Raw genomic sequence first — 204677 nt, 5'->3', positions numbered from 1 at the left:
TTTGTCAGGCTGCAGGCGAAGCCACTCGACTGAGCTGCTCCGACTACCCATCCCCCCCCCCAAACTTCTGACCACCAGCCCTCCGAATTCCCCCGCGTTAACGGTCGTGATGGGGGCACCCCAGATGGAGAAGGTGGACGACAAAATGAAGGCTGGCACAGCAGAAGCGGAGGCGCGCTCCCGCTGCCGCTTTACCTCGCTTGATGCGCTGCGGGCTGGGCGCTCGCTCACCTTTGGCCCACTTTTTGTTTTTTTTGCCCTTCTGTCATCGCCATACTGGGCGCCCGAGGCTGTCGGTGACATTACTGTTACTGCTGTCGCTGACTCTGAGCTCGTTCAGAGGTACAGGTGCCGGGGGTTCCTGCCTGGCCATTCTTACAATCTAATCGCCCGCACAGTGGCACTCGCTGACCCTGTTTGCGCGTGCACACACCGCGAGTGGCACGGACATGCTGGCCCGGTCCACGTACGCGCGCATTGATTATAGTCACGGACTCGGCCTGCGCGTTCACACAATCCCAGTGACCCTCCGCAAGCCAGCCTGAGCGCGCGCACGTTCATGGTGACCTTTTTAATTCATTTCGTATAGCGCCTTTTAGTGAGTGAGGGGGCTGTGCGCCGTGACAAATTCTTGGGTAAAATGCGCGTGTAGATTGAACGAATTACTAAATGGCGAATTAAAAGACACAGAAGACGAAGGCGAAAATGGCCACCCAGCAACATCCGTCCATTAATTAACTGGTGGACTGCAGCCCCAGTCTGCGCGTGCCCGCGTTCAGAATGACTCGACGACCCACAGTGAGGGGCACCCAGTCAGCCTGCGCGCGCACACACACACTTTGGGGCACACAGTGACACAGCCCAGCCTGTGCGCGTACACATTTCTTCACAGTGACACAGTGACCCGGTCTGCGCGCGCTCACGTTCCTCGTGCCACATCGAGCCAGCCTGTACGGGCGCGCGCACCCCGTCTTTCACGTCTTGACCTCCCCGCGCGCCCTCGCGCCTGCGTTTTCCCTTTCGCGTGTTCTCGTTTGTCCTTTCAGGTCACCCTCGGAGTCCTGCTGCCCTGTCACAGGATGGAGTCCTTCCGGTTTCTTTTGTCACTTTCAAAGCGCTGCGTTTCTTTTCCTTTCGCGAGCGGTTTCGTTCCCGTAGTTCCCAATCAAAAATCCCCTGCCTGTTTATAGCGCCTTTCCTCATCAATTCGCAGTTCCCATTTGTAATTCAAAGACCGTGCTGGGCTACGGGGAGCTGTCTAAGGTGGTGGCCCTCTGAGTGGCACTGGGTGTTATATAGCGTCTTTCGCCGAGGACGCTGCCTCAGGGCCACGCAGGCGCGTTGACTCATTTGGGTAGAAACAAAACGAGAAAAGGAGAAGAAAGAAGGGACGACGCACACCGAAGACCACCAAGGGAGTGATTGGCAGATCCCCGGGCCGCAGCGGAGGGGCGGGAGCCGTCCGGCCGACCTGGAATTCCCCCTCCGTCGGCAGCTTTCGCTTTCCTTGTCGGTCGGGAAAGTCCCGCTGTGTGCAGGTTTACGGCAGCCTGGAGCGCCGCGCGCGTCATCCCCGGGGAAGGCGCTATATTTAGAACGCCTGACGGCCTTCTCGTCACACGTTTGGAGAAGAATACACGTGACGTCCAAGAACAAGCCGCGAGTCCGCCAGCCCGAGCCAGCCTGTGAATGGCGACATCGCAGATTACACCCAATCTGAAAGGCAAGACCCCCTCTTCGCCCCCCAACAACCCTCGAATGGTATAAAAAAAGTAACGGCGCCCCCTATCGGCATACGCTGTCCTAAAGAGGGGAAGAGCGGCGACAATTCACTCTGACATTTGTGTCCCACAAATCTGGCACGGGGACATCCGTTTACTGTTAGAGGTGACAAGAGTGCGACCTGAAGCGTTTAGGGGGCTCATGCGGGTCCAGCAGCCATCTTGATTTTATATAGCGCCTTGTAAGCTAATAGCATGCAAACCAAACACAGTCAGCTCACGATCCTTAGTAGATGGGGGGGGGGGGGACATTTGAGGGTCCTCAGCCAGTGCTCATGTCAACAAAAGTCAGGCAGGGGGATAAAGTGGCATCAGGGCAGGACTGGTGGTTGAAAAATGGAAGATGATGTGGCCAGGTGGACGGACCGCTAGACAGACGAGCGGCCTTTGCCCAAAATGTGGCGCCCTGTTGAGGGGCCTTCATAGGTCGAGGTGTCAGAGTGCAGCTTTGAATCCGGAATCAAGGGCATGACTCTCTAGATATAGCGCCTTTCATAACCTAAACAAGCAGTGCCAGTCTTTATGTATCCATTCTCTCCCTGGAGCAACCTTGACCACTCTGCTGACCCCTCTGCGGACCACCCGTTTGCCCTTCATCTCTACACCCCTTTTAGCAGTCATTGCCTTATACCGCGCCCCTCATCCTGGGCAGCATCGTTAGGACTCCCAGGTGACCCCTCCTGGTGGTGACAGTGAAGCCCCCTTTGCAAGTCACAAGTGGTTTGACTTGAGTCCTGCCTACTACGCTACGTCCCACAGAGGATGTCGTCTCGCCACATTTTGCCTTCAAATCATCAGGTGGGCACTCAAAGACAGGTGAGCAGGCATATTGTGACAACGAGTGGCAGGGACAGTGCCACCTCTGGTCGTGTGAAAAGTGGACAGTGGAGAACATCTGCCTGAAGATGAAATGATGATGGGTCTCCAAAAGCCCCCCAAAGGCCACTGGTGACTCTACAAAAAAGGGAAGATGGTGGACCTCCAGCATGAGAAGTTCATCCCCTATTCCCCCACTCCCGTGGTGCCCTCAGGCTGTGCCCGTTGTCTTCTGTGTTTAGCCCCTGGGAACGGATGGGGGCACCATGGAGGTGTGCGGCACAGACGCCTAAGTGGGACTGTCCCCACGGTGATTGACTGGCGCCCCCTGTAGGGTGGGCTGTTTAAAATGGAAGGATTGAGGAGCTGGAGGGGGTGGACCCTCATGCTGGGACCCCACATGGTGAGCCCCTCGGCTCGCCACCTGCCTCTGACTGGCCCCTCACCTCTGCTGTTCTGCCATCCTGTCATGTTGGATTTCCTGGAGCGTCTTAACGTGGATGGTGGTGAGAGGCGCTATATAAACAAAGACTGGCAGCTGGGGATGATGTGACAAATGGCACACAGCTGGGCACACACTTGGGCCCCTTCCTCTATCAAGTGTCACATGGTCTGCCTGCTAATGATGTCATCACAAAACAAAAACCAAGGGAGTGATTGGCAGATCCCCGCAGCAAAGCCTGGCAACAAGCTGGCCAATGAGAGCAGAGCGATCTTGAGGGCTTCAGTGGAAACCACACAACTTCCTGGGTTGAGGCGCCAGGCAGAGTGGGCGGCGGGCAGACAAGCTGAGAGTGGCACAGGAAACCCTCAGTGCTCACTGAGTGGTCCTAAACCTGTGGGCTCCAGTGACTGTATGCAGCGGTACACTTCTGACCCCCAGCTATGATGCCAACATGTGCTGGGTGCCAGCGGTGGTGCCAGTTCTATCAAAGACCCCTGCTGAAACCTTTGGCTTTTCCTGGCCTTCCTCCATCTCTTCCTGGGTCCCCACTCCACGTTTGTCATGTGGGCACCAAACCAGTCTTGGACCCCTGGGCACTGGGCCACATGCTAACCTCGTAGAGAGCCTTAGTGATTGGCAGATGATATGAATGTGTCACCTGCTGGTGTCATTGGACTGGCCACAGAGGACCTGTGTGGCATCTTCTTCAGATGGTCTTGAAGGTACTGCCCACCACAGGCTTACAGAGATGGCCAGGAGGACCACTCATGTAAATGGCAGTCACTTTTTGCCTGGGCATCTTTGTCTATTTCCCAAGAGTGCTCTGTGCCCTTCGTGTGCCCATCTGACTGACTGCGTTGGTCTGTGTCATCAATTTGTGTCCCTGCCAGTCTGAGAGTTTGGACCCCAACTTTCAGTGTGAATCCTGAATCCCACTGGCAGGCAAATGCCCGGCTGAAGCCTCACTGATGCCCTTCATGCCCCCCAGTCCCTTTATGTGTTCAGCGGGTTTCGTCCTGCAAGCACCCCCTAGAGGTGTAAATCCACCTATAATTTGCCACCTGTGTCTGCCCATTCAGTTTTGGTCATTTAGGCCCTCATGTGGCTCAATGCCCACAAACTGCTTGGCATTGCACATCAGGTCCTTTAGTGACCTTAATGGAGGTCACTGGCCACATGCCAACTGAACTGGAACTCAGTCTGTGACTGCCAGTCTGCCATCTTTTTGTGTCGGGTTGGCAGGCACCTCGACCTTTCACCTACACACTGTCAGCTGCTTCCTGTAGCCTTGGCACTGGTCTCCATGCCATGGCTGCAGGCTGTGGGCTCTGTTTTGCGTGGCCCTCTTCACCCTGTAAGTGCCATCACTATTAATGCCAGCATCATGTGCCACCCTGGCACACAGAAAGTACAGTTAGGTAGTTGTCTCTAGAGGTCAGCATGGAGGGTCTGTCTGATGTGGCACTCTATAAAGACTCTCTCTGTACCACCCGCTTTAATGAACGCGCCAGTGTCCCGCTGCATGCCATGTCCTGCCAGTCTAATGAACGGCGAGTGACCCCCTTCGCTCCAAGGACCCCCCAATCTTTCAGCCTCCCGGGCACATGCCCCACCGGTCCTGACCGGTCCTGACTGGCCAGTCCTGCTCAGCAAGAGGGTCTGCACATTAGTCAGCATTACGGGGGCTTGACACGCGTCCTTAGAGGGCCGTCAGGCTGCCAATTTTAACCCGGGCAGGTTACGTGATCCTTAAAAAACAAGCTAAAAATACCCTGAATCAGCGCCGCCGTGCACACCTCGCCCAGCCTGGCACGTCACCAGCGAGGGGCTGGAAGCTTCCCGAAGAAAACCCACCGACCCCTCAGTGCAGTCAAGAAATGGTGGTCATGTGGGGCTTTGTGTGCAGGGCACCGGACCGGGCACCCCGGGGATGCCAGTTAAAACAACTGCAGTCCAAGAGACATGGGGGGACATGGGGGGCTGGCATGGGCCTCAGGGAGTGGATGTTGGCATGGACCTGGGGTTTACACTATTGGGGGCTCCCTCTGCACTTGGCCTCAACAGACCACCAACATGGTGAGCAGAAGGGGCTTCGAGGTGCCTGTGAACCCGATCACATCCCCCTCGACTTGTCACGACATCCGTCACTTCTTATGGGGGTCCGCCTAGGCAGTGTGTCACGTGTCGGCAGGTCGGTGGTCTCTATGACTGTGCGGGGTGGCAGTTTGAGAATCCAGACATTCACTCGCTGGCATGGCACCTGCAGAGGATCCAGCACCCATCCCCCCTGTGTAACCTCTGTGTCACTTTGTGTCCCCACCCTCTGACCCTTGTGTGTGAGCGGTGACACCGGTGACTCCAAGTCTCTGTAGAGCGCCTTCCACTGGGCACTTTCTTCTGTGTTAGACTGGCGCTTGCTGGCACTGGAAGTGACCGTCCTCATCGTCACATGTGCCTGGCAGTCACCTGAGTCCGCAGTGGAGGTGGCTTATCATGCCATCAACTTCAGGGGCTTTCATTGCACTTTCTGGTTACTGCTGCCTGGCACAGTGGTTGACCTGGTGGTTTCACGACTCTGAGGGTTAGTGAGGCCATTCAGATGACTTGGACTCCTTCATGGTGTCATGCTAGCTGAGGACAAGGACGAGAGAGTCACAGCTCTCAACTTTCTCTCATGTAGCGCCTTGCACTCCATAACAGAGCTGGTCCTCATTCAGGGCAGCCTGGGTGGGTGGAACAGTTTTGTTGGGGCCCTTGATGCCCATCAGGCTGTTGGCTCCTGTGCAGGGCACTCAGGTGGCAAGATGTCTCCTGGGAGGAGGTGGCTCTGTGACGGCCTCACTCGGTGCCCGCTTGTGTCATTGAGCGATTGTCACCGGTCAGAGTGTAGTGTCACAAACCACATGACTGCACGTCTAAGCTGTTTTATAAAGCGCCTTTGGTGACAAATAGCACCCTCTGCATGGGCAGAATGACAACTTGTTTGAACCTGCATGGGCATGACGTCCGGCCCAGCAGCCACACTGCCAGTTTGAAAGGATAACCTGCTGAGGGACAGGGATTGGCAAGGTGCCAATAAGATGCCAGCCAAATAGAAGTGGAGGGATATAAGGTCTTATACTGTAACCTACAAGGCGCTATATAGAAGAGCGTAGCAGGCATGATGGTGCAGCCCACAAGACGCCATATCAAGGCCATCGGGGAGACTGTGCTGCCAACTTCATGCCCACCTCCCCATTTGACAGATGCCCCAAAGCCCCCGCCACTGGCCACTGGAGGGGGTCTCGCTCGCTCTCTCTCCCCGTCTGCTGCTTTTTATCGCCTGTTGTGTCTTCTCAAAGCTCCGCCAGGCGGTCCGCCCAGGGTCGTCTGTAAATTCAGGAAAACAGCAGCAGCGGGTGCCCAAAACAGGCCAATGCGTGTGGGCACAGTAATGAAAAGGCGCTATATAGTCCTCAGAAAGAAGGACAGTTTAAAAGTTAAAACAAGTAAAGCCATTCAGCATTAGAGACCCCAAAGGCACACAGAAGTTGCTGTCACGCTGGGGAGCCCCTTCAATGCCACCGCCTTTGCCCAGAATGCCCAGACATGCCAGAGCAGGGCGTGCGCTTTGGTGTTTCTTGGCACACTTGGCACTGAGCTTGAGGCGAGTATCAGTGGGCTGAGGACCACCAGCCTGTCACGGCGGTCCACGGAAAGGCGCTATATAATCCCAGCATGACCCCGTTACCTGCATCCACTAATGGCAGTCATTTCCAGTTTCCCGGAAAGGCGCCATATAAAGCCAACATGACCCCCCCCATTACTTTTGCCATCCTTCCCATGGCATGGGGTGGTGGTCCGGCTCAGTCCAGTAATGAGGGTCGCGGGGTCTGTCCTGAGCCGCACACACATTTAGCGGGACGCACCTGTTGTTTGTCCAGTGCGCCCATTTTATTTTCGGCCTCCTCCTCTTCCTTCGCAAGTTCTCCGCAGGGGACCGGCGTGTCGCCAAAGACCCTTTCGGGGGACCACACGAGAGGTGCGGCTGTCCTTTCCAGGAAGCTTCGCGCAATTCTGGGAAGGAGGCCAGCGGCGGCGGCGCGCAAGACGAGTCAACAAGTTACACAAGGCGGGAGCGCGCGCGCGCGCGTGCGGGATGCCCCGTCCCCGCCGGGATGACTCAGACGGCCGCCGTTACGCAACTGCGGATCATCAGCAAACACTCGGGGCCCGCGGCGGTTTCGCTGGCGTTTCGTTTTGGTTTTTGTCTCCTGACTTTCAGAGCACGAATACGGCGCTATAAAGATGTGGGGGCGGGGCTGAGGGACACAAGGCGACAAACAAGGGATCGCGTCACACGCACGGCCTAAGGAGCGATGGCACCGGTCGGGCAGCCTTAGTATAGCGCCTTTCATAGCGATCCTGACGCGCCTCTCACGGCTCCCACCCTCACAATTAACACGAACGCCAAAGCGGGAGCGGACGGTCCGGTGCTGTCCTGTCATGCGGTCGGAGTGGCCCCCGTGTCACGTGTTCTAATTGCAGAGGGGACAGCACGGTGGCTCGCCTGTGTCTTTAGGCACTTTGGTTAACGGACGACTCTAAACTGACCACCTTGGATGACGACTGGTGTCCCATGGGGGGCTTCCTGTCTTGCTGCCCAGTTGCCCCAAATTGGGGAGGTCACGTGACAGGAGACCCTCTGGCTCGGTGACGTCAAGCGCTGAACCCTCATGCCCAAGGCTGCCAGTTCAAGCCTCGCCTGCAATGAATGACTCCGGCATGGCACCTGCCCTGACCTTGTCAGTCACCGTGCAGCAGCAGCGGCCAAAGGGGGTGCCACCCAAGTCCTTGTACGTGACACTCATGTCCTCCGAGTGCCACATTCCTGCTTGGCTTGTTTTTAATGGCAGCCGCCCACACCCGCTGGACTCTGTGAACAAAGAGAAGCTTGTGCCGGAGAAGGCGCTATATAGAAAGCCTTGTGGGCGCGGGGAGCCATTGGTAGGCAGAGGTTACTGTCCTCCATACAGCGCCTTTCACCACAATTAATGGGCTGCTGGCTCAAAGCAGGGGGACCTGTGAAGATGACCAGCCGTGGATGTGGCACCTCATAAAGTGGACGGAGCCACCTCATCACTGGTCAGAGGGTCTCCACAAAGCTGTATGCCCAATTTCAACTTATGCCCACCTCAGGCCCCCCTGCCCCTGGCCAGTCAATCAGTCCATCCAGACATTTGCAGAGCTCACACAATGCCAGTCTATGACGGGGCACACATACACACAGCAGGCTAAAGTCACCAGCACCAGGCTGCGATGGGCGAGTGATGCCCAAGTGCCAGGCTTCACCGTATGGCACTTGATCTTGGGGGTCTATAAAGGGGGCTTAAGCATTCCAGTTCAGAGGACCACCCAGCGGAGCACAGAGTCTTGTAAACAAGAGACGGTGGCAGGTGACAGGGTCAGGGCCCGGCCGGTGCGTGTGGCCTCGTGCCAACATCCGCTCTGGTATCTCAGAGTATGGTGCCCCTCGACAGCTGGCACGGCCTTCATTAGCCGACTGTTTACCACGGCACCCCGTCCAGCTCCTTCCAGAAAGGCAGACACCTGGTCCTCCAGCCAGCCAAGTTCTCAGAAGCCGCCCAGCGCCAGCTTGTTTTTCTTGTGCCACTCTATTCTTAGCTTCAAGGCACAGCCCGATAAGGGCCAGCACAGCGCCTCACACCGGGGGCAGGGCCTCGCCGTCCCCAACGTCACTAGAAGTCTCGTCACAAGGCATGTGTGGTGATGTGCGCAGGGCTAATGGAGGACAAGGCCATCTAAGGTGGCCAAGACACGTGGGACAGTGGGCACGGGCAGAGTAGCAGGGCACAGCCAAGTGTGTCGGATACCCCTCAGTCACCAGGGCCAATCCACACTTTCAGCAGGTACTTGTTTGACTCTCCATATGTTTTCAAACCCGGGGCAGAATGGGCCACAAGGCAGACCAATGCCAGTCCATCAAATGGCACACCCATACATGAGAAGCCCATGTAAAAGGAACAGGAGTGCCAACCTGCAGCTAAACACTGCGCCCCCAAAAGGCCAAGCTATGCTCTGCAGATTCTTTGAGGGTAAGGGAGAGCCAACTGAGGGGCCTTCTCTGCCTGCGCCCATCAGTGGGTGGTCACCCCTGTGCCATCGTACCAACTGCAGGTTCCCCTTCTACCATTTGAAACCAAACGTGGAGCAGAGAACATGGGTGAATGTGAGGAGTGAATCACACCTGGCAAAAGGGCACCTGCACCACACACAGACACAGAAGCGGGCACACTGATCTTTGGCTTTATTAAAAATGTTTACAAAAAGACAAAAACCACAAACAACAACAACAACGAGTCCTTTGGTGTTCATTTTCTCCATCCGTTCATGTAAAGAACATAAATAAGGCATGGAGTCCGAGCTGCGTGCCACCCTGAGGGGCTCCCAATCACAGCCCGACCGCCAACAAGCTGGAATGTGTCAAGTGAAAGGCACCTCAAGAAATGCAAAGATCCACAAGCCCTCCGACATGGTGGCACTGAAATTAGGGCATCACCCCTGGGAGAAACCAGGAACAGACTGGCACCCAGATCCTGCACAGCAGCCTGGCAATGCCCTCTTCTCCAAAGCCTGCTGCACTTCATGCATTGTGTAGGCACCACAGTGAATTGTGCCACTGCCTACAATGACAACTGTTAAGCTGGCACAGGATCCCTGAAGCAAGTGTAGCCCTATAATTGGCACTTGAGGTAAAGACCAAAGTGGTGCCATCACCAAGAACAGCCACCCGTCCCCATGGCAAAATTCCTGCTGTCCCACAGCACCAGAGTTTCAAAAAGAAACAGGATACACCACCAGGGATGTGCCACCCTCGGCCGAAGACGCCAGGCACCCTGGCGGGGGAAGGCAAGTTGTGAAGACCAAGTGCTGCATTGCACCCGCCCTGGCATGGCTTTCTCCTCTCGTCCTCCACTCCCAGGTTTCATTTGGCAAATTGTCGGTTCAACTACCAACTTTTAAAGGACAGAATCGCAGAAGCGTCTAGCAGTCTGCTTCAGTCACAGCACAGGGGGCATTGCCTGTGCCCACACAGGACGTCCGCCCCTGCATCCGAGTTCAAGTGGGTACACAAGTGCACCTTTCTTCAAAGAAAGAAGGTCTGACTGGCGCCGCTACCCGCAGCCTCCGACTGGGCGCTCAGCAGGTCATGCAGCGGCGTCTGATAGCGGAGCCCTGAGGGTTGGGGTCAACCTGCCAACGAAGAAAAGAGAAGAGTACATCACTGGGGGGGGTCTGCACAGGGTGGGCCATCCAAGTGCTACAAGAAGGGGTCTGCCAGCTGAACCCCATAGGCGGTCCCTTCATATTTCAAAAGGGTGAGGGGTCTTAGGCCGCCTCATAAAAACAGGAGGTGAGGGACCCCCGACAGGCCGGAGCTTTCTTTGGATGGCTGTCATCACAAGGGGCACACACAAGAGATCTGGGGGGCTTCAAGGGTGACGGGAGGGTCTCTCTGTATGGTTTTAAACATTGGAATAATTAAATCTGCAGGGCTGGTACAGGAGCCGTGCCACTCTGACATCCCACTTTCTTACACACCCTGCAGTGCCCACTCGAACACTAACACTAGCAGCCCCCCCCCCCATTATGGGTACAGAGTGCAGTGACTTTCCTTCTAACCTGCATGTCCAAACATGCAACATGGCATCACGATAAACAAAGTGCCAAGTAAGTGGGTGAATAAGTTGGCATTGGCCAACTACCAGGATTCAAAATAGAAACCAAAAAACCGCAGCCTTTGGTTTTGTGACATCGTGCCGCTTGTGGCTTCAGGTCTGACAAACATTAAAACGCTGGGCACAGTCACATGGATGAGCTCAGCGCCACTCTAGCCAGCACGTTGTTTACTGGGGTGAAGTCAATCCTGTGCCCGCGTGCTGCACACTCGTGCAATTCTGTATCAGCCATCTGCTGACCTCACTTCCTGCACCGCAGCAATCTGATGGGTGACGGCAGGAGGTGACAAGTGGGTCACCTTCCCAATACGGACTGTCCAGGTCTGCGGGGGGGAGAAGCAGACCACCTTGTAAGCTTCACTTTATTACTCGCAAAAGGGGAGCACCTGGGGGGGGGGGGTGAATATCCAAAGGGGGCCAATAATCAGCTGGTCATCGGTACAAGACAAGCCCGGGCTCGTGAAGGTGGCTGGGGGTCTCGACTGGCCTCTTACCTCTGAGTAGACGGGGGGAGGCCGATACCGGAATTCTTGCACATAAGCGAAGTAGGGTCGCTCCAGGACCCCGGTGATGTCTTCCTCGGCCTGAGGGGGGGTCATGTGCTGCTCCGCCTCTTCATCCGACACAATGGCGCTGTAATCTGGTGGAGCTGCAAAGACCCCAACACAAATGTTAGGGGCACAAAAGACCCCCAAGTTTCTAATTACAGGACATTGAGCTGCAAACTTACGCTCAGGCTGCTCGGGGATGGCCATGCGGAGCCACTCCAGGTTGACGCTGTACTGACTACTGACACTGGAGGTCCGGCTCCCAAAGGGGTGAAGGGGGATAGTGCCAATTACCAGAGGCAGCTCCAGAGAAAGTTTGGATGTGCCAGGAACATGAACACACACCTGCAAAACCACAATGCAATGTCAAATGCCATCCTGTGCCCCACAGTCCACCCGAGACCCTCAGCGACGCAGTTACTCACCCGCAGGTTGTACTCCACCCTGATAATGCGACACTGCAGAATGGACGGGCCCACTGGAGGGATTTTGATTGCCCGGCCGTGCCAGGTATCTCGCTTTTTGGCACCGATGGTGTCACCATTCAAGGTGGCCACCACAGACTTCTTCTGCTTCATTGTCCCCCGGGCAATAAAAGTCTGTGTCTGGGTAATGAAAGCCTTGGGGACAACACTGCGGTAGGTGGAGTTGTAAAATTCGGCAAAGATGGGGATCATTTCACCTGAAAATGCAAGAAAGGCACACAGGGGGGTCAATTCAAGGTTCACATCTGAACGGGGGGGCCGCTGGCGTCATCTTCCGGGGTTCTGCCTCCTACCTGGAGTGTAGCCTTTCCTGTCAATCTTAGCAGTCAAAGACACCTGTCCAATATTGCGGTACAGTAGACGTGCCATCTTCTCTTTGGCGCCAGCCTGGGGTGCCTAACAAAATAAAGAAAACATCACACTTGTTTGTTGAGGACTCTGGGATGCACACAATAAAGGGCGGGCACAGCATCCGGGGGTTCATCCGTTCCCCACGGACCACAGGAGCCGATCCCAGAGAGCGGGGGGCACAGGGCAGGAGTAAGTCTGGGACAGGGTTAGAGCTCAATAGAACGGATAACCCTGAGAATGGGCAAGACGGGTGATAAAGAACTAAAACAGGAACCAGGAGGGGGACGGCCACTTAAACTGAAAACGCTGACCAGTCTCAGCCACTTGGGCACATGCTGGTCACGTCTGACCACTTTAAAGCACGTGGTGTTAAAATGACTTCATCAGGACGCAGAGACAGACGTTTCTCTTCACCACAGACTTATGGAATAAGTGACTGAGCAGTGTGGGGGCCAGCAGGACTTGCAGGACTCACCCCCCCCCCCAAACTCAGACTGGCGAGCTTGTTGGGCTGAATGGCCTGTTTTTGTGTACGACACACGCAGACAACACAAACTCGGACAGACTGACACTGAACACGGGGGGCACACACACGACACTGAACACGGGGGGCTCTTACCAGCAGTGCCGGGGTGTTGATATCGATTGGCTCGATTACAGTAAATTCTTGTTTGATCTTTTTCACGGTACACCAGGGCCGATGCAGTTTCACCTTCACTGCATACCGGATGCTTCCATGTTTGCCTTCAAAGGAAGTCACCAGGGTGCTGCAGGAAAATAAAAACAAAACCACAACATAAAGTGACCCTTAAAGTGACCTCAATGCTATCTACACAAAGATGGCAACCCCAGTCCTCACGTTAGTTCTGCTTCAGTACAGTCATTCATATCCCAAATCCTTGACACATCCATTCAATATCCAATCATCCTCATCCTCCTCTTCCTCATTGCCCATCAGTCAGTGTTCAGGTCATTCAAGCGGACTGGGGGTGACAGTCCCACTCCCTCTCCCACTCACTCTTGTCCAGTTACTTACTCTTCTGGCAGCTGGAAGCTGAAGGGGAACTCGTGTCTCCCTGCCTGCAGCACTTTGGGCTCATTATTGTCCTCTGAAAAAGAAAAAGAAAAAGCGTCGAGCCGTCAATTTCGAGTCCGGACCACCGCTTCACTTCGACGGCCGCACGGGCTCCAAGTCCACAAGGAAGACGGTCGAGAATCACAAGGCAAAGATAAGGAGGTCGGCTCGGACGAAACGCCAAGTCAGCACTAAAGCCAGGGAGGAACCTCAAGAGCCGCCGAGACTCCCGAAAGGCGCCCGACCGGACTTGACGAGGCGAACGAAAGGACTCGGCGAGTTCACACGCGGCTCGCCTGCTTTTCTCGTCTCGTCAGCCAACCGCCGGGGTCTCGGGGCACACGGCGAACCCAACCGAGCCCAGCCCGGTCTTACCTGCTTGTAGCAGCGTCTCCCGGTGGTTCAGAAAGTCCACCTCGTCGCTGTAGTTCTGGGTGTACGCCGAGCTGGAGCCGGCGCTGCGGGACTCGGTCCAGTGGACCTTCGCGTAGCCCACGGCGTGCAGTTTCAGGGACGTGACCCGGGAAGTTCTGCTCAGCTCCAGTAAGACCCGGCCGGAGAGCACGTCTCCGCTGCTGAACACCGGCGGGGTGCCGTCCTCGGAGCTCTCTAGGACGATGCGGAACTTCTTCAGCTGCTCGAACAACATGCTGTTTTGTCAGTGGAAGCGCTCGGTTGCCTTTTGCTATCCCAACTCAAACTTCTTGTGGCCGCCGCTGGGCTCTCTCGTCTAAGTCAGCCACCAGTGCGGGCGCCTTTAACACCTTCGAATGGTAGGCGTGGCAACAAAACTCTTGACCAATCGCAGACCACGGAATGATGGCACGGGGCCTGTACAGCCAATCGCCGAGGAGCTCGAGATGCTTTGGTGGGGCTCGTTGATGAGCAGAGAAGCGAGCAAAACAAGTCCAGTGCGCGTGCGCAAGAGACAAACCGTGCCTTGAACTTGTCAGACTGGACTTGAGAAGCATCGAGGGACTATAAGAAGAAAGGGACACATGGGGACATCACACACACACGGCACACGATAAACAGGGACAGCAGTAACCCAGTAAACTGAACTGGCCAACCCGCCTCGGCACGCTCCGAATGTGGGGCGCAGCGCCCGGCTTGTGCAAATAGCACATTTATCAGCCGGCTTATCGCCGCCTCGGGGGATTTAATAACAACAACAAAAAAAAAGACAGCAACAGGAGAACACGGAGCTCCACCAACGAGCACTTCCTCGTTCCTTAAGTCGAAAACATGTTTACTTGGAGCACTCGTCCCGAAAAGGAGCGCGGGCGCCACCCGGTGGCCGATCACCTCACCCAGCTCAGGGAAAGACCTGGCACCGTGTAGGGGGCCCCGTTGAAGACGGGGTCTGTCTCTCAGCAGTCGAATGGGCTTCACGGATTGTCGTGTTTCTCGTGCGATTGGCTCGTTTTGTGGTCAAGCTTGGCTCTTTATAACAAATAAAATCCAATTTAATAATAATAATAATAATATGACTGGAAAGGTTCAAGCCACAGTTAAAATATGAAATACTTGGTGCGAACTGAGAGCCGTTTACGTGTCGACGGTCAGATTCTCACTAATAAGAGCACGTGAACACACACACACACACACACACTTCATACTCCGCTCTGGAAATGTCTCCTTATGGTTTGGTATGTTTAATCGCTCCTAGAAACTGAGTGCCAGCTTCACTTAGGCCTCGCTGCGGGTCGGACCGGGTCACTCGAGCTCGCCTGGGCACACAAGCCAGAAGGGAGCTGTGCCAGGGTGCCACGTCATTCTCCATTTTCAGATTGTGTGCCTTCTTCTTTGAGGTGTCATACATCACTGAGAGGACAGATTCAAGCAGAGACAGTTTTGGTGGACCATCTGGCAGGTCCTTCATGTTCTGTGTTGTTCTATCATGGAGTGAGACGGAGAGCGCTGAAGAATGTATTACTTTATTAGAATTCTATTAGGGTCCTTCAGAACTCGACTTGATGTCACTTTAGAGGAGTTACGTGGACAGGGCCGGTGAGCTGAGTGGCCTGTCCTCGTCCAGATGGTCCCAACGTATTATTATCTTTAGCCAGGGGGACTCGGCACACCGACACACAATCAGTTCTCTTCGTATTGGGGGAGCACAGGCAGGTGAGGTGAGTCGCTCAGGGTCAGTGGTGGGATTTGAACCCACAGCCTCAGGGCTCGAAGTCCAAAGCAACAACATTTTGTCTCTGAATGGCTCTCAGTGGGCTGTTTATCTGACAAACGCCTCGAGTCTCCAAGACAACAGGAAGAAGGGCAAGTCAAAGCGAGACCCCCTTCCAGGTACACTGGACGTGCGGTGGGTGGTGACAAAAGACACAGGACAGGACAGGAGTGGGCCTCATCTCAGAACTGTCACTGCCACCTCCGAAACACAGCAACACAAAAACTCTGCCCACCGAGTGCCAGGACAGCCCAAATGGAGACCAGCAAAGCGCCCCCCCCCCCACTACGCCACACTGCCCACCCACAGAATCCGAGGTGCACTTTATCAAAGCCTTTAGTCGCCTGTAATGGCGTCACCTCTCTACAAATGCCAGTGGCCCCCGGCGTGACGCGTGTTTTCTTGGGGTGACCCACTAGTGAGTGTTTCATGGCGGCTGATGTGCCCACCTTGTGGAGCCTTTAGGCAGAGGCAGCGACGGCAGGTCGGGGGGAGCCGCTTTGACTGGTTCTTCTCGGTGGTCTTTGTTTCAGGTGCCCAATACGTCTGCCCGGCTTTCCATCATCCTCAAGATGGCGGTCGTGACGCTTCGCTAGGGCCCGATGCCACTCCACTTGTCTTGGCGCCCCTTTGTGTGTTTTTCCGATGTCAGGAGGGTTCGGCTTCGGGGGGTTGTGTTCCGTTCTGATGGAGTTTTGTTTCGGTGCGCGTCTCGTGTTTCTCTATTAGGTGAGACGCGGCACGTGAAGGTCTTTGTCGGATCTCCGTCTTCATTTCTTCTGGAGCTCCACAGGTCATTGCTGGGGTGTGTCGTCCTTTCTGCGCTCCTTCCTTGACTGCAGATGACTTTTGTTTTGCACCTTTTCGGATGCCACGTTAGTAACGATGGGTGCTGCCATCTTGATGTGGTTGCTAGGGGTGTGGCCTGTAGGGTCACCACATCAGGGGTCGACCAGTGCAGAGCTGAAAGTTCATCACTTTGGACCAAACCTCTGTGACCTGCAGCTGAAGTCTCAATCACATTGAAGAAGTGAAGATCCCCTGTGGTGTCTCCGCCATCATTACAATTACTTACAGTACCAACTGAGCGGAACGGCAGAGAGTTTAAAGAGAGTGGCGGCCAAACGGCGTCTCGGTACAAAACTCAAGACGAGCAAGGGAGGGGAGGACCCATCGGAAAACCCCTGGCCCCGAAGCAGCAACAATTTGAAAGATTTATTAACAACAAAATAGTCAAAAAAAGAAACAAAGAGAAAAGTGGAGTCAAAAAGATACGAAAGCAAGACAAGCCGGTCTGCAGCCCCCAATCCTAATTCTTTTAAACACGACAGAATTGAAAATGAGACACGAGTTGAAGTTCACGTCATAGCAGCCTTGGAACGGACCGCTGGGCGGGCTCTTAAATAGCACTGGGGGTGGGGCCTATAGCTGCAGGGTCAGAGGGCTCCGCCTCTGCTCTCTGTGGGTGTATAGGTGGGTGGGGGTGCACTTGCTGTGCTGCCCCTCTGAGACGGGTTAAGATCTAACCGATCAACGTGGACCTCCGTGCTAACACTGGCGCCTCACCGCCATCTGTTGGAATATGTTTTGTAGTGCATCACAGTTGTCATTCCAACAGATGGTGCACCACAAACAATTGTAGTAGTAACAGGCATTACTGAAAGTGTTTGTGATGCTCCACCTGTTGGAATGACAAACGCAATGCACATGTCTCTGTTATATGCTGTTTGGTATGGGATTTGTTAAAGCAGTGTTAATATTTGTGATGCGCCATCTGTTGGAATGACAAGTGCAGTGTATTTTATTACTAAAACTGTTTGTGATGCACCCTCTGTTGGAATGACAGAGACGTTGCAGAGCGGATGGAGACACGGTCACTTATCCTTTTATTAAGCTGCGAAGGGCACATAACCATCAAGAATCCATATTAATATAAACGAGTTTTAAACAAATAGATGACAAATCAAAAAATAATCAACAACATTATCCATCCATTTTCCAACCCGCTGAATCCGAACACAGGGTCACGGGGGTCTGCTGGAGCCAATCCCAGCCAACACAGGGCACAAGGCAGGAACCAATCCCGGGCAGGGTGCCAACCCACCGCAGGACACACACAAACACACCCACACACCAAGCACACACCAGGGCCAATTTAGAATCGCCAATCCACCTAACCTGCATGTCTTTGGACTGTGGGAGGAAACCCACGCAGACACGGGGAGAACATGCAAACTCCACGCAGGGAGGACCCGGGAAGCGAACCCAGGTCCCCAGATCTCCCAACTGCGAGGCAGCAGCGCTACCCACTGCGCCACCATGCCGCCCGACAATATTATAAAGTATTAAAAAAAAAACAGCAAAAAGTTTCAATAATGGGTGACCAGGCCTGACCCGGGCCGTACCAGAGCACTTGTAGTTCTGATGCCAGTCCAGAGCACTTGGCATTCAGGCATCTCTTTACACTCCCCACTCCATCGCCCACCAGACCCCCCCACGTTAAGACCCATCTGTGGCTCACGAGTTTGTGCTCACGCCTGCAGTGTCTTTTGTGCTTGGCGATTGTTCAGAACTTGTTTACTTTGAACCGGGCCCTGCGCCACAGGAAGAGGCGGGCACAGCCAGGAATGCACTTCAGAGAGGGGGCTTGCAACAACAACAACAACATTTATTTCTGTCGCACATTTTCATACAAATGATGAGCTCAAAGTGCTTTACATGATGAAGAAAGAGAACAAAGACAAAATAAATAAAAATTACAATATGGGAACACTAATTAACATAAGAGTAATAAGAGTAACGTCCGATGGCCAGGGAGGACAGAAAAAACAAAAAAGAAAAAATACTCCAGACGGCTGGAGGAAAAATAAAATCTGCAGGGGGTCCGAGGCCACGAGACCACCTGACCAGCCCCCTCACATCAATGACCTCAGTCAGTCCTCATGGTACTCAGGGTTCTCATGGAAGGACTTGATGATGATGATGACGGTCACGTGGACTTCTGGCCTTTAATCCATCAATGGAGGATCAATGTCAGCTGGGACTGTCACAGGGGGCTCAAGCACAAAATCGCCTACCCAGTGCCCCCCCCCCCCCCCCTCGGCTGACCTGCTCTGCCCCCTCAGATTTGGGCAAACGGATTTCTGCACACCCTCTGCTCCAGTGCATGTGGAGGAACGTCAGATGGATTGTGACGTGTGACATTACGTGACATTTGGACGTCAGTAACTGCGAGTGCCATGGGGTTTGCTTTGGCTGCTTGTTTCTTTGGGTGTTTATTTCTTTACTTCTTCATTTATTTATTTTTTATTTCAGTGACGCAGTCAGCCCTAAAATGACAACTGTCACTCTCACTCATCAAAGCTGGGCGGGTGGGCTCTACCCAGTCCTGGTCGCCCATCAGGTGCCACCTGCCCAGCTACACTTCAGACGCCAATTCTGGGTGACTTTGTGTTGCACTCACATGTGACGCGCAGTCACAACTTTGAGTGGCCCGACGAGCCCCAAGCGAAGCGCACATCCGTTGTGATTGCATATGCATGAGGCTCATTAGCATAGCCCATGTATGGTGTTTCCGGGCAGGACATTTAAAGGAGATTTCTAAAGTGACATTTGTGTACACCTCTCCGCACACTTCTGGATGGCTTTTGTTTTTTGGTGTGCACTGTGTATTTTCCCACTGAAATTCACACAAAGTGGGACCCCTGGAAAGTCGGAGGTCCTGGTCCAGTTGTTTCCCTGCTGACAGGTGGCTCAGTTATCCTGGCTGTCATACGCCGTTGCAGAGAGGGACAGCTGGTGGCGGGCAGGCTCGATGTGTCAGACCCCCTACCACGTGGCACTCTTAACAACTCCTAAGTCGTACTTGGAGAGCCACCACTTGACGAAGAGCCAAAGCGCCTTTAAAGTCCGGTAGGCGACCTGGCAGGATGTGACAGATCAGGAAAACCTCAAAGGGCAGCGAGGGTCTTTAAAAAACAGGACGCCAGGGGGACGTCACAGATCGGTGCTCAGAGATAAACCAACAGAGGGTCGGATGCCCTGCAGAGCCACTTTGGCACTTTTACTTTTGAGGGGGGTGCCAACTGCTTCTGGATGCCACACAGTTGTAAATAAAAGGCCTCCGGAGTGGACCCAGGGGCACAAATGGGGGGGGGCATGAAGAGGACCTGCACCCCCAGGACCCTACGGTGTCTGCACTCAGTGGGGCCAAAAGTGTGGAGCAGCACAGCAACCAAAAAAACCAGGAGGAAGTGTGAAGCACGAGGGTCCGACTTGACCTGAAACGGCACAGGAGGCGCGTCTCTATCAGTCCGAGGGGCTCAACTGCCATTCACTGGAAGAATCTTCTGGAATGTCGTTAAGGTGTTGGTCAGACGTCACAGACGTCACACTGCCACTGTTTGGTGACGAAGTGCAGGCGTGAAGAGCAGCCGGACTCGCTGTGTGCTCAACTGCACAATCACAAGGCCCAGTCTCTCTCTGTAAGAAATCCAACGTCTGTCCGCCTGTCTGTCCGCTTTTCACCACCTCACGGCTTTACATCGGGTTGTTTTTTTCTAGAATTTGCTAGAACTTTCCAGTTGATTTTGCGACTCCTCTCGTCAAGCTAAGTATCAGAGTTCACTTACAGGGTGAGACAATCTGAGAGTCAGAGGCTGCGGGCCGAGGGGAGCAGTGGGGTGTCGGTCTGCCTGACGCCACGTGTTGGAGCGCACCTCGCCTTTCTGTGTATTGATTTGTAATAAATAATAATCACAAATCAACCTGTCTGTCTATGTGGGGGTCCGTCTGCAGCGGTGACAGTGGTGAATGTGTCCCTCGTCATTAAACCTTCTCATTCTTCCAGGCAGGAGTCATCTGATGGATTTCTTTTTCTGTGTCTGCCCTTCTGCTTTTCTGTCGCGTCATGAGGCTGGCATCGCCAGGTAGACTTCATGTGGGTTTAGCATCTCGATGCCTTGGCACCGCTGCCCATTTGGTTCTGTTCTCCGGCCTAACTGGAGTTTTCTTTTGTTTGTTTTTTCTGTCCTCCTGGCCACCTGATGTCACCTTTTCCTTTGTTTCCTACCTGTTTCTGTTTTATATTAACTTCCATTTCACTTCATCTTGTGAAGAACTTTGAGTCGCGTCGTTTGTATGAAGATGTCCTCTAGAAATAAATGTTGTTGATGCCCATCTAGTGTGACATGTGGCCACAGGCATCAATGTGCCAGGCCTGTCCACACAAGTGGAGCCGCGGGACGATGACGGTGACGCTGGAGGGCCCGCACCAGTGACAAGAAAGGCAAAGTACAGCCAGAGGAGGGCAGGATCTCAACATGAAACACTCAACCAAAACGAAAAGGAAGCTCGATAAATGGCCAGCGTGTGCCCAGCGGGCAAAGTGCTAAATGTCATGGAGGTGACCAGTGAGGAGGGTGGCAGCCCAAAAAGTGAAATGTGCAGGTGCGTCCATCACAGAAATCATCATCATCATCATCATCATCATCATCAAAGTGGGACCCCCACACACACCTGAGCACCGCAGGGGTCAACAGCCCGGAAAGAGGAAAGCAGCAGCAAAGAAAACAAAAAAGAAACTTCTAGATAAACACCAGATTAGGGTGAGTGGAGCTGTAAAGCACCGAGACCCCAACACTCCCTGCACACTTGGTGGGGACAAAGTGACGATTTGTGACCAGACAGGACGTATTCGGACCCTTCCCTTCTCCTTTAGATGTTTCTAGAACTTGACAGGAGCTAATGGAATAGAAAGACACCCCTGTACCTGTGTGTAGACGGGGGGCCGCCGTAAAGCCCACGTGCCAGAATGGCACAGCACTGGCATTTTAGGATTGTCAGGACCAGAAGCAAACGTCAGCTCAACCCCCCTGGCACCCTGATCCCTCGACACTCGCCATGACGCCTGCCCGGTCGCCTCGTAGACGTCACCAAGTGAAAGAAGACCCTTGGACGCGATCGGGAGTCGTCAGGGAGGCTGGCCAATAGAGTTGTGCGCTACTTGGTACTGGGGTCCGACACCTGGCATCAGTACACAAGTCGATATTCTACTTCTGATCCAACACTCGCATAGAGGGTCCCACAATTCACAAAACCCAAAGCGTCAAGTCCAAGGATCTCTCTGTAGACCTCCACTGTCAAATTGTGGTGCGGCAAGAGTCCCCCCAAGTGGTCTCAACAACTGTGAAGTGGAAGACGTTTGGGACCACCAGGGCTCTTCCTAGAGTAACTGAGTAACCGGACAAGGACCCAATGGTCACTCTAAGGGACCTTCAGAAGTCCTCTGCTGAGATATGAGGTCCACCATCTCAGCTGAACTCCATCAGTCAGGTGCTTACGCTAAAGTGGCAAAGATGGAAGCTGCTCTTGAGTGAAAGACTTAAGATGGCACTTAAAGGACACTCAGGGCACAGGGAAACGATTCTCTGGTCTGATGTGACAAAAAATAGAAGTCTTTGAGCAGAACTCCAAGGACCTGATGTCACCTCCATTGTGGTGGCAGGGAGAACACCTTGTCTAGAGTGCACAGCACCAGTCCAATGGCCCAAAGCATGCGGCCAAGACAGCACTGAGTGGCATGGGGACAAGTGTCCGAGTGGAGTGGCTCTGCCAAAGAGCATATTGAAGACGTGTGGAGAGACCGGGAGATGGCCGTCCCATCTAATCTACCAGAATTTGAAAGGATCTGCCGGGAAGAATGGGATTAGCAGCCAAATCCAAGTATGCCAAGCTTGTAGAGATGCGCCAAGAAGACCCCCATTTGGACGGCGCTTAAAACTTACTGGAATGGGAGATTTGTGACTTTGATTCTGAATTTCTGAACACCTACTTTCACGTTGTCATTATGGGCGACTGAATGGACAAAAATGGCAAGTTGACCCATTTAAGATGGGCAGAAGGTGAAGTTGGGGGGGGCATTTACTGATGACTCCACCTACTGGTGCCCTAAAGGTGCGGACCCCATCACCAGATCCATTTTCTTTTTGTAGCACATTTTCATATGAAAGAGAAAGTGAAAGTTACAAGAGAGGTAAAAACCAAAGTGACGTCACACTCCGGATCAGGTCTCCCTGGCTTGATGGGACACGGAGACCGTCAGGTGAGCCAGGATAGACGGTCCGGTGGTCCTGGTCAAAGAGTGATTTGAGGACATTGAGAGGGGATTCCTGTTACAAAGGCAGGTGTCAGGCGCACATCTGTGCCAGTATGAAGACCACTGCCAGATCTGTAGAGGGGGGGAGCAGCAGGCAGGCCTGTCACCACTAGACGGTGACACTTTAGAGGACATGAGGACCTCCACCCTCACACTGCTGGTCACTCAAACCCACACCCAGGCTCACCTGTCCTGCAGAATACCCACCACTGCCTCTTTTTAGATATTTTACATGAGCACAAGACGGCAGGGGTGGCACGGTGGCGCAGTGGTAGAGGAGATCCGTCTGGGTTCACTTCCCGGGTGTGTGGAGTCTGCATGTTCTCCCCGTGTCTGTGTGGATTTCCTCCCACAGTCCAAAGACATGCAGGTTAGAACGTGTGTGCTTGGTGTGTGGGTGTGTGTGCCCTGAGGTGGGCTGGCGCCCTGCCCAGGGTTTGTTTCCTGCCTTGCGCCCTGTGCTGGCTGGGATTGGCTCCAGCAGACCCCCGTGACCCTGTGTTAGGATATAGCGGGCTGGACAATGACTGACTGACAAGACGGCAGATGAAGAGGCGCTTAAGTCCAACACAGTGGCAACAATGCCAGTTAACCAGCAAGGTGCCAGCAGTTTCCACTGAGCAGAACAGAATGAGGAGAGAGAGAAAGCAGAGGGGCATAAGAAGGCGGGTATGAGACGGCCAGTCGTCCAACTCAGTTGGCACGGCCAAAATGCAAGTCAACGGCAGAGTCTGATGACAAGTGACAAACGTGCCGACGTGACCCTCTAGTGGCTTCGCATAGCGCCTCCCTTCACACAAGCGCTGTGGTGCGCCTGATAGAGGACCACCGTACGTGCCAGTCATCTGTGCGTCTAGATTAGATCAGGGGGCTGTCACGTAGCCCGCCGCAGACTTGTCAACAACTTTTTGAATACACAGAGCAAACTCTCAAAAGTGTGGCATCTGTGCCATGCTGGAGGGATGCCAAAGCTGGACGGGCCAAACTCCTCTCGCTGGACAAGGAGCTGCCGGGCACTCAGCGTTACACATGGCATTCCTGGATAAGCAGCCTGGTGTACACACTGGAGGTGACGTCATTAGACTTAACACTGTATAGCGCCTTTCAAGTGCTGTGGACACATCAGTGGGGGCCCGTACTGACCACAAGTCATGTGGAGGTCATTCACAGATAAACAGGCTTCTGCCCAAAGGTCACCCTTCAGGAAAGGCGCTATATACTGTAGAGCTGTAGTGGCATTCAGCAGGACTACCTTTAACTACTCCACCGGACACAGGCGGGCAAACACGAACGAAAGCAGACAAGGCGGACGGGCATAAAGCCACCAGGAGAGTGAGGGCTGCTTGAACTGGTAGCCTTGTGCTTGCCAGTCAAAGCCTCAGCCGCTGCCCCCAAAGCGTTGCCAGACGGAGGTGGTCGTTTGCTGTCCAGCGCTGCACCTCCACGCCACCGGGCTCCTCCAAGCCCAGTCCACAAGCCCCTAGCAGGTCCCCAGAATTCAGAGCTGGGGTTCTCAGGACTTAGAATTAATCCAAAGCGACTTACACATCACCAGTGCGTGACACGAAATGACAATCAAAACATGAATAGCGCAGAGCGGACCTCGGAGACTCACCGGAGAATCGAAAGTAAAAAACGACAAGAAAAGAACGGAGAAAAGCGTCAGACCGAAAGAGACACAAGGCGGAAAGTGGGCACCGGACGGGCAGCCTGACGAGCTGACAGGTGCGGGCTCGCGATCAGCCAATGAGGCCGTCCAGGGCACGCGTTGCTAGGCGACCAAAAGAGCATTTTTTAAAAAAACGGACTGGCCTGTTCTGCAAGCTCCGCCGACGAGTGGAGTCGAGCCCAGCCCCGCGCTACCAGTTGTACCAGGGGGACCCCCCAGCCGTGAATAAAATGCCACCTTGGGGAAAACACAAACCGGTCTGACCCGTGTACTTTACGAAGCCAGCACAATAAAATCTGATGATCGTACGGCCAAGTGGGAGTCGCACTCGCTCTCGCTAACAGGCGACACTTGGTGACACGCACAGCACCGGGTGGCACGGTCGGGTGTCTGCATGCAGCTTTGTTAGGAGAGACCCTCTGGACTGACCGCTGGCGTCGTTAGCGGGGTTGGTTTCCGAGGCTTTAGCCCCAAAACTGAAGCATCGTTGATCTTTACGAGCCCAGTCCCCCCTTCATCATGACGTGCCCCACATGTGCCAACCACCCAGCTCCCGCTTTTCCTTCTATGATATACGTGCGACTAACCGCATGCCCTGCAGAGCACCGCTGGGGTCCCTAAAGAGCCAGGCAGGCCTTGTTTTCTAGCGCCTTCTGACAGACTGCTACAAGCGATCAACATTTGTTTCTGTCGCACGCGTTCACACAAAGAATGTCGCACAAAGTACTTGAGCAGATGTCACAAGAAAACCGTTTAAAAAAAGAAACATTCGAAATAAACGAATAAATGGCCTAGCAAATGAGTAAATGCAACTCGTGCGCCTCTGCCGTGGTCTCCCTCAGCCCCCTGGGCACTCCCTGGTGTCCCTCTGTAAGATGTCACTGTTGGACAGGACACCTCGGTGCTTTACGGCGCACGGTCACCGCTCATCTCTCTGTCCTCTGTAAATTAGCACTTTCACACCACACTGCCTAGGAATGTGCGCTAGCGTCGGTTCAGGGATGAACAAATGGATGGACGCAACCCAGGAGGGCTGTCACATTAAAGTACGATCATCACTGGTGGCTGGCTACATCGGTCTGGGTGACATCTACAGCACAGTCACCCGTCTAGGTGCCCAGTGTGAGCTGCATTGCCTCCTAACACCCGTGCGGTTTAGCGGCCCAGGAGCGGAGGGCACTAACCTCGAATCAGGTGGCGCCTCTTCTTGAAGTAGTTGTCGCTGTCCGAGTAGTCGTTGTAGACGATGTTCATGCCCACGCTGCGGTTCTCCAGCCAGTGCACCGTGGCATCTCCTCGCACTGTCACGGATAAGGACCTCACCCTGATTGGACGGGCCAGCTCCAGCACCACCTCGCCGGTCAGCGGCTCCCCGCGCCGAAACACCGCGTCATCGCCGCCGTCCAGGTGCACGGTGAAGCTGCGGATACTTTGGAACATTGTGGCAGTGCTTTTCTTCTTGCTGTGCCCGACAACACCACTGGACGCGAACCTCTCCGAATGCAGGAAGGGGAGTCGCGCCGCTCGTGTTTTAGGAAGTGCGCGACTCGCCGCCCAGTCACGTCTGTTCGCCCGCCCAGCCGCCTGCCACTGTGAGATTAGAGGGAGGGCCACGCCCACCCCACTGGCGCTCCCAGCGCCTCACGCCGACATTCTGACAGTCCATCCTGCTTTATGAAGTGTTCTGACAAAAGCATTTTTGTTAAAAATCAAGTTTCCAATGTTTCAGAAAGGCGTATCGTGGGACAATCGAGCTCTTCGTGTCAACTCCTGTCCTTCGCGCCTGTAGTGCACCCACGTCGCGCATGCGCACCAATTGAGAGAAAAACGCATGCGCAGACAGTGAAAGCTGCTCGTCACGTCCCAACACTTGGCGAGTTACGTTCGGCAGTAGACGGAGGGCCACCGAGGGACGGAGGGTCAGGAAGCGGAAAGGCAACGACGATAGAAAAGCGGCAGGCGCTCGTCGTGTCGCCAGTCACGCGTTTCTTTTATTGGCTTGTTTTTATTGTAAGTTCGGAATTTGGACTTATGGCCCCCTGCCCGATCTCCATTACAGGCACATTTATGAAGCTTGCATACATTGAATTGTATTTCTCCATTGAGTTTTGCATGTGGATTGCACTGAATCGAAGTCCTCTCGATAAGATTGAATTAAATTACCCCCCCGACATTCTTCGTTATTAATGCGAGGACTTGATTTTAATTACGGTGTTCTTTCAAATAAACACCCACTTGGTGCCTTTAACAACCTCCATCTTATCACGAGGCTGAAGTTGGCTGCTTCTTCGCAGCTCCAGCCAGCTAATTCTGAGACTTTGTGCAAACTTTGTCAGGCTGCAATTGAGACGGAATGGGCAGAGTTGGCAGACTCCCGTATCAAATGAATGGGGTGCACTGTGACGTTTGAATTGAACTGTAAAGGGTTAACAAGTGTTGGGCCACCCCAGTTGTCACACATGTCACAAAAGACAGATGCCTTTGTGAAGTTTCAGTTCAGTTTTACCATGCCCAACGTGGGTACCTGAATCAAAATGGCTGGCACAAAACTGTGATAATTCGTGGGCACGCAGGACTTTCTGTTAAGAGCTTTGGAAAATCTCTCGAGCATCACTGGCTCAAATGTCAATGAATCTGCTTGGACAGACTTCTGTTTCAAACCTTTACCTTTGGAAAGTAATCCCTCTGTCTGGACGATGGTGCTTCTAAATCCATCGTGTGCCGAGAGTCAGGGCTGGGGGGCCGTCAAGAGGCAGGGCCTGTTAAAGCCCATTGCGGCACTTCTTGTGTGATTTTGGGCTCTACACAAATAAATGGTATTGTAAGCAGACACGTTCACTTTTATATGAGCAGTGCAGGTGTGTGTGGGGCTTGGTTTACAATCTTCAAAGTACGTTCTGCTCTTGTGCGTCAGTGGCAGCACTCAAGAAACACACTCGATGGGTCGTACTTGCATGGCTTTTTAATAATTAAGATGGCGAAGTGTGGACTTCTTCTTTCACAAATGGTTTCTGCAAGTGTGGACGTTCAGCCCGGACACAGACCGGCAGACACCGATAAGTCCAACACACACACTTTAATTTACACAGTTTACAACAAACAACACACCGTGCCCTGGCACCAAACACCCTTAAGTCCAGGCCTCCTCCTCCTCCTCCTCTCCCCCAAGCTTTGTCCTCTTCCTCCCGACTCCGGCCAATGACTGGAGGAAGGTGACCTCTTTTATACCCACCCAGACGTGCTCCAGGTGCCCCTTCCTGCGGCACTCCGGGTGACCCTGGTTCCGGGTGTGGCACAAGTGCTGACGTCCAGGGCTCCTCAATCCTCCGGGTGCCCCCTGGACCCTTACAGGGTTGAGCTTCCATGCGCAGTTCCTGTGGCCCCCATACCAACCAGGGTGGCTGCCCTCTTGTAGTTGGCATAGTCCCTCTTGTGGTCCTTCCAGGCGTCCTGGCTGGGCACAGCCCCCAGCCGACCACCACAACAGTCATTGCCAAAAATATTAGCACCCCTACAGCTCTCCCAGAAAAGTGTATAAATTAAAGATGCGTTGGTGTTCTTTGGTTTAGTTTGGGACAGCACCCAGAAAAAGTCAAACTTAACATCGCTGCCCACTGCAACTCCATTAGAGAGGCTTAGGGACTCGTGTGTGGTTACAAGATGCCATTCGTTTCAGTTCTCATTTCCAAAGTTTGTGCAGCCAAATATTAGGGTTAAGGGAGCCCAGAATTTATCACAGTCCGTCTCTGGAGTTCTGTGAGGAGCGGCCACCAGTTTGACTTTTTTTCTTTGCTTTGTTATGTCATTCCAGTGCAAGGAAAAGAAATAAAGACGCGAACAGCAAAGCACTGGCATTTTCTAAAAGACGCGTGAGATGCCAGGGTGTCAGTGTTTTTGGACTTGACTCGCTTTTATTAAAGAAAGAAACCCGCCAAGTGTGATGAAAACGAGGCGACTGTCAGTTAGGGTCTGCTGATGAAAAGTAGACATTTGAACAAGGGGGCACCACACGCGCCGGGCACCAGCATGGGTTTCATGGCATCGTCCTGTGAAATCTCTCGTGCTAAGCCCTCAGTCACTCCATGAGTTCTACAAGTAAATCTGCATGTTGTCCCTTTTTACTTTCTTGTATACGAAGTGCAGGGAAAGTTCTGGAGTCCTCCAAAGAGTCCATTTTGAGATTTGGAGGAGTCTCAGGGTTTTAGACCTCCAGGAGTCAGAAAAACACATTTTTAGAATTAAGTGTCTCTGTGTGTGTGTAAACACGATAACCTGAGCACACTTTCACTTCGGTCCACCAAGTTCATCCATCCATCCATTTTCCAACCCGCTGAATCCGAACACAGGGTCACGGGGGTCTGCTGGAGCCAATCCCAGCCAACACAGGGCACAAGGCAGGAAACAATCCCGGGCAGGGTGCCAACCCACCGCAGGACACACACAAACACACCCACACACCAAGCACACACTGGGGCCAATTTAGAATCGCCAATCCACCTAACCAGCAAGTCTTTGGACTGTGGGAGGAAACCCATGCAGACACGGGGAGAACATGCAAACTCCACGCAGGGAGGACCCGGGAAGCGAACCCGAGTCTCCTCACTGCGAGGCAGCAGCGCTACCACTGCGCCACCATGCCACCCCACCAAGTTCAGCTCCACCTTTATAATAATTGTTCAGTATGCAGGGTGTCCATAAAGTCGCTCTCTGTGATAGAAACAGAGAAGAAGGCCTGCCATTGTTGATTGTCAACACGTCCGCCATCCTCACCAACATGATTGTGTCGTCCTCGTTTTCAGTAACATACATCAGTTATCCTCACTTGCAAGTCTTCTAAAGGTCGAGGTTTGGTGGACTCGACATTCGTTATCACATATCCCCATAAAAAGAAATCCAAGGGAGTCGAATGTGGCGAACGTGGAGGCCAAGAAAACGGCCGACCTCCTCCAGTCCATCTGACGTCAGAAAGTGTCTGACATGCAAAGCAGAGGGACGAGGAGCGCCATCTTGTTGAAACGCGGTATTCTCCATCAGTCCTAGTAAAGTCACTCTGCGTCATTTCTAAATCGCTGTCACCATTACCAACACGCCCTTCAGACTAGAATGGCCCTACGACTCGATTTGCTGTCACCGCACACCACACACTAACTTTGGGAGAATCTCTTTCATGTTGCTGTGGATTTTCAGTTCCCCAAAAACGGCACAAATAAAACTTCTAAAGACAAAAAAAACAAAAAACGAGATCCATCAAGCGTTCTAATCCTTTTAACGAATTCTCTCTATCACATTTACTCACAAACTCTTAAATGGCTCCCTGAATTATTCATTTGATTTGCTCTTGAAGGTTCTTTAATGTTCATAACATAAAAACAGACTCCTAGTCATGTGCTCGTCATAGGTGGCCAGGACCCTTGCCCAGTTGGGACACCTCTGCTATGGAAGACCCTGGGGAGCCAGTGTGGACACAACACTAGATGGCAGCCGTACCTCGGACTCCTGCAGGACTTCATGGGAGATGGAGTCCAGGGGGGTGCCACCAGGGGGCACTGCGGCTGCTCCTGAGCCCGTGTGGGCAACGAGCACGTGAAGCACTTCCAGGTGCCTTATATAAGGGGCCAGGGGGACAGAAGTCAGTGAGCCAGAGTCGGGTGGAAGGTGGATGAAGCTTGCTGAGGAGGAGGAGGAGTAAAGAGAGAAGAAAAGGAAGTAGAGCATTACTATTGTGCTATTGTGCTTATGGGGATCAGGGATGGCGTGGAGAAGAACAATAAAAGTAGTTTTGTTTTATCAGAGTGCCTCTAGTGTGTGTCGGGTTGGGTTGGGTGGCGGCCCACGTGGTTCACTCCTTAAATATCCATCCCCATATCTGAGTATACAAGAATGTTGAGGGGAGAGCACTCCCGATTTTTTTGATCTAAAATCAAGTCAGAATGCCACACCTTTTCAGTGCTTCAACAGATTAATCTTACCAATAAAATTATATTTTCAAAAATAGTCAGAATTCTACATTCTGCACGCACGACAACATTCCTGAAACTCAATGGTTGGAAGTGGGCATTACGTTCATATATCCATCCATCCATTTTCTAACCCGCTAAATCCGAACACAGGGTCACAGGGGTCTGCTGGAGCCAATCCCAGCCAACACAGGGCACAAGGCAGGAACCAATCCTGGGCAGGGTGCCAACCCACCGCAGGACACACACAAACACCCACACACCAATCACACACTAGGGCCAATTTAGAATCACCAATCCACCTAACCTGCATGTCTTTGGACTGTGGGAGGAAACCCACGCAGACACGGAGAGAACATGCACACTCCACGCAGGGAGGATTACATTCATACGATACAAATAATATCCACTTAAATAAAGATCAATATGGGACGCACAAAGCTGTGAGACAATAAACCAGAAAAAAAAATACAGAAATATACAGCAAACCCTAAACGAATAACAGAATTTGTGACCCAAACCACGCTGAGCACCTGGGCAGACAAGGAGGGTCAACTGAAGGGGGCTCAGAACGTCAGGTTCCTTCACAAACGAGTCTGATGCTGTTTAATTAAAGAGTGAATTGAGTCGGCTGATTAATCTGCGGAGGTCGATCCAAAGCCTGGGCGCTATATGAAGGGTCAGGTTAGTTTGGCACGGCCAGAATCGGTGCGGTGGACCTCAGTGTGCAGACAGGAGCCTAGTGATGGAGGAGCTCACTCATGTGAGGTCACTAATACAGTTAGATATGTGAGACAGCTGGAGCAGTGAAGGGGCAGCAGCATGGGCATGAGGTGCCCACTGTTCAGGACTCTTGACCAAATCTGGGATGACACCTGCCAGCTGCGAGTTCCAGGAGTCGATATGGGATGTCACAAGCGCAGGGACAAGCATGTCAGCCATGGAAGGGGAGAGGAGAGAGTGAAGACAGGACAGGGCGGAGAGTCTGAATGTGATCGGTAAGAGTGGCAGGAATCAAACACGACACCAAGGTGCCCAGCAGTGGAAGGTCTGATGAGATTTTTACAAACATAATGCCAAGTAGCAACACTTTGGTATTGTTGTAATTTAATTTTAAAGAGTTTTAATCGATTCAAGCTTTAGTTTCCCTGAGGTAAATTGTGAGCCGAGAAAGTCCTGATGAACTTTCACTTTTAACACTTTGAAATACCTCAGATTATCATCTGCATATAAATGATAAGCCACCCAAAGCTACAAATAACATGGCTGCGGTGAAGCGTCGAGAGCAGAGGGCTGAGCGACTGGTGCTGAGCTGAGCTGAGCTGGACCGGCTGTGGCCTAAAGCAGGGGTCCCACAACCCCCGGTCCGCAGCCGTCTGACAGCCGGGCCGCGAGAGAACTGCCGGCAACGGCGACTCACTCAGACTTTTCAGAACGCTTGGCAGGCGGGGCTTTGCGGCACAGAGAGAGGAGAGACACCGAGGTGAGAGAGAATTACAACACAGTATTTTTACGGTCCCGACAGTTTCCCCATATGACACGAGTCTATAGAAGTCACGTTACTACGAAGTACATTCAGCAGATGCTTTTGTGGTCGCAGCTCAGTTGTGTACGTTTGCACAACGATCCCCAAACAGAAACATTGTAAAAAAATCTCTTTCTTCGAACTTTCCTTGTACTGTTTTTATTTTTTATTTATTTATTTATTTGCTGTTTTTGTTGTCTGTGGTTTTCAGTGATACCTTTTGCTTATTGCTTGTCAACATTTGAAAAACATCCATTGGAATTTAACTCATTGTCACCCTCCTATAGAAACGGCAGACACGAAAAAAAGATAGCAGTGTTAATGTTTGTGATGTGCAATCTGTTGGAATGACAAATGCAAAGCATATGTCTTTGTTATATGCAAAAAAAGAAGAAAAATCTCAGATTGCAAACGTATGCGAACTGCTTAATAACTTTAATAATAATAGAAATGTTATGTAAATTGTGAATAAAACTGCCAACCCACCCCACCCCCCGACCGGTCCGTGGAAAAATTTGCATCTAATAAAGTGGTCCTTGCTGTCAAAAAGGTTGGGGACCACTGGCCTAAAGGACTTAAACCACTGGTGGGCAGTGCCAGGGATACCCAGGATGATCTCCATTTGGACAGCTGACTATCAGTACGAGTGAATGCGCCGGAGTGTGCAGCGTCTGGCGCCATAAGTCAGTCAGCGTCACTCGGAGCAGAGCAGACTCACAGCTGTGTAATGTTCCGAAATCAGACTGAAACCTGCTTCACATTGAAATCAAACTCATGAAACGACCTGGCGGCGTATGCAACAGCAACTAAGAACTGATTTATTATTCGGATGAATTCTGTGCGACCTTGCGTGCAGTTCCTCTGGGCTGAGAGTCCCGAAACTGAAGCAGCAGACAGAGACCCGTCGATATTCTAAGATCCACCAGCTCAAAGCAGAGCCTCTACCGCTATTAACAGCGAACTTCCCGGCCACTTCGCCCGCCCATATCCTCCATCCCGAACCGCTCAGGGGCGTTCGTTTAACGTTTGCCTCCCGAGAGTTGGACTTTGCGCTTGGAGACTCCGCCCACATATCGTCGGACCAATGAGGTCTAAGTTGCGCTTTCATTGGTGAATAAGGCTGAAAACGCCCGCCCATCCTTACCTCCGATTGGTTTAGCCTCTGCTACGCTTGCACGATCCTCGGTGGACGGTTCCGGGTCCAGATGTCCGCTTAGCTTTCGTGCCCCTGGAGCGGGTGAGCGGAGTGCACGATGGCAGGTCATGCGGAGAGGCTGGTGGCGGTGCTGGAGTCGTACAGAGGCCGAGACAAGGTGGTGAGTAGAGGAACGGAGCGCCCGAAGGGACTTGGCGGGTCGAGCGCGAGCAGCTGGAGGGGGAATTCGCCGGGGTGCGCGTGGGTTTCGTAATGGTCGAAAGTACGAACATTTGTGAGTATAGAGGAACTCCTTTTAAATAAAGAAACTGGCCGTGCAACGCGACAATAAATACAACTATGTGAACATAAATCACTAAAAGCTTCACGAGTCGCGTGTTTGTTTATTTTTGTTTCAGCGTCATCGACGAGCTCATTTTAATTAAAAGGCGGCAGAGCCGGCTTTGTAGTTTTTGCTTTGACATTAAAATCTCAGAAACTGGGATATAAACTTTTTAAAAAGGATATTGCAGTTCAATTAAAAGTAACAAGTTGGTTGGGACGAAAGTGTGCAGCACTGAGCTTGAGGACCACCGAGCTGAGCCGTTCTGTAGTCCTGAGCACCTTAGTGCTTATGAAGTGACGTCCCGCCAGGCCCGCGCATCAGCTGACAAATCAGGACGTCGCAATGTGGAGCCTGTGGGCCATAAATCAAATCTGGGGACAGAAATAGACAAAGGGCCCAAACTTTATATCAGGGCCTTCCTTTACTTCTCATCTGTGCATCTCTCTGAATGAAACAAACTGCAGCATCACATCTGTAGGAAATCAACTTTCTTCTGATATTGCAGTTAATCCGATTAAACAATTCAAGGCTTTCTAAAAGTTTATAATGCATAACAGCTACAAGCCAAGCGTCATTGTGCCAACAATTTTAATGGGACGTGGTGGTAGGTAGTTGATGTTCATCCGCCACACCGTTCATATCGCCTGTCATTTCAAGATTTCTAAAAGGTCTGAGCCACTTTGGGGCCAAAAGAGGACATTTAGCTGAGAGCTCTGGTGCCAAATCAAATAAAAGCCCAGAATAGGGAACTAAAGAAGTCTGCCATTCAAGACCGTTCAGTCCGTTTGTTTAGCTGCTAGCTAAGCTGCCTCCATATCTCATCCTGGGTCTTCTTCAAGGTCCTCAAGGTTTCCCTTCCACTTCATGTCTCAGCGGGTTGTTCCGATGCACACCATCTCTTTTATGTTAAGAAGTGCTTCCTGGTCTCATTCCTCAACGACCCCCCACTTCCTTTCCACTGGTTCACCATTGGTTGAAAGAATTCTGCTGGATCAACTTTATCAATGTCTTTGAGGGTTTTGAAGACCTCCATTACAGTAGGTCCCCACGCCGACTCTTCTGCTCGACACTAAACAGGTTTAATTCTCAGAGTCGGTCACAGTAGGACGTGTCCTTCAGTCCCATGATGCACAGCTTCAAGTGTTACTGTGTCTTTCTTGTGTTGTGGTAACCAGAACTGCGCTCAGCACTCCAGTTGTGGTCTCAGTAGAGTGGTAAACAGTCTGAGCAGGTTGTCCCGTGATTTCTGTTCCACAGTTTTTATGATATAACCTGACATTTTATTTGCCTTTTTAATACAATACAATACAATACAGTTTATTTTTGTATAGCCCAAAATCACACAGGAAGTGCCGCAATGGGCTTTAACAGCCCCTGCCTCTTGACAGCACCCCAGCCTTGACTCTCTAAGAAGACAAGGAAAAACTCCCAAAAAAACCTAGTAGGGAAAAATGGAAGAAACCTTGGGAAAGGAAGTTCAAAGAGAGACCCCTTTCCAGGTAGATTGGGCGTGCAGTGGGTGTCAAAAGAAGGGGGTCAATACAATACAATGCAGTTCACAGAACAGAACAATTCCTCAATATAGTAAGAAATAAAAAATATAAATTTTAGAAGTACAGAGCAGAATTTAACAGTAGATGATATATCCCATGATAAGATTTGGATTTGTTTAGAGTCCTGGAGACCTCATCCTTCAAGCTGCCTCCCCCTATTGGCCATTCCACAACTGAGTCAGCGCTGGGCCAGCCAATCCGATGAAAGGACCCCTCTTTCCCACGATTCCTGCGATCCTCCATCTGGGATGACTTTTCCTTAGGCAGGCAAAACAACTTGGCAGGTGGGCCGTGGCACCAAGTGCCACATTTGAGTACCGAGAAGAAAAAAACAGAATAAGTGAGGGTTAGTATCCAATTCTAACTGTCATGTGACTTATGTTTAAGTGCTAATGACTAACAACAGAGATGCAGTCTGTACAGCAGCTCTAGTCAGGGTGTGCTAAACTGAAGTAGTGAGTCTTCAGCCGGGATTTAAAAGCTGAGACCAAAGGGGCATCTCTTATAGTAGCAGGCAGACCACTCCACAGTTTAGGGGCCCTGTAACTAAAAGCTCGACCTCCCACTGTTATTTTATTAATCCTTGGAATCATAAGCAGACCGGCATCTTGAGATCTTAATGTGCGCTCAGGTTTGTAAGTCATGATAAGTTCAGACAAGTAAGCCGGACCTCGGCCATTTAATGCTTTATATGTTAAAAGAAGGATTTTGAAATCTGCCCTAAACTTAACCGGGAGCCAGTGTAAGGATTTAAGAACTGGAGTTATGTGTTCGTATTTTCTTGTTCTTGTAATAATTCTCGCAGCCGCATTTTGGATTAACTGGAGGCTGTATAAAGAACAGTTTGAACATCCAGTGAACACCGCATTGCAGTAGTCAATCCTACTAGAGATAAATGCATGAATTAGTTTCTCAGAATCCTGTTTATTTAAAAAGCGCCTTAATTTCCTAACATTTTTAAGATGGAAGAAACATGTTTTGGACAACTTTGTAATATGCGCTTTAAGTGACCTGCTAGAGTCAAAGGTAACTCCTAGATCGCGGGCTGATTCAGTAAAATTGACTGGGATTCCCACTGAGTTAAATGATGACAAAATATTGTTGTGATCAGCGTCATTCCCTCCAACAATTAACATCTCTGTTTTATCTGTATTTAAAGACAAGTCGTTCTCATTCATCCACTCCTTTAATTCACTAACACAACTAATTAAAGACAGCATTGGAGAAACTTCATCTGATTTGAATGAAAGGTATAACTGGGTGTCATCTGCATACGAGTGAAAATTAACATTATGTTTCCTAATGAGAGATCCCAGTGGAAGCATGTACAGTGAAAACAGTAAAGGTCCGAGTACTGAGTGCTGCGGGACACCATATTGAACTTCTGTGTATAATGATGGAGTCCTGTCAGCACATTTCTGTACATATTGGAATCGATTTGATAAGTAAGAATTAAACCAAGCAAGCACGGTGCCTGTAAGCCCAACATCATTTTCTAGCCTGTGCAGTAAAATAGAATGGTCGATGGTGTCAAACTCTGCACTTAAGTCCAACAACATAATCACTTGTGTGCATTGCATAGATGATGAGAAGGTTGTGTCTGCACGAACCCCTAAGCCCTCTTCAGAGGTCTCTTCCTGTAGCTCAGTGTCTCCCATTTTGTTTTCCTAATTGACATTCCTGTTGCCCTTTTCTACGTTAAACTGCATTTCCAGGGGCCTCATGTATAAATGGTGCGTATGCACAAAAATGTTACATACGAATGTTTCCATGTTCAAATCGCGATTTATAAAACCTAAAATTGGTGTAAAGCCACCCACATTTCCACGCTACCTCATACCCTGTCGTATGCAAGTTGGCGTCAAAGCAGTGCTACTGTTCCTGTGTGGTTTATCATTGTTTTTCAGATCCACGTCCCTGACGCGGCTTTATAAATACACTGAAATTAACCGCATATTGTTTATTAGTTTAATGCATCTGATTGTAATTAACCAGTAACAATATAATGGTCCACGGAATGGTCAAACTCTTCCAAATACCATAACTGCTTTAACGTTGTTACTCTCACTGCACCTTCTTCTGTCAGCTGCTCCCGTTAGGGGTTGCCACAGCAGATCATCTTTTTCTATATTAATCTCACTTCACCACTTGGAGCAGCTGATCGGAAAGAGAATTATCGGTATACAGCATCAAGCACATGTTGCCTCAGCCATGCTTCCTATTTGAACTGCTCCCATACGACAAACGCTTCACAGCCTTTCCTGTACGGACCTCGCGGTTCACAAAGAGTTTCATCCCAAGAACTCTAAACGCACTCAGTCAGCCCATCAAGGGCTCCTTGTAGAACTGTTTGGACTTATAAGTACAATCACCTCACTGTAAACTTGCACTACAGTTATAATATTACACAACCTGAGCCACTTTATAAAGCATATATTTACATATGATGATGATGATATCATTTTTAAGATGAAATGCAGCAAAATATGTTTATTATATTATACAGATAAAAGCACTGTATGCTTCACTGGGACAGGTGTGAATGATAAAATAATTAAACATGTACTACGAAGATATTTCAATGTTCCTGGAAAGCTTTGAAGAATCGGCGTTCTGAGCTTACAGATGACTTCACGTCTATTACAGAGCTGATTGTGTGGCGATCGGTTACTTGGAGAAAGAAAAGGAAGAACAGGAATTGGAGGTTAGTACGTTTGAAAGAGACAGTACTGCAGGGGCAGCCTTAGGCATGTGCAAACTGGGCACCTGCATAGGGCCGCCAAGGCAATATATATTGAATATAAAACAGAAAGAGAAAATAATGACAACGCAGCAGCAAATTTCGGCAAAAGTTAAACGCTTGTGTATGAGCATGAGGCAGCTATGCAGTATCTGCAACGGACGTGGCCATCTGCCGTGCATAAGATACCATATTGACATTGGCGGGCGAAGGGGCCACCGATTTTTTTCTCTGCTCAGGGCTGCCACGAGCCAAGAGCCGCCCCTGAGTACTGCTGCAATAAATTATTTCATCGAAGGTCGCGCACAATCACTGCACCACCGTGTTCCCATGTTTAATAACATGCTTTAACTCCTATCATCATGAAAATGATATCACATATACATTTCAGTATTTTAGTTATTCAAAGAGCTGTAATATCACGAATGTAATGGATTCTGTGTCCTGTCGGAGGAAGAGAAAGTACGGAAGCACGTAGTGATTCAAACTCACAGAGCACACAGAAGAGCACATACAAAACAAAGCATTTAATGTGCTACTTTAATTATGATGTGATTTGAGAAACTGGTTAAATAAACAATTTTAAGATGAAGTTTATGATGTTCTACTGTAATGACAGAATAAACTACGTGATTAAAGTGGAAATTTCGAGATTGAAGTTGACATTTCGTGCTTTTTTCCACACTGTGTGGCTTTTTTTGTACCCTAATAAGCTTTCATGTGACACTCAGACGGTGGGGTACGACTCCCCTTTTCACGGCAACTTTGATATCTGACAACTTCTTTTTTTATTTCAGGCACTGTGCGACTTTGTGAACTTGAGCTTTCCAGTTTCTCTGACACGCTATGTCACTCGATTAACTTCCTTTTGTTGTTATATCACTGTTTAAACCAACAAATAGTACGTTTTTCTTTGCCTCCACTTGGTATTCGCTGAAATTCTTCCATTTTCCCTCTTGCTTGTCTTTTCACAGAACACGGAGCTTAAGGGCTATTTATATTGATTTGCATATTCAAAGAGGCGTAATTCTGGGAGGAGTTGGGGCGGGGCAGCAGGCGCGTACACGTGTGTTACTTTTCACGCTGACTGGGATTTATGGAAACGAAGAATGTGGAAGTTTGTGTACGCACAGATTCCTGCATCTGGATTTTTCTGTGCGTACGCACATTTTGGCTTTTGTGCTTACGTCATGTTATAGTGCGAGTTCTACGTACAGCGTTATGCATGAGGCCCCTGGTGTTTGCTCAGGTCTGACGTTAATCTTTTTGAGGTTTTTCTTGCTGCCTTCTCGGTGTCTGCCATTCCTCCTCCTCTCGGTGTCTGCCATGTCAGGACTCCACACATTGATGCTGAAACTGCTAGAAGCAGCCATCACTGCCCTGTGCTGTTGATCGGGAAGGCGGCCTCCTTTGTCTCAACTGCAGTACTTCATTAATATTCTGATTTTTGTAAATGTCAGGTGTGGTTTTTCAGTCTCTTTTGTAATTTTGCTATTCACTGCCCTGCTGGGCTCTCCTGTGTGGACTTTTTCTGTTTTGTGACACAATAGCACACCAAGTGTACAGTACACTCTCATCAACGCAACCAATCAGAGAGCAGCTGTGACTGGGCCCCGCCCATAATAACCAACCAGGGCCCCTACTTCTGTCTGATTGGACAGGTTTATAATGGTGAGGGGTATGGTGTGTGTGTGTGCGGATGGAGTAAGTGAATTAAAATGTAAAGCTATGACAACAATAAAACCATTGTGACGTCTCTCACCCATGTAAGGCTCACACTGCGGTGTTTGTCTGTCTGTCTGTCAGTGAGACCTGCACATTAAACAGTGGGATCAGTTAAAGGTCAGAGTGGTTGGAATACAAACCTGCAACCTTGGAGGGGGTCCCCCAGGAGTGAACTTGAAGACCACTGAGAGGCGGCTCCCTCAGAGCTACTCACCCAATGACGAAGCCCTCATATCTCAATGTGTGAAAGTGACCGTTGTGTCTGCTGGCAGTGAAATCAATAAAAGATGAACTAAGTAAATCCATATACGTTTATTAATGCGTTCCTCACATGTGTTGCTATTGTTTATTGTCTTATTGAACACACAATGGATTTAATTTGTTTTTTTGTTTAGAATATTCTAACATGTTCCCCCATATGCAAGTAGTAAAGCAATTTCAGTCCGGATTCAGACAGGCCAGTGAGTCCCAGGTGGCTACCCTGAGCCCGCCGGCCAGTCCATGTTGGCAGAGGTGGTCAGGGCACTTTCACTAAATCGCTCCGTTAGAAACGGCAGTTGGGACGCAAAGCCTCACACAGGTGAGTCCCGAGGGTCCCGCTCACTCCTTGCGGCGAGTCGTTCCTGTGCTGTGCCCTCTGAATAAAGATGTCCTTACCTGTACGAGCGGTACGCCGATCTTTGAAGGAATGCCCTCCACTGATGTCTTTTTAATTCTGTTATATCTGCAGATCAGGACGTTGTGCTATGGCTGCCAGCTGGTCGGTGGATCAATGCTGCAGAAATCTTCAGGGAGATCAGAAGTTGGGAGGCGCCTGTTGCTGTTCTCTGCTCAGCTCAGTCACTGTCGTACGGTTCTGCGGCTGTTTGATGACCTGGCCATGTACCTGTACACGAGGGACTACGGGCTGGGGACTAAGGTAACCTCGTCGCTGCACGCCGCCTGACGTGGCGGTACATGGCGTGATGATTACTGAGTGTGAGGACACAAGGTGCCCCTTCTTAGGGAGGTGGGCTCCACCTTTCATCCGCTTCCTGTGACATGATGGCTTACTCTCCTATAAGTGTGCGGTTCCCTTCTGGGATGTCAGCATCAGAATTCACTAAGCTAGTAGTCAAGCAACGTCTGTCTAAAATGTACGGAGCAAAAGTAAGAACTCGATCAAATGACCAATTGGCGGTTAAATAACCGAGACACTGCACATATCTGACATGACAAGAATCCAGTCCAATGAAGTCACCCAGACGTGAGTGGTGACCAGCAGGAAGTCTTGAGCTTGTGCTGCTGCTGCTGGTCACACTTTGGAGTTTACCTTCATGTGCTGTCTCAGCAGTGAGCTGGGTGGGTCAAACCCCACCTTTATTGCCGACCTTTGAACTTCCATAAACTTCCACTTTGAGATTACAGTCAAATGTTTGTTCCAAGAGACTCCAAAATTGAGAAGTTTGTAGTCAAGAAGGCCCAAACTGTTGTAACTCAGCCTGGGGCTTGAAAACTAAAATTTAAAGGCCTTGCCTCCAGGAGTGCATCAGAACATTCTGGACGAGAACAGGCCATTCAGCCCAACAAAGCTCGCCAGTCCTGTCCACTTATTTCTTCAAGTTGAGTTTTGAAAGTCCCTGAAGTCTTACTGTCTACCACACTACTTGGTCGCTTATTCCAAGTGTCTGTCGATCTTTGTGTAAAGAAAAACTTCCTAATGTTTGTGAGAAATTTACCTTCACAAGTTTCCAACGGTGTCCCCGTGTTCTTGATGAACTCATTTTAAAGTCACCGTCTCGATCCACTGGACTAATGCCCTTCATCATTTTGAACACTTCACTCAGATCTCCTCTTCATCACTGTGAAGGTTCAGCTCTTTGAATCTTCCTTCATAACTCAACCCCTGTAGACCCCATTAATCAGCCTAGTCGCTCTTCTCTGGGCCTTCTGTTGTGCTGCTATGTCTTTATGGAGACCCAAACTGCCCACAGGACTCCAGATGAGGCTTCACCAGTGTGTTATAAAGCTTAAGCAGAACCTCCTGTGACTTGTACTCCACACATCAAGGCGCTGTATAACCTGACATTCTGTGAGCCTTCTTAATGGCTTCTGAACACTGTTGGGAAGTCGATCGCTTAGAGTCCACTATGACTCCTAAATCCTCCTCATAAGGTGGACTCTCGATTTTCTGACCCCCCCATTGTGTATTCAAACCTCACATTTTTACTTCCTATGTGTCATTCTTTACATTTACTGACATTAAATTTCATCGTCCACAAATCTGCTCAAGCCTGTCTGCTGTCCAAATCCTTCTGTGATGATAAAACGGATTCCAGATTATCGGCTAATCCACCTATCTTGGTATCATCTGCCAACTTGACCAGCTTGTTAGTTATATTCCTATCTAAATCATTTATATTTATTCTAAACAGCAGCGGCCCAAGCACTGCCCCCTGCTGGTCACCACTCTTAACATCGGCCAGTTTTGATGAGGTTCCTCGCACCATCACCCTTCCTGTGTCTGAGCCAATTCTGCACCCATCTAAAAACATCACCCTGAACTGCCACTTCTTGTAGTTTGATGCCCACCCTCTCATGTGGCACCTTATCAAATGTTTTCTGAAAGTCCAGATAAATAATCTCATCTGCTCCTCTCTGCTCGTATCCTTTTGTTGCCTACTCATGGAATTCCAGCCTGTTAGTCAAACACGACCTCCCTCTTCTGAGCCCACGCTGACTGTCCTGTCCTTGCCAGGTGTTCCTTCATCTTATCCTTAATAATTCCTTCCATTAATTTTCCTGTGATGTTTCATGTTAAGCTTACTGGCCTGTAGATGCTCTGATCTGCCCTGTCACTCTTTTCATATAATGGGATGATATTTGCCATTATCCAGTCCTTCAGATTCTCTTCAGTGTGCAGTGACTTCCTATAAATATGTGTCAAGGGTTTATATCTGCACTCGCTGACCTCCTTAAGAACTCTGTGGTAAATATGATCTGCTCCTGGTGATTTGTTTGATTTCAGCTTATTTAATCTCAGCAGCTCTTCTCCCTCTATGATTTCCAAATCCCTCAGTACCTCCTTAGTAGTCCCTGTTACCTCTGGCAGGTTATCCACTTGCTTACAGAAAAATGTAAGTTTAGGGCATCCACTATTTCACTGTCTGTATCTTTTAATTCCCCTTTACTATTTCTGATGCACTTCACCTCCTCCTTGACTGTTCTTTTACTACTAAAATACTGAAAGAATCTCTTAGGCCTAGTATCAAAATAGAAATCCTCTCAAACTCAAGAAGCAGGCTTCAGGCCTACACGGTGTTGGGATTCTCGCACTATAAAATAGCAAAAACAGATAAGGCCTTCAAAAAGACCCACAAAATAAAACAGGCCAGAGCCTTACTGGGCAGCCCCAATACAGTACAGGCCTTACACAGCAAGTCTGACTGTAGGCAAACGGGAGGCTTCAGGCCAGACTGGGCCCAAAATGGACAACAGACGTCTACAGTTCAACAATCACGAGAGTCTCAAATTGCTCAAAATATGTCACACAAGAGAAAGGACGATGAAAACTCCAGCATGTCAAGGGACAAATCCACAAGAATCTTTAGAATAAGGGGGATATTTATTTACAAAGGGAAAAAGTACAAGAAAACGTTCGGAAGAGCAAAAAGGAGTTGCCTGATAGGCGATCCTAAGGCAAATAAAGTTCAAAAAACACAATTCAAGGAAATTATAAAAGAAAAAACAGCACAGAGAAGTAAAAGCAAAGTAACACGATAAAAACAAATGGCGGTACTTACACTACCAGCCACCACCTTCACTGGCATGCATTCAGAATGAACCGTCTGGACTTTAATACCCAGCATCCTTTTATTGGGCTGGGTGCGGTGCCTTAACAGTGATGGATGGGAGGCCCCGCCTCATGGGGATCCACCCACAAAATGCCATACAAGGACCACAGGAGAACCTTAGATCACAAACACCGTAGGTATGACATAATAACAAAAGGGAATAAAATGAACAGAACAACACATTAAAATATAATGGAAAACAATGAACAGTAATGACCTAAGCCAGGGGAGGAACCACAGGATGACCATAACACACAGGCCCAACAGAAAGGGGTCGGCATAAGGCCCCCTCACTCTACACAGACATCGTGAGCACCAGTGACGTAGTTTCATGTTGCCAGTGGCACCGTTCAGCTGATTTGATATCTAAGTCACAGGGGCGCCCAGCTGGAAACACAAAGCGTTAATGCCACTTAATAGGGAAGGTGGGCACTTTGGACTGTCTATCTGATGTCTGGCGTTTGTCAAACTGAGACAGAAATGATAAAGGGATGGCCTGAGATTGAGGCTGAACTCTCCATGCCCGGGAAGCGCTGGCCCAATAACAAGACAGTGTTACTTTATGTTTAAGGATTTGTGTACAAAAAATAAAATCCAAAAGGGGGCGGGCAATAAAACAGCAAACCAAAGTGAAACCAACCAGTCAATAATCCAAAAACAAAATCCTATTAACAAAAGTCAAAGTCCAGAAAATCAGAAAAGAGTCAAACATCTCAGGCCACTGAAGTAGGAATGAGGCCACAGCTGCCATCTTTGGGTCTCTTAAATGGCACTGGGGGACGACCTTCAGCTGCAGGGTCTGCGGCTCAACATACGAGGCGCATAGTTGCCTCCTTAGTGCTACATTTCTTTGTGAAAAAAAAACTTGTAAAAAGTACTTGAACAAATGACATATTTATTAAAACTCCTCTTTCTACGTGCAAAACACTAAAAGCACAAAGTCAGAAGTGTAGAAAGTGTAATAATAATGACACAAATCTCTCAATTATAATAAAAAAATCCCGGGATGAGACTTTTTGGAAGATTTCTTCAAGTCCTGCGAGACTTTGGCCATGAGATGTTTTCAAGTCCCGCCCTCCTCTCAGACCCCGCCCTCTCACGGTCCTCTCACCTCTCATTGGTGTGAATGTTTTTGTCAGACACACTCCGTTCCTGCTCTCTCAGCTCTTATACATTTTTACGTTTTCCTCACTTTAAGTTCCCAATAAAAGAAGACGTATTCTGTCCAAATCTTATTGAAGAGTTTCACCCTGAAGGGTTATCAACAGAAGAAATTAACACACGGGCAATCCTAGCAGCGAGAAACAATGAAGTCAAATGAATTAACGTGAAAATTGTCAATCGGTTACACGGCAAATTGGTGAAATGCGTATCAGTAGACTCTGCTGAGAGAGTTGGTGGTGATGGTGAGGAAGATGAAGACATCAACTTAGAATATCATGAAGAAGATCTACAACCGCTAACACCATCTGCTCTTCAAATTACTGTTGAAAGAAGGACGCATCGTAATGTTATTGTGTAATTGATGTCTGAGTGACAAGATTAGTTGTATTGAAAATTGGTCGAACAATTCTGACATGTAAAATACGAGGGTTGTCTGGGTTCCGCGCGGAATCACTCGAAATAAGTAGCCAAGGATTTTTTTTCTATTTTTCTCATGTACTTCGATCCTTTTTAAACTTTTTCCAAGTATTCACCGCCAACATCAATGCACTTTTGGGCTCTTCTGACCCACGCCGCAAAACACTTGCGAAAGTCCTCGATTGGCCATTGTTGAACTTGTCAAGGAAAAACTTGCACCATTCCACGCGAGCTTGCTTTTGTTCCACAGTCAGCAGCCTTGGAACCCATTGGGCACATTTCTTTGTAAAGCCAAGATCTTGTCGAATGATGGTGTCGACAGCATACCGGGTCATCCCAAGTTCCAGGGCAATTTTCCTGATGGTCACACGACCATCTTCTTCCAGGAACTCCTTCACACGATCAGCATTTCTGCCATCAGTCGAACTTCGTGGTTTCGGTTCACGTTCTTCATCGTCAAAGTTGAAGTGGCCTGTGCTGAAGCGCTGGAACCACTTAAAAACCATTGTCTTCTTTGGAGCATTCTTCTTGAAGATGCGAGAAAGTTTTTGGCAGCACTCTTTAGCTGTTAAACCTTCAGAAAAGTCGTAAAAAAATCATCACTCGAAAGTCACGCACGGAGTCGGGAGCTTCGCCGCTAGCGCTGGCTGCGCACTCTCAGTTTGTTTGCTTCTTGTGTTCATTCTGAAGGAAAAGAGGGAGCAAAACATCTGAACAAAAACATGCAACCACTTGAATAATCCCTCTACACAGCAGAACAGGTCTCGACAGGCTGACACTCGACAAATGATAAAATTCCGCGCGGAACCCAGACACCCCTCGTATGAACAGGCGACAAGAAAGGTAATGCAGTCCATCTAACATGAGACACCACAGGAGATCTCGATATGCCAGTCGTATTCAAACGGTTACAGTTTCCCGTTAGAGCAGCTTTTAGCTATGACAATTAACAAATCACAGGGACAAAGATTTGAAAAAGTCAATTTATTTATTAGAGAGCAAGAAACGAAATTCACTCACCGGCAGTTATACGTTGTGTTGTCACGATGAAAGTCAAGATACGGCGTCAAAATTCAATGTGATACTGATGAAAAGTTTCTTTCAAAAAATAGTTTGTACTGAAGTTTTACAGTAAAAGTGTACATTTTTAGAAGTATTTGTGTGTTCATTTCAAAGCCAAACAGAACAAAATCGTATAACGCAACATGAAACCTCATTTTCTTTCAATTTATTACGTTTTACTGTAGTTAATTACTTGTTGTAATGTCAAACAGTCAGGTCTGTCATGCAGATGTAACAATTCCCATAACAATCTGTTTAAATTGCACATGCGCTTCCCCATACGTGAGTGACAGAGCCGTGAAGTGACCAGTGCGTAGCGGCCGTCCGGGGGTTGGTGAGCAAAGCGATTAGGGGGCAGAACCCCCAGTTATAATAATATTAATTAAAAGTAACTCTAATGCCGTACATAATGTGTCAGTCGTTTTGTGTGGTGTATCTTGAGGCCCAATCAGACGTCCCCGTCAGGACAGTAGCAGTGTGATCAGCTTTTGGACAGCCCACTGCACAAGTGTGATTGACACGGGCGCCATGGTCGGATTCGCCCGAATCCCTTTTGATTTCACTGTCTGAAGGCGGGTTCACTTTGTCATCGCTGCTCGTGTCACCATCAAGAGCGAGCAACACCAGGTCTGCTGAAAAACGTTTCTTATGAGCCGCCATTACGAGGCTAGGAGAAGGCGTGTCTGCACCGTTGCCCTGGTAACACTCAGGCCAGTCGCTTACACAAGACACGCCCATCCCGTTTGCCGAGCTGTTGCCACTTTTCCAGCCCGAGTGGCACTCGGGTCTAATGCGTCTGCACAGTTGCCCAAGTGACGCTCAGGACTAACGCTAAGGAGGTTAACATAAGGCGGTCACTCTGGGGGGACGCGGCTCAGGGGTTTTGGGACTCCTGACTCCCCTTCTTAGGCCTCCTCAGGCCTGAAGCCTCCCGCTTTCCTGCAGTCGGGGTTGCCTTGGGGTGAAGTTTGCTTTGTGGGCTATTTTGGAGGCTTCAGGCACAATTGTGGCATAGCAGATAAGGAGCAGGGTCCTACGCCGGAGAGCTGCCAGTTTGAAATGGAGGATGGTGATGATGATAAAAAGCCACTCAAAGGTGTGTGTGTTTGTAAAGAAGTGCTCACATCAGGTGACTTTTATCTTCTGTACGGGTGACCTGGGTGTCATTTCAGATGTCCGGACCCTGGCAAGTGTTCTACTGTGGAGGGTCTCCCCTGATAGCCTGCAATTAGCTTGATGAAGACTGCATTAGTGAGAGCCAGGGTGAGGAGGAAGGCCATCGAATGTGGCACACAAAGGGTGGTAATCCTCAGAGGAGCACCTCACTGAGGTCTGGGTGTCTGTTGTAAGGCGAAGGGGGTTCCTTTTTGGGGGGTTCATCGTGTCACTTTAGGAAGCTGCAGAAGTGACAAGTCGGCTGTAGTGGAGTCCTTTTTTCCTCCATGATGGCAGCTGCGTCTGATTCCGTGACAAGTCTGGGTGGAGTCCTGCTAGAGGATAAAGGCCAAGGCCACGTTGTGGTGCGTCAGCTTCTTGGAAAGGCCCTCTGCTCTCAGTAAGTCGCAACTCAATTTGCTGATGAAGTCAGCTGTGGCCCAGCAAGGGGAATGCCACCTTGGCCTGAAGGCAGATTCTTAGTTAATGATTGCACTTGTGCTAAGACCTTAAAAGTCACGAAATATCCCAAAAGTGCCCACTAGAGGGAGAAAGATGATCAAATCCTGGCTAGTAAAAGTAAAGGCAACGAAGAACCTTAATAAATAAAGAGTTACGCCCTGAGGAGAAAAGGGGCACAGATGGCAATGCCTATCCAAATAGGCAACGCCAAAATCCAAAGAGTGGTCAAAAGCACAGGAGAAGGCGCCAGAACCGCAGCAAATTCCTAATGAACTGCAGGGGACTGTGGGGGCAGGCGTGGGGTCCTCAAAACACGTGAACTGCAAAAGAAGAAACTAAATGAGCAGCAATACAAACATAAACAGAGGAATCGAAAATGACATTTGAACCCTGGGGTGAGAGACCCCTTAAAAGACAAACCTCGTCATGTGAGGCTGGGGAAACCACAAGCGGGATGAGGAATGTTGGGAATCGGAAGATAAATGTGAGTCAAAACTAAGGGGCAACAGGACAGGCCTGAGTCAAAGACCAGCCACATACAAGCAGGATCTGACAGCCGGCATTCAGGTGAATGAATGGGAACCAGGCAAGGCCTGTGGGCACCACGTTCACCGAGATTGGCCACTTTAGATCTGGGTGACACTGAGGACACTCGGCCACACACAAGCAGTGACAAACAAATGCTAGCCAATGCTCTTGTCTTTGGTTATTTTGTCCTCTGCTGTCTGCCTGATGATATCTCACTCAGCCTTTGGTGCACAAACTCTGCTTGTCTTTAGAAGGAGGAACATTTCTTGTGTTTTTACAACAACAGGACATTTGGCCCCTCAGGCTGACCAGCGCCACTCACCCTCAGTGATGTCTCCAAAGTAACAGCAAGTTGAGCTTTGCAGGTCTCCAGCGTCCTCCTCTCCATTTGATTCCACGTCTCTGTGGCTGGTTGTGTGAAGATAAACTTTCTAACGTTTGTGTGAAATTTCCACCCGTGCCCCCGTGTTGTTGTTGATGAACTCATTCAAAGTAACAGCAGGGACCCTCTGTGCTGATTCCACCCCTTTGTCTGTTTCTTACTTGACCCTCAGTCAGCCTGCTTGCTCTTCTCTGGACTTTCTCTGGTGCTGCTTTGTCTTTTTGACCACCCACAGTATTCCAGATGAGACCCCCAAAGTGCTGACTTGTACAGCACATATCAGGACACTAAGACGCCAGTAGCCTCCTCCTGTCCACCTCCTGAGGTGTTCTTTTGAGGTTCAGACCTCCCAAAGCCCATCTGAATCTAACATTCCTGTGTGTGGTGATTTACGTTTATTTACGTCAGGCGTGTTTGTCCACCAGTGTGCCCACCTGTGTGTATGCAGTACAGGGGTCCCCAGTCTGGTGCATATGAAAGTTCACCCACTTGTCCTTTATATTCCTGTCAGAAAATTTAAAGAGCAGCCGCCCTGCCACTGACCCCTGCTGGACACCTTGGTCTGATAAGGCCCTTTGTGCCCCGTGTCTTAGCCCATTGTGCCCTCTGGCTGCCGGCTCCCCTCAGTTACAGGTCAGTGAAGTCATCTGCGCCGCGCTGATCATCTGCTTTCCCACCACATTAGTCCAACTTGATCTCCGCGTCTTTGTCCACGAGGGCTACTCAGTAATCTTGTAGTCCATCCACCTCACTCGCTGATGAAGGAATCAAACCTCATGTGACCCTTTCTGACGATCAGAGAAGAAGCCCCTCACGGGCCGGCACTCCGTCAGACGCTTGTGTGTTCGGCCTTAGCTCAGCAGTTCAGTAGTGGGCTCTGTTTACGGTGCTCTGTTTCAAACGCCCTTTGTCACCCTGTCACTGAGCTCCTATGGGAACTTGTCACAGTGCCCAGCGCCCGCACTCAATGGACACAAAGTTAAGGTCTCCTCTGCCGCCATGAGTGGTGCCCAGTTGCAGCTCCCAGTTTCTATAATTCTCTCAAACTCTTCCTCCACGCAGGGTGAAGCCGCCCCCCTGAGGTGTCTGTCTGTCGTCGGGAACCTCGCGGACCAACTGTACTACCCGTGTGAGCACATCGCCTGGGCGGCCGATGCCAAGCTGATCGCAACCCGCTCCGAGCGGTGGTGGGCAGCCAGCACAGCCCTGTGGGGGGCCTCTCTTCTGGTGGCGGTGCTCAGGTAAGGACGGAGCTTTCCTTTGCCTTTTCTTTTTCCTTTTTGGCCCCCTTGGTACACAATTCACATTTTTGTTTTATTTATTTATTTACAGTCATGTGAAAAAGTTTGGGACCCCCTCATAATTCTTCAGATTTGTGTTTCTCATTGGCTGAACTTCCTTTTAATATCTGACATGCCTTATGGAGACAGTAGGATTTCAGCAGTGACATTAAGTTTATTGGATTAACAGAAAATATGAAATATGCATCATAACAAAATTAGACAGGTGCATAAATGTGGGCCCCCCAACAGAGATATGACATCAATACTTAGTTGAGCCTCCTTTTGTCCTCTAGACGCTGTCCTCCTATAGCCTGTGATGAGTGTCTGATTCTGGATGGAGGTCTTGTTCACCATTCTTCATACCAAGTCTCTCCAGTTCAGTTCAATTTGATGGACAGCCTGCTTCAAATCATCCCATAGACTGTCGATGATATTCAAGTCAGGTGACTGTGACGGCCATTCCAGAACATTGGACTTCTCCCTCTGCATGAATGCCTTTGTAGATTTCCAACTGTGTTTTGGGTCATTGTCTTGTTGGAATATCCAACCCCTGCGTAACTTCAACTTTGTGACTGATGTTGAACATTATCCTGAAGAATTTGTTGATATTGGGTTGAATTCATGCGACCCTCGACTTTAACAAGGGCCCCAGTCCCTGAACTGGCCACACAGCCCACCCCACAGCATGATGGAAACTCCACCAAATGTGACAGTAGGTAGCAGGTGTTTGTCTTGGAATGTGGTGTTCTTCTTCCACCATGCAAAGTGCTTTTTGTTCTGACCAAATAACTCCATTGGTGTCTCATCAGTCCAAAGCACTTTGTCCCCAAATGAGTCTGACTTGTCTAAATGAGCATTGGCATACAACAAGCGACTCTGTTTGTGGCTTCTTTCTCATCACCCTGCCATACAGATGTTTGAATTGTAGAATGATGTACAGATACTCCATCTGCAGCCAGATGTTCTTGCAGGTCTTTGGAGGTGATCTGTGGTTTTCTGTCACCATTCTCACAATCCTGTTCATATGCCGCTCCTGTACTTTTCTTGGCCTGCCAGACCTGCTGGTTTAACAGCAACTGTGCCTGTGGCCTTCCATCTCCTGATTCCATTCCTTACAGTTACAGAAACTGACAGTTTAAACCTCTGAGATGGCTTTTTGTAGCCTTCCCCTAAACCAGGAGACTCAACAATCTTTGTTTTCAGATCTTTGGAGAGTTGAGTTGATCCCATGCTGTCACTCTTCAGAGGAGAGTCAAAGGGAAGGAAGCCCAACTTGTAATTGACCACCTTAAATCCCTTTATATCTCATGATTGGACACACCTGTCTATAAAGGCTTAACGAGCTCATCAACCAATCAGCATTGAGCAGTGACAGGCGTTGAAATCAGCACAATGACAAGGGGACCCACATTTTTGCACAGCCAGTTTTTCATATTTGATTTAATTTCATACAACTAAATACTGCGTCACTAAAAATCTTTGTTCAGAAAACTCCGCAGTACTCCTAAGAAATGACAGACAGACCACCGTTATCTTTTGTGTTGAAAGGAGAGTCGATTATTATGCAGGCTGAGAGGGGGTCCCAGATTTTTTCATATGACTGTATTTATTTATCTTATTTTTCATTTTCTCAGCCCATTTTGCTTTTATTTACCAAGGGTGCCAGTAGTAGTGGAGGGCACCGGATATCTCCTGGGCCCTTTGTGCTGCTCTTCTGCTTGCATTACTCCTCTGCTGTCTGCCCTGGTATGGCGTCTGTGTGACACACAGGTGGTCTCATGGGTGGCTATAAGTGATAAATGTAATCTGCATGTCAGCCTTGAGGGCACCTGTGAAGATGACAACAAGCAGCATGAAAATGAAATGCAGTCGGCAATAAAAGTGACGTCAAGTTAAAAATGAATTTCGTGCTACGTATGGCTGTGCCACTGATGGGGGGTACAGAGGCAGGGGAAAAAAACCCAGCAATAATAATAATAATAACAATAATAATAACAGTGAGATCTGAGGAGTTCAGATCACCTGCAGCTCAGGCAATGCCCATCTGCATTTTTAGTGCCAAACTTGCCTGTTACAAAAATAAGTGGGCAAAGTTAGTTGAGGGACCTCATGTATAAAACCTTCCTTGGAATCCACACCAAAACTTTACTTGCACTCCGATGGCAAAAGTCTCACACACACAAAAAAAATTGGACTGTACATACACCATGTGCCACGCGCTACACCATGCCAGACTCCTTTATGAATCTCAGATGAACAGTTGCCTGCGTGCCTTTAGCCCTCCTGTCACTAGCCGTTGTGGCAGACTGGCATGCCAGTCGTGATGAGCCCCAGCACCTTACCTGGCATGGAGCCTGCCTTCCAAGCCTGTATGCTCCCCTCATAAGCGAGGTGGCAGCACTCCAGGACCAGCACACACACGCACAGGCCTGCCTAAGACCTGTAAGCCTGTGGGTCGGCCCTGCTGGGGTCTGTGGGTACCACCAGGGGGGGAGCTCGCTGTAGTTTGTGAGGCCTCCGCCTGACCTGGGGGGCTTCACCCCATGTGGTGCTCTGACCACCTCTGGGTCCTGACTAAGAAAAGCACGTATCTGGTTATCATCTTGAGTGTTCTACCCCATTCAGATGGCACAGTGTGGCTGAGGGTGACTGTGACCGGTTAGCCAGTTCACACTAAAAGTGCCCATCGCTTGCAGTTGTTAATACCTGTAACAGAACAGGGGCTGTGTGATTCACCATAGTGGTCTCTGTAGAGTCGGCTCCAGTTCAGCACACAACTCTAACATCTAAAATGGCTTATAAGTCCACCGTCGTCATTGTGACCCCCTGTAAAAGAATGAGGCTCAACACCCTGGAAAGGTTTGGGGCGGACCCCCCGTATATTGTCTCTGGCCGCAAAAGGGTTTTGAAATAAGCTGTGATGTGCATGGCTTGAGTTCCAGGCTGAAATGAATTAGCGGCTGTAAAGGGTGATACTGGGAGTGATGTCACCTGATGGGAAGTGGCGTCATCGTTAAATCGGGCAAGTTTTCCCAGATTTGGCCTACAGAGACAACAGAAGCAGGTTTAGCGCACCCCTCTGGCCTGGTGGATAATTACCTCCACTTGGTCCACTCCTAATCGCACGTGTGTGACACCCCTGCTGTTGTTGATATCCTCTAGACGAGCTCATGCTGCCATTGCCAGTTATGCCCCATGCCACACTTGCCCCTCTTTTTCATGTACAGACCAGAGTGGCGACACACTGAGGGCTCTGCCATTAAGGCGAGATTACCAACACCAAACAGTGCCAGTAAAGCAGGGTGCACCGTAATGGGGCTGATTTTCTGTTCACTTCATTGTCCTGCCACCTGGAGTCGCTAAAATGCCAACACCAAAGACGTCTGCGTAGGCCTTAAGGACGGTTGAGACTTGCCGTAACTTTAAAGGAAAACGATATCCTGTACCCCCAAGTGCTTCATAGTGACAGCCGAGAAAAACTGTTTAAAACAGAAAGGAGGTAAGAGAGTTTAGAGCTCAACAATCACGGCAGGTGACCCACGCAGGACAACAATAATAAAACGGCCATTAAAACATCACATGCTACTCAATCTGCGCAATCCACACTCGGAGTCGCCCATTTGTTGGCTCACATCAACCCAAACAGGTAATTTCATTAAAAAATAAACCACTTTGGAAAACACTGTTGTGATTGAGGAAGGCACACACACAAGTGAAAAAGCGTCTGGAGTGAAGACCTGCCTGTCCCCCTCATTCATTGGTCAAGAGCCCCGTCTTCAGTTCTTAAGCACTGAATTGTGGGAATGCGTTGTGCTGCTTTTTCCAGAATTAAATGTTGTTAATACTTTAGTAAAAAAAAAAAAAAAAAAAACAGCCACTTCTTGGAGACGGGTGTAACTGCAGCCTGCAATACCCACAATACAGTGCACCCGGAAAGTATTCCCAGCGCTTCATCACTTTGTCCACATTTTGTTATGTTACAGCCTTATTCCAAAATGGATTAAATTCATTTTTTCCTCTGAATTCTACACACAACACCCCATAATGACAACGTGAAAAAAGTTTACTTGAGGTTTTTGCAAATTTATTAAAAATAAAAAAACTGAGAAAGCACATGTCCATAAGTATTCACAGCCTTTGTCATGAAGCTCCAAATTGAGCTCAGGTGCCTCCTGTTTCCCCTGATCATCCTTGAGATGTTTCTGCAGCTTCATTGGAGTCCACCTGTGGTAAATTCAGTTGACTGGACCTGATTTAGAAAGGCACACACCTGTCTATAGAAGGTCCCACAGTTGACAGTTCATGTCGGAGCACAAACCAAGCATGAAGTCAAAGGAATTGTCTGTAGACCTCCGAGACAGGATTGTCTCGAGGCACAAATCTGGGGAAGGTTACAGAAAAATTTCTGCTGCTTTGAAGGTCCCAATGAACACAGTGGCCTCCATCATCCGTAAGTGGAAGAAGTTCGAAACCACCAGGACTCTTCTTAGAGCTGGCCGGCCATCTAAACTGAGCGATCTGGGGAGAAGGGCCTTAGTCAGGGAGGTGATCAAGAACCCAATGGTCATTCTGTCAGAGCTCCAGAGGTCCTCTGTGGAGAGAGGAGAACCTTCCAGAAGGACAACCATCTCTGCAGCAATCCACCAATCAGGCCTGTATGGTAGAGTGGCCAGACGGAAGCCACTCCTTAGTAAAAGGCACGTGGCAGCCCACCTGGAGTTTGCCAAAAGGCACCTGAAGGACTCTCGGACCATGAGAAAGAAAATTCTCTGGTCTGATGAGACAAAGATTGAACTCTTTGGTGTGAATTCCAGGCGTCACGTTTGGAGGAAACCAGGCACCATCCCTACAGTGAAGCATGGTGGTGGCAGCATCATGCTGTGGGGAACTGGGAGACTAGTCAGGATAAAGGGAAAGATGACTGCAGCAATGTACAGAGACATCCTGGATGAAAACCTGCTCCAGAGCGCTCTTGACCTCAGACTGGGGCGACGGTTCATCTTTCAGCAGGACAACGACCCTAAGCACACAGCCAAGATATCAAAGGAGTGGCTTCAGGACAACTCTGTGAATGTCCTTGAGTGGCCCAGCCAGAGCCCAGACTTGAATCCCATTGAACATCTCTGGAGAGATCTTAAAATGGCTGAGCACCGACGCTTCCCATCCAACCTGATGGAGCTTGAGAGGTGCTGCAAAGAGGAATGGGTGAAACTGGCCAAGGATAGGTGTGCCAAGCTTGTGGCATCGTATTCAACAAGACTTGAGGCTGGAATTGCTGCCAAAGGGGCATCGACAAAGTATTGAGCAAAGGCTGTGAATACTTATGGACATGGGATTTCTCAGTTTTTTTATTTTTAATAAATTTGTAAAAATCTCAAGTAAACTTTTTTCACGTTGTCATTATGGGGTGTTGTGTGTAGAATTCTGAGGAAAAAAATGAATTGAATCCATTTTAGAATAAGGCTGTGACATAACAAAAGGTGGAAAACGTGATGAAGCGCTGGGAATACTTTCTGGATGCACTGTATATGCTGGGTAACACCCCCCCAATGTCCATCGTGAAACACCCTTTGTGCCCCCCAGCCCTGATCTTAACCACAGTGTAATGTGATGGGCGTTTTGTGACTGACATTGGGGTGTCACATGATGTGGGGGCATTACACAATGTGGGGGGTGTTATGAGACTGATATTGGGGGTGTCACGTCATGTGGTGGGTGTTATGTGATGTGGGGACGTTACGTGACTGATAATGGGGGTGTTACACTGTGGGGGCATTACGTGATGTGGGGGCATTATGTGATGTGGGGAAGTTATACGACTTATATTGAGAGTGTCACATCATGTGGGGGTGTTACGTGACTGACATTAGGGGCATTGTGTGACGTGGGGATGTTTCATGATGTAGGGTGTTACATGACTGGTATTGGGGGCGTCATGTCATATGGGGGGTGTTATGTGATGTGGGGACATTTCATGATGTGGGGACGTTACGTGACTGACATTGGGGTGTCACATGATGTTGGGGGCATTACGTGATGTGGGGAAGTTACACGACTGACCTCATAGGTGCTGCGGTCTGCAGCTCCACTCCGTTGACTCTTTGCACGTTCTGAGGATTCGACTGGATTTTCAGACATCGGGATTATGTGACACGAGTAACTGGAGAATTGGAATTCTTTTCTCCATAGACATCGTCCCACCCTTTGTTGTTGTCCGTCTTTTGTGATGGTGAAGTTCCATTGTATGATAAGTGATTTTCTCTCGTTCTCCATGAAAGATGAGATTAAATGTTTTTCTTGGCCGCCACTCCTAAGCACATGTGGTGAGGTGAGTGACTTTTAAACAATTCTCGTTTATGGATGGAGTACGAGTGGAGTGCCATGCCAAGTTTGTGTCTTCTAAATCCTGAGTTTTGCGTAACACTTGCCTGGCGCACATTTCACAGCATAAACACGTCTCATTTACGAGGCGCCTGAACTGAGGCCACTGTAACCAAAACCAAAACCCTAAATCCACAGTCAGAGTTCGATGCCAGGAATCTACAAACAAGAAAAGGGCACAGCAGGTCTCAAGGAAACATCCACCATGTCAGGTGACCCGGAAATGAGGGCCGCTGACCTTTATACAGTTGGCCTGATGACATCACGCATAGCAACCACCCTAGCAACAGTACACAAAGAGCCTACAAAATGGTGGCATGCAAGGAAACAAACAAAATGGCACCAGAAAAACACCCGTCAAGTTCAACTACGGTCACTTTACTTACTTTACAGTTCAAAGTTAAAATAAAGGCTAGAAATGGAAAGTGCAGGCCCAGAAAACTCTAATTATGTGTAAAGCAACAAGCTGAAAGGAATTCACGCCAATGCGGACAAGTCTGTACTGCAGTCCCATGAGTGCACACAGTGTCTGAGCTCGGGGCCACAGGGGCAAAAGAAAGTCTGTGCCAGCAGCCCTGGGTACAAACGGGACACACGTACACTGGGGACAATTTTAGGGTCAGCAGTTGCCCTAAGTGGTCCCCCTTGGGGTTGTGGGGGCAGGCAGGTGGACAGATGAAGAACATGCAGACTCCATACAGACGGTGACAGGGAGCTGGGTGGGAATTCCAGCATAGTGGCGCAAAAAGAGTTTGGAACAACCAAAGGCACCAGGAGATGAGGCCTGACCCACAACACAAGTCCTCACTCCCGAAATCGACATTCGCACACAGAAGGACCCAGAAATGGTGGACCGCAGTGACGGGACTTGGCGTACTTCTTATAGTCACATAGAGGCAACAAGGTGTCACTGTTAACAATAAGGCCATGAAGACATAACAACATAAGAAAACGTCAAAAAGCTGACAATAAACATTCAGAACATTTTATAAAATGAGACGAGGAGCAAAAAGTGTACTCTGGTATTCCAAAATCATTCATAAGACAAGAGACAAGTGCACTGAAGAGGAACCGAGTTTAGCTGGCAGAAGTCCGTGGAGTAACAAGACGTCCTTCAGGATATGCCAGAGGACACAGAGAGGGGGGCACAGAGATGGCATTCAATTCATTTTACCAACAAGCTGGAATTCTATCAGGAAAAACAAAAGGATACGACCAGAGTAGAGCAGATGATGTCGTTTATCAGGATATTCAGAAAGCATTAGGGTTAGAGAGTGGACATCAAAGTAAAAGAAGTGGCATCTCAGGGTGTGGAGTGTAGGTGGGAGCAGAATGAGCTCAGGCACAGAGGGTGATGGTGTGGGGAACTCGATCAGAATTGGGGGACGTTACGAGTGGTGACCAGCAGGGGGCAGTGCTGAGGTCACTGCTGTTTATAATAAATTTAAATGATTTAGATAGGAATAAAAGTAACAAGCTGGTGAAGTTGGCAGATGATGCTAAGATAGGGGGATTAGCAGATCATTTAGAATCCGTTATATCATCACATAAGGACTTGGACAGCAGACAGGCTTGGGCAGATTTGTGGACGATGAAATTTAATGTCAGTAAATGTAAGGAATTACACACAGGAAGTAAAAATGTGAGGTTTGAATACACAATGGGGGGGTCAGAAAAATCGAGATACCACCTTATGAGAAGGATTTAGGAGACATAGTGGACTCTAAGCTATTGACTTCCAGACAAGCCATTAAGAAGGCTCACAGAATGTCAGGTTATATAGCGCCTTGATGTGTGGAGTACAAGTCACAGGAGGTTCTGCTCCAGCTTTATAACACACTGGTGAGGCCTCATCTGGAGTCCTCGGTGCAGTGAGGGTCTCCATAAAGACATAGCAGCACTAGAGAAGGTCCAGAGAAGAGCGACTAGGCTGATTCAGGGCTACAGGGGGTGAGTTATGAAGATTAGAAGAGCTGAGCCTTCACGGTGATGAAGAGGAGACCTGACTGAAGTGTTTAAAATGATGAAGGGCATTAGTCCAGTGGATCAAGACGGTGACTTTAAAATGAGTTCAATGTGAACAGGGGGGACACAGCTGGACACTTGTGAAGGGCGACTTTAGCACAAACATCAGGAGGCTTTAGTTAACATGGAGACACGCGGAATGAGAGACCAAGTAGCGTGGTGGAGAGGAGGACTTCAGGGACTTGATGTTATTTTAGAAGAGTTGAGTGGACAGGACTGGTGAATGTCATTGGGCTGAGTGGCTCGTTCTTATCCAGAATGTTCTAAAATTGGTAAACGGACTTCAGTCCAATGTTTTCACTCGAATGTCTCTAGCGAGAATATCTGGCATCACCTAAAATCATCCAAGGAACCTCAGCAGTTTGTGAATTGTCACGTGATGCCCAGCACTGATGCCCTAAACTTACAGCACTAAGAGACGGGCAGCTGCCACGATGGAGCTTAGTGTGTGTGGGACACGCTGGCTGGAGCTGGAGCACAAGTCCTGCCAAACACTCGTAATGTCCACTAAAGAGCTTCAGTCCTCCTAACTGGGCCTCTGCGCCTAATGTGATCAGTGACATCCTAGAGATGCTTGCCAGGGTGCCATCTAATTAGCCAAAGTCAAATCAAGCGCTGTAACTCAACGATTGGCCTAAACTCCAATAGCCAAACAAATTCAGGACTTCTGTGCACCAAGGCGCCTGCTTCTTTCTTTGTGTCCCCTCTCGGCTCATTCCTGTCACCCTGGTCCTGGCCCAGTGCTGATAGGCTTTGACCGTAACAAAGGCTACAGCGGACCCTTCTACTTAGAAGTGCTGGACTGGCAAACTGGAAGAGCATCTGTAAAAGGAGTCCCATTGGGCCAAAGTCTGCTAAGACAGCAAGTGCCGATCAGTGGAAGACCCCATGTAAGGCCACCTTGCTGAAAACAGCAGCTGACTGATCACCAGCAGTTGTTCCCCTTGCTGCCAGCAAATTCACAACCCCAAAGAGAACCTGCAGTACCAGCAGCCAGCAGAAGGAGGTGAAGAAGAGGAAGACCAACTCCTAAAACAAAGCCTTACAACTAGGAGTCCCAAAAAGCTACAAAGGAGCTTCCAGTAGTGCCCACTATACTGCCAGACCCCAGCTTTGTTAACAGGCAAACCCAGAAACGGTTTTATTCTTTACACTGTGAAGCTGCGCAGAGCACAATGCCTAAAAAACAAAAGGCAATGCCAGGCAAGCAAAGTCCGGGCACAGAAATCCACAGGCGAAGTCAGAAAACAACACAAGCAGAATGGAAAATATGAGAATTCTGCAAAAACTCTCCGAGCACATTCAGAATGAACCACCAGGAGACCCTCCAGTTTAGGGGGCAGGCCCTGGCAGTGAGTGATAGGTGGTCCCTGCTTCCTGGGGGACCACCCACAAAACACATGGAGCATAACCGAGGCACTGAAAGTGAAACACAAACCATAATCAATAAGCAGAAATAAACGTAACCCGTACAAAAGAACCAGGGGAGCCACGACACAAAGAAAGAAAAACGCGCAGAAGACCCCACTGTGTGCCAGAGAAAGACGACCAGGAAAGGAACAAACTGAACTGGGAGTACACCAGTTTGATTTGGAGAACTGGGTAGGACAAAGGCAGCTGACGTATTGTGGTGTTGGGGTCTTCTCCACCACTGAGCAGTAGACAGGGAGGCCAGGGGGATCGGATGAGCGGTGACATGTTGGTGGCTCCAGCCAGTCATACAGTGGCCCCTCTTGAAGTCTGAGTGATTACAATCAAGTAGTCTGTTCTACTCGAGATGGCTCAGTTATGAACACAACAGAAAATACATACAGAAAAAAAAACAAAAGTAATAATTCAAAAACAATAAAGACGGACGAGAAAATAACAAAAGGAGAGACAAAAGTCGGGAGTGGTCAACCCTGCACTTTCTCGTATACTCAGATATGGAGACGGATATTTGAGGAGTAAACCACAAGACAAGGATTCTATTTGTATATTATGGACATTAAAGAACCATCAACAACAAATCAAATGAATAAAATATTGAACAATTATTACAAAAGTAGAGGTGAACAAATCGGACTCTGCAGCTGCATGAATAATACATTTGCCAGGATGTTTTTACTTTGATGAACAATTCCGGTAAATGACCACGTTCAGTGAGCCGAGGGGGTCACCAGAGACTTTAGTAACGTGTGTGATGTCGTCGTGTGTTATCGTGGTGTTTACCTCTACGGGTACTCATCAGGTTGGTTACAGGGCACCTTAAGATGAACACACTGTCACACACATGCGCGTGGGAGGCAGCGAAAAGGCTCAAGAGACGGTAATTCCTCACCAAACCAGGAGATGGCAGACGGCACTAATCCTCTCTCTTTTCCATTAGCAGACCAATCACAGGAAATTCCGCTTGGGACTGGAAGTGACGTCCTCAGACCCAAGTGGAATTTCCTGTGATTGGTCTGCTAATGGAAAAGAGAGAGGATTAGTGCCGTCTGCCATCTCCTGGTTTGGTGAGGAATTGTCGTCTTTTGAGCCTTTTGTCTGTCTCCCATGCGTAGGTGTGTGACAGCACATACATAGCTGTACGCAGACACACTTCAGACCGTAACCTCAACATTGACACACACACAGCTAGTAAACCTCTGGCACCTTAAACCACACAAGTGCCTTAGGAATAACACGGCCTGTCACTCTCTCAGCACTTCAAGAGACTTCCTTGTTATCGGCATGAACAACATGCAATGTTTTAAGGAGATCCCAGACCTAAATATTACTTTTGGTCTCCAAGACTACATTTAAACACACAAAGGCTCAGCATCCCTGACTATCGGCCATTTATCAGCCCAGAATGCCTTACTTGATGTCCTGTTCCCCACTATTAGGTGGAGCGCACACCCTCGGCCTTAATAAACCTCACAGCACAAAGCGTATGGCAAACCCCTGGCTGCACCAGGTGCTCAAAGAAATCAACCGTATTACTTCAATCACTCCAGACATGAAGACAAAGCACAGAAAGTTAAAAGCAGCATGGTGTTTATTACAGGAATAAGAATAATACCAGTAGAGCAAAGAATAATGGAAAATAGGACTGATAGTAAAGTCTGGATATATACAGGTGCTGGTCATAAAATTAGAATATCATGACAAAGTTGATTTATTTCAGTAATTCCATTCAAAAAGTGAAACTTGTATATTCGATTCATTCATTACACACAGACTGATGTATTTCAAATGTTTATTTCTTTTAATGTTGATGATTATAACTGACAACTAATGAAAGTCCCAAATTCAGTATCTCGGAAAATTAGAATATCAATTAAGACCAATGCAAAAAAAGGATTTTTAGAAATGTTGGCCAACTGAAAGGTATGAACATGAAAAGTATGAGCATGTACAGCACTCAATATTTAGTTGGGGCTCCTTTGGCCTGGATTACTGCAGCAATGCGGCGTGGCATGGAGTCGATCAGTCTGTGGCACTGCTCAGGTGTTAGGAGAGCCCATGTTGCTCTGATAGTGGCCTTCAGCTTTTCTGAATTGTTGGCTCTGGCGTATTGCATCTTCCTCTTCACAATACCCCATAGATTTTCTATGGGGTTAAGGTCAGGCGAGTTTGCTGGCCAATCAAGAACAGGGATAGCATGGTCCATAAACCAGGTACTGGTAGCTTTGGCACTGTGTGCAGGTGCCAGGTCCTGTTGGAAAATGAAATCTGCATCTCCATAAAGTTCGTCAGCAGCAGGAAGCATGAAGTGCTCTAAAACTTCCTGGTAGATGGCTGCGTTGACCTTGTACCTCAGAAAACACAATGGACCAACACCAGCAGATGACATGGCACCCCAAACCATCACTGACTGTGGAAACTTTACACTGGAACTCACGCAACGTGGATTCTGTGCCTCTCCTCTCTTCCTCCAGACTCTGGGACCTTGATTTCCAAAGGAAATGCAAAATTTACTTTCATCAGAGAACATAACTTTGGACCACTCAGCAGCAGTCCAAAGGCGAGACGCTTCTGACGCTGTCTCTTGTTCAAGAGTGGCTTGACACAAGGAATGCGACAGCTGAAACCCATGTCTTGCATACGTCTGTGTGTGGTGGTTCTTGAAGCACTGACTCCAGCTGCAGTCCACTCTTTGTGAATCTCCCCCACATTTTTGTTTCCCAATCCACTCCAGGGTGCGGTTATCCCTATTGCTTGTCCACTTTTTTCTACCACATCTTGTCCTTCCCTTCGCCTCTCTATTAATGTGCTTGGACACAGAGCTCTGTGAACAGCCAGCCTCTTTAGCAATGACCTTTTGTGTCTTGCCCTCCTTGTGCGAGGTGTCAATGGTCGTCTTTTGGACAACTGTCAAGTCAGCAGGTCTTCCCCATGATTGTGTAGCCTACAGAATTGGACTGAGAGACCATTTAAAGGCTTTTGAGTTAATTAGCTGATTAGAGTGTGGCACCAGGTGTCTTCAGTATTGAACCTTTTCACAATATTCTAATTTCCCGAGATACTGAATTTGGGACTTTCTTTAGTTGTCAGTTATAATCATCAACATTAAAAGAAATAAACATTTGAAATACATCAGTCTGTGTGTAATGAATGAATCGAATATACAAGTTTCACTTTTTCAATGGAATTACTGAAATAAATCAACTTTGTCATGATATTCTAATTTTATGACCAGCACCTGTAAAGTCTTTAGAAAAAGCAAAGCCGACAGGGATGAATGTCACAGGCGGCTTGTGATCTCGCACTCGTAGTTATTCATGAGATGCTTTTCTGACGATCAGACGGACACGGCCGCACATTGCTGGTGCCCTCTTCTGACGTCGCTCTTCAGACAAAGCAGATTTATTATAAACGGTTAGATACGCCTGATTGGTTGGCTGATGGATGGATTCGCTCAGATTCTTTCATCTTGATCACGGCCGTTTTCCCCCAAACAGTAAAACTTTTGATGTTGCTCAGTACTACTGGCATGTCTTCCTTTCCCGGGCTGTAAACCAATTTATCAACTTGGTGCCCCAGATCTCAGGTTTTAAAGTAATCGATAGTCTGAGGTGTCTTCTGAATTGCTGGTCACTTCACACAAATGATACTGTGACTCAGGAAAACAGATTGCCTTCGATCTTCACTGTCCATGCAAGTATTAAGTTCATCTGTTGTTTTGTCTTAAACTAAATCTAATGAAAATAGAGAGCAAAATGTTCAGATTTTGCACCCCACAACATGTCATACTTGTACACAAAATTTTGTTTCCGTAAAGCAGAAACGTTCTCAAATATGTGTTGTCACAGATGTGTGACTGGGTGGCAGATAGAGGGCCTACCTAATAGTAGTACAACACCAGACCAGGAGGTGGCGAGCTGCACTGACTTTCTCTCTCAATCCTCTGCAGACCATCCACGGGAAATCCTACTAGCTCCCGGCGCCGTCAATGACATCACACCCTGTCCCTGATGACATCACTTACTGTCACAGCCTTTAAAGCCGCCATATTTTCCCATCTAAGTCAGTTCTGCTTTGGACTCAAACTTGTGAAGATCTCCCAGTAGCTGCCAGGGCCTAACATACGGGAGGCTGCTCTCCAATGTCTTCCGGCTCTTGTCGTGACAGAGTGTATCACCATTTGAACGGCAAACAGAAATTTGTGATTATCTCGCAAACTTCACAAAAAAATGTGAAGGGACAACAAGCTTAGAATGTGGTGCTTTACCTTAATATGATGTGAAATTATTATCACATTTTTAATGTTTTTGGGGAAACATTTCAGGTAAAGTACCACGTCCAGTTAACAAAGAGCTCAAAAGTTAATAGAAATCTCCGTCTTGTACCCAATAGTTGTGTGCAAAATGTGGTTGGCCAAAGTGAAAGCGAACTCAAGTTATCCTGTGTACACACACAGACAGACAGACAGACAGACAGACATGATGCCAAAAACGGTATCTTGGGCGCTCAGGGAGGTCTAAAATGCTGAGATTCATCAACATCTCGAAATGGAATGTTTGGCCGATTGCAATATATCGTATACGAGAAAATAAAAATCAGTCGTAAAATACAAGAAATAGTTCAAAAGCCAAAAAAGCTCCAAATAAATGCAAGCGGAGAGTTGTGGATTGACGCCAGTGCCAGGATGACCAAGCAGGTGGCGCTGCCATGTTTACTAAAGGCATAGTGATGACATCACACATCAGGTGCTGTGGCGACGGTGCACAGGATCGTCTTGACGTGTGGGCACACTGGGCGGTAGCGCGGGCCCCATGCTAATCTCTGTATGTTGTGGCTGGCTGAGTGGTTGTGGAGGTAGGGGTCCCAGTGCACCGTTTTGCCCGGGGGGCTATAATGCTGTTAAGATGGCCCTGACGGTATGCTAAGAAAGCACAACATGGCTGTGCCTACGTCACGGTGAACTCAAACATGAGGCTCAAACAAAAAAAAAAAAAAAAGGTTTCAGATTCCTTAAGAGCAGCAGCTGGAGACGAATGGGACGGCCATCTTACTGCTGTGCCAGCTTGTCCACCCCTTCCCTTCCGTCACTTGGCCCCTCTGTTCTTGATTCTTCTCTGCCACTTGTGGATCACGGCTCCTCTCGCTCCTGATTAACAGGCCTTGGTTTTCTTTTGCAGGTCGACCAGCGTGATTCTGCATCTCATCCGGAAAAGGAAGAAGCAAGAAGGCCGACTCGAGGAGAGCAGGTAGAGCTGTTGTGTGAGGGTCTCGTGAGGTGCTGGGGCACGACCGGACTGCCTGATGCCAACTCACTGGCTTATTTCTCTTTAGGATGTCATCCCTTGAGAGGCTTGTGCAGGAGGAGATACTGAATGTCCTGAGTAGCGCCGCTGATCTTGCCAATGCCATACACTGGATGCCCCCTGGCTTTCTGTGGGGAGGCCAGTTCCCTGATTGGCTGGTGGGACTCCTGGGCACCATCTCTTCCCTGATTGGCCTGCACCAGATGTGTAACAAGGGAAGCGGAGGAAACGTTTAAAGCTGTGTCCAGTGCAGACCACTGTAGTGGTCCATAGTGTTACATGCCAGCCGGGCCACAGTACTTGTGCCTGGCTACAGCAAGACACACACAGGCACCAGTCGGGCACGGCTGGAGCATATCTTAAATGTGCCTTCACATTAGGCCTGGGGGTCTGCTGTGGAGGGACGTCCATTAGCTGACAGATACATAAAGGACATGAGCGCATTTTGTCCAACTTGATAACCAGGGCCTGTTATTTTTGTATAGCGCCCTCCACTGACCGTGTCACACATTTACAGGTCAAATACAAAGCCCAGACTTTATAAAATGTACAGACGTGGCAATGCAGATCCGCTTAAAAACACAGCAAGAAGCAGAAGGAGCCTCCCAGTGTCTGCCGTTAGTGTCATCACTGAGCTGTGGCCAGCGGAGCATCGGTGGTGGGGTCCACGGTCAGCCGTGACAGTCACAGCCCTGGAGACCTCCGCCCCCTGCTGGTCATTCAACAGTACGAGTCTGTGCTGCCGTCCGAGTCTCTTCATCCTTTGAGTCGAAGGCTCCCAGCATCTCCGGGGTCTTTCAATGGACAGGAGGACCACAAAGAGAGACCAGAATGGACAGGGGGGCAGTAATGGATCATGACTAGGGTATTACTGGAGTTAGCACATCTCTAATCAGAAATGGCCACACTGGAGTGATGAAGGGCCACCAGTGATCCAAGCAGACCTGGCAGGCCACAGCTTTGGGGGTCTTGGTGTTGTGTTTGCTGCCACACAAAAATAGCAAAATGGGGGAAACGCCTGCCAGAGCCCACCGAGTAGGCTTAGCACCAAACTCAAACGCAGGGACCCCAAAATGGGGCAAAGGCTTTTTAAATACCAAAAGTAAAAAAATAAAAAATAGAATTGTGACTCCTGTGGTCCACACTGTGAACTCAAAGGTGGTATTCGATTTACCAAAACTTCATTCAAAAACTTAACACGGCAAACCAAGCCAGTCCGCAATTTCAAAACGCGTAAATGCTAAAGAGAAAAGTCTGAGAATCAGATAGCAGAAAATGTCCTGTGTGTGTGTGTTCATCCTGGGATAGGCTGGCACCCTATCCCCAGATTATCCCTGCCTTTTGCCCAGTGCCTGCTGGCATGGACTCCTCTTCCACAAGACCTGGCACTGAATAAGCAAGTTCAGAGGATGGCTGGAAACTCCTGCTGTAATAATCGAGAATCTCAGATCCAAAAAAGGAGATCTGGATGACAGGAGTTGTGGTCCATTTCATGGACTTCTGGGGGCGGGGCCTACAACTGTAGCATCAGTGGGCCCTCTGCCCCCCCCCCCCCCCCATTTCAACATACAGAGAACAAGCCAAAAGACCCTGTAAGAAATAACAAGGACTTCACAAAAATGTTACACAGACACAAAGAGAGAGGAGGGACAAAGCTGTGTGCCATGATTAGGAATCACAAACATAATGAAACCCGTGGGAGGCCACCAAAAATAATTATAAAGCAGGCCAGGACCGTCGCTGCTCAGCCCTGAAGAGACTCACTCCAGACCAGCTTGTCTGAAAAATATACCTGCAGGCTTCAGCCCTGGCTAGGCCCAAAATAGGGAAAACTGGCTTAAAAATATTACAAAAAATGTTATGGAATATAGTAAAAAGCCTAACAAGGAGGAGGATGACCGTGAACCCCCAGCTTGTTCACAAAGAGACAAAATAAGGATTTACTTAACAAAATTGAAAAATACAGCAAAATATTCAGAAAAGTATTAAAGGAGTTGCCTTAAAGGTCCCAAAAAACACAACCCAAAAATAACATCCAGGACCACGAATAGAAAATAATCAAAAACCAGAGAATTCCACACAAACACACCAGTACTCATCAACACTGCACACAAATGCAATGATCTCCTACTCCTGAGCCTTCTCAGCTGACGTACATAACCAGGGGGAGGGCTCACGAGTGGTGACATCAGACCAGCCCCGCCTCCTGGGGCTCCACCCACAAAGAACCTTTAAATTTACAGGACACAATTAGTAAATCATAGACAAACATAAGAGACATCAAAACATGAAAAAGAAGAATTTAAAAACACAGAAACCCACGATAATGCATAACAGACGAGACAAAAAGGGTAGGAGGCCACCTAAAAGTCCCAAAACAGCAGGCCGAGACCTTCGCCAGCCTGCCCAGATGTGCCCTTAACCCTGGCAGCCAGTCAGCCTGTGCAAACCCCAAGTAGGAAACGAGCTTTAAAAGTTCAAAATGCACTCAAAGTCCAAAATTATCTTAGATGGGAGAGAAGACTGTAAAACTCTGGCTTGTCGAGACAACTCCAGTGGAAAGCTCTAGAAAGTGAGGATTTATTAACAAAAGAAAAAATTAGAAACAAAAGTCAGCTAAGGATTGTGAGGGGAGCAGAAACCAAGAACAGAAGCAAAGAAGCTCGAGACGAGAGCCAACAAACGGAAAGAGCCCCAATGAACTGCCATATATAGGCGGTGGGCTGGCCTTCGGCTGTGATGTCAGAGCGTCCCGCCTCTCGAGGTCTGCACTCAATGAGCCCCAGTGAACTGCCATATATGGGTGGGGGGGGGGGGGGCGGTTCTTTGGCTGTGATGTCACAGGGCCCCACCTCTTGAGGTTTGCTGCAATCGATGATACACATTGAACTGCCATATATGGGCGGTGCGGTGGGCGAGCCTTTGGCTGTGATGTCCCACTCACAAAACACAAGTGAGGGCTGCACATTTAAAGATCTTGAATGCAATGAATTATTGAGAAAGAAACTGCAACACTAGCAAAGTCTCAGCCCCATCAAAGTCACCGGACACAGCAGTTGTGGACAGATGAAGTCCAGGCAATGAGAAATACAAAAGGTTAGACACACCATGGAGGTCTCGTTGTCCTCCCAGCACTTCAGACTTCCTTATCTGAGTGATGGCCACACATCTTTGGACGCCGAGCCCTAAAATGTGGAGCGCTTACGACTTGCTGTCTCCCTTGGCACCAATGCACTCTGGGATATTCGCTTGAGTGGCACCGACTGTGCTCTTCAGAAGGTGACACTGGTCTGCCCAATGCCCTCTCTCTTGCTGGACACTGGGGGGGGGGGGGGGGGGGGTGTGGCTGCCCCCATCCTGTCATGTTCTGTGATGGTGCCAGGTCACTCGCTGAACGAGCCGTTCACCTGCTGGATCTTGTGGTGGTCATTTGGATAAAACTGTCCACATTCTATCGTCTAAATAAATGTCAATTTACAGTTTTATTGCCTCTGAGTTTTCATTCTCCTCTCTGCTCTTCATGCGGTGGACATGTCCTTACTGTTTCTGAGCCAAGCTGCCTGTGAAAGTCGCTATATAAAAGTGCCACAAATGACAGGGTTCATATCAGAGAGACTCGGAGCCAAAGATGCTGTGCCTTCTTGGTGCCCACGTGTTGTTCCTTTTCAGGCTCATCTTATTCTGTTTTTCTGTGACTTCTGTTCCCTGGCATACACCCTAAGTGTGACAGTATGCTGTAAGGCACTATATAAAACAAGGAGTCAGTGCCCCTCACATACGGTAAGAGTGGTGGGCACTGCAGCTTTTATTGTATTATCTGCTGTCTGCGGACCCTTGTTTTTGTACAGTAGTTATCTTTCATCATAGCCCTTTTGAGAAAGCACTCCATTCAGTATGCTTCTGGCATATGCCAATAAGGCTGAACTTTTACAACATCATGAAACAGCTCTGTTATAACTCAAATCTTCTATAAAGTGATCAATAACATAACGTCACACTTGGGCCTCTCTGATCCTGCAGGCTAGGGCGTTAAGAATGGCGTGAGATTAAAAGAAATGCCCTCGAAAGGAATATTCACCTAAGAAAGATGGCCGCCTGGCCCAAGTACTTACGTCTGTGACCGATCTGTGCGTCCTCTGAGTGTCTGTGGTGCGCACAGGCGCGCCCTGCGTAGGTCCGCCTTATCGAGCCACGCCCACACCCCTGGACGAGCTTCAGCCTCCGTCCACTCCTGAGACTTGAGCGCGAGCGGCTAAACATCGTTATGGAGAATCGGCAGAGGACGGCGAGCCAGACCGGGAGGTAAATACGTGCGCACGCACACACTCGCGCCGAGTGACTCGTCTCGTTCTTGGAGGGAGAAAGTGAATGTCGTCAGTGCTCGACCTTTGTGTCAAGGCGAGAAGTTTAGAACGGGGAGAGAGCGGCGTCTCGCGGTTGTCTCCCTGCCAGCGTGGAATGGCAGCAGTCATCAACTTTTAAGAAGTTCGTCACCCGCTGCGGCTCGTTGTCTTCGACTCCCGCGAGGTCGCCCCGAACTGCTGTGTTAGCGTTCAGAGTAAACCTTTAACGGCTCTCCCGTAGTAGAGTCGGGGCCTGACGCCGAAGCCGGCTTCCCAGTTCTGAAGGTGAAAAGCGGGGCGACGCGCGGAAGCTTTTAACGGCGAGCGCTGCCCGCAGCGGGAAGGCCAGTTGGACTTTGAGTGATTCGCCCTTTCGCTGTCCCGCCCGTTTAATTGCGGACAGTTCGGTCTTCCTGTCGTGAAGCAGTTTGTGTGGATCAGCAGACAGGAGGCTTCTCTGCTGCGGCTGGACGCGTTACGATGCCTGGCAAGAAACGAAGCGAGCGGCGGGCCGAATGCGTGTATGCCGGCGCTCCGTCGGGTTTCGAAGAGGAAGCGGCAAAAGCAGCCGGTCAGAGTGCCGGGTCTGAGGCTTTGAATCGAAATGAAAGAAGTAGGAGTCCGGGCTTCAGTGTCAGGAAGGGTACACGATAAGGTTGGGCACTGGGAAGAGAAACTGAGTGGTGTGCTGGGTCAGTGCGGTGGCCACTGCGCTTATTTAATGGCCCATAAATGACTTTGATCAGAATGGCAATGACAAGCCGTTATGATGACACGGACTGGGTGGGAGGGCAAATGATGAGGAAGGGGCCGATTGAGTAAAGAAGAACCGAGAGACAGACTGGTGACTGATGAAAGTGAAAAGTTCGATTTGAATACACAAGTGAAGGGCCAGCTAGACTAGGAGTGGACTGGGCACCTTCACTACATCTGGACAGTGGAGGTGAGGCTGAGGCTGATCGCATGTTCAGTTATATAGCACCTGAGCTCCTGAACAAGCGTCTCTGAGATGGCCTCTGGTGTCCCAACACAAAGCAGAACTCCAGAGGAGTGTGACTACACGGGGGTCCTGGAGGTCTGCAGGGTTTTGCTTTAACTGAATGTTTAGTCAGAACCCCATTTCTTTCTACTGAAGCAAAACATTTGGGGGGGGCTTAGTTTTAGTTGACTTGTTTGTTACAATTTAGAACCCTTAATGGCCTCTTTTAGTTTTGAACTGCTGCATTAAGGTTTCACTTGCTGTCTATTTTCTTAACCAGCCGTCTGTTAGTAATGACAGTAAATGACAAAGTGGCCAGCGGCTCTCCAGCTAATGTGCTCCCATTTACGCCCGTGTGCCTCCACTAAGAAGAATTCGCGTCAGTACAGCGTTTTAATATAATAAATAAGAGAGACGGGTGGAAGGACCAGGAGGTTCAAATCTGCTCCCCACCACAAAACCTGTGAATGAAGCTCTCAGAAAATATAAAATGTACAATGAGACTTCAGAATGAAAGCAGTAAGAAGCTGGAGAATTCAACAGCGAGTTTCATCATCTGCTCGGTCCGGTCGGGTCGGGGAGCCTGCACTGGTACTGCGTGTCTCTGCCAGGCCTGACTGCTACTTAGGAAACTGGTTGGAATGAAACCTCGGGGACTGGAGTAGGGTACCCCTGAAGGGGACGGATCAGGGGACTGCAGGGTGTGAGCTGATGCTTAGGGGTCACTCGTAGAGGTGGCGTCACGTGAGTGACCTGTTGGGAATGATGCTGGGCGCCAGTGCCGAGTAGGTGCTGGCACTTTACTGGGCTCGTTCCTCGTCCAGCCAATTCAATCACTGAAGGGTCCTTGTGTATTAAATTGGCTCCTTTGGACTTTGAGCAGCTTCCTAATTTGTGGCTGAGCCTGACCTTCTGTAGACCACCTAAGTGCAGTGGCAGATGGAGACCCTGAGCTCAGTCTGTGTGACTGGACACAGTGAGAGTCGTTGGAAGATCAGGAACCTGGTGGGCTTTAATTAAAGTTTTTTTCTGGCTCCTTTAAAACAAGACCCTCAACAACAACATGGGGGCTCAGAGGGGGCTACCGGGTCAGGTTTGCAATGGCCTGTGATTTCCTTTTGTTTTTCCACATAGAGAAGAAGTGAATGTGTGACGGACTGAGGTAAGGGGGCAGGACTGGGGGGTCCGGTGGGCCGACTGGCCTGCTCTCTTACATTCTCTCCCATCTATCTATCTATCTATCTATCTATCTATCTATCTATCTATCTATCTATCTATCTATCTATCTATCTATCTATCTATCTATCTATCTATCTCTTTCCGCCCTCATTTTTTGCCCGCCGTTGGCATCTTGTGAAGTGTGTTGGAGTCTGAAGCTGCCTTTGGTTCATTTCTCATGACGGCAGTTCAGTGTGTGCCTGGGGCTTGTGCCAGTGTGCCAATCACCATTCAGAAAAGTCGGCAACAACACCACAGATGTCAGAAAACTCCAAAGGTGTGCAGTTTGTCCTGCAGCTGGGTGGACCACAGGATTGTCTGTTCAGCACGCCCAAGGGTGGGGTGGGGGGCACCATGTTCAGTGCAAGGGCAGCGGTTTTGAAATGCAGTGGGCTTTCTGGCCCAGTCTGGACAATTGGGTTGAAGGAGACTCGGAGAGAAATATCACGCTGTTGCTTTGCATTGGGTCAGTGGAGGATGAGTGGGATTTTAGGGGGGTGGGCAGGTGTGACCCGAGCCTGAAGGATTGGCACCCAGAGATCGGCATTTGAAGTCTTGTGTCCAGAAGTTCTTCTTTGAGTAGACTGTAAACCGGGGGTCTCCAACTCCGCTTCTGGGGGGCTGCAGTGGCTGCAGATTTTCATTCTCCCCCTTTTCTTAATCCGTGAATTTGTTTAGAATTCCTTCTCATTGACTTGTTTTTTAAGATGTGCTCCTCTGTGCTCCTTCATTTCTTTCCATAAACAGGAATGAGATGTGAGGTGAGGGAGCCGGCAGAAGACCACCTAAGTCAGGGCCTCAGACTCCCAGCAGTTCCTTCTTGTCGTTCTTTAATCCCGGCATGGCTCTCATTGTGTCCCAGCAGACGTGTCCAACGTCGTGGATTTTCTCTTTTCTAAGAGCACTGAGCAGACCAGCAGTCCTGAGACCCTCACCTTTCTTCTCAGATATTGTACGGTGGGCACAGTTTGCTGCTCCAGTTTGGTGTCTCCTTATTGTTTGGCTGCTAATTAAGGACTAAGAAACAATGAAGGGGAGCAAATCAATTGAAGTGAATTAGCAGCACAAGCAGGTCACTCATTAAGAAAAGGGGGGGATGGAAACCTGCAGCCACTGCGGCCCCCCAGGAGCGGAGTTGGGGACCCCTGCTGTACACCTTGAGCCCTATGTGACGTCCTGGTCTCTCTCCTATGAGACGTTGGCACATCGTTCTTTATTTAAAGATGGTATCGTCACTGCCGTCTTTTCAGTTTGTCCCCCGAATGCCCCCCTGGTCTGCCAAGCCGCTCCACTGAGTGGTCTCCTCTCCCGTTGCTCGGACTTCATCTTCTCCTTTTCCAGCTCCAGTAATCGCCCACAGTGCTCTGGGTGCTCCGACCCCGCCAGGTTTTTTAGCACGTTATACCACCAGTTGCCCACTTTGGTCGTCCTGTTGAAGACCCTGGGGGCTCGGGCTTATCAGTCTTTTGTGCCTTAGGGGCTGCTGAGACACTTGAGATGTTTAAAGACAGCCGGGGAGGCCTTTTCAGGTTGGCATGTGGGGAGCCATCTTGTTGAATTGTTTGTTTGATTTTTTATTTTTCTGTTTCTGTTGTCTTCTGTGCTGTTTTTGTCTGCAGAAAAGAATAAAACAAAAGAATTGGTAGCAGTGGTCCGCCGCCGCCAGCTGCTGCTTATTTCCTGTCGCTCTTGTGAGTTTGGCTGCGTCAGTCCAAGGAATGGCACACTGAGGCAGGGGCAGCGATTGAGCTTGGCAGCCTTGGGGTTCAGTGCCACCTGAAATGGCGTGAATCGTCCGTCTGTCAGCATCTCCATCCCTGGGTCCGTAGAGCCATCTGGAGAGACACACGTGTGTGCCAGTGGGGCTGGCGTCTGCCAGTCAGCATTTTCTGGATCTTTTACCAAGCCTTTGGCACAGAGGATGTTAGTCTGCCCTGGCAGCATGGGGTGTGCCAGCAGTATGCAGCCCTGTGTGGGGTCCTGTGAGCCCCTGACAGCAGAGTCCCCTGCGAGTGTTGGGCACCCTGAGCTCTGTACTGAAGAGGGGGTTACGCCGGCCGTGAAGACGGACCCCCGAGTGCACTGAAGTGTGTGACTGGACATCGCTGGCCGCTCTGTGGTGTGTGTGTGTGTGTTTTATGGGGTCCTTTCTGTTTAACGACTCCCCTGACTTCAGTTTGTCTGCGTCCTCACCACCGACACCACACTGGCACACGAGCTCTGCCACCTGTAATCTGAGAGCTGCTGATGTCAGGCCACTGCGGCTGGTGGTGCCGTCGTTGGCGTCGGCTCGTCTTTCAGATCCGGTGATGTGATACACAAATAAATAAATGATAACGTCAGGCTCTCCGTCTGTGTGGACTCGCTGGAACGTTCAGAGCAGGTGTCTCAAACTTCACTCCTGGGGGGCCGCACTGGCTGCAGGTTTCCATCCGCCCCCTTTTCTTATTCAGTGACCTGAACTTCTTTTGAATTCATTTGATTTGTTCTTGAAGACTCCGCCCCTTCATTGTTTCTTATTCCTTAATTAGCAGCCAAACAAGAATGAGACACCAAAACAGCTGGAGACCACCACACAATATCTGAGAATAAAGACAGGTGAGGGTCTCCGCACTGCTGATCTCTTAGAGAAGAGAAAATCTCCAATGGGGGGCACGTCTGCTGTGGCACAATGAGAGCCACGACGGGATTAAAGAACGAGAGTATTGAACAGCGAGACTCGGCGCCTCATAAAGGAATGGGTGGGAGTTTGAGGCCCTGACTTAGGTGGTCTTCACTCACCTCACAGAAATTCAGGGGGTCAAATCTTAAATAAGTCAATGAAGTGAATTAGCAGCACAAGCAGGTCACTGATTAGGGAAAGGGGGAGAATGGAAACCTGCAGCCACTGCGGCCCCCCAGGAGTGGACTTTGAGACCCCTGCTTTAGAGCCATTGTGGGGTGCCACTTGACATGCATGAGGAGGAGGAGGCCCAGCTCTTCACTTGTAAAGCTCACTCATTGGCCCTTTGCACCTCTGGGAGGTGTCGTCGACGGCAACGGCTCCGCTGTCTTCCAGTTCTCCTGACCAATGGCGGACCGGCCGAGGAGGAGCTCCTGTGGTGTCCCGGTGACGAGACGTTTTAAAGTCCCCTTTTATTTGAATGTCATTGTCGTGGAGTTTTGTGCTTTGTGTTCTTCTCAGTTGTTCGGTGCTCGGAGGCCGCGCTGCTCGCTGATTTTGTACTTTAAATAAAGTCGTTGGATTGAAGATGAAGGATCCAGACGATCAGAGGCTGGTGGTCTCGTTTTTTTCATTGCATGGAGTTTGGACGGCGCTCCACCTTCTTAACTGGAGTTTCCATGGTGATCGGCGAACACTCGACCCGGTGGTCACACCTTCTGAGTGGGCCTCAGCTCCGCAGGGACCCCCGTGCATACAACACAGTGGGCCGTCACGGCTCAATTACAGTAAAGCAGGTCTGCGTGTTTTGTGTCACAATCTTAATGACCCGCAGCCCAAGAAATGTGACAAACCTGAAAGTGGACCCCAGGAAGACTCGGTGAGTTGTGGGCACTTCATCAGATTAGTGCCACCTTCTGCCATGTCATTATGGAGCCAGCGAGTGAGCAGTAAACACCTGAAGCTGCTGGCACGAGGAGGTCGTCCCTTAGATGTTCTCGGTGTCCTCCACTGGACTGTGGCGGCAGACCCCCCCTCGATTTAGTGGTCTCGCTTGAAGGCTCCTGGTGTTTGTGTTCGGCTCTGAGCGTCGGCCGCTGGGCAAGTGGAGTGGAGCAGTGGGTGACACAGGTGACTTGGTGTCTGGCAGGGATGTTCTGATTGGGTGTGCCGTTGTCACCAAACCCCCCAACGCCGGCCCCCTAGAGGCTCTTCATGATGGCCGTTCTTCAGGAGCACAGATTCCCGTTTTTTATTTTTATTTTCTTCACCACAAACAACACAAAGTTGATTTTTAGGTGGAATAATCCAGTGTGGTCCAGCTGAGACCTCCAGAGCTGTGCCACTCCGTAGCTCCCCTGGACAGCCAATGGGATGGCAGGCTTTTGTCACCTGATGACCTCCCCCAGCCCTAATGTTAACCAGGTGTCATCACAGACATGTGACATAAAGTGACAACAGAGCTCTGCAGGACTCAAGTTGTAGGCCGTCTAGCCTGAGGGGGTCCGTATCATCGTGTTGACAATCGTGTCCCCACTGTCCCCTGCCTCGATTCGTGAGGAACACTGTGTCATCGGTTTATAGTCCCGGTGAAATTCATAGTCGCGTGTGCTGATCTGCAGGTTGCTACTCTCGGACCCCATGATCAGTGAGGAGACCCTCGTGACGTTGAAACATCGGCTTTCCTTACCAGCCTGGGCTCCGAATGTGAGCCCACCGCCCAACTCCTGTGTGCTGCGAGTGGCCATTGTAATGCTTGGCAAAAATCATTTCTGGGACGTTAAAAAATGACAACTGCTTCTGAATCTAGACCACCGTCTGTCTGTCTATGAAGTGTCCGCCTCGCCAGCACGATTGGGGGGTGAAGACGGATGTTCTGAAATCCAGGAAGATGTAAGCTTGTTTGGGGTCTCTGGACAATAAAGAGCTTTGTAAAATGGCCCCCCTAGCCGGGGGTCACGGCTCATCTCCCAGACGGACCCCCCTAACCCTCTGGGCTCTTCTAAAACTCCACGCTGTGAAGCTTCTTGTGCTCCTTTGAGTGCCGACGTTTATTTTAAATCAAGTACAGGGTCACTTTGTCATGTGGCTTGGCCAGTGTCCCCTTTGCACGGCTGGCATCTGTGCCACACCCGGCTCTGTATTTGTGTGGCTGCCCCCTTCTCACGTGTCTCTTTGCTCTTTTACAGGTTCTCGTAGCCGTGTGCCCGCAGTTGCCCCCCATATAATGGACGATGAGACGGAGCCGAGGCCCGAGGAGCCAGTGGGCGGTGATGGGGTCAACACAAGACCATCCTGGCTCGGCCTTCATGCACCAGCAGCCTCCACTCATGGAGATGTGGAGGACCACCATCCACTGCAGGAGTGGAGCCCACCCTGCCTGTTTGAGCCCCCCCCCCTCGACTGGAGTGAGACGGCCAGCCTGGACTCCTACAGCAACAGTGAGAGCTGCTCCATCTCCGAGGCGGCACACGCTCACGAAATGCCAGAAGGGCCGTGCCCCTCGTTGGTGCCTCCCCAGTGTCCGAGCACCGACTGCAGATGCGGCCCCCCTCAGCATGTGGGCTGGCCGTCCAGCACCGTAGCGGAAGGACGTGATGAAGACCACAACAGCATTCATGTTCTTCTGGCGCAGCTCCAGGCGTCTGACACACAAGTCACTGGGGCTCCGTCAGGATTGGAAGAAGACTTGGGGGCTCCTGACAGGCTTGGAACCAATAGCGGGGATCTGCAGGCAGGTCAAGATGGACCCCACACGGGGGGTCACGCAGATGTTGGAGGTGGGCTGCTGTTTTCAGAGTCCAGTCAGAGAGAGCTTGTGAGCTTTTTGGATTGTGAGGGGGGCACCGCTTTACCCGAGGTGGCATCGGCCCTGAGCTCCAGTGACCCCCCCTTAGAGTACAAGGCCCAGGGCAGTGAGGTGGACTCGGTGGTCTCCATCTCCTATGGGGGTCTGGCTCAGGATTTGAAGGAGAGTCAAGTGGAGCAGGGAGGCCCACCAAGGGGCCAGTCACTTGGCACGCAGGAAGCGGAGCACCTTGCCCGTCAGTCGCCTGGCAGTCCCGAGGAGACCCCTGAGCCCGTCTGGCTGAAGATGCACTCGCCGTCACTGGCCGAGGTGGAGCATCATGGGAAGCAGGGAGAGGACGCGGTGAGTTGGCTTTTCTTTGTCCATTCTGTCAAACGCTGGACACACGGGCCTGGGGGTCTCGGAGGCGCCCCCCCGTGTTGAATTGAAGAACTACTCCACTTAAAACGTGCTCTTTAGTGGTCAGCCGGCCCGTGTTTGTAGTGACGGCCGTGTTTTTCATATGGTGGGCTTCAAGGTGGGGGGCGCAGGACTGGACAGCAGCAAATAATGAAAACCCTAAAACACGCCAGTTCCTTGTGTCACGTGATCCACCGGTCACGTGTCCCACTGACGCTCAACTGTGTCCAAAACACGTGACGTTTTTCCTAAATTATTGATAACTAAAACAAATGAGACGAGTGTAAAGGTGAAGCTCACCCTCATGGGGTCGACTTGGAGCCGAGCGTCCCCTTCGTTCATTGGCTGGGAGTCGTGTCTTGTCACCATTGTGTGTAACGGATGCCATCTTGTGCCGCTCCATGTCATCACCTCTTGAGGTGCAGCCATCGGCCCCCTGGTCCCGTCAGTGGTGTCCCCCTATCCAGCACGTGTTGGTGTCGCACCTGCCACAGCGACGAGGATCACAGGCCTAGTGGAAGGTGCCACTCTTTGTCTCTTCTCAAGTGTCCACTCAGCTGAGTTGTCGTACTTGTGTGTTACGCCGTCATGCTACACGACTTCTCCCCTTTTACTTAATAATAAAATAATAATTCATTACATTTATAGAGTGCTTTTCTCAGTACTCAAAGTGCTGTCCACACAGGGAGGAACTGGGAAGCGAACCCACAACTTCCTTAATCATAGCTGGTTGGTTTGGCTTTTGTCTGTCAGGGTGGCACTCGTGTGTGGGGACTGACAACCAATTGGCACTCGCTGAGCAGGCAATGTGACGGGCAAGGAGAGGAGGGGCTCACCTGTCTGAGCACAGAGGCTGCAGCGGAGCCCCCCATTCATGGAGACCCTTGGAGCAGCCAGTGGTGTCGATTGGCCGTTGGTGTGTGGCGAGGTGATGGCACTTTGTGGGCTTCAGTGGCGGGTGGGACGTTAGTGAAACACTGGCAGACACATCGGAGGTAACGAGAGCTGTGCGTCTGCGTCACCGTGTATTTGTGTCCACCGCGGGGCGACTTCAGAACAGCGCAGTGAGTCGAGTGGTCCGGCGCGCGGACCTCCTGCAGCCGTACGGACCACCGCATCAGTGTCACACTCCAATCCCTCCCCTACTTGACTGAGCAGGTTGCTTTCAGCTCGGGGGGTCGCCATCTCCTCGTAGACTGATGGGAGGCCTCATCCTGTGAGACAGTCAGCAACTCTGTGACCCCCTCTTTCAGTCGGTTTGTGGTTGGTCCCCTCGTCCCTCTCGGTTGTAAAGATATGACGCCCTGTCCTTTAACTAGCGAGACTAGTGGTCTACGGGACACAGAGTGAAACTGCTAAGGGGTCCTTTTATCGGTGGGCCATGACGTTGAGAGCAGCCGTGGCACAAACGGAGCGGGACGGACGGGGGGTGTGTGCGTGTGCCACAAGGCTGTTTGTCTGCATGGGTTGAATGAGAAGTGAGGCGCCATCTAGTGGCTGTGGTTGAGCGTGAGCAGAGCGCCACACACACACCCAGTGGGTATAGAAATGAAGCCCCCCTTAAGTTGTTCTGAACTGTAGCTGTGATTATGTTTCGCTTGAATGTTAGAGGTGGCATTGAGCAAGTAAAGCTGGGAAGTTTGTGTGTTTACACTGAAGGCTGTAAAGCAAAAAAAAAAAAAAAAAAAAAAAAAAAAAGAGTATTTTGGGGGGGGGGGGGGGGCTCTTTTCTATGCCCACTGTACATCCTTGGAAAAATCAAGTAAAAAATCTTGTGTCCCATAATCCACCTGTCCAGTCGTAACACACACACAACGCAGGCTTTTATGGCCAAAGGTTATTAAAGATGCACTGTCTGAATTGAAGGCGGGACTGTTGACCAGTGAGTGACCGGGAGGGGTGGGTCTTCAGTTCAGAGACTCCGCCCATGTGACCGGTGCGTCCTGGTTTTTCTGGAAGTGTCTATTTAACAGAAATGTGCGTCTTGTGGATGTTTTGTGCTTTTGACTGTCAACCCGACGTGAGATTTTGTATGGCTGGCTGTCTTTGTGAGACCCAATATGGCTCGTCCCTCGTGTCGTCTTAAGTGTCGGTCATGCCAGGTGAACGTTGCCATGGGTGCATCAGCTGATCCCGGTACCTCACTTTCGTTTTCGATCTCCAGATCACTTGCATCAAAATCAGAATACGACAAGTCACGAGTCCGATTCAGCGATGATACGAAAGAAGTCCTCCCCGGATTATTTTGCTTTGGTGTCTCTCCACATGCCATGTTAGACGACGTTGGCTCTTCGCTACTCACACACGTGCAGGGAATCCACAAAGCTAACTTACCTTCCAGCAAAAGCATATGGAAAAGTGCGGTGACGACAAGATCACTGATCTCCATCGATCGCTAGCTAGCCTGAGCCATCTCACAACGTGGTGGTGCCCGGCCATGTATCCTACTGCATCGCTCGGATCGCTCGGCCCACAGAAACGTTCACTTGCTTCACCAACTTGAAAATGTATATTTTACACAATTTTATATAAATTATCGTCTCGCTTTCAACATCGTAACTTCAAGTAGGGGACTCCCTGTACTGACTGACAGTAGAGATTACACACATTGATTGTGCCTTTCTTATTACTATGGGATGTTTTTACTACCATTACTTACAATGGTTTATGATTTTCTTAACTATTACATACCTATGGCTGTGTGAAGCTGGTGTCCTAAACACGTCTATGGCTAAGGTGGCGCAGCACGTTGCTCGTGTTGAAGTGTCAGCTCGACCGCAGTTGCAGTAAATAATAATAATTATAATAATTCATTACATTTATATAGTTGACCTTTCAAACCCAAAGTATCTCCAGACCACAGACACGACTCCTGCTTCTGTGTCGTCACGTTTATCGTCTCTGAGTCTTTTCCGTCCATTCTCACCACTCAACACCTCCACTAACACGTGTTCCGTTTCATGCGTGTTTAGCGGTGTAGCGGTGAAAAAGGTCCCCCCTTAAACAGTTTCCCGCTGCGCCACATTCCAAACGTTCTTTACGCTATTTAAACCGGTGCTGCGGTGTAAGAAAAATCAAAAACGGTTTTCAGTATGAACCAGTATACCACCCAGCTCTAGCCAGGAGACAGAAAAAAACAACATCTGCAGAGGGTCCAAGGCCCATGAGACCACCCAGACCCTCACTGGGCCTTCTACCCAACTTCAATGATCTCAAATCAGTCCTCACGTGGAAGAATCAGATGTGCTGTGGATGTCTGGCCTTCAGTTCATCAACGTAGGGACATCACGGTGCCCTGACCAGGTGGTGGGGGCGCAGAGAAAGTAGGGGCGAGTGTGGAGACACGATAAAGACGGCCATTCAGTGCAAGTGCAGGATATGAGGGTTCAACTAAAATGAAGCTCTGAGTAAGCCATGTTAACATAACACGTGTTTATCGGTTTATTCAAGTGAGTTTCTGTCCGTGAACTCGTGTTCCAGGTTTGAGGTGCGTCACAGCAGCAGGCCGAACCTCAGCACTTGTGTTAATTCAAAGTAGACCCTCATTTGAAGATCTAAGGTGACAGGCAGGACTGTGTGAGATGATTGAAGGCTTTTTAGACCGTCGGCACAGGTCGCCAGTGTAGTGACGCCAGGACTGGGGTGATGTGCTCGGATTTTCTTTTCCTACTTCAGATTCTAGCAGCTCCATTCTGCACTCGTCGTCACTGACTGATGTCTTTGTTTGGGTGGTCCTGAGAGGAGTGCGTGACAGTAATCTACAGTAGTCCTCTCTCAGCATCTTCTAGTTAGGAGAGGTCTAACTTTTGTTATATTATTTAGGTGAAAAAAATGCTGTCCTAGTAATTGGATTAAAATGGGATTTAAAATTCGGGTCCGAGTCCATAGTGACCCCTCAGTTCTTGACCTCCGTCTTGACTTTTAAACCCAATGGATCAAGTTGATTTCTAATACCCTCATTTTTGCCAGTCACTAAGGTTTCTGTTTTCTTCTTATTTAGTTTTTGAGACCACTCAGAAACACAAGTAAGACACTGGGGGTCAGTGAATCACGAGAGTCGGGGTCATCAGGCACTGTGGATAAGTAGAGTTTGGGTGTCATCAGCAGAGCTGTGGTGGCTCACGTTAGGCCTTGAGATCATCTGACCTCATGGAAATTAAAAAGAGCAGTGGACCCAGGAGAGACCCTTGTGGACCACCATACAGGATATCAGGGGTCTCTGAAAGTTCATGACCACAACTACCAAAGACTTTTCTTCCTGTCTAGTAAGACTGAAGCCAATTGAAGACCCTGCCAGAGAGGCCCACCCACTGACTCTCAGGGGATGAGGACAGAGAGACGTCTGCATTAAGACCCTCTGGTCATTGACGACTTTAATTAACGAGCGCCAGCCGTGTCTGTGCTGCGGTTTGTTCCCAAATGTCTCGAGGGCAGCTGGTGGACATCGAGCTGCGTGATGTCGGCCTTCTCTAGGATTTGACTTAGAAGCAGGGCTGAAATGATCAGAGAGGGGAGTCGAGAGCAGGGGGTTAATGACCACGGTCTTAAGACGGTTTGGGAAGACCCCCGTATCTAAGGACCAGTTGGCAAGCCGGAGTCCTCTTTAAAAAAGCTGATTGGTATTGAGGTCAGAGACGCAGGTGGAGGGTCTCAGTGGAGAACTCTGTCCTGGTGAGAGAATTGAATTTGTGTAAAATGGAGTTTAAGAGGCTCAGTATTGGGGGGGGGGGGTACTTTATGATTTCTAATTTCATTCATTTTGTGATTTAACGTGTCACTGGCCCTCCATCACGTGACCTCTGACCTTAGCAGACAGTAGGACCCTCACTCTTTCTAATGTTCGAGGAGGAGCAGCGCGGCCCCCAGACAGCTCTGTTGTCGTGTTCTGATATTTTCGCCTTCAGTATCTCATGACACATCATCCGTTTATTTCTTTCTTCTCCATTTCCTCTCCGCCACTTTTTCTTAACATTCGGCTCCATCGATGCCCGTCACCTCCAACTGGAGTGCCACTGAAAACTCCAGCCAAGCGGCTCCAGTCACTCTTGAGATCGTAACGTGGATGCTGTGTGCCCAGGCCTGGGGTCTTTGGTGTTTTCACGTCGTTATTCGTGAAACTTGAGTGCCGTGCAGCCTCGTCTGTGGCTCTGGGTGGGCTCCGTGTTGTGAGGCGCTATATTCCCACAGACTCCCACCCTGCGCCATCTCAGGTAACTGCTCTCAGCTGGCCATGGACCCCCAGAAGTCAGCTATCATCAACCCACCACAATGGGGGGCACATCTGTTTGTGGTGTGTTAAGCACACAAGTCCTTCCCTCCTGTAGTCGTCTCAATCCCCACTGGCAGTGCCCCCTTTAGCTGCACTTCATCTTTTTAGCATTGTGGCTGCCGATTCTTAGCCCCCCACATTGATGCCCTCTCTCTATTGTTGTGACTGTGAGCGACAGACCCCACTGGCCACAATGCATCCTTCACTTTCACCAGCAGCCCAGTGACATTTCGCTCTGATCGTCGGGTTTTTCCTTGGTGGGGGGGGGAGTCGTGTCTCCATGTGCCTCGTGGGGTCTCGCAGAAGGCTTGTGAGAGTGTGGCATTCTGTGGGCCCCTGCTGCAGCAAGCCATTTGGTCCTGGCACTTGGGAGTGAAGGTGGTCCATCCTGGCATCCTGCCACAATCTTTGTGTTTTACTTCAAGTTCATTGCTGAATGATACTGGGACCCTGCGTCACTCACGGTAGCTTAGGACACAATTCTGGGGTCTTTACACCCCCATGGGACCGCTGGACTCCTGTTAATGGTGTTCTTGGTCAGGGCATCGAGTTTAGGTAGTGCCCACCTGGCTAAGGGAAATGTGGCGGCGGCATCTCAGCTGCTTGGACCTGATGATGATCTCCACTGGGCACTGCCTGAGTGTGGTGATGGTGCCCCTCCAGATCTGTGTCAGCATACTCTCCTGGAGAGGGGTGTCGCCACCCCAGTTATACATAAGGGTCCCCTTTACAGGTGATTGAGAGGCTGACCAATGACGTGGCACAGCAGCAGTGGCGTTATAAACACTCAAGGGACATGTGCCAGTGAACCAGGAGCGAGTGCCAGTCTGCCCGCCTGTGGTGACTGAAGGAGGGCGGCGATGAAGACGAGGGTCCTGATCTCAGACTCCATGATGGGCTCTGATGTGACGAGGCTGTGAGGCACTCAGGTCACTAAGGGCTGACTTGGCACTTTTGTGAGTTTCTGCCCATCATTCACTTTTGATTTTGTTTTTTGTTGCAGGACCAGGCTGGCATTTCTGCATTTAAAGATGGTAAGTTGCCCCCCTCACTCTTTGAAATTGCCCCCTTTGACTTTATGACGACACGAGAGCCTCACTTCACTAAGGGGGTCCCAGCGACTATGAAGATGGGAACAGGTTGGCTGCCCAGTCTCTCCAGGGTGCCCTACCTGAGTTGTGGTTAATGTGGGCACTTTAAATGTCAAGGGGCTTCATGCCAGGAGAATCATGAAGGCAGCCTGTGCTCGGCTGGTGTGATGGTGAAGGGGGCTCTGCCAGGGCTTCATACCTGCTGACGGGTTGTGTTGCTTTTCCTTTGTTCCCTCAGTGCCAGGCCCCTGTGACCCTGAAGATCTTCTAGATGGTGTCATCTTTGGAGCAAAATACCTGGGCTCAACCCAACTGCTGTCAGACAAGAACCAGTCGACCAACGGGCGCATGAGGCAGGCGCAGGAGGCTGTGGACCGCATTAAGGTTTTACAATCTGAAACGCAGGGGCCGATCGACCACCAGCCGTACTGTGTGACGAGCCATTTGTTCCTTGTGCTCTTATTCTGGTTTTGGGATCCACCGAGAGAGACTGCGGGCCTGCACTTCAGTCATGGGTTTCATTTCTGAAGGACAACACGGCGTCCCCTAGGGTGTCCGTCTCATGGGCCTGAGGCCCCCAAAAATCCAGTCGAGCTAAAAAATTAATTCAGTGGAGAACCCCACAGTGACGTGCGGCTTGTGTTCCTGCCTTGTTTAGAAGATGAATGTTTGGTATTTGATAGCATGAGTGGGTGACCTTGGTGCCAGTCTGTGGCAGTTGCAGAAGAGCCCGGGTGGTGGCGTCTCTGACGGCAGGGCAGTGGCATTGTGGGTCAAGTCCCTCTGCGTCGTCCTTTTTTTAATCCTCCTCTGTGCGTATTAACAAGTGACACAGCTGATATAAAAATGAAATGGCTGGCCGTGTCCGAGCCCCCTGACGCATTAAAGACCCCCTCTTATTGTCGGAGTAAATGAGGCCATCTTGGGTTCACCTGAGCTCTGCGTAGACCGTCGAGTGTCCGGCAGCACACTGATATTCAGGGGAGAAATGAAACACCGCACTCTCGTATGTTGGACATTAGTGGCATCTGTTTGGTGAATGTTACCCAGCATGCTTTAGTGGTTTGCACTGGCAGGTGCCGTGACGTGACGTGTCTGCAGACTGAGGACCAACGGCAGTGACCGAGTCCTGCGCTGCCCGCCTTGTGATTCTTGAGTACGGCGGTCGCTGCTTTTGTTAGAATATAATAAAGTGAAGGTGCCAACACGTCTCTGTCTGTAACGTGGCATACGCTCAACGCGCCTTCGCCCAGATGACGGTGGACAAGATGCAAATGTTCATTAAGATGGAGTGAGGGTCTCACACATGACTGAGGTGGCTGCTGGGTGATGACAAACATGGTCAGGTCAAGAACTGTTAGACTGCACTTGTCACCGAGTGTCACCTCGGGGGTCTGTCACCACCTGTGGCCTGTTTCAAGTCCCGGTTACATGACGAAGGTGACTGTCCTTGAAATGGCTCAAGGTTCATTCTTAGCACTGAGTGGCCTCCTGATCCCCAGCTCCACTCGTTCTGCAGACCCGCGCAGTGCCCACTTGGAGATGTGCCAGTAGTCCTCCATCATCGCCGATTATGCACTGTTAGGGTAGGGCCGTGTCACTCTTACACTTTCATTTATCTTTGTGCTGTCAAGTTGGCATGAAATGCAGCTGAGAGTTTAAAGCCACAAAAGAGAGTCCTTCTTCAGTGGCACCTTTCTCGGTCACATTGCCTTTATTTTAACTGTGTGCTCCATTCCTGCCAGGCCCCCGATGGCGAGTCCCAGCCAATGACTGAAGTGGATCTCTTCATCTCCACCAAACGCATTAAGGTCCTGAGTGCCAACACACAGGTAAGACATGAGGGGGCCACGCCCAGGAATGCCATGGACTCCTACCGTTAAGGGGGCTTGTTGAAACTGGTTGGACGGAGAGGCGCAGACGATGACCAGGAATGGGGTGGGCAGCCAGTTGGCAAGGGTCTCAAGGACTCTGGCAGTGGAGGCTCATTTCCTTGAGGGATGCCACAGACTGCAGTTCCTGGTGCCCACTCCTGGGTTGTCTCAACGGTGACGTTACGGACGCATGTTGTTAGGGTCCGGTTACTTTATCCTGTTTGAACTGGTGTGTGCTTCTGTGTCCTTGCATCAACTCTGCAGTGACGTCTGCCTTGTAGACTTATTATGGCGCCCTGAGCCTGCACTCCGTGTAGGGCGCCACACAAACACCAGCCAGAGGTAGCGGGCGGGTGGGCACTCTTGGCTGAGTCGCAGCGTTGACAGTCTGTGAAACAAATGAGATCTTCCTCCTGTTTCTCTACCTTTCCTGACAGGAGGCCATGATGGATCACCCACTTCAGACAATCTCCTATATTGCAGATATCGGCTCCATTGTGGTTCTTATGGCTCGCCGGAAGTCCGCAAGTCGAAGGGCATCTGAAGCCAGCAACTCGCCTGCCACCGCGTCATCGAGCAAGAAGTGCTGCATGATCTGTCACGTGTTCCTGTCCGAAGATGTGAGTACGGCGTGTTTGCGGTCTTCATTTCAAGGCCTAGTGGGCCGTGTGTCGTTCGAGGTGGGCAGGACTGGTGTCACCGCATAACGCATCGTTGTTTGGACTTTTCACGCTATGTTGTCGTCAGCATTCATAAACCCGCTTAACTCTTGGACGTCGACGAGGTAAAAAGCTGAAGAAGAGTCGTCTAGGGTAGGCGGTTTGATTTTATCCACTAGGTGGCAGCAAAGATCGCGACTTTAAGGGAGCCTGGCACACCTGACAGCATTAAGGGGAGCCTGGCACACCTGACAGCATTAAGGGGAGCCTGGCACGCCTGACAGCATTAAGGGGAGCCTGGCACGCCTGACAGCATTAAGGGGAGCCTGGCACGCCTGACAGCATTAAGGGGAGCCTGGCACGCCTGACAGCATTACAACATTAAGGGGAGCCTGGCAAACTTTGGGTATTTCTTCTAGAGCAGTACCAGATCCCTTGCTTGCCAGGCAGGCTCACCTGGCATTTCTGAGCCCCCTGTAGTACAATTGACACCAGGTAGACGTTTGTAGTGGTGCCTACATAACCCTGCATTGCCAGCTGCCACTTAGTGCAGGCTGGGCGCAGGCAGCTGGTTACCTTCCAGTCCAAAGTGCCCACCTGTGAGGTGTTCAGACATTCCCAGTCAGTTTGTACAATTTGAGTAATAAAAAATCATTTTGACGTTGCTCACAAAAACGAAGTTCCGCCAGCTCAGGGTTGTGGGGGCCCAAAGTCTCTCCTGGGAGCGGAGGGTGCCAGCCCATCACGGTGGTCCATTGCAGTGTATTTTACAGGTAGATGGCTGCTGGAGGTCTGGCCACGATGGTTGATTGTGATCTGATCAGAAACCTTGTGGCGAGGATGGGCATTGAGGCCTGTCAAGCAGTGTCCACTTCGCAGAAGCCATCGAGTCAAGGTCTGAAGGTCCCTAAAGTCCTGCTGTCCACCCCCACCACTGTGCTGCTTTGTCCATGGTGGGGCTCTCATGTCCAGTCTGCACCGTGTGCCCTTTTGTATTCGGAAGGTCCAGTATGGTCAATGTTGTCCGCTAAGCGCCTCCCCTCCATGGACAGTAAGTTTCGTCTTTATCGTCCCTCAAGCAGGGGCAGCGCTGCTGTGATGTCAGAGGGGGGTCACCGCTGCTAATTCTCGACAGATGGCCATGTTGGCGACGCCCTTTCACTGCCTCTCTTGTCTTCCAGGCACAGCTTATTGCCCAGGCCATCGGGCAGGCGTTCAGTGTGGCCTATCAGCATTTCCTACAGGCCAATGGCATCAAGCCCACCGAGCTTCAGCCCAGCGAGTACAGTCACTATCTGGGGGCTCAGGAACTCTACAATGGTGACCTGGTGCACTTCTCCCGATCTGAGAATCTCCGAGAGGTGAGGCCCCTGATTGGCTGGCTAGTGGAAGTTTGTGCAGAGGACCCCCCACCCCAGTATTGTCACAGCTCAATTCAGACTGGCAAGTGACATCTCTGCAGACTGGCACAAATGTAAAGCCACCATGGTGGAATGGTATGCCAGGCTGGGAGACCACCTTACAGTGGCATGGATTTAAAGCTGAATCCAGGTTAGGTGGGCTCAGGTGGCACACCTGGACAATGAAGGGCAGGTAACAAACTGGGCCTTTTATGCTACAGAGTGGGAAACCTGCAGGCTTTAACTGTAACAAAACAAGGACTCTGAAATGGGTGGTCCCTGGTCATTACCTTTGGGGGGGGTAGTGCCAACCTCGTAGTGAGGCTTTATAATAAAGTTGAGCAAAAGTTACTGACACTCTACTGAGAGGGTGGGATTTGGGTAGACGGCAATGAGGGTCCCATTCTTGGGTCATAACACACGGCCTGGCCTGTCATCTGGGTCACTTCACTTTATCAAGCCCTGCTTGTTCATCTCGGTCACAGGTGACAGTAATTCTTGTGCCCTGGGCATCAGAGATGGCATCAGATTGGCATTTTAATTAAACAGATCCTTCCATTCCCTTCCTGTTCTTCAGATCTGCATTGAGAAGCCAAGTGGCGAGATTCTTGGCCTGGCCATTGTGGAGTCTGGCTGGGGGTCCATCCTGCCCACTGTGGTGGTGGCAAACCTCCTTCACGGGGGTGCCGCGGAGCGCAGCGGGGAGCTCAGCATTGGGGACAGGATCATGTCTGTCAACGGAACCAGCCTGGTGGGACTGCCCATCGCCACGTGTCAGGGGATCATTCGGGTGAGTCGAGCGGGTGTTTGGACAGGTGGGAGCTTCACTCTGCAGGGACAGACGGCACTGTGGGGCTCAGTCGGGGGTACAAGAGAGTCATAGTGGGCGAGGCTGGTGGGACAGTCGGTGGTGGAGCGAGCCAGAGGGACCGAGCGGTCGGATTACTGAGGTCACACAGCAGAGGTAGCCGAGTCACTCGAGAGTGCGGGGACGGACCACCTGAGCCACTAAAGGGGGTCCAGACATGCTGATGGTGGGGACTGACGAGCTCCCGGCTCAAATGTGTAAAGCTGGCATGCAGATCCACACCGTTGACCCTCTGGGTGAAGGCCACAGGCGAGGGTTAATTTTATTTAACGACTGCACTTTATTGGGGGGGGGGGGGAGGGGGGATGCCCCAGGGGCACTTTTGGGACTTGGCACGGGTACTTAAAGTGGGCTTCACACAGCGGGTTGAGTCGGTCAAATCTTGGCTTGGGGCCAAAGCCCCCCCCCCACAATTGACTTGGTGACTGTCCCTGGGCTACACTGGGTGCCCCTGCCATGCTAAACAGTGAAGTGGGGGCTTTTATAAGTTAACATTCACTGAATTGATCCTGAGATGCCAAGCACGATTGGTTTGACTTTTCCAAGGAATGTGGCAGCGATGCATGCTGTGCCCACCAGGGTGGGCTTCTTTTGTGAGTGGCCACTTGAGGGTCATAGGGAGCTGTCCTGGCAGCGTAACCAGTGCAGGAGGGATGCCAGTCCATGGCAGGGCACAGTCACACAAACACCACACTCGTTCATGTTGGGCCAGTTCACCATTCAAAATAGGGGACGCTGGACGGGGGCTCTCGTCCACCCAGAACTCGCGTTGGCAGGACTGTCTGTTTAGTGGGGTTATCCATTGGGCACCACTTGTGTCTCTGCTGACGCCACCTTGGGGGGCACAGAGTGGCTCTGAGCGCTAAGCCCACCTTTGTGCTGTTGCTCCCAAACAGGAGTTAAAAAACCAGACGCAGGTGAAGCTGAGCATCGTGCACTGCCCGCCGGTCACCTTGGCAATCATCAAGCGGCCGGACCCCAAGTACCAGCTTGGATTCAGCGTGGAGGATGGCATTGTAAGTATCTTTGTTGTTTTTATTGGTTGAACTGCTTCTGCATGTCGCTTTGGATTTGAGTTGATTCCGCTGTGACTGCGGGATGGGGGGGGGTCGAGCAGGGGGGCACGATTAAGAATTGTAAGGCTGAGCTTAAGGCAGGGAGCTAATGTGGCACGACCAACCTGGAGTATCGCATGGGGACGGGGAGTGGGCCACATGCCAGGAGTCCTCACAAGCGCGGGGTCCAGAATCAGTAGGGTCCAGCTCGAGACCACGTCCAGGACCTAAACGGGGGTCCCTCCGAGTTAAGCAGTGGCTGGAGTGCAGCTGTCATAGAATCCACATCTGACCGCTAAGCGTGTCGTCTGAGGTGGGCAGCGATGGCCTTGTTGATGTTCTGCCCAAAGCTTTGTGTGACGATGACATCCCAACATCTACAGCTGGCGTGTTTGTCCGTCTCTGCCACCTCATTGTTCCCATGTGAATGGCCGAGTTTTCCTCTGAATGTTTTCACCCTTTGATCAGGGCCAGACATGTAAAAAACTGTCAAATGAGCGCGTCCTATGCCATGGTGTCAAAGTGTCACGATGCCATCTTCATCATCACCGTCCGCTTACGCCAGACACAACATGCCGCCTCATAAAGCGCGGCATCTACACTCCAGGGGGGTCTTTCTCAATGTGTGCATGATGCCAGTGGCACCCCAGGTGACCTGTGCTCCTTCCTCTTCCTCCTCCTCTTCCTCGCCTTTAATCTGCTTTTCTTTTGTGCCTCTTTGCTGTTTTCTGACTGCGACATTTCAGTCTGGCAGCAGTTCTGGACTCTTCATCCTCGGCTGTACTTTCCACTCCTTATTTTTATTGTCGTCTTCCTCCTCCTCCTCCTCCTCCCCGGCTTGTTGGGTTTCCTGTGGCGTTTGCTTCCTTAACCCTTGCAATGCCGTGTGGTCAAATGTGACCCAAACGTCACCTCCTCGGGGTTAACCTTCAAGTTTTCCTACATTCCCTGCCACCCAACATTAATGACAGGAAAAATAATTTTAGACATCCCATAATTTGTACAACAGGTAGGTGGGCTTTGACTTTTTTAATGGCTTTTCCTGCGCATTGTGGGTACTTTGGTGCTGCACAGCCCATAATGACACACAAGGCACTGTAAGGGTTAACGGTGTCCCAATAGTGACAGTGCACAAGGACAGTGTTGGGCAGATGACACAGATGACGTCATTAGGAAATAACGGCCCAAGAAGATCAGGAAGGAAAGTTTTAGAAAGCGACATCTGCATGGTAATGCTGCAGTGACGGCAGGCTGACAGCGGAGGTCCCGCAGGTGACCCCCCCCCCCCCCAATGGTAAATGTGACAAGTCGTGTATGTTACTAAAAAACAGTGACGTGCAGTGTGGTCCAAGAGGACCTGCCCACCTGAGTGACCCCCCGTCCAGGAATGCTGGGATTGACGTGACTCAAAGGGTAGTGCCAACTTATTGGGCATTCAGTCAGCGAGATTTACATAAAACAACGATTTCGTGCTCTCGGATTTGCAGCTTCTACATGGTGCCAGCCTCAAGTCTGAGCCCACTGGCCTCGCCGGGTGTTGGCTCCCTTCTTGGCAATGCCCTGCCAGGCCCGCACTGTTCCTGAGTATTTTGGGGGCTTCTTGCCATTCGTCTCTCCTTCAGCAGATGAAATGCGTGCTTAAGGGGGCTCTGCTCGGGTCTCTTTGGCCGTCAGGACCCCTTTGGTGGCTGTAGCCGTGCACTTTGTGTCCTGCTGCTGCTGCTGTGACAAAGTGAAGACCTGTCACCCCTTGACGTATTGAGACTCCTCTTTCCATACTTTGTAGAAGCCCCTTTGGCAGCCCTTCCAGCTGTGAGTCTCTACCAGCTTGGCACTCCTGGACTTGGCCATCTGGTGGCAGTCTTCCTGGCAGGTCCTGTCAAGCTCCGTCACCTCTGTCATCGGCCACTTTCAGGTCTCGCCACACACGTCCTGCTAGGCCACTGGAGGACACTGAGACTTGTCCCCAAGCCACTCAGTGTTGTCTTGGCTCAATGCCACTGGTCACTGAGGTGACGGTCCTCTCTGGACTTGGCTGCCTTCATCCCAGTCTCCCTGTCCCCATAGCTGCAACCACCTCCAGACATTGGTGAGGACTGAATGCTCTGGCAAGGTGCCATATAAGCAGTGCCAGCAATAAAAGACATTAAGCTTCTCTGCCCAGCTGCTTACCAAGCACAGTCACCACACGAGATGGCAGCCAACAAGTGAATGGCACACAACTGGCAGTGGCTGAAGTCCAAATGGAGCCGTGAAGTAAACCAAAGTGACCTTCGTGGAGTCCTGAGGGTGGCAGACACACGGACAGTGGATGGGGTGGGCACTGGACTTACTGACCAACCTCCTGGTGCCCACCGAATGAACGCCTTTGAGGCACAGTGGTGACATTTGACATTCCATGCAGGCACAGCACAGTGCGTCGAGCGGACCACACGTCAGCAATGAGGTCACTGGGAGACGCCACTGGTGCAAGTCAGGTGGACCCCTCAGTGCCGCATTATGGGGACGTCCGTTTTGCTGCCACAGCTTGTCGGGTGTGGTTGGTGTTTTGCCCACCTGATGGTGACGTCCTGTCAAGTTGCTGCCATTAGCACTTTGTGTCAACAGCTCAGCCGCCGCTTCCCCCTGTGCAGGATGCCCTGATGCCTTGCCACCTCCGGGTAACAGTCCCATTGTGTCATCGCTTACAGTCACGTCATACTTGGCACTTCACGTGGACGTCTGTGTGCCTCCAAATGTGGGCCGTTTGACTTTGAGTGCTCGTGTTGTGCCAGTGCCAGGTCACAAGTGCATTTGTGTCAAATCACCCACATGGAGGGGGAGGGGTGTGCATGAGACCCTCGACTCTGCCACTCCACTGCCACACTTGTCACTCCATGCAGGTCACAGCACCTGACTGCCTGTCCCTTTGTCCCTCCGCAGATCTGCAGCCTCATGCGCGGTGGAATCGCCGAACGAGGGGGCATCCGTGTCGGCCATCGCATCATCGAAATCAACGGGCAGAGTGTGGTCGCCACGCCGCACGACAAGATCATCCAGATCCTCACGCAGGCGATCGGAGAGGTGAGACAGACTGGCACTCTCTGCACTGCCACTTAAAGAGCCTGTGGCGGAGGTGACACTGTTGGGTGTTCATATGTAGCTCCTTGCACACGGGACTCGTAAAGAGCTAGAGAAGGTGGGCAGGAGGTTATGGGAGGGCAAAAGTCATTAGGATTGGGCACAACTTGACATGGGGGTGCCATCATCCGTGTCTGGGAGTCACCAACAGGCCTGTCCTCATGGCAAGCCTGCGGTGGCCCTGTGTGAATGATCCCTGATGCCCTTTGCTCTCTGCCCCCTTTTCAGATCCACCTGAAGACCATGCCAGCGTCCACCTACCGGCTCCTGACCGGGCAGGACCAGCCTGTGTTCTTGTGAGACGGCTCGGGCACAGCCTGGCATTGGGGTAACGACTGGAGAAGCCACTTGCTGCCCTTCTGCATGGTGATGGAGGGGACGTTTGGAGCTGCACAGGGTGAGAAGTTGGGGTGCCCTGCATGGCCCTGATATACAAATCCAGCAGGTCTGACACGCTGGCATGCCTGGCGTGTGAAGGCTGGCGCCTGCTGGGGACAATTTGTTTTTTATGATGGCATCTCTGTGATGGATGTAAAGAAAATCAAATAAAGGACATTTGAGCAGTGACAAGGACCCGACTTCTCCCTTTCAGCCTGGTGCTCTGATGCTGCGCAGGGTGGCATTTTATGTGGCACCTTGGCGTGGCAAGACAGTATGTGGAAAACAACATGAAAGGAGATGAGAGAAAGTAGGCAGGGGTGGGCACTAGTCAAGCAATGGAGGCTTAAACAGGTGCTGGGCATTAGGAAATGGCTGGGGGTGCAGGATTAGAGTAGTGGCACTTGGTTGGCATCAATAAGCTGGTAATGAGAAGGCGGTGGGGCGCAGTGTGGACAGAACCCAGGTGTTTTGGTGGACAGGATGCCAGTTTGCCCCGTGGGGCTGTGCCCTTGTGCACAGTGAATTGTGGGTAATTAGGGTTAAGCCCGAATCAGACTTAGGCTGACGTGTTATGATCTACTTGAATGCCACCTAATGGGTAGAATGGCATCATGCTTAAGGCAACTCATTAATATTCATGAGTGGGGCGGAGCCTGCCACCAAACACACAATGGCATCTGAGAACAAATGAAACTGAGCCGCTAGTGGAATCGGGCGAGGACCACGGCGATTGTCACCACGGGCAGTCAGACTGATGCTGATGGCACCGGACCACCATGATATGCCCGGTGACGTTGGTCACATGAAGGTTTGCTGTGGTGCAGGTGGGTGTGCCGTCCAGTAGAACGATGAGTGAGACGTCGGCCCCCCTAAGCTCTGATCTCAATGCAGTGACTGTCGGTCCTCGTGACGGGGAAGTGTGGAGGTCACCGAGGCCCCCGCTGTGGTGGCCAACAGCAACACAAGGGGTGACGCTGACCCTCAACCGTCGTGTGCCAGGAAGGCGTGTCAAGAAACGGGCGTCTCCTGCACCCGCTGTCTCAAAAGTGTGACCCAAAGGACCCCCAGTGGACACTCAGTGGCCTGTCCTGCTGGATTTGCGTCGAGGTTTGTGTCTTTGATTGGTGAGACGGAGTCGCCGTTTTCTGGGGGTCAACACAACGCTGAGGAGAAGGTGAAAGGCACAAAGAGAACGAGATGGCAGTGGGACTCGTCCTCGGGTCGTGACGCCGCGTGTTGGCTTTGGTATTTGTTGTCCGCCCAGATGTTTTGGTTTTATGTGCCACCTCCCCTCACTCTGAGCACTTGATGACAAATGTGGTGTCACTGCGATGTCCTCGCCGTCACATTCGACACGCATGCGCTCTGCGGTGAGGGGCCTGGCCTGCCTCAGTCACTGTGTCACCGTCCCCAAATGAAAGTCACAACACTGTTACATGGCCACTAAACCGCAGGTCCATTCATGGGGTCTCCTCTTCACGTGCGTCAAGACTCAGACGTAATTCACAATTCAAGGCGTCTGCTAAGCGTGCTGAGGAGGAGGAGGAGGAGGAAGAAGAAACAGAAACCGCTCCGCTCCGGGGGGCCGCACTGGCTGTAGGTGTTCAGTGTTTGATGCTCATTGGCTCTTCGGACCCCTCAGTTGTTTTTTTCCCCTCCTTAATTGGCAGCCAATCAATGACGAGACACAAACCCCTGACCAGCTGACTGTCACATGATATCAGCAGATAAAGAGAGCTGAGGGTCTCGGTGACGTCCATCTGCTGAGAAGCTCTGGAAACTTCAGCAACAGACCAGCAAACGGCCGGGAGTCCGAGACCCCCGACTGAGCGTCTCACTTCTGTTTGGATGCCATTTTAAGGAGAGGGCTGAATGTGAAAGCCAGTGCGGCCCCCCAGCCCGGAGCTGGAGACCCCGGGTGCTCTACAGGAATTGGCACTTGAGTAAGGTGGGCACTCGGCGTCTGAAATGTTAAAAGATCAGTCAGCCCACCGTGTTCAGCTGTTAGGCGCGCTGTCTGCGTGACGTTGTGACACCGCAGATGTGACGAGGTGCTGAGCGACGTCTGTGCGAGTTTAGCAGGAGACCGGAGGAAGATGAGGAAGACTACGGTGACTGAAAGCTGAGGGCTGTGCCAGCCTCGCTGTAAATGAAGCCTCCACGTCAAGTCTGTCAATACGTTGTGACGATGACAGATTTCAAAATGGCATCAGAACAGTTGCGACTCTCACTTCAGTGTCTTTGGCACATTGGTGCCCACAGGGCACAGCTTGGCTTTGTTGTCGTACCTTTGTCTCCAGTCAGGTTCAGACCAGGCTGCCATTTCACTCTTCTGGCCTAAAACCAGCTGGCTGCTTGACTGGTGCCATCCGAGTTGCTGAAGGAGGCACTGGCATTCACCTTGGTACACATGTGTGCCAGTAGCGACTCCTTTGCCAAAGAATGCCCTTCACTCCATGACGCGTCCCCCTCCAAACTTGACTGACTTGCTCCCACCCTTCGGGCTCAGCGTTGGCACAGTTGCATGCCAGACACAGCGTCGCCCATCTGAACCCACTAAACTAAAACGAACGTCAGACACACGACGTGCCCCTCAGCCGTCGCCACTCTCGCTTTTTTTATTCTTCTTTACCGATGAGAGGCTTGGTGCCCGCGGAGTGGCCCTTCAGTCCCAGTTCTCTCCCCCTCGTGTGTGTCCACGTAAATTCTGGCGAGCAATTCCCGCTGTGGCGTTGAACTGAGCCCCCCGCCGAGGGTGGGTCTCGTACCCATGTGGGCAACCGACTTGGAGCAGCCAGCTTGTCTTCCAGTGGCGGAGGGAATCACCGCGCCTGCCGACGTCATGGCCTGCCAGTGTTGACCCCTCGGTGCCAGGGATTTCAAGACGTTGACTGCCGGGCTCGAGAAGGGGGGCGTGTCACTAGGCTGTTTACAAGGCAAGTAAGCTCCGAGCTCATTGGCGTGGATATCCGTGACGTAGAAAAACCAAACATTGGGCGGAGTTTTCGTGACGTTTCGGATCTACGGGCTGCCCTTTGAGTCAAACATAACTTGGCGCCCGCATTGCGCGAGTGTTACTGAAGGCGGCACATCCGTGCATTTAGTCGGTTTATCCCACGGTGGTGGAGCCACGGCGCATTACGACAGCATCCGGTGCAAATAACGTTTACTGTGCCGTCCTTTGAGAAATACAAACGGAGTGAATTTAAACGGATTTATGTTCGTACGACAGCCTTGTAACTTTTGTTCGTCTGGTTCTCAGAACGTGCCCATAAATCGGATCCCATAAGGAAAGGGCATTTAAAGGGTCATTATTACTGTGACGTGCACAGATGGACATCGCCAGTGCCAGGCCAGTCGGAAAAGTCGTTTTCTGCTCAGTACGAAGTGGACTTTCAATCAATAAAGCAAACGGGCTTGATGGACGGAATGGTCTCCTGCCGCTTCTCAACTTCCTTCTGTACGTAAAATCAACTGAACGGCACAGCAGCCTCGCCGTGACAAAGCCGCGATCGAAAGGTTTATCGCTACGTAAAGCGTCGGAGACCCCGAGCCAGAGCCGGCATGGAGGCGCCTTACGCCGCAGTCACTCGTTCGGGTGGAGCCTAGGCGCCCTCTTGCGGTTTCTTGTGCTTACTGCACCGTTTGATTTATGGCGGAGTCGAGCCGGCTACTCGGGGTCAGGCGACAAGCCGCACAGTCTGTGGCTCGACGTGGCTGTCGCATGTGCTTCAGTCCTGTCCACGTATTTCACAAAGCTCGCCAGCGCCGTCCACTTCAGTTCTCTAAAAGGAGTTTGGAAAGTTCACAAAGTCCTCCTGTCCACCATTCTAGCTGGTTCTCTTCCTAATGTTTGTGTGAAGTTTCCCCTTCACGAGTGTCCAGCTGTGTTCTCGATGAACTCATTTTAAAGTCACCGTCTCGATCCACTGGACTGATGCTCTTCATCATTTCAAACACTTCAGTCAGGTGGTCTCCTCTTCATCACTGTGAAGGCTCAGCTCTTTTCATCTTCATAACTCGTCCCCTGTAGCCCCCCGTAATCAGCCTGGTCGCTCTTCTCTGGACCTTCTCTAGTGCTGCTATGTCTTTATGGAGACCCTCACTGCACCCAGGACTCCAGATGAGGCCTCACCAGTGTGTTATAAAGCTTGAGCAGACCCTCCTGTGACTTGTACTGCACACGTCAAGGCGCTATATAACCTGACAGTCTGTTTGCCTTCTTAATGTCTTCTGAACTCTGACAGTCAATAGCTTAGAGTCCACTGTGACTCCTAAATCCTTCATAAGGTGGGCTCTCGATTTTCAGTCCCCCCATCGTCTATTCAGACCTCACATTTTCTTTCCTTGGTGTAACTCTTTATATTTACTGACCTCCACGATCTTCACTAACAGTCTTGGTGGGCTGCGGTGGTCTCAGGTTTTCATACCTTAACATCCAACATCCACCTGCTGACTGACTCCAATGTGGCTAACTGGCTCTCCGAAGCTCATTGCTGAATTGCCAAAAGGCTTGACGTCAATTTCCAGAACATTCCAAGCTATTTAAAGACTCGGTTGACATAACTTGGGACCCCCAAGTCCAGAAGAAGTGAGATCCTCTCAGGGCTGTGCAGACTGTTGTCCTGCGGGTGTCCACCATGATGTGCCAAGCGTATAAAATCTGTGGAGGGTCTGAAAGAATTCGCCGTCTGGACGAACTGGAGCTGCGGACCACCGAGAAAACAAAACCCGACGTCTCAGTGGGGGTGGGCGTGGCCAGTCTCTCCAGACAATCTGATTGGTCACTTTGGCCTTCGTCCCGCTGCAGGACAGATGGTGACGCGATGCTTTACGGGTGTGACGTTCAGGTCACACATTGCAGTGACACAAAGCAAGTAACTTGGAGGGCAATGTCTAGAAACTACCGAGGTGTAACCAGAGGGCCCTTTAAAGATGGCGAGGTCTTCACGATGGGTGAATGTGGCACGGCTGCCATTGGTGCTAATCACACAGCGGGCAGGACAAGCCAGGCGCCTCGACATGATGGCATCTGAGAAGCAGCGGGCTGTATGGGAATGCAATTGAGATGGGACCCCCAGGAAAGGGAGGCTGAGACACACCGGGACCCCCAGTTTTAAATTGACTCCATTCCTGGTCCTCAACAGGCGGGATATCCTGGATGGCAGAGGCAGCTTTCGACAGAAGGGTCAGCATATGACTGGCGCCCACCTGAAGCGCCCTTGTTCCACCAGTAAGGCTGTGACTTCCTGTCATTGTCACTTTAAGTCGGCCGCATCCTTAGGGGGTGCAGTAAGAGAGACCCTCCTCACCAAGTCCACAATGGTCCACTGCTGCTGTAGTTGCCCAGCTGGCTGGTGACTCTTCACTGCCACCCAGTGCCAGTCTCACCTCCTCCCTAACCTCAACCTTCCTTTTTAATTTTCCAGCATTTGACCTTTGGCTCTGCCCTCACACTCCTCCTCTTCTTAAACTCCAACGTCATCCTACAGATCACCACCATCCCATGCTGTCCAACTCCACTTTCTCCTGCCACCACTTTGCAGTTTCCAATCTCCTTCAGATTGACCCTCCTCTTCCTCCACTCTTGTACATCACCCTGTGCTCCTCCCTCTTCTTATTCACCACAGCCATGTCCATCCTTTTGGTCAAATCCACTACCATCTGACCTTCTTCATTCATCTGCTTAACACCATACCTGCTCATCACCTCCTCATCTTCATCAACATGCACATTGATATCTGCTCCAATCTCCACTGTCTGCTCATCACTTCATCCAACTCACTCCAGAAATCTGAAACCCGACTTGCAGGGCATATGCGCTAACAACCCTCATCATCACACCTCCAGCTTCATCATCCTCACTCTGACTGAGGCTCTTTTTCGTCTTTTGATGTTCTGTCCCTTCAGCGTCACACCAACCCCACCTCTGATAGAACAATTCAAGAATTAAATAAATTTAATGAATTAAAGAACCATCAACCACAAACCAAATTAATATTATATTGATCAATTATTAGACAGTAAAAGTAACGTTGAATAACTCGGAGTCTGCAGCTGCTTGAATAAAAGATGAAGGACCACCTCTGGTTAGCGGACGAAGGCCAACAGCTGACCGAAGTCTCCGTTTGTACCGAGCACTTGGAGGCAAAATTTGGTTGACCAAAGTGAAAGCATCCTCGAGTTATCGTGTTCACACACAGACAGAAGTCCAGACATGGCACCTTTCTCAGGGAGGTCTAAAACGTCGGAGGTTCATGAAGATCCCAACACCGACTCTTTGGAGACGCCCGTACTTTCCGACTCCATTATATTCCTGATCTTACGGCTCGCTGAACATTTCAGAATACTAAGGTGTACCCGTGATTTCATTTTCAAGATTAAAGCTGGCATTAAACAGGCGTGGGCACAATGGCAGCGATGAGCTGGCACCCCGTCCAGGGATCGGTCCTGCCTTCCCTAAGATGCTTGCTGGGCACACGTGACTCTGAGTGGCAGTGCTGTGTCTGTCAGACGTACCCCCGATCCCCGACCCCCAATTCCCGTCCTTCACTTTCTTGCTCCACGTCGCCGATCGCCACACATAAAAGCAGCTTAGTACGCCGATTCTTCAAAACTTCTAATGAACATTGAGATATCTTCACAGCCCATCACTCCAGGGTCACGCCAGTCCCAGCAAGCATCGAGCGCGAGGCAGGACCAGTCCCTGGACGGGGTGTCAGCTGATCGCCGGGTGACTACGAGCGCACACACACACTCACACACACCAGCAGGTCCCGTAACCTGCATGCCTTTGGAAGGAAACCCACAAAGTGCAGGCAGGGGACACCCGTGACGTGACCCCCTTACTACGAGCAGCAGTGTCTCTGCCACACTCCCGTCACACGCCATGTTTAACGGAATCCGTTATTTAACTGTAAAATGTAATTGACACACTTTAATGGACTTCACCCTAAAATTGATATCAAGTAAACCTCAACAGCACACAGCGCCAGAGGGAATCGGTCATCATCATCATCATCATCATCATCATCATCATCATCTGTAAAGACGAGGCGCTCCCTTCTAATTCTCCTAACAGCGCTAAAGCAGCCGTGCCAGTACAATGACGTGAATGAAACTGGTAAACGACATGCCGTTAATGGGGGGGTATTCGATAAAGAACACGGGGGGGGTCTGTTTGTAAAGCCGAACAGAAACGTGTGGGGGGGGGGGCGTGGGGGAGCCTTTACAGAGTTGAAGAGGAGACCTGACTGAAGACTTTACAATGATGAAGGGCATTAGTGCAGTGGATCGAGACTTCGGGGACACGGCTGGACACTCGTGAAGGGGGAATGTCACACGGTCATCAGGAAGGACAACCTCAGGCAGTCAGTCAGTGGTGGACAGGAGGACTTTAAGGACTTTCACAACTCGACTTGATGTTATTTTGGGGGAGTTGAGTGGACAGGACTGCCACGTGGGCTCGTTGGTCTGAGTGGCGTGTTCTCCTCCAGATCTTCTAACCAGCTTGTTCTTTACTTTTCTATCATTTATAAATAGTGAATACAGCACTGCCCCCTGGTGGACACCTCTGTTCACATCAGCCTCTGCCGAGGGGGCTCCTCACGCCTTTCCTGCTGTGTCTGAGCCAACGCCCACCCACACACACCACCCACTGACCCACCGCTCTTTCAGTTCAATGCCCACGTGGCGCCTCATCAAACCCTTTCTGAAAGTCCAGATGATGACCACCAGAAGCTCCACTTGGTAACACACACCCTCCTCGTATGAACTCGAGTTGCTCTCCTTTCTCATTCCTTCCATTCATTTACTGAGGATGGACAAAGAGCCACAGCTGGCCAACCTCGGTGCACACAAGCGGTGACATTCAGTCGCATTTCCCGGTGAATCCCAGCGAGGTGGCCACCTGTCACAGAAGCCACGTCAGGATTCAGCAGATAAGATGAGAGCGGCGGAGGCTCAGGAGATTTCTGTGAGTGACAAACACGGGAGGTGAGCAGACGACCACCAGGACAGACGTGTGGGACGTGCACTTTGAGTGGGGGGGTCGGGCGGTGGTGGGGGGAGGGTTAATCGTCCCACTGAAGTTTACTTTGAAATGATTTGCTCTGATATGAAGACTTCAATGGCGAGTCACTCTGAAGGAACGGCGGGTTACAAGCTCAGGTCCAATGGACATCTGGACGGTCTGACCGCCTCACTACCTGCACCTCCGTACCTGTTATGGACGACAGGGGCTCTTAGTTATGTCTGGCGTGTTGTCATATTACATGTCTGTCCAAATGTGATGAAGCTTCTGTAAAGTCCCCTCGGGGACAAATCAAGTGTCCATCTATGTCGCTATCTACCTGTGACGCACATTAAGCCGAGTGGCCGACAGGTACTGGGGTCTGCCTGATCGCCATTTTTATATAAGGGGATAGTTGCCTTTTTCCTGCCCTTGGCAATGTCCCCAGCTAGCGGTGACTTCCTAAAGTTATGTGACAAGGTGTTCTGTCTGCATTCTGTACCATTGTAGCGGGGCTAGCAGGGAGTAAAAACTTCATCTCCCAGCAGTCCCTGCGGTGGCTCTGATTGGATGCCTGCCAAGGGTGCAGGGGCTGCTGGGGGACACGAAGGCTGGCGGTGTCCTGTCGGCTTTGTCTTCTCGTTCTTGTCCTGGATGGTCTCCCGTTTGTGTGTATGGACTGTCTGGGGTCTGCCGAGGACTGAAGTGGATTGTCTGTCGACCTTCAGAGAACCCCATCAGGACACACCGGTGACAGTGTGCTGACCTCTGGACTGTCCCGTCTCCATCGCTTCACTGCAGCGGTCGCCGTTGATGGACTTCATCGTCTGTGGTGTTCGTTAGTTTGTGTTTATAGTCACTGGGGTGCTTCGGGTGCTCAGATGTCTTTTATTATTTGTGAATTTGGGGTTCAATTCTGGTTGCTTTGTTGTCTCTGTGTGTGTGAGTCGGGCCAAAGCCGGGTGTGTCCCTGGGGTCCCCACCGAAAAAAATCAAACAAACGAGACTCAGTGGATTGGCGATTCTAAATTGGCCCTGGTGTGTGTGCCCTGTGGTGGGTTGGCACCCTGCCCGGGGTTGTCTGGGATTGGCTCCAGCAGACCCCCGTGACCCTGTGTTCGGACAATGGCTGGCTGTAATAAAGGAGACATTTATAACGTTAGTTGATGAGTTGACGTCTAAACTTGAACTTGTCAGTCTGTCTGCTTTTAGTCACGTGATGTCATTTAATAATCAATAACTGTATGTCAATATTTGAACTTCATAACTGCACTGTCCACCGCGTTCCTCCTTGTCGTCCATCCACACCACACGTTCCTTTCATTTCTGAATGTTTAATGTCAGATGTCCCACTTTGTGTCGTTTGTTCGCTGACCGCAGGTCGCCATCATCATCATCATCACCTTCTTCTTTTATTTCTATAACTGCACTGTACAGTTTCATTCCTTGTTTGAACATCTCTGTTGTTCTCTTATTTCTGTATATAATCGACACAAGCGGCCATCCTGCCCTGTTAGTCCTTCAGCTTCAGTATTCCTGATTGTTGCGATGCATGAAGAAGATTTCATTTTTCTTTCAGGTCAGCTGACCCTCCATTATTGTTAATTGTTAATATTTCTTGAATTTCTACTGACCAATTATTAATAAAATGTCACGTCTGGTAGGACAGTCCTGGGCGCTGATTTGTGCCAAGCTGACCACCACTAGGACTGAGGGACGTGGGCAGAGCCTCCTGTCGTGTCACTGTGCTCTGCAGATGGCATCCTGATGGAGGACCTGCTGCCCGCTCACAATCCGAGTCGACTTTATAGATGGGAATGAAATTAAAGGAAAAGGTTAACATGGAGAGTCGAAGCCATTGGAGCTCAGCCTTCTAAAACCACAACTCCCAGCTAGGACCTCGTTATTCTGAGGTCCTGACATGAAGTGTGTGTCTGTGTTGGGGTCTCCATATCTGACCTGCTCCGAAAAATGAAAGGTCCACTTCGAAAACCCAACATCAGAAAACTCCTGCTGGCCACCTCTACTGATCTGGACTGAGATGGTGACAAGTGAGGAATGAAAGGATGGGAATGAAGATGATGAGCCGACAGAGAGAGAGACACCAAAAAATCAAAGGGCACAAAATGAGGTGGCAGGCAGGCAGGTGAGTCCATTTGACTGAAATGTCATTGTCTGTATGCCCCCCCCACCATGCCTCACAATGTCCTATGACATGACAGGTGGTGTCCTGGGGATCTCCTCTCAGATCTGGACCAGGGCATCACTGAGCTCCTGGACAGGCTGAGCCGCCAGATGGACCCAAACATAATGTCCCACCAGAAATGTTCTACTGGACTGAGGTCAGGTGAGTGAGCGTGGGGGGGCAGTCAATGGTATCCTCTCGCCACATGAGGCCGGGCATTGTCGTGCACCAGGAAGAACCAGCATAGGGTCTGACAATGGGTCTTAGGACTTCATCCCGATCCCTAATGGCAGTCCTGTGGTGCCCACCATTGTCTGGCCAGTAGAGGTCTGTGTGTCCCTCCATGGATATGCCCCCCAAGACCGGTCATACTGAACGATGTCACAGGCAATATAACGTTCTCCAAGCTTCTCCAGACCCTTTCATGTCTGTCACATGTGCTGTCATCTGTGAAAAGCAGAGGGCGCCAGTGGTGGACCTGCCAATTCTGCTATTCTGTGTGCCAATCGAGCTCCACAGTGCCCACTAGAGGACATCAGGCCCCCCTCATGAAGTCTGTTTCTGATTGTTTGAGATGTCAGAGACGTTCACACCAGTGGCCTGCTGGAGGTCATGTTCTAGGCGCTGCCAGTGCTCATCCTGTTACTCCGGTGGGTCCTGCTGATGGGTTAAGGACCTTCTACGAGGGGCCCTGTCCTGCTCTCCTACAGGAACTGCCTGCCCATCTCCTGGAATCTCCTCCATGCCCTTGAGACTGTGCTGGGAGACACGGCAAACCTTCTGGCAATGACACGTGGTATTGATGTGCCATCCTACCTGTGCCAGCTCTGTAGGGTCCAGGTATGGCCTGATGCCACCAGTAGTGACGCTGACCACAGCCAAATGCAAAACGAGTGACAAAACAGATGAGAGGGAAAATGTCAGTGGCCTCCCTCCAGCTGTTAACCCATTCACTGCTGTTTTGGGGGTCATCTCATTGTTGCCCCCCCAGTGTCCCTGAAACTGATGAACGAGCCCCTCCACTACTTCACTGAGCAGACTGATAGCCCCCAAGTGTCACTGACTTGATGTGACACTCTCATTAGAGGGGGGTCCTGTCATTTTTGAGCAGTGTGTTTATTTATTTATTTTATTTACTTTGATGTAAACTGGTGACAAACAAGAAAAAAAAAATGGGCCTCGCCAGTGACGTCTTTGCCAAAACAAATCCCCAGCTGTTCAGATTGAATGATTTAATGGCTCTGACTTGACGGCCTCAGTGTGGTGGCGTCGCTCCCAGCTGCACAGGCTGTCATGTCAGGGCCATACTGGTCAGTTCTACTGGAGTGGACCCGCTTGGTGTGCCATCTGCTTGGGTAGTCCTATAGGACTCTGCCATCTCTATCTTGTTAGCAGTTGTGATGCTGATGCCCATCAGTGCCCGCAGCGACCCTAAAGTCAGCACCCCACGAGGACCCGATGGACTCAAATGGAGGCTCAATGAGGTCTGAACGACAAACGAATGAACATCTGCCAAGTTTCAATCTCTAAATGTAACTTTTGCAGAAGTCGTGTGTATTATAATAAACATATCTGATGATCTTCATGAGGTATTGAAATCCATCCAACCATCCATTATCTAACCCGCTGAATCTGAACACAGGGTCACGGGGGTCTGCTGGAGCCAATCCCAGCCAACACAGGGCACAAGGCAGGAACCAATCCTGGGCAGGGTGCCAGCCTACCGCAGTATTTAAATCCCCAAAGTAATAAAGATCTAATTGAGTCAAGTAATGGAATGCCAGTCCCAGACACTGCAGAAGGATTTCTCTTTTTAAGATTTGCTCTTCACAGATCGTTTCACGCAGTTCTAAAAATAAGAATTAAACTTGTGACTATCAGCACGGCGGTGTTTCTTACCTTTAACACTGAGAACACGCAGGGACACCCAAAGGACTCTTTAGATTGTGTTGCCAGCTTTCTTAACGTCGTCTGTCCCCTGAACGTGATTTGTGATATTCTGTCATCGTCACCCAGCTAAAGACAGACGTGACGTCACAGGCAGGCCACTCACTGAGGAGTATCGGTGGGATATCAGGACTACTTCGATACATGAATACACGTGGATCAACGGTAATGAAAGTAATGAACACATCTGCGGGTGTAATAGAAGTGAAGGTTTAACGTTTAAAGGCCGTCTTGAAGGTGACTTGTTAAATGTGGGCGACGATTACGTCAATCCATTAAAATTAGGCGCACACAAATTTCTATTCAAATGTTCATTTAGATTTTCTTCAGACGTTGTTTAGTAAAGATGAATATCAGCTATTTAAACTTTTGTTATCATTATTTTTTCAGAAGCGCTAATCATAAATGACGGTGTTAAAACCCGCAGCAGTCTTAATAAAGTGTTACGGTGTAGCGCAGCGTTTCTTAACCTTTAAGTATTTGAGACCCGAGTTTTCATTAACAGTTTTAATTGCGCCCCCCCTAACGTTTTTTTGAAAGAAGCCCACTAATACCAATTTGTTCTTTTTAAATTAATGATATATCATAGATGCATATTTTATTATACCTACTTAACTTTTATCGACATTTATCTAACTCTATTTTTATTTTTCTAGTATCAGAATGTAGTTTAAGTTCACTTGTTTTGGTTTCAATAGATGATTTTTCATATTTTCGATTCTTGTTTTCTTTTTTTTAACATCTTTGCGCCCCCCTTTTTGTTACTTCGCGGCCCCCTAGGAGGTCCGCCCCACAGATTGAGAACCACTGGTAAGATATCGGCACCAGTAGACTACCATCGCAGATTTATTTTACGAATATCCGGCCCGTCTCTGACAGTCACTTTATCTTCCACGTCCACCTTTAGAGATGACGCCCACCTTTCTTTTTACGTATCCATAAGGCAATTGGCTCAAGTGGCACATGAATGACAAACAACACCGATTGGAGATTTGTTAACTAAAAAGGCGATTGACCGCGACGTTTAAATTTGCGATTGGCTGATCAGTGGCTGACGTACACAAATTGAATATTTGATTGGCTGAAGTCGAAAATGATAGTCACGCCCATTTTACTCCGGCCTGCGGCCCTGTGACTCCCGTCCTCCGCCTATTTAAATTTCGCTGAAGTAGAAAATGAACGACAAGCGCCCCCCTGTGGTGGGTTTGCGGAATTACATGGTGACTAACAACAAAGGGGTGATACGCAGACTAAGTGACTCGAGGAACAAAACATCACATTGGGGGTCCATGGCCAGGAACCTCCCCAGACCTTTAATCCCATTGAGAATTTGTGGTCAATCTTCAAGAGGCGGGTGGGCAAACAAAAAGCCACCAATTCTGATTCTGCAAAACTGGGCGGCTGCCATCAGTCAGGATTGGGCCCAGAAGTTGACTGGCAGACAAGCCTGCCAGGGCGAATTGCAGAGAGGGGTCTTGAAAAAGAAAGAAGGGCCAGCGCTGCAGATATGGACTCTGTGTATAAACTTCATGTCATTGTCACTAAAAGCCTTGGAAACTTCTGAACTGCTCGTCATTCTACTTCAGTGCACCAGAGAAACATCTGAAAACACTGAAGGAGCAGACTTGGTGAACGGTGGCACTTGGGTCCTTCAACAAACCTCTGGCCACGACTGTATGATTGGATGAAGTAATTGACAAAGAAAAATCTCATATCTGATTGACAAATGACCACGCCCACAGGACACGCCCACTTGATACTCCAGGACGAGTCGCGCTCCGAGCTCATTGGTTGGATAACCAACTGCCCCCTTTTATTGGACGGAGGTTCGTGACGTGACGCCATCTCAGCTCCGTGGAAAGCCCTTTGGGTCAGACGTGGAGTCGATGGAGGCTGCAGCTCTGGGTGGGACGACAGGCCCTTATGGGACAGGTGGTCTCAGGGCTGCCCGAAGGTCTTCACAGATCGTGGCTGGGCCAGCATTTGAACCCTGGACTCCAGAAGTTGGGGGCAGCAGTGCTAACATCTGTGACTTTGATCTGTTAAAAGTGTGCTTGGCGCGCCTGAAGACGTGAGGCTTGTCTTTGGGGTCATCAAGTCATCAGTGTGCCAGAGGGGCTTGTAAGCTGCTGGGGGGCAAAGCAAAGAACAAAACACAAAAGGACAGAAAAGCTTCATTTCAAATGGGGTCCATGGAGTTGTCAGGTTGGGGACACCAGGTGGGCATTAGCCGTGACACTCCAGCCAGGTGTCGTCCCATCCAGGGATTGTTCTCTGGCCAATGGAGGTTAGGTTGGCGTGAAAAGGGCAGAAACCACAAAGAGTACAATTGGAGAAATGAGGGGATGGCGCCATGAAAGTGCCACATGCTCAGATCTCCCTGTTTGTCACATCTGCAGCACAAGCCACCCACGGAGGTCTAATGGGACGAGACCACCTGACATGGCAGGCTTTGAGGTTTTCAAGACCCTGAGAGTGAGCACAGCAATGGGGACTGAGACAGGACCAAGCACGTCATCCGGCCGGGACGCCTTGTGTGTGACGTTGGTGTCTTCATGCGACTCAAACTCTAAATCTGTCCCTGCGCTTTACTGGCGTCCTGTTCCGGGGCATCCTTAGCCCAGAACTGGCAGAGTGGGATGTGGACGGGGGGGCCTCTCCTTTATGGCCCTGGCATCCTCATCATATTGGCAGAATGGGCACCACCTAGAATGAGTGACCAGCACGGTCATTAGTGGATGTTCTGTGGGGCTCAGAAGGACTGAAGAAGAGACCCTTGGGGTCCGAGTGCTTGATAGGTTAAGGGGGGCTGTGGGCGCAGGTTTTAAATCCCCCTTAGCTGGAGTTAGCAAACAGAAATGGAGTCGCGAGCCGTCGTGGTGCAGGCGTCCGTTACTTAGAGAAGTTCCTGCTGGAGACCCCCACACGCCTCTGAGCTCACACAAGTCAGCCTGCAGATCAATGGCACACTCCAGAAAGACCCCCGAGGTCACCGAGCAGTACGTCAAGTCCTGGACTAGTGACACACGTGAAGAGGTGCGGGTGGACCCCTGCTTAAAAGAACGGGGGCCGTGATCTCTAAAGTTAAAGGTGATATCTGAGCAGACGTACTCGGGATGGCCCAGCTGGACAGGCCGCCACCTGCAAGTGCACATGATGGCCACGTGTGCCACAAGTCTGGACGGGTACTGGGCACAGCGGAAGGGTGACATAAACCTGATGTGCTGCCCACCGTGCCATCTGCGGTCACAAAGCGCTGGCTTATCTGTGACGCTGCTGCACACTTCTGAATGGCCTGTCCTGTCATGTGACCTGTCATGTGACAGTCTACTGGGAATGGCACCCCCCCCCCAAGAGATCCGAATGACCACCTTGAAGGAAGGGGCTGCAGAGAAAGACCTCAGCATGGCGGTCAATGGAGGGGGGCGAGCTGGGAATCAGCTCAACTGCCCCTCATCTTAATGCCACGGCTGAGTGTGGTATGACGGGTCTGCGCCTCACAAACAATGCCCGTTTTGATACGTAATCCGCGGGTGTGCGCGCTGTGGGGTAACTGGGGGGAGACGCAGCTGCACGTGAAGATGTGGTCTTCCTCAGTCGCTTCATGGGTTTCCTGTGGCGCACGATTGAGACGCTGTGCCCACTGAGCCCTGTAAGAACGAGGTGGCATGAGAGAAGAGGAGGAAGAGCAGAAGGAAGGAGAGACAAGGCGGCGTAGCGAATGGCAGCAGGTGGACGGAGTGAAGCCCTACGAGGAGCCTGTGGCTGTGGGTCACTCCCGTTGAGTAAGTTTGGCCTCCGGTGACCGTTATGCTCTGGAGGTCCTTTCACCAGGGCGAGCCAATGGCAGTGGTGGAGGTACAGAGCGGCCACACCAGGTGGTGCCAGGATTGGCAGGATGAGGCGGGTGTTGGCGCCTGCTGGTCGACGTCTCTCCAGGCTGCGAGGTCCAAACACGGTTAGCCGGAGAGGCTCCACTTTTAAAGGAAGGCCCCTCCGTTGATCGGATTGTAACCTCCACCAGCGGGCGGATTGACATTCAGAGCCCCCCGCGCCACCATCCCCTCACTTCAGGTCCGTTTTGTTCCTCCTCAGCCACACTCAGCCAGCTACAGTGGTGTGAAAAACTATTTGCCCCCTTCCTGATTTCTTATTCTTTTGCATGTTTGTCACACAAAATGTTTCTGATCATCAAACACATTTAACCATTAGTCAAATATAACACAAGTAAACACAAAATGCAGTTTGTAAATGGTGGTTTTTATTATTTAGGGAGAAAAAAAATCCAAACCTACATGGCCCTGTGTGAAAAAGTAATTGCCCCCTGAACCTAATAACTGGTTGGGCCACCCTTAGCAGCAATAACTGCAATCAAGCGTTTGCGATAACTTGCAATGAGTCTTTTACAGCGCTCCGGAGGAATTTTGGCCCACTCATCTTTGCAAAATTGTTGTAATTCAGCTTTATTTGAGGGTTTTCTAGCATGAACCGCCTTTTTAAGGTCATGCCATAGCATCTCAATTGGATTCAGGTCAGGACTTTGACTAGGCCACTCCAAAGTCTTCATTTTGTTTTTTCTTCAGCCATTCAGAGGTGGATTTGCTGGTGTGTTTTGGGTCATTGTCCTGTTGCAGCACCCAAGATCGCTTCAGCTTGAGTTGACGAACAGATGGCCGGACATTCTCCTTCAGGATTTTTTGGTAGACAGTAGAATTCATGGTTCCATCTATCACAGCAAGCCTTCCAGGTCCTGAAGCAGCAAAACAACCCCAGACCATCACACTACCACCACCATATTTTACTGTTGGTATGATGTTCTTTTTCTGAAATGCTGTGTTCCTTTTACACCAGATGTAACGGGACATTTGCCTTCCAAAAAGTTCAACTTTTGACTCATCAGTCCACAAGGTATTTTCCCAAAAGTCTTTGCAATCATTGAGATGTTTCTTAGCAAAATTGAGACGAGCCCTAATGTTCTTTTTGCTTAACAGTGGTTTGCGTCTTGGACATCTGCCATGCAGGCCGTTTTTGCCCAGTCTCTTTCTTATGGTGGAGTCGTGAACACTGACCTTAATTGAGGCAAGTGAGGCCTGCAGTTCTTTAGACGTTGTCCTGGGGTCTTTTGTGACCTCTCAGATGAGTCGTCTCTGCGCTCTTGGGGTAATTTTGGTCGGCCGGCCACTCCTGGGAAGGTTCACCACTGTTCCATGTTTTTGCCATTTGTGGATAATGGCTCTCACTGTGGTTCGCTGGAGTCCCAAAGCTTTAGAAATGGCTTTATAACCTTTACCAGACTGATAGATCTCAATTACTTCTGTTCTCATTTGTTCCTGAATTTCTTTGGATCTTGGCATGATATCTAGCTTTTGAGGTGCTTTTGGTCTACTTCTCTGTGCCAGGCAGCTCCTATTTAAGTGATTTCTTGATTGAAACAGGTGTGGCAGTAATCAGGCCTGGGGGTGGCTACGGAAATTGAACTCAGGTGTGATACACCACAGTTAGGTAATTTTTTAACAAGGGGGCAATTACTTTTTCACACAGGGCCATGTAGGTTTGGATTTTTTTTCTCCCTAAATAATAAAAAACCATCGTTTAAAAACTGCATTTTGTGTTTACTTGTGTTATATTTGACTAATGGTTAAATGTGTTTGATGATCAGAAACATTTTGTGTGACAAACATGCAAAAGAATAAGAAATCAGGAAGGGGCAAATAGTTTTTCACACCACTGTATGTTATCGATGGTGTCGGGTTCAAGAGACCCCCAAAAAAGAGGAGGGAGTCACATCGAGGTCCACCCTTCATCATGTGACTCCTCCTGTCCAATCATCTGTTTGTCTTCAGTTGGCACTTCGTCCAAGCACAGCCCCCCCCCCCCCCCACCCCCTGAAGCAGGACGATGAGGTCAGGCTTCTTGACCCTCTCAGGCTCTCGTCTGTCCATCTTAACTTTAGATTCCAGCACACAGACCAGGACTTGACTTCCGAAGGGTCTTCGTGTCCTGGGTGGTCTCGTGGCCTTGGAACCCCTGCAGATTTTCTTTTGTCCTGGCCGTCGGACCTTACTTTATTCTTTGCCTAATTTTATTTTTATTTATTTACTGCTCTGACCTGCCACTGACACGCCCACCAGGCTGACCACATGTGGACCGCCTTGAGCCCCCCGTTGCCGTCTCCTCCTGTTTGCGCCTCCTCTTTCCCTCTCCATTTACCTGCGTCTGCCCGGCCCCTCGGTTTAGTGTCACACGTCACCGGCTGACCAGTTCCTTTCCAGTCTAAACTGCAGAGACCCCTAAATGGCTCCTTTTTTTTTCCATGTTCTCCTTGGTGTTGCTAACTGGTTTTGAACCCGTGTCCACAGTGCACCTCGTTTTGTTGGTCACTGGTGTTTTCTGGGCCCCCCCCCCCCGAGTGTCAAAAGCTTATTGAAAACTGAAGTGAGGCCCCCCATGTGCAGCCTTCAAACCAAAGGGTTGCACTCACTTTCATCATCATCATCATCATCACGTACTCGTGGAGCGCATCTCAGCTCAAAGCGAGACGACGACAAGAAAGTTATGAGAAGAGATAACAACACAGAAATAAAAATAAAAAAAACAAATTAGAATGGGCAGGGGTCCGCAGGCCAGTAGACCACCCAGCCACCACTGTTGGTGTCCGAAATCAAACCTGACAGATTTCATGATCCACATGATGGGACAGCCGAGACCCCCGCCTTCATCCCATCATCTCAGGGGGCTGCTCAGATCGCCGCCACAATAGGGGGGATTACCAAAGACTGTGGGTCCCTGAAGAATCTGACCATCCCTTCCAATGGGAATACAATTCAAATGTCGCTACGATGAAGCCCCCCCCAGACCCCGGACCCCCAGGCACAGGCCTTTGCCCCCCACAGCAGCACCAACACACTCCCCCTTCCTCTCTCTTCCTCACCTCCACTCATGACCCCCCCCCCCCACACCCCATGCTGGCCCCTTTTATTGAGGACCCGGAAGGTTCCACGACCTCCTTCTGCCTGCACTTCCTACAGAGGGGGGCTCAGCCGTGGTCTACGTGCCCCAGCAGGGTTGAGCTGCTGTGCTCCAAACCCGTGGCACCGTAGCACACTGGGGGTCCTGCTGCCGCCTGTTGCCCCATGTGAGCCCCCAGTAATTCCGTTATGGAGGTGTCCCAGCCGGGTAAGAGTCCCGGGTGTGCCACAGAGGTAGGCTGGTGATTTTCATTCAGTAAGGTATCCCAAATGTTCGGTGCATGACAGCAGAAGGCCGCCTCGCCACCTCCTCTAAACTTGGCTCTAGGAATGATAAGCAGACCCCCATCTGAGGAGTGTGAGGGGGCAGGCATTCCAACGTGTAGGACGGGCTTCATACCCCCATTACTCCAAGTCAGTTCTGAATGACACGGGTCACCAGTGTCACGACGCCAAGACTGGCGTGATCTGCTCGGAGTTTCCTTTTCGAGTTGAGCTTCTCATGCTGCGTTCTGCGCTCTCTGTCACCGACTGAGGTCCGTCTTAGGTGGTCCTGTCAGGAGGGCGTTACACCCCTCTAGTCGACTGAAACCAAAAGCATGGACTCCTTTTGAAAGGTCTTGTAAAGTTCTCAGCCGTGGGTAACGTTTGCTGAAAGAACGCAGTGCTGCTAATCTGACGGATTTGTGATTTCAAATGGGGGTCTGTCAGCGTCAATAGTGACCCCTCAATTCTTCACCTAAGAATCGAGTTTCATCCTAATGGCCTCACTGTATCCATTTTTGCCAACCACTAAGCTTTCTGTTTTCTCTTTTATTAAGTTTGAGACAACAGACATTGGGGGTCAGTGAGCCAAGAGAGTCGGGGTCTTCAGGCACTGTCGATACATAAAGCCGCGTGTCATCAGCATAGCTCACCTTGTGCGTTGAGATAACCCGACGTGATGGAAGCATGGAGATCACAAAGCACAGCGGACCCCGAAGAGACCACCATATAGAATATCAGGGGTCTCCAAGGTGTAAAGCAAAAGAGAGGTTGGCAGCAGGCACTGATTACAGGGCATTGCCACCCCCACCACATGACGATCACCTCAGCACCACACTGGAGCAGCGGGCAGGAGGGAGGGAGTGCCAATCCTGCTACCGGCCCCCAAAGACTCCCACTAATTGAAAACGTTGCCAGAGAGGCCCACCCATCATCTCAGGTGGTCTACGGTGAGTCTAAGGGGGCAACAACAACAGATGCTGTGATTTGTTCTAAAACCTGAGTGACGCTCGTCCAGAATTGGGGGTCTCATTCTCGTAATCACCGAGCTGTGTGACGATGACGGCCGTGTCGACGAGTTTACTTGATAAGGCAGGTTAGAAAGACAGCGGACAGTCTTTAGACAGTCATTGAAGCCCCCCATATGCTGGTACAGCATGCCACACTACTTACTGCCATCATGCTGGAGTGTGCAGTTTAAACCAACGCTCTGTCACTGGCACTGAGGTGGCTTGTCCCTTTGTAGGCCATTTTATTGTGTACCCTGGTTTTCTAGCAGCATTCCCAAAGATTTGATGGCTCGGCTAATTAGGAAATGTAAAGGGTCCGTGTGTGGCGTGCGTGAGCCAGCTCTGCCCTGCGCAGGACCACCTTACTGCTGATTTCACACTTTTAACGGTCGAGTACTAAGCAAGTTTAAAATGGCATCGATGGGCAGCAATCCATCCGTTTTCCAAACCCACTTCTCCTGAGGGTCACGAGGAAGCACCTGAGCCACAGTCCACTCAACCGGACCCCCCGGGCACTAAGCCAGCCATTTGGACTGATCTGTGTGACAAGACGACTTGATGCCTGTGGCTCCTTCCATTACATTAAGTGGCCTCTGGTCCAGAGCCCATTGCACAAGGTGGTCTCTTGGTGGTCTCACCTGTCAACATGAACCCCACCTCCACTTGTGCTCTTCAGCTGTGCCCTCTAACTTTGATTGACAGTGTGCGCAGCCAATCAGCAGGCATCCTGCAACCCCAGGAACTGAAAGATGCCAGCAGACGAATGGCACATCAGCTGATTACACTACCAGTGCTTTGGTTACCCAGCCTGGCGTGAGCGAGTGTGCCACCCCACCCAGAGCTGCAGCCCTGTAAACTACAAATGAACAGATGGATGAGTAAATAGCACCCAGCCCACTGGAGATGGAGATGGCACAGTAGTGGCTCCCTGTCTGTCACCCACTGAGGCACCAAAGAGGCCAAACAGGAAGCTGAAGGGGACCGCATATTGACAGACTTGACCTTAGTGTCACCCGCAGCACGTCCTCAGTTTCAAGTAAAGCTTTTGGGCAAAAAGGCTGCAAGACCCGGGCACCATCCTCTGCCAGACGTGATGTTCACTTTCAGTCTCTGAGGTGCCAACGTGTTGTCAAAGCACCCTTGATGTGGTCTAAAAGAGATTGCCTCGTCTGTCATGCCACCCATCACGCCTCACACTTTAACCAGAGAAGGAAGGAAGGAAGGCAGGAAGGCTGACTCAGAGGAGGGCTGAGAGGGCACAACTGGCAAGGATGAGGCTGGCGATGCTCACAAACAAGTTCAAGGGATGTCCAGGCCTGCCATCAGAAACCCTGCTCTGTTCCAAATCCGATGCCACTGTCTGTCCCCGGGTAGAGGAATCGGTGCCCTCTGCTCAGCCAGTGGACAGATGGTGAGGATGGTGGCCAGCATGCTGGGGGCTCGGCTGCTTATCACGAGGATGGCATTGAGCCTCTAACTGCTCCCTTGCTCAGTGCCCATTTTCAAAGTATGTCCTTTCATGAGAATGAAACTTTGCTTGATGTAGTGAATGCCATTTTGGGGCACTGACTTCTTTAAGGTGAGCCCTGAATATAGCGCCTTTCATGTCAAACACCACTTTATAGTACATCATAGAGTATGGGCAGTGCCCAATTTATATAGCAACTTTCAGAGAGAACACTCTGCCAATGTTTGAAGGTGGCACCGCACGCCTACAGTGTTGGATAGCAAAAGGGTGAGGATGCCCACTGAATGATGATGGCAAGGGGACTCCTCCATGTCCATACTGGCATTTGTGAATGGGGGCACAGCATTGCCACCACAGGGGGCACCTGGGCTTTTGTAATGACCTTGCATCATTTGCTGACTTTATGATACCCATGAGGTAAGGTGGCCACCTGGGCATTCTATATCTAAGGTCTCCTTTAGCCTTGTCCAGATGGAGGATGCGGAATGACCAAGTGACATTTCTCTGTCACTTCAGGGAGTTTTGCCCACAAGAATTTGGAAAATGTTAGTCCTGCAGAGCCCACCACATCCACTTTGTAGAGACAGCTGGTCACTGTGCTGCTGCTGTGTTTCTGTAGCTGGACTGTTGTGGCACTGACTGGCCAGCCTGTGACATGCCATGTGTCCCCGCTGGTGGCCTTCAGCTTACGCTCACCCACTGCTGCCCTTCTCTTACTGACTTTTCCTGATGCGTCTTTAATGTTTTTGAGGGTCACCACACACACACACACAATGCTGACCGCTGGTCACTCGCCTTTAGTGACTGCGGTGCCAACTGTTTCTGTCATTTTGCCCTCCCCTTACATTGCCCTTCCATTTTTGAAAGCCTCCCCTTCCATTCCATGAATTGGTGCTTTAGGACTCCATATTGCACCTTTCAGCCCGGACTGTGCTACTTCCAGATTATCAATTCCGGCAGGCTGAGCGACTTCCTCAGTTTTGCCCAGGGAGTTGTCCACAAGGACCACCTGTGGTATTTTTATAGTGTCTTGCTTTACCCAAAGCCTTCCATTCTCTGTCCAGTTCAGTGAGAGATGGCCAGGCATCAGTGCCCTGGGGTTCAAATCCTGTGGCTTACTGTGCACCTTGGGCATTGGGAATGGCACGGGTGTAGACAAAGTCATGGGGTGACGACAGGCGGACATTGCATGGGGGTGGGCTCTGATGTTGTGATGTTCAGATTTTTTGGGAAGGGTCCCTGGCATGGGGTTAGTCCAGTCCTGGCTGTGTTGCCAGCTCAACATCCTGATTGTCTGGTCACACAGCGGCCTCTAGTGATGGCACATGGAACTGCATGGATCTGCTGGCAGACTCTCAAACATTCTGGACAAATGACTTGGGTGCCAACCTCCATCCATTACAAAGAATAAAAACTCATTTTAGTTATATAGCACCCTTCCTGTACTCAAAGCGCTTAACCCATCATGGTGGGAAGGAGCCTGGGGGGCCAGGCCAACACTGTATCCCAATACCGTGAGGAAGGAAAACCCATAAGACCAGGACATGAAGGGCAACCAGGCCAAGATTTGAACCCAGGACATTGCCGAGAAGCGACATGTGGGCAAACTTCAGATGCCATTTTGAAAAAAAAATCACAACTGGAGGATGGCAGGAAAATAAAAACAAAAGCAGCAGGTGAAGTACTAAGAGGTGACATTAGAGGACGGCCACTGCTGGGCGTTGGTGTGGGGGGCCTCAGCGGGTCAAATGGTGTGGGCTGGCCAGCGCTACTCAAGGTGATGGGGACATGGCCTCTGGAGGATAACAAAATGGACAGGATGCCAGGTCACCCGGGCAGCATGCTGAGCTGGACACTGCAGGCCCCCTCTCAGCCTCTCCAAGATCTCCTCTTCATTGGATGCCCAGAGTGCCTCAGCTGGCACACCTTGAATGGCTGTTGACCTCCTCGCTGGGGCGGGCACCCCCTGTGTCCACTTCTCCTTGTGGTACAAACTTTTGTGAGTGAAACGACCAGACTAAGAAGGGTTCAAATTTTGCCTGACCCCCCCCCCCCATTTGAACTTGGGGTCAGAGCTGGGTATCCAGCGGTCACAGGCTGAGCTGTAATCAGTGCCACACAGTGGCCAGGTGGGCTGGCTGGCAGACAGGTTAAGACCTCAAATGAAGACAATTAAAAGAAAGTTGGGGTCTTGGGGGCACTGGCTCACACACACATACCCACAAGCACACAGTGCCAGCCTGGCCTCAAACTGCACGTCTCTGGGGACCTTTGAGGAAATGCCACATACACACAGGGAGACCATGCAGGCCACACACGGGTAGTGACCAGGTGTGGGATTTGAACCCGGGGTGTTGGATGTGCCATCTAAACATTAAAGTGTTTTATTTTTTCACGTGACATTTGCCACCTGATCAGGAATTTTATTTGTGTCACCCTTCCACCAAGATGAGGGCACAGAACAAGGGATACAAAATGACAAAAGAATTCAAAGTGAGTTAGAAAACAAAGTGAAAAGGAGAAAAAATAAAATAAAACGACCCAACATTCACATGGCATGGGGGAGCAATCCTGGCAACTTCAAGTGCCAGGCAGGACCCAACACTGGACGGGACATCTGCCAACCAGAGGGCTGAACAACAGCTGAGTAAAATCAAAAGGATGCCAGTGGGGCACAGGGACAGACATGATGGCACATGGCCAGTGGAGGAGCCACTTATCCGGTGCAGGGGAACCAACCCTGGACAGGATGCCATCTACCATGCTGCCACACACCAAGCGAGCAGCAGCTATGAGGTGCCATTGTGCCACCCTCACAAATGATGAGCTGGTACAAACGGATGGAGAAACTGACATGGGCACAACATGGGTGAGCTTTGGATGTGAGGAGTGTGACACTTTATTAGAGGCCACAGTGTAAAGTGAAGACCCTGGAGTGCCCACCACCCCATGGCACTTTGAAAGACACACTACAACTGCACATTACGGGTGAAGGAAGTGATGCCTGTCAACAGGTGGAGACCAGACAGGCCCCACGCAAAAAGGAGCATCTCTAAGTTTTGATTGGATGGGGGTCTTTAGCCCCCTTTATGGGTGTCTAGGTATAAATGAAGAGTGGGGGATGGTGGTCCCCTTGGGGCTTTTATGATATTTACACTCATATGGGACATCAAGCAGCATGGGGGGTATTATAAATAATAAAAGGACTAAAAGGTCAGGGACTTAAATCTCTAAAGCCCCCCCCACCCCTGTAACATCACAGACTTAAGACCCCCGCTGTGACCAGGTCCTGATTTCCTGCTGGGTCAACCCATTCCAGTCTGTGCCCACTATACAATGAGCTCTAAGTTGCCATTGTTGTCTTTAAGCATATGGCAACCAAATGTCATACCCACCCATTAAATGTCACCCTTGAGTGTTGTGTCCCCCCTAACCCCCCCGGGAATACTGAGTGGTCTACTACATTTGTTCTCTTTGCTGGTTCAAGGTGAACTTTTGGGCTCGGACCCTCCTTTCATTCCAGCTGAAGCCCCTCCGACTGTTGGTGTGACCCCTGTAACAAGTGCGCTGATCACCTCTGCCAGGTACCCTGCCAGGCTGTCGACGCCACCGCCGCTGTGCTCGACATAATGCCGGCGGTTGTTTTCAGTTGCGCGTTAACACCTGCAGGCGACGCTCTACGCCCGACTTGGTCTCCATGGATACAAATGGCACCCCGCACATGTCGGGTCTGGCAGGAAGGGGCGGGTGGGCGTTTTGGTAAGGGGGCAGCTGTCGCACGGGCCAGGGCGCTCCACCAGCTGAGGAGGAAGTGTGGCCTTTGAGAGGTCAAAGGTCGGGCCGCCCCCCCTCATTAATCGACTTCTGTCTCTCTCTTCCGCACTGCTGGCTTTTCAAGTTTTCGGCTCGCTTGTCGCTTCTGTTCTCAAATAAAGATTTCATAACCAAGCAGGGGTGACCCTCGCATGGCCCCGCCCCGGACTCCGAGGACGGAGAAGTGGGCGACGCGGCGTCCCTCATTATTTGTTAAATCACGCGTGTCCCCGCCCCCTCCTCACGTTCGCTCGTTTATTGTCACACGCACTAGGAAATACGGTAGCGCGCATGCGCCCTGCGAAGTCCTCGCCTCCGCTGCAGGGACTACGGCGGTCTTGTTAAAAGTCCCCAGCGCTTGAACGCGTGCGCTTCTCGGCTCATCGCTTCGTTCCAGCGACTCGATTGATGGCTTTTGCCGTCTTGCGGCACACCCGAGCACTGGAGGCTGATCGCAGTCGGACTGTCGCTTGAGGCTGCGCTGGGCGCTGGTTCCCGAGGTGGCCTTTTTTGAGACGGTGCCTTGAGCTCTGTTCAGCCCGCCCTTCGCCACTCGGGCCCCCAGCGTCGGCCTCTGATTCAGAGGTTAGGAATTTGCATCAGATCGCTCGCCGTTTGTCACCCGAAGGCCGCGAGCCCGCCTTACACCGGGGCCACGACACGACGATGCCTTCCAAGTAGTCCCGGACGCCACAGTCCCGCTCGATCGCCGAGGAGTGCGCTCGTTTTCCAGAGGGATTCACCGGGCGGGGGGTCGGAATGCGACCCCTCCTTTCAAGTTCCAAAGAGTTCGCCCAGATCGACGGAAGCGGATTAGGTAAGTGGCATGTTTGGCTCTCGAGCGCTTTGAACTGGGGGGCTCCGCGCCGAGGACCAAGTGCCCTTCCTCCCGGGTTCGCCTCTTTGTTGTCTTATCTTTTCGCATTTACGATCGTTTTTTGGCTTTCCCAATTGGTCCTTCCTTTATTTGGGAAGCCTGGCGCTACGGCGGCTCTGAATTATTTAAGATGCGGGACGGGCAATCTTAGCGATTTTAACGTTGGAGCTCCTGCACTAAACCGCCGGCCTTTAATTATTTAGGAGTGCGTGAGTGTGAGTGAGGGTGGGGGAGGAGGAGATGGGCTGCCAGAAAGTCCGGGACGAAGCCCTTTGATTTGCCGGGGGGGGTCTTCTCTTTAATGTTCGAATGCGAGGCGACCAGTCCGATTGACGTTCCAGCAAATTAAGAAGCCAGTTGAATAAGACTTCTCGCACCCGAATCATTCCGGTCGGGCGGAGCGAGGAAGGTACGTGTGCTTCGGGGTGCCCCCTCCTGCTGGGCACAATCAGATTCAAGGCGATCTGACCGCAGATTTGCGGGATTAGTGCTGCGCACTCGCTCGCTTGGATTGCGTGGTCCCGTAAATACGCCTGAGTTGGTGCTGTGCGGCGGGCGTTTGGCGAGAATCGGTCCCGATCCGTTTATGTAGCGTCTTTGAATCCCGAAGACCACCGCGGCGTTCAGGGCGGTTGTTTACATTGCAGATTACAGTCCAACGCCTTAGCCGCTAGGCCACATCTCCTAGGCCCGGACTCGTCCTTCCCGATGCTGACTGTCGAGCTGATCGCTTTAAATCTCAGTGTCACTCAGCCGGCCATTCAAGAAAAGTTGATGGACATGGAGAGGTCACGGCTGCCCCTCTCGTTTTTTTTTTTTTTTGACTCCCCCGTGTTCTGCTGTCGCGTGCTCGTGTGCCATTAGTCACGATACAATGTAACTCGTCTGGCTGCTTTGTGTCTTTCTCTTGACCCCCTAAATGTGGGTCATAACGTGCGCTCCTTTCCCGTTTCGAGCGGATGCGCGCGGGTTCGACACACCTGGGCCATCTTGGTTCGCACTGATTTCGATCAATGACAGCCATCGATTTCCAATCGGATATCACGTAGCCTTTGTATTTTTTTTTTTGAAAACTCTTTGGTCCCCACCCCCACCGACCGAGCCGACCATCCCCCACCCGAGATCAGCTGTTGACACGCGTTCGCCTTTCTTGTCAATCGGGTAGCACACCGGGCATTGTGCCACGTGGCTGCTCGGCGACCCTCGGCGTGGCACCCCAGGAGGCCCAGGGTTGATGTCTAAATGAGGTGGACCCATCCATGTCATCCACTAACTGGCATACTGTGGGTCGCACTTCCTCTCAGTCCACTCCATTCCCTTTTTGAACCCCCCCCCCCTCCTAGGCCAGGTGAGTCTGAATTATGATTTTGAATGGCGCCACACCAAGTGGCTCTTTGTTCCATGCTGTTGTAAACTCGGGCTTTCCTGTTCAACTGTGCGGTTTGTTATTTTGTGTTTCTAATGCCATTGTTTCCTTTTCTATCAAAACGTGGAGGTGGCACAACTTGTAAGCCCATGTGGCATCCTGGCCTACAAGACTCCAATCCACCTGCCCCTTTGCAGAACATCTTCTACTTGAAATTGTTGAATCTGCCTGGCGAAACACCTCAAGGTGAAGTACAGAGGGGGAAAAAGTCATCTTGAACCCCTAAAAGGATGGGTATTGCTAAAGGCTCAGGGTGGCATCAGCCCAGTAAATGGCAGGAAAGGAGGAGGCCGAGACCCTCACATTAAAGCGGGACTCGGTGCCCAGCCTTTTGTGTCACAGAATACCAGGTGCCCATGTGAAGCCATACACCATATACTGTGTTCTCATTTAACGCCAATCATGGTCTGTCTGTATGCCAGCTCCACATGGTACTGCTGGACAGGAGAGGGATCAACTGTGACAAGTGGCACCACGTTGATTTGCTGGTCCATAATGGCAGTCAGTGGAGCTGACTGTGTGGGTGACACTTGTACAGGTACAGCCAGTGGTCAGCTGTGTGCACATTTCTGTGCCAACTGGCCATGTCAGATGACTGCCCGTTGCAGCTCTCTCCATGGCTCATTTTGGAATGCGATTCCTGTGTAAGGCACTATAAGCATTGCCCACTTGTCTGTTGAAATGTTTCCTCTAATCCCTTGAAGCTTTGTAACTGAAAACACGATGAAAGGCACTATATAAAGTGTCACTGGTTTATGTCTCTAATATGCACTCTGCTCGAGTTATTGGACGCATTCTCACAGCTCTGTGGCACATGTATGAAAGGCACTATACACACAGCCTGACTGTGGAACTTGGCACCAGTGGACCTAGAACTCACTCAGTTGTGACACCCTACCTGCAGATGAGGACCAGGAAGGTTGGTAGGCTGGCATCCACTGTTGTGGCCCTGAAAGTGACAAAGTGGTATGACCAGAAGGCCAAGAAAGGAACTACAGGAAGTTAGTTTTGCACAATGGCTCCATATTCACGCGTGTCTGTGACTGCCAGTGCATGGCCCACGTGGTGCCCCAGTTTAGTGAAGCCCGCTCTTCTTGGCATGGATCAAGCTTATCTTCCAGTCATGCCACAGATTGGTGAGACTGGCATTCATTTTAGCCCCTCGCCGCCTGCACTGACTGCTTGGCCCACTGCTGGCTGTGTTTATCATCTCAAAAGTGCCGCCTGATAGCCTGCAGATAACCCTTTGTTGTTGGCACAGAGCTGCACTTTTGCTGCCAGCTTGTCTGACTGGCTGCCACTGCCCCTCCCAGATTCTGGCAGGGTTTCCTTTTTCAGATTTCTTAAAGCTTTTGGAAGGCTTCATGCCAGCTATCTCACTGTGCTGCCTTGTGTCATTAGACTGGGAAAGTGTGCCCATGTCGTCTTGCCACTTTGCAGAGCTGAGCTTTATCCAAAGTCGATGGCTCACCTCCTGTGTTAGTGACACCACATGAAAGCCTGGCTTGTCCACATCAACACAGAAGCCTCGCACATTACAAAAGCCGCAGCTTGAAAGGAAAGGCCATGCCATCCTGCCAACTCGACGTCCTGCTGCGTCGCCACAGCTTCTTTCCTCTGTCAGGTAGTTGTGTTGTCAGGGACTTTGTTACACGTGGGTCCAACCAACAAGTGACATATTGGCACTCTCTGGTGCCAACTTAGTGTCTAATCACAGCACTTCATCTGTTAATTAAGTGAGCTCCGAGCCAACCAAGCCATCATCCGGCACTAACCTTTAGGAATGTGACAGCAACCTGTGGACACTCGGGGTCATAACTGAGACATCACTGCCCCAAAGAGATGCCCCCTTGAGCCAGCCATACTTGCATTTGAATTTGAAAGCACACATGAAGCCTGTAAGTTGAGTTTGAGCTGAGAGGTGGCACGGAGCCCAGGGTTCAGTTCTAGCTGGTGGGCACTTGAAATTTGACTTGATGGAAGCGAGTGCGGACCGTCTACTGGGTTGGACTTGTGCTGTCTGCACCCTTCCTCGGCTCTCATGAGGGAGTCATTAGGACCACCAGTCACTTGTGTGCCTCCTAACACTTGAGCACTGCAATTTGTTGTCCCCGAGTTGCTCCAGCTTAACATTTCTTTGAACTCTCAAACCCACCCAGTGCCTTCCAAAGACCCCCTCTTCTTACCCTCTGGGTCTGCCCCGTTTACTGCCTGTTGTCTTTTCTGGTGTCACACCACAGTACTCAGTCACTTGGGGGGGTCACAGACCTCTAGTAGAGGACAATAAGGTACAGGTGAGACAGAACATCTAAGCCTTTCTTCACATGGCTGCCACAGAACCACACCCTGCATAACCACCCCCCCCAACTCCCCCCAGGCCCTTCGGGCGACCGTTTGCTGCGTTTTTTCCCCTTTAAAATGAAATGCAACCTCGCTTCATCTTTCTGATGCAGACAGGAGAGTCATTTTGGGGTCAACACCTTTTGGACCTCGCTTGTCCCTTTGGCTTTTGACCCGGGTTTGCGTCCAAGGTGGTCCCTGTGTGGAGTGAGGATGTTCTCCTCCCCGTGGCCGAGTGGGTTTCCTTCAGATGTTCCAGATGTGCAGATTGGTGACCCCTGACACATGGGCTTGGCGCCTTAATCCTGATGCTTGCTGGGATAGGCTCCAGCTTCCCCTCACCTCTGCTCTGCCTACGCGAGTTTACAAAATGGAGGATCGGAAAGCTAAATCACCAGAGGGGGTGACGCGTCTTCATCTGTCGAAGTTTGGACTCTGCTCCGTGTTTCTCTCTGCTGTCCCTCATCTTCTGTGGTCAGAGATTTAAGTGTCTGCCGGTAGACGTCACATATATTTTGCAGGCAGAGATGGCAGCAATGCCCCCAGGGCCATTGTTGGCTCCTTGGGGGTCTTCACGGTGTGTATGCTACAAACGTTTCTAAGATGAATGCGAGTTGTTAAGTGCAGCATATGCGAGGCGCTTAACTGGCCGACAAATCTAAAAGTCATTCAAGTTTAACAGGATTGGCCTTCAAGCCTGAGGTGGCCCTTAGAGAGCGGGCTGCCAACAGGGAGCATGGAGGACCGGCTGGGTGGAATGTCCTCCCTCTTAATTAAGGGACAAGGCAAATCCCCCACTTCTTCTGTGTGTCTGGTAGCTTTTCGGCACCTCAGTGGAGATCAAATGAAGTCCACGCGATGTCTGCTGCTGGTTTGTGGGGGTTCTCCACACACTGGGAGAGTTGTCCTGAATGATGGCCTACTTGTCCCACACGAGCAGATACAGAAGCAGTTTCTAGGGTCCTTGTTGTCACGTGTATAGTGAAATACTGTCGCGCATGTGCTAAACAAGGTGCCACACACCTCCACTCAGAACTACCTGACCTGAAAACTTCCAGCTTCCTTCCGTGGTTCGAGGATTCCAGAATTCACTTCTGTTGGTTTAGCCTGCCACAAGACGAGACTGCCAAGAGGACATTTGGTGGAACCCTGGGGGGATCAGACTTCAGTTGAATTCTGAAACATCGCCTGCCCATATCTGTCAGGGGTTTATAACATGGCAGCGCTCGCCTATGTGCCACTGCCCAGAAAGAGTGGGCTCGCATTTTGATACTTGACTGAATGGACTGCTAGGCCTGCGTAGAAGTAAACGTATTGAGTGGCAGTGCTGTAGTCACGTCTGGGAGTAAGGGAACTCTGCTCACCCTTGACTGGCTGGACTAGTAACTGGCACTCCCTGGATGGTGCCAAGGTCCCCTTTTAGGGTGCACTGGACTGGAAGTTCTGCAAGCCTGTTCAGCACCCAGGAGGCATCATGTTTTGGAGCAAGTTGCATTTATCTTGCAGTCTAGGATGTGAGAGAGCACACACATGTGCCAATGCCACTACTATTACTACAGCTGACAGTAGGACGGCAGCTTGAGAGAGCAGTTGGTCATAAAGCTGCCTGAAGACTGACTAACAAGCTGTGTGTGTGTGTCATTGTCACCTCGCTGGCCCTGCCCTCCACGGATATTTGGCTTGCGTGTCTGCAGCACAGCTACAAAGCGGAGCCTCCCTGTGCCCGCACGAGAGCGACTGAGCAAGCTTTCCTGCAGCTGCCAAAAAGGGAAGTTGATGTCTTCTTACTGGAAAGCCCTGTGCTGCTGACAACTCCATTTGCTACATGGCACCAGAAAGCTCTTCTGTGTCTGAAGCTGGTGCGCCAATGGTAGGTTGGTGCCTGTCCCACCCGTGCCTCTCTCAGGCTTTAATGGGGTTCTGATTTGTGCTGAAAAGCCTGCCATCTCACAAGTGTAAAAACCAAAGAAGAAGCAGTCCCCACATTCCCACCTCTTTCTCCTTTGTCTCTGGAAAGTGAGGCATCTGTATGCGCGCTCTCTTTTATAGTGCCTTCCACACAGTGTCCAAGTATGTTTTTGTACTTGGTGAAATCGCACATGCAAATTAGGTGTTTACTTCAACATACTGTGACAAAATCATAAATCATTGAGGTCATACCACCTACAGGACGGAAATGACCCAAATCAGTTTTGGGGTCTTCTGTTCAGCTTGCACAAACTCCATGTCTGTGTAGTCCGAGCAGGCCAGAGTGAACTCGGGTATTCATTCATCCACCCATCGTCCAACCCGCTATATCCTAACTACAGGGTCATGGGGGGTCTGCTGGAGCCAATCCCAGCCAGCACAGGGCGCAAGGCAGGAAGCAAACTCCAGGCAGGGTGCCAGCCTACCGCAGGGTGCACACACTAGGGACAATTTAGGCTCAGGTATTCAATGAAACCCCAAACCCGACACAATTAGTAAGCTACTGTCTGGTGGCAGCTCAGCATAAGTGGGGTCAGTCTTGTACAGCCCCCTGGTTGAAGTGAAAAGGGAAAGGGGCAAGAGAAGTAGACAGGGTGGCTTGTTAATCAAAAGGGCTCGCCTGACAGCAGCCTTCCTGTGGGTGCCGTGCCTGCTCTCTTTAATACGCTGCTGCTGGGCTGTTTCTGTATTTATCTGAACTCATTTCTCAGAATGATTGTGGATGGTGTGAACACACTGTAAGCTCTGACCGAGTCACAGAAGTGGAGGGATCATCTGGAATACATAGTGGACAGGAAGGAATGTCACCTGTGAGCAAGTGCTGATGGCCTCCACTCTCTTTGCTCTTCTTGATAAGTGCTATGCTGGTCCAGTTCACTACTTTCTTGACACCATTACCACCGTCAAGAGAGGTTCATTACAGTGGCAAGCCTGCATACGTTCGCCTTACCCTTTAGCGATTGTGCAGACGTTACCCTGAAAGACCGGTTCTGATCATCCTTGACAGATGGGGTAAAGTAAAGTAAAGCGTGTTTCAAATTCAGACAAGTACTGCAGATGGCTGGCTGGCTGCTTTTCTGGCACACATTCTGCCCTGAGGGCTCGGTGGTGTTTGTTTTTCTCTACTGAGCACAGTTTCAACTGCAAGATTAAAGAAATCGGACAAGTCCTGTACTCCCTCCCTCATGTCTTGGGACTCTGTTTACCTTACAAAAGTTGTGGAGCACCTTTGCGTAATTTTAAATCCACACTGATGACAATGGCTTGCAGTTTGAACCAGACTTAACTCGCTAGGCTTTGTGCAAATGCTGTTCTCCTCCCTTAGGATGAACGCAGCTTGGCTGTTTTGCCTTTACGATGAGACATTGGGCCTTTTCAGTAGATGCCTCTCTGTCTTTAAAGGTTTTACAGATTAATGTGGAGGAAAACTGCACATCAGTTTCCTTTATTTTAGCTAACCTTTTACAGTCAAGAACATTTTAATTAGCAGATTAGACAGAGGTGTGCGCAGTGGTGGTAGTGCTGCTGCTTTGCAGTAAGGAGATTGTGGGTTCGCTTCCCAGGTCCTCCCTGTGTGGAGAGCGCTTTGAGTAGTGAGAAAAGCACTATATACAGTGGTGTGAAAAACTATTTGCCCCCTTCCTGATTTCTTATTCTTTTGCATGTTTGTCACACAAAATGTTTCTGATCATCAAACATATTTAACCATTAGTCAAATGTAACACAAGTAAACACAAAATGCAGTTTTTAAATGGTGGTTTTTATTATTTAGGGAGAAAAAAAATCCAAACCTACATGGCCCTGTGTGAAAAATTGCCCCCTTGTTAAAAAATCACCTAACTGTGGTGTATCACACCTGAGTTCAATTTCCGTAGCCACCCCCAGGCCTGATTACTGCCACACCTGTTTCAATCAAGAAATCACTTAAATAGGAGCTGCCTGGCACAGAGAAGTAGACCAAAAGCACCCCAAAAGCTAGACATCATGCCAAGATCCAAAGAAATTCAGGAACAAATGAGAACAGAAGTAATTGAGATCTATCAGTCTGGTAAAGGTTATAAAGCCATTTCTAAAGCTTTGGGACTCCAGCGAACCACAGTGAGAGCCATTGTCCACAAATGGCAAAAACATGGAACAGTGGTGAACCTTCCCAGGAGTGGCCGGCCGACCAAAATTACCCCAAGAGTGCAGAGACGACTCATCCGAGAGGTCACAAAAGACCCCAGGACAACGTCTAAAGAACTGCAGGCCTCACTTGCCTCAATTAAGGTCAGTGTTCACGACTCCACCATAAGAAAGAGACTGGGCAAAAACGGCCTGCATGGCAGATTTCCAAGACGCAAACCACTGTTAAGCAAAAAGAACATTAGGGCTCGTCTCAATTTTGCTAAGAAACATCTCAATGATTGCAAAGACTTTTGACTCATCAGTCCACAAGGTATTTTCCCAAAAGTTGAACTTTTTGGAAGGCAAATGTCCCGTTACATCTGGCGTAAAAGGAACACAGCATTTCAGAAAAAGAACATCATACCAACAGTAAAATATGGTGGTGGTAGTGTGATGGTCTGGGGTTGTTTTGCTGCTTCAGGACCTGGAAGGCTTGCTGTGATAGATGGAACCATGAATTCTACTGTCTACCAAAAAATCCTGAAGGAGAATGTCCGGCCATCTGTTCGTCAACTCAAGCTGAAGCGATCTTGGGTGCTGCAACAGGACAATGACCCAAAACACACCAGCAAATCCACCTCTGAATGGCTGAAGAAAAACAAAATGAAGACTTTGGAGTGGCCTAGTCAAAGTCCTGACCTGAATCCAATTGAGATGCTATGGCATGACCTTAAAAAGGCGGTTCATGCTAGAAAACCCTCAAATAAAGCTGAATTACAACAATTTTGCAAAGATGAGTGGGCCAAAATTCCTCCAGAGCGCTGTAAAAGACTCATTGCAAGTTATCGCAAACGCTTGATTGCAGTTATTGCTGCTAAGGGTGGCCCAACCAGTTATTAGGTTCAGGGGGCAATTACTTTTTCACACAGGGCCATGTAGGTTTGGATTTTTTTTTCTCCCTAAATAATAAAAACCACCATTTACAAACTGCATTTTGTGTTTACTTGTGTTATATTTGACTAATGGTTAAATGTGTTTGATGATCAGAAACATTTTGTGTGACAAACATGCAAAAGAATAAGAAATCAGGAAGGGGGCAAATAGTTTTTCACACCACTGTAAATGTAAAAGAATAATAATTATTATTATTAGATTCAAAGCAATGAAAACCAGCCAGAGGTGTGCCGAGGGCTCCCATGCCTCTGTCCCCAAGTTGCAGCCTTCATCAATTACAAGGAGCATTCTGTACCCCTGCTTTCCATGCTTATGACTCAATGTGAACAACAGGGCTGTTGACGCCACAGCTAGCAGCCTTTCAGAGGAGCACATCCCTTCTCACAAGATGCCGATTGCTGACCCTGTAAAATGAGACATTTACGGCCAAGCAGTGACAAATGCTCACATTGCAGCACCAGTATACTTTAGCTCTCCCAGTCTGCAAGGAAATGATGATAAAGAGGAATTCCATATATAGCGGCAATTACAAACTGTTCTTGAAAACTGTGTAAATGGCAAGGATATCACCTTGAGGTAAATTGATAGGAGGTTTCAGGTTAATGACTCGGAGAAATCTTATAGGCAAGTCAATATATGGCTGACACATTTTAAAACGTGACTCACGCCCCCTGATATCTGGAAATTTACATTGAGACCTCTAGTAATGGGAGCCTAATAACATGCTGGCACCAGGTTAGTGCATGGAGCAGGTCATGCGGCTGCTCTGATAGTGCTGCCCCTTTGCTAATCAGTAGTTCACAGTGAAGACCACCAGATGAAATTAGCTTACACCGCTGCCTGGGCTGTATGTGGCTATCACTGTGTCTTGAATAAATGAAGGCAAGGAAAGTTCCGGAAAGCTCTTTTCTACATCGGAGCAAGTTAACTCTTGCTATGTGTTTTGTGTTTTAAACTTGAAAAGGAAAACCAAAACCTGCTGCCACGTCAACTGTGATTTGGCACAATCTTCTTGCAGGGCACTTTGAAATTGCAACTCCTCTGTCACAGTTTGCCTCTGGAGTTCACTCCAAGATGTGTGAGTACTTTACCCTTCAGTTCTACTCAAAAGTCTATTCTACAGGCCATCATTAGTTTTAAACTGCACTATAATTGTACTTGTGTATATCAAAAGACTCCACAGACTTAGTTCAAATTCGACTTTTAGTGATGGAAATGCCGACATCAAGACACACAATGTCTGAACTTGAATAAGATCTTGTAACCAATAACATTTATGTTAAACACGCTTGGTTAAACTTTCACACCAGCCCAGGCCTCGCATGTCGTTTTTGAGAGCCTTGACCTAGCAGCGTTAACTGTAAGAACGATCAGAGGAGACCCGTTGTTACGTTAAGTAATGGCTGCTCTGTCTCAATATCACATCTAGCAACTTATAGAAATAGACGAGGAGGTTTCCACTTCAGCTGTGTGACTGCTGGGTTTGCCCCAAATTCCCGTGACCCTGTACGAGACCACTCTGCCACTATGCATCCCTCCCTTTATTCCTATCAAATTTTATCTCTTAAACTGTAAATCAGGGAGAACTGAAATATGAAACATTTTAATGTAAAACACAATTTAAAATTAAATGTTCCCATGTGTAATACAGAATATAGTGATCACTATCTATGCTCCCTGGAGGTGGATGTTATGGAAGAGTGTGTTTGATGGCTCAGATTTCAGTGCTTTTAGAGCGCTTATCTTGAAATGATACGTTAAAAGGCACTGCAGCTTTTATGTGCTTATTAGTCTGTGCTGTCTGCACATTGTCTCTGGGTGCAGTTTTTTTGCCAACATCTCAAAGAAATGCTTTGTTAAATTTGCCCGGTGTGGAAATGGATGCGGAATTGGACTGGTGTTCTTTTTAATGCATAACTCACATTGAGACATTTGTTGCCAAAACTGTGAATATTAATGGATAGACATATACACAGTGCCAAGGACATGTGTTTTCTCATAGTTAATAACTTCAATTTCAAATTGGCACATATCACAGCCTACTTGATTTGACTCGGAGGGGTCTTGTGTCTAAACATGCATAGTAATCTGCTCTTCCTTACTATGTCTGCATGTTTTCTTCAGCCTCCTCCCAAATCTTGATGACAGACACGTTAGGTTAACAGGTGTGTGTGAGATGTGATGGACTGGCATCTCCTCCAGAGCCGACTCCTGCCTTAAGCCTAGTATTCCTGGGATGGGCTAAATGTGCTCTGTGACCCTGTAAAGGACGAAGAGAGGATTTACAGAAAACTGCATACTTCATTATTAAAAATGTAAGCAGATTTAGTGAAAAACTTGTCAAGTGAGAAGGAGCCATTGACCTGACTGAAGTTGGTTACGTTTTTAATATTGAAATTTTTACCATGGTAATCACACCTGTGTGGTGAGCAACAACTGTAATGATGCATCAGCATGTGGATTTCGTTGTGCTTAAGCCTTGGCTTATTGAGTGGCTAATTTGTTCCAAACATTTAAAAAAAGGAGCCTCATTAATTTGTTCAAATTTGTTCCAAACATTTAAAAAAAGGAGCCTCATTAATTTGTTCAATCAGAAAGAAACTGCCATACACTAAAGTTACTACTGCTATTACTGAGGGAAAGAAGAACTTCGCCTAATACATCATCTTCTTGTTTTGAAACAAATATACAAACGGCTTACTTTAATAAATAAATTGGAACCAAAGATTAAAATTCTCCCAAGTCGTTAATGTGTTAAATGTAAAACAAAATCGTAAAGAGTTAGAGTGAATGTGTATTTAATGTTCCCTTTGCTTAATACTGGAATTGACTTCTTAAAATGCAGCACGGTGGCGCAGTGGGTACCGCTGTTGCCTCGCAGTTAGGAGACCCGGGTTCTCTTCCCAGGTCCTCCCTGCGTGGAGTTTGCATGTTCTCCCCGTGTCTGTGTGGGTTTCCTCCGGGCACTCCAGTTTCCTCCCACAGTCCAAAGACATTCAGGTTAGGTGGATTGGCGATTCTAAATTGGCCCTAGTGTGTGCTTGGTGTGTTTGTGTGTGTGTCCTGTGGTGGGTTGGCACCCTGCCCGGGATTGGTTTCTGCCTTGTGCCCTGTGTTGGCTGGGATTGGCTCCAGCAGACCCCCGTGGCCCTGTGTTCAGATTCAGCGGGTTGGAAAATGGATGGATGGATGGACTTCTTAAAATGTGATGAAGTGCCTCACTGGGTCACATGTTCTGGGCCTGCACTAAACTAACATCATTTTGGACAAAAGTTTTTAAGTGCCTCTCAGACAGCCTTGGTATCACAATCCCTCCTAACCCATTAACAGCTGTGTTCGGTGTTCTTCCAGATGGACTTGAAGTAGAGTAAGGACAAGCAAACGGTGATTGCATTCACTACACTTTTGGCACGCAGACTTATTTTGTTAAATTGGAAGAATCCTAATTCTCCTCTTATAAGTCAGTGGGAAACCGATGTTTTATATTATTTGAAATTGGAAAAAATCAAATTTTCAGTTAGAGGATCTGTACAACATTTTTTCAAAACATGGCAGGATTTAATCAATATTATTTTAGAATAAGAGAAATAACTATTATTGCATTTAACTCCCTTCTCCATCTCTTATTTACATAGATATTCACTTCTCCCTTTCTTTTGTTTAATGTTGCCTTATTAAAAAGCCTAAAGCAATTTTCCGATAGCTAAGCTCTCCTTCTCAGGGGTGGGGTTTGATTAGTCTTCAAATTTGTTGGGTTATAAATTGATCTGTTTGTATGGAATGATTACAATGAAAATTAATAAAATAAAAATATTAAAAAAAAAAAAAAATGTGATGAAGTGAGCCACATTGCCCACCTGTCTGGCTCCCCGGGGGTACACACTGCAGTTTAAATTGTAATTTATAAAGCGGTGAAAATGAATGACTTCCACAAACCCTGACTTCCACCTTTGCTTTATCGAGTAACAAGTAGTACTAGGGTGTTGTACCGTGTTAGCCATTATGAATGTAGAGAAAAGCCAAGCAAAATGACCCCTTTTATTGGCTAACTAGAAAGATTACAATATGCAAGCTTTCGAGGCAACTCAGGCCCCTTCTTCAGGCAAGATGTAATCAAGTAACAAGTAAACTTTTAAGTTTTAACATTTACTAGAAAGAAGCAAAGTCCTTTTTACAGTCGGGAATGAACTGCCACCTTTGCCCCTACATGAGAGTCAAAGCAAACGCTAGTTATAAAGTGGCACGAGGCGCGTTTAAAACTACTGGCTTATCGGGCACTGCGGGCCTATGCCAAGGAAGTCATTAACCGAGACAACAATCGGGCGAAATGCAAATTAGATTTGGAGAAGTGACACTGGAAGCCCTTCGCACTGTAGTGTCACTTAACGCCGGTGTTGTGCCCGCGAGTGACCCCCGTATCCGCGCACGAACGGACTACTTTGGCGTACGGATTTACACTCGCGGTGTCCTGCCTGCCTCACGTGCTTTCTGCCATCCATGTTGCAGACAACGGTGCACATTTACAAGAATTTAGAATTTAAGCTAAAACTGAAGATGACAGAACAGTCTGCTGTAACTTGATGATTTGAGCGCCGATTTGCTTAAAACTTCTCAAACAATCAAACCCGAGGTGTGCTTTGGACGTTAAAGTTGTATCTTAATGTGCCAAAGTTACAAGGTTTACGTAAACCTGGAACTCTTTCGTACTAGGGTGTTGTACCGTGTTAGCCATTATGAATGTGGAGAAAAGCCAAGCAAAATGACACCTTTTATTGGCTAACTAAAAAGATTACAATATGCAAGCTTTCGAGGCAACTCATGCCGCTTCTCTACCCCCTGATCACATCTGGCCTGAAGAAGGGGCCTGAGTTGCCTCGAAAGCTTGCATACTGTATAATCATTTTAGTTAGCCAATAAAAGGTGTCATTTTACCTGGAACTCTTTAAATTTCAATTTTAGATAACGCTTGAAAAGTTCCATTCGAACTGCATACTTAGTAAGTATGTGTACGAATTATTAAAAAAAAAATCTTTCCCATTAGATTGAGTGAGACCTGACACGAAGACAGCGGGCCTGCCGTAATCGCGAAGACGGCCAGCAGTCCACAAGATGAGAGTTTCAAAAACACGCTAAAGGACGTTTGATGCGAGCATTCGCGGACACAAACTGCTGCCTCTGAAAGTAAATAGAAAGTGTTGATGTGGATGAGCTCGTTCGGGCATAAAACGCGTGCAAACTCACCCGGCGGTAGTCCTTCCAGCGAGACTCCTCCTTCCGTTCTGTAGCTGCGATCTCTTTGCTCTCCGCGCCCGAAACTGACCAATGAGCGTCAAGGCGGCAGTCGAACACGTGGTCGTAGTGCCCTGCTATGGCCGCCTTCGGCTGGCCTTTCTGAGCAGCAGTTCAGCCTGCACGAGAAAGCCGAGTTTGTATTATTGGCGTAATACAGTGGTGCAGAGACGTGATCGGTGTTTTTAATTGTTGTCATTCACTAGCGCCACGTTATTTCCACCGTCCTTTTTATTTGCCTGTCTTCCAGAAACATAACTGTCTGTGCCTCAGGTTGGTTTGGGTGTTTCTTTTCTTTCCCCCCAGTGTTTGGAGCGAGTGAATCTCCGCGTCCCCAAGCCTCTGCCCCGGAGTTGACTCCAATGGATGCTAATGGAGTCTTAACTGCAGAGCTCCGCCCGGCTATCCACTTGTTAAGAGTTGGGTCGTGGGGGGCTTAGCCGACTCGAATAATCCTCCAGTGTGGAGACTCCGACCCAGGAAGGCCCCCTTAAGGCCGCACTGTGCCGGTGAGCAGTGCTTGCCTTCTTGTCCGTGTTGTCATGGAGACGAGACGTGATGTCGCGAAGTGCTTTTTGCCGCTCGTGGTTGACTTCCATAGGAGGAGCAGCGATGAAGCCCACGACGTAGTGACATTGAAGCAGAGAGTTAGGATGATGGCAGAAACGAGCGTCCTGAAAACACGTAAATTAAAATAAAACACTCGAGTAGGAGCTTTCAAAATGAACGTAAGTGTATCTGTCTGTGTACAGTGGTGGCGACGCCAGGCTTGCTTTCGCGTGGAAGACCCGTGAATTGATCACTTCTTGGTCTAAGCTTTGTAACGACTTATGTGTATTGTGAATTAATTTTACAATCCATGAATCCATCTAAAAAGGAAGTTTTCCTGCTTCTTTGGTCAAATTGTAAGTTTTATATATGAACCAAGTACACTTTATGTTTCTTATTTCATCTTTAAAATCCGTTATTTGCTAAAAGCATTGCTTGTTAATATCGGTTTCTCTTTCAGTCACTATGAGCTGTCGTAGTTTATTCGGATGACCACCGATTCAATGAGCAGAGCGCTAACACTCGCCGTTTAGCCCGCACATCACCTTTGTCTGCCTAGAAAAAGCGAAACGTTTTATTTTTGGTTCAACTAAATGCCATTTTTTTTTTTTCCGAATATTCTTTTGCTTACCCCTCAAGCCCCCCTCTTCCCATGATGTTTCTTTATCCGAATGTATTTTTATCCGCACCTTATCTGCTTCACTTTTCATTTTGTTTTTCTGTGACCTGACCTTGGTTTGTCATTACTTATTCTTAATATCATTGCCTTATCTGAATTGTTTTTATTTTCTTGTAAAAGAAAGCACTTTGAACTATATTGTTGTATGGAACTGTGCAATCGAAATAAATGTTGTATTCGTAATCTTTAAGAGCACCGCACAGCACTGCTTCTTTAGGTACTGAGACCCTGGAAAGATTTTTACTTCTTTGTAAATTCCTTGGGCAAAGTGACATTAGGTGGCATGTTGTTTTTTCTGTCCAATATGTCCATTTTGGGTCACTGTCCTCTTAAATAGTTGAAATCTTTTTTTTTTAGTTTTTTTCTTCATCTTTGCCCAGTGACCCGTTTTCCTTTGGGTTTGAGCTACCTTTAGTCATACAGTCCTTTGGCCTTTTAAAGGTTGTGGGGTTATATGGTTTTGTCTTCTTGGTGCCCCTGCAATCATACATTTTGCGCTGTCATCAGGTTTTCCATCCATCCATTATCCAACCCGCTATATCCTAACACAGGGTCACAGGGGGTCTGCTGGAGCCAATTCCAGCCAACACAGGGCACAAAGCAGGAAACAAACTCTGGGCAGGGCGCCAGCCCACCACAGGGCATACACTAGGGACAATTTAGGATCACCAATGCACCTAACCTGCATGTCTTTGGACAGTGGGAGGAAACCCACGCAGACACTGGGAGAACATGCAAACTCCACGCAGGGAGGACCCAGAAAGCGAACCCAGGTCTCCTAACTGTGAGGCAGCAGTGCTACCCACTGCACCACCGTGCTGCCCAGGTTTTCCTCTTTGTGCCATATTTATAATTATCGTTACATACTTTAGTTTCAGTATTTCTTGGACACTCTGTAAAGTTCCCCCCCTCCTGCTCTTTGTGACTTTTTCTCTGAAAAGGGGTTGATTTAAATAGCCCCCTAAAAACACATTTTCTTATATCATTTAAAGTTGTCTTGTGTGGCAAATAAATAGTTCCTAAGTACAGTACTTTAGGTAAAATAATTGTTTTTAAAAGTCCAGCATTCCCTTCCATGGTTATTTTCTTATAGTCCTAATAGTCTTGAGATTCTCTTTTGAAGTCCGATTAATTTATAGCAGAAATCTGATAAGCAGCAGCTCCTTATTTGGCAGTGGTGAGCCATTGTTTCTGGTTGTATGGTGCAGTCCTTGGATGCATATGCCGTCAGGCACTATTTGGGCATATCCATTCTTTCAGTTTTTTTTTGTTCTACTGTATATTTTATCTTTGATAACTTTAATCAAAATGTGGTCACTCCAAAAAAAAAACAAAACAAACTCCAAAAGGGCACTTGGCAGTTGGTAATGCTCTAATGTCCTCTGGGCAGTTGGTAATGCTCTAATGTCCTCTGGGCAGTTGGTAATGCTCTAATGTCCTCCGGGCAGTTGGTAATGCTCTAATGTCCTCCATAGCTGCTAAGTAAATTTCTGTTGAATGTAATGAAGACTTCAGAGCTCCTGCTTCCAATGGAATAACACCTGGAGACCGGTCTGCACAGCCTGTGCTTGTACCTGCTGCTACTGGAAAAGCAACAGAAGGCCTAACTTAACCAAACCGTTCAGTAAGAGCGTGTGGGTTGTTGTAATGTAAGGCAGAGTGTAAGGATCAGGGCCAGAATGCCACTGCAAGGCAAGTCTTGTCATGGCTCCCTTGCGTTATCTGTTTCTAAAGCATGAAAGGCATCACTGATCACATTATAATACCAGCTTTAAGTAGAGGAAGTTAACTTTGCTGAGGTGGAGACAAGTCACAGTCTAAGAAGGGACAGGCTGCAAGTTATTCACTCGTGGCTCAAGTTGTAACTTTGTGTGTCAGATATTGTGAATGCTTCCCCTTATTAAATATTTTTTCTATGCTGTTCTGCTCCTTAAATTAGAAATAACTGTGGGAGTTCTGAATGAGCAGAAAGATATTATATAGCATTTTTTCTAGATAAACAAACGTGCTTTACATATACAGTAGTGGTGTCACTTTATCCACCACCAAAGTGCAGCATCCATGTGGATTTTGCAACAACAGCCATACGCTCGCCACACACTCGCTATTAGATGGTGAAGGGCAGAGTGAGAGTTAGCCAGTTAGGGACATGGGGTGATTAGAGGGCCAGAATGGACAAGGGCAGGGTGGGCAGTTTAGCCAGGACATTGGGAAACACCCTACTCCTTTCCAAAGATATCAGGACCACAGTTTCACTTCTCACCTGAAGGAAGGCACTTTTATAGCACAGTGTCCCTGGTACTGCACTGTGGTGCTGGGGTCCACACTCAGGGGTAAGTGTCCCCCAATTTGCCTCACCAACTCATCTTCCAGCAGTAATCCAAATTTTCTCTGATTGTCCTCCTGTTCAGGTACTGGCCAGGCCCAAACAATGTCCTTGAGCTGTTCCTGAGCGACCAACAGACGTGCCAGTGCACTTACTCGTTATTGGTTTGTTGAATTGGAGTAATGGGCTTGTCAAAGATGGGGTTAAGTACCATGGCAAGAATCCTGTAGTAACTGTGCAGATAAAGTGCATATCTGCAAGGACATTTAGCATCATGTGCTCAAACCTCAGTGCCTGGAGCCTTTCACGACATGCGCCATAATAAATATCGATTAGCAGGTGACAGAGTGGCTGCACAAAGCAATAAGGTCAGCTTCTCAGAAACATTAAATGAGAATGAAATGTAATTGCAAAGTTTTAACAGACAGACCTGCAACTAAAAATGAAGGTAATCCATTAAGAAAAAGGATGATGGAGCGCCGAGTAGGCAGGAGTTCAGCCTGGATTTTTGGAGATATTAGCTCTTTATACACATACTGACTATGCCAGAAACTGACAAGTTAATTCCAGTGTCAGGAATATGGGGGGGCAAAAAAAATGAAACCGAGTTTTCCAGGAAAGGTGACATAGCCATTTGCTAGGCCAAGGCCTACTATGACTGGTGAGTAGATCTGGAAATTCTTATCAGAGTTGCTCAGTTATGGGACCAGCACGTGAAATATGCCACAGCTTTATGCAAGATGGAGTCCCGTTGATACTAGTAAACTAAAGATAAGGGATTCTGGTAGTGACAGCTAGTCAGATACTGAAGGAAGGGAAGTGCATTCTGTCTACACACTAGGGTGGTAAATGAGCCCCGCTACTCCCAGACGTGGCCAAGTGCTGTCTAGTTAACGGGCCAAGGAGCAGTGCACCCGGGCGATAGTGAAGCAGGGGGCACCTGGCGCCCTTTTCCAGGAACCCGATCTCCGTGAGCTTTCAGCGCGTATCAAATGCAGTCCTTGTGTGTTCAGACGCTCGCTGCTTCATGTTTGTTTCTGCTTTCTTTCACTTTCTCGTCCAATTGAGTCTGTGATCCAAGTGCATTGTGCTAAGAATGCATATGCAAATCTCACAAACACACAACGTTTTCATTCTCTTCCACCCCCACCTATTTATTTTTGGACAAGCCAACTGTGACATTGGTGCTTATCGACCTTTTGCATAACTGTTAGGTTCCTCGTCCCCTGCACTGTCAGACAGGGAAGTTATTGAGCTGTCCTCCTGTATGGGCAAGAAAATGTATTCCTGGGATGTTTCATTTCTCAAGTAGGCTTATATTTTTATATTCAGTTCATCTTTATATGGCACATTCACACAGCAAACTATCACAAGGTGCTTTACAAAGCACAAGACCACAGCAGCGGTGTTCTTTAGTCATGTGTTGTACTGCCGTTTTACCGCTCACTGTGAAAACTGCTATATTTAGTGAATAATGACGTGACTGAAGCCTCAAGGCCTGCTTTCTGGAATTTCCTCCTCATCTGCTGTGCTGGCGTCCTGTTGAATGAAGTTGATGTCTTCACTTTGCTTCTTGATTCTGCAGTTTCTAATTGAGAGAGACTTGATACCTGAGTGGTTGAGCAGCAGGTGGTGGGAGTGCGTTTGACGCTGGCATTTACCCTGATGACTGCGTATCATCTGCTGGTTTCATATGAAGTTATCTATGCCATGCTGATAGGCCTATGCCAAGTAACGCTTACCACAAACTCTCCCTAGAGTCCCGTTCTACTTCCTTGTCAGAATGGTGGACGGCAACAACTTTACCCTTTGCATTCAGAGCTCGCCACCTCGAGATGCAAATGCACATCTTACATAAGCGAGCTGATCGCCTGCGGTTTGATGTACGCGGCTTCCTCCCTGGACTTTCAGTATTGCATTCTGCTGCACTTCCTCCCCTCTGGGCTGTGCTCACGGAAGGCCGTCTTACTCTGAGCCCCGTGATACTACTGGTTATGTGGTCCCATTTACGCATGAAGCGCTGTGTGATATGTAAATATCTAACGTATAGAAGATAGGGGTGTGAGTCCTTGGTGTCTTTTGGGTTCATTCTGTTAACAGCCATGATGTAGACTAAGGGCAGGAAAACATAACTTCAGTCTACTCCGATCCAAGGGCGTTCAGCCTCTAATACCCCAACCATAATGAAAGTGAAGGCAAAGTCCATGCAACCGAGGTAGTGTGCTTTAAGCCAAAGTGTCATTTAATGACACAAAGCCGTATTGCCATTGTCACCACTCCACTCAGACCGGGTAAGCAGTGAAGCTCGGAGTTGGTACAGGGCAATGAGGCAGATACGTCTAATCACAATAAATGCCACCTTTAAAAGAGTATGACTATTCGGGATTCAACTGTAACTAAGCTCACATTGGGAAGGGCATGACTGGCGTACTCGTATGTGAGCACATCTATAACATTGGCACCCTTTATGTTTCAGTCTTGCATTGATATTTACCTGCTTGCTTTTGTTTCTTTACAGGCTCTTCTCTTGTTTGCTGGCAGCACCAAGCACCCTCCACAACACTGCGCCCACTCCAGCCCATTGACTCCCACTGAGAGACATGCGTTGCTCAAGTCGAGCTGGGACGGCACACATCTGCCACTGCACTGCATAAAAATAGCGGCAGGACTCTGGATGGTCAAAGCGAAGCCCTCCAAGGTGCCAGGTTTGACACCCAAGGTCAGTGCTTGCAAAAGCAAAGGGGAGTGCTGACTGAAGCCTCTCGGCTGCACCTCTTTTAGAGAAGCATCGGCTTCAGGAGATTGGCAGAACAGTTTTAAATGCTCTGAGGCCCAGCCCTCTGAAGCAGCTTGACAGGATCTCCGATTTAGGCACATCTTTCTCTCATTGTCTAGGCCTGTGGCCTCCAAGAAAACATCTCCATGGCAATGAAGCTGCAAGCCGTCATGGAGAACTTGCACAGGCAGCAGAGGGCCAAACTTCAAATGGAACTTGAGCAACAGCAGCAGCAGCAATTAGCCAGCCATTCCCAGGCTCCACCGACATCCGCTTCCAACTCAAGGAAAGAAGACTCGACAGAAAGCAAAGCCAGCAAAAGCTTCGGGCAGGAGGACGTGGCTGCAGAACAAGCACCAGGACTGCAGCGCACTCAGATGGCAGCTCTGGCAGCGATGAGGGCTGCAGCGGCGGGACTTCAGAGGCACTCAGATAGTTCACTCTCTGAGAATGGTAGCACAGTCCCCGAGGAAGAGGAGGATGAGGAAGAGGATGATGAAGAGGAGGGAGCTGAGCGCTACAAGGAGATGATGGGGTCAGATGAGGAGGAGCACATGTGAGTAGCAACGTAGATGCACTTTCACTGTATGTGGTGTTCGGAGTAACCGTGCCAGTGTATAGTAATCACCCTCCGCAGTAATAGAAGTGTGGCATACACTAGGAAGAAAAGATTTAGGGGGTCTCCAGGACGTATGTGCCAAAATAGTTCTGATGTGTGGGCACCAGCCTTATACAGTATGTGATTCTACTCCTGGTTCTAAATAGCATTGGTAGATCAACATGGTATGTTTGCCTGAGCCATTTATGCCAAGGAGACTGGTGAGCCTCAATTGGAATATTGAGAAAGATTAGTGGAACATAGAAATGTCTGACTAGAAAGCACCATGGAGCTTCACGAGTGCTCAGAGGGTGGTGCTCAAGTTGTGGAGTAGAAGCTCTGTCGAGATCTCCTCTGTTCCTTTGAGGTAAGCGGTGAATTCTGGAACCCTGTGGCAGGCCGTTGTTTCAATTTGAGTGGAGGGGCTCAGTGAGGGTTCTGATGGGAACCAACTTGAATGGCTACTGGGGAAGACTGCAGTGACCCAAGTGAGATGATGTGAAGGGGTGACAAAGTTTAAACAAAAGTGAGGAAGAATGTCAGCTGGAGCGGTGTTGGACGAGTTGGATCCTGATTGGTGTAGTCGGCATTATCAATGACTTGAGTAAATGGAGCAGTTGTGTGTAGGAGCAAAATGTCAACCCACTCCCTGCCCTTTGCCATGAGTGTTGTGGTGGTGTTGATGCCCCTTCATAACTTTAGATTTGTGAGCAGTGGGTATGTGGTGAGGGTTGGTACTTTTTCCCTTTAGTTCACTGTAGGGAGGTCGTAAGGTTTGACTGCAGGATGTCCTGTGCATGGCGCTGACCGAGTCTATAGTGCACGTCTACTGCGGCTGAGCTGCCACATAAAATTAGGAAGTGAAATCAACATTATTTTATGCACTCTTCTATTCTGCCTTTTAAGCCTCAAGCATTATATCCTGGAACAGAACTTCCTGCCTTTCAACACGTTCTGGAGTTTCAGCTCAACACTATAGAGCAGAGTGGGACAGGCTCGGCCCAGGAGGCCACAATGACAGCAGCTTTTAGCAGCAGCCAGTCTGGTAATCAGATGATACAGCCGATTGTGTCCGTAAATGTTGTCAGGCTGGACTTGTCTTTTTGTGGGATTTTGTTTTGCTCACTAATATTCACACTGAATGGCCGTGACGTGGGGGGGGATGCACCGCTGTGCTTTTAGTTCCGTTTGTTTTAGTGCAAGTGCAGTTTTCATGACCATCTGACTGGGGTGTGAATTGTAAAGTGTTTGTTGGTTCCTGCCAACCGTTTTGGGCATTCACAGTTGTTGAGCAGCCAAACTCGGTCTTGTGGTCTGTGTAGATGATGTAATCAAGGAGTTCAATTATGAAAGGGTTTCCATCTGGAATTTAAAGAAGCCACATGGAAGGCTGGTAGTGCCCCAAAGCTCAGGATGACGTCCACCCAGCTTTAAAGGTATCTGGTTTCAGGTTTGACTTTGGTTTTTAATAAGCCTGAAACTAGAAGGCTGTTTTTACGTAAATGTCCCCTCATCCTATGCAGGTGAAGTCCCACTTGTTAACAAAAGTTGTCTTTGGTTGATTTCAACTTCATTTAGAGACACTTTAAAGACACTTTGGGGGGCACTTCTGTCATTTTAGGCAATTGTATGCACCCAACGGGTTGTATGGCAGTGATTGAGCATGCTGAATGGTGGGTGATGGTGCCTCAGATTCTTTTTTCTCTCTATGTCCGTTATATGAGTAGCAGCCAATGTGATAACTCAATCACGTTCCTCTGGGATGGAAGTGCTCCAATGCCTACCTTTTTCTGTTTTGTCGTAGTGGCTTCAATAAATTAGTTTCGGCCTTCAGGTGTCACTAAATTTGTCTTCACCGCTAAGATCATAGCTATAACAGTACAGAAGACCTAGGCAGATGTGTGAACATGTGTGTGGCTTATACAAAACATTTTACATGGAAGAGAGACTTGGCCTAAGAATTTGGGTGCAGCCCGTAGACTTCAGGGGTCTGCAGAGGGTCCCAACTGCAGATGAGCAAATGGATGCTTGGCTTTAGGCACCGGTGGCTGTTCTTCATAATTTTCAGCTACCTGCTGGGGCCTTGCCAGTGTCTTAAAAGTTCCCATCGTCATATGAGAACATCGACAGTGTACTGTGGCCTCTTGTGGAGAGATGCTTATGGTGTGTGAATAATTAGCTGTGCAAAGCATCTACACGGGGTGGTGGAGGAATGGTGAGTGGGCACTTTTTAACTCGGGAATCAGGATTTAGTTTTGTTGTCTCACAGGTTACTGCACCTCGGCACCTGCAGTGGTATTTGGTAATAGAATGAATTGTCTTTGAGTCATCATAATTGGCACCCTGCCCGGGATTGGTTCCTGCCTTGTGCCCTGTGTTGGCTGGGATTGGCTCCAGCGGACCCCCGTGACCCTGTGTTCGGATTCAGCGGGTTGGAAAATGGATGGATGAATGAATTGTCTTTGAGTCATCATAATAACGGGTTCATTTAGAATTGCTATACAAATCACAATGCTGCATTGGCATGAAACTCTAAAATTGGGTCCGCCTCCTCATTAAATGGATTTGCATAAATGTGTGCCAACAGGAAAATAGAAGTTACAAATTACTTTTACTTTCTCAAATACTGCAGGCTCAGTTGTCCTTGGTTGTCCTCAGTTGTCCTCTTTCTATCATCTTCAGAACAAAAAAACAAACAAAAAACGAAAGGTCCGCCATAAGTTCTAGAAGAACAATTGTACTTGGCTGTGTTTCATCATGGCTTGGCTAGAGGGCATATTTTGCCTTTTCTTACCATGCATCCAAACGACACTCCACAGAAAGCGCAGAACGCCGAGTGTTCATTGGTATTGTGTGCTTCAGATGTGCAAGATGTGCGTGCGGGAGGACAACGGCACTATCTTCATATAAACGGTACGGCCCAGCTTTGATTATATAGTGCAGTCAGTTTATTTCAGATGTATTATTTCGTGTACGCAGCACAATTACATTTGTGTTATATTCTTATTTGCCTGCAAGCAGTGCTTGAAGTGGAATCAAATGAGTGTTTAGTCAGCGTCATGTTCCTGCTGCTATATTCGTTACTTTTACACGATGGCACTCTCTTGGAGGTCGGAACACGTGGGTGGTTTGTTCTTCTTGAATCTACAAGTGCTGCAATACACTAAATACTCGAACACACTTTGGGGGTCCCCTTGAAGCTCTGAGTGCTGCTGGTACTGACCCACTTCATGCCCACAAGACCAATCAAGCATCACTATGCTGCCACTGTCCTTGTCCGTCACCCGAATTTCATTGCTTATGTAACATATCACAAGGATATGCTCCAGCTGCCCCATGACCCTGCCCCGGATAAGTGGGTTAAGAAAAATGACGGTGATTGAAGAATATTGTAATGTTGCTGACAAGATGCATTAGCCTGGGAGTCGGTCATCCACAGTATGAGCTGACATTCCATCGCGTAAATGAGCGGCTTCAAAAAGGAACTCTCATGCGACTCTCTGGCAGGTTTGTCCAAGTTCTATGGTCATTTTAAGGGCACTGAGCTACCTAGAAGAGTGATGTAAAGAGCGAGAAAGCACAGGTACTCGGAGTCTACAGGCAGCACAGCAATGAGGTGCTACAAATGTACCTGTGCTCTTCCCATTCAAACTTGGTGTGCAACACACTGATGAGGGTGCCTTCCCTCCACTCCGCCGCACTCCTGCTAAGCTAGTATCGCACAGGACTCCTGCATGCCTCCTATGGCACACGTGAGTGCCCGACTGCTTTCTTGTGAGGTTCTTACACAAAGAAAAAATGGTGACAGTTGCAGTTTGCTGCTTTGAGGAGATTTCTGCAAATGTTTCAAGTCATTCCTCAGTGATTTTATTATTTACGCTGACGGCGTGTCTAGCCAATTGGTGATGGACGATATTGACGATAACCCTGCTACCTGTCACATACCATCTCAATGCTTTCATTGCAAGACTCTTAACCTTTTCTGTCTTTGTGTGTATCCCTTTGTTTAACATATATCCTTCTTCTCTTCTTAAAACAGCAAAAGAAAATGGGATGAGGAAGACTTTGAAGAGGAAATGGAAGACGATTTTGATGACTTGGATGAGGAAGAGGACGGTGAAGAGAGTAGAGCCATAGGAGATGCAACTGTAGGCGGTAAGACCTTGGCTCACCCTCACCGTCCAGTTCCAGCTCACTCACAGTTCCTGAAGATGAAGACCCCTGTAGGCCAGGACCTGCGCATAGCCAGCCTCCCGGGCCAGGGGTCCCACAGCCAGGCAGTGGGTCAGGATCACGGCGACTGGACGTACGAAGAACAGTTCAAGCAGGTAGGTCTCAGCCTGTAAATACTTGGGATTCTTGTGTGTCCGTTAGTGGTGGCCAGTTGATTGAGCAGAGGAGAGGGCACTGGACAGATTTGACTCTTAGGGTGAGTGGCCTGGTGTTGCTGGCTTTACAGTGGAAAGAAATGTGACCAAGTTTATACTCCTGTTGGGCATTGTGGGAAGTAGGTGCTGTTTAGTGTTGATTTCCCCACCCTCTTGAAGGGATGTATTTTAAAGGAGGTGGAATTCCAAATGAACTGCACCCACTGTACTTACTTATGTGCCTGGTGCTCATAAATGGAGGCAGCTTTCATTTCTTTGTTTTTACTGACATTTCATTGTAAGTGAAGTACGTGACCTGCCATGTTTATCGACTAATGTGGCAATGAAGCTGAAAAATATTAGCATATATTGTTAAAACCATCATCCTGATATCATTAGTCATTTGTTCAGTTCTGGTCTCCATGCTACAAAAAGAAGACAAGAAGAGTGACCAGTATTAACCCTGAGCTGATGGACATGCCCTGCTCTGACAGCCTCAGAGAATTAACCCTCTTTAGTGTGGGCATCTCATCTAGATCTTCAAAATTGTCAGTGGCAGCAATAATGACGACCGCTTTCAATTGCATTGTGTCCTTGAGTACAGTATGTGATCCCCTAAGTGGAGACTGATGGGAAGGGTCTTTAAAACACGAGTCCTTAAGCATTTCTTAACACTGAAGGCGGAGGGTAACTGGAGCGAACCTGCGAGAGACTGCAATACCCTGCGCCTTACTGAGTGTAGCAAACTGAAGGGTTTCTTCTTCTGTGTGCGAGTGGCACATCGCTGGCACTGGAGGCCTTTATCACACGTGGCCCTCTGCATTTAGCGAATGACTCTGTGCTACTTAATAAATAAGGCTTCTGATTCACAGAAAGTGCTTAGTCTGCTGTTCAGGAGGCTTTAGTCAAACTCCATTTCAGCGGTTGTCCACTTTCATTGGCTAACCAACAGTCACTGTGTTGTGCTTCAGATGATTGCCCGTCAAGGTTTATATTCCAAAACGAATATTCTGAATATGATTCTGCATTCACCTTATTCGAAGTGGCTTCAGGAAGTGCTTGGCAGTGTGTATCGTGGGGGGGTCGCTGCCATTTTTGTAAAGCTGGAGTTCATACTTCCACTTTGAAACCATACTTGTAAATTTAAAATTAGATCATGGAAGCAAGCAATGAAATGGGAGAAGAACAGCAGTCCCCTGATCTGCACCATTTCTCTGGATGATGCCACTGAAACAACTTCATGGTAAAAGAATCTGACCAAACTAACATTGGCAGACATTGTGAGCGATGTAATGCAGGAAGAATCTACCAAAAAGGGTGCATGCAATGCCTGTAATTAATAATAATAATAATACATTTTATTTATATAGCGCCTTTCCCATGCTCAAGGCACTTCACAGAGTTTAAGATAGAACAGCAGGGTATACAGTATATAGCATTGTACAAACCAGATAAATAAATACAGAAGATTACGACAGTAAATTCAGAGAAAAGGCCTAACAGACAACATAATTGATGGTCTCGCACACACACACACACACACACACACACACACACAGGTTACATGAGCATCTTGACATGGAGGTAAACTGAGAGAAGGGTAATAAAGTCAAGTAGAGCTAAAAGCCTTCCTGAACAGGTGAGTTTGGAGTTGTTTTTTAAAAGAATTCATGGAGTCAGCTGACCTGATTAATTTTGGTAGGTCATTCCAGAGTCTGGGCGCTATACAGCTGAAGGCCCTGCTGTCACCCATGGAGTGTAGATTAGTGTGGGGTACAACAAGATTACCAGAATCAGAGGACCTTAGTGGGTGGGCAGGCACATAGTGATGGAGAAGGTCACTGATGTAGTTTGGTGTGAGGTTATTTAAAGCTTTGTAGGTTATTAGTAGGATTTTATATTCAATCCTGTAGGACACAGGGAGCCAGTGAAGACGGAGCAGGATGGTGTGATGTGCTCGCTGCTGCTGCTCTGTGTCAGGACTCTTACAGCTGAGTTTTGAATAAGCTGGAGCTGTGATATAAGATTAGAAGGGGCACCTGCCAGTAGGGAATTACAATAATCGATGTGGGATGTGATAACAGCAGGGACAAGTTTCTCAGCATTAGAGAAGGAGAGGAAGGAGCGAACACGGGATATGTTACGGAGGTGAAAGTAAGAAAGTTTCTTAATGTGATTTATGTGGGCGGAATAAGAGAGGGAGGAATCAAAAATGACCCCAAGATTTTTTGCAGTAGAGGCAGGTCTGATGAGATCACCGCCAAGATGGACTGGGAAGGAGCTCATTTTATGAAGTTGCAAGAGTTCAGTTTTGTTGCAATTTAATTTTAAAGTGTTTTATTCCATCCCGGTATTTAATTTCACTGAGGCAGGTTTTGAGCTGAGAAAGCTCTGAAGAAGTTGCATTTTTAACATTGAAATACAGTTGAGTATTGTCTGCATAAAAATGATAACCCAGTCCATAGCTACGAATAATATGGCCAAGGGGAAGCATATAAATAGAGAACAGAAGAGTGCCGAGGACAGAGCCCTGAGGAGCTCCTTGTGTGACTGGCGCTGAGCTGGACCTGCTGTCACCAAGACTAACAAACTCTGGGCTATCAGTCAGATAGGACCTGAACCACTGGAGGGCAGTGCCAGAGATACCCAGCATGTTCTCCATTCTGGTCTTAGTGTCAGAAGCAGAAGCGACAGACAAAAATTAGCGGGCCTCCCTGATACGTAGCATGACAAGCAGAGGGTGCAGAGAAGGCAGGACGACACACATCTTCTAACGCCCAGGTCCCTTGTACTTTATTTACTATTAATAATTAGTGAGTCTAACTCTTCCCCTCACTCTTTTTATCAGTAGTTACTTAATGCAATATTGGGGTGTCCTGTGGTGTCTGTGACAGCACATTCACTTACACTGTATAAGAAAGCCATTAAAGATCAGACTCCAGTAGCTGCATCTGGCCTCCTAACTGGGAGCTGTCACTTAACTGGGTGGCATCAGCCCTTCTCACTCCACAGTTTGCCACATTCCCCACTAGCCAAGTGCAGAAAGAGAAATGGACAGTTTTGGAGAGCGCCATTTTCTTTTCATCTAATGAGGCATTATAAAGAGAACAGGATTTAAAGAGACCCTGGGCCTTCAGAGTTTTATTTTCATTTTTATTATTATTGTTACCCAATTTTATTCAACTTGCCATCTGTTTGTTTGGGTCAAATTTTGCAATCAATTTTTACCCACTGTTATCAAACCGATTTCCGTCCATCTTTGCATGTGTGCTGATCTCTGGTGACAATGCATACTATTTCATCAGTTTTGACCTGGGATCTACACGTTCATTATGTCAAATATATATATATATATATATATATATATATATATATATATATATATACATACATAATATAGTGCTTTTAGCCAACACACACATATATGAATTAGCGGTGATGCTCAAGTGATTAGCATGTTAGACAGTTCAAGTCCAATGTAGAATAATTAATTAAGTAAATCATCCATCCATTTTCCAACCCACTGAATCCGAACACAGGGTCACGGTTGTCTGCTGGAGCCAATCCCAGCCAACACAGGGCACAAGGCAGGAACCAATCCTGGACAGGGCGCCAACCCACCACAGTTAAGTAAATCATTTTGATTAATTGATTTTGTCAAGTTACTTCATTGATCAAGTGGTTAGCTTGTTGGGCTTTCAATCAAATGGTTGAAGGTTCAAGATTAATGTACACAAACTTAATTTTTTTTTAATTATCATTTATATAGAAATTTAGCAAAATACTCTTTTCAGTGATTTGGTAATATTGGCTCAGTGGATAAAGTATTGGGCTTTTTTAAGAAAGATTGCTAGTTCAACTCTCCAATAGACCAAGTACTTCACACGTACAGTGTAAGGCTTCACCGTGGTTAGGATTTTCTGAAATGAATGTGAATTTATGTTAGGTTTCACTTTAAGGTCATAGATTTGATTCCACTCTGTCACGAATGTCAGGTCTGTCAAATCACCTTCCCACTGAAGTCAAGGTTTTTATAATGTGCTAAGGATTCTGTGGCATTAGGGTGCCAAAAAATATGTAAAAATAGGATTTTTAAGTGACATGATTTTATTCAACCAATACACTGAAAAGTAAAAAAAAAAAAAAAAAGGATTTTGTTGGTCATATGTAACTAAACAATAAAATTGAACGGCGCCCATAAAACAGTTTGTTTATTTCAATTAAAATGCGAAGATTCCTTAAATGATTCCAAAACTAGTATTTAGTTTTACAGTTTGGAACTCCACTATCCTAAATACTTTAATCAAGTTTTATATGAAATTTCACTTCCTGGCACCTCCTGGCCATTGGGGGGGGGGGGGGGAGGCAGGGACCTCTTTACTGAGCCTATCGAGCGTTTAAACTTACCAAGGCATGCCATCACTCCAGGCTTGAGGTAGGCCGTTACACTCTGCTGTATTGTGAGGAGTGAGTTGACCGACTAGGACGTACTGTGTCTCTGTGTGTGTGTGTGTCCAGGAATGCACATCGTCTTTGAGCTTCATGGGACTTTCATTCCCTCCCCTTCACTTGTGAACACATAAAAAGGCCATCCAGCCCCACCGCTCTGTGTGATTTCTTCCCTTCCTTCTTTTCTGTCTTATCTGTCCTTTTCCTTAAAGTGAAGCATTAAATCATGCAGGCCTTTTCCTAGCAAAGGTCACACAGAGGGTGGATAAACAAAGCACATTTTACACAATGCGTGTGACGGCCCCTTTAGACATGAAGAACTTGCTAAATTAGAAAGCCTGCTAGTCCACCCCTGTATCAGAGGAAAGAGTTGGCTGGCTGGATTGGCATCATAGTTGGCAAATGGCAGAAGCAGACCATGACGTCGGTGAGACGTTTGAGTTCCATACCATAGCAAGGTGGTAGTTGAGACCCAGGGTGGCAAAGGGCTAACGCTTAAATCGGGGGTCCTTAGTCACGGCTCTGGATGGCCACAGTGGCTGCGGGTTTTCATTCCAGCCAGTGTCCTTGCTGATAATGATAGTTGGTGTTGAACTCCATGTCTTGCTTGTGCTTTCATTCCTCAAACACAAATTTGAGTTCCTTTGTAGATCAGAGCTCCTCAGTTCCAGTCCTGGAGGTCAGCTATGGCTGCAGGTTTTCATGTTAACCAATTTCTTCATTAGAACCCTTCTATTTACTACTAAAGCAATACGTTTCTTGGGCTTCCTTTTAGCTCTCTTGCCATTCAGAACCCTTCATGGCCTATTTTCGATTTTAGCAGCTGCATTTGAGTTTTAATTGTTGCCTGTTTTCTTAATCAGAGATTAGTTAATAATGAGATAGAGATAACCAGTAAACCAGCAGCTCTCCAGCTCACGTGCTTACCGTGAAGTATCTGTGATTAAAAATGAATGAGAGGAGAACTGGAAGGAGCATTAGGTTTAAATCTGTTCTGGTCCACTAAACACGTGGCTAACGTTCTCACAGAAGGAAACTCTGCAGTGCAATTCCAGTTGCTCTTAGATGAATGAAAGCATCGATAAGCCAAGCAGTTCAATACCAAGTCTCATTATCAGCATGGACTGCCTTCTAATTAGGAAACTAAAAACCTGCAGCCACTGCGGCCCTCCAGGACCGTGATTGAGGACCCCTGGCTTAGGTGATGATGATGATGATGATGTCTCACTGGGGTGGGAGGAGCACGGTATACCACGCCCACTTGAGCCTGACTGTCACCAGCATATGAGAAGGGGCCATGCGTGTCACCCACCACCACACTTGCCTGTCTGCTCTGTCCCAGGAGGACACGTCCCTTTGTGTACCCTGCTGAGATGTCTGGCCACACTTGATCATTGCTTAGGTCATGGGAACATAAGTGATGTGACAAATGAGAGGAGACCATTCGGCCCACTTGCTGCTTGTTTGTTCAGCTGTCCCTTTGTCTCTTCCACATTCTTTTTAAAGGTTGTTAAGGTTTCAGCTTCAACTCCATAATGGCGCACAGTATCCATGATTCAGCCTTAAGTGCCTCCTCACTTGGGCTGCCCGTCAGCGGTGGGATTGCTGATTGTTAATGGTGACAGGTGGGAGTCAAAAGCACGAAGTACTTTGAAAGGTAGAAGGAGTTTGACGCAGCGGTGGAAAGGCAACTGGTGAATTCATTAATCTGTCAAATGTGCCAGCGAGGCGAGGCTCAGTCCGAGGCTCAGTCGACTCACTGCCGCTGGATGGGAAGCCTGCAGAACTGAACCCTTGAATCCTAATTTGAGTTGCAAATTGGCCTGAGGAGTTTGCGGCACCAGCCTGCTGTGATTGGAAAGAACTTGGCCTCCATAACTGAGGTGTTGCTCGGGCCATGAAAGGCGCTATACTGGATAAGGCTGCTGACATGGTGTCCGATATACTTGGTGTGCAGGAGTGGAAGGCGCTGTATTAAATAATGTTGATGAAGTACATGTCCACAGGGAGTTATGATCTTAACCTGACCAGTGGGGGGGTCCCTGAAGGTGGATACAGTCGGCCATTGTCACGAAGATGTGGCTGCTCAAAGTTAGGGCCGCTGCAGTGTGTGTGCCGAGGTGCCATGCACTTTTCCCCCTCAGTGTTGGCACAGTGTCACTGTTATAAATAAATAAAGTCGGCCAACCGTTTTCAGTTGAAGGGTGGGAAGCCTTATCAGTTGATAAACAAGAAAAACTTGTTGGGGAACGTGCAAGTCCAAGCGTCCGCATTTGTATGCCAGTGCGTTGGTGCGTGCGTGCCTTGGCTTGGGCTTATGAATGAGCGGCGGTCTGGCCAGTGGGGTTTCTCTTTGCTGGCTGTTCAGCTTATCAGTGTCTGTGCAGACTCCATTGCTGGCCTGCGCATTCGAGTTGGATGAAGGAAGGCTGGGTGGACGTTTTTTTTTCCTTGTACTGATTGTGGGATTATCTGTTGGCGCCACACCCCATGGCAGTGTTTTATTCCTTGTGTTACACCTAGGTAAACGAAATGCGGCTTTAGTTTGGTATCGAACACCTCACACTCTGGAGCTCTGAAGATCACTTGGGAGTCCGAGGACAGCTCCACGTCTCCAGTCTCTCCTAATGGAGTTGTGCTTATTTAGCTAAGCTCTGAACTGCTTTGTGGCATTCATGGGCACAGCCAGGCTTCATATCCAATATGTCTGACCACTGCTAATGTAGCTGCGAGGAGCCAGTGCGGCTTTGTTGGTGGGCCAGCCTGGTGGCAGGCAATGCGCAGAACTCTGCCCTGGCATCTAACTGTCACCAGTCCCGGTGCTACATCAGATTGGTGAGAAGCTGTTTGAAGGGTGCAGGAGGTGTGATGTGGTCATGAATGGCCAAGGACTCTGATGGCGCCCGCTTTTGTACTGTAGTGATGTGCTGCACCGGGGAAGCACTGCGTGCTTGAGGAAAGGAAGTTGTACCGATGCCAGCAGACAGACGAGTCTGGAAGGAGTCCAGAAAACGCTTCCAGGAGAAGAGACGTGGCCCGGGGGAAGCTATAAATAATCAGCCAGCGCCACAGAGATGGAGGACAGGAATGTAAATAGAGATTACATAACCAGACGTCATCAGGGGAGTAAGGGAGGCCTAGGCCGATGGACAGAGAGAAGCAGGCCGACATGGAGCACGCGGCAGGCAAGTTTTCAGTTCATACTAGGCGATCACTAGAGGACATGTGCTGATGGCACAAGTTAGTGTCCTAAAGATTAACACCAGCGCCCCTGTTGGCCAGAATGTCACAGCACGGCTCCCTGCTGGAGAGTCCAAAGGCACGAGGGCAGGCGTAGTGTAACAGAATGTGTCCCGAGCTCCATCCCCATGCCCTGGTCTCCATTGCCAGCTCACGTCTGACTAATGGATGGGGGAGAAGGCACAGCTTTGTTTTAAGCATAGGAGCTCATGTGGTCTCAAGCCCATGCCAACCTCAACCCACCCTCATTCGGCTGTCTGTGGAAATACTCAACTGCTGAGAGGGGAAAAAAACAAAGAAAACATCCGTCCATTTATTATCCAACCCGCTATATCCTAACACAGGGTCACGGGGGTCTGCTGGAGCCAATCCCAGCCAGCACAGGGCAGGGACAAATCCCAGGCAGGGCGCCAGCCCACCGCAGGGCACACACACACACACACACACAAGGGACAATTTAGGATCGCCAATGCACCTAACCTGCGTGTCTTTGGACTGTGGGAGGAGAACATGCAATCTCCACGCAGGGAGGACCCGGGAAGCGAACCCTTACTGAGAGGCAGCAGCGCTACCACTGCGCCACCGTGCCACCCACAAAGAAAACAGAAAAGAGGAAATTAAGTTTGGCAATACCGTCAGGCCTGTGACATCAGAATGGCAACATTGGGGGTGGGGATGCCAGTTCCACATGGCACAAGGGGGCGCTATGTCCTTCAGAAAATAAGCAGCTTTATCGTCTGATGTCACCTGCAAGTTTGCTGTTGTTACAGTGAAAAGGAAAGTACCTGTGCAGGGACAGGGCTGATGTCATGGTCTTGTGGCCAGAGTTTGTTACATTTTTCACGTCATCCCCCATCCTGGGTACTAACAAACACACACAGCGTGGGCACTATATAGCCAGTAGAGTACCCGAGACCTTCAACAGTCAGAGCGACACTGAGCTTCGTGGTCAGCCGTTTGGTAATGTATCCCATCATGCAGTGTTTTGCAGTGGTGCCCGTCTGGCAGTCTAGTTTAATAATAATAATTCATTACATTTATATAGCGCTTTTCTCAGTACTCAAAGCGCTGTCCACACAGGGAGGGACCAGGAAGCAAACCCACAATCTTCCACAGTCTCCTTACTGCAAAGCAGCAGCACTACCACTGTGCCACCTGTGAGGACGTTTGTGCTGCCCCTAGTGGGCACACATTTCTGGCTTTGCTCAGGATTTGGAAGGAGCTGGCAGCAGTGAGAAGAAAGCTGCTGACAGTGTAGGGCAGTCAGTGTTTGCCATGTACGGTATATAGACAGCGCCGCTCCCTCAAACCGGAGTGTCATGCTTCATGAATTCTCTTTTGCAGCTGTATGAACTCGATGCCGATCCGAAGCGTAAAGAGTTTCTGGACGACCTCTTCAGCTTCATGCAGAAGCGAGGTGAGTTTCTTTTTTTTCTCCTAAGTTTTTCCACACCAGATCACACAAATGTAATGCTCTGTGTTTGTGTTGCCTGGGGGCTTGAGGGGTGCTGGGGGCGTATTTAGCTGCAGACAGTATGCTGCTCTGCCACCCCTCTGCTGGGCCTTGGTAGCAGCGGTTTTGTCTATCTCGCCACCCCGTACCCCTTGCTCACCTGTCTGTCTTGCTCTCCCAGGGACTCCTGTCAATCGGATTCCCATCATGGCCAAGCAGGTGCTGGATCTCTACATGCTGTACATGCTTGTGACCGAGAAGGGCGGGCTGGTGGAGGTCATAAACAAGAAGCTGTGGAGAGAAATCACTAAAGGCCTCAACTTGCCTACCTCGATCACCAGTGCAGCATTCACCCTCAGGACCCAGTAAGTTTCAACATTGTGTGTCTTTGATGTTGTGCTGCTTAATACGTATTAAACGTATCCACCAGGTGTATTGCCTGTGTGAAAAGGTTATTGCCCCCCATAATCACTCCCTGAATCTGCTGAACAAATATTAATATTTCAAACCTGCTGAGTGGACAGAGCCAGCCCAATTGAATGTAAACCTCACCTGGTACTGACCCTTGCCGTGAGAGCAAAGTGGTCACCGCAAGGTCTCTTGAGGAATACTTGAGCTTGATTAAAAGACATGCCAGTAGAAAAGAGGGAGAAGAATTGCAATTTCTTAAATCGGAAAAGGCTTACAAGGCCATGTCTGAGGCCCTGGGATTCTGCCATTATGTCCGATGGAGAATTGTTGGGTTCTCCCCAGTGGTGGGCAAATGATCCCCTACTAAAACAAGCAATTCATGCCCAGATTATAGGAAGTGTTCAGTTGTGATTGTGGCAGCACCTTTAACAGCAGTGAAGTATTTACTGGGGGGGGGGGGGGGGGGGGGGGGGGGCAGTGACTTTTTCACATGAACAACAGAGGTGTTGGATGAATTGAATGAAGAAAGTTGTGATTTATAAACTAGTGTGTGTTCACTCAGGCTCCTATTCTCTAATACCGCATTGCCTAACGCTTTGAAGACACTGGTTGTGTGAAATGCACACAAACGGAGGATATAAGGAAGGGGGGAAATACTTCTTCACAGAATTGTTTGCATGAAATCAACACAATGATGCGCACCCGTCTTTCTTGATACTGTGATTTGTTGCTGTCATTCCATACAGCATAGTGATTGGTGTCTTTCTCTTTTCAGATACATGAAGTATCTGTACCCTTACGAATGTGACAAGCGGGGACTCAGCAACCCTAATGAACTGCAGGCAGCCATTGACAGCAATAGAAGAGAAGGGCGCAGACAAGGCTTTGGGGGGACGCTCTTCACCTACTCCCCCAATGGGACTCCCACCATGCTGTCCTCTCCCAAGCTGGGCATGCCCAGTATGAATGTAGCTGTAGTGACCAATGGAGGATCTCTGAATCCTATCCCAAAGATCAAAACAGGTACAGTGGACGCAGCAAGCACAGTATGGTAAGCACTTCCTGCCCTGACCTACCAAACATTTTTCTTTCCTTTTTTTTTTTCTTCTTTGTAGAAGATGATGGCGGGCCTGTATCCTTGCCAAGCCGCATGCCAGTGGCGTTGCCCCGGTCACTCCATGGTGGCAGCTCAGGCGGGCAGCAGTACAGGCGGCAGCAGCTCAGGCAGCCATGGCTGCTCAGGTGGCTGCACTGGAACAGCTGCGGGACAAGCTAGATGCAGGGGAGCCACCTGAAAAAAAAATGGTGCTGATGGCAGATGAGCAGCAGAGAATCATGCAGCGAGCCCTGCAGCAGAATTTTCTGGCTATGAGTACCCAGATTCCCATGAACATCCGCATAAACAACCAAGGTAAGAAGACACGTGGGCCACTCGCTCTTAATGCCCTGACCCTTGAGCCATTAAGCCTGCTCTGTCTGTGCCCTGCACTTGCAGCCTGTGCCCGCGTGCCCTGGCAGCTTTAAGGGGAGCACTTGTGATGTCGTGCCTTTCCCAGTTTGTTCTGGTCTGGTGTGTGTCCAGATGGAGTTTTGGGAGATCAGTGACTACATTTGCACAAAAGTCTGTTCAAGATTAGGTTTCATTTTAATTTATTTATTTTGTTTTTTCATGACAATAAAAGGTCATGGGTAGTAAGCACAGTGAGACCAGCAAGTGACATCTCAGTTTGAGCTGCTTTATTTAAAGTGGTGAGGTGAGACATCAACATTACGTCACACATTGGCACATTTGAGTTGTACCATTTGGAAGGGCGTGATGTGGACAGCCCTGCTGGGAGTCCTGCATTTCCCAAAGTGCAGGATGGATCCCGTGTTACTTTCTTGTGTTGTTTTCAGTGATCCTGTGCCCTCTAGTGGTATGTTCTGAAACATTTACTACTAGAGGTAGTTTTCTTACGCACATTAGTAAAGCCATTTCCCCGATCGTGAAGAAATGTAACTTGAAACGTTATGAAAAATGTACATTTGGCTTGAAAAAAGTCCATGTGATCTTCATTATTGTTACTGGACTGCATGAGACATCATGCTGAGTATCATCAGTCGGCATCATTGTTGGCACCATCCAACTGCGGCACATAGGTGCATGTGGGTTTTTGGCAACTCTGTTGCTCTGATGTAACGTTGTGACTCAGAAGGAGCAAAGGTTCATTGGGTCAATGTTGTTACACGTACAGCTTGCAGTGAAACATGCAACTTGGCACCAGGATTATTGACCAGAACTACCTAACTTCTGTCTTTGTCATGTGAATTAACTACACATTCACAAGAACCAGTACCTCGGTACCAAGTCAATACCACCTTGTTCTTCTTCTTCTTGTTCATTCGGCTGCTCCCATTTAGGGGTTGCCACAGCAGATCATCTTTTTCCATCTCTCTCCGTCCTTACCATTTTCCTCTACCACATCCATAAACCTTCTCTTAGGCCTTCCTCTCCTCCTCTTACTTGGCAGCTCTATCCTTAGGACCCTTCTCCCAATATACCCAGCATCTCTCCTCTGCACATGTCCAAACCAGCTCAATCTCGCCTTTCTGACTTTGTCTCCCAACCGTCCAACTTGAGCTGACCCTCTGATGTCCTCATTTCTAATCCTGTCCATCCTCATCACACCCAATGCAAATCTTAGCTTCTTTAACTCTGCCACCTCCAGCTCTGTCTCCTGTGCCACCATCTCCAGCCCATATAACACAGCTGGTCTCATTACCGTCCTGTAGACCTTCCCTTTCACTCTTGCTGATACCCGTCTGTCACAGATCACTCCTGACACTCTTCTTCACCCACTCCACCCTGCCTGTACCCTCTTCTTCACTTCTCTTCCACACTCCCCATTACTCTGTGCTGTTGATTCCAAGTATTTAAACTCACCCACCTCCCCTCATCCTCACCATTGCACTGACCTCCCTCTCATTTACACACGTGTGTTCTGTCTTGGTGGTCCTACTGACCTTCATTCCTCTCCCCTCTAGAGCAGATCTCCACCTCTCCAGGGTCTCCTCAGCCTGCAGATCACAATGTCATCAGCAAACATCACAGTCCATCTGCAGTTTGAATTCATTTGACTCCTCTGATAAGGGTTACTCTTTAGTAAATGTAATGATGCTATTGAATATAAGTCTGCAATAGCAGATGTGACAAACCTCATCTACCTGGTTCTCTGACCAACCAGCCTTTAAAAGTGCGTCATTAAATTTGCACCATAAACCAGCCTTATTCTTAAATATCAGCACCAGTCCACTTCTTCTCCACTCCTCAGGCATCCTCTCACTTTCAAAGATTCCAGTAAACAATCTGGTTAAAAACTCCACTGCCATCTCTCGTAAACACCTCCATGCTTCCACAGGTATATCATCTGGACCAACAGCTTTTCCATTCTTCACCCTCTTCATCGCTGTCCTTACTTCCTCCTTGCTAATCCGTTGCACTTCCTGATTCACTATCTCCACATCATTCAACCTTCTCTCTCTCTCTCTCTCATTCTCATCATTCATCAGCCTCTCAAAGTACTCTTTCCATCTTCTCACCATACCCCCTTCATATCTTTCCCAGTTCAGTCCTTCTGTTTAGCCCACCGGTCCTTTTCTCTTTCTATTTAGAGTCCAATCTCTCATATAACTCATCATACTCCTTTTCTTTAGCCTTCGCCTCCTCTCTCTTCACCTTATGTCTTATCTCCTTGTACTCTTGTCTACTTTCTGCATCTCTCTGACTATCCCACTTCTTCTTTGCCATCCTCTTCCTCTGTATAGTCTCCTGTATTTCCTCATTCCACCACCAGGTTTCCTTTTCCTCCTTCCTCTTTCCACATGTCACGCCAAGCACCCTTCTTGCTGTCCCCCTTACTACTTTCCCAGCTGTCTGGTGATTCTTCACTGCCACCCAGTGCCTGTCTCACCTCCTCCCTAAACTCCACCTTGCAGTCTTCCTTTTTCAACTTCCACTATTTGATCCTTGGCTCTGCCCTCACTGTCCTTCTCTTCTTGATATCCAGTATCATCCTACATACCACCATCCCATGCTGTCTAACTACACTTTCCCCAGCCACCACTTTGCAGTTTCCAATCTTCTTCAGATTGACCCTCATCTACCTATGAGCATCTTCCTCCAATCTTGTATGTCACCCTATGTTCCTCCCTCTTACATATACATATTCACCACAGCCATGTCCATACTTTTGGCAAAATCCACTATCCTCTGACTTCTTCATTCCTCTCCTTGACACCATACCTACCCATCACTTCCTCGTCTCCTCTGTGCCTTTCACCAACATGTCGCCACTCTCTGTCCATCACTTCATTCAGCTCACTCCAGAAATCTTTTTTCTCACACCCAACTTGCAGGGCATTTGCACTAACAACATTCAGTCATCACACCTTCGTAATCATCACTCTGCCTGACACTCTTTTTACCTCTTGACGTACTGCTCCTTCAGAATAACTCCTACTCCATTTCTCCTCCCATCCACACCATGATAGAACAATTTGAACCCCCCTCTGATCCCCCTGGCCTTACTCCCCTTCCATTTAGTTGCCTGAACTCACAATAAATGAGCCTTCCTTCTCTCCATCATATCTGCTAACTCTCTCCCCTTACCAGTCATACTGCCAACATTCAAAGTCCCTACCCTCATTTCCACTCTCCTTCGTTCTCTCTTCCTGCCTCTGAACACTTCTTCCTCCCCTTCTCTTCTTTGGCCAATGGTAGCCCAATGTCCCCAGCACCTGTAACGGTACTGGCTAACAGTATTGGCGGCGAACGTTATTAACCCAGTCCTTGACTGTCCTGGTATGGAAATCTGTATTGTTGTCCACATATTGATCAGACAAATTTTACACAGGAAATCCTTCCTGACGTAACCCTCCCCATATGTCCGGGAAGAGAAACACTGGTTTGTGTTCCCCTGTGGGTGCGTTGGTGCCCCTATATATATATATATATATATATATATATATATATATATATATATATATATATATAATATTATTATTATTATTATTATATATAATATTATATATCTAATTCAAAATATAAAAATACAAGAAAATGGGGAAAAAAATGTACTGTAAGTTGGAAAGTAAAGTTTATTTTTGTATACTTCCACTTTATTTATATTTGAAAGGTTTTCTTACTTTTTGTGATTGCAAGTTATGGCATTAAAAATATTACATTTTCATATAAAATAATGATACAAAATGCGTATGATAATGGTATGCTATGTATTATCATACTTGCCATAAAATTATCATATGTCTAGCAATGCTGTGATGCACTTACTCTCGGTGGACGATGGAATGGGAAAGCCGACGTGACCAAGAGAAGCCCATCACTTGAGGCTCGGTGGGCCGGGTGGCAGTGACCAGGTCCCTCATGCATAACGCCGTGCGTAGAACTCCCACTATAACATGGTGTAAGCAGAAAAGCGGGAATGTGCGTACGCACAGAAAAATCCAGATGCAGGAATCTGTGCGTACGCAAACTTTCACGTTCTTCCATTACATAAATCCCAATCAGCGTGAAAAGTAACGCACGTGCACGCGCCTTCTGTCCCGCCCCAACTCCTCCCAGAATTATGTCTCTTTGAATATGCAAATCAATATAAATAGCCTTCTGTGAAAAGACAATGGGAAAAGCACAGGGGAAAATATAAGAATTTCAGCGAATACCAAGTGGAGGCAAAGGAAAAACGTACTATTTGTTGGTTTAAACAGTGGTATAATCAACAAAAGAAAGTTGATCGAGTGACAGTGTGTCGGAAAAACTCGAAAGATCAAATTCACAAAGTCGCACAGTGCCCGAAATAAAAAAGAAGTTGTCAGATATCAAAGTCGGCGTGAAAAGGCAAGTCGTAGCCCACCATCTGAGTGTCATATGAAAGCTTATTAGGGTACAGACAAAAAATAGGCACACAGTGGGAAAAAAAGCACGAAATGTCAACTTTAATCTCGAAATTTCCACTTTAATCACGTAGTTTATTTTGTCATTAAAGTAGAACATCATAAACTTCATCTTAAAATCGTTTATTTTATTAGTTTCTCACATCCCATTGTAACTAAAGTAGGATGTTAAATGCTTTGTTCTGTATTTGATCTTCTATGTGCTCTATGTGTGTGAATCACTATGTGTTTCCGTTCTTTCTTTTTCTCCGACAGGACACAGAATCCGTTACATTCGTGATATTACAGCTCTCTGAATAATTAAAATACTGAGATGTATACGTGATATCTTTTTCATGATGATAGGAGTTAAAGCATGTTATTAAACATGGGAACACGGTGGCGCAGTGCTTGTTCATATCTCACACAAGAGGCTTGCTGCACCATGTGCGACCTTCAATGAAATAATTTATCACAGCAGTACTGTCTCTTTCAAACGTACTAACCTCCAATTCTTGTCCTTACTTTTCTTTCTCCAAATACCCAATCGCCACACAATCAGCTCTGTAATAGACATGAAGCCATCTGTAAGCTTAGAACGTCGATTCTTCAAAACTTTTAAGGAACATTGAAATATTTTCGTAGTACATGTTTAATTATCCTTCCAGTGTCGCGTCAGCACCAGCAACAATACAGCGCAATGCAGGAACAGTCCCTGAACTAGCTATACGCTGCGGCACCGTGTCCTCACATGTTTAATTATTAACAATACAGATTATTTAAATGAAGTTAGTTTTATCTGTATAATATAATCAACATATTTTGCTGCATTTCATCTTAAAATGATATTGTCATCATACGCGCTTTATAAAGTGGCGCAGGTTGTGTAATATTATAACTGTAGTGTAAGTTTACAGTGAGGTGATTGTACTTATAAGTACAAACAGTTCTACAAGGAGCACTTGATGGACTGATTGAGTGAGTTTAGAGTTCTTGGGATGAAACTGTTTCTAAACCGCGAGGTCCGTACAGGAAAGGCTTTGACGCTTTTTGCCGTTGTTGAGGTAGTGTGTACTTGAAACTGTATACCGATAATTCTCTTTCCGATCAGCTGCTGCTGTGATTCCCCACTCAGATACAGTAATATAAATACTCCGAGTGGTGCAGTGAGAGTAATATGGATAAAGATGATCTGCTGTGGCAACCCTTAACGGGAGCAGCTGAAAGAAGAAGAAGATGCAGTGAGCGTAACAACGCTAAAGCAGTTCTGGTATTTGGAATACTATGGCTATTCCCTGGACCATTATATTGCTACAGGTTAATTACAATCAGATGCATTACACTAATAAACAATATGCAGTTAGTTTCAGTGTATTTATAAAGCCGCGTCAGAAATGTGGATCTAAGAAAGAAAGGGTGATCACACAGGAACAGTAGCACTGCGTTGATGCTGGGTGCCACCAGTCTCCAAAACCAAGCGGAGAAATTGCATACGTCAGGGTATGAGGTACCGTGGAAATGTGTGTGGCTTTACGGCAAGTTTAGGTTTTATACATTGTGATTTGAGTGTGGAAATGTTTATACATGAGGCCCCAGATTCTTATTTTTTGGTATTCCCAAGATCAATATATAATGTGGACACCAGGGGGTGCTCCAGCTCCCCAAGATTCGACACAAATGGGTCCTGGAGACAAATCTAAAGCACAAAGAGCCTTTTTACTGTAGGAAACTCTTTAAATCAAGTGTTTCCCACCTCAGCCACAACAATAAAGTAGCTATTTGTCTTCCTACTCTCTCTCGGTTGCTCTTCCTCTGCCTCCTCCACTCCTCCTTGCAAGCTTCATCCACCTTTTAGCGGACTTTTGCTTGTCCATGTGAAGCAGGCAGCTCTGTTTATGTAATGCCCGGGCGTGCTAATGGCGCCGTGATGCTGCTGTTCTGAAGCACTTCTGGGTGAGGTTGAAGCGCCATGGAGTTAGGGATTCCCAAATCCTGCAGCTCGCCCTGGCAGCCCCCATGGAGCCCAACAAGGCTGTTCCGTGGGACTTTAATACCCGGCATACCTTGTGGGCACCCATGCGGGGAACTGAGCCTGGGCTCGCTGCCATCGGGGGGTACAGAGCCTTGTGTAAGCCGTGTCCTCCTGTCCTGAAGGGCATCCTGGCTGTATCCCTCCCAGTATTATTAACCTCTGTTATTACTGTTTTATTATTGTGTGTGTGTTTTTGTGGAATATTCCGATAAAGTCCTGTTTGGGTGGGTGGCCATCAGCGTATCGGAGGGCTGAGCAGTGGCCACACAAAGTGAAAGTCCTTTCTTGTAATTCCAGAAAGCCGCGGCGAGTCCAGTATGAGCCTTTCATCAGGTGGCCTCAACAGCATCAACATGTCGGTGGAGCTCAATGGTGTCGTCTACACAGGTGAGTGTGCCAGCGTCTTGCTTTTGGGGCAGTGTGCCACCTAGTGGTGTCCAAGTGTTACCCAGACTTTCACGCCAGGATAGCGTCCTCCTAACGCAGCAGTGTCCCCCTGGTTATTAGGTGTGTTTTTCTTCCTCAGGGGTACTGTTTGCTCAGCCAGCAGGCACCAGCTCATCCACGCCCTCCGCACCCAGCAACAGCAAGGCAAGTGGTGGCCGAAGCGCCCCCAGCGCAGGACTTCCTGTTTCTCACACATCTACCTCATCGTCTTCATGCACCTCCAACCCCTCGCCTTAGAAGCCGCAGGACCCCCGGACAGGTGATGCCAAGTCAAAAGCTTTCCTGCTACTCCTACTCCTACTATTACTACTACTATTACTACTACTAATGCCAAAAACGGGAACAGGAAGTTTGAAGTACACTATCTATCTCAGGTTATGACAGGAGTCTCCTCCGCAGTGGCCAGTGGGAGGCGCTACAGCCAAGCAGATGATTTCAGTAGCAGGAGAGAGAGAAGTGCGACCTGTGAATAATTTATTTTCTCTGAAATGTACAGAATAGCAGAACAAAGCAAAGTGATGCACTGTTTACACATTTTCATATTCATACTTACCTCCACGTGTCCGTGCTCAGTGTTTCTGACACAACTTCGTCTTTTTATTTTATTTTGATTTTATTTTTTTGGTTAACTAAGCTCAACAACAAAAAATAACATGTAAATATTTTCTATTTTATTCAGGAAAAAAAAAAAATACTGAAGATTTCTATATTTCAGGGCAAACCAAAGCACCGATGTGACCTCACGCTTTCAGTGACACTTTCATTTTTATTTTTATTATTATTATTATTAATATTAATATTATCGGGATGGGTTGGGGGGTTTCGTTGGCATTTCGGGCCAACCACACGCCAGAGCACAAAGGTCAGCGAGGCGTCTTACGGAGACCAAGCCTTTTCCAGCGGACGTGTCGGTTTGTGCGTTGCGGTTGTTGTTGTTGTGTTTAATTTTCGGTTTGGTTCTTTATGGCTTATTGTGTGCCGGCCCTCGAGCTGCACACTGTCCGGACCACGCCGTCTACAAGCGGACTGAACGATGAAGACTTGTGCTGTTGGGTTTCCACAAACTTCAGGGAGGCTGCCGCTGGTCTCCGGCTCCGTTGCGCATTACTGGCAGCCTCACGTGCCGCTGGCGTCTTGCGTTCCTCCTCGGCCTGCTCAGATGTTTCTCAGTCTTTCTTCTCAGGGAGCTCGATGGAACGGATTAATAAAATGAATGAATCGTACGCCTATGCATTGACAGTCGTGAACAGCGCGCCTCGTCTCGGCGATTTTACGAATGTTGTGACCTTTTTTGGGTTTCTCTTTTTGAACCGCTGTTTCTCTTTCTCGACTACAGGGTGACTGCTTTGACACTCACATATATCCTCCCGCCGTTTCTTTGGCTAGCTGTCTGGGCCAGAGAATCGGTTGGCACACAATCTGCCCCCAGCTGATTCTGATCATTTACAGCTGAACGCAAGCCAGCTGGTGACAGACTTCGCGTGTGACAATCGGGCCATCAAGCCCACTGCTGAGGCCTCACTGCAGCCCCCTAGTGGTGTGGATCCTTCCTTCAGCTTATCAGAAGGGTGCTGCGTGCCAAGCGAATGCAGGTGGGCGTGTGGACACCCAGCTGTGCCCATCAGTCCTTCTGGCTTTTTCATTTATCTTGTGCTTCTATCATTGCTGCTGCTTAACTAAAACGAGACGGTGGGCTTAGCATTTCTGGGCTGGGGGGGCCGTCTTATGTTGACAACTTCATCACTTGTATGTCCCGCCAGGCTTTTAATTTCCTGCACTGGACTCGAGCGCCCTGTTGCACCCACGGCCCGCTGAAGGCCCAGCAGGCGGGCACCGTGTACACCAAGACGGAGGAGCCGTGGCCTTGGCTGCCAGTCCTCGCTCAGTATTCCTGCTCGTCATCTCGCTTTTCTTTTTCCCTCTTTTGGTGTAAATGTAAATAGCCTTTTTTTATTATTATTATTATTATTATTATAATTATTATTTTAACTTGTTCTTGATGCATTTGTGCAATTTCCAGACCGCCAAGTGGCATTTGTGAGGTCCCCGTTTGAAATATTGGGGGCTGCAGAATTCTGCGACTCTTGCTTTATTTGTGTATTTAGTTGCTCCGTTTTGGTGTGCTGTTAACCAGCCAATGAGTGGCGTGACGAGGGGCATAACGGAGCTACAGCGTCTTGACTGAAGGCGACGACGTGTGCCCAGTCACTATGGCAGTCGTGACCCAGCGTTTCCTTTGAAAAGGCAGCCGCTTGCCATGCCCAATCGTTTTTGAGTTTAGTCCTGCCGACTACGCCACTTGCACGAATGTTGTTGCTACTTTTCCACTCCTGATGCCCGTTGGCACCTGTTGTTGTTGGTTTTTTTTTTTTCTCCTTCATTTTGGCATGCGAGCTCCTTGCGGGCTTTTCAGCAAAATTTTGGAGTAGTATTATGATTGACAATGCTATGCGGAATGATGATGATGATGATGATGATTATTTTTTTTGAAATATCTATAGATCTATATCTCTTTCTGTCTATATATTTATACGTGTGACTTTTATGATGTGTCAAGTACAATCTTGTGCTGTTCTTGCTGGAGCTCAATCGCTCTTCTCAGGGGATTTCTAATCAGAATCAATCGGACGTGTGACTGTTTACAGCCGCTGTCTGTCTGTCTGTCTGTCCGTCCGTCCGTCCGTCCGTCTGTCTTCTTTCTCTCCCCCCTGCCCGCCCCCTTTTTACGCAGACCTCTGCCTGCCGCTGTTGGCCGCCACTCGTCTCGCTGTCCCCGGCGAACTCCTAGTCTGCTGTTGCTTGTGAGCTTCTGCTGTCTGTCTGTCCTTGTGGCTGCCACTCGCCAGTAGGGGGCGACTCCACAGACCCCAAGACCGCGTCACATTGCACTTTCGTCTTCATTGCTCCATACACTTTGGCTCTCGAGGTGCAAAGATGGCGTCGTCTCTGCTAGCCCGAGCTCGGCGTTCGTTAGGAGCTCCTAAAAGCTGACAAGCGCGGACCCCCCAGTAGTGCTGAATGGACGCGCTGCTCGGCCGGCTGTACCCCAACGTGTAGACGTACCAAAAAAATAAAGCAACAGCCGGGGACGCCGAGGTGACCGAAGCGACCGGCCGCTCAGCGCTCTTATGCCTTATGCTGCGACAATTCACGCGTCAATCACCCGGGAGAAGAGAATCCTTCAGACTTTGCTCATGTTTGGCTTTGTAAGAATTTTTTGGGGATTACTTTGTCTAGTTTGTGGTGTGTTTTTTTTTTGTTTTTTTTTCTTTTGGATATGAACTGTTGAAGCTGGTTATACAAAACACAAAGGCCGCCCCCCCCCCGTCTGTGACATTGAAGAAAACGAGCAGACGGGCGGGCAGGCGGGCGCCTCACAGAGAAGCATTCATCCTACGACTCAGGAACAAATCAATCGCATTCTACCTCTGAAGTCAGCCTTGTCTCGCGAGTGTGTGTGTGTGAGAGTGTGAGTGTGTGTGTGTGAGTGTGAGTGTGAGTGTGTGTGTGAGTGTGTGAGTGTGCCAGTCCGTCACGAGTACTTTATCACGATTCAGAACACTTGGAAAGAGTTTACATTTTCTAGCCGTCTTCAGATTGTATTTAAACCTCAGCCTATTTAAAGAAGAGTTGACAATTGTAAGTGTGAAATGTCCAAGAATAAACACGAGTTCTCGCTTACGTACGCCTCGCCGCCCCTCATTGGTCTGTGCTTCTTCACGCCGGGGGGGGGATTGGGGGTGTCCTTGGGATGTCCCTCTTACACTCCGTCTCCTCAATCTGAGCACCCAATGGGTGACGAATCGGGATCATCAAAGGCGTGTGAAGGTCCTCACAGGGCACCCAGTCTAGTGCCAGGCTAACTGGTGCCCGTATACGTCATCACGCAGGATCATCGCTGGGACAGCAGGCCAATCACCCCCGTGAACATCAAATCCGATACCCAGAAGAGTGCCACCCCGGATCACTGAGAGCGCCACCGCGCAGCCACAGAAATTAAACATCACCAGCAAGTCGCCCTCCTTCAGGGCTCCTCGTGAAGCCCACTTTTCAGGTCCTGCTCTCCCAGCACCCCCCCCACCGCACTCACTTTGTCAGGGGGTCACTGCAGTGTCCAACCTCACTCCGCCATCCCACTGCAGGTTCGACACTTCACAGCTACAAGGGAGGGTCCCCACCGGCCGCGTCCCCCTCACCTTTCATTCCCCCGCTGTGCTGATTGCTCAATTTCCTGGGCCCCTTATCTTGCTGACTTTCCACAAATCAGATGTTCTGCCTCAGCTTGCCCCCCTGTCTCCCCCCCCCACGCTGCTGTCACTTTAATTCAAACGGCCCTGTGACGCTGAGTGTCCCACTTTTTAAACTTGTTTGTTTGTCCTATGTGAAGACCACCACACTCTTCCTCTTCCTGCTCATCCTGATATTCAAGATGAATTACAGAAAGGTAAAGACACAAAGTGAACAAAATGGCCGACCCTGCCACGCCCACTCCCGCAGTCCCCGCCCCCTCGCTCACGTGACGTCAGGAGGGCCGTTTTTAATTATTTACTTTATGCACTCGGCTCTCTAAGGACTGGCAGCTGCAGGTTGGTCCCCCACGAGTGCCCGTCTTCAACAGAACATCCTGCCCATGGTGTTGGGGGGGTCAAGTCCATTGAGTTCCACTGAAGACCCCATCACCACGACCACCATGAAGTCCTCCAGTCCCCTCATGTTTGGGATCTTCAACAAGGAAACTGCCACGTCATACAGTGGAGGGCTAAGTGGGCATCAGCAGGGGGCTGTCAGAGATGACCCCTCTAAATCTCAAAGTCCAACTTGGCAGTGACGCTCCTCTAGTGGTGTGCAGCCCCGTGTTCTTCAAGCAGACCACCTTGAAACTCGTCAAAAAGTCGACATCGGCAGGCAAGAAGGCTGCAATGGTGACCAACGTTGCCTAACTTGTCGTGTCTGGTGTGTCCACTAGAGGGCAGCAAGTCCTGCTCCATTACTGGAGTCTTCAGGCTTTGCCTCTCCTCGCTGCCCAGCGCCCCCTAGTGGCCGGCACTCGCCTCAGAAGAAACCAAACGAGTGGGAAGCGCTGAGTCTGCACTGGTAAGGGAGGACCTGGGGAACAAGGAGTGACATGGGCACCACACCATGAGTAGCAAACCATGTGACTTGGTGGCTTTGAAGGACACGTGAAGTGGCTCACAGTAAGAAGAGAAGTGGGACAGTGGAGCCCAGCTGGCAAGGAACACGTGAACATGGGGACCCCCGTAGGGACAAATCTATCACCAGCTTTACAAAGGGTGGTCTACAGGTGCCCATGTGTGCGGTGGGGTGGGGGAAACAAGGTAAGAAGGTCCCTGGGATTTGCAAACACCGACTCAACGGTCCAGCACTGTGAGGCTGTGAAAAAGTATTCTCCCCCCCCCCCACCCCCCCGGTGTCCTCTGCCTTTATGTATTCATCACAATCAATGTGACGTCAGATAAAGGGGACCCTCCGTCCAGTTTCTAAGCCCACCTCAGCCTGAGCAGCTGGAGCCGCTCCCAGTAAGCATCGGACACAAGGCAGGAGCAACACCTGGACAGGAGGCCAGTGCAGGACAGACAGACGGCCCCCCTGACCTGCACACCTAACCCCCCCCCAGACCCCCTTCTGAGGAGACACAGCCCCACTTTGCAATGGGCGCTTCATACGTTTAACTCCGAGGGTCCTCCAATGATGTATCTGCCTTGTGAAAAAGTAATTGCCCCCTTCGCTTGTCACTCAAACAGCTGACTTAAGTTCATTGACTGAAAACAAGAAGCCCTGTAACCTTGAATGACCTGATGACATTTATAATGCGCTTTATGTAGACAATGGGGGGCCGCCTCACCCCCCACCAATGTGCAGCACCCACCTGGATGACATCACGGCGGCCATTTCAGTGCCAGTACACGTGGCACAGCCACACATTAGCTTTTAGGAGGAGAGAAGGTGGCCAGAATTACCAGGCTGTGGTGGGCAGTTCAGCCAGGATAGCGGGGGGCACTCTGCTATTTATGAAGGATGCCAAGCCACCTTTCATGACTACAGAGAGTCGGGACCCGCCACTTGTGATGGCACCATCACTGTACTGGGGCATTGGGACCCACCCACAGACCACAGGGTGAGCGCCCCCTGCCGGGCCCACCAGGTCCTTTCCCAGTAGCTTGACCTGCTTGGTCTCCCACCCCAGTGCTGGCCAGGCCCAAGTGGGCATAGCTTCAGGTGACTGAGCAGCGCAGAAGTGCAGGTGGCATGGCTGCTCACCATAATGACCCCCAACAAAAGCCAAGGAGATTAAGAAGGGGGCAAAGACTTTTGCCAGGCCCCCTTCATTCGGGGCTTGAGTGTTTGTAAGCGATGAACGAAAAGTCGTTTACAGTAAAAGTAAACTGTTGGCACTCTGCCAGCCCTACCGTCCACCTGGGTAGCCACCTCAGGACTCTGGTGCGGACCCTCCTGCGCTCTGGTGGGCTTCCCACTGTGAGGAGAACGATGCACATTCGCTGCTCAGACTTCTGCCATCCTTCAGAGTCCCAAGTGCCCAGTCTGTTAGGAAGGTAGTGGGCACAGTGGGTCTTTGGGTGCCCACCTCATCCAGCAGTAACATCTCGCCACTCCAGCTCAGCCTACTATGACTGCTGTGACCTTCTTCACCCCAGGTGTGTGTGGATTGTCAGATTTCAGTCACTTGGCGGTGGGCACAGATCACTAGGGGGGCTCATTTCTCCTAAAAGTCTTCACCCCTTGGCCTTTGTTTAAACGCTAGTGTCCTGTACGGGTTTATAGCGCCTTGTGGTCCTCTGCCTAGTGCCATGACGTGTGTGTGGCACAAGCAGAGCGAGTGACTTGACAGAATTCAGACACTAGAGGGCGACGTGATGTGGCCCGCCAGTCCTCCTATCTCAGCACAGCACAGAGAGTGGCAGACTGGCACACGCGGGGAGAAGACCACCAGAGGTGACGGCCTGTCCAGCAGTTCAGGTGCAGAAGGTGAACGTCTCGCTAATCAGGCGGCCGGAGAGTCGATCAACTCAGGTGGGTAAGAAACTTCCTGGAGTCTCCATGGGACAATACGGCCCCTATAAGCCCATTATATAGCTCCTTCCACTTATCACTCCATCCGTTATATGGCGCCTGTCTTCTCTGTGTGCCTAGCACTAATCCTGGCACCGGCGAGTGGTGGTGCGTTGCAGGCTGCTGAGAAGGTCCCAGGACTATATGGACACTACAAGCCTTTGACACCTGTCTGGCTATGGCATCGCAGGCTGGTGACGTTTGATTGGCACACACACGGCCTCTGAACACGGGACTGTAGAGTCGCCATAAACAGTAAGTACAACAGTCCTAACACTAGAGGGCGACACCATCAGTGCCAGAGTTCAGACACCAGGGGGTGATGTGGTCAGGCAGTGCCACTCACTCATTGTGGCCCCTGTGCCCGGGACCATAAGGACGCCACAAACACATTAAGTGCCGTTCACGTCCAGCTCTCTGCCTACGATAGAAGACTCTTCACTTCTGCCACTCTATTATGTAGCGCCTTTCACATCTGCCTGTCATGGGCTAATGTTGGCACTGGTGAGCAGTCATGTGCTCCACGTCATTTAGCGTACACGGCTAAGAAGTCCACTGGACAGTGAAGATGGTGATGATGATGATGATGATGATGATATAAACGCATAGCGGAGACGGGCACTAGAGAGCGACGCAGTCACCTCATTCCAAGGTCATCAGTTATGATGGCACCAGACAGTGACAGATGACAGCGGTGACTCAGCCCATGCCAACTAGCACTTACAAGTAAGAATTCCATCATTGAGGACTCCAGACACCTTATATAGTGCCTTTCACACCCGTCACTATCTGCACCTTTAAGGACCACCTATCACCAGCCATGGCAGTGGAGGACAGTCACTGGGCTCTGAGTGTGTGACAATATGAGCGCTGCATGCCTTTCATATAGTGCCTTTCATGTCTGCCTATCTGGTGCCATGTGTTGCCCGGTGACTGGCACAAGCTGGTGAGAAGCTGACTGGACTCTGCGTATGGAACAATAAGAAGCAGGTGAGCTTCTAATTCATTCATTTTGTCAATTCACTTTAGCTGGAGCCCACCCTGCAGTCATCGGGTGCCAGGCAGGAATGGCACTTGGACAGGGTGGCAGTCCCTCACAGGGTGAACTCACACACATTAGGACACCTCCTACAACTCTGTATGGACTGTGGCAGGAAAGCCACACAGGCGTGGGGAGAACATGCAAATGCCACACATGAAGGACCCGAGTGTCACATTAAGGAACAACTCTTGTCACTGCTCAAGTCTGCCATCAACAACAGCCTTGTGACAGCTCAGCGCTCCGGACGTTCAAGGTCAGCCAGTCCTCCTCACTGAAGGTGGCACTGCAGAGTGGAGATGTGGGACTGGCACACACACTGGTAAGCAGCTGACTGGTCTCTGTACATGTGACCATAGGCATGCCATCCACTGATCATATAGCGCCTTTCACTTATTCATGGTATCAGAGAGTGGTGGTGTGTGATTAGCACACGCTGGTAAGATGTGACAAGAAGGACCCCAGGCACTAGAGGGCCAGATTGTTGGTGACACCATCAGTGACAGAGTTCAGGCACTGGAGGGTGACATGGTGACAGATGCAGAATAGAAGAAATTTGACAAACAATGCAATGCAACTTCTTTTGTATGGCACCAGACTCCTTGGTGTGGGTAAGCTGTGCCAGGATCTCAGATGTAGCAGCGCTACACAATCAATAGAAGGAGACATTAAAGGCGCTATATAGCAGGTTTATCATGCCCATGTGGTCCTGTGGGCAGAGCCCAGTGCTACACTGACTACCATGTGCTAATCACATGTCACCACTCTCTGGTGCCACGAGGAGCCACGCTGCCCTCTAGTGTCCAGATTCTCTTACTGATGGCAGACTTGAGCAGCGACTGAATTCTTATTTAATGGGAGCCTGGGGCTCCTGTGTGGAGTTGGCATGTTCTTCCTGCCATCCAAAGCCATGCAGGTCAAGTTGATTGGCATTGTTAATCTGGCCCCTGTGTGTGTGTGTGTATGCCATCCTGCCCGGGTATTGAAGTAGTCAACTTTAAGCGCTGAGAACAAACGCCCTCGCCGGTGACGTTCCCTATTTACCTGACGAGGTAAGAAGACGGCATCACGAGGGAGAGCTGGTGCTGAGATGAAAGCCAAGCGTTTAGCGAAAAAGTGGCACAACAAGCCTTCTGTGCCATCTGTCATCCTGGGAAATGTGAACTTGTGAATTTCCCCTTGGGATTAATAAAGTATCTATCTATCATATAGTGCCTTTCCTATCTATCTATCTATCTATCTATCTATCTATCTATCTATCTATCTGTTATATAGTGCCTTTCCTATCTATCTGTTATATAGTGCCTTTCCTATCTATCTATCATATAGTGCCTTTCCTATCTATCTATCTATCTATCTATCTATCTATCTATCTATCTGTTATATAGTGCCTTTCCTATCTATCTATCTATCTATCTATCTATCTATCATATAGTGCCTTTCCTATCTATCTATCTATCTATCTATCTATCTATCTATCTATCTATCTATCTATCATATAGTGCCTTTCCTATCTATCTGTTATATAGTGCCTTTCCTATCTATCTATCATATAGTGCCTTTCCTATCTATCTATCTATCTGTTATATAGTGCCTTTCCTATCTATCTATCTATCTATCATATAGTGCCTTTCCTATCTATCTATCTATCTATCTATCTATCTATCTATCTATCTATCTATCTGTTATATAGTGCCTTTCCTATCTATCTGTTATATAGTGCCTTTCCTATCTATCTATCATATAGTGCCTTTCCTATCTATCTATCTATCTATCTATCTATCTATCTATCTATCTATCTGTTATATAGTGCCTTTCCTATCTATCTATCTATCTATCTATCTATCTATCTATCATATAGTGCCTTTCCTATCTATCTATCTATCTATCTATCTATCTATCTATCTATCTGTTATATAGTGCCTTTCCTATCTATCTGTTATATAGTGCCTTTCCTATCTATCTATCATATAGTGCCTTTCCTATCTATCTATCTATCTGTTATATAGTGCCTTTCCTATCTATCTATCTATCTATCATATAGTGCCTTTCCTATCTATCTATCTATCTATCTATCTATCTATCTATCTATCTATCTATCTGTTATATAGTGCCTTTCCTATCTATCTGTTATATAGTGCCTTTCCTATCTATCTATCATATAGTGCCTTTCCTATCTATCTATCTATCTATCTGTTATATAGTGCCTTTCCTATCTATCTATCTATCATATAGTGCCTTTCCTATCTATCTATCCTGCCCTGTGCCCATTGACTTCTGGGTAGGCTCCAGCGTCCCCACTCCCTGCTCAGGATACAGCAAATTTAGAAAATAAATGAACTGCTGCTGCGCCCTCTGGTGTCTGAACTCTGTCACTGATGGCGTCCCCGCTGTGCTAATCGGCACATCAGCACTCACCGGTGCCGCGATCGGTGCTAGACAGAGAGGAAAGGCGCTATATACGAGATGGAAAGGAGGACAGATGTGACAGGCACTATAAAATAGGGTTATAGGGTCCGTATTGTTAGTAAGTCGGAACTGATGGACTCTCCGGCGCCTTCTGTACCTGAACTGCTGGACAGTCCAGTTAAAGTGTTACCTGCGTGTTCCAGTGGCACGTCTCCACTCCCTGGGGCCATGTTTAGTGGTAGGCAGGTCGATGTGAAAGGCGCTATATACGAGATGGAAAGGAGGACAGATGAGGCAGGCACTATAAAATAGGCTTGTAGTGTCCCTATAGTCTTGTGTACAGAGGCCAGTGACCTTCTCAGCAGCGCGCAACACACCAGCACTCGCTGGCCAGGCGCTATATAACAGATAGAAAGATGGACCGCTGTGAAAGGCGCTATAAAATGGAGTCATAGAGTCCAGCAAGTTTCTTGCCCGTTTGAGCGCCACGATTAGCGAAACGTTCAGCTTCTGAGCTTTTCTAAAATGCTGTTAAGACGGTCCTGAGGAGGACTACGCGACCTGCCATCTTCTTCACCTGAATTATCCACCTGACCTTGAAATGACCGACGAAGCGCTGCTCGAGTGGTCGTCGATTTCTCTCGGAGGACTCTCACTTCTCGGGCTCGTGCGGCGTTTGGGTCAGGAACTCGGGATGCGCCTTTCGGCCGGCAATTACGGTAGTCGAGACTGTGCGCGTGCGCGTTTGGTTGGCGGGACACCGCCTATGTGCAGAGTGCGCAGCCGCGCCGGCCGGGCGGCCACGAAGAGCGGGATGGAGGAGGAGGAAGAGGAGGAGTCTCGCTGTGGGTGGAGAACAGGAAAGGGGCGGAGGGAGCAGAACGTCAATTCAAACGGACTTGTGGTGAGTGCAGTGGCGGGAAGAACTGAAATAAATAAATAAATAAATAAATAAATAAATAAATAAATAAACGTCAGAGTGAATGAAAGCCGCCCTTCTCGTAACGTTTGATTCAATGAGGATTTATGAACGACATCTGAAATATTTCAATGTGGACTTCACTGTAAATACTCGCAGTCTCCTCAGTCGCAGTACACGTTGTGCTGGCTTCTTTTAAACGTCACGGAGGGCAGAAATCACCTCGTAATTGTCAGCAGGGCCCTTGAAGCCCACCTGCTTAGGTCTGAAAATGTAAACCTTCTGGGCGTGGCTCTTGTGGGGGGGGGGGGGGGGGAGGACCACCGGTAAAGATGCAAATCTCCAAAATAAGCGCACCTTCATGACCGGAAACTTCAGCATGGCAGAGAATGGCAACCCCCCCTGTCTGCGTTACTGATCCCCCCCCTTTGTGTGTGCCGTGGTGTGGCGGACCCCTGGGGGCAGATGAGCCCCCTCTGATCGCCTGTTCGTTTACGTTTTATTATAAGGGGGTCCGTTACTGCACAACCCTAAAAGTGATTTGTGCTTTGGGTCGGGGGACCCCAAAAAGCGCAAACTGACCAACGGTGACGTCACACGTGGGGTTTTCTTGGAGCGGCGACTCAAGAAGCGTCGGGTGACGGAAACTGAAGTGACGTCCGGCAGGAGTCCTCGGGCAGACAAAGAAGAGGAAGGAGCCCCCGCAGGACAGACGGATGGGGGGCTTGCTGGTTGTACTTGTGAACTTACAGAGCGCGCTGGCCTGCTGTCTTGTGGCTGACACTGCGAGGGTCTTCTTGGACTTGTCACCGTCGTCGTATTTTGTTTATGCAGTGATGAAGCCACCAATTGCAAAGGCAGGTAGCTTGGCAACCACTGGGTGGGCACGGCGAGCCATAAGCCCCCAAAACTTGTTGTGGACCCACCTGCCCTTGAAGTTATGAGCGTCTCGGGTGATTGTTGGTGTGGTGGTCTGTCTTGGCGCTGCATCGATCACAGAAGGGTGTGGGGGGTCCGGACCACCTCAGAAATCCCCCGTAGCTTCACTCCTGCTGTCATGGCTCCTCTTCTCCGACTTTGTGCCTTTTAGGAGTTACGCCCCACGCCTTCAGCCCCCCTCAGACCTTTCAGTTCATTTTTGACTTTTCACTTGAGTGGTGGGGCCTGCTGGAGCTCTAGGGGGGGTCTGCCAGCATCAATACATTTGCCCACCTTATTAAAACTCCACTTTTAAGTTGGTCATTGGGGGCTGCGGAGGAAAAAATGAACTGCAAAGGGTGGAGCAGAAGAACAACAGGGCGGGCCTGCGACTGGGGTCTCATCGCATACTTTTATGGGCACCCAACAGTTTCGTTTTGTGACGACTGCCATCAAACAGCGAAGACCCCCAGCGTAGTAACGTGAAATCAGCGCTCGGCCCCTCACTTTAGAGCAGGGGTGTCGAACTCTGGGCTACAGGTTTTCATTCTAACCCTTTCTCCTAATCAGTGACCAGTTTTCACTGCTAATTAACTCGTTTGCCCTCTGTTTTAATAGCCCTGTTTTTAAGGATTCAGTGCTCTGACTTGATTCATTTCTTCATTAAATGACAGCCAAACAGAAATGAGGCGTGAAACGAGCCACCAGATGACCAGCTAAACTGGGTCTTCAAACTCCAACCAATTTCACTCCATCCAGTTTCTTAATGAGAAGCTGATTCTTGCTGTTAATTAAACTCCTTCTTTAATTCCATGGCTTGTTGCTGCTCTCATTCTGCCACAGCAGACATTTCCAAAACTGTTGATTTTCTGCTTTTTCCTAAGAACTCCATCAAGATGTTTGGGTGATCTGAGAGATCAGTCTTACTGAGACCTTCACCTTTCGTTATTTTCAGATATTATTATGGGATATATTATCTACTGTTAAATTCTGCTCTGTACTTCTAAAATTTATTTCTTATTATATTGAGGATTTGTTCTGTGTATTGTATTGTATTGTATTGTATTGACCCCCTTCTTTTGACGCCCAATCTACCTGGAAAGGGGCCTCTCTTTGAACTGCCTTTCCGGAGGTTTCTTCCATTGTTTTCCCTACCAGGGTCTTTTTTTGTCTTCTTAGAGAGTCGAGGCTGGGGGGCTGTCAAGAGGCAGGGCCTGTTAAAGGCCTTTGCGGCACTTCTTGTGTGATTTTGGGCTACACAAAAATAAATTGTATTGTATTGTATATTGTGGATAGCTGGTGGTGTGGCGGCTCGTTTCGTCTCATTTATTGTTTTGCTGCTAATTAAGGAAAAAGAAACAAGGGGCGGAGTCACGTTAATTAAAATTAAGGCAAAAGAAGTTAATTAGCAGCAAAAAACTGGTCACTAATGAAGAAGATGGTTAGAATGAAAACCTGCAGCCACTGCGGCCCTCCAGGACTGGAGTTCAGCACCTGTGCTTTAAAGGAAAAGCGGAGACCCCAAATATCCTCGAGTCCTCCTCCTCCTCGTCTGGGGTGTACAAAGTAACAAAATAAAGGGGTCCTGTGACTGGAGACCCCATCACCTTTAACAAACAGGAGTCCAAATGGAGGTGAAGCCCCCTTTTAGTGTCTGCGCTGCCACATTAGGGGAGCAAACTGCAAAATTAAAAAGCACCGCCAGCCGGAGAATACAAAAGGCGGACCACCAAAGCAGTGACGAGGGGAGACTCGAGGGGGTAAAAACCTGCACCCTTGGCTGGGGGGCTCCAGGCTGCTTGTCACTCGATGTCCTTGCGATAGGCAGGAGAGCTACGGAATGAAGTCTAGGGGGGCTTCTGTAAGAAATGTCTGACCGGCCCGAGCAGACCACCTTCGTTTCATGACAAGCCCCTCTTTGTCTCACAGTTAGGGGTCTGCAGGTTTGGACTCTTCTTGTATGCCTTTCACAGGTGACCACACGGTGTCACGGCCCTCAAAGGGGGGGACCAGCGGCCGTTTACCGACTCGGCCCAATCTACTGGAAGTTGGGGTCAGAAAGCCCCTTCTTGAATCAGTCAGTGTGCCAAGCAAGCTGCATGTGGCAGAGGGCATTGAGGGGTGGACAGAGACACACGGACAGCCGAGTAACACAAAGCATTTATTAAATCGAGTCCCGGGCGGACCCACTCGTGTCTTTCAATTCAAAGTAAAACAAACAGTGGTTCACATTTAACGCGGATCTCCTTCCTCCTGGTTTTCTTTTTCCAGTTCCGATTGTGGAATGTAAAGTTAGGACAAAGGAATGTTTAAGAAGATGTGCAACACAACAGCCCACCAGCTCAAAATTTAAAAAAAGATATAAAAAAAGTTTAAAAAACATACAAGCCTGCCAAGGCACTATATAGATTAAAAACATGAGGGCAGGTGGGCCCACCTCAAATGGCATCCTGACTGCAAAGGGGCAACAGCAGCAGTAACTCGTGGCCAGCAGGGGGCAGCCGAGTCAAAATGCAACCTGCCGGAAGAAAATTAGAAACGCAAAATGTGCGCATGTGCGACTCAGCGGGCGGAAAAGGCCCGCCGTGGACGCGCACGTCACCTGCACGCACACTTGTACTCGCCCTCCACTCTGATTTGTAACAGCTGACCCGTATCCACGGTGCCAAGGCTACTGGCGGGTCCCAACTGAACTACACCAAGTCGAGGCGTCCTGAATAAAAATACAAAAATCTGTAAAAACAAACGAATAAAAGAAAATGAAATGGCAGTTGGCACCACAGGGTCTTAAAAATCAACACCACACACCGGAGACTAAAAGATCAAATTACAAATCAGCGGTGCCAGGGAGCTTCAGAATGGCTCTTTGCTAAATGCTGCCCCCTAAGGAGGCGAGAGTGAACTGCAGAGCAGCGCCGCGCAGCACACGCACAATCACACACACACACACCTCGGTCCGTCTGCGACCAACACAAAGGGAGGCGCTGGGAAGGAACGAGTTAACTGCGGGAAATGAAGAACAAAGCCTGCCATCAATGCACAATATAAAATAAAATAAAAATAAAAACGTGTGGGGCTGACAACGCGTTTCCCTTCCGAGTGCGGACTCGTGTGTCCTTTTCTATAAGAAAAATACTTGCAAATTAAAAACGAAGCCCCGTCCATGAAAGTGGCAGGACCCCCTGACCCCCCACTTTTTTACCCCCCCTTCTTTGGTCGCCTGGTTTCTGTCCACAGGCCTCCCCGTCGGCCTTAGTAGTCGGTCTCGTGCACCACGTAGCCTCGCTCCTCGTATTCGATCTTGCCGTCGTCATCCTCCTCGCCCTCCATGGCTTCTCCCTTGGGGCAGTACTTGGAGTCATAGATCTGCCGGCCCAGCCCAAAGTTCAGGCCACTCTGGGTGGCACCCTGGTTGTAGCCCATCTGCAGGGACATGGTGGTGTTGTCGCACTTGTCTGTGCCCAGCTTGTGGTCGTAGATGGCACGCCTGGTGCCAGGAGCCGTCATGCCAGTCTGAAAGGGAGAAGAAACAAATGAGGTGCCAGACACAAGAACGGCCAACAACAACAACAATGGCTCCCGAGCAAGCAACCCCCCTGCTGTGACATGCGCTACACTGGCAGTAAGTGCCAGCCTTTGAAAGTTAAATTAATGCCAATGGGAATTCAACTTAAAGCTTTGAGTAGAAGAGAACAGAGGGTCCTGTCACAGCTAGAGACCACCAGTTACATTCTCTGCAGTCGCTCTGTGATGGCACGGAGTGTTCATGACGTTTGGGCTCACAGGGACAGACAGGTGTGCAGTCCATAAATGGGACAGGCGTACAGAGACACCACGGGCGAAACAAGCTGTAAACTCAACCATTTAGTGCTGTGCCTTGTGCCCTGTGTTGGCTCCAGCAGACCCCCGTGACCCTGTGTTCGGATTCAGCGGGTTGTAAAATGGATGGATGAAGTTTTCTCCTCCATTTTTGTGTGAAGTGCTTCACCTTGAAGGTTTACTGAAGCTTTTAAAAACGAAGAGGAGAAGATTTGGTCTACGCAATCAACTCAACGCGTCAAGATCTCGGCAGAAACCCTCGAAGCCAATGGACGCTGCAGAACGTTGGTAATTTGGGGCACACGCAGCTACACTGGGGGTTCGTCTCCATCCAGAAATCATTTGGATCTTTAAATCACCCTGCAGGGTTTGGGACAGACAGACCGACCACTTAAATCTCAACTCATCATGGGAAATGAAGATAAACAAGAACTGAACCGTGACAGTGGCCTACAGAACAAGTCACTTGTGTGGGGGGTCCAGGACCACCCATCTACACACAGAGCCCCCCTTCACTTCTTACACATTTGACCAGGCTGTGCTGAAGTCCTTTCAGTTCACTCGTTCAAAACACCCAGAGTGACAAAGAGAGGAGAGGAGCTGAAGAATAAAAACCTGAGAAGACATCCCACCGACAGGAGTATCCGGACCCTCACACTCAGTACCCTGGATTTGCAGTTTCCTGCCACTCTTCTCTGCAGACCCCCTCAAGCTCAGTCTGGTAGGACGGCGCAGTTTTCAACTTCAGATCCCTGCAGCGCCTCAGATTGGTCATCTGAGAAGGGTGCAGGGGCTGCTGGGGACAAGAAGGCCAGTTCTATGGAGATGGAGAGTTTGTGTTTTGTTGTCTCCATACTTGCAGATTCTCATCTTGTCGTGGATCGTCTCCCGTTTTTAGCGTATGGACGGTCTGAGGACGTGTAGTCACCCTGTGACGAGATGAAGGAGCACTGCGGACGGGGTCCGTCACACATCGGTAGGACTGACCCACCTAACTCCACCATTTTGGTACATCAGCTGCTGTTTTTTATGCCCTTCACCGTGTGGTTTGTTTGTTGTATAAATCGCCGTAGACGGAGTTGCGGTGGGATTGTTGTAGTTTGCGTAGTTAGAAATAAACAACGAAATCTGTCCTCACATGTCTGTTCTAACACCAGTTGCTTGTCGTCTCTCTCCCCGTGTGTGTCGGGCCGAGGCTGGGTGTGTTCCTGGGGTCCTCACCATCAAAGGTGTGTTGTTTTAGTCGCTACAAGGTCCCTCCACAGATGTTTGATTTTGTTCAAGTCCGCCACACAGTCGCAGAACTGACCCCAAACCGCTTCGGTGTGCCCTCTGCCCACGTAGAGGTCCAGGGCGCTGCAAGCAGGATTTCAGTAAGGTGGTCCGTCCTGCTGTCCCTCCCTCATTCCCTCCAGACGTGACACTGCACTTTCTTCAAGCAGACCAGAGCATCTCATCTCACACTCAAAGAGTCCCTTAGGTGTCTCTGCAAATTCCCAGCAGGCTTCCATCTGGTCACTCGGTCATCAAGCCCGGATTGATGGAATGCCACAGTGGTGGTTGTCTCTTCAGAAGCCGCCCCAGACACAGGTTCTCTGAAGCCCTGCCAGAGTGACCGTCACATTCTTGGTGACTTCTTCTCACACACATCACTCTGTTTGGCCAGGATGAGGTGCGTTTGAGCCAAAGGAGCTTCATTTAAGAATCGTGGAGGCCACAGCGACACCATCGTCCCCAGATCTGTGCCACCACACAGTCCAACCTCAGGGCTCTGCTGGCAGGTCCTCCAGCCTCCTGACTTGGTTTGTGCGCACCAGGCTGGGTGTGCAAATGGACCACCAGGATAAAATTTAGCTCAGGTGCACCCCATGCTGTTGCTCAAGTGTCAAAACAAAGAAATGCGATATTTTTGTAATTGTTGATTTTTAATATTTGGTCTTTCGGGTGTCGCTTGACGTGGGAAAAAATTCATGTGAATAAATTCAGGCCACAATATAAAAGACAATGGTCTCATTTCTGAGTACACTGTGCGTAAACATTTACACATTGGGGTGCGTCTGCCGACAACCCTTTAAAGTGGGGTCACTAAGGCCACTGTCACGACACCACCTTTACAGTTTAATAATTCAGCGAGTCGCGGTGCACGCTCATGGACCCCCACAGTGCAGTCCCACAACCCCATGCAACTCGTCCTGAACAAGTTCGTGTGTCAAGTCAGAGGGGAGGCTCAGTGTATGCAGGCGACGACCACCAATCAGCACCCACCCAGAAGTACACCATGTGATGAAGCAACAAGGAGGAGGAGCTCGTCTGTCTGATGTCTCGTGTTTCACACACTCAACTGAATACAAGGAGGCAGATGGCAGCCGACCTCACCATACCCATAAGACCCGACTACGGGCATCAGCTTCATTACAGAACAGTACTGGCTGGGCATAAAAGGGGCAAGCTTGTGATGCTTTGGAAGCTGTTCTGAGTGACATGATGGCACATCCTGCACTTTACCAATGACGTAAGGGGACGCAAACAGCAACACAGTAGGGCCCTATGATGTGCACGATGCGGAGAAAACAAACGGAATCACAGAATTAAATGCTTAAAAACATAAATGTTTAGAATTTAGAGACTGAAGCGGCGATGGTTACAGAACTTCCCACTAATTTAAACAATTGAATACGTCGTACTTCTGACACTCAGACGATTTTCTAGTAAGTCTTGGTAGAAATCCTGCCGTGCCTCCATCGGTTTGTGCGCGTCTTTCCCGTTAAAGGCACGTGAATCAGCTCTCCACACGAGACAGAAATGTCGAAGTCATCAGGATCAGATACCCTAACAAGAAACACGAGCTGAACTGCACAACTGAGGGCACAATAACCCAGCAACTTTGAATCTGGACAACAACGTCTCCGTACGTCGACTGGACACGAAAAGCTCATTGCAATGGCAGCGTCAAACCTAAAACCATCTCAAGAACGAGAAGATCAGAAAGTGCAACAGAGCAAAATCGTCAGATGCAAAGTGCCAGTTTGTGCCCATCCAAGTCCGACATACTGCTAAAAAAAAAAAAATGAACAGACGCGTCCTCTCTTTATTGAGCACTGGAAACCAGGAGGCGCGCAGCCACAGAATCTTCGTCAAACTCATCTGCCCCGTGTCTTTGAACACATGGACGCTGTTCTTTGAAAGATTTGTGGCAGTAAAGTCGTTGTTGTAGCTGATGAAAGCCCAGCGTTATCATGGTGACAGGCTACATGGCGGACGTTTGGCTGTGTGGGAATTCTTTTATGTTGGCAGCTCTAATCGTATGGGACGGGAATCATTTAACCGATCAGACAGGTATGTAACGGATATTAACAGAACAATGGTACTAGTGAACGGCACTGGTTGTGAAGGGGGTCCCTTTTAAAAATGAACGTTTCTGATTTAATAAACGTTTGGCCTGGCGGGGACGAGACATGACGTCCACATTTGACTCCTCCGTTATAAACTCTACACACCCGGGCAGAAGTCTCCTCAGACACAACGAGCTGTTAAAGGAGGACGAGTCGGAGCTGTGGAGGTTACTCGCTGTCCGTCCTACTGCAGTCTCGGCCTCATGGAGCAGCTGGGCTCCTTAACTACCTGATGGGTGGACGTGCACAATAAGGCTCAGTTGTGCCAGTGTGCCGTTCCGTTAATAGGAATGTAAAGTACCATCTCAGTGTTTGTGTTGTTGAAGCTGCTGGTACTACTTAGATAAAAAAAAAAAAAAAAAAAAAAAAAAAAAGCACAGAAAAACCCAAAAATCCGAATCAAGGAAGAATAAAACTGAAAATCACAAAACAGATTCCACAGGACCCTAAAGACAGTCATCAAGTGTGACACCACCAGACCATCAGCTCAGATTTACCTACGAGATGACCGACTGCTCTCCAGCGCGGCTTTATCTTTACCTTAATTTCCAGTCCCATCAGTACAAGCCAAGCAGAGCGGAGCATTTCTTCGAAAATAAAACAAGTCTATTAGGAACCACTGCAGGGGGACTTTGTGGGGGGGGGGGTTGATAATTTAAAAAAAAAAAAAAAAAAAAAAAACTCCCACTCTCACAATTACCCTGCAGCCCTGGTCTTGGGTGTCCAGGGGTCCTAAACAGCACTCAACTGCTCCACAGGACACCTACAGTCTGAGGGGCATCACATCTCCATCAAGGTGTGGCCCACCTAATGAGGGGTCAGACAGACCACAAGTGTCAACATGTTGGACAAGCCATGCGGACAGGTAGAAGGAGCATCTTGAGGTGTGCCACTCCGACTTATTTTTTTTTTTTTGCCCATCGGTCATACGCTACACAAAGGCAAGAAAAGCTGAAGAGTGAACACGTGATGGAGGTGATGAGACCCTAACAATCGGCCGTCACTGTAGTGAGGACACCACGACCGTACCCCATTGACCAGCACAGGAGAGGATGAAGCCCAGCAGAGAGACATGCGTAGGTGGATGAGACCCCCAAAAACTCCATGTGTGATAACCAGTGTCTCTCAGCCAAACCAATGAGCTCAATGGACTGAATGGTCTCGGCTGTCAGATCCCATTATGGATCCCCAGTGACGTATCAATTCACCCACAGCCCCCCTACCTGACTCGCTCCTTTGTTGGTGCCCATCTGCAGGCTGATCGTGGTGTTATCCATGGGTGGCTGGATGTGAGCCTTGGGGTCATACAGGTGTCTTCTGGTGCCATAGGCATTCATACCTGCCTGGCTGGCACACTTATTAGTGCCCATCTGAGGGGGAAAAAGAAAAAAAAAAAAAAATGAGGACTTCCAAACTAGACAAGGGTGCAGACAGGCCCAGTTTACCCCACCCCCTAAAAATCAGGCAAGGCCAGTGTGTAAGACCACCACATAACAGCAGCTTGGCGGGGGTGAAGCAGACAGCAGAAGAGAATCTGTAAACAGGGGTCTCAATACCATGAAGTTTTCAGGGTGCAGCCCTGCAGTACACGTCATTGGTAACGGACCCCTAAAGCCAGTCAATGTGCTTAGAAGAAACTACTTGGTGGTCTCAGCGAGCACAAACCATAGAAAAGGAAAAACAAAATGGCATTTTGGTAAGCCTCGTACCTGCAGCCCGATGACACACTGACCCGCCTTCAGCTTCTCTTCATCAAACATGCGTTCTTGGCGGTCCGCGTACTTCACGCCGATGTCCACTCGGCTTTGGATCCCTTTGGTTTTTGCCTGAGGACAAGAGCAGCAGAATTGGGTGCGAGTGTGAGGAGGTGTGAAGACCTGCCCATCAGACACACACACACACCACTCTGGGGAGGGGGGCTTACCATGCCTGCCAGGGCCAGGAGGGTGGTCTGAACCTGAGTCATGTTCCCATTCTCAAACAAGTCGTTGGCCTCAAAGATGTCATGCGGCTTGATTCCGTAATCCGTGATGGCTTTAATGAAGTTGGAGAGATTCTCGAGCTACAGAAACGAAAAGCTCAAGTCAGTCAGTGCACGACGTCAGCCCCCCGCGGGCCACAATCACCACCCATGTCAGACAACATGTGACCCCTCCCCCACCCGCTCCACTCTGCCACACACAGGTGCCATCTGTGGCTGTACCCCACCGTACTCCCTGTACCCACACTTTGTGCACTGGCCTGCCAGCCACTGGGCACAAAGATTACAAGTTAAAACACCAAGCAAAAGAAAACAAGAGACTCGTGCAAACTACCAAGTGCGAGTATTACACGGTTAGTGCCTGGCATTGGCACAGAGAGCGGGCGTGGGCTCCACACGGGTCTTACCACTGTGTTACCATGCTCAGTGATCAACAGCTACACGCTACCTGGGCTCAAAGGTGACATTTCAAAACATCACATTCAGCTTTTAGTTGTGGAAAAAGTCAGGCAATGCGCCCATCACTTGGTGGTCTGCTCAAAGGGTTGTGGCATCTGTGGGTCCACTTGTCATCTGCTTGGTAAAAATTCACCCAGGCACTTTACTGTCACCAACTCACCTAACTTTAGAATGAAAACCAAAGACATCCCCCATAAAACACACAAAGAACACTTAAATCCTGACAAGACAGGAACTGGAATGTTGGTGGTCTCCGGAGCAGCCCCCCCCAATACAGGGTCACCGAGTCACCCTACAACTGATGCCACTGCCAAAAGCACGAACCGCTGTACAGGCACCTCAATAAAATGGAGGGCCTTTACAAAGTGAAGTGCCTTTCTATTCTGATAAGCCCACCAGCTTTGTGTTGACATCAGTGGGCACTGCGGGTGTATACAAGTAAAACTGGTAGAAATTACAGGGTAGAAAATCAACTCAGCATGGCAACACTCCTCCAACCACCAGGGGGCGCCATCAAATGGTCCAGTTCAGCCATAAAAAAAAAAAAAAAAATTCCCACCAAGCAAAAAAGTTGCACACCACACAACTAATATCACACACTGGCATCCCAAGACATATGCCCACATGGGCTCAACAGGGTGGGTAGAGGCGGCCGATCTTCACCTGGTGCCAGTTCAGCTTCGAGCGGTTCACTTTCCGCACAGAGCCTGGCTGCAGTCTGTTGATTAGCCTGAGAGGATAAGAAAAAATAAACGCAATTAGACACTTGTGCCATTCTGTGGCATAGCTGGCACTAAAAAGAGTTATTTCAGTGATGATACTTGGGTGATGAGCTGGCTCACAAAACTTTCATACCTGCTCTGCATGCACAATGGCATGGCTTAACCTCATGAGGGCTTCTGTGGCCACCGCCAAGAGAAAGGGCGCCATAAAGAGCCAACCTCTTCTACACTCTTCAAAGAGTATAAAGCCAAAGTGGCAAGGAAGGTCCTGGCCTGGCTGGCACAGATTACTTACTCGCACAGGATGATGCCATCCTTCAGGCCCTTCTGAAAGTCGCTGCCAATCTTCATCTCCGTGATGTCCTCAATCCAGATTCTCAGCTCCTCTTCCTTCTGGTAGTCGTACTTCTGCGCGATCTGCCAAGTACAAGACCAGACATCAGCAGTGCGCCACACCAAGCACAAGGGGGCGCTGCCAACTGCAAATGAAGTGCACGGCGTTGTGCTGAACCACAATCCCCCGTCAAGTGGGCACTAGGCGAGAACTGAGAGACGCCCCCCCCCATTAGCACTCACACCTTATCATACACGACGACACCTCCGCTCACCAACGTGTGAGACCACACACAGCAAAGATGGAACGGCGATGTCAAGCAGAAGAGGGAAGCCATGAGAACAAAGTAGCGAGAGGAAGTCAGTTAACCGACAAACGGAAGAGACGCTGAGGAGCAGAAGCACCGCTGCAAACCGCTGCCAAGGTGGTACCGTGCCTACTTCCGAGTCAGAGAGCGGCACAGCCCGACAGCACCGAACTGCATGGACTTCAGGGCCTCTCCCATATAGCGCCTTTCAGAGGATACACTCCAGCACGGCTTCACAATGGAGCTTAGCGGGCGTGTCACTCGCCATCCGACTTGAAACAGTGCGCCCGTTGAGCGTGGGGCCTGCTTTTAGCAAACGTATATCAGTGCCACCGTCAGCCCTCAAAGTGGGCACCTCGGGTCTTCCTTGCAGGTTTTTTTCACAACTTATTTGTTTATTTGCCGCCCCCGAGATTCCCACCCGCTTACCCGACTCTGGGCAGGCACAACCATGAGCCGAGTGCCAGTCCCGTATGAGAGGACAGTAACATGACCGTCTGGGGTGACACATCGGGTCGTAGAGTGTACCTTCATGGACAGGTGGCTATCCAAAGGGACTTCCAAATCCTAAGCAAGTGCCGTCACATTTTTAATTGCCTAACAATCGTGGCATGGATGGCACTGCTATCTTGTGATTAGAAGGGGACTGCCTTGGCCAAGGGTTGGGGGGTGTTGAGCCACTATGCAGGTGTGACTGTTTATTGTACAAGCCCCCCTAACCCTCCTGCTGACCACATCAATGCTGCTTTTCCACATCTGGACAACAGTGACGGCAACAGACTGGGATGGCAGGACAGAAAGCCCCTTCAGACGCTCTGGACATGTAGAGCCTGCATGTGACACCAGCCAACCCTGAGCCCGGCGTGCTGCCCATCTGGAACAGGCTCACATAGACAGCGCCCTAACTAAGACCCTCCCCGTGTCCGTCACAGGGCATCAACTGTTGGCACAGAATTGAGTCTCAGCAGACACCCCCACTGAAACGTGCCATGGCGTCCAGTCCCACTTTATTATTAAGTGTGTTCTACATGGAGATGAAGGTCCTGCTCCCAGTCTGGAGGGGCGATCTGAATACACAAAGTGACAATTCAGGCCCCCGAGTGTGTGTGTGTACCAAACCCCCCCCAATGAGAATCACTTCATCACCACCTCCAACTCAGGCGGCCAGCGGCCCACTTGGCAGGCAGCACAGCATCACGATGTGGCTACGGGCCAAGGGCACACCTGCAGATGCCCGTCTCCAGCTGTGCTCCTCACCACCAATGCCACCGCACACCGACATCAATCACCTGAAAAGCACTTTGTATGGGTATGGGAGGCGCTATATAAAATGAAGCCCGAGAGGGATCCATTAATGCAGGATGGGAGGGATCACTGCCACCCCCTACAGCTGAGCCAGATGGCACAAAGTGCCACATTACAACACCTTCAAGGACAAAGGACACAAACAGGACAGGAGACTTCAGCCCCAAAGAGGTTACGATGTCACACAAGAAGATTGTCATATGTACTCTGCACAATGACAAAGAAGCTGGAACCCCACCCGCCTTCCCGTGGACTGAACGTAGCTCATGGGGGGCTTTACATCGAGACACATTCACTTTCTACCCCTCAAGTAAACTCACCATCACTTCTGGTGTGCTTAGCGTATATAGCGCCTTTACAAGGAGGAGCAACTTGATTAATCCAGCGCAGGGTTACAGGGGACCAAAGCCAATCCTGGTGGCATCAGGAACAGAGCAAGCAGCAAGGGCACCCGACGGTCCGTCATCAGCACACTCACTCACTCTGCCAGTTAACAGGACACATGAGGTACCACATGGACATGGGGGGCAACGTGTAAACTTCACACAGGCAGTAGCCAGGCTGAGATTTGAACCCAGCGTTACAGGGCTGTGAGGAGAACACGAAGCACCAGGCAACTGGCACACGAAGACCAAGGAGTTCAAGCACCCTCATGGCACACAGCAGGGCCTACGGTCACTTTACAGAGCTTTGACAGTTCCCAGATGGCACCCTGGCATCTACACACTCTTCACACCCATTGTCTCCCACTACACGGTGACCCTTTCCAAATTCTCCCATACATTTGTGCCCCCTGTAGGTTACACCACAGGACATCCTTACAGATGGCTGAAAGGAGCCCCCATTTTAGGTAGGACCTGGAAGTCCAGTTGTGCTCACAAGGAGGTGCCCACACCAGTTAACTTGGGCAGCATTTCAGTTACCAGTTGGAAATGAAGTGGAAGTGCATTTAGGAGCGAAGCTGGGCAGCCCTCCTTTACGCAAGGAGAAGTGGAGGTGATGCAGAAAACCTTGAGAACCTTTAAGATGAATCAGGAGGAGACACCAGGACAGCTTGGCCATTAGCTAAACAAGCAAGTGACAAATGGCCTGAAGGGTCTCACATGTGTCACTTTACCACAAGTATGGTGGACCCATTTGATCATCCGGGGACACACAGCCCCCTTATGGGCTCCACATTTGTGTCCCTACCTGATGTTTTTATACTGGGGGGGGATTCTGACCACCACCTTTCAGTATGGCTACCCTACCAGCCCCAGATGGCCAACTATCAGGAAATGCCAGACACTTTGGTGGCTGGAGCCATTGTGAGGAACCTTATCAGTGTATTGTTGTAACCCACCATTGTTGGCAAAGAGAAGAGCCCACCACAATTGAAAATGTAAATATTTACTTTGAAGACACCGGGCTGGCTGACGAGGTACTTGAGGGAGACCATTGTGAGTGGATTGGATTTACTTTAGATATCTGAATCAAGTCATTGCCCCCCCCCCCCCCACCTCTGCATGACCACCTCACTCCGGCACTCCAACGCCCCCCCCCTTCACTTTTTCTAATATTAATTGTCACAATGAGGACATGCTTTGGGTCTTCTGGCCTGGTGGAGGCCTCTCAGATTTTGGGCATCACCACAAACCAACACGGCATGAAGACACATGCTAGGACTGAAGTGTGTGCAGTCAGGGGGAGAGGATGACATGCAAAGTCCACCAAGAACACCCCTGGTGCAAATAAAACAAGCCCACCAGATACTACATGCTGAGCCACCAGGCACCTTGCTTTTAAAGCCATCAGTGTCAGCCATGTTTGGGTTCATTTGGGCCCCAGGAGGCTTCAGTCTCCCAAATATCATCGGGGTGGAGGGATACTAAAGAAGGATCATCAGTTCGGAGGTGGGGTGCACTCTTAATTACAAACCAAGTGACCAGTTACTTTGGCTCGTGTTACCGAGGTTATATGGCGCCTTTCACAGAGAGCAGGCTGACCCTGTAACGGAGTCAGCGGGTCTCCACTTATTATCTCTGCACGATTCCCACGTCGACTTTCCGACAACTCAAAGCGAAGGCGCCGCCAGAGAGCGATGCGCAGTCGTTCAGACGGAGAGAGAGAGAGCGCGCGCGGGCGGGGCCGAGCGGAAGTGGATGGAAACGTGTCCGAAAGTTGTATTAAAAAAAAAATAAAAATAAAAAAACAGCCTTCGTGGCCTAACGTGCGGCGACGCGGACCTCGACGGCGAGTGGTTCGGGTGTCAAGTCTCACGCACGTTGTTCACCTTTGCAATGGCGAAGCCGCGGCCCAAACACCGTGCGCAGGTACGCAGTGGCGTGTCGCGGCGCCCTTCCCCAACTCGGTACACGGGCACACCCCACCACTCCGTCCGTCCGCCAGCCAGCCAGCGACCGCAAAACTTACTTTGTTCTTGACCTCGGCGGACAGGCCGTACGCAGGCCCTTTGTTGAACTGGGAGCCGGCCATTCTCTTTCGCTGGTGCTCTTACACGACTGCGCTGATATAACCCGCGTCTACACGCACACTTCCTTGGCGCTCCACCCCCTTAGTGTCCCCGCCCCAAATGAAAAAATCTCAGCGCCTGATCACGCCTGCGCCACGCCTTCGCGCGTGAAGACTCAAATCTCAGCAGGTGACCACGCCCCACGATCGAGGACGTTCCCGCCCCTGCTGCTCAACTGTGAATCTGTGCAGCTAGCCCCGCCCCCGCCCTCGCGCTTAATCCTGATTGATATCAGTTCAGAAAAGTCCTTATAAGGGAAGAAAAAGCCGAATTCCTTTCAGATGGGAGTTTCCCGGAGTCCCTCCCTGTCCCGCTCACTTTTGCCCCTGAATCACAGCTCCTCGTGACGTGGTCTCATCCAGGGGCTGGCAGGCGGGCGGGGCGCTAGATGGCTCGACAAACGGCCCACAAAGCCCAGCGAGGGGCAGCGGGACCGGACTGGCGCAGCTTTTGGGTTTATTTTTTGCATTTATTTTTTTCCCCAAAGCTGCCCGTTTTCTGCCTGATCGTCACCCTCCATCCCACCCAGCGGACTACTGCCGTGGAATCCGTTAGGAGTAAAGCAGGCCGTTAAGTCAACGCAGCTCTGCTAACCTGGAGTGACATCCGGTGCGGAAACTGGTTATGATCTCCAGCTAATGGCGTCACTGCTTTTATAGTAACCTAGGGCGCGGCTCGTCAGCGAAACGAGCCATAATAAACAGGGGGGTGGGGGGGGATCGCAAACAGTACAACTTGTACGAGTTTCGGAGTCAACAAAAACAGCTGACGGCACGTCCAGCTTTCGTGGCTTTTTGATCAGAGGGTCGAGGACCCCCAGCAAGCGCGATGGGACGTCACTGCGCCTTATACACGCGTCACCTACGAGTCTTGATTGGATTGCAGTTATCAATGTTAAGGGCCCAGCTCAGGGTGGCCGGCCTCCCATCCGGGGTGGGCTCTCCCCTTCTGCCTGCCTCGGCTGTGCCCCCCCAAGTCACCAAACAGTGGCTGTGAGAACAGAGGGGTGATAAAGGAAAGGCAGTTTAGTTGGTGGGCCGGAATGGGAAGCATATGGCAAGTGGCCCACGACCTGGCAGCAGGTGGCAATGTTGTGCAGATTTAAATAAGTACTCAACCTGCCGCAGTATGGGAAAATAATTGTTAAGAGGTTTATAACGAACTCATCCCAGTCGTCATAATCACATTTTCCCAGTTTTAAATGATATATAAACAATTACATTTCTCATCTAGAAAAAATACAGACTTTCTAAGTGTGTGAAGCTTTTTTGTAGTGCCTGGCACTGCCCGCCTGTTTTTGGGTTGCTCATTTAGGCCCTTGTGCCCAGCCGTGTCCTTGCTATACCTTTGCTCAGGTGTGTGCAGGTGCGGCCTCACCTCCTCAGTTCTGCTTTGAGGCGTGAAGGCCTGAGGAATTTAATTGACTCATTACTTTATTTTTTGTGACGTTATTAAGAGGGTGTGTGAACGTCCCACTATTGTGGAGAAGTCGTCATCACTGTCATGAATCACTCTGTAAATAGTAAGAAGTGTGACAAACGAGAGGAGACCACCGAGTCCATCTTTTAGCTAATAGTTTGGTCATCACACCTGAAGCTATGCATGTCTGGGCCCGGCCCGTCTGTGGATAGGAAAAGCTTGGGGTGCTGCTGGAAGGGGTGTGGGTGTGGCCAGCAGGGGGCGCTTAGCTGCCTTGAGATTTCCCAAAGCTGCAGTGCGGTGACAGGGACACGGTGCTGTAAAAATGGCGCCGTCCTTCAGATGAGATGTAAAATCAGTGCTCCTGTCTCGCTGTGCTCATAAAGATCCTTCGTAAAGAGTAGGGGGTACCCGATGTCATTGGCTACAGTGGTGGCGGTTTAAGTGGCCCCCCTCTGTCTACGTAAAGCACCCCAAGTAGTGAGTAAAGCGCTATATAAGTGTCATGAGTTATTATTAGTATCATCACTCCACTACAACGTGTGCCATCAGAGAGGAGGTGCACAGAATCACAAGTGGGGCAACTGAACTGTCAGAGTGGCACGTACTGATATTAGACTGGCAGGTGGCACAAGGCGCCCAGCTCCCCCGACTCTTTCCACGGCTCTCAACTTCCACGATGTTCCTTCTGCTTTGCCCATTTGGTCACTCGTCCTAACTTCTGACGTTGACCCTCTTCATGGACGCACTTGTGTGGCACTTGAAGCTGCGCAGTAAAATCCATTCATCTTCCAAACCCACTTTAACCTGGGAGGTGGTATTGGGAAGCTGGAGGCAGTCCCAGTAAGTACTGGGCACAAGGCAGGACCAATCCCTGGAGTGGAGGGCCAGGCCTTCACAGCATGAGCTACACACACACAGAGTACATCGGGGGTCAATTTAGCATCACCGTGCCACCTTGATACTGTAGGATTGTGGGATACGAGGCCACGGGGAGACCATGCCAACTCCATGGCATGCACAGAGTGCTCTGGGCTGCACCACTGCCAAGTGAACATTTAAGCGCATGCCTGACACTCAGTGTCACTTGAATGGCGATGTCTGCTCACCTTAACAGAGTGCCGCTCGACTCCACTCCACTGCACAAAAGTCAAGATGCAAAGTGTGCCGAGTCCTCAAGTCCCAATCCGGGACCACCTTGGCACTCGTACATAAAAAAAGCTCCTTCAGACGCCAGGGATATGCAAGTATAAGAAATTCATATAACAAAGCCCCTGGCACAGGATGTGCCACCTGCATGCCAACAGTCCTCTGTTCCACCAAGCCTCCATCGTGCGCCGATCATTTAAAGACAGCGGCTCCACATATGGGACGTTAGCTCATCCTGACTTTGGCTCCACAGTGAGATCCCGAATACTTCATCCGAAGGTCAGGGGCCAGCCGAGGGTCCGCACGCTGGAATGTTTCCATCCCGCTGGAGCAGTCAGACAAAAGGCTTAATGGATGAAAAATGAGACCTACGCTTTCCGCTGCACGTCCCATACTACTGGGGCATCCGTGACTTCCAAAGAGTTACCAGAAATAGTGGAGGAGTGGTGACGACGGAAGCTCTTCATTCTTCCAGATGTTCTCGTTATGGTGGCCTGACTGGCGGGCTGTTGTGAGCTCCACTCATTCCCAGTTTTCTGTACGGATTCCTCACTTCATTCGCTCCTCCAGAGCTCGCCATACATGAACACATACGCTGGAATGTGAAGAACCAGTAACCCTGACCCTAACGCTTGGCGCAGATCGGGTAGGAATTCCAGGACACTACAACGGTGTGCTGCTTGGGATCAGGAGCTAGCCCAGCATAGCCGTCCTGTTGAACCCAACACGGTGGGAGCAGGGAGCACAGCCACATCAGCAGCTGGCTCAATGGAGGACCAGCGCCAAGGCTGACGTGACTAGAGGCCTCATCACGGCTCCGTTTCAGCACAGAAAGGGCCTGCGACATTATATTACACGATACCGCCACATCGAGAAGGGGGAGATGGATGGCGGTCATCGATGACCAAGATGAAGACCCCCTTACCCCCATTCCTGACAACACAGATGGTACCATTTGTCAGAAGCTCGTCCCTTGAGGCCTTCAGTGTCATTTGGTTCAGTTGTCTCTTCTTCTTGTTTTTGGTCCTCGAGATCCTGTTAAATGACCTGGGGGGCCGGGGGGGATCTTCAGACATGCGGTCTCTCACACACTCAGGTCGTGCTCCGCTCTTTCAGTTTCATTTCTTGTCCTTCTGCCTTCACATCTTTGGATTTGTTTCTTCACATGAATCTCGTTTAAGGCTCCAGTGACAGGAGACGGGCGCTGCGCTACTCGGCAGACACAACGGGGAGTCCGAGCAACGATGGACTGGGCGTACTGGGCACCCAAAAGTGTCAGGGGGTGGAGGGACATGCAAAGGACCGATCGCGAGCAGCAAGGTATTAACATGGAGGGGCATGACGGGAGGCGACGCCTCACTTAATATGTCGTGTGGGACACCCTCTGCTGGAGGGGGGACCTCCTGTGGTGTGAGGACCCCATTCATTCCTCTGGGGGCTATAGGGATGCCCTGCATAGGATGGCCTGCTCTGGTCAGCTGTTTTAAGGGGTCTCCCAGACGATATCGCTATACGTCAGCACGCTTCTGGTGGTGCGTTTGAGTCAAAGACAGCAGGCCAGCCCTAAGCCCCCCTTGGACCCCACCAGATTTCAGAAATGGAATTGACCAAAATATCAACAGGACAGGGAGAAACAGACAAGGTGGAAACCACGGTGTTAAAACGTAAATCTTGTCAAACTACACAAACATAAATGGCTGTAACCGAATCTGTCAACGTACCCCAAATCACACAAATGAAACACGAAAATCAGACGACCCGCCAAGTCCCACTCTTCTGATAATGGCAGCCCTTTACTCTCCGTCTTTCTTCCAAACACGCGGTCTAAGACCAGCCCAAGTGACTCCCCTCATGAGTGTGTCGGGCGGTGAAGTCCCCTCCAAAAGTGAGAATGGACTCAGACCCTTGAGTGAGGTGGGCTTCTTTCTCTGGCCATTTGCCGTTTGGCATGACTCTCCCTTCCCTCGCCTTTGGCAGTCTTTTTCAGCCATACCTTAGTGCCCTCTTTCTATGGCAACTGCCCCCCCCCACACCCCCTGGAAGTCCCAGCAACACAGTACACCCTGCAAAAGGGGTCCCACTTACAACAGTCTGCCTCAATGTGCCTGTTTTATTTTTGGCCCACCACCTAATTACAGGAGCTTAGTCCGAGGACGCCAGTGAGACAGAAGACAGAGCAGACAGTCACTTAGGTGGCAGTGCCACCCTGCTCTATTCTTACTGGCTACAACTGTGATGTCTGCCTCGGACTTAACAACTGCTGTAACCGAGTAGCTAATTGACATGTCAGCACTTCCCTGGCCGTGGCAGACTGGTAAGTCTGATCTCAACCTGCTGCCAGGTGTGCCCAGTGCCACAGGGGGTTGCACCTGGGATTTCACAAATCATCCTGGTATGACGAGGGCTCAGTGCAGACAGAATAACTTCAAAGGGCTGTCACTCTCCTACTCCCTGCAGGCTGAACACTTGAGCCGGTGGGCCACTCGCGCTTTTGACCAAGGCTAAACACAGCACTCAAGGGCACAGTAAGGTGGCATCAGCAGGGGGTACGTACCTGTTGTGTAATACAAACCGAAGAGCAGGTCACCCCTCGCCGTCTCCCTTTTCCTGCCAGCTGTCGCCGTACTGCGCCACAGGTGACAGGTGGGTGTGCGTGGGATCTTCTTAGGCTGCCACCAGGTTGGTACCCTCTGGTTTTCAGACTGGGCTCCCTTTCATGGAACAAACACGAGAGGATCGGTGGATTGAGAGGAGGCAAAACTCATTAAAAAGAAAAACAGATGAAGAGAAGCCAAACATGCACTGCGATGAGAGAAGACCTCACAAAGCACTCGGGGATGATGGCAGCAAATGACAGTGGGTAAGAAGTCACACACGGGCGAGCAGCGGAATTGGAATTCTACAGCGGACTAGGGGGTGGCGGACCGTCTCTCTCAGTTCCTTGAGGACCATTCTCGGGACACCCGATGACGTCACTTCCGGCTCCGGCCTTTAAAGCCGCCATCTCACCTCCACCTATTCAGTTCTGTTTTGGACTCGTATCGTGAACAACTCGGTTCAAACCTTTGCAGCCCGGGCGTATTATATGGGTGGCTGCCCCAAACTCTTTACGATGTCTGTTGGACCTTTTTGTGACGACTCTGACCTTCAAAAGGTAAAATACGTTTGGAAAATAAACACAGAGTGACTTTGCAGAGGGACAGGAAAGAGAAACAATGACGAATTCTAAAAACCAACGCTATCCCATAATGCAGCTCTTCCTCGACAAAAACGGTTCGGCCTTTATACTTGTAGTTCTGCTCAGTTACTTCTGAGCTAAGCTTCCATTATGTCAGAGAGAGAAAGAAAATTCAAAAATCAAAGAGAGACAAAGGGGGTTAGAAACAGAAACTCCGAGATTTACATCGCATTGTGACGGTGCGCTGCCACCTAAAACACACGACACACTTGACGCTCCTACAAGCTTTCGTTGTCTCTGATTAGAGTTGTGTGGTTTACCAGCACTGGAAAAATACAATCAATCAATCAATCAATCAAACAAACAAACAAACAAACAAACAAACAAACAAACAAACAAACAAACAAACAAACAAACAAACAAACAAACATCTTAAACAGGTGCCCTCGCTGCTTTTAGGGATTTTCAGTGCCACAAGTAAACGTTGCCCCCCCCCCCACCGATCGCCCGGCCTTCCCTCCACACTCGCCGCCGTTGCAGTTTTAGATTAAACGTCCGCCTCGTAAACTCAAACACAACACAACTTCACACTTCAACCTGCTGAGGACTTCACAGGGGACCCTAAGCACCCCCATTGCCTGACGTGTCTAGGACTTCACGGCTATTAAGAGGGTAGCGGCGCTAAATGCGTTGTGATGCGCCAGGGAGGGCAGCAGTAAGATGGGGGGGGGGTCACCCCTTTAATTTACTGGCATCGGGCCTGAAGCAGAGCAGCCGCCGACAGGGGGAGGCAACCATGAAACCTGTCAGGGGTCCTGAGGCCAAAGCTGTGGCAAATGAAATGGAAATCCCTGCAGCATTCAAATCGGGTCGGCGTCGCCGAAGACCAAGACGTCTTACCGAGTGCGACGGATCTGACGCAGAAGCAGACGATCAGGAATCCCGAGGTGCAGAAGTCACAGTTCAGAAGATGCACGTTTCACATGATTTCAGAATTGAAAGCCTAAACAACAGATGTCGCCTTTGTTTGTCCATATTAGGAGCACGGAGGAGATCTCAGCCTCTTGTGCAAATTTAGATGCAAAATATTCAAAGGAGGCGGCACGGTGGCGCAGTGGGTAGCGCTTCTGCCTCGCAGTTGGGTTCGCTTCCCGGGTCCTCCCTGTGTGGAGTTTGCATGTTCTCCCCGTGTCTGCGTGGGTTTCCTCCCACAGTCCAAACACATGCAGGTTAGGTGGATTGGCGATTCTAAATTGTGTGTGTGCCCTGTGGTGGGCTGGCGCCCTGCCCGGGGTTTGTTTCCTGCCTTGCGCCCTGTGTTGGCTGGGATTGGCTCCAGCAGACCCCCTGTGACCCTGTGTTAGGATATAGTGGGTGGGACAATGGATGGATGGATGGATATTGGGCGGAGTGGTGGCTCTGAGGCTAAGGATCTGCGCTGGTATCCCGAAGGTTGCCGGTTCGAATCCCCGTCACTGCCAAAAAGGCCACTGCTCTGCTGGGCCCTTGAGCAAGGCCCTTAACCTGTAATTGCTCCAGGGGCGCTGTACAATGGCTGACCCTGCACTCTGACCCCAAGGGGTATGCGAAAACTACCAAATTCCTAATACAAGAAATTGTATAAGGTGAAATAAAGAACAAAAAAAAAAAAAAAAAATATTCAAAGGATCTGTCACATCATTTGACTGACGTCAAGAATGTGTGTGACGCAAATGTTAAGGTCCGAAGGTGGGCACTGTGATCGCTGATATCGTACCATGAGACACACCTACAGAAACAAAAACGTCACAAAAAAGATACGCTGACTCAGTTAGCAACCAGACCCTCAACCCAGCACGAGACACGACATGCGACACGATATTCTGTATCAGTGGTACTCAAACTGCGGGGCGGGCCCATCTGGGGGGGCGCAAAGATGTGAAAAAAGAAAACAAGAATCGAAAATGTGAAAAATCCATCTATTGAAACCAAAACAAATGAACTTAAACTACATTCTGATACTGGAAAAATAAATATAGAGTTAGATAAATGTCGATAAAAGTGAAGTAGGTATAATAAAATATGCATCTATGATATATCATTAATTAAAAAAGAACAAATTGGTATTAGTGGGCTCCTTTCAAAAAAATGTTAGGGGGGGGCGCAATTAAAACTGTTATGAAAACTCGGGTCGCAAATACTTAAAGGTTGAGAAACGCTGTTCTATATAAATTTAATTACGGTTGTGCGAAATTTCAATGGGATTGACGTTAAGGTCGAGTGTCGCATAGGCAGAGGCGGCCTTAGGGGTGGGCGGGGCCTACGGCTGACCAATCCCCTGCAGGGCCGGTGACGTCACACGCGGTTACCGTTACGGGTAGAAACTTCTAATAAACAGAATGGTAACATACGCCACATTTTTGCAAGAGACTTTATCAAAATAGAACTGGAGAGCAGAACTTGATAAATCCGCTCGAATGGGACACACAGACCTCAAAAGCGGGGCCCTGGTCAGTCAAACTCCGCTCTTGGGCATAGGCACGTCACTCCATCAGCTTGGGGAGGCCAACTTATCAAAGTACGGAGCCAGGGGGCCCAGGGGCTCAGCCAGAATTGTCAGAGGCCCAAGAAGTCCAAAAGCCGATTTCAATACCAAAGTCAAAATGTCAGCACCATCTCGGATGTTCTTTATTAAAAAGACGTGTGGCACCGAGAAGAAAGGGATTTCTGGAGCGGATGGTGTGGGTCTGTAAAGGCGACTTCAGTTCAGTTCTGCGTGTGACGGGGGAACCCATCACCAGCTGAGATGATTTCCAGTTTCCCACCATCACCCTGTGACAGACATGTCACCCACGTCAGCCCCTGTCACTTGAGCTGCACGTCTGGTCATCTTCTGGAGCTTTCAAATGGTGGTTTGTGAAAGCACTCAAGCTGGAAATGAATGAAGTGGCAGTGATGACAGCCTGCGAGGTCCTGCTCTGCTGTAAACAGCCGGGGCTTAAGGAGGTGCGATAAGCGGGCGTAGCATTCGGAGCACATGCCTGGTGTTTGTGTTAATATGCCAGTGAGGTTTGTTATCCAGGGAAGCTCCTGGGTGTTTCTGGTCAGTTGCCCCAGAATAGCAGTGGAGACCACCCAGATGTCTGCTCCTCGAAGCCCAATCTCATTTCTTTTATCTTTCTGACATTCCTTTCTTAATGCACCCAACTGCCCTCCTTGACAGAAGTCACAGCTTTCATCCTCTCCAGCCGTGTGCCCAATCAGCGTGGCGTCACTCGCTAATACAGCGGTGATCAAGTCACTTGTGTAAACAGTAATGGAGACGATGGACGAGCCCCTGGTCTGTGAACAAGTCATCAATCGACCAAGTCATAAATGGGTTAACATTCACTCTGCTCAATTTCTCCGTCAGCCTCCATGGTACTGAATGCTGAATAAAACATCCAGATAGCGTCCTCCGAGTTAGGACCAGGCTTTACAGAAAAGCGTAAAGATGAAGGACGATAATCTGCTGAGCTTCTCCCAAACTTCGGTTTGCACAGAAAGCAAATTGCTGGTGGCCTCGAAAGAACCTCGTCTCCATCATTGCAATGGAAGCGAGTGCCACTGGCCTGTGGGCGTTTAGACTGCTTGGCCTTAAAGCCCTGAGAACCGGGATAAGGCCCACCGTGAAGACCCCAGTCCAGACCCAAAGTAAAGATGGAAGAGGACTTCAGTGTGGAATTACCAAGCACAGTGGCCTCTCCTCCTTGGAGCTGTTTAGTCACCTCAATAACGATTGATCGATCGATAAAAGGCACTATATAACAGAAAGATAGATTGATAGATTCTTTATTAATTCCCATACTCCAGCAGCAGCATACTGATAATAACAATATTAAATTAAAGAGTGATAACAATGCAGGTATACAGACAGACAATAACTTTGTGTAATGTTAACGTTTACCCCCCCGGTGGAATTGAAGAATCTCATAGTGTGGGGTCTCCTCAGTCTGTCAGTGGAGCAGGATGGTGACAGCAGTCTGTCGCTGAAGCTGCTCCTCTGTCTGGAGATGATACTATTTAGTGGATGCAGTGGATTCTCCATGATTGACAGGAGTCTGCTCAGTGCCCGTCACTCTGCCACGGATGTCAAACTGTCCAGCTCCATGCCTACAATAGAGCCTGCCTTCCTCACCAGTTTGTCCAGGCGTGAGGCGTCCTTCTTCTTTATGCTGCCTCCCCAGCACACCACTGCGTAGAAGAGGGCGCTCGCCACAACCGTCTGATAGAACATCTGCAGCATCTTCTTGCAGATGTTGAAGGACACCAGCCTAAGGAAGTATAGTCGGCTCTTTCCTCTCTTGTATTGGCAGTCCAGTCTAATTTATCATCCAGCTGCACTCCCAGGTATTTATAGGTCTGCACCCTCTGCTCACAGTCACCTCTGATGATCACGGGGTCCATGAGGGGCCTGGTCCTCCTAAAATCCACCACCAGCTCCTTGGTTTTGCAGGTGTAAAATTCTTCATCATTTCAGTGGAATCACTTGGGTGTGTCACTTTGGAAGCGGTTCTTTATTTTTAACAATGGTCAAGTAGTACTGGGGTGTTATACCGTGTTGGCCATTATGGTAAGTCAAGCAAAATGAGCCGTTTTATTGGCGAACCAAAAAGATGACAATATGCAGGCTTTGGAGGCAACTCAGGGCCCTTCTTCAGGCGAGACTTCTCACTACAACAATGGTCAACAACGGCAAACCGTGTTTTGTGTGATGAGTCCAAAAATGCTGTTAGAGTTTCTCTAGCAGGTAAGGGTTTTGATTGTGGTGCAACCTAAACTTTAAAAATATGGCTCATTTACAAACTTATAGCACCAAACCTAACGGTTTTTAATTTTCTGCTGTCTTTAAGAGCCCAGCAGTAGTCAGCCAGCATGCCTTGCGATTCCTTTTCCAGATTGGAAACGCCCTGAAGAAATCGCTGGCCATCTTCATCACTGACTGCACCGAGTCCAAGCAATGAATGTTCAGTGACATGCTGCCTGGTATGACCCGAGGAGGTCACTCGCCATTTCAGGTCAGTTTTCACTCGTACCGCTTTTTCAGTTTCATTCAGTTCTTCTTCAGCGCTCTCCTCTCCTCTTCTCTGATCTGATCTGAGAGCGCATTGCTGCACCCACCGTATGATGAACCACCTGCATTGGTACCCGAGTGCAGGGGGTGACACCACAGTGCCACACTGAAGTGCCAATCCTGTCACCAACCCCAGAGTTGGAGGACCTGCTTGCAGGGCTGAATGCTGGTTATCGTCTCTTTTGTCCTGGTAGAGTTATATTTTACTCTCCTTTGCTCTTTTGTATTATTAATATGTAGCCTTTGTCAGAAGGCCTCAAATCTCACAGACCTACCACTGTTTATAAGGTACTATAGTACAGAACTTCTCCCCACCTTCCCTTCTACGTTTAAAACTTCAGGCAATTAGGTGTAGTAAAAGACAAGAAGTTACAATTTAAACAATGTATTACTGGTAATATTCATAAATAACAATATGCAAAGTACAAGTGAATATTGGCAACCATCCAACCTGATCAATGCTGATGTGTAGTTTCAGGCGGCACTCAGACTTGTCAGTTATAGTTAAGTCCTCATTTGTGGTCCTCTTTCTTCAGAACAGGCCGCATGTCCGTCTCAATATGGCTGCCGAGTTGTGCTCTTCATTGTGTTGTCCTTTTCATTTCATGGTGTGTGTGATGGACTTTCATCATTTGGTGAGAGAGAGAGAGAGAGAGAGTGTGAGATAAAGCAAGCACATTTATAGATTTTCTGTCCAACCCCTACAGCCAATAGGATGTCGTGGTACTTAAAGGCTTCTGATACCAGCCAATCCCAGACAGCCATACTTCAGACCAATAGGGGGGCACACAACACATTCACACCTGCCATCCCCCAAAGCCACATGTTAAGGTAAAGCTGGGCAGTTAGGCAGCCTGACTTTCCTGCCGGGGTGGGGTGGGGGGGTGGAGTTGTGTGTGGGGGGGGTTGAGAGACACTTGTTTCAGGCTCCTCCCCCAACTCTGTCATAAAATTCACTTTCCTGGCTTAGTTTTGTCGGAGTTACAAATAAAAACATACAAAATATTTATCAACTGGTATGCAAAATCTCACAACAACGTCACACCCAACGCTTACAAGTTCAGGGCCTCGTTCAAGGGCCCAGTGGTGTGGAGTCTTTGGGCATTTCTGGGATTCAAACCGGCGCCAGGTCCCAAGCCTCAGAGCCGCCACTCCACCCTTCATCTGATCAGAGGAAGCTGACTTCTCAAGGACGGCGTGAGAGCCAACCTTAGAAAGTGAAATCCATAAGTCCTACAGAAGAGGAACTCTCAGATATATGGCGTGGTCTTCTAGCTGCGGTCACTTAACAGGACTGAAGTGCGGTGTGCTCAGGGTGTGTTCGGCTCGTGGCTCGCAGGGACTGAAAGATCCATTCTGCACTTTTCAAACTTAAGCGCTAACACATGTAAAATATTACTCAGGGAAATTAGATTAAATTATCTATTTATAAAAGCACATTTACAACAACAGAGGTTGTGCCAAAGTGCTGTACAAAGAAGCATTAAAGTTGATAGATAGATAGATAGATAGATAGATAGATAGATAGATAGATAGATAGATAGATAGATAGATAGATAGATAGATAGATAGATAGATAGATAGATACTTTATTAATCCCCAAGGGGAAATTCACAATTCACAAAAGTCAACACAATGCAAACAATCATGACAAAGCAGATTAACAAAAGACCCAACTGTAACATCCTCCACAATCCCATCACACACAATGAAAGACAGAAGGAAACAAGGAGGTCTACGCCGACTTTTAAACACCATGATGGACGATGGAGGCCTGATGTGCAGAGGCAACTCATTCCAAAGCCTTGGAGCAACAACTGAGAAAGCTCGGTCTCCCCTCGACTTCAGCCGAGATCTCGGCACTACAAGGAGCAGTCGTCCAGATGACCTCAGTGCTCTTGGTGGCACCTAGGGGTGAAGGAGGTCACCGAGATATTTGGGAGCCAGCGAGACCATGCGAGGCTTTAAAAACAATCAACAAGATTTTAAAATCAATGCGACACCTCACTGGCAGCCAATGGAGAGGGAGAGGCTACAATGGCGGAGATGTGATCCCGTTTCCTCGCCCCAATCAAACATCATCTCGTTGCAGCGTTCTGAACCAGCTGAAGGTGCGACAGAGCAGATTTTGGCAGACCCACATATAAGGAATTACAATAATCTAGTTGAGATGTAACAGGAACAGAACAGCAAAAAGAGATCGAATATATGGACAGAGGAGATAGGACATATTGCTTGGCTTTAAACTTTAAGTCGGAGACTTGTAGATCATCTAATTCGTGTTGTAGCGTTGCCTCCCAATGAAGAGGCCCATCCACGAGAATTAAAAGATTTGTTGTTTGGTGAAAGTGAAATCCACAAACACTACAGGCAAAATATCTGAATCTACAATAATCTGTTCACATCTGTTCGCATCATTCAACGCTCAGAACGTAGATTTACACGATTCAGGACCACACGCTATAAGGATCTGTAGTCCCGCAACAATTAAAGCTACGACAAGTTTAATTTCAATGACACCACAATTCGGTCAGGTGTATACTTATGATCACGGAGTGGAGATGCAACAAAGAATGGAAAGAGTTAAACGATTGGGCGTATTAGAAATTCTACAGCCAATAATCGATACGAATCCATACGTCTAAACGTATCGCACTTTTCTTGGATTTCTATAGGAATCTGAAAGCTCACGCTGATACAGATAATAAACCAACACGTGACGCATTGTCAGCGATAATAGACGGAGATCTCAGACACAGAGTTGATATCCAAAAGCACAGCACGATTCTTCACAAGTGGCAGATCCAGTAGTGCCCGCAGGGGGATTGGTGTGCAGGAGGCAGAGCCCCCTAATCTTAGAAGAATCACAGTTCTTAATCATCCATATTATACAATATTCTAATTGTGTGACTACATAGAGATATCACGCGGAGATTTCCATACGAGTTCAGTCACCGTGAGATCTTCGCTGATGGGCCTCCTCCATTTCTGAACCCTGAAGGTTTTCTAAACTCCAGTAGTGTGTGCTGTAATGACAGAGTCCATTTATTCCTATCATGGAGAAGGACATCTTTCACAATTGAACAAGTGCCACTCAGTCCCAATCAAGTGTCCATAACAAAGCCACTACCTTGTGTGTGTGACAGGGATAACATTTTAGTTATTAATATTTTACTCCACAATTACACTAAATGATGGAAACATAAATGTGGTGTGACAAGAAAACCAGGCTGGAGAGCTAAAGCCCCGACTTCTTATTTGGATTCGTCATTTTCAACCCCAGTTCTTGGGCCCAAAGTGTCATGTGACCAGTTGATGGGGTCAGTAAGTTACTCGCCGTGTCCATCATACAGCCTCACTCGCTTCGGTGTCCACTCGGGGGGATTGCGTGGGTGTCGGCCTGGGGTGCACAGCCGGACACCACTGTAATCACCTTTAAGCCAAACAAGCTTTAAAACAAACAAACGACACACAAAAAGCCCAAACTGCACACGGCCCCGCGGTTTGTACCTCTCTTAAAATCAAAGTCCACATTCTCAGAGTGATTTGTTATCGTGTGGCTCAAAAAATGAAGGATTTAGAGAGCGCAGATCGCTTCCTGAGGTTTCTTTCCATTTCAAATGAATGTTAGAGGGGCCGCGCTTACTTCTAAATGTCCAGCGCCTCCGTCCGCCATGTGCTTCACTTCACTTAACAATGTCTTGTCATGACAGCCTCCTCCCTCTGCTCCAATATCCTTGAAGATATTCAGTTATCAGCATCTCGTCCTTTCAAAAGTCCGACCACCGGCTCGTCTTCGGCTCATAGGCTTCTTTCTTCTTCCGTCTTCACCTCCTTCTGCGCACGCGTGCTCGCTCCCCAAGCCCGCCGGCGCGCTCCTGTAAATCGCCCGCCTTCCGAGTCAAAGGCACCGACGCGCGTCACCCCGCCCCGTAATCCGTGGACTAAATGAGCACTACGGCTGTTTTAGCG

General features: G+C 49.3%; 5 protein-coding genes across 6 annotated transcripts; 3 read left to right on the top strand and 2 right to left on the bottom strand.

Annotated features, from left to right (window-relative positions):
* Positions 1–9334: 9334 nt before the first annotated feature.
* On the bottom strand, positions 9335–25937 carry arrdc2 (arrestin domain containing 2). Of its 2 annotated transcripts, none has more exons than XM_028816679.2 (8): positions 25435–25937; positions 13202–13274; positions 12785–12932; positions 12108–12210; positions 11755–12011; positions 11512–11674; positions 11276–11430; positions 9335–10296 (listed from the first exon to the last, which is right to left on the bottom strand). In XM_028816679.2, exons 1-8 carry the CDS (start codon positions 25688–25690, stop codon positions 10243–10245), a joined length of 1209 nt encoding a protein of 402 aa, XP_028672512.1. In that variant the 5' UTR covers positions 25691–25937; the 3' UTR covers positions 9335–10242. The 2 variants fall into 2 exon arrangements, with proteins under 2 accessions (XP_028672512.1, XP_028672511.1); XM_028816678.2 differs by lacking the exon at positions 25435–25937 and adding an exon at positions 13616–13951.
* Positions 25938–32896: 6959 nt separating this feature from the next.
* Positions 32897–65952, top strand: pex11g (peroxisomal biogenesis factor 11 gamma). The gene is made up of 5 exons (XM_028816677.2): positions 32897–33048; positions 39962–40150; positions 49297–49475; positions 64529–64597; positions 64683–65952. Exons 1-5 carry the CDS (start codon positions 32986–32988, stop codon positions 64888–64890), a joined length of 708 nt encoding a protein of 235 aa, XP_028672510.1. The 5' UTR covers positions 32897–32985; the 3' UTR covers positions 64891–65952.
* Positions 65953–68829: 2877 nt separating this feature from the next.
* si:ch73-40i7.5 (amyloid-beta A4 precursor protein-binding family A member 3) lies at positions 68830–92970 on the top strand. The gene is made up of 11 exons (XM_028816676.2): positions 68830–68956; positions 76046–77007; positions 83337–83367; positions 83663–83808; positions 85170–85256; positions 85736–85918; positions 87139–87318; positions 87935–88147; positions 89122–89241; positions 92203–92343; positions 92629–92970. Exons 2-11 carry the CDS (start codon positions 76084–76086, stop codon positions 92698–92700), a joined length of 2097 nt encoding a protein of 698 aa, XP_028672509.1. The 5' UTR covers positions 68830–68956; positions 76046–76083; the 3' UTR covers positions 92701–92970.
* A 25204-nt stretch (positions 92971–118174) lies between these two features.
* On the top strand, positions 118175–166343 carry arid3a (AT rich interactive domain 3A (BRIGHT-like)). Its single transcript, XM_028816671.2, is given in 11 exon segments — positions 118175–119264; positions 139480–140293; positions 144375–144663; positions 153736–153808; positions 154026–154209; positions 155031–155278; positions 155371–155416; positions 155418–155463; positions 155465–155666; positions 162513–162602; positions 162742–166343. Coding segments are annotated over 10 exon segments (1746 nt in total). The 5' UTR covers positions 118175–119264; positions 139480–139883; the 3' UTR covers positions 162900–166343.
* Positions 166344–178244: 11901 nt separating this feature from the next.
* On the bottom strand, positions 178245–189932 carry LOC114662931 (calponin-2). Its single transcript, XM_028816674.2, has 7 exons — positions 189768–189932; positions 185705–185826; positions 185351–185417; positions 184172–184309; positions 183957–184073; positions 183471–183617; positions 178245–178549 (listed from the first exon to the last, which is right to left on the bottom strand). The coding sequence occupies exons 1-7, from the start codon at positions 189828–189830 to the stop codon at positions 178289–178291; spliced, it is 915 nt and encodes a 304-aa protein (XP_028672507.1). The 5' UTR covers positions 189831–189932; the 3' UTR covers positions 178245–178288.
* Between the last annotated feature and the right edge of the window lie 14745 nt (positions 189933–204677).

The sequence above is a fragment of the Erpetoichthys calabaricus genome, chromosome 12 (genome assembly GCF_900747795.2).
Source record: "Erpetoichthys calabaricus chromosome 12, fErpCal1.3, whole genome shotgun sequence".
Taxonomy (NCBI): Eukaryota; Metazoa; Chordata; class Cladistia; order Polypteriformes; family Polypteridae; genus Erpetoichthys; species Erpetoichthys calabaricus.
Note: the sequence above shows the minus strand (reverse complement) of the source record. Positions and strands in the feature narration are given on the sequence as shown.

Excerpts from the sequence above, each read along its gene's own strand:
- arrdc2 (XM_028816678.2), bottom strand. The coding sequence starts at position 13,889 with ATGTTGTTCGAGCAGCTGAAGAAGTTCCGCATCGTCCTAGAGAGCTCC. Across the intron at positions 12,012-12,107 it reads CAGGAAAGGCTACACTCCAG|GTGAAATGATCCCCATCTTT; the intron begins GTAGGAGGCAGA and ends TTGCATTTTCAG. Across the intron at positions 11,675-11,754 it reads GGGTGGAGTACAACCTGCGG|GTGTGTGTTCATGTTCCTGG; the intron begins GTGAGTAACTGC and ends GTGGTTTTGCAG.
- si:ch73-40i7.5 (XM_028816676.2), top strand. The coding sequence starts at position 76,084 with ATGGACGATGAGACGGAGCCGAGGCCCGAGGAGCCAGTGGGCGGTGAT. Across the intron at positions 77,008-83,336 it reads GGAAGCAGGGAGAGGACGCG|GACCAGGCTGGCATTTCTGC; the intron begins GTGAGTTGGCTT and ends TTTTTGTTGCAG. Across the intron at positions 85,257-85,735 it reads TCCTGAGTGCCAACACACAG|GAGGCCATGATGGATCACCC; the intron begins GTAAGACATGAG and ends CTTTCCTGACAG.
- LOC114662931 (XM_028816674.2), bottom strand. The coding sequence starts at position 189,830 with ATGGCCGGCTCCCAGTTCAACAAAGGGCCTGCGTACGGCCTGTCCGCC. Across the intron at positions 184,074-184,171 it reads TCCTGGCCCTGGCAGGCATG|GCAAAAACCAAAGGGATCCA; the intron begins GTAAGCCCCCCT and ends TCTTGTCCTCAG. Across the intron at positions 183,618-183,956 it reads AGTGTGTCATCGGGCTGCAG|ATGGGCACTAATAAGTGTGC; the intron begins GTACGAGGCTTA and ends TTTCCCCCTCAG.
- pex11g (XM_028816677.2), top strand. The coding sequence starts at position 32,986 with ATGGCAGGTCATGCGGAGAGGCTGGTGGCGGTGCTGGAGTCGTACAGA. Across the intron at positions 33,049-39,961 it reads ACAGAGGCCGAGACAAGGTG|ATCAGGACGTTGTGCTATGG; the intron begins GTGAGTAGAGGA and ends TTATATCTGCAG. Across the intron at positions 64,598-64,682 it reads GGCCGACTCGAGGAGAGCAG|GATGTCATCCCTTGAGAGGC; the intron begins GTAGAGCTGTTG and ends ATTTCTCTTTAG.